The sequence below is a fragment of the Narcine bancroftii genome, chromosome 2 (genome assembly GCF_036971445.1).
Source record: "Narcine bancroftii isolate sNarBan1 chromosome 2, sNarBan1.hap1, whole genome shotgun sequence".
Taxonomy (NCBI): Eukaryota; Metazoa; Chordata; class Chondrichthyes; order Torpediniformes; family Narcinidae; genus Narcine; species Narcine bancroftii.
In genome coordinates this window covers 212,464,756-212,708,683 of record NC_091470.1, presented here as the reverse complement: position 1 = coordinate 212,708,683, position 243,928 = coordinate 212,464,756, and the positions used below count along the sequence as shown (strand labels likewise).

The 243,928-nt window shown below is 43.6% G+C and overlaps 2 protein-coding genes and 1 pseudogene across 4 annotated transcripts; 1 reads left to right on the top strand and 2 right to left on the bottom strand.

The window, feature by feature from the left end:
- The first annotated feature begins 60,965 nt into the window (after window positions 1-60,965).
- Window positions 60,966-165,251, top strand: dpys (dihydropyrimidinase). 3 transcript variants are annotated; one of them, XM_069920258.1, is made up of 10 exons: window positions 60,966-61,972; window positions 80,790-80,948; window positions 84,266-84,445; window positions 94,956-95,145; window positions 126,469-126,625; window positions 130,767-130,908; window positions 143,115-143,257; window positions 146,052-146,259; window positions 154,212-154,290; window positions 156,808-157,240. In XM_069920258.1, the coding sequence occupies exons 1-9, from the start codon at window positions 61,709-61,711 to the stop codon at window positions 154,269-154,271; spliced, it is 1,503 nt and encodes a 500-aa protein (XP_069776359.1). In that variant the 5' UTR covers window positions 60,966-61,708; the 3' UTR covers window positions 154,272-154,290; window positions 156,808-157,240. The 3 variants fall into 3 exon arrangements, with proteins under 3 accessions (XP_069776359.1, XP_069776358.1, XP_069776357.1); XM_069920257.1 differs by lacking the exon at window positions 156,808-157,240 and adding an exon at window positions 156,341-156,662; XM_069920256.1 differs by lacking the exon at window positions 156,808-157,240 and adding an exon at window positions 163,035-165,251 and having other exon boundaries at window positions 60,967-61,972.
- Window positions 93,674-94,414, bottom strand: LOC138752601 (large ribosomal subunit protein uL24m pseudogene; annotated as a pseudogene).
- A 16,638-nt stretch (window positions 165,252-181,889) lies between the features above and the next one.
- Window positions 181,890-200,481, bottom strand: LOC138753084 (dendritic cell-specific transmembrane protein). Its single transcript, XM_069915675.1, has 3 exons — window positions 199,441-200,481; window positions 196,288-196,617; window positions 181,890-182,592 (listed from the first exon to the last, which is right to left on the bottom strand). Exons 1-3 carry the CDS (start codon window positions 200,461-200,463, stop codon window positions 182,479-182,481), a joined length of 1,467 nt encoding a protein of 488 aa, XP_069771776.1. The 5' UTR covers window positions 200,464-200,481; the 3' UTR covers window positions 181,890-182,478.
- Between the last annotated feature and the right edge of the window lie 43,447 nt (window positions 200,482-243,928).

Below are 243,928 nucleotides of genomic sequence, written 5' to 3'. Positions count from 1 at the left end.
GCCAGAGACAGCTAGATGTTCATCTCTTTGTGGGAGATTAAAACTAATTATTTGAATGTTGGTTAAAATAGATTAGTCATCAGTTTTGTTTTCTCTACCTACTAAGTTGAACAGGATGGAGCAACCATTGTCAGCTGAGATCACATAGAACAAAGCTTCATCTTCTGCAAGTTGATTCATCCAAATTGTTCTTGCTACAACTGAGTGACAAATCCAGACATTCCAGACAGCTGGTAAAAGTCAGCTAAGGTATGAGATTTTGCAGGCACCTATCGACCAGACAAGGCTGAAAACTATTCTATATCGTTGAGCTGGCACAAAAGTGGAGTTTCTGTGCGATTATTCTAGATTCCACATTTTGTTCTGATTGCCCAAGTTTTCCCCAACCCCATTTCACTATTTCATTCCAAGAGAACTGATTTAAGACATAAAATAATGTAGTATTGTTGCCATGACTACCAAATAACCGTCTACAAATTTATTACTTTTGCATTAATTTTCTTTCTTGGTGCACTATTTGGACAGTCTAAATAACAGAAATGAAAATATCTAGTGCTTTACATGAACTATGATGCCGGTTGTTTTGCATCTAATGTATTCTTTGGCTGATAGCTTACCTCCCCACATGTAAATAAAGATACTAAACTTAATTTGTATCATTTTCAAACTTGAATCTTGTAAATGTAGACTATTCCAAGTTAACTTGTCAGGAATAAAACTTACTTAGAAGAACTGTCAGGTAGGTCAGACTTTATCCTCCTGAGTAAACAATGAAAATTTTAATTTGTAGTAGTTTGAAGAGTTGTGAACAGGGGTGCAGTGCTAATATTTTAGGTGTTGCAGCTCACCAAAAATTACAACAAGGAGGTCTCGCGAGTCCTGGCCTTGGTGGCCGCTATGTTGTTTTTGGCGTTGTATCATTGAGAGGGTTGTCTAATTTAATAATATGACAAAGTATTGCATTGTGGCACTCACTAATTATTAGAAAATATAATTTTCAACAAGTAAAGAAAAAAAGATGCCAAACATGCATTTTTACTAATTACCTACTTACCAAATGTCACCAATGAGAAGTTTCACAATAATTTCCACAAAGGGTCAGGTGTAAATATGTTTTCGGGAGTCCTAAGCAACTCTTGTCCTGGTGTCATCTGCTGATCTGTGGTTCCACAGCCATGATGTGGTATACATCTCAGGATCCCACTGAACTAGAGGAGGTCCGTGTAGTTTAACAAACATAAGTGATTTATGACCATGTTGTTATCAATTTCATGTGACTGAATCCCCCTCTCACACTCAGCAGATCTAATAGGAATAACCTGTGAGCAGCTCAGTTATAGGCATAAATCTTGGGGGATGCGATGTCCACAATCCTCCATGAAAACTCTGAAAGCATTTATTACCGAGGAAGAAGAAAGCTTAAACCACTTCGACGATAATGCAGCTTCTCCACAATTATATGGTATTTCAGCAGGACAGTAGCCTTTATCAAGGACACATTTCATTTAGCATACTGTGAGGTTCAGAAATATGAGATCCTTTCAAGGAGGTTGTCATTCACATATGGTGCTACAAATTGTGTATAAGACTACTAAGAAACTGTAGGTAATTAATGGAGATAATTTTGTTGTTACTTGTTAAGGTAATTGCTCCATACTTTTCCTTTTCAATGGCCTCTTGAGCTCCTAGAGTTTTTGTTGCTCTCTCTGTCCATACAATGATCTTCTGTTCTGTTGGATCACTTTGGATAAACAATTGTAGTAGTGCATTTCTGCAAACACTCTCAGTAAACCAAGTTCATGCAACGTGTCATACATCAGACCTAAGCTTCTGAAGTGAGTCTTTTCAACAGACCTTCATAGGTTTTGCTGTCACTCCCAGATCATGCTTCATCCTTCGTTGCTTTTTCCAAATGAAAACACAGTGCTTCATAATTTGGCCACATTGTTGAAACTGTTTGAAACGACCCAGCTACCTACCTGGTGCCCAGAACACAGCCTATTTTGCAAATTTATTGTTCTAGTTGAGAGGCACATTGAGACAGTTCCTTTGATTTAGAGGTGATTTACTGCAGAGAACCATTTGTCCATAAATGATAATTCCATGAACTTCTCTCACAGAATCACCTACTGCAAGTTCTAATCTGTGATTAAGACAGTGCCATATTATCACATCAGGATAATGTTCCTTGAGAATTGCAGCAACACCAGATTTGACGCCAAGCATCACGCTCGCCCCATCACTAGCAATTGCTACAAGGTTCTGTTTCAAGTAAGAGTCATCAAACCTATGATTATTGAGACAGTTCAATAGATGCTTGGCAATAGTTGCAGTTTTCTGATCAGGCAGTTCAGTTAGATCTAAAAACATGAAATGGGGATCACCTTCCTTCTCACTTTCACATTTAAAATAAACTAGTAGGGCTGTCTTAATGCTCAGGCTCGTTGATTCATCAATGAGAACAGAAATGTTGACATCTGCTTGAAATGCTGGCAAATTTTGATATTAATGGTTAAGTGATTACTTATTTCTGTAGCACTAGTGCGGGAATGCAGTCCAATTCCAATGACAATTCTCGAGGTCCGCTGCTGCCAGCGCTAGGAGCCCGAGGTCCACTACGCTGCTTCTGGGAACCCTATGTACCCAGTCAGTTCTCCACAAAAATTTTGGTTAAATGAGGACTTCATATATCCTCGTTTATCCAAAATATTTAAAAAAAATATTGGATAACTGAGGATTTTGGAGAATCCGATCTCGGATAATCGGAGTTGTACTGTACTTTACATCCAAATTTATCCTTCTTAAAGTCTAACCAGGAATAAGTTAACTTTTTCTTCCACAATTCTTAAGTCCAAACACCTGAACAGGGATACAAGCCTAACGCGGAAGCACCATTACTTTCAGAACGGCATTTGGACTAGATTAGAAAATTTGGACTAGAGGCAAATGAAACACAGCTTCTGACATTTTTACTGTTATCACTTGGGCGTTATTCTTCTTGCATTCCTGACCTTGCTTACAAAATAAAGTTAACATTTAGTTAACTCCAAATTATTGAATTTCTCATTCAGATGGAAGGGGAAATAGTTAGATCTAAAACTAATATATTATGCTTAAACAGGGGTGACTACCATAGGATGAGGGAGGAATTGGGCAGAGTGGACTGGGAGCACAGGCTCATTGATGAAACAGTTGAGGAACAGTGGAAGATTTTCAAAGAAATATTTTGTAATGCTCAACAAAAATATATTCCAGTCAGGAAAAAGGGCAGCAAGAGAGGGAAAAATCAACCGTGGCTAACAAAGGAAATAAAAGAGAGTATAATATTGAAAGTGCAGGTGTACAAAGCTGTAAAGAGCAGTGGGAAACTGGAAGATTGGGAAAACTTTAAGAGACAACAAGGGGTTACAAAGCGGTTAATAAGAAATGGGATAAAGGATTATGAAAGTAAATTGGCGCAAAATATAAAAACAGAAAGCAAAAAATTTTATAAATATATAAAACAGAAGAGGGTGGCCAGAGTTAACATAGGACCCTTGGAGGATGAGAAAGGAAAACTGGTAGCAAAAAATGAGGAAATGGCTTAGGCATTAAACAAATATTTTGTGTCAGTCTTCACGGTGGAAGACACGTCCAGCATGCCCAAGTGCGGAGTTATGGATGCGAATGTTGGGGAGGGCCTTGATAAAATAGTTGTTACAAAGGAAGTAGTGATGGAGAAAGTAATGGGACTAAAGCCAAACAAATCACCTGGTCCTGATGATATGCATCCAAGGGTTCTGAAGGAAATGGCAGAAGTTATAGTTGATGCATTGGTGGTCATATACCAAAATTCCTTGGATTCTAGGCAGGTCCCAGCAGACTGAAAGACAGCAAATGTCACGCCACTTTTTAAGAAGGGATGTAGGCAGAAGACTGGAAATTATCGGCCAATTAGCTTGACGTCTGTAGTTGGAAAAATGCTTGAAGCCGTCATTAAAGATGAAGTAGTGAAACTTTTGGAACGTAAGGGTTCAATCAGGCAGACGCAGCATGGTTTTAGAAAGGGAAGATCTTGTTTGACAAACTTGTTAGGATTCTTTGAGGATATAATGGGTGCGGTGGATAGAGAGGAACAGGTTGATGTTGTATATTTGGATTTCCAGAAAGTGTTTGATAAGGTGCCGCACAAGAGACATCAGTAAGTTACAGGAAAGTGGAGTCCAGGGAAGTATATTGGCCTGGATTGAAAATTGGTTGTCTGACAGGAGGCAGAGAGTTGGGATAAATGGGAGTTTTTCAGGTTGGCAGATAGTGGTAAGTGGGGTGCCGCAGGGGTCAGTGTTAGGCCCACAACTGTTCATCATTTACATTGATGACTTGGAGGAGGGGACAAAATGTGGAGTAGCCAAGTTTGCGGATGACACCAAATTGAGTGGAAGAGCAAATTGTAATGAGGATGTGGAGAGTATGCAGAGGGATATAGTTAAGCTGGATGAGTGGGCAAAGGTCTGGCAGATGGAGTACAATGTTAGTAAGTGTGAAGTTATCCACATTGGCAAGAAAAATAAAATAGATGAATATTATTTAAAGGGTGAAAAACTACAGCATACTGTTGTGCAGAGGGACTTGGGAGTGCTTGTGCATGAATCACAAAAAGTTAGGTTGCAGGTGCAGCAGGTTATTAAGAAGGCAAATAGAATGTTGGCCTTCATCGCTAGAGGAATTGAATTCAGGAGTAGGGAGGTAATGTTGCAACTGTATAAGGTACTGGTGAGACCGCACCTGGAGTACTGTGTCCAGTTCTGGTCTCCATATTTGAGGAAGGATATACTGGCTTTGGAGACGGTCCAGAGGAGGTTTACTAAGTTGATCCCTGGGATGAAGGGGTTGACTAATAATGAAAGATTAAATCGTCTAGGATTGTATTCGCTCAAGTTCAGAAGAATGAGAGGAGATCTTATAGAAACATATAGGATTATGAAAGGTATGGATAGGATAGATGTAGGAAGGTTTTTTGAGCTGGCCGGGGAAACTAAAACGAGAGGACACAGTCTCAAGATTTGGGGGAGTAGATTTAGGACAGAGATGAGGAAAAATAGTTTTTCCCAGAGAGTGGTGAATGTTTGGAATTCTCTAACCAGACAAGTGGTTGAGGCTGCCTCATTAAACATATTTAAAATTCGGTTAGATAAATTTTTACATGATAGAGGAATTATGGGATATGGGGAGAAGGCAGATAGGTGGAGTTAGGTCATAAATTAGATCAGCCATGATCGTATTGAATGGCGGAGCAGGCTCGATGGGCCATTTTTGGCCTACTCCTGTTCCTACTTCCTATGTTCCTATTGTCTTTCTCTTAATCTATCCCTTGGCCTCCTTTCCTCCGGTTCCCTACCCCCTTCCCTTTCCTATCAGAGAGCTATCCTTTGCCATCTCCCATCACTTATCAGCTTGCTCTCCTCTCCCCCCCTGTATCCACCTTTTGCATGTGCTCCTCCCCCTTCTCACGTCTACCCTCCCCCCCCCCCCCCCCCCCAACTACCACCATTTATAGTCTCCCTATTTTCCACGATTCCCGAAGCTTTGGTTAGCCTCTACTTCCCACGGATGCTGTGTGACCTACTGAGTTTCTCCAGCATGTTTGTTTATTACACTCAACCCCAGCATTTGCAGATTGTCTTGGTTTCACATTTTCTTTACCAGATCTGACTCAGGAGAACAGCCATTTCCTCCAAAATCAACCAAATGGTCACTTCTTGGATCCTAAACACCAGATTAGAACAGAAAAAGAAAATACTGGGTGGGCCATCCATTATTAGCAGAGAATCTCTACTCAAACAACACCAAGTCCCTCTCACCCGAATTAATCTTATAAAGTCTTCCTCATGGGCAAACGTGGAGGCTGATGTTCAAATCAGAACTCAAGCAAAACATTGGTAGTCACATTCACAGAACCATGAATGACGGACAAACGTAGTAGGCTCCTGTAATGTCTGAGTATGTCCCATTACTTAGGTAGGATAGGCCCAGAGTTGATGGTACAGTGGTATGAAGATCAGAGGGATTATCCATGTCCCAGCTGCCCCACATCCGCCAATCAAATTCCATAAACTAAAAGCAAGATGTTTTATTTCCTGTTTCACTTGAATTATTTTCCCCTTGAAATTAATTTTATAAGAAGTTTGCAGCAGTGTAAGAGGACTGCTTATTGGTCCGGCCTGCAACACTCACCACTATATCCAGGGAGCCTCTTACTCGGTTTTTCCAATCAACCCTGTAGTTGAACTTGTTCCTCCTGGTTCTACCTTTTACTCTTGGCATCTTGCAGCCAAGAACAGGGACTCTGCCAGCCTCACTCCTTCCACGGCCCTCACTTCTCCCCCTCCAACTCTAACCTCTGACCACCATGGGTGGATCCTACCAGGATGCTGGTGGATAATTCTACCACAAATCTGATTTATACCATCCATCTAACAAAACAAAGTGAACAATCCTAATTTTTTTTTCTGTTACCTCATAATAGTATGAATAAAATGAACCCTTCCTTAATATGATTGACTGCTCGGGCACCCAATCAGCAGCCGGTTCTCCCCTCAGCCTGCCTCTTCTCGGCGGGGCGACTCATAATGGCGAAGCCAGTTTCAATGTGACGAAGCCTCTAGGTAATGAGGGCTTCAGTCCTGTGCCCGAGCCCAGCAAGGAAGGGTTTCTAGGCAAATTTATCAGGAAAATGTAGGAGAATCCATTTGTGCCAATTGGTTATTAGTGGTATTTTCCCCCACCCCAACACCTGATTGCGTAAAATCCCCACTATTAAATTCTCCATTAGTTAAAATACCCTGCTTGTTTATTTTGCCTTTCTCTCTCCCCATCCCCCCCACCCCAAAGAGCTCCCACAGCAGTGCTCAATGAGTTCCAGCAGCACCACACCCCTGTATAGTGTTTTAACAGAGAATATCAAGTGGGCTGACTCTGTTGATCTTCATTTGATTTTAGATCGACCAGATGCAAGGGTTAAAAATAAAATAGTTGCTGCGTGGAATACTGTTCTAACGATAAAACTTGGTCATACTGAGAAATGATCATTTCAGTCGTTATCCTGATCGTTTACGTCCTTGTGCTTGGTTTGCTTTTTCGCTGACTGTTTTTAATCCTTCAAGCTGAAAGATGTTCATTGTTGCTTTTGTTTGTGGATGATGTGATCTTTAAAGTATATTTATCTTTGGATGTCTTTAGCTTACAATCATGTTCCCCAGGGTTTCTGATCAGACTAGTCTGTGTGCAACCTATTGATTCATGATTTAAATAAGACATTTACTGTCTAAAGAAAATAGGATTAAGTTCCTTAGATGTTACAGTTTATTGACTAAAGAGCACTTAAGATTCTGGCTCTTCTTCTGAGCCACTTTAAACATATGATTTGGCTTTGCAACTATTTATCATTGGTATTAACTGGTGTATTCAGTTTGTGGCCTCAGTTGATGCTTCCACTCTTTAGATTCGAGAATTTCTATTCACCTAAGATTTATGCACACAAAATACACAATTTGTTTTCATTTGTTTGCCCTGTAAAGGCGCACAAAGCAAGCCGAAGAGAATCCATTCTGAAACACCATTGATCCTGCCATCTTCTCTGATGTCACCGCCACCTGCACTCCCCTAACCTGCCTAATCATGCTCGAGATGTGCAAATCACCCTGATTGTGAACCCCTGATGCAATTAGAGGTTCAGTGCTCGAGGCCCCTTTGGGAGTCTGGATCTCCATCGCCACCCTCACGGAGCTTAGAAATTGGTCTCCAGTAGCCCATGGCCCGGTGTGAGGGTTTCAACAGTGACTCCTTTGCTGGTCCACTGTTGTGGTCTTTCCTGTAGTCTTCTCAGCAGGTGGGTATTCTCCTGCTGTGATGCCCTGTGCAGATCCACTGGTCTTCTGCAGCGCCTTCTTGGGGATGGACCTCCTTAGGTCTTCGATGTTCAGTTGAAAAGTGGCATAAAATGGAAAAAAAAATCGCACTGTGCCTTTAGATTGAGGATGGAGATTTGTTGAGTATCATAATTTGTCTTCCAGTAATGCAGTGGTATAGAAATGTCAGAAACCTATCAAGATGTTTTCTGTTTTAAAAAAAATCCTTATTCAAATGAGTATAGTGATTCCATCTTGATGATAATCTAATCATCATTGAATGTTTATCTGCTCCTATTTACAAACACTGATAACATTTTCCCCACATTTTTCTCGGACATTTTGCCTTCATGTTTTCTCAATCCACTGTTTGCAAAATGAAACAGCCTTTCTCAAGTCTTTTTACTGGTTTTTGAAGAATAATTACAGATAGAAAACCAACTCCCAACCTATTATTTGAGCAATTGCTCTCAATTACTAATTTTAAAACTAATAGGTTCAGGGAAAAAATGAAAAAGGCAAAAAAATAAATAAAGACCAAATATAATATAAATTTTGAAAATAATTGACAAAGGAACCCCAGAGAGAAGAAAATGTAAATGTAGTCGGTGAACATCTGATTTTCTCCAGAGAGAGGGATTCCATCAAATCCAGCAACCATTGTGTCTGTGTGGGAGGGACAACATCTCCACCGCAGCAAAACGAGCCTCTGGCAATCGGGGAAGCCAAAGCCACCCCGTGGTATTGAGACAGAGTCAAAATTGAGTCCATTTGTCCTCTCATTCCATAAATAGGGCTCAGAGAGAGATTGATATCAAGAATTAAAAATATTTACTAAATACCTCTTTCTAGTAGTTACAGAGGGAGGGACATCACCAGAACATTTATCACATTTAGTGGATATGTGGGGGAAAACTGAGCTAATCGAACTTTGGAACAGTGGGTCCAATTGACTACTTTAAATTGTAATAAGGAGTTTCTAGCACAGAATGTACATGTTTCAAAATAAAGTCATTCCAATGAATGATTATAATAACTGCACTGGGTGGGTCACATCTCCAGAATGGAGGACCATCGCCTTGCCAAGATCGTGATATATGGCGAGCTCTCCACTGGCCACCGAGATAGAGGTGCACCAAAGAAGAGGTACAAGGATTGCTTAAACCCTAACCCTAACCCCAAATCTCTTGGTGCCTGCCACATTGACCACCGCCAGTGGGCTGATATCACCTCCAACCGTGTATCTTGTTGCCTCACAGTTCGGTGGGCAGCAACTTCCTTTGAAGAAGACCGCAGAGCCCACCTCACTGACAAAAGACAAAGGAGGAAAAACCCAACACCCAACCCCAACCCACCAATTTTCCCTTGCAACCGCTACAACCGTGCCTGCCTGTCCCGCATCGGACTTGTCAGTCACCAACGAGCCTGCAGCAGACATGGACATACCCCTCCATAAATCTTCATCCATGAATATATATAGACATTAGTGACCAATATATAATAATTACTATTTCAGATATAAAAGTAAATATGTTAAGTATAAGATTAGAAATCAAAACTTCCTGCTTCTTGTAAAAGACAAATTTTAGTAATAGGTTGATTTCAGTAACCAGTCTTGGTTTTAATCCGCACTTGCTAAATGAAACCTTTTTTGTCCAGAACTGTATCCATGATTTTCCCCAGCAACCAAGAATTTCTTGGTGCAGAATCGTCCATGATAATTACAATGTCTCCGCATACAAAATTGTATTTAGCTTTAGACTATTTTTGTCTTTCTTGTAATAATGAAAGATATTTTTAAATCCATCTTTTCCAAAATAAATCCACAATAAACTGCACTTGTTTCCATCTGTTCCTCACATAAATATCTTCTTTCTAGGGGGTGTGGGGCGATGGCATAGGGAGAAGACATCGGAAAGCACCTCCTCAGGCAGAACTATTCAAAACCTGTTTAAAAGTTTTAAAATTATTTTTAGAAAGTCTTAAATATACTGTTGAAGTATCTTAGAAGCAGCCAAGAAGAAAAGAAAAGCTCAACCAGCAAAGAAAATGATTACTAAACAGTTAACACGTGCTGAAGAATTTGGGCCTACCTTACAAGTGGAGCATTCAAATTCTCTTTCTCCAGACCAAGAAGAACAATCGCGGAAGTTTTGTGCATGCACATTATGCTGGGTATGGTTCAGGCTGTGGGGGGGGATCCAACCCCTCTTGGTCCAGTGATCCTGGACTGACAGGAGGGGGTGTCTGTACCGATAGACAGGCGGAAGTGACTTCAATATCAACAGAGGAGGAGGAAGTAGACAAAGGTAGACTGGAAGAGGAGGAAATAGAAAAGGTAGACTGGAAGAAGTAGAAAAGGTAGACTGGAAGAAGAGGAAGACCAAGGTATGGAGGAGGAGGAAATGGTCATATACAAGGGTAGGCCCATGGTTCAGCAGACTTTAGTCTGACTCATCATTCAGATTCAACTTTACATGCTGACTTATCCAAGCAGATGGAGAATTTGGCAATTCAGATGAGTCGAGGGTTTTCATCTGTGAAGGAACAACTTGTGGATATGAAGGGGGAAATATCCTCTATTAAATTGGACATGGCAAAATGATTGAAAGTGGTGGATAAAATCCAGCATAAATTTAAGATTGAAGAAGAATTTATTGATAGTAAAGATGTGGAACAATGTAAAGAAAAAATGGGACAGAAGGAGGATTCCTGTACCAGCTGTAAAATTCAGAAAAGTGAATTGTTGAAGAAAAATGATGCATTGGAGAATAATAGTTGAAGAAATAATGTTAAAATTGTTGGTCTTCCAGAAGATTTTGAAGGTTTGGTCCCGGTTCAGTTTTTTCAGAAGGGGATTCCTGAGGTTTTGGGAACAGAATATTTTCCAAATGGTCTGGAACTGGACAGAGCCCTCCAAGCAATAAGAAGGAAGCCTCTTCCTGGTCAAGCTCCATGTTCCATTTTGATTAGATGTCTGCGTTGATTTTAAGAGTTGCTGTTCAAAATATGAGAAGTAATCAAGGCCCTTTAATAGTTAAAAATAAGTCTTTTTTTAATGCTGATTTGAGTCCAGCTGTAATTAAACGTTGTAAAAAATTTAATTCGGCTAAGGCTGTCTTGTGGAAGAAAGGATGCAAATTTTCTTTTTGATATCCTACTGTACTTAGTTTTTTATGGAGATTATCAATCTCAGTTCTTTAGTGATGACGCTGAAGTTATTACATTTGTTAATTCTTTACCCAATAATAAGCAGGTGCAAAGTCAAGAAAGGTTTCCTCAACAACCTGTTTTGGTTCCAAAGAGGAAGGATGGAAAGCGAGATATGGAATCTCAACAGTTGATTGATATTGGAATTGATGATAACCAGGTTAATAGAGATCAGGAGGAAGCATATCATATTTGAAATAATTTTTCATGTATTACTTTTTGTTCTATTCAGGAGAGGTGGTTCAGCTACTGATCCTTCCAAAGTTGTTGGCCACTTTGTGCCAATGGTCATTCCCATATAATTGAGAGGGGGGGGGGGTTAATACTGCTTAAAGTATTTTTTTGGTTTGAGTTTTTGTGGGGTTCCGTTCTTTCTTCTTTGAGGAGATCTTTGACCTTGTTTATGTTGCCATGGGGAGGTGCTTCGCCATATGTGGTGGGGTGATTATTGATAATTGCTCATTTAAATTTTGCTACTTTTAATGTTAATGAACATCAGAAATTAAAAAAGAAATTGGGTTGGGCAAGCTGTAGCATCTTCTTTTAATTCAAAAGCAAGAGGTGTTGCTATTTTGATTAATAAAAAAGTTAATTTTGTATTGGAATCAGTTATTGAGTCAGTTGGTAGGCTTTTGATTGTTAATTGTAAAAAGATTTGAGTGTTGGACTTTAATGAATATTTATGCTCCTAATATAGATGATGAGGAATTTATGCTGGATTCTTTTCTTAATTTAAATCAGATATATGATAAAATTATGGTAGGAGGTGATTTTAATTGTTGTTTGGATCCATTATTAGATAAATCTCCAAAATCAGTAATTAGGATCAAAATGGCCAAACAGTTAATGGCATTAATGAAAGATATGAATTTAGTAGATATATGGAGAAGGTTAAATCCTAAAGAGAAAGATTTTTCATTTTATTCATTTCTAGAATAGATTTATTTTTGGTATCAGCACAATTGCAAGGCCGGGTATTGAAGCCTGAATATAAGAGTAGGATTTTGTTTGATCATTCTTTGCTATTAATAACATGTACTGGTTTGGAGAGAATTGATAATACATATCGATGGAGATTTAATTTGTTGTTGAAAAATGTGGAATTTTGTAATTTTATATGGGATCAAATACAGCTTCTTTTAAAAAATAAATATGGATTCAGTTGATAGGAAATTTGTTTTATGGGATGCTTTAAAGGTTATTTGAGGGGGAAAATGATTAGTTATATTGACAAAATTAAGAAACAACATAGCTAAAGTTAGTAGATTGGAGAAGGAGATTATAAATTTTGGAAAAGGATTTACAACTAAATACTACAGAAGCTAAGAAAGTACGCTTAGTTAATATGAAATTATGATATAATTCATTACAAACTTATAAATTTGAGAAATTATTACAGAAAACTAGACAGAAATCATGAATTGGGTAAAAGAGCTCAAAGTATTAGTTTGGCAGTTAAAGACAGAACAAGCTTCTAGAACAATAAATGCTATTAGATATGATTCAATTATTATGTATAAACCCCAGGAAATCAATGATGTGTTTTGTAATTTTTATGAACAATTGTATAATTCTGAAGTATTGGAGGATGAAGCCAAAATTGATAATTTTTAAAATCTGATTTGGATAGACCATTTTTGAATGATAAGGATATTAAGGATTTGGATGCTTCCTTTACTGTTAAAGAAATAACAGATGCATTTCGATCTATGCCTAGTGGGAAGTCTCCAGGAGATGATGGTTTACTTCTGAATTTTATAAAGAATTGCAGGACTTATTAATTCCTTTATTGATGGATGTATTGAAACAGGTGACTGAGGTTTGTTCCTTTCCGGATTCCTTTTCTAAAGCAATCATTACAGTTATTCTTAAGAAAGATAGGGACCTATTAAAAGCAGGGTCTTATAGACCACTTTCTTTATTGAACATTGATTATAAAATTGTGGTAAAGGTTAGCTAAATATTTACCAGGTTTAATTCATGTAGATCAACCGGGTTTTATTAAAAATTGATGTTCGGCAGATAATATTGTAAAGTTGATTTCTTTAATTAATGCTTCTTGGGAGCAATCTAACCAACCAATGGTTATTTCTCTCAATGTCGAGAAGGCCTTTGATAGAGTAGAATGGAAATTTTTATTTAAGGTTTTGGAGTAATTTAACTTTGGACCCTTTTTTAACTGATTGATTTAGGCCTTATATAGAAGTCCTACTGCTAGAGTTGTGACAAATGAAGAGGTATTTTCACCTTTTATATTGATATTGAAGGTATTAAGGTGTAATTTGATGATTTAAAATAAATTTGTTTGCAGATGATTTTTTTATATATTTAACGCAACCTTTGAAATCTTTGAGCAGTCTGCACGATAGATTGGAGCAGTGTGATGTAATATCAGGTTATAAAATTAATTGGGAAAAGAGTGAGATTATGCCTCTATCTGAAATGGATTATTCTCTGTGTAGGTATATTATGAAATTTAAATGGTCAGATCGGATTAAGTATTTAGGTGTTAGGTTAGATGGTAATTATAATCATTTATATGAATTGAATTACCTGCCTTTATTGTCTAAAATTAAATTTGAATCGGTGGAACGATTTACCTATTACATTAATAGAATGTGTTAATTGTATTAAAATGAATATTTTTCTTCAAATTGAATATCTTTTTCAATCTATTCTATGTAAGAGTCCTCAAAAAATGTTTAAAGATTTAAATGCTTTGGTGAGGAGGTTTTTATCAAAAGATAAAAAGGTAAGGATGTCATTACAGAAATAAACTTGGAAATATGAATTAGGAGGCTTGCAACTTCCTAATTTTCAGAATTATTATGAAACAGCACAATTGTTCATTAATAGGATGTTTGAAGTGGTTAAACCTTTGATATGGGTTAATATTGAATTATCTCAGATTGGTGAGAAGAAGATGGATCAGTTCATTTATAGATGGAATTATTCAGTAACTATAATTTACCTGTGTTGAAAAACTTAATGGATTTATGGTATAAAAAAATGAAGCTATAGGTACTCAATGTAAATTTTAGGTAAAACCCCTTTGTTTCAAAATAAGCTTTTTCCTTTTACACTTAATAATAAACTTTTGAAGTTATGGGATCAAAAGGGCATTAAATTGGTAGAAGATTATGAAGCAGGATAGTTTATTTCATTTCAAAGAATGAAAGAGAAATATTTCTTTTGGCTTGGCTTCGCGGACGAAGATTTATGGAGGGGGTAAATGTCCACGTCAGCTGCAGGCTCGTTTGTGGTTGACAAGTCCGATGCGGGACAGGCAGACACGGTTGCAGCGGTTGCAGGGGAAAATTGGTTGGTTGGGGTTGGGTGTTGGGTTTTTCCTCCTTTGTCTTTTATCAGTGAGGTGGGCTCTGCGGTCTTCTTCAAAGGAGGTTGCTGCCCGCCGAACTGTGAGGCGCCAAAATGCACGGTTTGAGGCGATATCAGCCCACTGGCGGTGGTCAATGTGGCAGGCACCAAGAGATTTCTTTAGGCAGTCCTTGTACCTCTTCTTTGGTGCACCTCTGTCACGGTGGCCAGTGGAGAGCTCGCCATATAACACGATCTTGGGAAGGCGATGGTCCTCCATTCTGGAGACGTGACCCACCCAGCGCAGAGAAATATACATCTTTGAATACTCTCTTATTAAATTAAAGCCTTATTTTTGGACTATTTTGGGTGAACTTTACGGTTTCCTAGACTGTCTAAATTTGAAATTTTACTTAGGGTGGTAAGAAGGGATTTATATCTGAGATGTATGCTTTATTACAGAATAAAATGCTTAAGCCATATGTTTATAAATGGGAAAAACACTTGGCTGTATCTATTTCTCAGGATGATTGGATGAACTTGTTGACGAGAGTATGACCAAAATCGTAAATGTAAGTATTCAATTGGTTCATTATAATTTTCTTCATCAATTATATTTAACTCCAGAGAAATTAAGGAAATAAAAGTTTATTTCCTCGGATTTATATTTTAGATGTCATAAGGAAGTTGGCTCTTTTTTTACATTCTACTTGGCTATGTGAGGCAGTGAAACCTTTTTGGAATAGATTTAAGGAACTTTTAGAAGTTAAATTGAAGGTGCCACTTGATCTTTTAGTATTTTGTTGGGTTATATTAAGAGATTGAGTTTGGAGTTGTGAGAAGCAGAGGTGCCTTCACAGATTTCACTCAAGACAAAAATTGAGAACAAAGAACATTTATTTTACAACAGTGCAAAGTTGGGTGCTTCCCCTTACCCTGGGAATACACACACATACTGGGGCTTACCCAACTTTTTATACATTCTATTTCAGTACAGAGGTACCTACCCGTTTAACATTCTTCTGCCTCCTGGATTGGTTTAGCATTAGGTAATTCTGCCTAAGTGCAGTTTATGTGCCTTTCTGTAAACTTGTTTACCAGGAAGTGTCATGTTTTTGTTCTTATTCATAAATCTCAACCCCACAGGACTTGCTAAATCTATCCACTTGCTTTAAGACCTCTATTCTATTATACTTGCTTAACCCTTCCTCACATTCCATTCTTACTCCACCCTTATTCAATCCATCATAATTCATTCCTATTTAGCACTTGCTTGACTTCCCATATTCCATTATCCCTTCACCCCATCCTAATTCATTCCTATTTAACACTTGCTGACATCCCATATTCCATTATCTCTCACAATCCACCCTTTTTCTTTAGCTATGCTTAGTAAACCCTCAATCGGGAAGTATTATTTTAAGCTTGGTCTTTTTACCAGCGAGTCAGTAAATGAACTGCGACTTCAGCATCATCGAACGGAGTTTGGGAAGAATACATAATTTGGGTTGCAGTGACCTGACGAAGAATTAAACCGTTGAATTAAACAATGCACACAAGGCATTAAGCAGGGAATTATTATAAGGACTAGAATAAAAAGTCCAACCACGATAAGGGCCGTATGTATCCAGCTCCAGTCGCCAGTAAAAAAGTCTGGACCGGAACATGGGAAAGTTTTCGAATTCCTGAAGAAATATTTTTTTTACCGCCTGGCCATTGTCATCAATCTTCAAGCAACAATTGGTAAGGTTCAATTTTCCACAAACGCTGCCTTCAACAGCCAACAAGTAATCGAGAGCCAGGTGATTTTGATAAGCTGTAGCACGTATCTGTCGCTGTTCTTCAGCCAATAAATCCAAGGCCGTCGCTGTCTGGTGATAATTTCCAAAACTGCCTGGAGTCTGATCAAACGATTTAGTATATAAATGGGGGTTCGATATCCCCATGATCCATCCTGAGCCCAAGTAGCAGGGCCATAATATGAAATAATACATTCAAGGGGCCAGTCTTCACCCCAATTTCCAATTTTAAGTTCTCTCTTTGGACGAGTATCCTGAGGAGATTGTGGGATTAGGCGCATATATAGCTTGGTGGAAAGGTGATGGTCTCCTTTTGAAGTAATGAATCTGCACATCCCTGAGGGCCTTCTACCAGAGAGGTCATTCCCGTTTTAAAATTGCGCACCTCAGTACTAGTCAGAGGCATGTTTACAAATCTGAGACCCCCTCCATCCCCTCCCAAGGGAACCTCCTATAAAGGTCTCATCCAGTTAGTTTCTGGCTTATCTCCTCTTCTATGATGGTTAGATTCCTGCCCTCTGGGAATCCAGACCCTTCCTCCCGAAGGGCCTCACACCGTTCTTCTGAATGACCCTCACAATCAAAGTCTCCTCCCTCTCGTGTCGATTGAGGCAGTAATCTTGCACTCTGTGAGCGAGTCCTCATACCACTCCTACTTTCTCCTTCTTTCTTTAACTGTGGAGGAGGAGGGGAAGGTAAAGAAGGGTAAAACAGGGGAAAAAGGGGAATGGGAGCGGGCACAGGGGAAACATAAGGTGGAGGAAGGGAATGTAACACATCCCATCCCTTTATTTCGGGGGCAGAAGGTTCCTCTCCTTATTTGTAAGTTTCTTCTCATCCAAAATCATCTGATTAGATGATCCACTAAGCCAACAGGCTGCATATTCCCTACTCCCGGTATTGTCTTCTTGATTTTGGTAGAGCCAGATGTTCAATGCCTGACACATCCAGTCCTCGTCGGATCCGAACTTTGGCCAATATACCGAACTCCCTTTTATCGGATTCTTAACCCATTCCTGACACCAATACCTGACCATGGTCTGCTTATCCTTCTCACGGGTTTTCCCCGCACTCCAATTGGATAACATTAGTCCTAACGGACTATGTTTCGGTATTTTATCCTCCCGTCCTTCTTTAGGACTTTTGCCCTTGCTACTTCCTCCTCCCATATTGGCAGGAAAATAAAATTCCTCTTACCGGAATCCAGTAGCTATTCCTAGTGCGCTTCCTTAATGTCCTCCCATCGTTTATTCTCAATGCCTCTTCTCGGATATCACTCGCTTCGTCCACTGACCAGCTACCCGTTGTCTGGGAGTCCAGCTGAATCAGCCGGGGTGCACTTACCCCCGTCGTCAGGCGCTCTGTCAGTGGAGGGAGTGCGATCCCGGACGATTCCCCAAATTGTGAGAACCAGAGGTGCCTTCACAGATTTCACTCGAGACAAAAATTGAGAACAAAGAATATTTATTTTACAACAATGCAAAGTTGGGTGCTTCCCCTTACCCTGGGAATATACACACACATACTGGGGCTTACCCAACTTTTTATACATTCTATTTCAGTACAGAGGTACCTCCCCCCTTAACATTCTTCTGCCTCCTGGATTGGTTTAGCATTAGGTAATTTTGCCTACGTGTAGTTTATGTGCCTTTCTGTAAACTTGTTTACCAGGAAGCGTCATGTCTTTGTTCTTAATCATAAATCTCAACCCCCAGGACTTTCTAAATCTATCTACTTGCTATAAGAACTCTATTCTATTATATTTGCTTAACCCTTCCTCACATTCCATTCTTACTCCACACTTATTCAACCCATCATTCTTCTTCTTTGACCTGGCTTCATGGACGAAGATTTATGGAGGGGTATGTCCATGTCTGCTGCAGGCTCGTTGGTGACTGACAAGTCCGATGCGGGACAGGCAGGCATGGTTGCAGCGGTTGCAAGGGAAAATTGGTGGGTTGGAGTTGGGTGTTGGGTTTTTCCTCCTTTGTCTTTTGTCATTGAGGGTGGGCTCTGCGGTCTTCTTCAAAGGAGGTTGCTGCCCGCCGGACTGTGAGGCGCCAAGATGCACGGTTGGAGGCGATATCAGCCCACTGGCGGTGGTCAATGTGGCAGGCACCAAGAGATTTCTTTAAGCAGTCCTTGTACCTCTTCTTTTGTGCACCTCTGTCTCGGTGGCCAGTGGAGAGCTTGCCATAGAACACGATCTTGGGATGGCGATGGTCCTCCATTCTGGAGACGTGACCCACCCAGCGCAGTTGGGTCTTCAGCAGTGTGGATTCGATGCTTGCGGACTCTGCCAACTCGAGTACTTCGATGTTGGTGATGAAGTCATTCCAATGAATGTTGAGGATGGAACAGAGACACCGCTGATGGAAGTGTTCTAGGAGCCGTAGGTGATGCCAGTAGAGGACCCATGATTCGGAGCCGAAGAGGAGCGTGGGTATGACAATGGCTCTGTACATGATGATCTTTGTGTGTTTCTTCAGATGGTTCTTTTTCCAGACTCTTTTGTGTAGTCTTCCAAAGGCGCTATTTGCCTTGGCGAGTCTGTTGTCTATCTCTTTGTCGATCCTTGCATCAGATGAAATGGTGCAGCCGAGGTAGTTAAACTGGTTGACTGTTTTGAGTTCTGTGTGCACGATGGAGATGTGTGGGGGCTGGTGGTCATGGTGGGGGCTGGTGGTCATGGTGGGGAGCTGGCTGATGGAGGACCTCAGTTTTCCTCAGGCTGACTTCCAGGCCAAACATTTTGGCAGTTTCTGCAAAACAGGACGTCATGCGCTGGAGTGCTGGCTCTGAATGGGCAACTAAAGCGGCATCGTCTGCAAAGAGTAGTTCACGGACAAGTTGCTCTTGTGTCTTGGTGTGAGCTTGCAAGCACCTCAGATTGAAGAGGCTGCCATCCGTGCAGTACCCCAAGTTCCAATTAATCTCCTTTTGAAGTAATGAATCATGAATTCGATGTTGATTCCAATTTTGAATTGCTTTTCGAAACTCTAATCGAGCTCCTGTAAAGATAGAACCATTATCAGAACGTAATTCCTTCTCTTGTCCACATCTGGCGATAAAAGGTCGAAGAACATTGATAAGAGTTTGTATCAAGCAATGACTCTACTTCAATATGAATTAATTGGTTGTAGTCAAACAGGTAAAAATAGATCCGTATTGTTCTTCAACACTTTTCTTTGTTTAGTCATATCGGCTAGATTATTCACTGTTTTAACATATTAGCATGTGAAACCTTTTTGATCTCATTAATTCTGTTAGTCACAAAGGTAGGACCTCATGATTTTGTTATTGTGTATAAGCACTGATGCACTTGCTATCAGTCCAAACCAGCTAACTCTATCTGTAATTCTTAACATGTTGTCTATTTTGATTGCCATAGTAGCAGCAGTTAATTCCATTCGAGGCTTTAATGGAGTGTACCAATATTAATATTTGGGGAGAATTTATAAGATTTTTTTTTCAAAATTTATTTATAGTATCTCCTTACATTCATTTCAAATTGACTTAGTATAATATTACATAATAGATACTAAATAATTTTCTAATTTTCACCCCTCCCACCTCCCCTAACCCCTTAGGAAACCACCTTGTGGTGGTTAATTCCCAAAAACCCAAATGGGTGTGGTATAAACCACAAGTGGCATATGACTTTCGGGAGCAGAAGTACCACCCCCTCCCCCACCCCCCTCCAGGCAGACAAAATACACGTATAAACCGAAAAATCATCATTTCTTATATCCATAAAACCCCGGTCCATCAATTTAACCAATCTTATTCATAAACTCTTTTTTTTGAAAATCCAAACTTGATATTAAATTTTGCACCCTTTCCACCCTCCCAACACTGAGTTAAACATTGTTTACAATCAATAAAAGTTTTTTTTTAATTTTTTTTTTCAAGTCTTCCTGAATTTCATCCACTGAATTAAAACACCTCTGAACATCCCAGTTCAACACCGAATCTTCCATTCTTCTCAGTCTCAAGTTGAATTTGTAGCTTACTTTCAAAAAAAAGTTTTTTTCAAATCTTTTAAAATTTTCTTGAACATAATTCCTTCGGTCTTGATCTTCTAAAGCATCAATGTTATTCATAAGTTCTTTCTTCTGTGTTTCCCAATTTAATACCAAATTTTCCACTTTGTCAATCTTCTCAATGTTAAGTTGAAATTATTGTTTATTTTCAAGAAAAACTTATTCAAAATTTTTAACTCTTGGACATTGCTCCTTCGACTTTAATTTTATAAATCATCAATCTTGTTCATAGTTTCTTTCTACTGAATTTCCAAATTTAATAATAAAGTTTCCATTTTTTCCAATTTTCTCAATATTAAACTGATCTTGTTGTTTAGTTTCAAAAAAAACCTTTTCAAAACTATTAAAATCTGTTTGCAATGTATGCATACTCACAGATAATAAATTCACTCTTCCAATATTCCATCCAAAAAAAAATCACTGATAAACCTTATTGCAGGTCAAGGAGTTCCATATATATGTTTATCTTCAGAAAATATTTCAAATATTTCAAATCAACATTCGTCGCCATCTTTCAAAAAGGAATCCGAAATCAACTTTAATAAGTTCTGTTCTTGAGAAAATTCCAGCACCAACTCCTGCTCTGTCTAGGCAAATAGGTCAAATTTCTTCCAAAGTCAAAGAATGTAATTTTGTTCTGTATTTATAGATAATAAATTCATCCTTCCGATATTCCATCCAAAAAAAATCACTAATAAACTTTAATGTTATCTGGATTTTTAAAACTCACGGGCAACCAATGCCAATTACTGCAATTTATCTTCATAAAACATTTCAAATCAATATTCATCACCATCTTTCAGAGGGGTGTCCAAGGCCAGCTTATCCGACAGTCCAATTAATAAGCTCCGTTCTTAAGAAAATTCCAGCCTTGAATCCGTGGTTCTGTCTGGGCAAGTAGACCGAGTTTCTTCCAAAGTCGGAGAGTGTAGTTTTGTTCTGTATTTGAACTCTATTTTCCTTAATCTTTGTTGCCATTTTAAACATCTTTCAGAGGGGTGTCCAAGGCCAGCTTATCCGACAGTCCAATTAATGAGCTCCGTTCTTAAGAAAATTCCAGCCTTGACTCCGTGGTTCTGTCTGGGCAAGTAGGCCGAATTTCTTCCAAAGTCGGAGAGTGTAGTTTTGTTCTGTATTTGAACTCTTATTTTCCTTAATCTTTGTTACCATTTTAAACATCTTTCAGAGGGGTGTCCAAGGCCAGCTTATCCGACAGTCCAATTAATGAGCTCCATTCTTAAGAAAATTCCAGCCTTGACTCCGTGGTTCTGTCTGGGCAAGTAGACCGAGTTTCTTCCAAAGTCGGAGAGTGTAGTTTTGTTCTGTATTTGAACTCTATTTTCCTTAATCTTTGTTGCCATTTTAAACATCTTTCAGAGGGGTGTCCAAGGCCAGCTTATCCGACAGTCCAATTAATGAGCTCCGTTCTTAAGAAAATTCCAGCCTTGACTCCGTGGTTCTGTCTGGGCAAGTAGGCCGAATTTCTTCCAAAGTCGGAGAGTGTAGTTTTGTTCTGTATTTGAACTCTTATTTTCCTTAATCTTTGTTACCATTTTAAACATCTTTCAGAGGGGTGTCCAAGGCCAGCTTATCCGACAGTCCAATTAATGAGCTCCATTCTTAAGAAAATTCCAGCCTTGACTCCGTGGTTCTGTCTGGGCAAGTAGACCGAGTTTCTTCCAAAGTCGGAGAGTGTAGTTTTGTTCTGTATTTGAACTCTATTTTCCTTAATCTTTGTTGCCATTTTAAACATCTTTCAGAGGGGTGTCCAAGGCCAGCTTATCCGACAGTCCAATTAATGAGCTCCGTTCTTAAGAAAATTCCAGCCTTGACTCCGTGGTTCTGTCTGGGCAAGTAGGCCGAATTTCTTCCAAAGTCGGAGAGTGTAGTTTTGTTCTGTATTTGAACTCTATTTTCCTTAATCTTTGTTACCATTTTAAACATCTTTCAGAGGGGTGTCCAAGGCCAGCTTATCCGACAGTCCAATTAATAAGCTCCGTTCTTAAGAAAATTCCAGCCTTGACTCCGTGGTTCTGTCTGGGCAAGTAGGCCGAGTTTCTTCCAAAGTCGGAGAGTGTAGTTTTGTTCTGTATTTGAACTCTTATTTTCCTTAATCTTTGTTACCATTTTAAACATCTTTCAGAGGGGTGTCCAAGGCCAGCTTATCCGACAGTCCAATTAATAAGCTCCGTTCTTAAGAAAATTCCAGCCTTGAATCCGTGGTTCTGTCTGGGCAAGTAGACCGAGTTTCTTCCAAAGTCGGAGAGTGTAGTTTTGTTCTGTATTTGAACTCTATTTTCCTTAATCTTTGTTGCCATTTTAAACATCTTTCAGAGGGGTGTCCAAGGCCAGCTTATCCGACAGTCCAATTAATGAGCTCCGTTCTTAAGAAAATTCCAGCCTTGACTCCGTGGTTCTGTCTGGGCAAGTAGGCCGAATTTCTTCCAAAGTCGGAGAGTGTAGTTTTGTTCTGTATTTGAACTCTTATTTTCCTTAATCTTTGTTACCATTTTAAACATTTTTCAGAGGGGTGTCCAAGGCCAGCTTATCCGACAGTCCAATTAATGAGCTCCATTCTTAAGAAAATTCCAGCCTTGACTCCGTGGTTCTGTCTGGGCAAGTAGACCGAGTTTCTTCCAAAGTCGGAGAGTGTAGTTTTGTTCTGTATTTGAACTCTATTTTCCTTAATCTTTGTTGCCATTTTAAACATCTTTCAGAGGGGTGTCCAAGGCCAGCTTATCCGACAGTCCAATTAATGAGCTCCGTTCTTAAGAAAATTCCAGCCTTGACTCCGTGGTTCTGTCTGGGCAAGTAGGCCGAATTTCTTCCAAAGTCGGAGAGTGTAGTTTTGTTCTGTATTTGAACTCTATTTTCCTTAATCTTTGTTACCATTTTAAACATCTTTCAGAGGGGTGTCCAAGGCCAGCTTATCCGACAGTCCAATTAATAAGCTCCGTTCTTAAGAAAATTCCAGCCTTGACTCCGTGGTTCTGTCTGGGCAAGTAGGCCGAGTTTCTTCCAAAGTCGGAGAGTGTAGTTTTGTTCTGTATTTGAACTCTTATTTTCCTTAATCTTTGTTACCATTTTAAACATCTTTCAGAGGGGTGTCCAAGGCCAGCTTATCCGACAGTCCAATTAATAAGCTCCGTTCTTAAGAAAATTCCAGCCTTGACTCCGTGGTTCTGTCTGGGCAAGTAGGCCGAGTTTCTTCCAAAGTCGGAGAGTGTAGTTTTGTTCTGTATTTGAACTCTATTTTCCTTAATCTTTGTTGCCATTTTAAACTAAAAACAATTGATAAACAAAACAAAGACTTTTAACAGAAAAGAAATATTCTTAAAACGGGTATTTATATAACTGCCTAGGGGAGACCGGGAATGCACGTCCGCTCCCTACGTCATCTTGCCACGCCCCCCAGAATTTATAAGATTTAGAGTAGGTCACATACATTCACACATTTTAAAACACATCTTATTTGAAAGACTTAAAATTCACATTGCAGGATCTCTGGAGAATTTCAGCATCTTTCACAAGTAGGTGTTAAATGAACTGACTTCATAAATGCTTGGCCAAGGTTGGGGAAATAAGTGACTCACTCAAGACATGAGTCACGTGTTCTCTTTGGAGTTTCATTTGGAGAGAGAGAGAAGCCAACTCCGCTTGTGTGTGTGTGTGTGTGTGTGTGTGTGTGTGTGTGTGTGTGTGTGTGTGTGTGTGTGTGTGTGTGTGTGTGTGTGAGAGAGAGAAAGAGAGTGAGTGAGTGAGAGAGAGAGAGACACACAGGGCAATCCAGGAAGAACTGATGAAAAGTTCCAAAAGCAGTGGATGGCTGGAAGTGCTATCTGATGTTTCTCTTGGAATAAGAGGAACAGAAGGAGCTCTGTTGTACAAAGAAAGAGATTACCATCTGAAAAACCCTGATGGGGCAAGTTTCATCAGCGAGACATTGAAGTGACTAATGGTGGTACCTTAGTTGTGGAACTCCTGAAGTAACAAATATCTCTCTCTGCAAACCCTACACGAACCTTCCTGAGCGGTAAACATTTTCCTTTCAAGCACAAGCCTGGTGAACTTTATACATGTTAAATTCTGTGCACAGTATGGTGATTCCCTGCCACCAGAGAACTTGGAAGAAGGAGAAGTGAGATTGAAATGTGAACCAAAGAACTTTTCTTGAATTTACACACATATTACATACACTTGCGCTTAGAATTAGAGGGGGGTAATTTGGGTTAGTATAGAGTATTGTGAGAAGCAGAGGTGCCTTCACAGATTTCACTCAAGACAAAAATTGAGAACAAAGAACATTTATTTTACAACAGTGCAAAGTTGGGTGCTTCCCCTTACCCTGGGAATACACACACATACTGGGGTTTACCCAACTTTTTATACATTCTATTTCAGTACAGAAGTACCTCCCCCCTTAACATTCTTCTGCCTCCTGGATTGGTTTAGCATTAGGTAATTCTGCCTACGTGCAGTTTATGTGCCTTTCTGTAAACTTGTTTTGCAGGAAGTGTCATGTCTTTGTTCTTAATCATAAATTGAAAGATACATTGAATGTAAGAGGAATCTTAAGAGAGGAATTAGGAAAGCTAAAAGAAGGTACGAGAAAACTATGGCAAGCAGGGTGAAAACTAATCCAAAAGAGTTCTACAAATATGTTAATGGTAAGAGGAAAGCTAGAGACAAAATTGGTCCCTTAGAAAATCAGAGTGGAAAACTGTGTGTGGAGCCTAGAGAAATGGGGGAGATATATTGAACAGTTTCTTTTCTTCGGTATTCATTAAGGAGAAGGATATTGGGAGATGTGGGATAAAAAAAGCAAATTGGGTAAATATGGGGAATATAGAGATTACAAAAGGTGTAGTTTTAAGGCTTTTGAAGAATATAAAGGTGGATAAGTCTCCGGGACCAGACGGGATCTTCCCCAGGACATTGAGAGAAGTGAAGGAGGAAATAGCAGAGGCTCTGGCGGTAATTTTCCAAATGTCATTAGATATGGGGATAGTGCCGGAGGATTGGCGCATTGCGAATGTGGTTCCGTTATTTAAAAAGGGTTCAAGGAGGAAGCCTGGCAACTATCGGCCTGTAAGTTTGATGTCTGTGGTAGGTAAATTAATGGAGAAAATTCTTGGAGATAGTACTTATAAACATCTGGATAGACAGGGTCTGATCAGGAGCACTCAACATGGATTTGTGGGAGGAAGGTCATGTTTGACTAATCTGATTGAATGTTTTGAAGAGGTGACTAGGAATGTGGATGAGGGTAGCGCAGTGGATGTTGTCTATATGGACTTCAGTAAGGCCTTCTATAAGGTTCCAAATGGAAGGTTAGTTAGGAAGGTGCAGTCTTTAGGTATAAATTTTTAAGATAGTCAAATGGATTGAACATTGGCTGAAAGGGAGAGGCCAGAGAGTGGTAGTGGATAATTGTCTGTCAGGTTGGAGGCCGGTGACCAGTGGTGTGCCTCAAGGATCTGTATTGGGCCCATTGTTGTTCGTTATATACATTAATGATCTAGATGATGGGGTGGTGAATTGGATTAGTAAATATGCAGACGATACTAAGATAGGTGGAATAGTGGATAATGAAGAAGGTTTTCAAGGATTGCAGAGGGATTTGGGCTGCTTAGAAAAGTGGGCTGAAAAATGTCAGATGGAGTTTAATGCTGATAAGTGTGAGGTGCTTCATTTTGGTAAGAAGAATCAGAATAGGACATACGTGGTAAATGGGAGAGCATTGAGGAATACAGAAGAGCAGAAAGATTTAGGAGTAACGGTACATCGTTCCCTGAAGGTAGAAACTCACGTGAATAGGGTGGTGAAGAAAGCTTTTAGTATGCTGGCCTTTATCAATCATTGCATGGAATATAGGAGTTGGGAGGTGATGTTGAGATTGTATAAGACGTTGGTGCGGCCTAATTTGGAGTTCTGTGTGCAGTTCTGGTCGCCTAATTATAGGAAGGATATAAACAGAGTGGAGAGAGTGCAGAGAAGGTTTACCAGAATGTTGCCTGGGTTTAAGCATCTGGAGTATGGGGAGAGATTGGACAGATTGGGTCTTTATTCTTTGGAGCGTAGAAGGTTGAGAGGGGATTTGATAGAAGTATTTAAGATTATGAAAGGGATAGACAGAATGGATGTGGATAGACTATTTCCATTAAGAGGAGGAAAGATTAAAACAAGAGGACATGCGTTAAGAATTAAGGGGCAGAGGTTTAGAGGTAACATGAGGGGGAACTTCTTTACTCAGAGAGTGGTAGCCGTGTGGAATGATCTTCAAGGAGAAATAGTGGCGGCGGAGTCAATTGTATTATTTAAGAAAAGGTTGGACAGGTATATGGATGAGAAGAAGATGGAGGGTTATGGGCATTGTGCAGGGAGGTGGGACTAGAAAGAGGTGTTTGGTTCGGTGCGGACTAGAAGGGCCTAATGGCCTGTTTCCGTGCTGTAATTGTTATATATGTTATATCTCAACTCCCAGGACTTGCTAAATCTAACTACTTGCTACAAGACTCCTATTATACTTGCTTAACCCTTCCTCACATTCCATTCTTACTCCACCCTTATTCAACCCATCATAATTCATTCCTATTTTGCACTTGCTTGACTTCCCATATTCCATTATCCCTTTACCCCATCCTAATTCATTCCTATGAATTATTCCATTATCTCTCACAGTATATTATAAGTATAGAGTTAAGTTAAAGTTTGATTCTATTTTTCATGTTTGAAGTTGATTAAAAATAACTTGTTTTAAAAACCACTTGTCTTGGTGAATGTCTATTGCTGCTGGGTTTTGGGGGGCTTTGGGCTCGTAACAGGAGCCACTCTGATTTCACATTACAAATCCACAATGAACTTCCTCTTGGTTATTTTACAGTAGTAAGTAACTGACAGTACCAAAACCACCTTCGTTTGCGTCAACAAATGTGGCAATTCCAAAGTCTGTTGGTTTAAAACATCTGTTAACTTCAAAATTCTCCAACATTTTAAGACTCTCAATCCAATTGCTCCAATCTTATGCGATGGAATCTGGTATAGTTTCACCCCTTCCAAATTTTCTTGCAAAATTTTCTTGGCTATTAATACTACCGGTGCCAATATTCCCAAAGGATCGTATATCGAGCTTATAATCGAAAGTATACCTCTTCTTGTCAAAGGCTGTTATTACAAAACGATTTTGAATTTGAAAACATCAGCTTGAACAAACCATTGCACTCCCAGAATTCTTTCGACAGGTAGAAGGTCACAATCCAAATCAAGATGTTTTATCTTCTTTGCTCTTTCTGCCTCAGGAATAACAGCCAACACATCTCGACTGTTGCTAATCCATTTTGTAAGGAAGAAACCTCTTTTATTACAGATCTCCTTTAACTCATGATAAAGATCTATTGCTTCTTCTGAAACCACTGAAGTGAGATAATCATCAACATAGAAATTATTTCTGATGATGTTTATAGCTTGAGAAATAAATTTTCCTTCATTATCTTCAGCACTTTTCCTGGGAGCAAAATTTGCCCAACTTGGTGATGAAGTTGCTCCAAATAAATGAACTGCCATTCTGTATTCAATCATATCTTTACTGTAATCTTCATTAGGCCACCATAATAATTGTAGAAAATCACAAGCTCCTAATGATACTTTCAATTGATGAAACATCACTTCAATATCTGCAGCAATTACAATAGGGTCTTTACAGAATCTTATCAGAACACCTATTGAAGTACAGGTTAAGTCTGGATCTTGTAAAAATTGAGAATTCAATGAAACTTCAAATGATGCTCCACAATCAAATACTACACGTAGTTTCTCCTTTTGGTGAGGTAAATACCATTTTACATTCCAAGATATTGTGAAAAACAGAAGTACCTTCACAGATTTTGCTCGAGACAAAAATTGAGAACAAAGAACATTTATTGTACAACAGTGCAAAGTTGGGTGCTTCCCCTTACCATGCGAATACACACACATACTGGGGCTCACCCAACTTTTATACAGTTCATTTCAGTGTAGAGATACCCCCCCCCCCCCAGCATTCTTCTGCCTCCTGGATTCATTTGGCATTTGGTAATTCTGTCTGCCTACGTGCAGTTTCTGTAAACTTGAAAGACCATGGGGTATCCTGTCTGGGTCCTATCATGTCATTGTCCTTATTCATGAATCTGCCTTTGTTCTTATTCAAAAATCTCAACCCCCAGGAGTTACTAATTCTAAACAGAATTTGCTAATTCTATCACTATAAGACCTTTCTTCTATTATACTTGCGTAACCCTTCCTCACTCTCTTATCAGAATTCATCCCTATTCACTTACTTAACTTCCTCTAGTCTAGTCTATTATTCTTTTCATACTAACTTTACTTCCTATAATCTATTATCTCTCACAATATCTTCTGAGACCTTTTCCACATAACCCTTGGTTATGTCCAACATGACATTGCTAAATTCCAAATGAAAGGAAGAATTTCTCTTGAATTTTCTCTTCAAATTCAGCATACGCTGTTCTGCGGTTATTTTGTTATCTGGCATACAGATTTCTCTTTTTTAAAGGTAATGCTATACAGTAATGACCATCAACATGTTTAACAGAATTTGAAACTAAATCCAGAAACTGCTTCTCCTCCTTCAAACGTTCTTGATTATCTTTGAGACATTTAGGAAAATCAATTTTAAACTGTTGTTCCCACATTAAGTTTGACAACAGAAATTCTATTGATATTTACATTCGACGACTCCTGATCATTATTCATTTTTCCTCCTAATGGTCCATTAATTGTCCATCCAAACAACGTTCTCATGGCATAAGGTCCATTATTTTGACTTATTAATTAGAGGTTTGAGAGCTTTTGGTAATCCAATTAACATCTCGATTTTGGCATCAGTCTTGGGTAAGCAATTATCTTTTAGATTGTGAGAGATGGGAAAATTGATCTAAAATTATGAACATGGAAGAAACTAAAGTTCATCAGTAAATGGCTGTAACCAGTACAAACAGGATAAGCTTGGGGGTTAGGATGCAGGAAAGCAGAGTCAGCACGATTAACATAAGAATCTTCTAGTCTTTGTGACAAGACCATAAGACTAAGATAAGGAGTGGTAAGGAACAATAGAATGTAGGAAGTTGAGGTAGTCTGGATCAGATAAGGGTCTCCTAGCCCTGGACAGAAGTACCAAGTCCTACATATCTAATTAGCTAACCATACACAGATTTATACATATGAAATTAGCCAACCCTAGATAGAATGAGTCAACTCTGCATATCAAGAGACTGTAGCCCCGAGAATCAGGAAGGTGTGAATAAGGACAATAACTTGAAGGGACACCGACAGGATACCCCCTGGTCCTCCAAGTATACTGAAATTGCACGTAGGCAGGCAGGATTGCCTAATGCTAAACCTCTCCAGCAGGAGGCAGAAGAATGTAAGGGGGAGGGTATTCCTATACTGAAATCAACTGTATAAAAGTTGGGTTAGCCCCAGTGTATGTGTGTATTCCCAGGGTAAGGGGAAGCACCCAACTTTGCATTGTTGCTGTAATAAATGTTCTTTGTTCTCAATTTTTGTCTCGAGCAATTTCTTTAAAGGTACTTTAATTTCTAACAAATGGGGGCTCGTCCGGGATCACACTCCCTCCACTGACAGAGTACCCCGACGACGAGAGTAGGTGCACCCCGGCTGATTCAGCTGGACTCACGGGCGACGGGTGGCTGGTCAGTGGAAGAAGCGAGTGATATCCGAGAAGAGGCATTGAGAACAAACGACGGAAGGAAGCGCACTAGAGCAGTACTACTAGAACTCGGTAAGAGTATTTTACTTGTTTATAAGCATGGGAATAATGGGTAGCAAGGAGGAGAGTCCTGGTACAGGATGTGAACACCAGATAGCTACGTACAGCCCGCTTGGGTTGATGTTATCTGAGTGGGGCACAGGAAAGACCCGTGGTAAAGAAAAACTGACAATGGTCAGGTATTGTTGTATTGAATGGGTTAAATACCCGGTTAAAGGGAGCTCCGTGTACTGGCCAAAATTCGGATCCGAGGATGAATGGATGTGTCAAGCTTTGAACCTATGGCTCTATCAAAACCAGAAAGACAATGTTGAGAGCAGGGAATATGCAGCCTGCTGGCTCAAGGGACCCATTGAACAACTGGTTTTGAATGAGAAAGAATTCAGGAATAAGAGAGAGAGGAGGAACCTTTTGTCCCTGAATCACAGGGTTGGGATGTGTTACATTCCCTCCCTCCACCTTATGTTCCTCCTATGCCGGCTCCTATCTTTCCTTCCCCTCCTATGACCTACCCTTCTGCACCTTCCCCACCTCCCCCACCACTAGAGAAGAGAGAAGAGAGTAGGAGTGGTATGATAACTTGCTCACAAAGCACTCGATTACCACCTCTGTTGGCAGGAGAGAGAGGTAACTTTAATTCAGAACAGCGTGAGACTCTTCAGGAAGAAAGGGCAGAACCCTTTGATTCATTTCCCAGGGAGCAGGAACCCAGACCTAATAAGCCAGAAACCAATTGGATGAGACCACTGCGGGAAGTTCCCATGGGAGAGGGTCTCGGTTTCGTAAATGTGCCCCTGACCAGTACTGAAGTGCGTAACTTTAAGAAAGAACTGACCTCCCTGATAGAAGATCCCCAGGGATGTGCCGAACAGTTAGACCAATTTTTGGGACCAAATATATATACAATATGGGGGTCTCGACATAGAATCCCCAGCAGGGGAACAATTGCTACTAACAGGTTTTGTTACCAACTCAGCCCCAGACATTAGGAAAAAATTACAAAAGACAGAAAATTGGCATGAGCAGGGAATAACCCAGCTTCTACAGATCACACAAAAAGCATTTGTCCAGACATCTGAGGATAAGCAGAAAGCAAAGGCTAACATTTTGATGCAACCAGTTAAAGTAATAGTAGATGAGTAACATGGAAAAGGCAGGGACTGTGTGCCAGCTCCTGAATGTTGGGAGAAGCGTCGGGAGTGGGAGAGTAGAGACCAGAGATAATTTCATAAATCACGACTTCCCACTTCAGTCACTGACCAATATTGATTAAAATTCATGCTAAAAATTAAATGTCATAAATGATCGTTTTTCAATACTGTAGAATTAGCGAATTTAACTACCAGTTAATTCCAATTTATGAAATAAATTGTATTTAAATGTGATTTTGCACAGGGAGTACCTGAGAGTTGTGATGTTATAACATTTGCAGGGAGAAATGTTTGCGCAAATAGGGTGAGTTCGACACATCTTATTTTAAGTGTATGTAAGATAAAGAAAGGATCTGATGTGTAAAGTGGCTGGATCAGCCAGTTGAAGGGGGAGTGTGCATGTCCCTTTAAGTGCACTGTGGCACTTGAAATTGAGGCTTCAGGCTCTTGTCTTGCAGTTAGAGGTATGGAGCCCTATCAATAGATTTAGTACATTTCTTCTACACATTCAGCAGTCAAGGTCCGTGAGTTTAAAGATCACCCACCTCTGGAGAATAAAGATTCCTATGGGGATTCCTATAAGTTTAATCATTCATTTCTCTGGTGCATTTTCCTCCGGAGTGAAATTAATGCCTCAGCACAATTTCTCTGTATTGCCGCTGTTATTTAATTCATGATAACTTTCCCCCATTCATCAGGTTTATACTTAAATCCGGTAGTGCGGAAGTTACATTGTAAATAATCACGGAGGTAAACCCTGCGCGACTGGATTCAGCTTAATGGAGAAATAAACCTGCGAACTGGTCTATGGTGGTGTGTGAGTACTGCAATAGGTGGAATATGATTTAAATTGGTGGCATAGTTCAGAACAATTGGGTGCATAAGAATAATATCATTAAGAACTCACAGATCTTGTACCAGATGCTATTCAGTACATCTTGACTTAAGGACTGGAGAAATTGGCATGTTAGAATGAGATTGGCATGGCACCAATATTTCTTGATTCAATAATGACTCCACAAGCTCCAGGATTCATGCAGCAGAACTTTTAAGTGGAATATAATAGAAACTAGCCTGTACTTAAATTATTGTGTGTGCAATCTTCATAAGAACATCTTTTAACTTTTTTTTGGTGCCTGTTTTACAGACTGTTTTAAATAAGGCCAGCTCCTGTGAGCTGTGGCACAAGGCATTTTACTTAAGGCAGAACTAAAGGTTGAATATGTTTCAAGTTCTCTTGCAGGGGCTCTTGTGCTGCAATGTCTGAAATGTACCCACTCTAACAAATTGGAGGGTTGTGCCCCATACAGACAAGCAGCTCCAACTGCATTTTAATAAGGTCTAACATATTCAAAACCCATGCAAATATGGTTTGTGTTTCATTTTACAATTTTTACACTAACACAAAGGAAAGTCAGATTGTTATTCATTTTATTAAAATCTAGTGATTGGTTATATGTAAAAGCATGGCAAGAGGATCAACTAAAACCTGCCTGGGATGGTCCCTGCTGTGTACTTTTAATTACAGACACCGCAGTAAGAACAAGAGAGAAAGGCTGGACCCACATTCAAAGAATTAAACCAGCTTCTGAACCACAACATCACGACACACAGATTCAACCCTCAACCTGGCGTGCAGTTCCTCATCCTTCAGACCTGAAACTTACACTGCGCCGTGACAAAGTGCCGTAATGTTACATTTATTGTTGTATTTTTTTTAACTGTTTATACATTTATTGTTGTATTTTTAACTGTTTATTTTTTTAACTGTTTATTCATTTATTGGGGTATTGTTTGTTAACTGTTTATGTCACTTCATTACTCGCTATGTTTTAAGTCCTCCTGGAATAGGGGCAGCAGAGGTTACAATTGTGCTCCTTTAGAATGTAGACAGGGCATAGATTTAATGTATAGTCAAAGTGGGATATGAGTTAACAAGGGATTCCAATACGGACCAGGGGAACTGAACAGCTTTAGTGGAGTACATCTAATTTGTATCTTAGCCTACACAGGTATTAAAGACAGGAATTTTAAAGCGATAGCACAAAGGACATGGTGGGACAAAGACAGACAGAATGGTAGTCAGGATTGTACATGTCGCAGAGAGAGAGAGTTAATATATATGCTAATGTACACAGACAGGCTGCAACTCACAAGTTCAATGATACCCATGCTAATGTTAGCAGACAAGCTGCAACACACAGTTAAATCACAAGAAACAATCCCCCCCCAGCTTGGTCTCTTTTCATCACCCCGTGAAGGGGAGCACCAGTTACCAACAACGTGAGCTGCTTGACACTTTAATATCAGACTCCAGACAGCCTTCGGAGATCGGTGGCCCTAGGGTTCGGGGCTGAAGAGGACATCAGATACTAGCCACAATTCAACGGAACCGCCTGACTACTGCTACTCGTTCGCTGCTGAAGGCAGCGTTTCTCACAGACTGCTACTCGTTCGCTGCTGAAGGCAGCGTCTCTCACAGACTTCGTCAGGACAATGCTTACAAAAGTCGGGTGGTTAAAAGACACTGCTTCAATGTTTCAACGTGAATCTGCCCGTGCCCATGTTCAGACGTGGCAACTTCGGACTGATGTGGGATGGACGAGACTCTTTACTGAGAACTGGAGCCTGATACTCACAACCCTAATAAGCAGCTGGACTCGCTACTCTGACCTTCATGGTGCTCCCCTACCTAAAGACTTTACACAGAGATTACAATTCGGTTATTGACCAGATGGGTAAAACTACACCTTACACTTGAAAGATCAGTATTACTGATCTAAAAGAAAAGTGAGGAAGTGGGGGGGGGGGGGGATCAGTCACACTGACACTAGTAACCAAAGATCAGTAACACTGATCATGGTGAAAGATCAGTATTACTGATCTAAAAGAAAAGTGAGGATTGTGAGAGATGGGAAAATTGATCTAAAATTATGAACATGGAAGAAACTAAAGTTCATCAGTAAATGGCTGTAACCAGTACAAACAGGATAAGCTTGGGGGTTAGGATGCAGGAAAGCAGAGTCAGCACGATTAACATAAGAATCTTCTAGTCTTTGTGACAAGACCATAAGACTAAGATAAGGAGTGGTAAGGAACAATAGAATGTAGGAAGTTGAGGTAGTCTGGATCAGATAAGGGTCTCCTAGCCCTGGACAGAAGTACCAAGTCCTACATATCTAATTAGCTAACCATACACAGATTTATACATATGAAATTAGCCAACCCTAGATAGAATGAGTCAACTCTGCATATCAAGAGACTGTAGCCCCGAGAATCAGGAAGGTGTGAATAAGGACAATAACATGAAGGGACACCGACAGGATACCCCCTGGTCCTCCAAGTATACTGAAATTGCACGTAGGCAGGCAGGATTGCCTAATGCCAAACCTCTCCAGCAGGAGGCAGAAGAATGTAAGGGGGAGGGTATTTCTATACTGAAATCAACTGTATAAAAGTTGGGTGAGCCCCAGTGTATGTGTGTATTCCCAGGGTAAGGGGAAGCACCCAACTTTGCATTGTTGCTGTAATAAATGTTCTTTGTTCTCAATTTTTGTCTCGAGCAATTTCTTTAAAGGTACTTTAATTTCTAACAAGATGATCCCACTCTTTGATATCATTCTGAAAGGGAATATTAAATCTTTATTCACAGGCATAGTCTTCTGAGTATATACACTTGGAAGATTGCAAAATTCATTGCTATTCAATCCAGCAATCAGTAAACCTGAAACTATATTAGTTTCAATGTTCCTTTCACCATTCATTGCCTTCAACAAGATCAGTGATCTTTTACCAAGAAGATTAAGTTTATTTCATTAATTCAACAGTACAAAATGATGTGGTATTTCCTGGATCAAGAAATGTGTCAATCTTCAGTATGAAGCTTTCTTTTCTAGCTTTAACCTGCATGGGAACTATTGAGACAGCTTTGTTACTGGCACCAGTAAGACTGTTTGTCTGAACTGAAGCTGAGGCACTCTCTTTGACTGTGTCTTTAGTCTTGGATTCAGATTGTTTGACTCTCTCACCTTACTTCGTTGAGTATGCAGTAACTTGGAATGCTTTAAACTACACATCACAAATGAGTCACTTACATCAAGTCCTTCACACAAACAGCTAAAACATATTTCATTCTTCTTTAAAAAGGTTAATTTCTCATCATGCAACCTTTTCTCCAATCGTGAACATCTTTCTAAAGCTTTCTCGAACAGTCTAATCTTCTTTAACGATGAATAAACAAAGCATATACTACATAATGATATTCAACTTTAAAGAGATATACAAGAAGAAATAAGACGAATTCAAGCAAAATTATTTTGAGCTCACGTTCCCTTGATAGTTTGTTGAAGAATGAATGCAAGCTCTTAGTCTGTGTGGTTATTGTGAGAAACAGAAGTACCTTCACAGAATTTGCTCGAGACAAAAATTGAGAACAAAGAACTTTTATTATACTATTACAACAATGCAAAGTTGGGTGCTTCCCCTTACCCTGGGAATACACACAGATACTGGGGCTGACCCAACTTTTATACATTTCATTTCAGTACAGAGATACCTTCCCCCCAACATTCTTCTGCCTCCTGGATTGGTTTAGCATTAGGTAATTCTGCCCACGTGGATTCTAACTTCTTATCAGTTTATGTGTCTTCCTGCAAACTTGTTAGCCAGAGAAGTATCATGTCTTTGTTCTTCACTCATTAATCAATCCCTAAGACTTGCTAAAGCTATCTACTTGTTATCCTGTTTTGAAGATCCTTAGTTTATTTCACTTTTACAACCCTTCCTCTCATTCCAGCATCCCTTCACCCTGATTTAACCCATAATACTTAATCTCTAATGAGCACTTGATTGACTCCTCACATTCCAGTATCCCTTCACCTTAAGTTAACCCATAATACTTTATTCTTAATTGGGACTTGCTTCCAGTATCTCTGGACTCCTAACATTCCAGTATCCCTCACAATCCACCCTTTTTCTTTAGCTACGCTTAGTAAATCCCCATTCGGTAGTGTTCTGTTAAGCTTGGTCCTTTTCCCAGCGTGTGAGTAAACGAACTGCGGCCTCAGCATCATCAGACGGAGTTTGGGAAGCATACATCATTTGGGTTGTAGTGACCTGCCGAAGGTCCCGTTGGATTAAACACTGCACACAAGTCTTTAGGCAGGGAAGCACCATAATGGCCAGAATAGTGAGTCCAGCTGCTATAAGGGCTATGGATATCAGACTCCAGTTACCAATAAAAAGCCTAGTTCATCCCACACCGGACCAAGGTTGCCCCGTCTGAACCTGGGCATGAGAAGATTTTCGAACTCCTGAAGAAGTGTCTTTAACCGCCTGACCGTTGTGAGCATTGTCCTTAACCAGTCTTTCACAAAAGCTGCCTTCAGCAGCCAACGAGTAATCGAGAGCCAGGCGGTTTTGTTGAACTGTGGCTCGTATCTTTCGTTTTTCTTCAGCCCCTAAATTCAGGGCCATTGCTATCTGTTCGGTGATGATCTCCAAGGCTGCCTAGAGTCTGATTAAACGATTTAAATGCCAAGCAGCTTTAGTATTCTGGAGCAGCTTACTTCGTTTACAGCTGGAACTCCCCTTACAGTGGTGGTTTTTTTAACATTCCGAATGTCTGTGTGACCCAAAGGATGCTTTACAGGAGACCAAGTTGGGGAGGGGTGTTTCTTGTCACTTAACCTGTGAGTTGCAGCTTGTCTGCGAACATTAGCATAAGTATCACTGAGCCTGTGAGTTGCAGCCTGTCTGTGAACATTAGCATATGTATTAACTCTGTCTCTGCCACATGTACAATCCTGACTACCATTCTGTCTGTCTTTGTCCCACCATCTCCTTTGTGCTATCCCTTTAAAACTCCTCTCTTTAATACCTGTAGAGGCCAAAATACAAATCAAATCTACTCCTCTAGAGCCGTTGTGTTCCCCTGGTCCATGTTGGGATCCTATATTATTAACCCATACCCCACTATGACTATACTTTATATCTATGCCCTGTCTACATTCTAAAGGTAAATAATTGTCACCTCTGCTGCCCCTATTCCAGGAGGACTTAATACATCGTGAGTAATTTAGGGATGTCCCAAAAACGGGGAACCAACAAGTAAACAATACAGTAAATGGTAAAAACAACATTACAGCACTTTTTCCCGGCGTAGTGTAACTTTCAGATCAGAAGGATGAAGGACAGCACGCCCGGTGGAGGGTAGATTATCAATGGATTATCCATGGATCAGCATCTTGTTTAATTCGTTGTATTTGAGTTCACCCCTTTTCTTTCGTTTACACTGCAGTGTCTGTAATCAAAAGTACACAATAGGGGCCATCCCAGACAGGTTTTAGTTGGTGATCTTGCCATGCTTTTACATATACCCAATCACCAGGTTTAATAGAATGAATAGGATACTCCAGGGGTGGGCAGTAACAGCTGCATGTTGATTATCTCCGTGAGTGCAGCCTGTTTGGCAGCTGCATCTGCCTGTCTGTTCCCCTGTGCTTCAGGACTGTCACCACTTTGATGGCTCCGTACATGAACTACAGCTATTTCCTCAGGTAATGTAAGAGCATCTAGAGATTGGACAATTAAATTTTCATGGATCAACTTTTGTCCTTTTCCAGTTATCATTCCCCGCTCTTTCCAGATCTCCCCAAAGGTGTGCACTACACCAAAAGCATACTCTGAGTCTGTGTAGATGTGCCCACCTTGTTCTCTAGACCCTGGAGAGCTCTACAGAGGGCATACAATTTACAAGATTGTGCTAACCAATGACCGGGAAGGTGACCGGCTTCAATCACCACTCCTTTCCCATCCACTACACTATACCCGCTATAGCGAGTGCCATCAATGCAACGAGAAGATCCATCAATAAACCACCTTTCACCCTCCTGTAAAGGCTCATCACTTAAATCATCTCTAATTTTGGTCTGTAAATCTATTACCTCTAAACATACATGCTCTAACTAATTTATGGTATTGTCAGAATTTGGAGAAACCAAGAAAGTTGCTGGATTGTGTTCTTTATTCGTAATCAGGGTCAAATCATCCCTATCCATTAGGATCGCTTCATATTTTAAAATTCTAGAGTCTGTGAGTCACCTTCCAGCACGTTGTAAGAGAATATTGCGGACTGTGTGAGGGGTGTGAACTATCATCGGGGCACCAAACATAATATTTTGTCCTTCCTCATCTAAAATAGCAGTGGCTGCGATGGCTTGCACACACTCTGGCCAACCACGACAAACAGGGTCTAAAACTTTTGACAGAAAAGCAACTGGCTGTCTACAGCCTGCCCTCGCTTGTGTTAGTACTCCGGTGGCTACACCTCCTTTCGCATTGGTATATAGGTCAAATGGCTTATTTAGGTTGGGTAAAGCCAACACTGGGGCACTAATAAGGCACTGTTTCACCAAGTTAAAATCTTTAATCTCTTCCTCTGTCCAGACAACAGCTTCGCCCCCTAGAATTGTGAGTTTATCATAGAGAAATCTGACCAGACTAGAATAATTTTCAATCCAGATTCTACAGTATCCCACTAAACCAAGGAATTTCCTAAGTTCTTGGGCATTCTGGGGGGGGATCTGTAATATACCACATATCCTCTCTGGACTTATTTTCCTAGTTCCCTGACTTACCAGATGACCTAAGTATTTAACTTCTGATTGAACAAATTGTAATTTGGATTCGCTCACCTTGAGACCCATATTCTCCAGAAAATTCAAAAGTCCAACAGAATACTGTTTAGCTAATTCATACGTTTTTCCCGTAATTAACAAATCTTCAACATATTGTATCAACTGACAATTCTCTCTCCGAGGAGCCTCATCTAGTATTTGTTCTAAGACCTGACCAAATAAATTTGGTGATTCTGTAAAGCCCTGGGGAAGGACCGTCCACCGATATTGATTCTTGTGTCCAGTAAAAGGATTTTCCCATTCAAAGGCAAACATGTCTCTGCTCTCTGTTGCTAACGGACAGGTCCAGAAAGCATCTTTGAGGTCAATCACACTAAACCATTTACTATGTGGATCGATTTTACCCATTATTGCATAGGGATTAGGTACAACCGGGTGACGGGTGAGAATAATTTTGTTCAGCTCCCTCAAGTCCTGCACTAATCGATAGGTACCGTCTGGTTTTTGGACAGGTAAAATTGGAGTATTAAAAGGTGACATACAAGGTTCGAGTATACCATCTTTCACCAACTGGTCAATTACTGGCTGCAGCCCCTTTCGGCCAGCCATAGGAATTGGATACTGTTTTCGTCTAATTACTTGTTCAGAATCTTTTAAAGTAACTTGCAGGGGAGGAATATCTAACACTTCTCTATTGCCTCTTTCTGCCCATACTCCAGGATTTATTAGTTCTCGATCTTCCTCGCTTAATACATACAATTGAACCCTGATACTTGATTCCTGTGGTCTGGTGCCGATAGCCAATTGGTCCTGTAGATCTCGTCCTAACAAACAAATTCCAGCTTGGGGAACTAGTAAAATATCCTGTGTTATTATCTTTTCTCCCATTTGCATTCTTACATCCCTTAATACAGGGACTGTAAAGTCTCTTCCTCCTACTCCCGAAATCATCACTGTCCCCTCTATCTTAACACCCTCGGGTGGTTGTAAAATACTAGACCGGGCTGCCCCAGAATCTACTAAAAAAAGGTCATCTTGTCACTGTGGAGTTCTATGCTTAAATTTACCAATGGTTCTCCATGCAGCCCCACGGTGTGTATTGACTGAGAACCGTGACCCCCCCCCCCCTATTCATAATCTGCTTCCATCTGTCTGACTCTGGCTTTACCCTACCCTTAATTTAGTCTATGTGTCGTCTGAGTCCAGCGTGTTCGTTAAATGAAGTGATAGGAGAATCAGTTTATTTCACAGCATAAGAATAAAGTTTAACAGAGCTCTGGTTCAGTCATTAGTTCATAGGTCACCTGCAAAGTGAGCTATTCCCCAAGACTGACCTCCACTGACCGGTCTCTACAGTTTATATAGATCAACCTTATACAGAACAAAAGTTGGCTTCCTTTGCTAGATTTCTTGCATAAGATTTATCACAAGTAATTTCCTGCTCTGCAGTTATCTGGGGTGTAGAGCTCCCATCTTTTTTAATCCTCAAGGTCAGAATATCCTGTTTTGATCAGAAATCAATTCATACCCCAGATATTTCTAATTATTTCTTTGTTCTCATCTGGCCATATTCTTCTGTTCTACTAAACACCTCCTTCTGTCTTAGCTTCTTACTGATTCCATTCTCTTTGTTTCTGACAGTCTCTGTCAGGATTCTTTTTGTTTATGCTAATCAACACCTCCTTTTGCCTTAACCTTCCTACTAAATTGTTTCATACATATTCTCTCTTTTGTATCTTGGGAGCAGGCAATTTTAAACCTACTGTAATCAGCCAACTTTGCTACATACTGTGGCTGCCCCTTACTTACATTACTCTTTCCCTTCACCATGAGGTAAATATTAAATTGTTACATAGTACTGAATTCATGTATACAAACTGAATAGTACATAAGCATATATTCTACATATTTTCTATGATTAATTAACTCCTATATTCCAACACATCAGTGCGTAAGGTCGCGTCTCCCTGGCTTGCATTGGGCATTCTCTCTTAAAATAACGCACCTCCGGACTAGTCAGGGGCACATTTACAAAACCGAGACCCCCCTCCCATGGGAACTTCCCGTAAAGATCTCATCCAATTAGTTTCTGGCTTATCCTCTCCTTTATAATGTCTAGGTTCCTGCTCTCTGGGAAATGAATCAAAGGGTTCTGCCCTTTCTTCCCTGAGGGTCTCACGCTGCTCTCAATTAAAGTCGCCTCTCTCTCTTGTCAATAGAGGTGGTAATCGAGTACTTTGTGAAGGGTCATCATACCACCCCTACTTTCTTCTCCTTTCTTTAGCTGTGGGAGAGGAGGGGAAGGTGCAGAAGGGTAGAGCATAGGAGGGGGGGGGGGGGGGGGAAGATAGGAGCCGGCATAGCAGGAGCATAAGGTGGAGGAAGGGAATGTAACACATCCAATCCTTGTGTTTCAGGGACAAAAGGTTCCTTATCTTTCTTGCATTCCTTTTCATTCAAAACCAGTTGTCTCCGCTCCATCCTCAACATCCATTGGAGCGCTTTCATTCCTAACGTCGAAGTACTCGAGATGGCAGAGGTCGACAGCATCGAGTCCACGCTGCTGAAGATCCAGCTGCGCTGGATGGGTCACGTCTCCAGAATGGAGGACCATCGCCTTCCCAAGATCGTGTTATATGGCGAGCTCTCCACTGGCCACCATGACAGAGGTGCACCAAAGAAAAGGTACAAGGACTGCCTAAAGAAATCTCTTGGTGCCTGCCACATTGACCACCGCCAGTGGGCTGATAACGCCTCAAACCGTGCATCTTGGCGCCTCACAGTTTGGTGGGCAGCAACCTCCTTTGAAGAAGACCGCAGAGCCCACCTCACTGACAAAAGGCAAAGGAGGAAAAACCCAACACCCAACCCCAACCAACCAATTTTCCCCTGCAACCGCTGCAACCGTGTCTGCCTGTCCCGCATCGGACTGGTCAGCCACAAACAAGCCTGCAGCTGACATGGACTTTTTACCCCCTCCATAAATCTTCGTCCGCGAAGCCAAGCCAAAGAAAGAAGAAGTTGATCAAATGATCCCCTGAGCCAGCAGGCTGCATATTCTCTGCTCTCAATATTATCTCTTTGATTTCGATAGAGCCAGATGTTCAGTGCCTGACACATCCAGTCATCCTCGGATCCGAGCTTTGGCCAATATACCGAATTCCATTTTATCGGGTTTTTTAACCCATTCCAGACAGCAATACCTGACCATGGTCTGTTTGTCTTTCCCACGGGTTTTCCCCGCACCCCAATCAGATAGCATTAATCCTAACGGACTTTGCTTAGTTATCTGATTGTCCCGTCCTTCCTTAGGACTATTTCCCTTGCTACACCCTCTTATCTCAATATTGGGTGTAAAGGCTCACACCGTGTGTTTTTGATTCTTGGTTAATTTTGTGCTTGTCCCTTTAAGAAAAACCTCCCATACTAACAAGTAAGTAAAATTTATCTTACCGGGATCCAGTAGCTATTCCTAGCGCGCTTCCTTAACATCCTCCCGTCGTTTGTTCTCAATGCCTCTTCTCGGATATCACTCGCTTCGTCCACTGACAAGTCACCCGCCGTCCGTGAGTCCAGCTGAATCAGCCGGGGTGCACCTACCCTCGTCGTCACGCACTCTGTCAGTGGAGGGAGTGCGATCCCGGACGAGTCCCCATTTGTGAGAAACAGAAGTACCTTCACAGAATTTGCTCGAGACAAAAATTGAGAACAAAGAACTTTTATTATACTATTACAACAATGCAAAGTTGGGTGCTTCCCCTTACCCTGGGGATACACACAGATACTGGGGCTGACCCAACTTTTATACATTTCATTTCAGTACAGAGATACCTTCCCCCCAACATTCTTCTGCCTCCTGGATTGGTTTAGCATTTAGCATTAGGTAATTCTGCGCACGTGGATTCTAACTTCTTATCAGTTTATGTGTCTTCCTGCAAACTTGTTAGCCAGAGAAGTATCATGTCTTTGTTCTTCACTCATTAATCAATCCCAACACTTGCTAAAGCTATCTACTTGTTATCCTGTTTTGAAGATCCTTAGTTTATTTCACTTTTACAACCCTTCCTCTCATTCCAGCATCCCTTCACCCTGATTTAACCCATAATACTTAATCTCTAATGAGCACTTGCTTGACTCCTCACATTCCAGTATCCCTTCACCTTCTTCTCTTCTTTGGCTTGGCTTCGCGGACGAAGATTTATGGAGGGGGTAATAAGTCCACGTCAGCTGCAGGCTCGTTTGTGGCTGACCAGTCCGATGCGGGACAGGCAGACACGATTGCAGCGGTTGCAAGGGAAAATTGGTTGGTTGGGGTTGGGTGTTGGGTTTTTCCTCCTTTGCCTTTTGTCAGTGAGGTGGGCTCTGCGGTCTTCTTCAAAGGAGGCTGCTGCCCGCCAAACTGTGAGGCGCCAAGATGCACGGTTTGAGGCGTTATCAGCCCACTGGCGGTGGTCAATGTGGCAGGCACCAAGAGATTTCTTTAGGCAGTCCTTGTACCTTTTCTTTGGTGCACCTCTGTCACGGTGGCCAGTGGAGAGCTCGCCATATAATACGATCTTGGGAAGGCGATGGTCCTCCATTCTGGAGACGTGACCCATCCAGCGCAGCTGGATCTTCAGCAGCGTGGACTCGATGCTGTCGACCTCTGCCATCTCGAGTACCTCGACGTTAGGGGTGTGAGCGCTCCAATGGATGTTGAGGATGGAGCGGAGACAACGCTGGTGGAAGCGTTCTAGGAGCCGTAGGTGGTGCCGGTAGAGGACCCATGATTCGGAGCCGAACAGGAGTGTGGGTATGACAATGGCTCTGTATACGCTTATCTTTGTGAGGTTTTTCAGTTGGTTGTTTTTCCAGACTCTTTTGTGTAGTCTTCCAAAGGCGCTATTTGCCTTGGCGAGTCTGTTGTCTATCTTAAGTTAACCCATAATACTTTATTCTTAATTGGCACTTGCTTGACTCCTAACATTCCAGTATCCCTTCACCTTAAGTTAACCCATAATACTTTATTCTTAATTGGCACTTGCTTCCAGTATCTCTGGACTCCTAACATTCCAGTATCCCTCACATTATTATGACATAGCCATTATGAAAACACTACAAAAATAGTCTTTCTTAAAGGGACAAGCACAAAATTAACCAAGAATCAAAAACACACGGTGTGAGCCTTTACACCCAATATTGAGATAAGAGGGTGTCTTCTAATGGACTTAGTCTCTAAGTCAATCCATGCTGAGGCACTTGAATATTCATTATGATGTATCCAAATAATGATATGATGTTCACTGCCCAGTAATACCAAGCCCCTTTTTTTGAAAGATTTTTTTTTCAAATGGGGAAGCTTATTTTTTCATGTAAAAGAGTCTAATGAATCAGAAAATGGTTTACGAGGAAATACTGGGAGAGTTTAAAAAACCTACAAGAACTTAGGCAAGATATTCATCTTAATTTTATTAACCCTCCTTATTAACATTATCAATCAGCCAACCTGAATATAAACCTGAGCTGGCCACTCCTGAACCAGTCACACTGAGAGCCTCTAAGGCATGAACTGGTGTCCAGACATTGTCGGACTTTGGCTTTATCCTACCCTTAATTTAGTCTATATGTCGTCTGAGTCCAGCGTGTTCGTTAAATGAAGTGATAGGAGAAGGTATTTGGTTCAACAATCAGTTTATTACACAGCACAAGAATAAAACTTAACAGAGCTCTGGTTCAGTCGTTAGTTCATAGGTCACCTGCACAGTGAGCTATTCCCCAAGACTGACCTCTACTGTCCAGTCTCTACAGTTTATATAGCTCAACCTTATCATACAGAACAAAAGTTGGCTTCCTTTGCTAGATTTCTTGCATAAGATTTATCACAAGTAATTTCCTGCTCTGCAGATATCTGGGGTGTAGAGCTCCCATCTTAATCCTCAAGGCCAGAATATCCGATTGTTTTGATCAGAAATCAATTCATACCCAGATATTTCTAATTATTTCTTTGTTCTCATCTGGCCATATTCTTCTGTTCTACTAAACACTTCCTTCTGTCTTAGCTTTCTGACTGAGTTAGTTTCCATTCTCTTTGTTTCTGACAGTTTCTGTCAGGATTCTCTTTGTTCTTGTCTGGCCATCGGCTCCTGTGCTAATCAACACCTCCTTTTGCCTTAACCTTCCAACTAAATTGTTTCATACAAATATTCTCTCCTTTGTATTTTGGGAGCAGGCAATTCTAAACCTACTGTAATCAGCCAACTTTGCTACGTACTGTGGCTGCCCCTTACTTACATTACTCTTTCCCTTCACCATGAGATAAATATTAAATTGTTACATAGTACTGGATTCATGTATACAAACTGAATAGTACATAAGCATATATTCTACATATTTTCTATGATTAATTAACCCTTATAAACAGTCCCCCTTTTGGTCTCATGAAAATGAGACCAACCACCAGTTAACTTATGGGACCGAGACCTCAGGAGTTTTTGCAAGGACTGGCATCTCCGACCCCTTATTAAACTTAACCTCATAAACTTGGCCATTATGAACACACTTCAGTCCAGTGGGGGCCCCAACACAGTGTTCAGGAAAGTCAGTCCAATCCGCAAAGTACTGTTCCGGTTCGTTATGGGCCCGCCATGCTGACCGCAAACATTTTGTCCAGTTGTTTCCTTCTCCAGATCCTTCAAGGGCTAGGAGTAACATCACCCATCGTCCCCACATAGTGTCCATCACAGCCCCCTAAATTCTGTTGACTTCAATATAGAAATATCACTTAAAATACTGAAATACAGTCAACGTAATCCAATAGTCTCTTTAAAGGGACCCGTTCAAAAAGTTCTTAGTCCGTAGCTGCTTCACAGGTTCTCAGTCACCTCCGTTCGAATCTGTTCCAGTGTCTGTGTAGGTGGGTCCGTTGCTGTACACTGACTCAAATGATACCACGTCTCTCCTTTTCCCAGTAGTCGAACCGCGTGGGACGTTCTTTCCACCACTCTGTAGGGCCCTGTCCACCTGGGCGCCGACCACTTTCTCTTGATCACCTTTAGCAGAACCCACTCCGCGGCTGATGGTATTGGGGTTTCACCTTTCCGTTCGGTACTGGTAACTGTTGTGAAAAACCTGATACCAGAGCTGTTAGTTTATCATAATAAAGCTTACATTTCATTGGACTTACCTCTTCCTTTGTGGTATGAATCCTGGCTCCAGGTCCCGGAAACTGGTGCCTCGTTTGTAGTTCATACGAAGTAAATCCTGTCACATAACTTACCGAACTCCTTATTGACATCAATGCCAGGGGCAGCGCATCCACCCAATTTAATCTGATCCGTGCCTGTACTTTCCCGATCTTACCTTTTATTGTTTGGTTCATTCTTTCCACTTTTCCTTAGGATTGTGGATGATACACCGTTCCAAAGGCATGTTTTAACCCCAACATCGCTTCTACCTCCTGTAAATCTTCATTCTTAAAATGACTTCCATTATCTGACCTGATCTTCCTAGGAAACCCGTGTATAGGAATGTACTGGTTGATTAGGAACTTAATTACCATCTTTGCATCTTCTCTTTTGGCAGGGATTGCCTCAGGCCAACCTGTGAACACATCAACTGCTACTAAGAGGTATCGATATCCCCTTGCCTTCTCTATCATGTCCGTGTAATCAATTACAATTTCCTGCCCTGGTAACTTAGGCAACGGGAACTGTCCTTCGTGAGGTTTCACAGTCACCTTGACATCATATGTCATACATACCTTACACTCTCTGATATGATTCTCCACCATCGCCGGCAGGAAGGGTTGCCACCAATGTACCAAATACCTTATCATCTGTTTCTTCCCACAGTGGGTTAACCCATGCGCCTCCTCCAGGAGGGGTTTCATGAGTCCAGATGGTAATACTGGCCTACCGTCCATTGATCTCCACAGTCCTTGATCTTCGGTTTCCCCCCTTTCTTTCCATACCATCATTTCCTGGGGTAATGCCTGCGCTTGTTGCTGAATTATTACTCCTACCTCACAAGGTGGCAATAAGTCATGTGCCATTCTATCTGCTTGCATCATAATAAACTGAGGGCCGTACCCTGCTGCCCTTTTTCCGGCCGTGTCCACTTCCTGATTTCCCCGAGCTACCATCGTATCTGTTTTATCATGGCCCTTACATTTAATAACTGCTAGTGCCCTCGGTTTCAGGAGGGCCTCAGCCAATTTCCTAACATCCTTCTCGTGTTTAATTGGGGTCCTTGCTGATGTTAAAAACCCACTTCTAATCCATCGACTCAGCTCAACCTGTATTGTCCCTACCACATATGCCGAATCTGTACATATATTTACCTCCTTTCCTTCTCCTCATTCTAATGCTGCTATAATTCCCTGTAGTTCGGCCAGTTGTGCTGACTCCTTTCCTCTCACTGTCCCTGTAATAATTTCTTCAAATCCTTCTATGGTTCTCCGTACTACTGCATAGGCGGCTTTTAATCCATCTGTGGGATGTCTGTAAATAAGGTTTCATCTGGTTCTCTCAAGGGTGAAGCCTGTAAATCAGGTCTTATTTTAATATCCCTTAGAACCCTCTTTTCACAACAGTGTGGTTCTCCCTCTCCCATATTGTCTGCCATATTAATGCCTTCATGGGTAAATGTAATATTTGGAGCATTCAGGATCTTTTCCAGTCTCGTCTGCCTCAGTGACCTCATTGTAAACGCTGTCGAGCTCACAAATGCTACAATACAGTGTGTTGTTAATACCGTCAGGGCATGTCCCATCACTATGTGTGCCACCTTTTGTAAAATCTTTGCTACCCCCGCTGCATGTCTCGTGCATGGTGGGTGTCTGTCTTCAGTTGGATCTAGTGTTATACTCACATACATGAGCACACATCTTCCACCCCCTTTTTTCTGAAAAAGGACACCAACAATCATGTGTGCTTTTTCAGAAACATCCAAAAAGAAAGGGTGTCTATAATTTGGAATCGCCAAATCTATAGCGGTTGTAAGAGCTTGCTTAAGTAGATTAAAACTCATCTCAGCCTGTGCAGTCCAATGAAGTGTAGCTCCCAGATTCCTCATCCCCTGCTCATTCACCAAAGTTCGCAGTGGATGTGTCAACTCACCATACGATGGGATAAACTGCCTACTATAACCTATCAAACCCAAAAACGAAAGCATTTCCTTAACTATCTGAGGTTTTGGATGATGTAGTATCGCTGTACCTTTCGCTGAGACCATTCTTCCTAAAAAGGAGACCACTTGTCTGCAACATTGCAACTTTAAACGAGAGACTTTAAAACCTGCCTTGAACAGCTGCATTAGCAGGAGCCTCGTAGCCTGTGAGGAGTGGGGGTGGAGTGATCCTCTGACATTCCTAACAAGAAGGCATTCTCAAGGGTTCGTACTTGCTCTCTCTCATCTGTTTTATCCAGTCGCATACTAGTTTCCCTCACTCTACATACTCCTTTGTTAACTCCTTCATTTCCTCCACCCTTTCCTGCATAACTCTCTTAAGTCTCTCCTTCGCCTCCTGGAGTTCGTGACCTGCTAATTCAGTGACATTCACTATTCCCTCACTTATCTGCATCGCTGGCATCTGGGGAATCGGATAAGGTGGTGGCAACGTCTCTGGTAACTTTGGATATAGCAGGGCTGATGGCTTAACCTCCCCTGTCATCTCCTCCCCCGTTTTCTCCTTTGTGATAGGGGATGCCTTTTTAGTAGCATGCTGAAGGTTTGTTTCCACAGCCATGCAAGCCAATGTCATATTATGTAAATATGCTCTCCTCTGCTTCTTCGCTTCCTTCTGTTGTTTAAATTTTCTTCTATTCAAGATAGACCCTTGTCCCTCTTTCTCATGTTCCTGTACCTCCTTTTTTGCCTCCCTTTCAGCTTCTCCTAAGTACAATACAAGCCTGATTTTTCCTAATCCTAGCGGCACCTTCCCCTGACTCTGCAGCTCTTTCCATATCTGATCGTACCATTTCATAGCCTTTACTTCCTCTCCCTTCGGTAGTCCGCCCATTAATTGACTCATTTTTTCCCACTGCTGGTTTACAGATGGAGGAATCCATCCACATCCCCCATACTCCTGACATTCCTCTCCTTCCATCTTACATTCCTATCTTTTTCCCTTCAGACCTCGTAATTCAATCAGTCTCTCATCTGATAGAATTTTGTCCCCTGTCAATTTACCTTGAACCTTCACATTCTCCTACAAACACAAAACGAAAACTTATCACAATACTAAAACAAATCACTATTATACAATACTGAACAAGGAAAACTTAGCACAATACTAACAAAAAAATGTAACTATTATGCAATATTGAACAAGGAAAACTTAGCACACTACTAAAAAACATAACTATTGAACAATATGTTCACTAAATCTATTTGGCCAAGAACTCTAACTTTTATATCTATGTCTCTACTAGGGGACTCAAACCCCTATTTCTCTAGGGGGACTCTAACCCCTGTTTTTATTCCAGGGGACTCTAACCCCTGTGTTTTTCAGGGGTCTCTAACCCCTGTTTCTCTAGGGGGCCTCTAACCCCCATTTTCTCCAGGGGCCTCTAACCCCTGTTTTTCTAGGGGACCTCTAACCCCTGTTTTCTCCAGGGGACTCTAACCCCTGTGTTTTTCAGGGGCCTCTAACCCCCATTTTCTCCAGGGGCCTCTAACCCCTGTTTTTCTAGGGGACCTCTAACCCCTGTTTTCTCCAGGGGACTCTAACCCCTGTGTTTTTCAGGGGCCTCTAACCCCCATTTTCTCCAGGGGCCTCTAACCCCTGTTTTTCTAGGGGACCTCTAACCCCTGTTTTCTCCAGGGGACTCTAACCCCTGTGTTTTTCAGGGGCCTCTAACCCCCATTTTCTCCAGGGGCCTCTAACCCCTGTTTTTCTAGGGGACCTCTAACCCCTGTTTTCTCCAGGGGTCTCTAACCCCTGTGTTTTTCAGGGGCCTCTAACCCCTGTTTCTCTAGGGGGCCTCTAACCCCCATTTTCTCCAGGGGACTCTAACCCCTGTTTTTTTAAGCTTTATTCATTGGCTTCTACTCGGACTTTTGCAGTGTGGTGACAACACACAATTTTATCATTGAGCAGAACTTCATTTAAACAGGCGTCTGCTTACTTCCTTTTGTTGAGTGGCCACTTGTTGTTATCACCACACCACAATCGACCGGTGTTTCGTCTCTTTCTCTTCCGTCACTTCTCCATCTTCATCAAGTCGTGGTCACCAAATTGTCGGACTCTGGCTTTACCCTACCCTTAATTTAGTCTATATGTCGTCTGAGTCCAGCGTGTTCGTTAAATGAAGTGATAGGAGAAGGTATTCGGTTCAACAATCAGTTTATTACACAGCACAAGAATAAAGCTTAACAGAGCTCTGGTTCAGTCGTTAGTTCATAGGTCACCTGCACAGCGAGCTATTCCCCAAGACTGACCTCTACTGTCCAGTCTCTACAGTTTATATAGCTCAACCTTATCATACAGAACAAAAGTTGGCTTCCTTTGCTAGATTTCATTATCATACAGAACAAAAGTTGGCTTTCTTTGCTAGATTTCTTGCATAAGATTTATCACAAGTAATTTCCTGCTCTGCAGTTATCTGGGGTGTAGAGCTCTCTACTGGCCACCGTGACAGAGGTGCACCAAAGAAAAGGTACAAGGACTGCCTAAAGAAATCTCTTGGTGCCTGCCACATTGACCACCGCCAGTGGGCTGATATCGCCTCAAACCGTGCATCTTGGCGCCTCACAGTTTGGCGGGCAGCAACTTCCTTTGAAGAAGACCGCAGAGCCCACCTCACTGACAAAAGGCAAAGGAGGAAAAACCCAACACCCAACCCCAACCAACCAATTTTCCCCTGCAGCCACTGCAACCGTGTCTGCCTGTCCCGCATCGGACTTGTCAGCCACAAACGAGCCTGCAGCTGACGTGGACTTTTATCCCCTCCATAAATCTTCGTCCGCGAAGCCAAGCCAAAGAAAAGAAAGAGCTCCCATCTTAATCCTCAAGGCCAGAATATCCGATTATTTTGATCAGAAATCAATTCATACCCAGATATTTCTAATTATTTCTTTGTTCTCATCTGGCCATATTCTTCTGTTCTACTCAACACTTCCTTCTGTCTTAGCCTTCTTACTGAATTAGTTTCCATTCTCTTTGTTTCTGACAGTCTCTGTCAGGATTTTCTTTGTTCTTGTCTGGCCATCGTCTCCTGTGCTAATCAACACCTCCTTTTGCCTTAACCTTCCTACTAATTTGTTTCATACATATCCTCTCTTTTGTATTTTGGGAGCAGGCAATTCTAAACCTACTGTAATCAGCCAACTTTGCTACATACTGTGGCAGCCCCTTACATTACTCTTTCCCTTCACCATGAGGTAAATATTAAATTGTTACATAGTACTGGATTCATGTATACAAACTGAATAGTACATAAGCATATATTCTACATATTTTCTATGTTTCATTGACCCCTATATTCCAACAACATTTACTCAAATAAAGCCTGTTGTACAGTCTTTTGAATTTTCTGCTTGCTTGCTGCTTCCTCAGCGCACCACAATTTATTCCAGTAAAAGTCTGAACACCAGTTCTTGGTGACTCCCTGTGTGACTGGCTCAGGAGGGGCCGGCTCAGTTTTATATTCAGGTCGGCTGATTGACAGCCAGCCAGTTGGAGTCAGCCCCATAAGTGGTCTTCCAGCAGGTACAGAGATCACCCCCTGCAGTCACCTGGTGGTCGTATCACCACATTCATCTCCCTCTTAAAACTGTCGTCGGGAGTGCGTGGAATAAAGCTGTGTCCAGCGGCCATCGGAGTTTCTGGGGCTGGCAGAGGGTTGGCTCCTGGTCAAAGATCAATGAGGGTGTGGTTGCTGCCTGAGGGCTGGCTGGGTCCAGCATAGTCATTGCAGGTGTCAGTGTGGGCAGCATGATGTCTGTTTGCAGAGAGAGGAGGTGGCCGGTGGGTGTTGTCCGCCAGGATTGGGGTTTGATGGAGGGATGGAGGGAGGGAGTCGGCCACCGGATCCTGGGTGGGCAAGGGTACCCATGGACATGTGTGACAATATATAGAGCTTGTGAAATATAAAGTGTTCACAATCACTACTCTGGAGACAAAGTCTTGGAGAACAGATTCAGCTTTATTTCGAGTCTGCAGAGTCGGGTGTCCCTGGTCTGGAGACACACCAGAGGTTCAGAATCATCACTCCTTTGTACAGTCCCACGATCAACATCACCCCACCTTCATTTACCTTCTTCCAATCAGAATCCCAATACATTACAATATTCTCCTTGTCCCTTCCATCAATACAGGATCACTTAGTTCCTCCCTCTTCATACATCGCATGTTGTGTTAATTAGTTCATTCCCTCCTTAGGGGCGTGTAAGTTAATACTCATGTCTCTATTAAGCAAGCGCATAATAGACTACCTTTGGTCACTTTACTAGCCTGAACCAGATCCTTGCATCCTTGGGGCTCGAGATAAGAAGGGGCCCACTAGCTAGTACTGTCTACTCTCAAGCTCTAATCTACATACTTTGCATTCCATCACTTTTCACAGAATGGTGTGTTTAATCACTTTAACCATTTTTTTTTCACAGATAAGTTTTTGGGGAATAAATTGGGAAAGGTGTGTTAGAGTAGGTTACATGCAAACACTTTAAAACAGATCTTGTTTGAAATACTGGAGCTCTGGTAATGCTAGACATATCGGCTACACACCTTTTGCAAGTGATTTGAAGAGTGCTCATATTACTTCACTAATTGATTGTTGTTCACCTAAAGCACACATGTCAAACTCAGGCCCACGGGCCAAATTTGGTCCGTGATATAATTATATTTGGCCCGCAAGATCATATAAAATATGTATTAGAGCTGGCCCGCTGGCCGCCGCGCCAGTAAAGCGCTAATACTACATATCCCAGAATGCTTTGCAAATGCATTGGCGCTGGCTAATCGCCCTTACCGCCTCTGTTTACTTTCATTAGCATCTGCGACCTGTCGCCCAACTCACATGTAATAAACCCCTTACGAAAACTGGCCAAGTGAAAGACAGAAAACAGGACCTTTCAAGACAGGTGGGAGGCAGACTATATGTTCATCATTTTAAAAGACAAACCTGTTTGTCATTGAAGCAAGTTGTTATTTTTTTGACTTGTTGGCTTGTGAAAAAAAACATTTAAAAGGAGCTTAAAGGCTATATTTTATTTCTCATTTGTTAATGCTTCTTAACATAACAATTAGAAAAACAAATAGTTTAACCAAAACTATTATTAAACATTTATTTTAATAAGAAAAAGTTTAACATTACATATGTTGAAAGAAGAGAAAACATGCAGATGTTGTTGAAAATTTTCAATAAATATTTAGTTTGGCCCACAACTTAGTCCAAGTTTTTAATTTTGGCCCTCTGTGAATTTGAGTTTGACACCCCTGACCTAAAGGAAGAGAATGCTGAAGCCACTGCTGTCTGGAGGAGAGCTCACTGTTGTAAGAGGATCATGCAGTTTTCAAGCAAAGAGAGTCAAACAGGTTTTCTCTCCATGAGAGAGACAGAGAGAGTGCCAGTCCTGCCCAGAGAGTTTGAGATTGCCAGTCCTGTCTGGACAGAGTCCCAGTCCTCCCCAGAGAGAAAATAAGAGAGAGAGAGAGAGTGCCAGTCATGCCCAGAGAAAGAGTGTTAGTGTGCCAGACCTGACCGGAGAGAGGGAGAGTGCCTTTCCTGCCTGGAGTCAGAGAGAGTGAGAGTGAGAGTGCCAGTCCTGCCTGGAGTGAGAGAGAGTGCCTTTCCTGCTCGGAGTCAGAAAGAGTGAGAGTGCCAGTCCAGCCCAGAGAGAGAGAATGAGAGTGCCAGTTCTCATCAGGGAGAGAGAGAAAGAGAGAGAGTGCCAGTCACCCTTGGAGAGAGAGAGAGAGAGAGAGAGTTTGTGTGTTTGACAGAGAGGGAGAAAGTGCCAGTCCTGCCAGGAGAGGGAGTGAGAGTTGCAGTCCAGCTCGAAGTGAGAGAGAGAGAGAGAGAGAGAGTGCCAGTTGTGTCCGGAAAGAGAGAGTAAGATTTCCAGTCCTGCCCGGAGAGAGAAAGAGAGTGAGAATCGCGGTCCTGCCCAGAGAGGTAGAGTACCAGTCCTGCCCATGGAGAGTGAGACATCCTATCCTGCCAGATGACAGATAGTCCCAGTTTTTCCCAGAGAGAGAGAGAGATAGAGAGAGAGAGTGAGAGTGTGTGTTTGACAGAGAGAGTGAGAGTGCCAGACCTGCCTGGAGAGAGAGTGCCAGTTCTCATCACAGAGAAAGCGAGAGAGAAAGAGATAAAGATCCAGTCCAGCCCAGAGAGAAAGAGAGAGTGTGTGTTTGATAGAGAGAGAGAGAGAGAGAGAGAGAGAGAGAGAGAGTGTGAGAGTACAAGTACTGCCCATAGAGGGTGAGAGAGGGACTTCATGTTCTGCACAGTGACAGTAAGACCCAGTTTTCCCAGAGAGAGCGTGTGTGTGTGTGTGTGTGTGTGTGTGTGTGTGAGTGAGAGAGTGCAAGTCCTCTTGAGAGAGAGAGAGTGACAGTCGCGGTCCTGATCGGAGAGAGTGAGTGAGTTAGAGTATCAGTCCTGCCCATAGAGTGTGAGAGAGAGACTTCATTCCCTGCCCTGGACAGTGAGTCCCAGTTTTCCCCAGAGAGAGTGAGAGAGAGTGTGTATGAGTCCTGCCCGGAGAGTGAGGGTGAGAGTTCCAGTCCTGCCTGGTGACAGTGAGTTCCAGTTTTTAGCAGAGAGAGAGACAGATAGAGAGAGAGAGAGAGAGAGAGAGTGTGTGTGTGTGTGTGTGTGTGTGTGTGTGTGTGTGTGACAGAGAGAGGGAGTGAGAGTACCAGTCCTGTCCGGAGAGAGAGAGTGCCAGTTCTCATCAGGGAGAGAGAGAGAGAGAGAGAGAGAGAGAGAGAGAGAGAGAGAGAGAGAGAGAGAGAGAGAGAGAGAATATGTGTTTGACAGAGAGGGAGAGAGTGCCAATCCTGCCAGGGGAGAGAGAGAGGGAGTGAGAGTTGCAGTCCAGCTCAGAGAGAGAGAGAGAGAGAGAGAGAGAATGCCAGTTCTGTCCGGAGAGAGAGAGTAAGATTTCCAGTCCTGCCCGGTGAGAGAAAGAGAGTGAGAGTCGTGGTCCTGGCTGGAGAGGGAGACATCCTATCCTGCCAGATGACAGATAGTCCCAGTTTTTCTGAGAGAGAGAGAGAGAGAGAGTGAGAGTCACGGTCCAGCCTGGAGAGAGAGAGATAGAGTGAGAGTACAAGTACTGCCCAGAGAGAGTGAGAGAGAGACTTCATGTTCTGCCCGGTGACAGTAAGTCCCAGTTTTCCCCAGAGAGAGAGAGAGAGAGTGAGAGTGAGTGCCAGTCCTGCCCGGAGAGTGAGAGAGTACCAGTCATCCTCGGAGACAGAGAGATAGAGAGAGTGATATAGAGAGAGAGAGAGAGAGAGTGTGAGAGTACCAGTCCTTCACAGAGAGAGTGTGAAAGTGCCAGTCCTCCTCCTCAGAGAGAGAGAGAGAGTGAGAGAGAGAGAGAGAGAGTGAGAGAGAGAGAGAGAGAGTTCCAGTCCTGCCAGAAAGTGAGAATGAGAGTAACAGTCCTGCCCATAGAGAGTGAGAGAGAGGAAGAGTCACATGATGGAGTAGTGGCCGGTAGGAGAATACCAGCCCTCTCCAGAAAGGAAAGAAAAAAAACCAAGCCCTAGACACACAAATCACAACAAATAAAAAATAAAGGTGTGGAGAAAATGGCACCTATGAAAGAAAACCAAAAAAAGGGAAGAAAAGAAGAAAGATGCCAGAAAAGAAAGGTGAAGGCCTTACCTGCACGAAAAAGCAGGGATCCGCCATGGAAAGAGGAGCCTGCTCCCCGAGGTCAGTGGAGACCCTGCAGGGTCGCGACCCATCAAATGCAGGACTGCAAAGATGGCTCACGGAGCCAAACAGGGGTGTGCAGCTGCACGACAAAGACAACACTGACGGGAGGTGGGGAGGACCAGTTGTGGAGTTTCACTCCACAGCTCAAACAGCTGAGAGAAATCCGACAGCAGGGCTCCCAGCTGGAAGATACAGAAAATAACAAGAACGGGAGGGGTGAGAATGATAAAAGGAAACCAGAAACACAACAGATAACCAACCTAGAAGAGGACCAACATCAAAACACCATGAAAAAAAAATACCCGACTAACTGAGACAAGCAGCTCAACAAGAAAGTCAGAAGAGACACAGATACAAGGAAGAGAAATAGAAGACACAAACCCAAGAGCAGACACAAGAAGAAGAAGGAGAACACCATGCTCTGCACAGAGGAATAGGAGGTAAAACGAATGGACAGTACATAGATTTAAAAAAATTTAAGAACATATGAAAGCATTAAGAGAATGGCTGACACTAGAATTTAGTGAAATAAAAAGAAAAATGAAAAGTACAAAAGAATAAGTGAGCAGAATAGAGCTGATCATAACAGATGTAGGGAAAAGATTACAAAATGTAAAAGAACGTGTAATGGCGGTAGAAATGGAAGTGAACGACTTAAAAAGAAACTTGGAAGAAAGTGACAAAAATGTTAAAGAAACACAGGAGTTAGCTCAGAAGATGGATATAATGGAAAACTATAGTAGGCGAAACAATATAAAGATAGTGGGCCTTAAGGAAGATGAAGAAGGCAAAGATATGAAAGACTTTATAAAAGAATGGATCCCAAAAGTCCTGGGAATACCAGAAATGCAGGAAGGAATGGAAATAGAAAGGGCACACAGAACATTAGCTCCAAAACCACAGTCACCACAAAAACCAAGATCCGTTTTAGTAAAATTCCTGAGATACACGACAAGAGAAAATATATTGGAGAAGGCAATGAATAAAATGAGGTGGTGGTGAGGAAGTGGAAATGAGAGGTAAACAAAGTATGAAATGGCTATGTTGAACTATATGACTATAAATATTAACGGAATACATAACCAAATCAAAAGGAAGAGGCTATTAAATTTACTGAAAAAATAAAAAATTGATATTGAATTCGTGCAGGAAACACATCTAACTGAAGTGGAACACAAGAAATTAAGGAGAGACTGGGTAGGGCACATAATGGCAGCATCATATGAACTCAAAAGCCAGAGGTGTAGCTATATTAATCAATAAAAATGTACCAATCAAAATAGTGGAGGAAATAATAGATCCAGCAGGGAGGTATGTAATGATAGTGTCAGATATATACAGAATTCTGGAATTGGGTCAATATATATGCACCTAATGAAGAGGATCAAAAGTTTATGCAAGTTATTTTTTTGAAGATTGTAGATACGCAGGGGAATATATTGATTGGAGGGGACTTTAACCTTAATTTGGAACAAAAGTTGGATAAAATTGGACAAAAGTCTAGCAAAAAGAACAAATTTGCCAAATTTATGGTTAAATCGATGCAGGAAATGCAACTTATGGATATATGGAGGAGATAACACCCAAAGGAGAAGGAATACTCATATTATTAGAGTAGACATAAAACATACTCAAAGATTGATCTGTTCCTGTTGTCAGCCCATATCCAAGGGAGAATTAGGAAAACGGAATATAAAGCTAGATTGTTATTGGATCATTCACCACTGTTATTAGCAATAGAGCTGGAGGACATCCCACCAAAAACATATAGATGGAGATTAAACTCCATGCTACTTAAAGGACAGGATTTTAGAGAATTCATTGAGTGCCAAATTAAAATGTACTTGGAATCAGTGAAAGATAAATTTATACTATGGGATGCAATGAAAGCCTTAATCAGAGGGCAGATAATAAGTTATGTAACTAAGATAAAGAAGGACTACAATTAGGAAATAGAACAGCTGGAAAGGGAAATAGTAAATACAGAAAAAGAACTAGAAACAAGGGAAGATACAACAAAAAGAGAATTGGCGGACAAAAAAATAAAATACAAAACACTACAAACGTACAAGGTGGAGAAGAACATAATGAAGACAAAGCAGAATTATTATGAGCTAGGAGAAGAAAAATGCACAAAATACAAGCTTGGCAACTTAAAACAGAACAAACTAAAATAACAGTATTGGTATCAAGGAAAAAGGACAAACAAATTACATATAACCCAACAGAGATCAATGAAAACTTCAAGGAATTCTACAAGCAATTATACTGAATTGAGAATGAAGGGAAAGAAGACAAAATAGATGAGTTTCTAGCTAAAATTGAACTACCGAATTTGCAAGAAGAGGAGCAAAACAAATTGATAACACCATTTGAAATAGAGGAAATACAGGATATATTAAAAAAGCTATCAAACAATAAAATGCCTGGACAGGACAGATTCCCAATAGAATTCTATAAAACATTTAAAGAACTATTAATTCCTCCTTTCCTGGAAGTAATGAACCAGATTGAAGAAACACAAAACATGCCAGATTCATGTAAAACAGCAATAATTACAGTAATACCAAAGATGGGGAAAGATCCACTAACACTAGCATCGTGTACACCAATAGCTCTACTTAACTCAGATTATAAGATAATAGCAAAACTATTAGCAAACAGATTGACTGACTGTGTTCCAAAAATAGTAAAACTAGATCAAACCGGATTTATTAAGAAAAGACAAACAACGGATATTATCTGTAAGTTCATTAACTTAATCCATGCAGTACAAGGAAATAAGACGCCAACAGTGGTGGTTGCTTTAGACGCAGAGAAAGCCTTTGACAGAGTAGAATGGAATTCTTTATTCAAAGTACTACAGAGGTTCAACCTACCAGAGAAATATATTAATTGGATTAAAGCATTATATAAGGGATCATTGGTGAAATGACAATAAATGGATATATATCAAACCAATTTAAATTAAGCAGGTCGACTAGACAGGGATGCCCACTATCTCCCTCACTGTTCGCATTAGCAAAAGAACCCTTAGCAGAACTGATAAGAACAGAAAATAAAATAAGAGGGATAAAAATAAAAAAGATGTCATAGTATATTTAGCAGAACCAGAATTATCAATAAATGAATTACATAAGAAATTGAAGGAATATGGAGAAATATCGGAGAAGATCAATGCAAATAAAAGTGAAGCGATGCCAATGAATAATGCGGATTTCACAGTTTAAGAAAGAATCACCATTTAAATGGCAAACACAAGCAATCCGATACCTAGGTATTAGACTAGATAATAATCTAGGCCATCTATACAAATTAAATTATCAGCCATTAATGAAGAAATTACAAGATGACTTAGAACATTGGAAAGATTTACCACTAACACTGACAGGAAGGGTAAATTGCATTAAAATGAATATCTTCCCAAGGATACAATACCTATTTCAATCATTACTAATTACCTTAACAGAGAAATTCTTCGATGAGCTAAAGAAAATAAGAAGGAAATTCTTATGGAAAGGGGGGGAAACTGAAGATAGCACTAGATAAATTAACAGAATGGTACAAACAAGGGGTCTTACAGCTACCAAACTTTAAGAATTATTAAAGCGCAGCACAATTAAGATATCTATCAGATTTTTATCAAACAAGGGAAAAACCAGATTGGACCAGATTAGAGCTAGATAAAATAGGGGAGAAGGTACCAGAACATATACTATATAAGTGGGATGAAAAGCTGGTTCAACATAGGAGTTCACCATTACTGCACCATCTGCTCAACATTTGGAAGAAGATTCATGTAGAAAGGAAAAAAACAAATTTTCAACTACCAAAATTATTATTGACGCAAAACAACTAATCTCTTTCACAATAGATAACCTTTCCTTTAAAGAATGAGAGAGAAAAGGGATCAAAAGAATAGAAAAGTGTTTTTTTGGGAAATAATTTATTATCTTTTGAACAAATGAAGTACAAATATGGTATAACTCACGGTACAATGTTTGCATACCATCAACTAAAAACCTACTTAAAGGACAAATTGGGAAGCAGGCTGAGGTTACCAAAAGGAAGCAACTTTGAATATGTGATTACAGACACAATGATAATTAAAAGATTTATAACAAACATGTACATCAAGCTGGAAGAGAAAGAAAATGATGAAATAAGCTGTAAACCCAAACAAAAATGGGAACAAGATCTAAACATAAAGATAAAGAATAAAAAATGGGAAAAGATATGCTCCGGAACTATGAGAAATATAATAAACACAAGGTTACGCATGATACAATATAATTGGTTACACAGGCTATATATCATGGCCCAAAAGTTCAATAAATGGGATCCAACAGTATCAGATAGATGTTTTCGCTGTAAGAAGGAAACAGGAGCAACAGTACATGCAATTTGGGCATGTGAGAAAGTGGAAAAGTTTTGGGAAGATCTAAATCAGGTATTAAATAAAATCACAAAAAGCAACATACCAAAAAATCCAGAGTTCTTTCTTCTAAGTAATATAAGAAATAAATAATAAGGCCTCGATTTGGATGAAGCACAAAAAAGAATTATTATGATAGCCTTAGCTGTAGCAAAAAAATGTATAATGTCAACTTGGAAATCAGAAGAGAGCCTGAGAGCACAGCAATCGTACATGGAAATGAATAAATGTATTCCATTGGAAAAAATAACATATAATTTAAAAAATAAAGTCACAGTATTCGAACAAATTTGGGAACCGTACATGGAACACAACAGAGAGGACCTACCGCGGACCTCCACCCCCTAAAATGATAGAATGAGAAGAAGACGAAATGAACTGACCCAGTGTGTAAAAGTAGATGACACAATTTTCTTGTTTATTTTCATTGTGTGATGACATTGTTTAATCGGTTTATTGTGTTGTATATGTTGAACGTTTAGTGGGTGAGGAGGGCGGTGGGAAAGAGGGAGGGAAGGGAGGGGGAAAAGGGGAATAAATGACACTGTGTATATTCAAGAGGGAAATGTTTGTGTGTATTTTGGTTAATATGGTTCATAGTGTGAAAAATTTAAAAAATTAAAAAAAGAGTTAGAGAGAGACATCCTGTGCTGCAGAGAGTTCCAGTTTTTCCCATAGAGAGAGAGAGAGAGTGTATAGGACAGAGAGAGAGAGAGAGAGGGGGGGGGAGAGAGAGAGAGAGAGAGAGAGAGAGAGAGAGAGAGAGAGAGAGCCAGACCTGCCTGGAGAGTTAGAGAGAGAGCCAGTCCTCATCGGAGTGAGAGAGAGAGAGCGAGAGTGATAATGTACCAGTCCAGAGAGAGAGAGACTTCCTGTCCTGCCCGGTGATAGTGAGTCCCAGTTTTCAACAAAGAGAGAGAGAGTGAGAGAGATTGAGAGCCAGTACTTCCCGGGGAGAGAGAGAGAGAGAGAGAGAGAGTGTGTCTGTCCTCCTCGGAGAGAGTGAGGGAAAAGGGGGAGAGAGAGACTTCGTGTCCTGCACGGTGACAGTGTCCCAGTTTTACCCAGAGAGTAAGAGAGTGAGAGAGAGAGTGCCAGTCCTGCCATTGCCAGTCCTCATCGGAGAGAGAGAGAGAGAGAGAGAGAGAGAGAGATAGTAACAGTACTGCACGGAGAGAGAGTGTGATAGAGTGTCTGTCCTCCTTGGAGAGAGAGGGTGAGAGTCCCAGTCCTGCCCAGAGACTTCCTGTCCTGCCCCGTGACTGTGTGTCCCAGTTTTTCCCAGAGAGAGAGAGAGAGTGAGAAAGCCACACCTACCAGGAGAGTGAGCGATTGCCTGTCCTCATCGGAGAGAGTGAGAGAAAGGGAGAGAGAGACTTCGTCCTGCCCGGTGACAGTGAGTCCCAGTTTTCCCCAGAGAGAAGAGAGAGAGAGAGAGAGAGAGTGCCAGTCCTGCGTGGAGAGAGAGTCAGAGTAAGAAAGAGAGAGAAAGTCCCAGTCCTGCCAGGAGAGAGAGTGTGTGTGTAGCAGTCGTGCCCGGAGACCGTGAGTCCCAGTCATCTCCGGAGATGCAATGGAATGCCAGCGGCCACAGCGGAATCCTCATTCGAGGGGGGAAAGTGGTGAACGACGATTGCTCGTTCCTTGCTGACGTTTACATCGAACACGGGCTCATCCAGAACGTGGGGCCCAATTTGCCGCTGCCGGCGGGAGTCAAAGTCATCGACGCTTCCGGCCAGCTCGTCATGCCGGGGGGCATCGACACGCACACTCACATGCAGCTCCCCCTCATGGGCGTCCAATCTGTGGATGACTTCTATCATGGAACGAAGGTACCCCCCGATCTGGCAAGATTTGTATTTAATTAGAATAATTCCGGAGGTGGGGGGGGGGGGGTATAATTTCATCTGCAGCTTTTAACTTTGTAAACTTTATTTAGTGACAAATTGCATTCAAAGTGAGTTTGAAACTCGGTGGCTAAGTCTCGAGTTTTGAAGGGTGGGTGGGGGTGGGGTGGGGGGAACCGGAGCCCCCGGGGAAACCCACTCAGAGACGTGGAGAAAGAAGACAGAGAGGGTGGGATTCGAGACCGCAGTATCCGCAGCTGAGGCGTTTGTGTTGCACAGCAGAGATCCTGATTGTTTGGCTTCATTCACATGAATCGTCCCGCCAAAGCGTCTGATCGTTTAGCCCATTCCCAATTATTCGCCAGTCGCACTGATGTACATGTCAGGACCATTATAAGGTGACAACCCTTCACAAAGTGGTATCATTTTGCAAAGATAACCTGCTTGAGAAGCACGTTCTTTCTTTGGCTTGGCTTCGTGGACGAAGATTTATGGAGGGATAATGTCCACGTCAGCTGCAGGTTCGTTTGTGGCTGACAAGTCCCATGCGGGACAGACAGACACGGTTGCAGGGGAAAATTGGTTGGTTGGGGTTGGGTGTTGGGTTTTTCCTCCTTTGTCTTTTGTCAGTGAGGTGGGCTCTGCAGTCTTCTTCAAAGGAGGTTGCTGCCCGCTGAACTGTGAGGCGCCAAGATGCACGGTTTGAGGCGATATCAGCCCACTGGTGATGGTCAATGTGGCAGGCACCAAGAGATTTCTTTAGGCAGTCCTTGTACCTCTTTGGTGCACCTCTGTCACGGTGGCCAGTGGAGAGCTCGCCATATAACACGATCTTGGGAAGGTGATGGTCCTCTATTCTGGAGACGTGACCTACCCAGCGTAGTTGGTTCTATAGCAGCGTGAATTCGATGCTGTCAGCCTCTGCCATCTCGAGTACTTCGATGTTGGAGATGAAGTCACTCCAATGAATGTTGAGGATGGAGTGGAGACAACAGTGGTGGAAGCGTTCTAGGAGTCGTAGTTGATGCCGGTAGAGGACCCATGATTCGGGGCCGAACAGGAGTGTGGGTATGACAACGGCTCTGTATACGCTAATCTTTGTGAGGTTTTTCAGTTGGTTGTTTTTCCAGACTCTTCTGTGTAGTCTTCCAAAGGCGCTATTTGCCTTGGTGAGTCTGTTGTCTATCTAGTTGTCGATCCTTGCATCCGATGAAATGGTGCAGCCGAGATAGGTAAACTGGTTGACCGTTTTGATTTTTGTTTTGAAAGACCTCAACAATAAAGACGCTGTTTACATCCGGTACCACACGGATGGCAGTCTCTTCAATCTGAGGTGCCTGCAAGCTCTCACCAAGACACAAGAGCAACTTGTCCGTGAACTACTCTTTGCAGACGATGCCGCTTTAGTTGCCCATTCAGAGCTAGCTCTTCAGCGCTTGACGTCCTGTTTTGCGGAAACTGCCAAAATGTTTGGCCTGGAAGTCAGCCTGAAGAAAACTGAGGTCCTTCATCAGCCAGCTCCCCACCATGACTACCAGCCGCCCACAAGCACATTACTTTGTTATGAAAGGTGTTGGTTTGAAAACTTCTGGCCCTTCCTCTATTGTGGCGAAGATGCGGAACGGCTATTTTCAAACAATATACATATGAGTGTGAGACTAACTCGGCAGACGAGGACTGTCCTCATGGTCAGTCTCTGTGCTGGGTTTGAGCACTTCCTTGGTGCTTCTGTCATTTCTGGCAATTTCCCAACATTTTATTCACATCTATGAGTTCCAATTAAAGACTTTCACTGTTCCCATACCAATGTTTCTCGAAAGCAAACCTTTTTTCTTTCCACTCACTTTAAGCAATCCCTATGTCATCGGTGCTCTGATTAGTAAGGGATTGCTTAAGGTGGGATGTGGGTGGAAAGAAAAAGGTTGAGAACCAGTGCTTTAAAGCATCAGAGGCCATTTGACCAATCAAGGCGATGTTGGCTCACAATCCTATTTACCCCCACTAATTTTTAATCATTGATCTTGGACGTGTTCCACAACATCTCCGCCCTCCTTTTTTTCTGCCTAAATATCTTAATGTTCAGAGCTGAAATTCACTTCTGGTTTTCTTTTTATTTCAATTTTTCTTTTTTGCTTTTATTTAAACAATTTTATCTCTATTTTTACAAAATTAGTTTGCATTATTAACATCCTGCATTGGAATTTTCCCCATCAAGTGCTGAGTCCATTGAATTCCAAGGAAGGATAGAATGGTTACTCTGGCACCACACTTGACTTGGAAGATCTGCTGGTGGTGAAGGGCTCCGCCCAGCCCTCTCACCATATAAATGCTGTGCTGCCTTCAATCCATTTCTGCCACTCGACTGCATTGTCTCTACCTCTCGGGTCCCTTCACTACGAAAGCACCTCCAACAGTCCTGTCAACGGTGCCATGCAAATGATCTACCAAGCCCAAATAGACTTTTCAATGAATCAGAATCGGGATATATTGTCATAAACAAGTCATGAAATTCGATGTTTTGATGCAGCATCATATTATAACCATCTTATAACATTACTATAAATTAAAATAATAGCACATGAAAAGTAAGGCAGTGTCTCTGGTTCATTGATGATTCAGGATGGGGAAGAAGCTGTCCTTGTGCCACTAAGTCCTCATTTTTAGGCTCCTGTACCTGATGGTAGCAGAGTGAAGAGGGCAGGGCCTGGGTGGTGGGATCTTTGAGGATAGAGGCTGCTTTTTTAAGACACCACCTCATGTAGATGTAGCAATGACCCTGCTCTTTAGAGTACAGAAATTTCTAGACAGCAGTGGTGGTCTTTTATGTAACAAAATGCCCACTTTCCATCTCCCCGTTTATCGCACATGTGGCAGAATGGCCTGTTCCAAAATTGATCTGTGGGTTTTCTCAAACCTATGTAAGTCTATACAAGCTTTAAGGTGTGGCTGGACAAATTTACAATGATATTTAATTACATCAAAGGGCAGAGAGATCAGTGATTCACTTTTTGGATTGATGATTTTTCATCAGATTACGGTAAGAGACAACTAAAAATCAAAGTTCCAATTTATCATCAGGGCACATACAACTCCGACACTTTTTTCCTGCGGACATGGCAGAATTACCACTTATTGGTAGTGCAAATAACTCAACTCATGAAAAGATACATGTACAAAAGAGAGAAACGTAAACAAACTGTGCAGTACAGAAAAAAAATTAAATAATAAAGCGTATGCGATGTAAGAGTTCTTAAATGAGTCTCTGAGTTTGTCGTTGAGGAGTCTGATGGTGGAGGAGTAGCAGCTATTCCTGAACTTGGTGGTGCGAGTCTTGTGGCACTGATACCTCTATCCTGATGGCAGCAGTGATCACAGAGCATGTGGCTGGGTGGTGTGGGTCCTTGATGATTGCTGCTGTTCTCGGATGGCAGTGTTCCCTGTTGATGGTGGGGAGAGTTTTGCCTGTGATGTTCTGGGCTGTGTCCACTACCTTTTGCAGGGCTTTATGCTCTGAGGTAGCTCATGTTAAATCATGTTAGATGGACCTGAGGCAGGAGGCATCACTGAATTAATGTCTCAGGTTAATAACTGATTTCTGGAATGGGGATAATCCAATGACAGATTAAGCCGACTGGATACAGATTCTTGAAGAGTTTAAAAGCAAACCAATCTATTTAAAAGTGCAAATTCTTGTGGGGTTAACACACAATATTTCCTGTGGGTGGAATATATGGAACTGGGCTTCAGGATTCTGATGTCTTCATCTGGAGGTAAGGAAACCCCCTAAGAGATTATAGCAGTTTGGGCCACGATTCTGTTCATTATGCAGATCTATAGTCAAAATGTGAATATTAATTACCAGTGTATCGGATGACCCTGGAATTTCCACCAAAAATGGAGATCTTGTATGAGACTGCCCCACACCCCCCCCCCCCCCCCCCACCCTCCCCAAAACAAACCTGGCACCAGTGACCAGTGGTTAAAAACAAATCACAAATATTTCGTTAACACATTATCATTGAAAGGTTTAAATTTAATTTGGATATTTTAAAATAAACCACCATTGGCTCTTGTAACAGGCTGTTTAAAGCCTGAACAGAGCCGACAGCAGTCGGACCCTGCGGAGGAGCGCTGAGACTTCGCAGATGACGAGCGGGATATGCGCGAGATTGGGTTGGAGCCAGCAGAAAGTCGGCGGCGGTGCTGAAACTTTGTCATGAAGGGAAGAATTTTAGACCCGGTTTAAAGGACAACCTGATTTTTAAGGTGAAATTTCGGGTCATCCTATACAATGGCATATATATCTGCTTTTGCATTTTAATTCCATTAAGAATATGACTGCACTCATTTTCAGTTGTTTTGCAGCTTTTTAAAAATGAAGTACCTGTTCAACTGCAGCATTTCTGTGTGCATTCCCAATAAACTCATTTATTATTAGTCAGGGAAACCAAAACTGGAGATATTGGTCTGAAACAGAAGCCAAAGACGCAGGCTGTTGGTGACTCGAGGCATGCAGGCTGCGGGCTGCTTGCTGGTGACTACAGTCGAGGTATTATCACCGAGCTGCAGTCAATTTCTGCTGATGCCCTTCCAGCAGGCAAAAGGCAATTTTGTTTAAGATTGCATAAATTGCATCTTGCGGGACTCGAGCAGTATCAGCGGACAGAGGGACCAATTGCTGGTCAGGGGAGCCTTTTTTGAACTAGAAAATCAAGGATATTGGCCCTGAGATAAATTCTTTTTAAATTTAGAATTAAATGTAGACATGCAGCTCGGTAACAGGCCATTTCGATCCATGAGTCCGTTCCATCCAAATGACACACGATTAACCTACACCCCGGCACGTTTCGAACGGTGGGAGGAAGCCGGAGCCCCGGGGAAATCCCACGCAGACACGGGGAGAAAGTACAAACTCTGGACAGACTGTGCGGGACTTGAACACCGGTTCCGAAGGCTGGAAAGGCGCCACAATGATAAACCATAATCTTATTGAATAATGGAGGAACGGAAAGGCTGCTCGCTCCCATTTCACTTCACATGGAGATTCCTAAATGATGGAATGTGTTTGCAATAAGGTTCAATTACATTTCAGAACGCATTTGAACATGGCTCGATAATTATAGTGAATATGACACCGGGGCAATGTTTACTTCTTTCCTTTTTGACCTGGATCTTGTAGAGATATCTCATCACGGCAGTTGCTAAGTGATTTTACCATGAGAAAACTGATGAAATCAATTTGCGATATCTTGAACAATTATGGTAGACAATGTTGTTGCATTCCTTCTTCAGTACAACACCTCGTGAAGCGCAGTATGTAATGCCTGAATGTTTCTGTCCACATAAGTGTCTCACTTTGTGTAGCTGACGTATGAAGTCACTGCAGATGATGTACATTATGATATACCCAATGGCAACATCCAACAGCTGTCAAAGTCTGCCCATGCTGCAAGAAAACAGAGAGCAGAAACAGCTTCTTTATTAACCCTCTGTTATCCTAGTGGGGGGATTGCAACACTCCGAGTATCGGAGTGTTCGCCACACATGCATACAGAAGTTGGGCAAGGGTCTGCATGAGACCCTCACAAGTTTCATACAAGCTGCATTTTGTGTTTACCATTACGTGTCACCTTGTAATGTCTCGAACTGTCCTGGAAGACCTGAGACATATGCCACCTCATCGGCAGACATGTTAAAAAGGCAATTATATTCCCCCATTTGCAGGAACTGAAAGCCTTGCCTAATGCATTAACCCCTTATTAAGCATATTCATAAAATTCATTCTTCCACACAGCTGCTTTCAGTACGATCAACTGCACACTGTTTTGTCTATGACCAACCAAGTTGCTGCAGCGCTGTAAATACCTTCACAGCGCCAGCTATCGGGAACTAGATTCGATTCCCGCACTGTCTGTAAGGAGTTTGTACATTCTACCTGTGTCTGCGTGGGTTTTCTCTGGGAGCTCCATTTTCCTCCCACTATTTAAAAATGTAGGTCAATACAGTGGAATTGGGAGGCACGGGCTTTTTGGCAAAATTGCCTTTTACCCAGCTGTATGTCTAAATTGGTGTATGTCTAAATATCTCTTGGTGCCTGCCACATTGACCACCGCCAGTGGGCTGATAACGCCTCAAACCGTGCATCTTGGCGCCTCACAGTTTGGCGGGCAGCAACCTCCTTTGAAGAAGACCGCAGAGCCCACCTCACTGACAAAAAACAAAGGAGGAAAAACCCAACACCCAACCCCAACCAACCAATTTTCCCTTGCAACCGCTGCAACCGTGTCTGCCTGTCCCGCATCGGACTTGTCAGCCACAAACGAGCCTGCAGTTGACGTGGACTTTTTACCCCCTCCATAAATCTTCGTCCGCGAAGCCAAGCCAAAGAAGCCAAGCCAAAGAAGCCAAGCCAAAGAAGCCAAGCCAAAGAAGCCAAGCCAAAGATGTCTAAATTTAATAAAAAATTAAATTACAAGCTGCTGAACAGAGTTAATGGTCTACAGACCTCAGGGCCAGGTCACGGTTGGAAATGTACAGTGAGGGCTGGGATCCAAACAGGATCTCCCCTATTCTCCATAGTACTGGCAAATGTCCAGTCACTGGAGAATAAAATTGATGACCTGAGGGCAAGGCTGCTTTATCAGAGACAAGTCAAACAAATCTCAGTTGTTTGCTTTACTGAGAGCTAGTTAACAGAGAACACAGTTATCTGAGGAGACGGTTTCACCATTCACAGATTGGATCGGAACTCAGATTCTGGGAAAAGGAGAGTGGTGGTGTGTCTATGTAGAAAAAAAACCCTGAGAAGTAATTGCAGTGGGCCAGGGGGAGGGATGTTGTGGGGGGGCAGAGAGTAGCTCTGTCTGGAGAGCAAGGGAGGGGGGTGGGGTGCTGGAGAAAAGAAGACAAGGAAAGTGAGAGGCAGTGGTGGGGGTTAACAGAAATGGGGAGAAGTCAAAGTTAATGCCACTTGTTTGAGCAGAGCCCAGATGGATTACAAAGTGTAGCTCCTCCAACCTGCGGGAAGCCTCAGTTTGGCAGTGCACGAGGGCATGGACAGCCATGGGGTCCCCCTAAAGGGTAAGTGTGAAACCCCTTGGTCCATCCTCCCTTGGGATGTCCAGAGGCTGCATCTTGGGCAGATCACCTGTCACAACACGTAACCAAACAATGATAATCACTTTCTAAAACTGTGAAAACAAATGACAGAGCAATCTGCTTTCTTTAATCAGAAAGAGCACGTCAATGTTCAGTTGGGTTTACCACAGACATTTCCATAATGATTGGTTTCAGTCACATGTTTTTACATACCAAATGTCCTGGGCTCCAGTGTTGAAATACTTCCCACTTTGAAGTGGTTCTTTTATTTTTAGGGTTCAATTTAAATTATTCCTGTAGCTTTTCTATTCTATCTTTGAATAAGAATTTGGTAATCGTTGAGATATAAAGCTAACAGGATTGCTGCCATACACCTTCCCTTACAGTTGCTCGTAGATGGCACCTGGCTGCTATTGTGCGTGTGCATAACCAGAAGGCTTTCTCTTCTAGGATGTTTAACTGCAATCCCTGCTCGAGCTTGGACACTAAATCTCTGGAGTTGAAGTGCTGTCATCTTATTCCCTTTTAAACTTGGACGAGAAAGTCGTATGAAATTACTTAAACAATGAGGTAGAAGATCAGAATGAAAAGTAAGACAGTTTTCCAAAAATTGATGGCAGTAGAGATGGTGGATGAATGGAGTATCGGCTTCATAAATTCCTCAGATTTAGGAGAAGGTCGAGGGGTTTGGAAAGCAGTGACTACACAGGTACTCGCAGAGGGATCAGAAGGAACACCGAGCGAAGGCAGCAGAAGCGATTGGAGATGGTGAAAAGTAGATGCAGAAGCAGAATGCTGGAAGAGTTGGACAGTTGAAGCAGCATCTGTGGAGACCAGCTGTGTAAGTCAATGTTGTGGGTCAAGGCCCAACACAAGGATTAAGTGGTAGTTCACAGGCTGAAGGTGGGCGGGGGAATAGAATTGAACCTGGCATATCCAAGAGAGGTGGCAACAGATGCTCCATTGTTTTCATCTCTTTAATTTTTAATTTTAATTTAGATTTAAACATACTGCACCGTAACAGTCCCTTTTGGCCCACAAGTCCATGCTGCCCAATTACATCCCATAAACCTACAACCTCCCAGTACATTTCAAACAGTGGGAGGTAACTGGAACCCCTGGGTGTTGTTCTGGTTCATGCGGGCCCCACAGGTTAAGAACCAGAACAAAAAGCAGGTACAAAGCACACGTTTATTTCAGGGATGGAAATGAGACAAAAGGATTGATATGTCAAGCAAACTTCTACACATTTTCTTTGGCTTGGCTTCGCGGACGAAGATTTATGGAGGGGGTAAAAAGTCCACGTCAGCTGCAGGCTCGTTTGTGGCTGACCAGTCCGATGCGGGACAGGCAGACACGATTGCAGCGGTTGCAAGGGAAAATTGGTTGGTTGGGGTTGGGTGTTGGGTTTTTCCTCCTTTGCCTTTTGTCAGTGAGGTGGGCTCTGCGGTCTTCTTCAAAGGAGGCTGCTGCCCGCCAAACTGTGAGGCGCCAAGATGCACGGTTTGAGGCGTTATCAGCCCACTGGCGGTGGTCAATGTGGCAGGCACCAAGAGATTTCTTTAGGCAGTCCTTGTACCTTTTCTTTGGTGCACCTCTGTCACGGTGGCCAGTGGAGAGCTCGCCATATAATACGATCTTGGGAAGGCGATGGTCCTCCATTCTGGAGACGTGACCCATCCAGCGCAGCTGGATCTTCAGCAGCGTGGACTCGATGCTGTCGACCTCTGCCATCTCGAGTACCTCGACGTTAGGGGTGTGAGCGCTCCAATGGATGTTGAGGATGGAGCGGAGACAACGCTGGTGGAAGCGTTCTAGGAGCCGTAGGTGGTGCCGGTAGAGGACCCATGATTCGGAGCCGAACAGGAGTGTGGGTATGACAACGGCTCTGTATACGCTTATCTTTGTGAGGTTTTTCAGTTGGTTGTTTTTCCAGACTCTTTTGTGTAGTCTTCCAAAGGCGCTATTTGCCTTGGCGAGTCTGTTGTCTATCTCATTGTCGATCCTTGCATCTGATGAATACACAATAGGTAAATATACACTTTCGGATGATGAGGGGGAAACCGACAGAAACTGGGGAAGTTACAAGAGCATACACACTCAACAATCAGATCAAGGTGATATTATGTGCCTCCACCCCTTCACCAGTACGGATACAGTTCTGTTACTAGCCTTGAGAATCACCCAACCCAGTGGGGAAGTTGATACTTACATTGCCTGAGGAGTCCAAAGAGGCAGAACAAAGGGGCACATGGTCCTTTATAGTTCTGGGGGCAGAGCTGCGGGGCCAATCATAAGGGTCAGTGTGGGTCCCGTTGGTTGCTGTGGGCAATGGCTTGAAGGCAAGTGCAGGGGCTCAACAGGGGTGAACTGAGGTGATCCACCAGGGCCAATTGAGTGAAGGTCAGGGCTGAGACTGGGCAGGCTGCCTGGACTGCAGCACCTTGTGTTTTAGGTGGGCCAATCGCAAGGGTCACTTTGATGGTTTGGGGGTGAGTCTTTGACCTTGATTGGCAGGTAGTGTGCCTTCCGAACAGGAGTGCAGCAGCGCCACTCGGTGGTGGATGCTGCTTCTCCATTACAATCTACCCCTTAAGAAGACACGATGCTCGCTAATAAAGTGTGAGAGGTAATAAGGAGGTCTAACAGGGCAATGCTGAAGTGTGTATAACTTGACAAGCACAACATAGAATGACTACAGCAATGATAACAAAAATAAATGCAATCCCCCAATGGATGATAGTCACCCAAATACCCCCCCCCCCCCCCCCCCCCCCCCCGTGGAGCCAAATGGCCACCAGTTGTCCCCATGAGGTGATGATACTGGAGGAGCTGGTCCCTGGATTTCTGAATTTTGGCCACTGAGTCCCGAATGTGGTCAGCCAGATGGGTGATGCTAGAGGATTTGCTGGGAATGTAGGTACAGCACTCCTGTCCAATGACTGCACAGGTACCACTGTTCGCCGGCAGCAGGTAGTCCAGGGCCATTCGATTTTGCAGTCCCACCATATGTACCGCCTTCAGCTCTGCAGATGATCAGTTCAGAGAATCCTGTGTATGGTGGAAGGACACTGCCATCTCTTTGGCCAACATCTCCAGGAGGGCAGTAATCCAGGTCACTTTCGTTGGAGAGCCGTGCGGTGCCGTATCTGGGGAAGGTGATCGTCCAGAACTATTCAGCTGTAGTAATAGCCCTCTTGTTGCGGTGGTTGCCAAAGGCTGGGTGCTCCCCCAGGTCATCGGGTGCTCCGATACATTGGAGGGAGGGCACCATGAATGTGGGGAAACAGCAGCCGTACCAGGTGGCAGGGAGCCAGGGGTAGGCATGGTGCCCGCATACCCAGTGGGTGCCATTCAAGGTCCAGGGGCCCCCAACTTGGTGACACCGTTGGATGTGGTGAGTGCGGAGCCCGGGTACCAACTGTGCAGGCAGTCACTGTCGCCGATTGGGAAGTTGGAGCTGTGTCTGTTGGGGAGTCTGCACCAACACTCCTTTGGTTTATGGAGGACCTGTGGGATGATGCGGAGGGTCAGGACTCAAGTGGAGGTCAAATTATAGGCAGTTCCTGAAGCACCCACCCCATCAGAAGATGGTGGAGGGGGAAATGTTGAGCGGGAATGTGAGAGGTTGTGAGCTGCCATTAGGTCCACCCCATACAGCCAACCCAAAGCCCACTGGAGTGAACAGTTCATCTGGGAGTTGTCCAGTGGGATTGGGGTAAGTGGTAATGCTTGATCAGTGTGTGCTGTAGTTTGGACGCAGATCCAGCAGTCCAATCTGTTCGTGGTGGTGGCGAAATTGTAGGCAATGCGGAGGAACATGTTCATCAATGTAACATTGCCAATGGTCGCCGCTAGCAGCAGAGGTAGAAGCAGGACTATTGAAGGGAAAGGCTGCCAGTCTGATAACTCCTTCCTGCAGGAAAGTCTGCACAGCCTTGGTAATGTCCCGGTATCCTCCCGGGACTTCGTATTGTTGCAGATTGGTTACTTTGGAAGGGGGGGGGGTATGACTACGGGCTCCCACTTAGCTTCCCCCACTACCATGGTCGCCTGTGTAACCCCAAAGGTGAAGCGGCCCCTGTTGCTGTGGAGGAACCATCCCCGTAATAAATTGAGGCCCAGTATACATTCAGGGGAGAGTGCAGGGGGTTGGTTCCTTATGGCCAGGTGGATGGTGACTTCCTTTGCAAACAGGAGGGAGCCTTCCAGCCCCTCTATCTGCATGGGGATCCCCCTCTACCCCGCAGGGGATGATGGTGTGTTGTGTGCCCGTGTCTACGAGTGTCAGCCAGCGCTGCACATTGCCCTTTCCCCAATGTACAGCTACAGGGATGTGTAGCCTCAGGTCCCCTGGGCGGGAAAGGGCAGCAGGGTGCACGCTCTGGGAACCCTGGCCTCCTTCCTATGGGAGAGGATCGGGGGTCTTCCACACACTGTTAACAGGCTGCTCATGCAGGGTGAGGGCAGTCATTTCGTGCAGCAGCTGCTGCCGGATCTCAACCTTAAGGGCTGGGGAGATGGGGTCGGGTGGTGCGGTCAGGACAACAGTTGGAGCTGGTTGGGTGGTGCGGGGTCGAGGGCATCCCTGGCATCCTGCTTGCCGGTGGGGTGACCACCTGTCTTCCCCCATCTGTGCCCTCCCCCCCTGCACAGCTCCTTCCAGCATGCATACAGGGCAGGAGTGGATATCCCATCAATGCTGGTGGGGTTCATTCCTGTGTGCAGCAGGTTGAAGTAGAGCCACCTGCAGGCACCTGTGGGCTCAGGTTCTGGGTGCTAGGGTCCACACTGCGGACTAGCGTGGGTCCCTCCCGTGTCATGTACTACAATCCCTCAAGAATGGTGATGGAATTCTGTACTGTTCTCCCCTTGCCAGTCCCCATGAGCGGTAGAATAATCGACCTGAGGTCAGGGGCAGCAGTGGTTACAAGGTGTCCTGTGAGTGCGCCGATCACCCTCATGTTCTCCAGGAACCCTTGGTCAGTGGCCGCCCCATAGATCCCATTGATAAGTGCCCTCTCCCTGATGACCTGGGTGCTCTCCCCTACCGTGGCCCACTGGGATCTCCCTTGGAGGTTCCATTCCAGCCGGGTGGGATACCGGGTCTGTATGGCTGTGACTACGTGTTCCCACAGGGACCATCCTCTGCGGATGCCCTCCTGTGGTGCTCACAGGGCAGTGTTAATGGACTGGGACTCGGAGATATTCCCCAGGGCACTGGCCTCCTGATGTGAGAGGGCAATATTCGCGCCCCCCTCATCCCACAGCCTGAGGAGCCAAGCAGCAAGGTGCTCAACTGGCCGCTGGCGGTGTCGGTCCGCCAGCTGGGTGAGGTCCTTGGGGAATTAGTCCCATGTCTCGGAGGATTCTGAGGGTCCCTTGGTGTGCATTCCCACTGCCCTCTCCTCATCAGCCCCCTCCTCCACGGAGGATCTGGGACCGTGTGGTGACAGGTTGGGCTTGTGAGGACTCAGTGGTTGGGGGGGGGTGCAGGACAGTTGTATTGGGACCCTGGTTCCCCAGGGGCCCCATCCTCATTACTCTCCATCTAGATGTCCCCATCCCCCAGCCAAAAGTCCGGCTGATCACCTTGCTGGATCAAGGCTCTAACTTTAATCAGGACAGGTCACCAGCTCCATCCGATGGTCTGCCTGAGCCTGCTGGAGCTGCATCAGTAGGCAGGTGACATCTGTGTCACTTGCTCTACCTTGGGCAGCAAGAAGTGCCTCCTACCGTCCGCTGCAGGTCCGTTCCAGGGCTTCTGTCTCCCTGTCCTTTTGCTCAGAGAGGGACTGCAGCTTGTCTACCAGCTGCTTGGTGATCCCTACCTGGGATCTCAGCAGTGACAGCAGCAGACAGTGCCCCTTGCCTTGGGAAATCTCGACTCCTTAGGGAGGGCTAGCACATGGTGGCCCATACCCATTGAGGAAGGTTCCACGAGGAATCCAAAGAGACAGAACAAAGGGGCACATGGTCCTTTATAATTCTGGGGGCAAAGCTGGGGCACCAATCATAAGGGTCAGTGTGGGCTCTGTTGGTTGCTGTGGCCAATGGCTCGAAGCCAAGTGCAGGGGCTCAGCAGGGGTGAATTGAAGTGTTCCACCAGGGCCAATTGGGTGAAGGTCAGGGCTGAGTCTGGGTGGTTGCTTGGACTGCAGCACCTGGTGATTTAGGTGGGCCAAGCATAAGGGTCACCTTGATGGCTTGGGGTGAGTCTTTGACCTTGATTTGCAGGTAGTGTGTCCTCCGAACAGGAGCGCAGCAGCACCACCAGGTGGTGGATGCTGCCTCTCCATTACACTGGGAAAACTCCAGGCAGACACGGGGACAATGTCCAAATGCCTTACAGGTTGCAGGGGATTCGAACCTCCATCCCAGTCATTGGTGCTGTAACAGCGTGGCACCAAGCGTCCCTTTGCCTATTAGGGCAGAATGGTTGCGGCACGCTGTCACAGCACCAGTGATCGGAAGCAGTGTTCGAATAGCACGCTGTCTGTAAGAAGTTTGCACATTCTCTCCACCTCCTCCACTCTCTCCACCTCCTATAATCTTCACCCAGGAAGTGAGACCAATTGTTCGACCTGCACATCGCATTCCTGTGACTATGAAGGACAGAGTCAAAGCTGAGCTGGACAGGATGCAGAAATTGGGTGTCATCAGTCCATTTTCTGAGCTGACTGATTGGGTGCCTTCTGCGGTTACCGACAACAAAATCGGACAAACAAGTAATCAGAATATGCATCAACCCAAGAGACCTGAACGCTGCTCTGAAAAGGCCACATCACCCTCTGCGTCCTGTGGAAGAGGCCGCACAAATGTCGAATGCAATTGTGTTTTCGGTCTTAGAGGTGAGGAACTCCTTTTGGCAGATTTCACTCGACCACAAATCGTCATTGCTGACTTCAGCACTTGCTTTGGTCGCGACAGATTTCTACGGATGCCATTTAACTCCACTCTACCAGGGGCAGATCTCCATGGAACAGATTTTTGCTGGAAATCCCTGTCAACGACATAATCATTGACGACAACTTGAGAAAAGAGCTCAACCGTGCTGGAGAGGTGAACTTGAGGCTTAATCCCCTCAAGTGCAGGTTCCAGCTGAACCAGCTCGACTATGTTGGTCATGTTTACACCAGTGAAGGCCTCAAAGCTGACCCCTCCAAAGCAAAGGCAATCAGTGAAATGCCAGTACCAGATGTCCCATCTCTGCAGATTCCTGGGGATGGTCAAATATCTTGGAAATCTTATTCCAAATTCCAGTCAGCTGATGACTCCACTGTGACGACATTGTCCACAAGGACAATGAGTGGACTTGGTACGGGCAGCAGCAAAGTGCTTTTGAAGCACCAAAGAAGCATGTCCTGCCCACTGGTTTGGTCTTATTACGATGTCAGTAAGCCGGAGACACTGACCAGTGAGGCTTCACAGCATGGACTGGGTGCAGCCTGTTTGCAGGAAGGAAAACCCGTAGCCTGTGCCTCATGAACACTAACTGATGCAGAAACCAGATACAGTCAGATTGAAAAAGAGCTGTTGGCAGTGGTTTTGGCATGTTCAAAATTCTATGATTATATTTACAGCCCTAGAAATGGACCAGCAGCCCCTGGTCTCTATACTGAAGAAACCCATATGGCAAGATGACAAAGGATGATGTTACGACTTCAAAAGTACAGCGTCACCGTCGTGTATAAAAGCAGAAAACAAACAAACCTGGCTGACACTCTATCTCGAGCTCCTGGGAATTCTACAGTTCAGCAAGCTGACGGAGAAGACAACTTTGATGTGATGACAGTCAACTACTTATCTTCTTCTTGCTTGGAGGAGTTAAAGAGACACACAGCAGATGACACAACCCTACAAACACTCAACACTATCATCAGACAGCATGGCCCAGCAAACAGTGTGGTCTTTTGTCCTATTTAAACAACACTTCCAGTGAATATCATCATTAGTGGAAAGAGAGATCCCAGTGATCCTTTTAAAGGCTCCAAACCCCCAAATGGTATGTTGGCCTTCATATCAAGAGGATATGAGTATAGGAATAAAGATACCTTACTGCAGTTGTACAGAGCCTTGGTGAGACCACACCTGGAGTATTGTGTTCAGTTTTGGTCGCCTTATCTGAGGAAAGATGTTCTTGGAATGGAGGGAGTGCAGAGGTGATTCACCAGGCTGATACCTGGAATGGCAGGAGTTTAGAAGATTGAGAGGGGATCTCATAGAGACATATAAAATTCTGGCAGGACTGGACAGAATGGATGTGGAAGGGATGTTTCCGATGGTGGGGGAGTCCAGAACCCAGGGCCATGGTTCGAGGATAATAGGCAAACCATTTAGAACCGAGATGAGGAGGAATTTCTTTACCCAGAGGGTGGTGAATCTGTGGAATTCATTGCCACAGAGAGCAATAGAGGCAGGTTAATTTAATATATTTAAGAGAGAATTAGATATATTTCTTCAGTATGAGGGAATTAGGGGTTACGGAGAGAAGGCGGGGACGGGGTACTGAACTTTAAGATCAGCCATGATCTCACTGAATGGCGGAGCAGGCTCAAAGGGCCAAATGACCTACTCCTGCTCCTATCTTCTATGTTTCTATCCTTGACTGGCAAACCGATCAATCTCTCTGTCTATTCTGTGTGCAGGGCAGCATGGCTGGCATAGCATGTAGCGTTATGACCATACTGGTCATCCTTATTTTCCTTTCAGAGACAAACTAACTATTGAAGATGGGGTCATCATGAAAGGCCAGAAAGCCGTCATTCCCAAGTCACTAAAGGAGAACATCAGCATTATGTACAGAGGGCATCCTGGTGCAGAAGCTACTAAACGGAGAGCGAGAGGCATAGTTTATTGGCCTATAATGACATCCACAAGGATGTCTGTAACAGCACAAAATGACACCAGCTAAAGGAACCACTCCTCCTTCATCCAGTTATAGACCTGCCTTGGTCGACTGTGGCAACAGATATCTTTGAACGGTGTTCTCAGAGGTATTTGGTGCTAGTGGACTCCTATTCAGGCTGGTATGAGAGTGACCTTCGTGATGTTCCCTCAGCAAAGGTCATCACAAAACTCGAGACATTTTTCAGTTCATGGAGCACCACATGTCCTCATATCAGACAATGCCAGACAGTTTACAAGCCAGTGATTTAAGGACGTTGCCGTACTCATGTTACCAGCAGCCCCGAGTACCCCCAATCTAATGGGTTGGGTGAAAGAGCAGTCCGCAGCGCCAAGCAACTCATGGAGAAATCTCACAGAGAGAGAACTGATATTTTCCTCAACCTCCTAAATCTCAGAAATGTGCCACAGACACAATGCCAGCGTCTCCTGCACACAGACTAATGTCAAGGCAAACACGCACTACTCTCTTGTCTCCAGGAAGCTACTTGAGCCTCATATCCGTAAGCCACAAGAGGTAAAATCCCAGCTTCTCAATAAATCTCTCACTAATGTTGTGCTATGACAGAACAAGCCATCCACTTCAGCTTTTAATGGAAGGGGATGTTGTCAGGTTGCAGAACCCACAAGGTTACAACAGACAGAGACGGCAAAGGAGAGTTGCAAGAGCCCACACCTTATCTTGTTCACTCAGAAGAAAAGATAGACAGGAAGAATCGCTGACACATTCAGCCTGTAGCCAAGCCTGCGCCAGCCCAGCTCAGTCTATCAGGATCCTGGATATGGGTCAAAAGATTATAACGCTCCCACGAGCGTAGGACCGGAAAGGATGGGCACTGAAAAGTTTCAGGTACAAGAGTAGGACCGGAAAGGATGGACACTGAGCAGTTTCAGGTTGAGGTGCCCCCAGATGAGCCACCCTCAAACACAACTGAAAATCTGTGTAGAACACACTTAGGTCGTGTTGGTAAGCCAAATCCCAAATAGAGAGACTGAATCGTGTTTAACAGTGTATATATCTGTTTTATACAGTAATTGATACAGTATTCATATTGTTTACATGTAGAAGAGCATTTTCTTATGTTTCTCACCAAATATGGTTGTTGTTTCAGTTACTGAATGTGTATGCTAAATATTGGTCATTCTGTTTACACTTGGTAAACACTGAAGTTTAACAAGGTAATTTTGACATGGTGTGGAAAATGAGGTAAGGAAGGGGGATGTAGATCAGTCACTGTGTTCATATCCTATATATCCGGGTTACTGGGATTCTGGGGAATTCTTTATGCTAATGCACTCCAGTGGTCAGGTTCTGTAACTTTGCATCCTCGATGTGGATAGTTAATAAACTAGGTCTGAAGTTAATCCACTTGCTTTCATTTATTCAAACATGCAACACAAACTTTTTTGCCATCACTGGTAAAAAAAATTTAGATGCTACATCAATAGGCATGTCACCAAAGGAGGTGAGTTTAAAACTGTTTCTCCAAGATGCTTGTATATTTCAGCATTTTGGGAGAAATGGGATTGGGAAAATGTTTCCAATGAGATTTGCATCTCTGAGTTATTCGACTGAATTCAATGGAAAAGAAATTTATAACCATATAACCATAATAACCACTGACAGCACAGAACAGGCCAGTTCGGCCCTACTAATCCATGCCATAACAAATTCCCACCCTCCTAGTCCCACTGACCAGCACCTGGTCCATACCCCTCCAGTCCTCTCCTCGCCATGTAACTATCCAGTCTATCCTTAAGTGTAACCAATGATCCCACCTCAACTACGTCTGCCGGAAGCACATTCCACATCCCCACCACCCTTTGCGTAAAGAAATTTCCCCTCATGTTCCCCTTATAATTTTCCCCCTTCAATCTTAAACCATGCCCTCTAGTTTGAATCTCCCCCTTTCTTAATTGAAAAAGCCTATCCACATTTACTCTGTCTGTTTAGATGGCTTATTGTTTTACGATGGTCCTTTATGGCATAATTTAGTTTGAATTACTGACCCCCTTTCCCTAGAGCTGCATATGATCGGACCCTTGATAGGAATTACCTTGATAATTTTGTTCTCAAGGTAATAAATTGATTACAATCCCGATCAAGGGCTCGGCACCGATTCGTCTATTGTATTTTGGTTCCCAGGGTTGGGGCATGACCTGTTGAGTTTCTCCAACACTCTTTTGTATTACAGTAGAAAAAATAATGTTTAACATCCGGAGTGAAATGCGAAGCAGGGGCCAACATTGTTGCCTGGGAAGTTGCCTTGGTGTCACATTGCTCAACCATGTCTTTTACTTTGTGCAGATGCATGTTTCTTATAGTTTCCAATTAAGATCAGCATCTGATAAACTACACCTGGCAGTGACTTTGCCTAATAACCACACTTTTTGATTAATCGTGATTAGTACAAACAAATCAAAGATTCATAATATAGTTTCAAACATGACTCATTAACTTTTTAGTTATATTACTATTGTGTAGTTACACAACTTAGAACCAGAATCAGAATTTATTGTCATTAACAGTGTTTTGGGCAGCAAAAATTTATATTTAACTACCTTACAACATTACTATTAAAAAGTACAAATAGTAGAGCATGAAAAGTAAGGCAGTGTCTTGGGTTTATTGGTTATTCAGGAATCTGATGACAGCGGGGAAGAAGCTGCCCTTATGCCACTGAGTCCTCATCGTTAGGCTCCTGTACCTTTTTCCCAATGGTAGCAGAGTGAAGAGGGCATGGCCTGGATGGTGGATAGTGTCACATTGCTCAACCATGTGTTTCCTGTGTTACAGGCTGCGGTGGCAGGTGGTACCACAATGATTTTGGACTTTGTGATACCCAGCAAAGGGACCTCTTTATTGGAAGCCTACGACAGATGGAGAAGCTGGGCAGATCCTAAAGTCTGCTGTGACTACTCATTCCACGTGGCTGTAACTTGGTGGAATACAAAGGTAAAGTGAAAATATTGAACAGCCCGTTAGGTGTATCTCAACAAAAATGCCAAAGTTTTAATGAAATTGGCAGAATTTTAATAGTTGTCTGATATCTGCTGACTTTGAAGCTTTTGGAAACTTCAGTGTATAGTTTCTACAGGAACAATGCTGCATGGGTCTGACAAATTTTAAAATATACAGCACAATTACAGACTATTTTGGCCCACGAGTCTGCTGTCCAATCTACACCCAATTAACCCTCCCAGTACATTTCCAATGGTGGGAGGAAACCAGACCCCCTGGGGAAAACCCATGCAGACATGGGGAGAACGTACAAACTCCTTACGGACAGCACAGGATTTGAACCCCAGTCCCGATCACTGGTGCTGTAAAGGCATTGCGCTACATGCTATGCCAGCCGTGCTGCCCTGCACACAGAATAGACAGAGAGATTAATGGGTTGCCAGTCAAGGATGTTGGGGGTTTGGAGCCTTTAAAAGGATCCCTGGGATCTCTCTTTTCTCTCATGATGATATTCACTGGAAGGGTTGTTTAAATAGGGCGAAAAGAACTATTGAGGATCACTCCTATCCAGCACAAGGGATCTTTGACCCACTGCCATCAGGGAGGAGGTACAGGAGCACTAGGGGTAGGACTGCAAGGCTGGGGAATAGTAGTGTGTGAGATTGAGGTTACAAATAAAACAAGTAAATTATTCCAAAATATTTATACATATACTTTGTATTATATCAAATCAAATTTTGTTCATACATGCTCACACGGTGGGACGAGATAGCATTTCTCCAGGACCACGGAGCATATTTACATAGATACAAGTTAGTAAAGCAATTAACACATTAAAATATTATGGAATTAAGACGTATACACTCAAAGTCCACGGCACACTCTCCACATCCGTACTGGGAGTTCAGGAGCTTGATGGCTTGGGTGGGAAAAACTGTTTCCCCCTCTGGATGTAAGGGCCTGAGGACTACATTTGTACATGGTTGATTATTATGTGCCGTATATTGTGTGTGTATGCGTGTGCACCATGTTGCTTCTGGTTGTAGATGTATAGTCAGATGATCAACTTGAACTTGAGGTAAAGAGGAGTTGTGCAGGATATTGTGTCGCCGTTCGCCTGTACCTACAGTATTTGTGACTGGTTCAGACAAGTTGCTGTTTCAATATTTTTATTAAATTTTACAATAATAATACAAAATGTAGAAGCCACATTTATTTAAATATAAAGAGGTAATATGGAAAAGGAAATATACAGCAGCAAGTCTGATATAAGAAAATTTGTAATCTATAAACTAGATATCATAATGGTCAAACAAAAGAAATGATCAAGTAATCAAATAATCAGTTACTACATGTGATAATTACCGTAGAACCCCTGAGTGTGAGGAGGAGGGAGAACATCTTTCCATCCCATCAATGTTGTTCATCCGGCAGTAAGGGAAGCAAACATGGGATCGAGACACAGTTAATTTCAAATCAATTGCCTGAAGTTCCTGACTGGGACTCTCTAGATGGCGTGGATTTTGCAATGGTTATCTGATCCCCTCGTCTAGCATTCACCATCCCCTTGGTCTCTCTAACTTACTATGCCAAGTGACATACTCTTATGAAGAATGCAGTTAACTTGGCCTGGATTGACTGGTGAATGGTCTGAGCATGTCAATATTGTCGCCATTCACTACCCCCTTTCCCTAACAGTCAAACTGGGCTGGTAGCAGAATGTTGAGCACTGTCACACTGAGTACTGGAGCTCAGGGCTGTATGCTCAGCCCACTCCTGTTCACGCACTGACTCACGGCCGCGCTGCCAGATCCAGCTCCATTAGTGTAATTGTTTGCAGATGACACAACAGTCGTTGGCCTCACCAGCAGCAATGGTGAGACGCACTACAGAGAAAGGGTGGATCAGCTCGTGAAATGGTGCGAGTGTAATAACCTGAGTCTCAACGTGGACAAGACGAAGGAGGAATGGACAGGTACTGGATGGTGCATTCGAATGTTTCCAGAATGGAGAGAGTAAACAGAAATGTTGAGAGCCCACCACCAGAAAATTTAACTGTTACTGTCGAATCCCAAAGGGTCTGGGAGAAAAACGTGATGGAGTGTTGGGGTAGACGCAGCAGGGAGTTGAGGGGACTGTTGGGGAAGAACATAGAGTAGAGAAGGAAACTTTATGGAACTGCCCCCCCCCCATCTAAACAATCATGACTTAATATCATATGCTTGTTAATAAAGTCAAGGGAATTCAGTGCACACTATAGGGATTGGTAGATGCCAGAGAAGAGTATTTTCTGGTTGCATGATACTTACTTTTCCAATGCTTAACTAATACACCTGCATTTAGAATAAACTGTTTAAAAGACAAAAATACGACACTGTACTTACACTGAACAAACTACACTTACATGAATAAATAAACCTTAAAGAATTTAGTTTATTTTCAGTCACATTCTTTGAAAGTGTTTAACTGAAAGTATTTATCTGCAGGTTCCTCCCCCTACACGGAGCCACCCGAAAGATGAACAATAGCATTATAGATAATTAACTCCCTCCCCCCCCGCCCCCCCCCCCCCTCCCCAAGTTTACAGATAAAGCCTCTGACCAGGGTGACTCTTACTAAGCAGGGATAAGGGGACACTTTAAGAGAGTCACCCCAACAGCGAGCAGTATCAACCAGCTCTTCATCCTGGGCAACACCATCGCTGTTTCACACAACTTTATTCAAACAGCTGCTATGAGCAAAGCATCGACAAAGGCCCTCTGCTGGCTGGATATTCACTCCCATCTTCACCAAAGGTTTATCTGTTACTTCAGGGAACATTTACTTTTATAATTTTAAATGAATGTAATTTTTAACTATTATTTTATTCTTATTTATTTAATTTTAAAATATATTTTTCTCCATTTTTTTATTGCTGGTTGCTTGAATTCTGGATACCAGGGGTTTTACTGCACACTTATTTAAATGGATGAGTGATAATGTGGAACAAAATATTAGGGGAGTGTAATATTTAAGCAGAATCTTGGATAAAGTACGAGAGTGGGTGTAATACACTGACAGAATTAGCTGAAGGTGCATGAGGGGAAGTAGGTGAGGCACATTAGCTACTGGTATTGTCAGCTGATAACCCTTCTGCATCTCAGTATATTGTCACTAAACGTGAAAGAAGGGAATTGCTGTCTGACTCTCAGCCGTCGAGGCTTCTGATCAAGCTGATCTCCCTGACCTTGTCTTCCCCCTTCTGCCAGCTTGTCTGTGTTGCTATGTCTGTCCTCATGTTGTTCCAGTCCTGAAGCTTTGCGCTTTTGCAGGTGGAAGAAGAAATGGAAGTTTTGGTCAACGAGAGAGGTGTGAATTCCTTCAAGATGTTCATGGCCTATAAAGATGTATTCATGCTTCAGGATGATGAATTGTACCTCGCTTTCTGTCAGTGCAAGAAGTTGGGGGCAATTGCTCAGGTTCACGCTGAAAATGGACATATAATAGCAGAGGTGGGTCTTAACCAACTCCTGATTTTTCCGTCTGGGCCTGCTCCAGCCACAAGCCATTAACATCGACTTTTCCTGTTTCTGCTAGTCTGCTCTCCTATCCCCCTCCCTTCCCTTCCCCCTGCCAGCTCTCCACCCCTTCCCTCTCTTTACTCACCCGGCCATCCTTCCTTCCCCCCCACCCCCCCTCTCCCCTGCTTGCTGCTGGGCCCTCCCTCCCTTCTCCACCTACTACCTCCTGCCTTTGGGACTGTGCTCCTCCCCCCACCTTTCCTTTTTGTTCGAAGGCCTACCGTAACTTCATACCCATAAAGTTGATTCTGTATCTTTATCTTTGCTATATAGAGGGCTCTGTTTGGCCTGCTGAGTTTCTCCAGCGTCGTGTTTTTACCTTATCCAAACTGTCACCTTATTGAAATAGTAACTTTCATTTTAAACTGTTTAAAACCAAGGAATTCAAAAGAAGTCTGTGCTATTCTAATATCTTTAAAAAATAGATTGGAAACATAACCGAAGCTGGAAATTAATCAGTTTATTGTCACACACATAAGTACAGTGTACACGTACACCAAAATCATAACTTGCTGCAGCCAAGCAAGATTCTTAATTTAAAAAAAGTAGCCCTTTACATGGTGAATAAAAGGAACATGAACAATTCTTGATTTTTTAATTATAATGTTTAATTTGCTCTTGTAGTGTGCATTACTGTGAGGTGTACGGGAAGAAGGCACATACAGACACACACACACACGGAGTCACAGTCGAAGACTGATTTATTGTACTGGCTGCTCTGCTTATATTCACTTCCCACTGCCGATGTCAGGACTGATGTCATAGCAGCACCCATCTCCGACTGGGCGTCGTTCCCACTGTTGCTTGCTGTTTCCCACCATGCGATTGGCCCCCCCATGGGGTCTGCATGGTTTCTGTGTTTGTTGGCCATCTTGTGCACCGGGTTGTATCCAGATAGTGGGCTACTACACAAACAACCACCTCCCCCCCACCCCCCCCGCCCAATCCCCAGAACCAGTGATCAGAGAAATGTTTGCCGCTTTTGGTGGCCTGCCTCTGTAGTGCACAGGCTGAGTGGAGACTAGTTGGCTGATGTCCAGGTGTGCTGGTTTGAGATGGTTGATGGTGGAAGTTTCTTCCTTACCATTGATATCCAGCACACGCTGACCCATTGTGTCTGATTACTGCAGTGAACTGGGATTCACTGGGAGAGTGCTATATTGATAACTGGCCCCGCCTCCTGACTCCACCCCCATTTACCCATCTATAACCCTGGTTTCGCACCTAAACTTAGAACCCCTCTGAAGCTTACTAATGACTTTACGTGTTGTTGAAAGCTAATAAAAGCATTCGTTCTCCCTCCAGTCGTGAGAGCTTTTATCTAGACTACAATTTTATTAGCTTTCAAAACAAGGATGGAGGTGTTACTCAAGCCCAGTATTCTGCTAATAGACACCGAGTCACCCAACGCAGCTGAGGAGTTCACATATTGGCTAGACTGCTTCCAGATGTACCTGAATGCAACCAGCGATATCTTCCACATAGACACTCATCTCCACGGTAGGAACAAAGGGGTACACAGTCATCAGAGACTGCCAGACATACGAAGCCACCATCGTGGCACTGAAGACTAACTACATGAAGGCCCTGAACGAGGTCCTAGCGAGGCATCAGCTCACTCTACATTGCCAATGACCCGGAGAGTTAATCGACAACTACTTGCTGGATCTACGGATGCTTTCTAAGAAGTGCAGATATAAAGTGACTTCAAGCCGCATACGAGAAGACGAGCAGGTCTGGGACACGTTGGTCGCAGGAGTCTGCTTGAGGTATGTGAGGCAGTGACTACTTGAGTCATGTCAAACTGGCTAAATCACTGAAACAGGCCAGGCTCAAAAAACAATGATCTTGAAGCCAGCAAACTCACGCTCTCAGGTGAGCACCTCTAAGGACCAGCTGCTCCCGCTATGGTTGTCTCTGCTCTAATGGCTGCCACTTCCCGTGCCAGGGAGTGCTTTTTCTGCAGAAAAGATTAGCACCCCCAAGCCCGTTGCCCCGCTAAAGATTCGGCGTGCTCCAGCTGTGGAAAGAAGGGACATTGGGAGAGTGTCTTCCGCGCAAAAGGAGGTCGAGGGAAGTCCACAGCCTGCACCGCTTCTGGATCCAATTCCAGCCCCAAGCCATCTGCCCCGAACTCAACTGAGATCACCTGCTGTGCAAACCGCTGCCTTTGGATATGGCGTGAAAAGGCTGGAGACCGTCTTGCCACGGCCCAAATTCAAATTTGGCACCATCAGAGGAGGAAGAAGGGTGGCAATCTTGCCGCACCATGAGCTAAGCACCATCTTACCTGCACAGATTGATCCAGGACAGAGGGGGCCACTCGAGCAAGGAACAAGGGGTCCCCGGTGAACTGGCATCGCTGGTTCTCTACCAGAACAGACCTCACTAGCTCAGTAACTCTATGGTAATGGTGAAGGTAAACTGACATTTTACCAAGTACCTAATCGACATGGTCTCCACAGAAATTTTTATGGACTCACGAACTGTACGAAAGTATAACTTAAAAATGTATCCTTTGAATTATTTAATCTTCCTTGCATCTCAGTCCCATTTGGTGGATGTAAAAAAACATTGTACAGTTCATTTATTGTTTGAGGGAGGGAATTTCATAAATTTCATCTGTATATTTTGGATGAATTGTGTGCTCCAGTACTGTTGGGTCTGGACTTCCTGTGTCACCTTAAAAGTGTGATCTTGTGTCTGGTCCCCTCCCCTGGTAATGGTTCAGAATGGAGGGCCCTCAAAATCAGGGCCCACTTACAGCTTCTCTAAGCTGAACATCGACCCTCCCCCTTATTCCCAAACCTGCCTGCCAACTGTAAGCCCATTGGCACCAAGAGCAGGAGGTACCGTGCAGCACACAGGGAGTTCATAAAGACAGAGAGAGACCCAGCACTTGCCCATGGAGAGCAGAAGTGATGGTTGTAAAGGGGGAAAACAAGTCCAGGCTAGTAATTGACTATAGCCAAACTATTAATCGATACACACTCCTGGACACATACCCACTCCCTCGCATTCGGATATGGTGAACAATGTCACGCAGTATCTAGTCTATTCGACCATTGACCTGAAAGCTGCCTATCACCAGCTACCAATCTGTTCTGAGGACCACCCATACATGGCACTTGAGGCTAACAGTTGTCTCTATCTGTTCCGGAGGGTCTTTTTTGGTATTATCAATGGGGTGTCTTTCTTCCAGAGGCAGATGGACAATGTCACCATCTGTGGCCACACTGTGGAAGACCATGATGCCAGTCTCCGGAGCTTTCTCCATGAGGCAAGAGCCCTGAATCTCACTTGTGTATTCAGGACTATACGACTGGCTATCTTTGGCATTGTGGTGGAGAATGATATCATTGGCCCTGACCCTGATAGGATGCGCCCCCCGCTAGAATTTCCCATCCCCAGGACCACAAAGGGTTTGAGGAGATGCCTGGGGTTTTTCTCATATTACACCCAGTGGCCCCCACAATACACCGACAAGTTTCGCCCACTCTAAAAGGCCACCACTTTCCACCTCTCAGCTGAATCCCAGACGGCTTTTAATGACCTCAGAAGCCATATTGTGAAAGGTGTCATGCACATGGTAGATGAAAATGTACCATTCCAAGTGGAAAGCGACACTTCGGATGTAGCCCAGTAAGGCGGGCAAGCAGGTTGCCTTTTTTTCATGGCCATTAAAGGCCACGAGCTCTGGAACATGTCAGTGGAAAAGGAAGCTCAGGCCATCGTGAAGCCATAAGGCATTGGAGACACTACCTGGCTTGTAGAAGATTTCTGCTCCTCATTGCCAGTGTTCGGTCACATTCATGTTCAGCAACATCAAAAGGAGCAAAATCATGAATGACAGGTGGAGGACTGAACTCTCCACCCTAAGTTTTGAAATCGCCTACCAGCCAGGGGATGCTGTGCCTCCGCACACACTGGTTAACTGTGGACCATACATAATGAGCTCTGCCATCCAGGGGTCACCTGCATGGCTCATTTTGTCAAGTCCAGCAATTTGCCCTACTCGGTAGAAGACGTCAGGGAAATGACCAGGTCCTGCCAGGTCTGCGCTGAGTGCAAGCCAAACTTTTATCGCCTCACAAAAGCACACCTGATTAAGTCATCCAGGCCCTTCAAACAGCTCAGCATCGATTTTAAGGGACCTCTCCCCTCCATGAACAGGAACATCTACTTTCTCTCAGTCATTGATGAGTACTCCCACAACCCGTTCACCATTCCGTGCTCAGACACGTCAGCCTCTCCGTTATGAAGGCCCTAGATGCCATTTGCGTCCTGTTCTTGTATCCTGACTATATTCATAGCAACTGGGGCTCAGACTTTATCAACAATGAGCTATGTCAGTACCTGCTGGTGAGGGGCATCGCATCCAGCAGGACGACCAGCTGGAGTAATGGTTAGGATGAAAAAGAGGACACCACGATTTGGAAGGCTGCAAACCTGCCCTGAAGCAAAAAGACCTTCCAGACTTGTGCCGGCAGGATGTCCTCCCATCATGCTACACTCAATTCAGTCACTACTCTGCACTGCGACTAATGCTACTCCTCACGAGCTGCTGTGCACATTCGACAGAAGGTTGGCATCAGGGTCTACACTCCCAGCCTGGCTCACTAGTCCTGGTTCAGTCCTTCTTAAGAAGCATGTGAGGAGAGCAAGGCCGACCCCCTGGTGGAGAGGGTGAAATTGCTCCATGCCAACCCCATGTACGCCTACCTGGAGTACCTGGATGGTAGGGAGGACACTGTCTCCATTAGGGACTTGGCACCCATCGGAACGAGCTACCGAGGTTTTTCTCCCCACCCCAACTCAGGGCCTCAGGGGACCCAGTTCAGGAAGAGAGTGAACCCCCTCTATTGTTGAGCTTGAGCCCCAGCCCACTACTTCTCCATCACATGGGGAGCAGGAAACTCAAGTGCTAAGGCTCTCCACCAGGATCTCTGGAATTTAGGAATTTTACAAATTTAGGAATTTGTAAATTGTATATGTACTGTATATTTTTTCTGTCTTCTGCCGGCTTCTGATCACATGTTCTCTTCATCCATTGACCCTTAATTCTGCAGGAAGGGGTGAATGCAGTGAATGGGAATTCACTGGGAGAGTGCTGTATTAATGACTGGCCCTGCCTCCCGGCTCCACCCCTGTTTACCCAGAACCCCTCTGAAGCCTACAAGTGACCCTACCCATTGTTCAAAGCTAATAAAAGCATTTGTTCTTCTTCCAGTCATGTGAGAGCTTTTATCTATGCTACAATTACTTTATAAGGCCCCTTGTACAGCCATTGCAGAGGTGTTCAGTGTTCCCCCCTCTGAATGAAAACGTTCTCTAAATCTTTGGGGATGTAAGTTTTGGCCTGGCCATACAGCGGAGGCTGTGAACTTACTAGAGTGCCCAGTCTTTCTCTCAGCTTAGTCAATGAGGCCGCGGGGTCCTCTGGGTCCTTGGTGGTGGCCAAGAACTTCCCTGGTATAACCAATGGTGTGTCGTACATCATCTCAGATGCTGAGGCATTGAAGTCCTCTTTTGGCATGGTGTGGATCCCCAGGAGGACCCAGGGTAACTCATCTGCCCAGTTCGGCCCCTTGAGCTGAGCCTTTAGGTGCCTGTGGAACCGCTCCACCAACCCTTTGGCCAGAGGGTGGTACGCCATGGTGTGGTGGAGCAGGGTTTCCAGCAAATTGGCCAGCACTGCCCAGAGTCCTGAAGTGAACTGTGTACCTCTATCGGAGGTCATATGCTCCAGCACTCTGAATCTTGGCACCCAGATGTTAATCAATGCCCAGGTGCAGGTCTTAGTGGTTGAGTCGGCCAGTGGGACCACTTCCAGCCATCTCATGGAGCGGTCAATCATGATGAGGAGATATCTTTCCCCGCAGGAGACTGGTAGAGGCCTGACAATGTCAATATGGATGTGGCTGAATCGACGTCATGTTGGCTTGAAAGTTGTGGGAGGTGGAGGGGTTGCCTTGACGTGCATCTGCAGTTTGGACGTCTTGCAGAGTGTGCAGGTGCTGTCCCACTGACTGTCCTGTTTCCAAAGGCAGTGCCAGGCGAACCTACAGGCCACCATTTTTACAGAAGTCCTGATGGCTGGATTTGCCAAGTTGGGCACCGCGTTGAGGAACTGCTACCTCCAAGCTGGTGGCACGATGGGGCAGGGTTTGCCAGTGGAGAGATCACAGAGGAGCGTTTGGTTCCCAGGACCGATGGCGACATCCTCCTGCATGATCCCAGGAACTGCTGTTCTGTACGCTGGGACCTCAGAGTCTTCCTGCTGTGCCTTGGCTAGGGCTGAATAGACTATTCGCTGGGACTAGGCCTGGATGGACTGGATCACGGGGCGGGAAAGTGCATCGGCCACCACGTTGGCCTTCCCTTGATGTGTCGAATGTCCGTGGTGAACTCAGACATGTATGAGAGGTGTCGCTGCTGCCTGGCTGACCACAGGTTGGACACTTTGTAGACGACAAAGGTTAACTGTTTATGGTCTGTGAAGACCTTGAATTGCCTGCGTTCCAAGAAATACCTGAAATGTCTGACTGCCAGGTACAACCCCAATAGCTCCCGGTCAGAGGCACTGGATTTGAGTTTGGGTGGCCAGAGATGCCTGCTAAAGGAGGCCAGGGACTGCCATTGCCCTTCAATTAATTTTTCCAGTATGGCCCCTACTGCTGTACTGGAGATGTCTACTGTGAGAGCAGTTGGCGCCTCTGGCCTGGTGTGTACTGCAAGGGTGGTGTTGGCCAGAGTGTCCTTGGCCTTCTGGAATGTCTCAGACCTCATTGTCCCAGGTAATGTCCTTACCTATCCCCGGCGTGTGTGTGCATGATGCGAGCTGCTGCTGCTATGAATTGGTGATCAATGGCCTCTACCTTTTCAGGAAGGAGCTTCGCTCCATGCCTGTTGATTCAATGCCCCAGGAATTCAATTGTTTCCAACCCGAACTGGAATTTAACAGGATTTATAGTCAGCCCGAATTCCTGCAGCCAGGCGCACAAATGCCTTTGGTGGGCCGCGTGCTCTGTGTTGTTGCGTTGCGGCTGGTGACGAGAATATCATCCAAATAGATGGATGCGAATGAGAGATCCTGACCCACCCCATTTATCAGCCTCTAGAAGATCTGGGCTGAGTTCATAAGTCCAAAGGGTGTTCTCAAAGTCAAAAAGGGGTAATGATGGCAGTTTTAGGGATGTAATCGGGATGGACTGGGATCTGGTGATAGCCCCTGACGAGGTTGACTTGAAATACCCGTGCCCCTTGTAAGTTAGTGGTAAAGATACGGGCAACTGGGTACCTGTCCGCTGTGGTGGCCTCGTTGAGATGGCAATAGTCACCACATGGCCTCCACCCTCCTATTGCCTTCGCTACCATGTGCAGGGAGGAGGTCCAGGGGCTGTCGGAATGCAGCGCTATCCCCAGCTCTCCATTTTTAGAAAACATGTAGGGACGGTGGTGCACCCTGGGTGTGGAGCTGTGGGCCCTTGGCGAGAATATGGTGGCTTACCCCATGCTTCAATTTGCTGTAGGAAAACTATGGCACCACGATCGAAGGGATCTTCACTAGGATCTGCATTATTGGACAGAGTAATGGAGTTGAGGCGGCAGGGGTGGGGGGGGGAGGTAACTTGACTTCCACCGGCAACGTAATTTGAAAAGTCCTGGTGCGCACCAAATGATGTCCTTTAATGTCCACCAGCAGGCAGTGGGCTCACAGGAAGTCCGCTCCTGGTCACAGCCCCAATTGTGAATGTCCATGTGAACCTGTTGCTGCTGAAGTGGAGGGGGACGGTGCAGGTGCTGAACGTTCTTATGTTGGTGCTCTCAGTGCCGGGCCCGGTTTGCCACTCTGGGTTACTTAGGCCGAGGAGGGGAGGACACTTATTTCAACACCGGGGTCAATGAGGAAGTGCTTCCAAACAGAGAGTCCTACACGGGTAGGAGGCTGTTACATTGGCCAAGTGTCGCAGCCATTAACGATAGTTGGCCATGGTGTTTCCTTGAACTGCGCAGGGTGGGCAGCATCAACGGGCCCCCACACCCCATCATTGGTGATAGTAACAGTACTGGTGGGTATGGGGGTCCACTTGCCTCTCTGATTGTTGTGGCCTTATTGCCAGCTGTGTGCGGGGCCTAGCAATCTGCTCTACTGAGGCACTGTTTTCTTTCTTCACTCTCCAGAGCAAGTCCGGCCAGGCTGCGACTTTCCTGGGGTCACTGAAATCCATGACGGCGAGCAAGAGTTGGATATCCTCTACTAGTTGCTCCAGGAAAATCTGCTCAAAGAGCAGGCAAGGTCTCAGCAAGGGCGAGCATCTTGCTCATGAAGGCGGATGGGGCCCTGTCCCCCAATCCGTCCATATGCAACGATCGAGTGGTGCGCTCATGCCGTGATAGCCGGAGGTGCGGGTTAATAGCTCTTTGAGGGCGTCGTATTTACCCCACTCTGGAGGCTGCCATAGGAATTTTATGTCCCTTGCTGCTGTGTCCTGGTCGAGCGATCTCACCACGTAGTAGTAATGTGTGGCATCAGCGGTGATCTGTCGGAGGTGGAACCGGGCCTCGCCCTGTTCGAACCATATGTGTGGCTGCAAAGGACATAACACTGGCAGCTTCAGTGAAACCACGTGGAGAGCTACCTGGTCCATCATCATCTGGTCCAACTGCTGGACCTGCTGGGGTCACCAATGTAATGGGTGATCTGCCACGAAGTGTGGAAAGAACGATACACACACGAGGTTTTAAAGGTGAAGACTGGTTTATTGCATTGGCAGCTCTGCTTATATTCTCTCCCCACTGCTGTAGTCAGCAGTGCCCGATCTCTGACTGGTCAGTGTTCCCGCCATTGTTTCCCGCCGTGTGGGTGGTCCCCTGGGACGAAGGTTGTTGGCCTCCACAGGGTCTGCGCGGTTACCGCATTTGTCAGTCATTTTTTGTATCAGGTCACGTCCCAGTTAGCGGGCCGCTACACTCATATTGACTGGACGTCCTTTCTCAGCTGAAACCTCCACTCCTATTTCCCACCACCTTAGTGCATATGGCTGATTTGGTTGGCGGGTCCTCCATGCCATTGGGGTTAGGTGTTTCCAAACATGCCCACTGCTCATCTGGAAAAGGAAGCTTGGGCAGAGGTGGGTGTCTTTTTTTTAAAACAATTTAATAAAACCTAAAGTGATGCAAGCTCATGCTCCTGAGCCCCTCTTCCTGGGCTGGACTCTGCTCCCAGATCAGTACCAGAAGGACTTGCGGTGCCGTCTCGTCTCACTGATGCCCATTTTCTCCATGATTTCTTCTTCAAAAGTTTTCAGGGCAGGAGTATATGAGGTGTCCATTGCATCCTCAACGCTGGTGTCTTTTGGGCCATCCTTCCACTGCTCCGGGACAATCCCGTCTTTCCTCTGAAACACCGGCTTGGGGATGATGCGTCCGGTGCGAGCAGAGACGCGGACTTTCTCTCCCTCTTCTGTGTACTTCCACTCCACAGACGTGGGCTTTCGGTTGGTCGGGTCAATAAGAGCGACGTCCGTAACCAGCACTGGAGCCTCGCTGGCAATGTACGTGCCCCAGTACTTCTCTGTCTTCCCAATGTAGCGGTAGTGCGTGTTCAGACCCTCCAGGATCACCCAGTTGCGGGCTCGAATCACCTGGATGACTTTTCCCTGTTTGCCGGCATCTTTCCCTTTGAGAATTTCCACTGTGTCTCCCCGGAACACGTTCCACTCCAGGATGGGCTCCACGAACACCTTCCTGCGCCGCCTGCCCGGTGGGTTCATCTTCTGGGCTGCCACCGTCCAGGGGCGATTGGTGCCGTACCGGTAGCCCACCGGCACTTTGACCGCAGCGGCCAACAGGGCCATTAGACGCATGCCGCCGCAAGGACCCGCCGACGTTCCTCTCTCGTGGGTGTCTTTTTGTTCGACATACACCACAGTATCTGGCCAATGAGCCCATTCTGCCCAAATATAGTGAAAAACCCACTCATCTGGAATTCGAGCAACTGGCAGCCTCAAGAAACCAGCAAAAAAAAACCACACGGAAAATAAATAGGTAAAAAAATACGGAAGTTTAAAATTGGCACGCCTTGAAATTAGTTCGGCAATCATGCAACACACAGTTGAAGCAAAATTCATTAATTCAGCATCTATTGATCCCCATCCCCATAGGTACCAGGGATTTTACTGACCCCAAATTTACCTATCACTCCCAAACATTTTGAAGGATGGGAGGAAACTGACGGAAACCCTTGCAGACACTGGGAGAAGTCAGGTTGCGGGTGCTGTAACAACAGCATTGCACTGACCACTGAGCTAACCCTGGCTCGCTTGCCCGTGGACAAGAACTGCAGAGGCTTACCCACTGAGAAACTTGCTCCAGAGCAGAAAAGAAGAGAAAAGTGTAAACTATTTTCCTACCATGATATTAAACTTTATTTTTGTAGGCTGCAAAGCGGATGCTTGCAATGGGAATTTGTGGACCTGAAGGTCATGAGCTTAGTCGACCTGAAATTGTGGAAGCTGAAGCCACACAAAGGGTGATTGCTATCGGCAGCTGTGTTAACTGTCCCGTCTACATTGTTCATGTAATGAGTAAATCTGCTGCTAACGTGATCGCCAGGGCACGGAAAGAAGGTAGGAAATTGTGCGCATGAGCTCCTGGTTCTTTCTCCGACTTCTGCTTCACGCGCCTCATCCTTTCATCTCAACCGCTGTGTCGATTGTTAATGTGCATTGTTAATTCACTGAGTCCCTTCCTCTCTGAGGGAGCAGCACTGAAGGAGCCATCACGGATCTGTTGGGAGCCATCGTGGGCATGTGGAATTTGTCAAATGGAGAGGGTGCAGAGGAGGTTTACAAGGATTGGAGAGCATTGCCTCATGAGGATAGGCTGAGTGAACTTGGTTTTTTGTCCTGGGAGGATGAGGGTGACCTGATGGAGGTGCACAAGATGATGAGAGGCGTGAATTGTGTGCATGGCCAAAGGCTGAAATGGATAACACCATGGGGCATACGTTTAAAGTACTTGGGAGTAAGGCCAGTGGTGTGTAAGAGGTACGTGTTCTACACACAGAGTGGGTAAAAATAGAGTTCTTTATTGAGGGCTCAAGTCCGAAACGTCGGTGATGTATCTCTGCCTCTGCTGAGTTTCTCCAGCTTTGTGTTTTTCCTTCAACCATGGTGTCTACAGGCCTTCATATTTTAGTGCAGAGAGGTGGGTGCATGGAATGGTAGTGAAGGCAGGTACACTCAGATCTTTCATGAGACTATTAGATAGGTACATGGAATTGAGAAGAATGGAGGGAGACATATTCAAGAATTCATCCAGAGACTTGAATGAATATACAACAGGTGTCACCAACTTCATCAAGACCTGTGTGGATGAGTGACAATAGACAATAGACAATAGGAGCTGGAGTAGGCCATTTGGCCCGTTGGGCCAGCACCGCCATTTTAGATCATGGCTGATCATTACCATCAGTACCCCTTTCCAGCCTTATCCCCATAACCCTTAACTCCGTTACCCACAAGAGTCTTATCTAACTCTCTTTTGAACATAGTCAGCGAATCCGCCTCTACCACCCTCTGTGGCAGAGCATTCCACAGATTCACACTTCTCTGGGTAAAAAAATGCTTTCTCATCTCCGTCCTAAAGGGCCTACCCTGTATTCTTAAATTATGCCCTCTAGTCCTCGTCTCCCCCATCATTGGGAACAAGTAATCAGACTTCACCTTGTCTATCCCCCTGATGATTTTGTATACCTCAATCATGTCCCCCCTCATCCTTCTAAACTCCAATGGAGTCCAGTTTTTCTAGCCTTGCTGCATATGACAACCCTGCCATCCCTGGAACTAACCTTGTAACTGCGCTGCACACCCTCTATAGCTAGTATGTCCTTCCTCAAGTTTGGAGACCAGAACTGGACGCAATACTCCAGGTGGGGTCTCACCAGGGCCCTGTATAACTGCAGAAGGGCGTCTCTGTTCCTATACTCCAATCCTCTCTTTATGAAAGCCAACATTCCATTTGCCTTCTTCACAGCTTTCTGAACCTGCATGCTAGCCTTCAGTGACCGGTGAACAAGTACACCCAGATCCATTTGCACTTCCCCACTCCCTAGCTTGTCTCCATTTAAATAATACTCAGCTTTCCTATTACTTCCCCCAAAATGAATAACCTCACATTTGTTCACATTGAAATTCATCTTCCATTTAGCCGCCCACTCCTCCAGCCTGTCCAAGTCCCTCTGCATTTTCCTTACATCCTCCTCACACCCCACACCGCCACCCAGTTTAGTGTCATCTGCAAATTTGCTCATGTTATTTATAATCCCCTCATCCAAATCATTAACATAAATTACAAACAACTGAGGACCCAACACCGATCCCTGAGGCACTCCACTCGTCACATCCTGCCATTCTGAAAAAGACCCATTTACTCCAACCCTTTGTTTCCTATCTCTTAACCAATTTCCTATCCATGTCAGCACCTTACCTCCAATACCATGCTCCCTGATCTTGCCCACTAGACTCCCGTGCGGTACCTTATCAAAGGCCTTCTGGAAGTCCAAATACACCACATCCACTGGCTCTCCCAAGTCCACCTTCTTTGTCACATCCTCAAAAAATTCCAGAAGGTTAGTCAAGCATGACTTACCCTTAAGGAATCCATGCTGACTAGCCCTTATACTATTATTACTGACTAAGTGTTCTGCTATTTCTCCTTTTATGATGGACTCCAATATCTTCCCCACCACTGATGTCAGGCTAACCGGTCTATAATTTCCCGTTTTCTCCCTCCCTCCTTTCTTAAAAAGCGGCACCACATCAGCCACTCTCCAATCCTCAGGGACCTCCCCGGAATCTATGGAACTTTGGAAAATGTCGACCAGTGCCTCCACAATTTCCATAGCCACCTCTTTAAGCACCCTAGGATGCAGCCCATCAGGCCCTGGGGATTTATCAGCCCTCAGTCCCAACAATTTACTCATAACCTCCTGCTTCTGGATCCGGATATCCATTAGATCCCCTACCTCCCCAGTAAAGTTCCCCAAGTCTCTTGGTACCGCATGACCACTACCCCCTAACTGACTATAACCTATATCCTCCTTGGTGAAGTCAGTTGCAAAGTATTTGTTAAATTCCTCTGCCATCTCCTTGTTTCCGGTAATAATTTCACCCTTGCCCATTTTCAAAGGGCCAATTTTAGACTGAACCAATTTCTTCCTCTTCACATACTTAAAAAAGCTTTTGCTATCCTCCGCAATAATTTCCTCTCGTACTTCATTTTCCCATCTCTTATGGCTTTCTTAGTTACCCTCTGATGTTCTTTGAAGGTTTCCCAATCCTCTAATTTCCCACTCCGCTTCGCTATCTTATAATTACTCCCTTTGGACTTGATAATGCACTTGATTTCCTTAGTTAGCCAGGGCTGCCATTTGCATCTCCTAGAGCCTTTCCTCCACTTTGGAATAAATTTGTCCTGAATCCTGTGAAAAATGTCCATAAAAACCTGCCATTTTTCCCCAGTTGTCCTCCCAGCTAGTGTATCTTCCCATTTTATTTTGGATAGCTCCTCCCTCAGCTGCAAAATTCCCTTTATTTAACTGAAGTACAGATGCTTCCAACTTCCTTTCCATTTCCCTTTCTAATTGCAGCTTAAAAGTAACCATACCATGGTCACTATTCCCTAATGGCTCCCCTACATCAAGGTCACCTTCATGTTGAAGTCCCCCATAACTACCGTATTGCTACCACTTTGACATGCCACTCTTAATTCCTGATTTATACTACTACTGATATCTGAGCTACTTTTCGGAGGCCTGTAAATGACCCCCATTATATTCCTCTTGCCCTTGCAATTTCTTAATTCAATCCAAACAGACTCTACCTCACCTGTTTCAATGTCCTTCCTTTCAAATGCCTGAATCTCATTTCTTACCAACAGAGCTACCCCACCTCCTCTTCTTAACTTTCTGTCCTTTCTAAAGGGCGTGTACCCTGGAACATTTATTTCCCAATCCTGCCCTTCCCGCAGCCATGTCTCCGTTATTCCGACAATGTCATAACCTCCCATCGCCATTTGCGCCTCAAGCTCATCCATTTTATTCCTTACACTCCTTGCATTCATACACAATACCTTGATGCCATACCTCCTTTCTCCCTCCACCTTGGTTCTTGGTGCATTCGTTCTTATTCTCCTATCACTTTTAGCTCCCTTATTCCTTATTGTTTCACCGTCTATCGGAACCACCCCTATATTCTCTCTCCTATCTACTTCCCTATCAGTCCTGTTCCCTTCCCCCTGCCAAATTAGTTTAAATTAGCTCCGACAGCTTTATTAAACCTAACTGCCAGTATATTGGCCCCCTTCGCATTCAGGTGTAAACCATCCCTCCTGTATAGGTCCCGTCTTCCCCAGAAGAGATCCCAATGGTCAATGAACCTGAATCCCTGCACTCTGCACCATTCCCTCAGCCACACGTTTAACCTCTTGATTTTATTATTCTTGCCCCCACCCTCGCACAGTACAGGAAGCAGCTCCGAGATTACAATCCTGGAGGTCCTGCTTCTCAACCTCCTCCGAGCTCACGGTAGTCTCTCTTCAGGATCTCCTCCTTCAATCTATCTACGTCATTTGTGCCCACGTGTATCAGGACCTCTGGCCGGTCTCCTACCCCCCCCAGGATACTCTGAACCCTATCCGAGACGTCACGTACCCTGGCTCCTGGGAGGCAACACAACATACGGGAACACTTGTCAGGTTCGCAGAATCTTCTGTCCGTTCCCCTAACGATGGAGTCCCCAATGACCACCTTGTTCCCCTTCTTCTCCTTCCGTACCACTGTCTCCTTTGGCGCTACCTCTGGCAGGTTATCTTCCCCTACTTTATCCAATACTGTATATTCGTTGCTAAGATCTGTAGCCACTGGGGTGCTCTCCACAGAGCTAGCAACTTTTGCCCCACTCCTGTCAGTAGTCCACTTTCCTGACCCCCCAATCCAGGGGTAAGCACTTACCTGAGTGTTGAATCAATAAATTCCTCGCTCTCTCTGATTAGCCTCAGATCATCTAGTTGCATCTCCATTTCTTTAATTTTTTTCCTAAATGCTTGTGTCTCATTACATCCCCTGCAGGTATGTCCTGTGGAAATGTTTATGGTCTTGTCACCAACCTCCTCACACTCTCTGGTGAGCCTAAGGTCATCTAGTTGGAGCTCCAGTACCTCAACTCGGCCCCTAAGGAACCCCACCTCCTTGCACCTGGCACAGATATGGTCTTTTGGGAGGGTGGAGGTCACCCATGGCTTCCACATGTGGCAACTTGAGCATAGCACCAACCCCATGGACATAGCTCAGCCTTTTAATGGTAGGGTACTCACAATGCACTTTACCTAGGAAGGTGTTCTCTACGCCTGCTTTTGCCGAAGCCTGATGAGCCAAAGCCTGGAAGTCCCACTCCCGCGCTGGGCCACTCCCGCGCTGGGCCACTCCCGCGCTGGGCCACTCCCGCGCTGGGCCACTCCCGCGCTGGGCCACTCCCGCGCTGGGCCACTCCCGCGCTGGGCCACTCCCGCGCTGGGCCACTCCCGCGCTGGGCCACTCCCGCGCTGGGCCACTCCCGCGCTGGGCCACTCCCGCGCTGGGCCACTCCCGCGCTGGGCCACTCCCGCGCTGGGCCACTCCCGCGCTGGGCCACTCCCGCGCTGGGCCACTCCCGCGCTGGGCCACTCCCGCGCTGGGCCACTCCCGCGCTGGGCCACTCCCGCGCTGGGCCACTCCCGCGCTGGGCCACTCCCGCGCTGGGCCACTCCCGCGCTGGGCCACTCCCGCGCTGGGCCACTCCCGCGCTGGGCCACTCCCGCGCTGGGCCACTCCCGCGCTGGGCCACTCCCGCGCTGGGCCACTCCCGCGCTGGGCCTCTTATTTATCTGCCTTTTACCCAATTAACCCCGACACGCTCACCTGCACGGCCTCCCGACCAATGGCCGCCTCCAACGCCGACTCCTCCCCTCAGGCTCTGGTAAGAGACTTTTTAAAAAAAGTTTTCCTACCTGCCCCCGACTCTTTTCTTTTCTGTCTTCTGTCTTCTGTCCTCTCCTCTCCCGACTGCTAGGCCCTGTCCCCGGTAAAAGCCTTTTTAAAACGCCTTAACTTCCCGACACGCTCACCTGCACGGCCTCCCAACCAATGGCCGCCTCCAACGCCGACTCCTCCCCTCAGGCCCTGGTAAGAGACTTTTTAAAAAAAGTTTTCCTACCTGCCCCCGACTCTTTTCTTTTCTGTCTTCTGTCTTCTGTCCTCTCCTCTCCCGACTGCTAGGCCCTGTCCCCGGTAAAAGCCTTTTTAAAACGCCTTACCTTCCCGACATGCTCACCTGCACGGCCTCCCGACCAATGGCCGCCTCCAATGCCGACTCCTCCCCTCAGGCCCTGGTAAGAGACTTTTTAAAAAAAGTTTTCCTACCTGTCCTCGACTCTTTTCTGTCTTCTGTCTTCTGACCTCTCCTCTCCCAACTATCGACTGGTCCTCAACCAGAAGCCTTGGATGAATCAGAGAATTTGCAACCTGCTGAGAGCAAGAACAAGGGTGTTTAAGGGCGGGGATCGGGATCTTTACATGAAGACCAGGTACATCCTGCGGAAAACCATCTCTGAGGCAAAGTGGCAATTCCAGAGGAAGCTAGAGACAGATACATGCCAGCTATGGCAGGGAGTGCAGGCCATTACAGCCTACAAAGTGTGGGCGAACATATAGATGGCTGTGATGTTTCACTACCCAATGAGCTGAACACCTTCAATGCCCGTTTTGAGAAGAATAACCAAACAATGCCCACTAGAATCCCTGAAAAGGATGAGGTCCCTGTGATATCTGTTTTTGAGGGCAACATCAGAACATCATTCAAAATTTCTATATTACTGAATTATTCATTTTTGTATTGATACAAATGATAAATAAAATTTTCAAAAAATAAAAGAACCTCATTCAAGAGGGTGAACCCTCACAAGGCATCAGGTCCTAATGGTGAACCTGGCAGGGTACTGAAAATCTGCACCATCCAACTAGCCGGAGTGTTCATGGATATTTTCAACCTCTCATTGCTGCAGTCAGAGGTTCCAGCCTGCCTCTAAAGGGCATCAATCATCTCCTTATCCATGAAAAGCAGAGTGAGCTGCCTCAATAACTACTGATTCCCAGCTTTTGTTTTAGGCAGGAGTCCTACACAATCCAAAATAACCCTTGTGAAAGGTTCCCCAACAACAGGAATAGGTTACAAGGGAGCTACTGGACGACCCTGGTGAGGTTTCCACGCAACCTGACAAAGGTGACATGTCCAGCAACAATTTACAACATCCTTCCTCAAACCAGGCCAGAAAAATTGTTTCAAAATTTTATTCACGTTCTTCTTTACACCAAGATAACCACTCAAAGGTATACTATGGGCCAAATTTAAAATTTCATTCTGGTAAATTCAAGGAATGACCACTCTTCATTTGCTGGAACATCATGAGGTCCCCATTTCCTCATTAACAGTTCACCCTTCCAGTAATATCCACGGGGCATTTTCTTAATCTCCTCCTCATTCACAACTTTCTCCCTCAAGTCAACAAGATCAGAATCTGTCTTTTGCTGCTCAATAAACTCTTTCCTTGACAAAGTCAAATTCTGATTCTCAAATTTAACCTGCTCCTTCTAGACTATTTCAGGAGCACTGGGCAAGTCACTATCACCTGGATCTTTCTCTGCACTCATCAATTTCTTAGACAAAGACCTTGTTACAGCACATGCAGGATATATTTCACAATCTTCATCAACCTCATCTTTACTAGGCTTATTTGTTAATCTCAAAACTGACCCAACTTTATCCTCTGCCAAATCACTCCCTCATAAAAATGAGACACCTTGCATGGGTAACTTTGCAATTACTCCTACTACAACTGATCCTTTAACTAAATCTGAATTCAACACTATTTTGTGCAGAGATATTGACTCTACCTCACCTCCAACAACAGTGACTGGGCAGCCCGAGTATCTCTAAGAATTTTAACTGGAACCTGGGAATTTCCATCCTTTACCGAAACCAAGCCCTCTCACACAAAAGGTTTGAATACTTCCAAAACATCTTTACTAGGTATGGTCCAAGCCAGCATAGTTTCATGAAGAGAAGATCCTGCCTAACCAACCTATTGGAATTTTTGAGGAAATCTCAAGTAGGAGAGACTGTGGATGTTGTATATTTGGATTTTCTAAAGGCCTTCGATAAGGTGCCATATAAGAGGCTGTTTAATAAGACGAGAGCCCATGGAATATTTACCTGTAAGATATTAGACTGGGTGGAGTATTGGCTGATAGGCAGGAAGCAAAGGGTGGGAATAAAGGGATTCTGTTCTGGTTGGTTGCCCGTAACTAGTGGTGTTTCGCAGGGGTCAGAGTTGGGGGCACTTTTTTTTACAATGTATATTGATGATTTAGATTGTGGATTAAATCGTTTTGTGGCAAAATTTGGAGAGGACACCAAGATAGGTGGTAGAGTACGGAGTGTAGAAATCAAAAGCTTGCAAAGAGACTTGAACAGCTTAGGAGAGACGGTGAAGAAATGGCAGATGAGATATAATGTTGAGAAGTGTATGGTTGTGCATTTTGGAAATAAATGGTCAAATTATTATTTGGATGGGGATAAAATTCAAAAGTGTGAAGGGACGTGGGTTTTCTCGCGCAGGATAATGTGAAAGTTGACTGCCAGGTTGGATCGGTGGTAAAGAAGGCAAATACATGTTGACATTCTTTTCAAAAGGAGATTAAGAGTGGGGGAGATTCAAACTAGAGGGCATGGTTTAAGATTGAAGGGGGAAAATTATAAAGGGAACATGAGGGGAAATTTCTTTACGCAAAGGGTGGTGGGGATGTGGAATGAGCTTCCGACAGATGTGGTCGAGGCGGGATCATTGGTTACATTTAAGGAAAGATTAGATAGTTACATGGATAGGAGAGGACTGGAGGGGTATGGACTGGGTGCTGGTCAGTGGGACTAGGAGGGTGGGGATTTGTTACGGCATGGACTAGTAGGGCCGAACTGGCCTGTTCTGTGCTGTAAGTGGTTATATGGTTATATAAGAATAAAAAGATGTGGATGAGACTCTATGGGGCACTGGTGAGACCTCATTTTGATACTGTGTAGAGTTTTGGGCCCCATTTCCTAGAAATGATGTTTCAAGGTTGGAGAGGGGACAGAGGAGGTTTACCAGAATGATTCCAGGAATAAAAAGGATAACATATGAGGAACACTTAGTGGCTCTTGGACTTTATTCATTAGAATATAGAAGAATGAGAGGGGATCTCATAGAAACATTTTGAATAATGAATGGATTGGACAGAGTAGATGTAAATAAAACGTTTCCCTTGTTGGGTGATTCCAGGACAAGAGGGCACAGTCTTAGAATTAAAAAAATACCAATTTACAACCGAGATGAGGAGAAATTTCTTTAGCCAGAGGGTCGTAGATTTGTGGAATTCATTGCCACATGCAACTGTGGAGGCCGAATCTTTGGGGGAATTTAAAGTGGAAATTGATAGGTATCTAATGAGTCAGGGTATCATCCGATATGGCGACAAGGCCGGAACTTGGACCTAGATACAAGAACAGTTTAGCTCAGGGAGGTTTCACAAAGGAGACTTGATTGGCCAAATGGCCTGCTTTTGTTTTTTTTTCTTGCGATCTTGTGAACATTTGCTCTCATTAAATTCAACTGTCTGAATACATGCTTCTGGTATTATCTACTTTTCTCATCTCCTTTTCAACACTAAATAATTTGCAAGAACATGACCATGTTTCCTACAAAAATGGCATACAAATCCAGAAGTTCTGTCCTTTCCCACCTTACCTTCATCTTTTCTCTTAATGTTCAAGAGTAGGGAGGTTATGATGAAATTGTACAAGGCATTGGTGAGGCCAAATTTGGAGTTCTGTGTACAGTTTTGGTCACCAAATTATAGGAAAGATATAAACAAAATAGAGAGAGTACAGAGAAGGTTCACAAGAATGTTGACAGGATTTCAAGGTTTGAGTTACAGGGAAAAACAATAAGCCATCTAAACAGACAGAGTAAATATGGATAGGCATTTTCAATTAAGAGTGGGGGAGATTCAAACTAGAGGGCATGGTTTAAGATTGAAGGGGGAAAATTATAAGGGGAACATGAGGGGAAATTTCTTTACGCAAAGGGTGGTGGGGATGTGGAATGAGCTTCCGGCAGACGTAGTTGAGGCGGGATCATTGGTTACATTTAAGGATAGACTGGATAGTTACATGGAGAGGAGAGGACTGGAGGGGTATGGACCGGGTGCTGGTCAGTGAGACTAGGAGGGTCCTAGTAGGGCCGAACTGGCCTGTTCTGTGTTGTAAGTGGTTATATGGTTATATGGTTCTTCCCAGACTTAATTTCAGGCTTACCTGTCTGCTCCACATTAACCTTCTGAATAGGCTTATAAATCTGTTGTATATAACTCTCTGAAAAGGCTTACTATATTGAAATTTGTTTTTGTTAATAAGGGCATATTTATCTGCTTACCTTGGCATTTGTTTCCACGTCCCCACGTCTTTCTTATCCAGGTATAATTTAATCTCATTTGGAACACATCTTTTAATTTCCTCAATTAATATCAATTCTCTTAATCTGTCAAAATCATTATTTATCCCTTTTGAGGTACACAACGGTAAAAACATACAGATTTTCCCAGAGCAAAATCCATATAAAATCAGTTCCATGTTTTCACCAAACTCCCAAATTTTTGTATTTATGCTTCTGGAACCAACTCATAAACTTTCAATACTGCTTGTTTAACAGTCTCATAGGGGGTGTAGCGTGATGGTATAGGGAGAAGATGTGGGAAGACACTCCCTCTTGGCAGAACTATCTAAAATCCATTTGAAAGTTTTGAAAAAGCTTCTTTATAACTGTTGATTGTATTGCTGCACTACCTTACATACAGGAAGACTAAAGCCCAAACAACCAAAAAAACAGCCATTAAGCAGTCGACAATTACTGAAGAAACTCGGCCTACCTCGTAAATGGAGCCTCTGGAGTTGACTTCAATGCAGCCTAGACCTCAGTATCAATTGATGGGAAGGGTGTTCTCTATGCCGGCACCACTCTTGTGTACTGTTGCGCATGATGACGCCAGCGACCGACATCGATCTCCTCCAGATCAAGAGGATCAACTGCGTGTGCGTTAGAAATGGCCCGGGCTGTTGGGGGGGACCCAACCTCCCTCAGTCCAGTGACCCTGGTCTGGCAGGGGGGGGGGGGTCCACACCTGTAGTCGGGTCGTGCCAACCCTGTTTCGATGGAGCAGGATGTCGCTGGAATGGAGAAAGAAGAGGAGCAACTTGTGGAGGAAGAAGCTGCCATGTTTAAGGGTAGGCCTGCAGTGAGGCAGACTTTTAAGCTTACGTCTGACCCTCACCATTCAAATCCTGCTTTGTCTGAGTTATCTAAGCAAGTGGAGAATTTGGCCATGCAAGTGAGCCAAGGGTTTCTGTTGTGAAGGAGCTATTGGCTGAAATGAAGGGTGAAATGTTTTCCATTAAAATGGATGTGACTTAGTGTTTGAAAGCAGTGAATAAGGTTCAAGATAAATTTAAGAAAATTAAAGATGCATTTATGGACTGTAAAGATGACGTGGACCAGTGTAAAGAAAATAAACAGTCTCGTAATTTGCCACTAGCTCTGCAGTCAAGTTAGAGGATGCAGTTTGTGCTTTTCCCTTCAATACACTTTGGAGCATAAGGGGCCATTTTTCTTTTGGCCATCTTGAGCTCTCAGCAACCTTTTCAAAAAGCTGAAAATAGGTATCTATAACACACCATCAAAAGGAGGAACTAGATTTACCTCCCTACTAGTCAAACACCTCTCCCCAGGAGTTACAGCCTCAATTCTCTTACCCCCCTCCATCTCAATTTTTTAACTTCTCTAATTGAAACTGTCTGTCTCTTCCAATTTGTTCCAAATCATTTTTTTTTTGTTTTTCATCATCCTTCAGGTACCTCAAACTCATATTTCCTCCATTTTTCAGCTTCCTTGAACTCATATTGATGTTTCTGCAACTCAAACTCTCATTTCTACCACCTCTAATTCCAATTGCTATTCAAAAGATCTATCCTCTGGAAAATTGTCTCTTTCTTAACAAATTTTCCCTCACCTATATAATATTTCAGTATAATCCTCTGTATTTTTATTTCCCTCCTCAATGCATGCCTTCAGCCAGCTTTAATTCTTTAGCAATAACCATCGGTTCCTCTTTTCTTTTCCTCTGCTGCTCCACAGCTGATGGCTGTAACAAAAATGTGCTAACATCCATTGCTGCTGTTTTCCCACATACACAAGCTTTAAAATAGCTTAACAAAAAACAACTAACTAAAAAAAATCACAAAAACTCCAAATCAAAACTCCAAATATTTCAATCCGCAAAGGACAATCCCCTTCTTCATTACGAGCCCAGAGGACCCCAAAACCCAGCAGCAATAGAAATTCACCAAGACAAATGGTTACTTAAACAAACATTGGTTTTAATTTTTTTTAAACATAAAACCAGGATCAAACTTTAACTTAACCCCCTTCTAATTCTAAGTGCACGTGTATGTAATCTGTATATGTTCAAAAAAGTTCTTCGATTCACAGTTCAGTCATTCACTTCTCACTCCTCCAAGTTCATGGTATTAGGTAATTCGTATACTGTGCACAGAATTTAACATTTAATAATTTTCACCAGGCTTTGGTGAAAAGGTAAATTGTTACTGCTCAGCAAGGTTCTTGTTGCTTTCAGAGAGAGATTTGTGGATCGTTGGCCACATAAACTGATTTCCTCCGATCAGCCACTTCAGTGCCTTGCCGAGGAAAGTTGCCCCATTGTGGGTTTTCCAAATGACAACCTCTTTTTCCAGGTCACCACAGAGTTCCTCTTGTTTCCCTTATTTCAGGAGAAACACTCAAGCCAGCCATTCCCTCTATAAAAGATTACAAGGGCTTTGAACAGGCTGAACTCACAACTCACAACCCATCTTCAAAATGGGGTTTTCAATGAGCTGACAAGTTGTCATGTTGCAGCCTCAACTGCTACTGTCGAACTGACCCCTCTCTCTCTCTCTCTCTCTCTCTCTCCTTGTAAAAACCAAACCTCCATCCAAGGCTCCAAACCCAATTCTTTAAAGATCTTTATCAGCACTCTTCCACTTACACTTGCTTTTCAAGTTCTTTCTCAAAGCAGTTCTGCCGTCTTTGCAAAATCACTGGTGCCTGAATGTCCAGCTTCAGTGAAGCTTTTACATTTTAAATGAGATGTGAGGTGTTACTCTGTTTGTGAAGTGACCTACACTGAACCCCCACAATCTACCACTTTTAGATACATATTTATACTATAAAATATAATATAACCCATAACATTCCTCTCCTGCCCTTGCAAGCTTCAACCCTGACATTCTGCCAACCTTAAAAAACCCCTCTCTATAGCTGGCTTCTCTGTCTGGCCCTTGTCTATCGAAAATGCCCCATCCCTCTAAGCAATTAGATGGCCCTTTGCCATATTCCCCTGCAAGGAGCTTGGTAATCCTCCACCCCCTTCCCTTATCCCCTGAATCCTCCCAAACAAGATATCTCTCATTCCTGATCTCAAGCACTAACCCTCCCTCCTCCCCCGCTCCCCCAATTCATGGGGCTCATGATTGAGGCTCAAAGGGTCTGTGACCCTCAGATTTGCACACAACCGCATGCAGTCGCTGGTTGCTTTGAGTCTTGATTACAGCTGAGGTTTTGTATAGTAACCAACATGGTCATTGCCCCCACCTCATCTTCATCAGCACCATTCTAGTCCACCATCATGGGAAGATATTCAAGCAAGTATTCACAGAGCAGAGAACATTCCAGCACAGTACAGGCCCTTCAGCCCCCAAAGTTGTGCCATCCCTTATAAACCGACTCAACAATCTTAACCTTCCCTCCCTCACACCCAGAACCCTCGACATTTCTCCCATCCTTGTGCCCGTATAAGAGTCTTTTAAATATCCTTATTGTACCAGCTTCCACTACCACCCCTGGCAAAGCATTCCAGGCACCCACTACTCTTAAACTTAAACTCAGCACTTGAGGAAGGATTTAACTTCTTGGGTTCGTCAAACAATATAACCATATAACTGTTTACAGCACGGAAACAGGCCATGTCGGCCCTTCAAGTCCGTACCGGTTCACTTGAACAACTCCACTAGCTCGTCCGCAAACTCCTGAGGAAGCAGAGGCTCCTTAGGTTGGTACATCCTGAGATTTTCCAGGTCAGAGATTCTCTTTCTAAGACCCCGTTTTCTTGGATACTTTACTTCGTTCCATTTCTCTTTATAAATCGCTGTTCTCTGGGATTCTTTACACATGTTCCTTTTCTCTTTATAAGTCCACATCCTCTAGGATTATTTACTCCATTCCTTTTCTCTTTATAAATATCCATTCTCTGGGATTCTTTACTCTGTTCCTTTTCTCTATAAAAGTCCCCGTTCTCTGGGATTCTTTACTCATGTTCATTTTCTCTTGATAAGTCCCTGTACTCTGGAATTCTTTACTCATGTTCCTTTTCTCTTTATAAGTCACGGTTCTCTGGGATTCTTTACTCATGTTCCTTTTCTCTTTATAAGTCCCCGTACTTTGGGATTCTTTACTCGTATTCCTTTTTCCTTTGTATTCCGCGTCTCTGGGATTATTTACTCTGTTCCTTTGCACTTTATAAATCCCCATTTTCAGGGATTCTTTACTCCGTTCCTATTCTTTTATAACTCACCATTCTCTGGGATTCTTTACTCATGTTCCTTTTCTCTTTATAAGTCAGCAAAACATTCTGTTTTTGTATGTGACCATGGTATGGTGAACGTAGCAGTTAGTGTCATGCTATTACAATGTCAGCAACTGGGTGTCTTGGGTAAACTTATACCTCTCATTTTGTTCGTTTTAGATTGGTCACAGTGTTTGAGCGACCGAAAGAAAATAGACACACACACCGAGAGCAGTTCAGTTTTTTTTTTTATTTTTATTTTTCTTTTTTTTTTTTTTTTAAATTTTTTTATTTTTCACACCATAAATCACATTAGCCATGATATACACTATTTCTTTTCACACATATACAGTGACTTTTTCTCCCCCCCCCCCTTTCCTCCCAAACCACCCCCCCACCCCCCCCTCTCATCCATTTTAGGTATACAATCTAGGTTGCATTAAGCCAGTCAGACAATGTTGTCATTCAACAAAATTACACCAGAAATTCTACTGAGTCCATTCTTTTCTTTCCTTCTCCTTCCATCAACTTAGGTAATGTTTGTCCCCGGTAGGTTTTCGCTATTGTATTTAATGTAAGGCTCCTATACTTGTTCGAATATTTCAATGTTATTTCTTAACCAATATGTTATTTTTTCTAATGGAATACATTTATTCATTTAAATTTGGTAGTTTCTTCCTTTTAATTTGGTTATGTATTCCATTAATATTTAAAGACATATAGTTCAGCGTAGCCCTTTTATATTTTGTTTATCTTCTCTTTCCGTTTTTCCATCATTACCTTTCCTCCTTTTCCATTTCTGTTTTCTTATTTTCAACTCTTTATAAGACAACATTCCTACAACATCTAACATTTTCCTTATTCTCCTATTTCTATCTTATTTATCCCCAATCTCCCCTTCACCTCCTGAGTTGTCCTTTATCCCTTGTCGGACAACCACATCTCCCCTCTCCATTTGGATTTGCGAATCCACTCGCAAGCGTCAACTGATTTTGCAGTGACCGCTATTTCCCCCCACCCCGCCTCCCCCAGAAAAGATTTCACTTTTCATATGTCACAAAGGTCCCTCTTTTAATTCCCTCCTTATTCTCTCTATTCCATTACCTTCCCTTATTAATTCTTGTCTATACTATCTATATTTTCCTCTAAGTACAGATACATTCATGTATGCTCATTGTCTCTATTCACTCTTATACCTCTTTACCTGCATACATATCAATCGTGATCATTTTTACTCTCATTACCCGTCTTCATCCCTCAGTCTATTTTTGTCTTTACCCACATACATATCAGTCGTGATCATTTTAACTCTCATTACCCGTCTTCCTCCCTCAGTCTATTTTTGTAATTGTTCTGCAAATTTTCGTGCTTCTTCTGGATCCGCGAATAGTCTGTTTTGTTGTCCTGGAATAAATATTTTCAATACCGCTGGATGCTTTAGTATAAATTTATACCCTTTCTTCCATAAAATCGCCTTTGCTGTATTGAACTCTTTTCTCTTCTTTAGGAGTTCAAAACTTATATCTGGATAAATGAAGATTTTTTGCCCTTTATACTCCAGTGGTTTGTTGCCCTCTCTTACTTTTTCCATTGTCTTCTCCAGTACCTTTTCTCTTGTAGTATATCTTAGGAATTTTACTACAATAGATCTTGGTTTTTGTTGTGGTTGTGGTTTAGAGGCCAATACTCTATGTGCCCTTTCTATTTCCATTTCATGCTGTAGTTCTGGACATCCTAGGGTCTTAGGGATCCACTCTTTTATAAACTCCCTCATATTCTTGCCTTCTTCATCTTCCTTAAGGCCCACTATCTTTATGTTATTTCTTCTGTTATGGTTTTCCATTGTATCTATTTTTTGAGCTAGTAGTTCTTGTGTCTCTTTAGTTTTTTTATTAGATTTCTCCAATTTCTTTTTTAAGTCTTCTACCTCCATTTCTGCTGCTACTGCCCGCTCTTCCATCTTGTCCATTTTTTTTCCCATTTCTGTTAAGGTCATCTCCATTTTAATTATTTTCTCCTCTGTGTTGTTTATTCTTTTTCTTAAATCCTTAAATTCCTGTGTTTGCCATTCTTTAAATGATTCCATGTATCCTCTAATAAGAGCAAGTATATCCTTTACCTTGCCTCTCTTTTCTTCTTCTATTTCACCATACTCTTCCTCTTCTTCTTCCTCTGGGTTGACCATCTGTTGTTTCTTTGGTGCCCTTTCCTCCTCTTCTATCTTGTTTCTATTGTCTTCTGTGGTCTCTTCTTGCTGCAGGTGTTCTGCAGCTGTCGTTGCCGGCTGTGGAGATCGACTCCCCAGCTGGTCCCCCCTCCCGTCGGTGTGTTTTTTTTCATTCGCATGCGCGGTTGCGCACTTTTGTTCGGCTCTACGAGCCATTTTTGTAGTCCATTATTTACCGACCTGAGGGAGCGGGTTTCTCTCTCCGCAGCGGGCCTCTTCGGACAGGTAAGGCCTTCACCTTTTCCCTCCTTTGTCTTCTCTTCCTCTCTTCTTACCGTTGCTTTCGACTTTTCTTTTTTTGTCGCCATCTTCTTTCCACCTTTATACTCACTTTTCTGTAACTTTTATTTCTGTGCCTTTGTGTTTTCTCTTGTTTTTCCCGACTTTTCTGGAGAGGGCTGGAGTTCACCGTCCGGCCACTACTCCATCGCGTGACTCCTCCGAGAGTAGTTCAGTTTATACAAATGTTTATTACAAATTCAAAAGCTGATTTCACACTACAATATGCAAGCCCTTCCCAACTATACTTATCAACGCTTGGACTGGTCCCAACTGCCGAAGCGAGGCAACGACTATACACTTGTAGTAGGTTGTCAGGGCGCCGGTAGCAGCTTCTCCACCTCCCCTGACCGGGACGTTGCTCAGACTCTGACTGTTCTTCCTTCTTGACAAGGGGTGTTCCCACCCCTCGGAGAGTCTAAACTTCAGCAGCAGGACCACAAGCTTATATACCCCAAAAACAATTAATCATGCGCCTACTCCTTCTAACATTTGTCAGTCAAAATCAAAGCTGAGCATACTATTCTACAATTTAAAAGATTAATTATTATGGAACCAGGATGTTATGATTTCCTGGTTTATCTCGTAGATACAAAGACTTATTAAAACTTCTCGAGCAAGACAGGTTGTGATCAATTCGTCAATTTCAGAGTGTTGCATTTGACAACTGCTTTGCCTGGGCCTCACAGTGGAATTCCATTTCAAAGTGTATCTTCAGATAAATCCCCATGGCTGAGTTTAATTACATCTGCTAGTTCTGAAAGTAAGGTGACCTGAGTGTGGACCCAGTGTCTTCAGTTCCACATAAGCAAAAAGCATCTGGGCACATGGTTTTAATCCTCCATTGCACTGGGTTCAAAATGTTTTCCCAAAATATACTTTATTCACCATAAATTATTTACAAGAATTGAGTTACAAGAACACTGTTCCAGACTTTTTGCATTCACAGTGTCAATCATATCAATGCATTCTCAACATTGTATATTTCTCATTCTTCTCTCAATACCCCATTTCCACTATTGTGACACCTTGATGTTTCTCCCCCACCCCCGTAGTTTGAGGAGTTCCCCTCAGTCTCAGCCCCTCAGTGCCCAGTTATGGGAGGACTCTAGTCTATGATCCTTTCCCACAGCCCCCTTGTGTTGGCTGTATCGAGCCTTATTGCGTCCCTCTGCACATACCATTCAACAGTGTTCCCTCACCAACATCTCCGTGTGCAGAAAGACCAACAGGTTTAAGGCCGACCAAAGTGTGTCTTTCACCAAGTTGATGGTCTTCCAGCCTGGGAACAGCCCATAGATCAGTAAGTGCTCTGTCACGCTGCTGCTGGGGATGAACCATGACGTGGACCCTTGCATCCTTCTCTACACATGCCTTGCGAATTTGCATGCAGCAAGTTGGTGGGCGATGGTCACCACACCACCACAGCCGTCCTGAGGACAACACGCGTCGTGGATGATGTTCCGAATGTACAAGAAGGAGCTCACTGTGAGCGATTCTCTCACCACCAACCAGGCCAAGTCCTGGCGATTGTTTGTGATCTCTGGTGATGAGGCACCCTGAACTCTATGGTCTGTTCAGGATACAATCCCACTGGATCCATTTGAGTCCTTGTCCCTCAGTTTCTGCAGGACATTCCGTGTTGACCACTGCCTGATGGCCTTATGGTCAAAGATGTTGCTCTGGAAAAACTTTTCCACGAAGGATAAGTCGTGTGGCAAAGTCTATCTGACTGACTGGCAAGGAGCCAGGCCCATCCTTCGCAACATCTGGATAGAACCTCAACACAGTGACACTTGGTGCCCTTGTACCTTGAGACCTCTGCCTGTTCCCTCCCATTACTCTACTGCCCAGTCTCCGGCTTCCAGTACCATGTTGGCTTTTCCTTTATCTTCCCTGCCAGCCCCTCATTATGATCCTCTCACCCAAGCCCCACCTTCCCCCTCCTCCCACCATGTTCCTGAGGCTCACCACTCTTCTAATCCCATGCTTAGCCTTAACTCCAGTCCCCACCCCTCCTGAGCCTGCCTTCCGATGCTGGGCTCTCTGTCCTCAACACACCCTACTGCCTCTGTGGTCGCAGTTCATCGTGTTCTGGGGCCATCATGATATTCAGCTACTCTTCTGCCATCTCTGTCTCTTCTTAACCCTCCCCCCACCATTCTCACCCCACCACTGATGTCACTTTTTTGCTTCTCCACCACTCTGCTTCTTGGGCCATTAAATTTTCATTTGCTGACTGTTGGGCGTATCTTGATGCAGACAAGGACTACTGGCCCGGGTCTAGGCTAGGAAAATGAGCGGGAAGGAGAAGGGACTCGACTTTATGGCCCGGGGTCACATGAGTACAATCAAGGGAAGAGCTAAAGGAGGTCTCCCTCCCTGGAGGGTGGGCCAGCCAGTGCATACAGCCCAAATCACCACATTCAACCCCCCTTTTTCAAAACGAACCCACCGGTAACAACAAAATCCGGAGGTAATAACAGCAATACAGAAATATTTAAATAACCAGGTTGAAGAAGTGGATGCCCCCCACCAGATAGAGGTTGAGCTGCACAGGCGGCCTCCTCTGTCTGCCGGACCGTCGGGGAACTAGCATGTCAGTACGGCACTCCTCTGAAGAGGGGGCTGACGGGAGAGTGTCCGCTGCAGGAACTGTGGGGGTTGGGGTGCTGGCGGTGGACTCCTGGAGTACTGGGCGGGGGGTGGGGGGGTGCTCCGCAGCTGCAGGTGTAAGAGCCTGGATGTCCGGCTGCAAGGTAGGTGGCTCGGACTTCAGGGCTGTGCTTGGATGTGGCACCATCGGGTCCATGGCATGGTCAGCAGCCGGCAAGGCAGCCTCAGGGTCTCTGGCCTTGCTAGGTCTCGTATGGGCACAGTGTCCTCGTGACCGTCCGGGTACCTCACAAATGTATACTGGGAGTTGGCATGAATGAGGTGTACTGCTTAACCAGTGGATCCATCTTATGGCCTCTGACGTGCCACTGAAGGAGAACCAGCTCTGGGGATGTCAGCCAGGGAGGGATGGAAGAACCATTCGCCAACCTCCTAGGGAAAGCAAAGAGGCATTCATGTGGGGTGATGTTAGTAGCGGTGCAGAGTAACGACCAGATAGCGTGGAGGACTTCGGGCAGCACGTCCTGCCAGCAGGACACTGGCAAGTTTTTGGACCTCAGGGCCAGGAGCACCGCCTTCCAAACGGTGATGTTCTCCCTTTTAGCCTGGCCATTACCTCTAGGGTTATAGCTGGTGGTCCTGCTGGTGGCTATGCCTCTGGTCAGGAAGTACTGACGCAACTCCTCATTCATTAATGAGGTCCACCAGTCACTGTGAATGTAGTCGGGGTACCGATTCAGAGTGAAGATACTGCTCAGGGCCTTAATGACTGTGGCTGAGGTCATATCCAGGCAGGGAATTTCAAAGGGGAACCTAGAAAACTCATCCACCACCATCAGGAAGTAGGTGTTCCTATTTGTGGCTGGGAGGGGGCCCTTGAAATCAACACTGAGTCATTCGAAAGGGCGAGTGGCCTTGATGAGGTGTGCCTTTTCTGGCCAGTAGAACTGAGGATTACACTCGGTGCAGATTTGGCTGTGTCTGGTCGTGGACCAGACATCCTCGACGGAGTATGGGAGGATCCTTGACCTGATAAAGTGATAGAACCTCATAACTCTGGGGTGGCACAGACTGTTGTTCAGGACCTGGAGATGGTTGAGATGCGCACTGGTGCACGTCCCTCGGGATAGGGCAACTGGGGGATCATTGAGCTTACCGCGGCCGGTACAAGATGTCATAGTTGTAGGTGGATAACTCAAACCTCCACTTCAGAATCTTGTCATTCTTGATTTTACTCCATTGTTTGGTGCTGAGCATAAAGGCCACTGCCCTCTGATCAGCCATCAGGGTAAATCTTTTACCGGCTAGGTAGTGCCACCAGTGGCGTACTGCCTCAATGATCGCTTGCGCCTCCTTCTCGACAGAGGAGTGCCAGAGTTCAAGGCCGTGGAGGGTGTGGGAAAAATATGCTACTGGCCTGCCTGCCTGGTTTAATGTGGTGGCCAGTGTGAAATTGGAGGCATCACTTTCCACCTGGAAGGGGACAGACTCATCCATGGCATGCATCCTGGCCTTAGTGATGTCCCCACAGATCTGATTAAAAGCAGCTTGGGCCTCCGCCAATAGTGGAAAAGTGGTTGATTGAATTAGGGGATGGGCTTTATCGGCGTAGTTGGTCACCCACTGAGTGTAATGTGAGAACAGCCCTAGGCATCTTTTCAGTGCCTTCAGGGTGTTTGAGACAAGGAGTAGCATGTGGTCAGGGTCAGGAGCAATGACACTATGTGCCATAATGCATCCAAGAAGGGCCAGGCACTTTGAACATGCACTTGTCCTTGTTGTACGTCAAGTTGAGGGACTTGGCCGTACACAAGAACTTGGCGAGGTTTGCTTCGTGGTCCTGCTGATTATGGCCACAAATGATGACATTGTCGAGGCAGGGGAATGTTGCCGTCTCCCCGTGTTCCTCCACCATTACTCTCTGGAAAGCAGTAACACTGTTAGTGATGCCGAAGGGCACCAACAGGAAATGGAAGAGTTTCCTGTCGGCTTCGAATCCAGTGTAGATTCGATTGGTTGGACGGAGGGGGAGTTGACTTGAGGTCAATAGTCGAAAAAATTCTGTATTTGGCAAGCTTATTGACCAAGTCGGCTATACAGGGGAACGGATACGGATCCAGCTGGGTGAAGTGGTTGATGGTTTGACTATAGTCAATTACCATCTGGTGCTTGCCCGCCCCTCTGACCACGAGGACCTGTGCTCTCCAGGGGCTGGTGCTAGGGGCTATGATCCCCTCCGCCAGGAGTCGCTGGACCTCAGCCCGGATAAATTGCATATCCTCCGAACTATAGCGCTGACTTTTGGTGGCGATGAGTTTGCAATCCGGAGTGAGGTTCGCGAACAGCGATGGAGGGGTCACCCTTAAGGTGGTGAGGTCACAGGTCGTAGTCAGGGACTGAGTGCCAGGACAGCTAGATGGTGCTGAGGACCATGTGCCAGTACCGCAGGACGGTGCCAGGGACCAAGTGCTCATACCGTTGAACGGTGTCGGAGATTGGGTGTTGGGGCCACAGGACAGTAACGGGGGCTAGCTATCCAGTTGGGATGGACACCTGAATGCAGTCAACGGTGGCTGGGGGCCTCTGAATGCCATCGCCACACTCCTAAACTGACTCTGAAAGTCAAGGCCTAGGAGGATCGGCGCGCAGAGGCAGGGCATGATTAATAACACAAAGTCATTATAACATTCCCCCTCCACCGTCAGCGATGCTATACAATACCCCAAAATATTCATCTGTTGGTCCCTGGCCGCCATTGAAACCATTCCGGTCATGGGTCAGACCAGAAGGGAGAGTCTCTGGACCACATCGGGGTGTATGAAGCTTTCCATACTGCCGCTATCAAAAAGACAGTTAATTTTATGTCACTTCACCTCGATCTGCATCATTGAGTTTGAAATTGAGTGAGGACTGGGTTGATTTAGTGTCACTGAAGTGAGGAGCGGTGTTCCTTCATTGTCGTCGTTGTTGGGGAAGTCCACCCAAGATGGCATCCTCCATGTTGCCCACACAGCATCGGATGAAGAAGAAGCCAGAAGTGGATTTGTGGCAGATGGAAGTGATGTCACTAGCGTGGTAGGCCGAGGTGCCGAGGTTGGGAGCCATGGCCAGTAAGATGGCGCTCCCCTCACCATGCACACGGTCAGCACCGGAAGCTCTTCAGGAACGCATGCTGCACTACTCACTGGCTGTGATGGGGACCTGCATTCCCTTTGATAGTGGCCCCTCTTTCCACAGCCCTTTCGTGGGGCAGAGGCGCCTCAGGTGCCTGTCCTGCCCGCAGAAGTTGCATCTCGATGATGCGGTCAGCGTGATTGTGGCCGCAGTCAGGTCGCTGATTCCCAGCGCTGAGTCCCAGGCAGATGGCCCTCATGGTGGAACGTACACAGTTGGCCTGCTTCTGCCCGCTATCGACACCACCTGGCGCTGGGCCGAGTCCAGAGTTCTGACCAGTTCGATTGCCTATTTGAAAGGGAGCAGGTCCTCCTCGAGGAGTCTTTGCTGGATGTAGTCCGACCTCAATCCTGACACACAGGTATCTCTGATCAGTTCTTACACGCACTGGTTCAACGATATCATGCCTGGGCCCTTGAGATTCCCCGAACAGTCTTTTTCCAGTGTGACCAGAGACCGGATGAACTCTTCAGCAGACTCACCAGGCTGTTGTTTCTGGGATGGCAGCAGGTAACAGGAGTAAACCGAGTTCACCTTGGGTTTATAGAGTGTCCACAGCTCAGCCATCGCCTCGGTGTTGGTTGCACAGCCTAAGATGGTCAGGTAGGCCTTCTGGCCGACTCGTGCTTGAAGGATCTTGAGCTTCTTCTCATCCGAGTCAACCACCTCCGCAGCGGCATCGAGGAAATTATTAAAACAGTTCACCCACTGCTCGAAGAGTACCGATGCACCTGGGACTTGGGGGTCTACTTCCAGCCGTTCAGGGTGCAGCAATTTCTCCATAACCGGAGAGTTCCAAAATCTTCCTCAATAAATTGTTGGACGTATCGATAGCCCCAGTAATGACGCAGACAGAAGACTGAAGCTTTATTGAGCAAGAGACTGCTGGCCCGGGTCTAGGTTAGGAAAATGAGCGGGAAGGAGAGAGGGATCGACCTTTATGGCCCAGGGTCACCCAAGAGAGGAGCTAAGGCAGGGAAACCCTGGAAGGTGGGCCAGCCAGTGCATGCAGCCACATCACCACACTGACACAACTACTATCATGGCCCTCACCCACTCCACCCTCGTTCCCACCAGAGGCACTGCACTCTTCACTCTGACCCCAAACTTGTCCTCTTTGACTTTTTAATATTATTGTAAAAATCATCTCTTCAGTGCAGAAAACTAATAATTTACCCGAGAAGGCAGGTAATAAGGAATTAAAGGCAACAGAGCTTTGTTTATGGATCATAGAATCGTTGTCTAATTGTGAGTAGCAGGAGGAATCGACTTCCAATTTCACTCTTTCAACATTCGAGTGAGTGGTTTTTGGGATAAATCCAGCCTGGGCGCCAATGTGCCACACTCTGTATAATTCTTTGTGGTCCTTGTGCTCTACTACCAAAGAAGGCCCAGGGATGATCTGTGGTTGGCCATCATCCCCGTTAGCACAGCACCAGCGTCCAGGGTTCGAATCCACTGTTGTCTGGAAACAGTTTACACATTCTCCCCATGACCTGCATAGGTTTTCCCTGGGACTCCGGTCTCCTCCCTCCATTCCAAAAACATACAGGGGTGATTGGTTACATGGATATATTTTTAAAATTTAATTTATATTTTGACATACAGCACGGTAACAGGCCATTTCAGCCCACGAGTCCATGCTGCCCAATTACACCCAATTAACCGACATCCCCCGTGCATTTTGAAAGTGGGAGGAAATCAGAGCGCCCAGAGGAAACCCGTGCAGACACGGGGAGAACGTACAAACTCCTTACAGACAGCGTGGGATTCGAACCTGGGTCGCTGGCGCTGTAACAGCGTTGCACTAACTGGTGTCACCTACACCTGCTTGTTTGTGGGCTTCGTGGAGCAATCCATGCTGCAAGCCTACACAGACAAGGGCCCTCAACTCTTCCTCCACTATATTGATGACTACATCAGGGCTGCCTCCTGCACCCGCAATGAGCTTGTCAATTTCGCGGCCAATTTCCACCCTGATCTCCTACTCACCTGGTCCATCTCTGATAACACTCTCCTCTTCCTGGATCTCTCTGTCTCCATCTTGGGAGACAAGCATTTCACCGACATATACTACAAACCCATTAATTCCTACAACTAACTGGACTACACTTCCTCACACCTTGTCCCCTGCAAGAATTTCATCCCCTTCTCTCAATTTCTCCGTCTCCGCCGCATCTGTTCCTAAGATGAGGTTTTCCAGTCCAGAGTTTCTGAAATGTCTGCCTTCATCCACAAACGTGGCTTCCCTCCCACCACCATCAACTCAGCCCTCACCTGCATCTCCTCTATTTCCCGTTCATCTGCCCTGGCTCCTTCTGCCTCCAGAAGTAACAAACATAGAATCCCCCTCATCCTCACCTACCACCCCACCAGCCTCCACATCCAACACATCATCCACCAAAATTTCTGGCACTTAATACAGGACCACACGACCAGACACATCTTCCCCTCTCCTCCCTTCTCTGCATTCTGTAGGGACCGCTCCCTCATGCACATCCCTCCCCACCAATCACTCCCCTGGCATCTTTCTCTCTGCTTCCAGGAGGTGCCACACCTGCACCCATAACTCCTCCCCTTTCAAGAGAAGCAACACTTCATGTGTATCGGCAGGACTGATTTACTGCATCCGGTGCTCCCTTTATGGCCTTCTCTACATTGGAGAGACTGGGCGCAGACTGGGAGATCACTTTGCTGAACACCTTGATCCATTTGCACCAGTGACAGGGATCTTCCAGGAGCTAACCATTTCAGTTCTGTGTCACACTCCCACACTCACATATCTGCCCATGGCCTTATGCACTGTCCCACCAAGACCACTCTCAAATTGAAGGAACCACACCTGGTTTTCCATCTGGGTCCTCTCCAGCCAGATGACATTAACTCGACTTTTCCAGTTTCTGTTGACCTGCTCCTCCTCCCCCTTCCCTTCCCCTTTCTCCCTTCCTCCAGCCATCCCTCCTCCCCTTGATCACTGCTGTCCCCTCACTCCTCCACTTGCCTTTACGACCACACCTCCCTCTCCCACTCTTTTGTTTGGACACCTGTTGACATTTTTCCAAACCTTGATGAAGGGGTCTAGCCCGAAACATTGGTTATGTATTTTACCTTAGCTATATAAAGGGCACTGTTTGACCTGCTGAGTATCTCCAGCTTTGTGTGTCTTTACTTCAACCACGTGTGTCTGCAGACTTTCGTGTTTTGCTTCTTGCACTAACTTTGTTGCCCTTTAAACCAATATTGTGAATTAGTTCAATTGTAAGTAAAGCTGAATATTATTTTAGAATAAAACTAATAAAATTGACTTCCAAAATGTTAATGGCAGTATTTTCACAATTTGCTGTGCACCATTCCAATATTAACAAAGTCAAATGCCGTTAGTGACCTCATGAGGGTGCCAGACTCCATTCTTGGCAGTCAAGTTATTTGACTCAAGATGCTTCAGAACCAGTAAAGGCGATTACTGGTTAAAAGCAAGAAACTGCGAAGCTGGCCAAGTGGAGCTGGGATCATGGTCCATTTATGGATTTTGACAACTTTGAAAACCTCCTCAGTGAGTTTCAGATGAAAGTCAGACTGACTGCATGATTGTTGAGAGAGAGTGAATAATAACAAAAGGTGAATTGAAACATGATCTTTTGGCAGATGGAAAGAGATGATCTTACCAGTCACTTAATTTGGAAATAGTCCACTAACCCATTAAATTAACAAAGACCAAGAAACAAAACTATTTTAGAATAATGGCAATGAACATTTTCTATACGTGGCATCAGTAAGTAGGTATTCTGTGCCATGGTCTCTCAAAAGTACTGACTGCATTGTAACAATGTCACCTTCTTGCACTAAGGTAACTGTGACTAATTACCATCTTCTATATTTATTACCTCTTTTTAATTGGACCTTTACGATTGTGGTTTATTTTTTTACAAAGTACAGTAAAACCCTGGTTATCCACAATTCAAGCAACTGGCAGTCTCAAGCAACTGGCAAAAAAAAAAAGAAATCACACAAAATAGTTACAAAATACAGGAGTTTAAAATTGGTACGCCTCACTGTTAGTTCACCAATCACGCAACACACTGTCTCAAGCAACCGGAAATTTCACTTATCTGGCATCTACCAATCCCTAGGGTACTGGTTACTGGGGTTTTTATTCTATATGGCACTAGTTCATTATCATTATCCTATTGTGCATTATCACTTTAAGTATGTTTGAACAAATAGTTGGGGCATTGACAGAAATATTTAAAATTTCACTGGTCACGGGGGAGGTACCGGAGGTTTGGAGAGTGGTTCATGTTGTTACGCTGTTCAAAAAAGGATCCAAAAGTAAACCTGGCAATTATAGGCCTGTAAGTCTGATGTCGGTGGTGGGTAAATTAATGGAAAGTGTTCTTAGACATGGTATATTTGGAAGGACAGAGATTGATTCGGAGTAGTCAGCAGTGTTTTGTATGTGGAAGATCATGTTTAACAAATCTTATAGAATTTTTCGAGGAGGATACTAAAAGGTTGTTGAGGGGAAGGCAGACGATGTTGTCGATTTGGACTTTAGTAAGGCTTTTGGCAAGAGATTAGTAAGGAAAGTGGAAGCATTAGGTATTAATGATGAAGTAGTGAAATGGATTTAACAATGGTTGGATGGGAGATGCCAGAAAGTAGTGGTGGAAAATTGTTTGTCCAGTTGGAGGCCAGTAATGAGTGGATCTGCCTCAGGGATCAGTACTGGGTCTACTGCTGTTTATCATATATATTAACGATCTCGATGATAGGTGTGGTAATACACCACTAGCCTACTGCAGGGGGCAACCTGTGTACCTGCAGAAGAGCACTGGAAGACCAGGCAACACCTGGCCGGCTGTCAATAGCCACCAAGCCCCACCCAGTTGGCTGCCAATCACCCTCCGGGATATAAGCTAGATCCGGCCCCTTGAGGTCATTCTCAGAGCTTGCACAGCATTCTAATAGCTAGCTCTGTGGAAGTTTATGTAGAATAAAGGCTGTTGATCAGACTTTATGTTTTGTGTCTGCTTTCTGCTTGATAGCGCATCACAATTTATTCAACATAAAATTTGAAGCTGTAATGGAGAAGCTCCTGAGCGCCGGGAGCTTCGAAGTCAACCCATGCCATCCGGAAGCACAGGCACACTTTGAATCTGGAAGCACACAGTTGAAGCAATCATCGAGGCACACGCCGACGACATCCTAGACTCTGATGGAAAAGGCTCATCTTACTCCACTTGAAGCTGGGTCCCTGAGCTTTCCAGGCCCTCAAAAACTGCTCCGGGTACTCTGAAGTGATAAACACCCTAGAAACCATGTACAAACCTCCCACAAATGGCTTTGCGAGGTACCTTCTGAGTATTCATGCCCAGCAGCCTGGAGAGACAGCTGACTCCTACCTGTGAGCCCTACGTGAGTTAGCCTGACTGTGTCTGGCAGAACCCGTGGTGAATGAAAGGGAGTTCAAAAGGTTGATCAGGGATGCCTATGTTCGGGGTCTACACTTGAGAGCCTTCAGGCAGAAGCTGCTGGAGGACAATATCTATTTCCTGGCCAAAACAGTGGAGGTAGTCTGAACCCTAGAGGCAGCAGCCCTGCACACCGAAGCCTTGGCTTCCCCAGGTCTCCATGTGGTCAGCACAGACAAAAGCTGTGGCCCAAAACCAGACGGTGGATAAGAACATCGGTGCTGCGGGCACCCCATGCCCTTGTAAGTACTGTGGGTCCTGGTGTGGATCAGATCAATGATCGCGCCAACATTGCCTGGCCAGAAATCAGTACTGCTCAAGATGTGGCAATAAAGGTCATTTCGCTAAAGAGTGCCTTTCAAAGCCTGCTGGCAGCTCAGGGATCCTCTATGACCAGGCCCCCTCCCACCCAGTCCCAGCCACATGTAAATGCTGGGCAATGCCATTGCCCCCACAGCAACCTCTGGCCTCCCCAACCTCGGCAGCCTTACTTCTGGCCTTACCGGTAACAATTGCCGCATGCATGCCATGTGCCGGACTAGCCCTTGACCTTGCCAGTGCCGCCCCTCTAAGACGCCACGCCTGCAGACTACAATGATGTCACTTCCGCCGCCAATGATGATGTCACTAGCACTGACGGCTGACAGTGCAACGTCACTTCCCCCAGCGCAACCAGCGCAGATGGGGAAGAAGGCCAGCCATGATGCCGTCACGCACCCCCACGTGGCACTGATATCTTGTGCTGGACAGGCACCACAGCCACCCGGGTCATCCCTGGCCTACAACGAGCACAGCACTGGAGATGATGTGGTCAACACAGTCGCTGACCAGACTGCCCTACCGATGCACCCCATGCCTCCGGACGCCGCCTATCACCTCACTGGGTTCAGGCTCCTGATCATGCCCAAACTCTGCGCCCCAGTCCTCCTGGGCTTAGACTTCCAATGCCATCTGCAGAGCATCACCTTCACCTTCAGGGGCCCCCTGCCCCCACACGCTCCACAGTGCACCGTCCAACCAGCCCCGGCTAACCTGTGGCCTCTCCACACTGTGCATCACCCCTCCCACCCTCTTCTCATACATCATACTAGACTGCAAGCTGATAGCCGCCAGAAGTAGGTGCTATTGCACCATGGACAGAGACTTCATTAGGACGGAGGTGCAGTAGCTTCTGGCAAAAGGTGTCATAGAGCCCAGCAACAGCCCATGGAGAGTCCAAGTCCTGGTGGCCAAGGACGGTCATGGATTACAGCCAGATAATCAACCAGTACACCCAGTTGGATGCCTACCCCTTATTAAGGATAGCCGACATGGTAAATGAGATAGCCCATTACTGGGTCCTCTCCACAAATGAACTGGTCAGCCTATCACCAACTCCCCATCCACCTGCAGGACAAGCTCTATACCACCTTTGAGGTGGACAGGGGTCTGTACCAGTTCTGCCGAGGTTTGTTTGGGTTACAAAAGGGGTCTCTGTCTTCTAGCGGGAGATGGATCGGATGGTAGACCGGCACAAGCTAAAGGCGACTTTCCCGTACCTGGATAATGTCACCATCTCAGCCATGACCAGCAGGATGCCAACCTGGAGAAATTTCTCCGGACAGCCAAGGAGCTAAACCTCACTTACAACAAAGAGAAGTGCATGTTCAGAACCACCCACCTCACCATCCTGGGGAACATCATGGTACATAGTGTCATTGGGCCAGATCCAGAATGGATGCGCCCATTAAAGGACCTGCCCCCCTTTGCTCAAAGCCCTCTGCAGGTGCCTTGGCTTATACTCCCACTACTAACAGTGGGTTCTCCACTTCTCAGACAAGGTCCACCCACTGGCCCAGGTCACAACTTTTCCTCTCCCATCCGAGGTGCAGGCAGCCTTCACGCGCATCAGACAGGATATCGCAGGTGCCACGATGCATGCCGTGTACGACGACTCCCCCTTCAAGGTGGAGAACGCTACCTCTGATGTGGCTCTTCCTGATATCCTGAACCAGAAGGGGAACTTTGTCACCTTAATCTCCAGGACCATCCATGGTTCCGAGCTAGGGCACTCTGCCATTGAAAAGGAGGCCCAGGTGATTGTGGAAGCAGTCTGTCACTGGCACCATTACCTGGCCAGCAAGAGGTTCACCCTCCTCACTGACCAGTGGGCCATGGCATTCATGTTCAACACCACCCACAGGGGCAAGATCAGGAATGATAAGATCTTGCGCTGGAGAGTCAATCTGGCAACGTACAGCTACAACATCCAGTATCGTCCGGGGAAGTTTAACAACTCCCTCAATGCCCTCTCACTCCTCAACAACCAGCTGAATGTTTTGATTTCTAATCTTATACTTACCATATTTACTTCTGTATCTGTAATAATAATTATTATATATTTGGCATCAATGTCTATTATAATAATTAGGCATTTTTGATTTGTAGTTAATTTTGTGCCTATCCACTTAAGAAAGTATTGTTTGTAGTGTTACCATAGTGATTATGACATCATATGTTGTAATATCCGAGCGGACCAAGAGTTTACATCTCATTCTTCAAAGATTTATGAAGGGGACATTAGTTCGAGATATTTTTCTTTGAATTAATCTTATTTCATCTTAATTCATCTTATTTTGTCATTTCTTTTATCTATTTAAAGTTGAATATTGTTATATCATTAAACAGTAAATACTTTGTTTATTCATTATTATGAAAATCCTAGTGCAAAGTTATGCAAAATGTTTATCTGTTTTATCAACAAATTAAAGCTACTTAAAACTTCATCTACAAAGTTTGGTTTATTGGATTAATAAGATAGTAATTCAGAATATCGTCCTTACATTTCCTTGAAGATGATGTGTTCTGAAATTGGGAAATAATAGAACTTGGAAAGTTTTGTCTAGAGGTTGGGAGGCAAATACGGGTGTGTGTGTGTGAGTGTGTGTGTGTGAGAGTGTATGTGTATGTGTGTGTGTGTGTGTGTGTGTGTGTGAGAGTGTATGTGTGTGTATGAGAGTGTGTGTATATGTATATGTATGTGTGTGCGCATGTGTGTGTGTATGCAGGTCTATATGTGTGTGTGCGTGTGTGTGTGTGTATGGGGGGTGGGGGCGTATGTGAGCCCAGTGTGCACAACATGCCATATTGAACAATGCCTCTCAGCTGGGACAGTGTTGAATCCTATGACCTTGGCTCTCTGCCATATCTTGATATGACAAAGAGTGAATTAACATTTAGGGCAATGGGGACCTCAGGAGAAAGCTGCAATAGATCGTTTATTTGGAAGCTCTGGTTCTGCTTCAGTTAAATTTGTAGGCATTCAAACACAAAATCACATGACCTTCATCAATAAGCATTGTTATTTTGTGACGAATCTCCAACAAAACTGTTTTACTTTTAGGGAAGGTCGTCTTTGGGGAACCTATTGCAGCCAGTCTTGGGACTGATGGGACTTCCTACTGGGACAAAGACTGGCGCAAAGCTGCAGGCCATGTCATGGGCCCTCCACTCAGACCTGACCCCACTACACCAGGATATCTCATGGACCTGCTGGCAAAGTGAGTACTGTCAAAACACACTTCAAAAAGAAACGTTAATTGCAGAATGAAGATGAGCAGCACAGCACTGTTAATAATACTCCGTCCCTATTTAACAAACATGTCCAGAAATCAGACCTCATATTGCTCGTTTGCTTTATTGTTATTTGTTGCAGACTGAAACAGAATTGGCAAAGATTCTGGGCTGCATCTTGCTGCAGTAGACATCAGTTGGGCACTTGGAGTCAAAATTGACACAGAGGTGCAGTTAACATCAGGGGTGCAGTGAAGGAGACCAGGTTCACGTGGTGTTGTCTTTCACTAGTCATGACATGCTGGAACTAGGTAGTGATGTTTTTTCTTTTGCTCGAGGTAAATCCATGCAGAGCTCTTGCTGGGACAATGTGATTCCACCTGGAAGCAGTTTGTCACTGGTTCATCCCCAAATGATGACTTGCTGTCTGATCCAGTACTGGGCTCCCAACGTAGTGGCACCATAAAACATCCCCTCCCTCTTTCTTTCACCCCCACAGAGACACTTGCCTTGTTGTCCTGGGACATCCTGGGCAAAAGGTCCCCTGACCTTCAACACCAATTCTAACTCTCATTTAATCCTGCATCTACAATCTCAACTTCGTCCATGCATCCACAGCATAAGTAAAATTATGAGAGGTTTAGACAGGGTGGACACCCAGAAACTTTCTCCTGGGGTGACAGTAGGGAACACCAAACAACATCTGTTTATAGTGAGTGGAGGAAAGTTCAGGGGAGATGTCAGAAGTAGGTGTTTTACACAGGGAGTAGTGAGCGGATTGCATTGCCGGGAGTGGTTATGGAGGTTCGTACATTAGGGACTCTTTGATAAGAACAATACAGGATTATGGCTGTGAGGTAGGAAACATTGAGAATGTTGGGTTTTAGGTTTCCTTAGGTCGGCACAACATTGTGGGCTGAAGGGCCTGCTCTGTGATGTTCTGTGCCTCCAATGTTGTAAGGGCTTTGGAGATGAATTCCCAAACCTTCCACTCACTTCTTGAACACTCTTCCTTTTCAAGCCTTACCCATGGTTACATATGCTTTTTGCTAATTCCCTTTGTACCTCCCTGCTTAGGCAGCTTTGGGCACAATATCCTCTCCATTCGTCTATCTGGCTCTGATGTTAAAACAACAAGTGCACTGCTGTCAGACTGTGTCAGAGCCAACAGGACACATTGGCGCAGCAATGCCATTTTTGAAGATGAATTTAAAGGCTGCTAATTATACAGTGAAGGTATTTTTCTTTTCTTTGGCTTGGCTTCGCGGACGAAGATTTATGGAGGGGGTAAAAGTCCACGTCAGCTGCAGGCTCGTTTGTGGCTGACAAGTCCGATGCGGGACAGGCAGACACGGTTGCAGCGGCTGCAGGGGAAAATTGGTTGGTTGGGGTTGGGTGTTGGGTTTTTCCTCCTTTGCCTTTTGTTAGTGAGGTGGGCTCTGCGGTCTTCTTCAAAGGAGGTTGCTGCCCGCCAAACTGTGAGGCGCCAAGATGCACAGTTTGAGGCGTTATAAGCCCACTGGCGGTGGTCAATGTGGCAGGCACCAAGAGATTTCTTTAGGCAATCCTTGTACCTTTTCTTTGGTGCACCTCTGTCACGGTGGCCAGTGGAGAGCTCGCCATATAACACGATCTTGGGAAGGCGATGGTCCTCCATTCTGGAGACGTGACCCACCCAGCGCAGCTGGATCTTCAGCAGCGTGGACCCGATGCTGTCGACCTCTGCCATCTCGAGTACTTCGACGTTAGGGATGAAAGCGCTCCAATGGATGTTGAGGATGGAGCGGAGACAACGCTGGTGGAAGCGTTCTAGGAGCCGTAGGTGATGCCGGTAGAGGACCCATGATTCGGAGCCGAACAGGAGTGTGGGTATGACAACGGCTCTGTATACGCTTATCTTTGTGAGGTTTTTCAGTTGGTTGTTTTTCCAGACTCTTTTGTGTAGTCTTCCAAAGGCGCTATTTGCCTTGGCGAGTCTGTTGTCTATCTCATCGTCGATCCTTGCATCTGATGAAATGGTGCAGCCGAGATAGGTAAACTGGTTGACCGTTTTGAGTTTTGTGTGCCCGATGGAGATGTGGGGGGGCTGGTAGTCATGGTGGGGAGCTGGCTGATGGAGGACCTCAGTTTTCTTCAGGCTGACTTCCAGGCCAAACATTTTGGCAGTTTCCGCAAAGCAGGACGTCAAGCGCTGAAGAGCTGGCTCTGAATGGGCAACTAAAGCAGCATCGTCTGCAAAGAGTAGTTCACGGACAATATATAACCATATAACAATTACATTATGGACATCTCGGCCCCTCTAGGCCATACCGATTTAAGTGAACTCCACTAGTCCCACCTACCCACTCCCTGCCCATAACCCTCCAATCCCCTCACATCCATGCACTCATCCAACCTTTCTTAAAAGACAAAATTGACCCTGCTGCAACCACCTCTTCGGGAAGGTCATTCCACTCAGCCACCAATCTCTAAGTGAAGAAGTTTCCCCGCATATTACTCCTAAACTTTTGCCCCCTAACCCTTAACTTATGACCCCTCATTCCAATCTCACCTACCCTCAAGGGGAAGAACCTATTCACATCTACTCTGTCTATGCCCCATATAATTTTAAATACCTCTATCAAATCCCCCCCCCTCAACCTTCTATGCTTCAATGAAAAAAGACCCAGTCTAATCAATCTTTCTTTGTATTCTGCAATCCAGGCAACATTTTAGTAAATCTTCTCTGCACCCTCTCTAGCTTATTGATATCCTTCCTATAATTTGGGGATCAGAACTGCACACAATATTCCAAACTTGGCCTCACCAATGCCTTGAACAGTCTCATCATCACCTCCCAGCTCCTATATTCTATGCTATAATTTATAAAGGCCAGAAACCTTCTTCACCACTTTAAACATTGATTAACTGTTATTCCAAGATCTCTCTGTTGCTCTGCATTCCTCAATGCCCTCCCCTTCACTACATGTGTCCTGTTTTGATTATTCTTCCCAAAATGAAGCACCTCACACTTATCTACATTAAACTCCATCTGCCATCTTTCAGTCCAAATCCTTATGCAGTCCCTGAAAACCATCTGCACTACCCACAACTCCCACTATTTTTGTATCATCTGCATATTTACTAACCCAGTTTACCACTCCATTATCCAAATCATTAATATAAATGACAAACAACAAGGGACCTAACACCGCTCTCTGAGGCACACCGCTCATCACCAGCTTCCATCCACCATGACTCTCTGGTGTCTATCTTCTAACCACTGTTAAACCTATCTCAGCATTAATACCTAGTGCCTGAACCTTCCTTACCAACCTTCCATGTAGAACCATATCGAAGACCTTACTGAAATCCATATAAACTACATCTACTGCTCTACCCTCATCAACCTTCCTAGTCACCTCTTCAAAAAATTCAACTTGATTGGTCAAACATGACCTTCCTCACACAAATCCATGTTGGGTGTCCCTGATCAGTCCTGTCCCTCTAGATACATATACATGTTATCTCTAAGAAAACTTTCCATTAGTTTACTGACATCAAACTTACTGGCCTATAATTGCTGGGCCTATATCTGGAGCCCTTTTTAAACAGAGGAACCATATTTGCGACACAAAGTAGAACTGAAACCCAGAGAAAACAAAAGCCTTCATGCTTGATATCACAGTTTTAAAAACCCTGTGCATTTCTATAACAGCTTGATTGATGGCACTTTTAACCCGTGGAAGAGGAAGGTCATTGGGGTGTTTGCCCAGACAACCTCTGGCAATTATATCAAACGCTCTGCTGGAGGAACTCAGCAGGTCAGGCAGTGTCTGAGTTTCAAGTCAGATTGTGACATCAAATACTGAAAATGTTCTGACCCGAAACATCGACCATTTTGTTTCTCCCAGAGGTGCTGTTCCCAGATTGTGCTTAGCTTCAGATTCCTGGCACTCAAGTAATTAAATACTACATGTGTCACATGGCAACCATGGAAAATATTCTTTAACCCACTGCTGCTGATGTCCTTCCCTCCTGTTCATCCCCATGTACGTGAATGGATCAGGATTCTTCCTTCAACCGAAGGCTGTGGTGAAGCAGTACTTGGTGGACTTGACTATCCCATCGTTTCTCTGTTTCCCATAGTGATGACCTGTCAGTGACAGGAACAGATAATTGCACGTTCAATGGCTGCCAGAAGGCCTTGGGAAAGGATGACTTCACGAAGATTCCAAATGGAGTGAATGGTGTGGAAGACAGGATGTCCATCATTTGGGAGAAAGGAGTGGTAAGTGTCACTTCAAGGTCAAGTTTCTTATCACCTGACTGTACATATACAACCTGATGCAACAGTGTTTCTCCGCACCACTGTGCACACACATTCACTCACAATGCACAAATAAAATAACCCTATAACAATTTACAGTACGGAAACAGGCCATATTACACCAATTTACGTGAAATTCCACTAGTTCTACCTACCCACACCCATGTCCATAACCCTCCAACCCCCTCACATCCATGTACTCTCTTAAATGACGGAATTGAATAATCACAAATATATGTAAAATAAATACATATAAATATTTTGGGATGATTTGCTGGCTTCAGGATACTGTTCATCGATCTTACAGCTTGTGGGAGAAGCTTGGCAGTCTTGATTTTAAGGTTCCTCTACCTCCTTCCAGATGGTGGTAGGTCAAAGATATTTTGAGCCCTAATTTTAGCAATGCTCCCAATAAATGTTATCAGTAAAGGAAAGGAAGACCCCAGTGATCCTCAGTGGTTTTGATGATCCTCTGTATTGCCTTCTGGCCCAATGCTTTACAGCTACTGTACCACAAAATGACGCAGCCAGACAGGACGCTCTCTGTCGTGCTCCTGTAAAATGTGGCCAAGATGGGGGCCAGTAGCCTCAGCCTCCTCAACCTCCTTAGGAAGTGTCGGCGCCACTGCACCTTCCTGACTAATGAGGAGAAGTTGAGGGTCCAGGATAGGTTGTCATTTATATCCAGACAAGGGAACTTCCTGCTCTCCACAACAGAAGCTTTGATGTTCAGTGGAAGATGGTCGATCTTTGACCTCCTGAAGTCCACAATCATCTTTGATTTATCCACATTGAGACTTGTTGAGGAATAATTGACAATAACTGAACAAGAGATACAAATGTTCAGGGTAGTTTCTTTTTGTGGTGGGAGGAAGGAATTCACATTCTGCTTAGGGCTGCTCCATAACTAACATCTAATTAATTTGTGCTTTTATTCTTTCATTTGTTCGTTCCTTTCTTTCCTCCATCCCCCTTCTTTCTCCTTTTGAAATCGACTGTGGCTTCCAGCTGGATCTGTTCATCAGCATATGGAGTAATTGGAATCTCCTGATCCATTAATCTTTGCAGTTCTCACATAAGTGAACCAGCTTTTCTTGCCTAATTATAACCAAGTAATTTGAAAACTAGTCACATGGTTGTCCCTCAAAGGTAGCAGATTTAAAGCATGAGCTCACAATTTAATTATTTACTCAACACACCAGTTTCTGCATTGACACAAGAATATTTTCTTTTGTCCATGCTGCTTTACGCCAATTTTATTTCAATTGTTACGAGCCCAGAGGACACCAAAACCCAGCAGCAATAGATATTCACAAAGACAAATGGTTACTTAAACAAAAGTTGCTTTTAATTATCTTTAAACATGAAAACAGTATCACAATTTAACTTATCACTATTGATTTACTTAACCTAACTTAACCCCTTCTAATTCTAAGCGCACATGTATGTAATGTGTGTGTAAGTTCAGAAAAGTTCTTTGGTTCACTGTCCAATCTCACTTCTCATTCATCCAAGTTCACTGGTTGCAGGCAATTCTTATACTGTGCATAGAATTTAACATGTATAAAGTTCACCAGGCTTTGGTGCTTGAAAGGTACATGGTTACCACTCAGTTTTTAGAGAGAGATTTGTTGTTCTAGGACATCCACAACTGATGTACTTCCATCAGCTACTTCCATGTCTTCCTGACAAAACTTGTCCCTTCAGAATTCTCTAGATAATGACCACTTTCTTTCAGGTCACCACAGAGTTCCTTTTTGTTTCACTTATTCCAAGTGAAACATTAGACAGCCAGTTCTCTCCTCTTGCATGAACCACAAGGGCTTTGACCAGGCCATCTTCCAAAATTGGAATTCCATAAGCTTGTCAGCTTATCCCAGCTGCACTTGCTGGCTGCAATATGGTACAAGATCTCATTCTCTCTCTCTCTCTCTCTCTCTCTCTCTCTCTCTCTCTCTCTCTCTCTCTCTCTCTCTCCCTCTCTCCCTCTCTCCCTCTCTCTCTCTCTCTCTCTCTCACTCCCTCTCTCTCTCTCTCTCTCTCTCTCTCACTCCCTCTCTCTCTCTCTCTCTCTCGCTCTCTCTCTCTCTCTCTCTCTCCCTCTCTCCCTCTCTCTCTCTCTCTCTCTCTCACTCCCTCTCTCTCTCTCTCTCTCTCTCTCTCTCACTCCCTCTCTCTCTCTCTCTCTCTCGCTCTCTCTCTCTCTCTCTCTCAGAGAGAAAGCCTGTTTGACTCTCTCTGCTTGTAAAACCACATGACCCTGTTACAACAGCTCTAGACAGAAGGCAGCTCTGACAAACTCTTTCATCTGTTGCCTTTTTGTAAGCAACAATCCATTAGTGAAGTCTCTTGGGCACTCTCTAAAGCTCTTGCAAAAGTTCTGAGACCCCAACATGTCTAGCATGGGGCAGAACTTCAGTATTTCAAATAAGATCTGTTTTAAAGTGTTTGTATGTGACCTACTCTTACAAACCTTTCCCAATTTATCTCATAGAAACATATCTATATTCTCTGTCACACAATTAAATCATCATTCATGTGCTGGATAACTTGGTGAAGGGATCCAGTGGGAAACATCGGCGATTCCTTCTCTCCCACTGATGCTGCTTGACCTGCTGAGATCCTCCAGCAGACTGTACTAGATTATTGTCATAACCCATCTTGCTTGCATACTGCCTTCAGGAAGAGAATCAGCATTCTGATCAGGCCTGGTGACTTGAGACCTGTCAATGAGGGCAATGAGGGATGAGCAGTGTTTGCCAGTACTGGAGTCAAGGGCAAAGGAATTTAAGGGGAGACGTGATGTGTGGAGAAAGTATTAGTTCCAGGGCGACAGGGAAGTATGAGGAAGAGGGCAACCCAAGAACTTATGGTGTGAAGAGCTGGCTGAGTGGCCTCCTGCTTAATCATCAGGAGGGGCAGCGCAGTCCACCATTCTGAACAAATACCGTACAACTCCGATTATCCAAAATCCCCAGTTATCCAAAAATGTTTCAAAATTTTGGACAAATGAGAATATCAGCAATCCTTTAAGAGCTGAACTGTCTGGGGACGTTGGGCTGCTGATGGCAAGTGGGAACCTTGGGATCCTGGCAGGAACGGGGCCTCAGTGGGGAGGTGTCGGTGATCAGCAGTGGCCAGCATATTTTTTTTTGGTGAGAACTAAACATTATCTTAATGCTTAAAAGGTCTTCCCTTTGTAGTTGTTTGAACACTGTGAGAAGTGATTTGCTGTTGCTATTGGGCTGTTCTCCGAAAAAAACGTTATCTGACATAGGCCTGGTCCCAACCATTTCAGATAATGGAAGTTGTACTGTAAATGAGAAATTCAAGTGAGACATTCCTGATTTTCCAAGGTTCAATTATGAAAGTGCGTAATTATAGTAAAATCTCTGCTATCAGGCACCTATGGGGGTTGTTAGATACCAGATAAGTGTATTTTCCGGTTGCTTGAGCTTACTCTTCTAAAGCCTAACAAATACACCTACATTTAGAATAAACAGTTTAAAAGACAAAAATATGACACTGTACTTACACTGAACAAACTTCACCTGCATGAATATATAAACCTTAAAGCATTTTACTTTATTTTCAGTCACTTTCTTTGAAAACATTTAACTGCCGCTGCATCTGCAGGTTCCTCCCCCTCCAGGGAGCTTTTAGAAAGACAAACAATAACATTATAGATAATTAGCCCCCCTCCCCCCCAAGTTTTCAGATAAAACCTCTGATTAAGCAGGGAGAAGAAACCACTTTAAGAGAGTCACCCCAACGGCGAGCGGCATCAACCAGTTCTTCAACATGGGCAACGCCATTGCTGTTTCACACAACTTTATTCAAACAGCTGCTATGAATAAAACACGACCAAGGCCCTCTGCTGGCTGGATATTGGCTCCAATCTTCACCAAAGGTTCTTGTGTTACTTCAAGGAACATTTACAATTTTAAACTTTATTTTTTACCCGTTATTTTATTCTTATCTATTTTAATGTTTTAAATTTATTTTCCTCTTGTTTTTCTGGTTGCTTGAACTGCAGTTAGCAGAGGTTTTACAGCACTTCATAAATATGCAACAGGACATCCTGTGAATGTAACAGAATATGTAATGTGCAACAAAAGCTGTACAAAGGGGCTATTATAGAGCCTTAATGGCTACACTATAAAAGTATTTCAGGGACTGGAGGAGTTTAAGACATGACCTTATTGAAGGTAAGTCTGTGAGACGGAAAAAGTCCTTAATCTTCAGAAGAGGATAAACATACTGACCATAACTATTTTTAAATATTTTGCAAAAATGGTTTTAAAATTAGAGTAACTGAATTCTACAATGTGTTTATTCAAAGGAATTAAATGTGTTCTGAATTGCTTATGGGTACAGTGACCAGGAGACACATAGGGGAGATTCCAGACATTGGAACCTGCGGCTAACCACACTCTGCTTCAGGAACTCGGCAGGTCGAGCAGTGGGGAAAATCAGAATGGAAACGTATCGAACCAATGGCCTTCATCAGGTCTTGGTAAAGGGTTTCGGCTTGAAAAGTAGATGTGCAACTGAGGCTGCTTGACCCACTGAGTTCATCCAGCAGAATGTAGTTTGGCACATGGCCCTCCAAAATGGTGTGTTTCAGCAAACGGCCCCTCTAACACATTGTGTTTCAGCAAATGGCCCCTCCAATACTGTGTGTTCCGGCAAATGGCCTCTCCAACACAGTTTGTTCCGGCACATGGCCCCTCCAACACGGTGTGCCACCCCACACGGTCCTCCAACAATGTGCCTCAGCACACAGCCCATCCACCACGGCGTACCTCAGCACACAGCCCTTCCAATACGGTGTTCCTCAGCAAACGGCCGCTCCAACATGGTGTGTTTCAGCAAACGGTCCCTCCAACATGGTACGTTCCGGCAAATGTACTCTCCAACTCAATGTGCCACACCGCATGGCACCTCCAACATGGTATGTTTCAGCACACAGTCCCTCCAACACGGGGTGTATCAGCACACAACATCTCCAACTCAGTGTGTTTCAGCACATGGACCCTCCAATATCATATGTTACGGCACATGGACCCTCCAACTCAATATGCCACACCACACAGCAAATCGAACATGGTGTGTTTCAGCACATGATCCTTCCAACACTGTGTGTATCATCACACGGCACCTACAACATGGTGTGTTTTTGCACATGGCCTCTCCATCACGGTTTGCCTCAGCACATGGCGACTCCATTACAGAGTGCAAACGCACACAGCCCCTCCAACACAGTGTGTTTTAGCACATGGCCCCTCCAACTTGGTGTGGCTCAGGACACTCCAACCCCAACACGGTGTGTTTCGGCACACAGCGCCTCCAACACGGTGTGCCTAAGCATACAGCGCATCCAGCACGGTGGGTTTCAGCAAACGGCCCCTCGGCAAAGTGTGTTTCGGCACACTGCCCTTCGGAACAGTGTGTTTCAGCACAGCTCGTCCAATAGGTGTGTATCAACACACGGCCCCTCCAACACTGTGTGATCAGCACCCTACAACTCCAACACGTTGTGTTTCGGCACACAGCCCTTCCAACACGGTGTGCCTCAGCATCCGGCCCCCCCAACATAGTGTGTTTCAACAAACGGCCCCTCCAACATGGTGTGTCATGGTACATGGCCCTTCCGCACATTGTGTTTTGGTACAGGACATTTCCAGCACGATGAGTTTTGGCACGCAGCCCCTTCAACACCTTGTGTTTCAGCACACGGCACTTCCAACACGGTGTGCCACAGTACATGGTGCCTCCAACCTGGTGTGTTTCAGCACACGGCCCTTCCAACATGGGGTGTATCAGCACGCAGCCCCTCCAACTCAGTGTGTTTCTGCACATAGCCCCTCCACCATGGTGTGTTTCAGCACACGGTCCCTCCAACACTGTGTGTATCAGCACACGGCACCTCCAAAATGATGTGCCTCAGCAATTGGCCCCTCCAACTTGGTGTGCCTTAGCACAATACAACCATAACACGGTGTGTTTCGGCACACAGCCCCTCGAACATGGTGTGCCTAAGCACATGGCACCTCCAACATGGTAGATTTCAGCAAACCTCCGACACAGTGTGTTTCAGCACTGACCCAGTCCAACGTGGTGTGGTTTAGCACACGGCTCCTCCAACATAGTGTTTTTCAGCACACGGCACCTCCAACCTGCTGTGTATCAGCACATGGTGACTCCAACACGGTGTGCCTCAGCACACGGCCCCTCCAACATGGTGTAATTCAGCACACAGCTCCTCCAAAAATGTGTGATCAGAACCCTACAACTCCAACACGGTGTGTTTCTGCACACAGCCCTACCAATATGGTGTACCTCAGCAAACGGCCCCTCCAACACCGTGTGTCACGGCACATGTCCCTTCCTCACAGTGTGTTTCGGGACAGGGCCTGTCCAGAACTGTGTGTTTCAGCACGCAGCCCCTTCAATAAGGTGTGTTTCAGCACACAGCCCCTCCAACATGGTGTGTTTCAGTACTCGGCCCATCCAACACGATGTACCTCAGCGCACAGCCTTCCAACACGATGTACCTCATCACACAGCCCTCCAACAAGATGTACCTCAGCACACAGCCCTCCAACACGGTGTGTTCCGGCAAATGGCCCCTCCAACATGGTTTGTTCCGGCACACGGCCCCTCCAACACGGTGTGCCGCCCCACATGGTCCTCCAAAACTGTGTGCCACAGGATACGGCCCATCCACCATGGTGTACCTCAGCACATGACCCTCCAACATGGTGTGTTCCAGCACATGGCCCCTCCAACATGGTTTGTGTCAGCACACAGCCCCACCAGCACAGTGTGTCTTAGCACACGTCCAGTTTCAGAACATGGCCCATCCAACACGGTGTGATCAGCACCCTACAACAAAACAGTGTGTTTCAGCACACAGCCCTTCCAATATGGTGGTCCTCAGCAAACAGCCCCTCCAACATGGTGTGTTTCAGCACACGGTTCCTCCAGCACACGCCACCTACAACATGGTGTGTTTCAGCACACGGTCTCTCCAACATGGGGTGAATCAGCACAAAGCTCCTCCAACTCAGTGTTTTTCAGCACACAGCTCCTCCAACATGGTATGTTCTGGCACATGGAGGCTCCAACTCAATGACCAACACCTCACGGCACCTCCAACATGGTGTGTTTCAGCACATGGCCTCTCCACCATGGTTTGCGCAGCACACGGCCTCTCCATTACGGTGTGCAAACACACACAGCCCCTCCAACTCAGTGTGCCTAAGCACATGGCACCTCCAGCATGGTGGTTTTCAGCAAACGGCCACTCCAACACGATGTGTTTCGGCACATTGCCCTTCGGAACAGTGCGTTTCAGCACCGACCCCGTCCAACATGGAGTGATTTAGCACATGACCCCTCCAACATGGTGTGTTTCAGCATACAGCACCTCCAACACTGCATGTATCATTACACGGCACCTCCAACATAGTGTGTTTCAGCACATGGCGTCTCCACCACGGTTTGCCTCAGCACACGGCGACTCCATTACGGAGTGCAAATGCACACAGCCCCTCCAACACAGTGTGTTTTAGCACACAGCCCCTCCAACACGGTGTGACTAAGCACAGGACACCTCCAGCACGGTGGGTTTCAGCAAACGGCCCCTCCAGCATGTTGTGTTTCGGCACACTGCCCTTCGGAACAGTGCATTTCGGCACAGAGCCCTTCCGACATGGTATGCCTCAGCCAACGTACCCTCCAAAATGGTGTGTCACAGAAAATGGCCCTTCCGCACAGTGTGTTTTGGCACAGGGCCTTTCCAAAACGATGAATTTCGGCATGCAGACCCTTCAAAACGGTGTGATTCAGCACACGCTCCTCCAACACTGTGTGCTCAGCACACTACAACTCCAACATGGTGTGTTTCAGCATAGAGCCCCTCCAACTCTGTGTGCCTCAGCACAGGACACCTCCAACACGGTGTGGTTCGGTACACGGAACATCCAACATGGTGAGATTCAGCATACGGCCCCTTCAAGATAGTGTGTTTCGGCACATGGCTCCTCCAACTTGTGTGTAGGAGCACACTACCCCTCCAGCACTGTGTGGCTCAACACAAGCCACTTCCAACACTGTGTGCCTCAGCACAGGGCACCTCCAACATAGTGTGGTTCAGCACTCGGCCCATCCAACATAACCTGTTTTGACACAAGGTCCCTCCAAAACTGTATGTCTTAGCACACGGCCCCGCCAACACAGTGTGCCACAGCACACGCCGCTCCAACACTGTGTGCCATAGCACACAGCCGAACCACGACAGTGTGTTTCAGCACATGGCCCCTTCAACACGGTATGCCTCAGCACACTACAACTCTAGCACGGTGTGTTTCGGTACACGGCCCCTCCAACACTGTGAGATTCAGCATACAAGATAGAGTGTTTCGGCACATGGCTCCTCCAACTTGTGTGTAGGAGCATACTACCCCTCCAGCACTGTGTGGCTCAACACATGCCACTTCCAACACTGTGTGCCTCAGCACAGGGCACCTCCAGCATGGTGGTTTTCAGCAAACGGCCACTCCAACACGATGTGTTTCGGCACATTGCCCTTCGGAACAGTGCGTTTCAGCACCGACCCCGTCCAACATAGTGTGTTTCAGCACACAGCCCCTCCAACTCGGTGTGCCTCAGCACATTCCAGCCCCAACACAGTGTGTTTCGGCACACAGCCCCTCCAACACGGTGTGACTAAGCACACGACACCTCCAGCACGGTGGGTTTCAGCAAACGGCCCCTCCAGCATGTTGTGTTTCGGCACACTGCCCTTCGGAACAGTGCATTTCGGCACAGAGCCCTTCCGACATGGTATGCCTCAGCCAACGTACCCTCCAAAATGGTGTGTCACAGAAAATGGCCCTTCCGCACAGTGTGTTTTGGCACAGGGCCTTTCCAAAACGATGAATTTCGGCATGCAGATCCTTCAAAACGGTGTGTTTCAGCACACGGCACTTCCAACACGGTGTGCCACAGTACATGGTGCCTCCAACATGGTGTGTTTCAGCACACTGTCCTCCAACACTGTGTGTATCATCACATGGCACCTACAACATGGTGTGTTTCAGCAGATGACCTCTCCACCATGGTTTGTCTCAGCACATGGCCCCTCCATTACGGAGTGGTGTAGCACATGCCCCATCTAATATACTGTGTATCAGCACACGGCCCCTCCAACACTGTGTGCCTCAGCACACTACAACTCCAACATGGTGTGTGTTTCGGCATACAGCCCCTCCAACACTGTGTGCCTCAGCATAGGGCACCTCCAACATGGTGTGCCTAAGCACACAGACCTTCCACCACAGTTTGTTTTAGCATATGGCCCCTCCAACACGTTGTGTTTCAGCAAAAGGCCCCCCTGCAAGTTTTGTTTCAGCACACAGTCCCTCCAACACGATGCCACTCAGCACGCAGACTTTCCAACATGTTGTATTTCGGCACACAGCCCCTGCAACAAGGAGTGCCTCAGCACACGGACCTTCCAACATGGTGTGTTTCAGTACACGGTCTCTCCAACACTGGGTGTATCAGAACGCAGCCCCTCCAACTCAGTTTGTTTCAGCACACGGCCTCTCCAACATAGTATGTTCTGGCACATGGACCCTCCAACTCAATGTGCCACACGACACGGGAACTTCAATATGGTGTGTTTCAGCACACGGTCCCTCCAACATAGTATGTTCTGGCACATGGAGCCTCCAACTCAATGTGCCACACCGCACGGCACCTCCAAAATGGTGTGATTCAGCACACGCTCCTTCAACACTGTGTGCTCAGCACACTACAACTCCAACATGGTGTGTTTCAGCATAGAGCCCCTCCAACTCTGTGTGCCTCAGCACAGGACACCTCCAACACGGTGTGGTTCGGTACACGGAACATCCAACATGGTGAGATTCAGCATACGGCCCCTTCAAGATAGTGTGTTTCGGCACATGGCTCCTCCAACTTGTGTGTAGGTGCACACTACCCCTCCAGCACTGTGTGGCTCAACATATGCCACTTCCAACACTGTGTGCCTCAGCACAGGGCACCTCCAACATGGTGTGGTTCAGCACTCGGCCCATCCAACATAACCTGTTTTGACACAAGGTCCCTCCAAAACTGTATGTCTTAGCACATGGCCCCGCCAACACAGTGTGCCACAGCACACGACCCTCCAACACTGTGTGCCATAGCACACAGCCGAACCACGACAGTGTGTTTCAGCACATGGCCCCTTCAACACGGTATGCCTCAGCACACTACAACTCTAGCACGGTGTGTTTCGGTACACGGCCCCTCCAACACGGTGAGATTCAGCATACAAGATAGAGTGTTTCGGCACATGGCTCCTCCAACTTGTGTGTAGGAGCATACTACCCCTCCAGCACTGTGTGGCTCAACACATGCCACTTCCAACACTGTGTGCCTCAGCACAGGGCACCTCCAACATGGTGTGGTTCAGCTCTCGACCCATCCAACATAGCCTGTTTTGACACAAGGTCCCTCCAAAACTGTATGCCTTAGCACACGGCCCCACCAACACAGTGTGCCACAGCACACGACCCTCCAACACTGTGTGCCATAGCACACAGCCGAACCACGACAGTGTGTTTCAGCACATGGCCCCTTCAACACGGTATGCCTCAGCACACTACAACTCTAGCACGGTGTGTTTCGGTACACGGCCCCTCCAACACGGTGAGATTCAGCATACAAGATAGAGTGTTTCGGCACATGGCTCCTCCAACTTGTGTGTAGGAGCATACTACCCCTCCAGCACTGTGTGGCTCAACACATGCCACTTCCAACACTGTGTGCCTCAGCACAGGGCACCTCCAACATGGTGTGGTTCAGCACTCGACCCATCCAACATAGCCTGTTTTGACACAAGGTCCCTCCAAAACTGTATGCCTTAGCACACGGCCCCACCAACACGGTTTGCCACAGTATATGGTGCCTTCAACATGGTGTGTTTCAGCACACGGCCCCTCCAACATGGCCTGTTTTGGCACAAGGTCCCTCCAATACATTGTGCCTTAGCACACGGCCCATCCTACATGGTGTGCCACAGCACACGGTCCTCCAATACTATGTGCCACAGCACATGGCCCATCCATGGCGGTGTACATCAGCACACGGTCCCTCCACCATGGTGTGTTTCGGCACACGGCCCCTCCAACACGTTGTGTTCTGGCACATGACCCGTCCAACACGGTGTGTTTCAGCACATGGCCCATCCAACATGGCCTGTTTTGGCACATGGTCCCTCCAATACGGTGTGCCTTAGCACACGCCCATCCAACATGGTATGCCACAGGACACGATCCTCCAATACTGTGTGCCACAGCACATGGCCCATCCACGACAGTGTACCTTAGCACATGGCTCTCCAACATGGTGTGTTTCAGCACATGGCCCATCTAACGCATTGTGCCTCGACACACAGACCCTCCAACACGTTGTGCCTCACCACACAGCCCCTCCGCATGGTGTGCATCAGCATGCGGCCCCTCCGATGTTTTGCGTTTCAGCACACCCCCCCTCTGCAGGGTGTGTTGAAGCACGCTCCGAATCATCAGGCTGCCTGGTGTCTCTGGAAACTTGGGTTTAATCCTGCTCTGCTGTGCTGTGTTTGTGGATCTTCCAGATCCTCCCCGTGACCATATTTGTTTCTTCCAGGTGATCCGGTTCCCTCACATCTTCCAATGCCACGTTGTTGTTTGATGACTGCTAAAATGTCTTGGTGACTTGATTAATTTGCATTGATAATGTTATTGAAATCATACCTTTCATAAGTGCCAAGGTGTAGCCCTAAATGGTTTGAAGACCTTCATTAATGCTTTTTAATAGTCAATCAGAATTTTCATGGACTTTTAAATAGCAACACTCTGAAGAAAAATAACATATGCAGAATTCTCCTGATATCTGGAGAGACGTGGTTCGCTGTATTAATCCAGGGTTTGCTTTTGCGAGCTTACACTTCCAAATCTAAGAGCTGCTGGATAACTAATTGCCTGTGGTAATATATTGCCGGCAACTCACTGGAACCCTGTAACATAACACGAGACCTATTGTGTGGACAGAACACTTTCAGGAAATCCTGGTCGAGGGCTGAATGTTTTTACCCTTTTCTTTTTCAGCACAGTGGTAAAATGGATGAGAATAGGTTTGTTGCTGTGACCAGCACCACCGCAGCAAAGATATTTAACCTTTATCCCAGGAAAGGGAAAATAGCCAAAGGCTCCGACGCTGATATTGTCGTTTGGGACCCAAATGCTGTCAGGTAAGGTAGCAGCCCACAGGGTTTAACGTAGACTTCTCTGTACCATTCTCCTTTGCCAATATTTTTCAGATAGAAATATGCTATTTCCATATTTTTGTCACCATGACAATGTATCCTGAGAGTTAGCATTTATAAAGGCAATTTTGGAAGAAATTTATTTTGATCGGATTACTATTTAAATTGTGAATGACTGCAGCATGCTGTTATGCAGAAGGACTTGGGAGGTGCCTCTCCATCAATTGCAAGGTTTGTTTGCAGGTGCAGTTGGTAACCATTGGAAAGTTGTTCTTCTTTGTTGGAGGGATTGAATTTAGGAGCAGGAAGGTTATGCTGAGACTGTACATCAGGTTCAGCGCCAGAACGAGTGTTAGAAGGGGGCATTGGGGTAACAGGGTGGGGGGAGAGGGATCACAGACCAACATTCATAAACTCGCTCAGTGTGGTGTGTGGTGCTGCTGGTGGATGCTGGTATCTACCAAACAAACGTTAACCCCCTCCGTAGCTGCCCAAAGTGCTGCTTTTATTGCTGGGGGAGTCACTCGTGTGCATCAATCTAGATACTAATGGTCTGATGGCGAGTGATGGCTGCGAGCATGTGGGGGAGCACAGCACCTCACCTGCTTGGCGCTGACTTTGCTGTTCAGGGTACTGGTGAGGCCAACCTGCGTGCAGTTCTGGTCTCCTTACCTGATAACGGATAAGCTGGCTTTGGAGTCGGCGCACTGGAGGTTCACCAGGCTGATTGCAGAGATGAGGGGTTAGCCTAAGGAGAGAAGGGATTGTCTGGGACTAGATTCACTAGAATTTAGAGGGGACCTTAGAACACTACATCACTGAAACAGGCCCCTTTGGCCCTTCTACTCTCAGCTGAATCATTTTTTAACGTCCCACTGACCGACACCAAGTCCATAGCCCTCCATACCTCTCCCATCCATGCACCTGTCCAAATTCTTCTTAAATGTTAAAATTGAGCCTTTAATGTTATATAGAAATATATGACATTATGAAAGGAATACCTAAGGGGCGCATGGTTGGTGTAGCAGTTAGCGCCACGCCTTTACACCACCAGTGACCGGGACCGGAGTTTGAATTCCACGCTGTCTGTAAGGAGTTGGTACATTCTCCCCATGTCTGTGTGTGTTTCCCTGGGGGCTCTATTGGACAGCATGGGCCCGTGGGCCGAAATGGCCTGTTACCTGTTACCTTCTCAATTTTAAAAAAAGAAAAAAATAAGACAGAAGCAGGAAAGTTGTTTCCACTGGAAGGTGAGGGAAGAACTAGGGGGCATAGACTCAAGATTAGGGGAGTAAATTTAGGACGGAGATGAGGAGGAACTGCTTTTCAGGTGGCCAAAATATCCCGATGTAAAGCTGCATATTCTACCCCTATGCGGCTATTGGGAGGCTACCTGAAAGTGGAGATCCCGGCCAGGAGGAGAACTTACCTAACCCTCCTCCTGTAGGTATAATCTCCGGCTCTGAGAACCCCTGTTGCACCTGAAAGCAGATGCTGTCAATACATCTCCACTGGCACTCCCACCATGAAGTGTGGGTGTGCATACAGCCCTCCTCTACACTGTCTGAATCATAGACATTCTCGCCCACTCACCTTCCCATTGCACCCACTCCACTTGCCTCAAGGCTTTGTCTACTTTGTGTGTTCCTGTTTGGTTCCTTATATGTCTGAAAATAAAATGTAACTGTAACACTACACCCTGCACCTTGTAATATTGCACCATCTGCTGTAGGTACATGTGGGCTAACTTGTCTGGAGAGCATGGAAAACAAAGCTTTTCGTTGTATGTGGGTGCATGTGATAGTTTCCTTCCTCTCACTCTTGATAATTCTGGTTCCCTAGAAGCATAATTGCTTTCACCTTCTGCATGGCAGCCTCCAGCGATTTGTGCCCTGTTGTGTCTGAATGATTTTTAAAAGATTTAGACATACAGCACGGTAACAGGCCCTTCCAACCCACGAGCCTGTGCCACCCCAATGCCCCAATTAACCTACAAGATACTGCACATTTTTTAAAGGTGGGAGGAAACTGGAGTGCCCAGAGGAAACACTCGCCAACACGGAGGGAGCGTACAAATTCCTTAAAGACTGCGCTGGATTCGAACCCAGTTTTTAGCACCGTAATATCCTTGTGCTAACTGTGCACCCTTTGATTTCTCAACATTAAATTAAAAAGCAGCTTTCTCTGTTTTTTAATGTCTCAGGATCTTATCACGGTCCCAGAGGGTGCTTTTGCTGCTTCATTGTGTGGGATGGGAACTGGTCTGCCCAAGACCGCAAGTAACTGCAGAGGTTTGTGAACCATCAAACACAACCCCCCCCCCCCCCCCACTCCATCCGCTCCATCTACATCACCCACCCTCTTAGAAAATTAGCCATTAAAACCCTCATCCCATCCCAACCATAGTCTCTTCAACCTCTCCCTTCAGGAAGGAGATGCGCGAGTGAGAGATCAAGCAGTCAAAGATCCAAGGAGAGTTTCTTCCAGCCTCTTGAATGAACCTCAACACTTTTAAAATGATGCTACCTTAGCTGTGTACTGACTGATCTCTCTGTACCTCTCCACTTGTCTGATGTGCTATGTATGGGATACCTAGCTGGACTGTTTACAAAACAAGTGCACTTGAGGCTCCTCAGTAGGTGCCGATAAACTTAAGCTGAGGAGCCAGTGGTACAATGGTATAATGGTAGGTGTTCGTATCTCTTGATCAGTAGTTCAAGCCCTGGGTAGTGGCACAGAAACAATGTGATTTTCATTTGCCCTTTGTGTTCTTATACAGGACTATTTCAGTCAAAACCCATCACCAGGCTGTCGATTTCAACATCTTTGAAGGAATGGTCTGCCACGGAGTCCCTTTGGTTACGATCTCACGAGGGAAGGTGGTGTTTGATCATGGAAACCTGGACGTCATTCCAGGCCATGGAAAGTATATTCCACGAAAACCATTTGCAGAATACGTCTTCAAGCGCATCAGACAACGTGATCAGGTCAGTGACTGTTTTTGCGCTTAGCGATGCAAAATGAACACTGAGAGGCACCTGACTCAGCTGTTTCTCAGGCGTGTTCCTATTCGCCAGGAATTGGATTATATTTGCAACCTTAGTTCAACGAGCAGGAAGGCGATTCTCAGCAGTACGTCATGGAGTGCTAAGAGGGCACAGTGAGACACACACAGAACACTGCTGGCCATCCACTGCACCCTGACTTGTCTGCAGCCGTTGCGACTATGTCTTGCCACTGGGTCCAGATAGGCTGGAGCGAGAGAGTGAGGCTGACGACCTGCGCAACTCTCCCTCACTTTAATCCAAGTCCAGCACAAGTCATGACTTAACCCAAGGCACAGCACCTAAAGTCCTGTGACGGTGGGGGAGCAGCGAAGCAGCAGGTACACTGGAAGCTGGAGTCGCAAACCTGCACACAGGTGGTCCAGGGCATAGGGTCACTCTCTCTAGTTCCTTTTAACTGCTACATTTTCAGGCTGGCTTAGTAGTGATACCTTGAAGAAGGGCTCAGGCCCAAAATGTTGATTATACATCTTTACCTCCTATGGACATGATGTGGCCTGCTGAGTTTCTCCGGCGTTTGTGTGTTGTCACTTCAATCACAGTGACAAAGTTCAAAGTTCTGATTTATTGTCAGAGTACATGCACGATATAGACAACCCTGAGATTCTTTTTTCCTGCAGGCCAGGCATAATTTCTACTAACATAATAGCAGTGCAAAAAAAACTGTACTCAAGAAAAGATCCGTATACAAAAGAGAGAATGTAAACAAAGAAAGGAGTGCAAACAAGCTGCAATATAGAAAATTATTACTCAGTAATAACTAATGTACAAACCAAAAGACCTTAAATGAGTCCCTGATTGAGTTTGTCGTTGAGGAGTCTGATGATGGAGGGGCAGCAGCCGTTCCTGAACCTGGTGGTGCGAGTCTTGTGGCACCAAAACCTAATGGCAGCTGCGAGAACAGTGCATGAACTGGGTGGGGTGGATCCTTGATGATTGCTGCTGCTCTCTGACGGCAGTGTTCCCTGTAGATGTTCTCGATGGTAGAGAGGGTTTTGCCTGTGATGTCCTGGGCTGTGTCCACTACCTTTTGGAGAGCTTTATACTCAGGGGTATTAGTGTTCCCATAACAGACCATGATGCAACCGGTCAGCACACTTTCCACCACACTTCTGTAGAAATTTGCCAGAGTTTCCAAATGTCCTCAAACCCCTGAGGAAGTAAGTGTTCATGTGCTTTCTTCACGATGCCATTGGTGTGTTGGGTCCAGGAAAGATCCTCCAAGATAGTGACTCACCCTCTCCACCTCTGATCCCCAGTGATCACTGGATCATATACCTTTGGGTTTCCCTTCCTGAGGTCAATAATCAGCTCCTTGGTTTTGGTGACATTCAGTGCGAGGTTGGTGTTGGTGCACCATTCAGCCAAGTTTTCAATCTCCATCCTGTTTGCTGACTCATCCCCCCCTTTCATACAACCCACTATGTAGTATCATCAGTAAATTTGTAGATGGTGTTATTGTCGTATTGAGCCATCTTACTATAGGTGTAAAATGAGTAGAGCAGGGGGCTAAGAACACAGCCCTGTGGTGTTCCGATACTGGTGGAGATTGTGGAGAAGATGTTCTTACTGATTGTGGTCTGGAAGTGAGGAAATCCAGAATCCAACTACACAGTGGGGTGTGGAGTTCCAGGTCTTGGAGTTTGCTAATCAGTTTTGAGGAGATGATGTTAAATTTCAAACTGTAGTTGATAAAGAGCATCCTGATGTAGGCATCTTTACTGTTCAGGTGCTCCAGGGCTTTGTGTAGAGTCAATGAGAGGGCATCTGCTGTCTACCTGTTTCTATGATAGGTGAAAACATTAATAAACATTGAAATACTACAGCACTGTACAGGCCCTTCGGCCCTCCACGTTGTGCCGAACTGTATAAAAGTGATAAACGCTCTCTACCCTATAACCCTCTACTTTCTCTTCGTCCATGCACCCATCTAATAGTCTTTTAAAGGCCCCTAATATTTCAGCCTCCTAGCCAGGCGTTCCAGGCCTCAACAACTCTCTGTGTAAAACCCTCCCCCTGATGTCTCCCCTATACTTCCCTTCCTTAATCTTATACATATGACCTCTAGTGGTTGTTATTCCCACCCTAGGAAACAGGTATTGGCTGTCCAGACTATCTATGCTTCTCAGAATTTTGTAGACCTCGATCAAGTCCCCTCTCATCCTTCTACCCTCCAGAGAAAAGTCCCAGCTTTGCCAACCTTGCCTCATAAGACATGCCCTCCAATCTAGGGAACATCCTGGTAAATCTCCTCTGCACCCTTTCCATAGCCTGCACATCCTTCCAATAATGAGGTGACCAGAACTGGACACAATACTCCAAATGTGGTCTCATCAGAGACTTATAAAGCTGCCACATGACTTCTCTACTCTTGACCATGTCATCGCACAGACAGGAGCTGATATGCTTCAACCCCAGCCTTTCAAAACACTTCATCACTGTAGATGTAAGTGCTACTGATTGATAATCATTAAGGCAGGTTACTACACTCTTCTAGGGTTCCAATATGATTGACGTTTGTTAGAAACAGGTGGGTACTACACCCTGCTGGAGAGAGATATTGAAGATATCTGTGAATACATTGATAAGTTGGTCAGCACAGATTTTATAATGCTCAGCCGGGTACTCCATCTGGACTGGATGTTTTACTCGGATTCATTCTCCTAAAGGCAGCCCACACATAATCTTCAGATATGGACAGGATGGGATCATCAGGGGACATGGGGTGTGCAGTGATGGTTCCTTTTTGCTCTTGTGGTCAAATCGGGTGTAGAAGACATTGAGTTCATCTGGGAATGAGGCTTTGCCATCTCCTACTGAACCAGAGTTGGTTTAGTAGCAGGTTATGGCATTTAAGCCCTGCCACAGCTGTCAGGTGGCCCTTATTGTTTCCATTTTTGTCCTTCAGCCATACTTTCACCGTCTTCACCACTGGTGCTCTAGTACTCAGTCTCTTCTTGTTCACTGGGTGTACAGGGCAGTGGATGTTGTCTATTTGGACTTCAGTAAGGCCTTTGACAAGGTCCCACACGGAAGATTAGTTAGGAAGGTTCAATGGTTAGGTATGAATATGGAAATAGGAAAATACATTCAATAGTGGCTAGGTGGGAGTTGCCAGACAGTGGTGGTGAAGAAGTGTTTGTCAGGTTGGAGGCTGGTGGCTAGCGGTGTGCCTCAAGGATCTGTATTGGGTCCACTGTTGTTTGTAATACATATTAATGATGTAACTGATGGGGTGGTAAATTGGATTAGTAAGTATGCAGATGATACTAAGATAGGTGGCATTCTGGATAGAGAGGAAGGTTTTCAAATCTTGCAGACTGATTTGGGCAAGTAAGAGGAGTGGGCTGAAAGTTGGCAAATGGAGTTTAATGCTGACAAGTGTGAGGTGCTACATGTTGGTAGGACTAATCAAAGTAGGACATACATGGTGAATGGTGGGGTTGTAAAGAATGCAATTGAACAGAGAAATCTAGGAATAATGGTACACAGTTCCCTAAAAGTGGAATCTCAGGTGGATAGGGTAGTGAAGAAGGCCTTTAGAATGCTGGCCTTTATAAATCAGAGCATAGAGTATAAGAGTTAGAAGGTAATATTAAAATTGTTCAAGGCATTGGTGAGGCCAAATTTGGAATATTGTGTTCAGTTCTAATCACCAAATTATAGGAAGGATGCGAACAAAATAGAGAGAGGATTCACCAGACGAGACCTGGGTTTCAGCACCAAAGTTATGGAGAAAGGTTAAACAAGTTAGGTCCTTATTCCTTGGAGGGTAGAAGGCTGAGGGGTGGGGATTTAAAATATTGAGGGGGATAGATAGATAGACTAGATGTGGATAGACTTTTTACATTGGGGATAAGGGAGATTCAAACAAGAGCTGAGAGTTAGGGGGCAAAATTTTAGGTGCAACACAAGGGGAAGCTTCTTTACTCAGAGAGCGGAGTCTGTGTAGAATGAGCTTTGAGTGGAGGTGGTAGAGGCAGGCACAATATTTTCTTTTAAGAAAAACGCAGATAGGTGTATGGATGTAAAAGGTATGGAAGGTTTATGGGCAGAAAGCAGGTCAGTGGGACTGAGAGACTACAAGTGTTTGGGCACAGACAAGAAGGGCCGAGATGGCCTGTTTCCGTGCTGTAATTAATTGTATGGTTAGATGGTTTATAAGTACAGCTGGGTGATCAGACTTGCCGGTCTGGTTGTGTGATGGCTCAGTTCACATTCTTCATGGTGTGGAGCAATGGTCGAGTGTGTTGGCTCCTCTTGTTTCTCAGGTAATGTGATGGTGGTAGTTCATTAGAGACATCTTCGGTTTGGCCTGGTTAGTCCCCTACAATGATCGGGAAGACATCAGGATGTGCTGTCTCATGGCTGTTTATCACAGTGCTCTGCCCCTCTAGTGCCAGCCTGATGCTAACCTGGGACAGAATGTACACTGCGGCCAGGATGATGGCGATGAACTCCCTCTGTAAACAGAATAGACAACACTTGATCACCACACCTTCCAAGTCAGGGGAGCAGGGTTGAGACATGACCGTCACATTTGTGCACCACAGTGAATTAATGACAGTGCAAATGCTGCCTCTCCTGGTTTTTTCCTGATGTCAGTGTCTGATCAGTGCAGTGGATGGTGAAGCTCATGGGCTGTGTCCACACACAGCAATGCCTGGATGTGCCTCTGCTGCTATCATCTGACTCTGAGTTCATCCAGTTTATTTTCCAGAGATTGTACATTGGCCAGAAGGATGGTAGGGAGCATAAGCCTTGGGCCCAGCATCTTTGTTTGACCTGCAGCTCCCTTCTGCCTCCAAGTGGCCGAGTTTTCTTTAAATGGCCCTTGCATCAGCTGTTTGAGGCCCCCACTGTCTTTAATTGTCTTGGTTCATCTCTAGCAACATTCTCCCCTTTCTCAATTTCTCTGTCTCCCTCTCAGGAGACAAGCGCTTCGTAGATATTTTCTACAAACCTACCAACTCCCAGAATGGCACTGAGTACACATCTTCACAACATGTCCCCAGAAAGGATTCTATTCCTTTCTCCTCCTCTGCTGCATCTGCTCCCAGGATGAAATCTTCCTCACGACATCATTTGAGGTGTTCTCGACTACTCAGCACTTACCCACAGGTCCTCTATTTTTTGGCCCCCTCCATTCTGATTCCACTTGGCCTAACACCCCACCAACATATCCTCCATCATTTACACCATCTACAAAGTGATCCCATCACTAGAAACATCTTCCCTTCTCCTTCCCTCTCCACTACCTCCAAACCCACACTTGCATCCACCCACACCCACACTAATATCCACCCACACCAACACTGATATCCGCCCACACCTGCACTAATATTTACCCTATCCCATAAACACAAACACCCACACTATCATCCACCGACACACACACTAACATTCAACCACTCCAATACACACACACACACACACACACACACACACACACACACACACACAACCATACTTCTTTCTTTGGCTTGGCTTCGGGGACGAAGATTTATGGAGGGGTAATGTCCACGTCAGCTGCAGGCTCGTTTGTGGCTGACAAGTCCTTTTTTTTTGAAGACTTTATTTAAAATTTTATAACATGAATACAATAGAGAATTACATTTAAAGAAAAATAATTTAAAAAAATTAAAATGGTATGATTACAATATTACATCAGAAAACTACACAAAATAACCCCCCCCCCGTTGATTGTAACACAATATTAGTAATCTAACTTAAAATTAGTCCAGCCCTCCCCCGCCCAAAATAAAGAGTGAAGAGTTAATAAAATTAACAATATTATATATGGAAAAAAAAATACCCACTTACAAAAAAAGAGATAAAACTTAACCTAAAAAAAATTCTAACAACAAAAAATTTTTTTATCAATACTAAAATATCTCACTTAAACATATATTTAAATCAAACTTAAATGCATATAATTAGCAAACGGAGTCCACTTTAACTTATAAAAAGACATCCTAGTGGCTGACAAGTCCGATGCGGGACAGGCAGACACGGTTGCAGCGGTTGCAAGAGAAAATTGGTTGGTTGGGGTTGGGTGTTGGGTTTTTCCTCCTTTGTCTTTTGTCAGTGAGGTGGGCTCTGCGGTCTTCTTCAAAGGAGGTTGCTTCCCGCCGAACTGTGAGGCGCCAAGATGCACGGTTTGAGGCGATATCAGCCCTCTGGCGGTGGTCAATGTGGCAGGCACCAAGAGATTTCTTTAGGCAGTCCTTGTACCTCTTTGGTGCACCTCTGTCTCGGTGGCCAGTGGAGAGCTCGCCATATAACACGATCTTGGGAAGGCGATGGTCCTCCATTCTGGAGACGTGACCTACCCAGCGCAGTTGGATCTTCAGCAGCGTGGATTCGATGCTGTCGGCCTCTGCCATCTCGAGTACTTCGATGTTGGTGATGAAGTTGCTCCAATGAATGTTGAGGATGGAGTGGAGACAACATTGGTGGAAACGTTCTAGGAGCCGTAGGTGATGCCGGTAGAGGACCCATGATTCGAAGCCGAACAGGAGTGTGGGTATGACAACGGCTCTGTATACGCTAATCTTTGTGAGGTTTTTCAGTTGGTTGTTTTTCCAGACTCTTTTGTGTAGTCTTCCAATGGCACTATTTGCCTTGGCGAGTCTGTTGTCTATCTCATTGTCGATCCTTGCATCCGATGAAATGGTGCAACTGAGATAGGTAAACTGGTTGACCATTTTGAGTTTTGTGTGACCGATGGAGATGCGGGGGGGCTGGTAGTCATGGTGGGGAGCTGGCTGATGGAGGACCTCAGTTTTCTTCAGGCTGACTTCCAGGGCAAACATTTTAGCAGTTTCTGCAAAACAGGACATCAAGCGCTGAAGAGCTGGCTCTGAATGGGCAACTAAAGCGCCATCGTCTGCAAAGAGTAGTTCACGGACAAGTTGCTCTTGTGTCTTGGTGTGAGCTTGCAGGAGCCTCAGATTGAAGAGACTGCCATCCGTGCGGAACCGGATCTAAACAGCGTCTTCATTGTTGAGGTCTTTCATGGCTTGTTTCAGCATCATGCTGAAGAAGATTGAAAAGAGGGTTGGTGCGAGAACGCACCATTGCTAATGGAGAAGGGTTCAGAGAGCTCATTGCTGTATCTGACCCGACCTTGTTGGTTTTCGTGCAGTTGGATAACCATGTTGAGGAACTTTGGGGGGCATCCGAGGCGCTCTAGTATTTGCCAAAGCCCTTTCCTACTCACGGTGTCGAAGGCTTTGGTGAGGTCAACAAAGGTGATGTAGAGTCCTTTGTTTTGTTCTCTGGACTTTTCTTAGAGCTGTCTGAGGGCAAAGACCATGTCATTTGTTCTCTGCACTTTTCTTGGAGCTGTCTGAGGGCAAAGACCATGTCAAAGCTGTCTGAGGGCAAAGACCAGTAAATGACCAATTTGAACAAATGAAATTATGATTTATAATTGTGGTTCATATTGGCAGTTAATTGATCTGAACAACGTTTCAAACTACTTGCTATGGTTGAGCCTGCATTTAAATCTTGGAACACTGATGTTTATTATTTTGTGCTATGACATCTGGTGTTATCCAAAGGGAAAGGAAGTCATGTAGGCAATGCTGTTATGGTGTATCCAGCATGCATCCAGCATTGTTCCCTCGGTGTGTATACAAGGGATGCCAGTATTGCTGCTTTAATGTGTACAGCAGGCATGTATGCATTGCTGCTCTGGTGCATACACAGACAAGTGCATTGCTGCTCTGGTGAGCATAGCAGGCAATCCGATGTTGCTGCTCTGGTCTGTACAGCAGAAACGTGATTTTCTCTCAAGTATAGCTTTTAAAATTGTGAAATTGTGCTTCTATTGATGGTCAAATATGTTAATCAATGTTTTTAAAATACAGATTTGTCACCTTAAGCCAGTGCAGAGGAAATCATACTCCGGAGAATCAGCAGCAAATTAACCAAGCTTTACCTCGTCTGGTAAGTATTGCATATTTATTATTTGATTGGAGCACAAACGATTTCTACCAAAGTTGTGTTTGCTTTTATGTCGTTGGAGAATCCACCAAATAAATCAGTTCTTGGGAGGAGATCAAAGGGTTTAAGAAAGTTATTGAAAGTTGTCTCATATTTTTTCATAACTTTATTTATTCGTTCAACAAAGTTATTACATACAATAAGAAAAATACATATTATGAACATTTTCATATATAAAAAAAGAGAAAAAAGAAAAAAGAACCCCCCCTTCCCCCTCTCAGCCAACTCTCTTTGGGAGAGCCAAAGAAAGAGAAAAGAAAACTGAAATATATTTACTAAAATTTAATCAAGGTAAATCTAAATGTAAATATTCTAAATATAAAGACTACTTATTAAAAAAAAATAATTATCATGTAAAACATATGTAATTTTTTCCTTTACTAAACAAGTTTTCATCTCATTATGCCATCTATTAATATCAATCACATTAGCATTTTTCCATGTACTTGCTATACATTTTTTGCAACAGATAAAGCTAAATACACAAAAGCAATCTGAAATTTATCTAATCCTAAATCTTTCAAAGGATTCAACTCACCCAACAAAAATATTGTCGGATCCAGAGGTATTTTGATCTTGTACAAATGTTCCAAAAACAATTCAATTGCTTTCCAAAAAGATTGTATATGTACACATAACCAAACAGCACGAAAAAAGTTCCAACCGAATTACCACATCTAAAACAAGAATCTGATTCACTAAAACCATATTTTTAAAAACTTTTCAGATGTTAAATACAATTGATGTAAAAAAATGTAATTAACCATTGGATAGTGAACATTTATCAATCTAGTAACACGATCATGACCAGTCATCCTCAAAAAAAGTAAGGTTAATAACACTTTCCCATTTAATCTTAGATCTAAAAAAGTTTTTTCCATACTTTCAATGAAATATATCCCTTCTTTGGTGCAATCACAGGAAAAGATTCAAATTTAGTCAATTTAGGTAAAATCATATTTCTACCAAATATTTGTTTTACGAGATCAAAGTTGATAATAAACAAATAAAGAATTCTCATTAATACCAAAATCTTCCCTCATTTGATTAAATGATAAAAATTGACCTTCTTTAAAACAATCCCTCAAGTTTTTTATACCTTTAGATTTCCAATGTAATAAACATTGATTATGCATTGAAAAAGGAATAAGTTGGTTATTATATAACGGTGTTAAAGTCAATAATTTACCCTTAGAACCTATCATTCTATTTTTCCTCATCCATAACTTCATTAAATGTTTTAGTTTATGCACATTATATTGTTGTAATAAATTTAAATTCCACCAAAACAAAAATTGATGTATTTCAAATTCAGAAATATTCACCATCTCAATTTTAGCTCAACTTGGGGGCTGTACCAAATCCATTAATAAACTAATAAATTTAAATTGAGCTGCCTCATAATAATTTTGAAAATGTGGTAAGCTTAATCCCTCTAATGCATCCAGGTTAGCTTATTCAAAGCTACTCTCGGAAATTTACCCTTCCATAAAAATTCCCTAACCATTTTATTTATATCTTGAAAAAAATTCTTATTAAATAAACATGGAATTGACTGAAACAAATATTGTATACGTGGAAAGATATTAATTTTGATTGTATTTATTCTTCCAATTAAATTTATAGGAAGATCCTTCCACTTAATAAAATCAGCTTTGATCTTTTTCATTAATGGTACATAATTTAATTTATATAAATATTGATAATCAACATCCACATTTATACCCAAATATTTAATTCGATCAGTCCACTTCAAATTAATAATATTCTTATAAATTGAATAATCTCCTTCACCTAATGATAAAATTTCACTTTTTTCCCAATTAACTTTATATCCAGTCAAAGATCCATATTGTGTTAAACAGTCCTTCAAGTGTAAAAGTGACTGAGCTGGGTTTGTTAAATACACCAGTACATCATTAGAAAATAGATTTATTTTATACTCCTCATCTAAAACTCTCATATTTTGTATCTGTGTATTTTGTCTTATCAGCTGTGCTAAAGGTTCAATTACTAATGCAAACAAAGCTGGAGACAAAGGACAACCTTGTCGAGTTGAACGAGTTAATTTAAAAGGTTCTGAGATCTGATCATTTGTCAATACCCTGGCTATTGGTTTATTATATAAAGCTTTAATCCAACCAATAAAAGAAGGACAAAACTTAAATTTCTCTAAATAAAAAGTTCCATTCAACTCCATCAAAAGCCTTTTCTGCATCAAGAGATGTCACCATCGGATGGTCAGGGCACTGTTGATATTTATTAATCAAACTAATCACTCGAAGAATATTATCTGAAGCATACCTATTCTTTATGAAACCTGTCTGATCAACATGTATCAACTGAGGTAAAAATGTAGCCAATCGATTCACTAATACATTAGCTATTATGTTATAGTCTACATTCAACAAAGAATTGGTCTATATGAAGACACCTTTAACGGATCTCTATCCTTCTTAGGAATTACAGAAATTAAGGCACTAGAGCATGATTCAGGTAAATCATAATGTTCCTTAATCTGTCGTAACACATCTCCAAACACTGTAGATAAATCATCATAAAATACCTTATAAAATTCAACCAAAAACCCATAATCACCAGGTGATTTTCCATTCAGCATTTCCAACAGAGCCGATTTAATTTCTAAATCAGTAAAAGGAGCCTCCAGCTCCAAAACCGGTAACTTCAACACCGATAAAAAGGAGTCAATCGAACCGCTCTCCTGTTTTTCCTCAGAAGTATATAATTTCTTATAAAATGAATAAAACTCATAATTAATCTCACGAGGTTTGTAAGTAATAGTCGAATTCTGCCTGACTGCATTAATAACCCTTGATATCTGTTCTTTCTTTAACTGCCATGCAAGTACATTATTCACTTTCTCACCCCATTCATAATACTGTTGTTTAGACCTGTTAATCAAGCATTCAAATTGATAAGATTGCAATGTATTATATTTCAATTTCAATCTAGACAACTCTATCTTCTGATTTTCTGTCGCATCTCTCTGAAATCCATTTCTCTAATTCAAGACTCTCGGTCAGATAATTCTTTTTAATCTTAGAGGTATAACTAGTTATTTGACCTCTCAAGTAAGCTTTCATAGAATCCCACAATATAAATTTACTCTGAACGGAGTTAACATTTTCTTCCAGAAAGAGATTAATATGTTTTAAAAATTCAATAAATTCCACTTTTTTAACAACATCGTATTGAATCTCCAACGAGAAGCTGCACGAACTTTTTCAGAACTTTCATAAGTAAAATACAACAAAGAATGATCTGAAATTACCTTACTTTTTTATTCTGCCTGCAGTATTTTCCCCTGTAAATGTGCTGATACTAAAAAAAAATCAATTCTAGAAAAAGATTCATGTCTAAATGAATAAAAAGAAAAATCCTTCTGTTGGGTTAAGACATCGCCAAATGTCCACTAAATTAAAATCTTTCATCAAAGCTCGAATTTGAATTGCTATTTTAGATTTTTTAACATTTTTTGGAGATTTATCTAATAAAGGTTCCAAAACACAATTAAAATCTCCTCCAACCAAAACATTTTCATTAGCTTGTCCCAAAAGCAAAAATGCATCTGAAATAAATGCTTCATCATCCACATTTGGTGCATAAATGTTAAGTGAAGTCCAAAATTCATTAAAAATCTTACAATTCAACTTAAGAATACATCCTGCATTCATTTCCATTGATTGTAATTCAAAAGATAATTTTTTAGGTATCAAAATTGCTACTCCCTTAGCTTTGGAATTAAATGAAGAAGAAAAAACATGTCCAACCCAATCCCTCTTCAATTTCATACTTTCTTTTTCATTCAAATGCATCTCCTATAAAAAAGCAACATCAATCTTCATCTTTTTAATGTAAGCCAAAACTCGCTTACGCTTGATCAGATTATTTAATCCCTGAACATTAAAGGTAGCAAATTTCAAATTTGACATATCTAATACAATTGCTAGATACCAAAAATAGTCACAAAATTAATAATAACAAAGAAAAAAAAAGAAGAAAAATGTTTTTTATATATAGAACCCTAAAATTAAAATATATAGGCCCTCCAAATAAAAATAATATTCGTTAATAAGAGAGAAAAAAAACAAAAATAAACTACCAAAAGGTAGTAACTCCCTAAAAAAACTGGGTGTGGATTACCCACTAGTGAGTGATGAGTAACAAAGAAGTTAGTGCAATCCCCTCCTCCCCAGCCAGCCAGAAATATTAACATTACAAAAAAAATCAGCTTTGAGATTCCAGTCCAGATGGTGAACTCATTTCAAGAGTAGGTGAACTCTTTCCATTCCTGTTCTTTCCATTTCTGCCATTTTGTCCATTTCCAAATCCATCAGATTTTCTTTTAGGAGATAATGGTGGACTCTTTCTTTGTCCTCTGGCTTCCGGTAACTAATTAGCAAAAACCATTGCTTCATGCTCACTCTCAAAGAGTTGAAACTGATAATTTCCATAAAACACTTTCAACACGGCAGGATAACGAAAAACAAATTTGTAACCTTTACGCCACATAACATCTTTAACTGGATTAAATTCACGTCGGCGTCTGATGATATCTTGACTCAAATCAGGATAGAAGAAAACTCTACTATTCTGAACCATCACTGGAGCTTGCCTTTGTCTTGCATTTTGAACTGTAAGTCGAAGAATTGTCTCTCTATCCAAACAATTCAAACAGTGAACTATCACAGCTCTTGGCAGCTGACCAGATAAAGATGGTGTTCTTCAAGCTCAATGTGCTCTTTCCAATACCAGTCTGTCAGGAAAGGACTCTTCCCCCAACATCTGGGGAATCCAATTTTTAAAAACTTTAACGGGATCTTGACCTTCTATATCTTCTGGCAAACTCACAATTTTCATATTATTTCTTCTGCTTTGATTTTCCAAATAGTTCATTTTTTTTATTAACTCTTTTTTCCGGGCTCCTAAATCTTTCATTGAATTTTCCACCTTTACTATTGTTTCTGTATTGGATTGTACCTGTTGTTTACATTCAGAAAAAGAACCTTCAAATTTTTTGAAGTTTTCCCATTTTTCTTTAACTTCTGCCTTAATCACATTTGAGTCTGAAATTATATCAGTATTCATTTAAACCAGCTGGTTCAAATGACCAGTAATAACATCTAAATAAGAAGCAATACCCTCAAACATCATGTAAACAGGCTGAAGTGCAGTTTGAATTATAGGATCCGGTTCCATAATTTGTAACTCACTTTCTTCCAACTCTTCTTCCATTTCCTGTACAGTAGTACAATAAGGTAATCCTCTTCTTGTTGTTCTTCAAAAGATAGCATTCTAGTCGTTTTGCTGCGAGTTTGGACACCCAACGACAACCCCCCAACTTCCTCAGGGGGTCATCGCTGCTGTCCCCCCGCAGACCACTTTTTAATAAAATTACAGAGTACTCTGTAATTAACAGTGCCACCCAAATGCATAATCGCTGCAGACTGTGTGTCTGCCATCGGAATCTTCTTCCTCCGCTCTCCCATCATTTCCAACGGGAGAGTTCTTTATAGCAAGCCTCCAGGCTCGTGCCTGACTTCTCAGGAGCGCGCTCCTTCCTCCGCAGATCAGGTTGAACCAGCGCCATCTTGAGACTGATGAGTAACTGTTACCTTAGCTTTTGTCCTCACCGGCGATCATTGAAGTTTGGGGATCGCTGAAAACAAATCCGAGGCTGTTCCAAGTTGTTTAGGCCCCAATTCTTCTGCACTTCGAAACTGTATTTTCTTTTGTAACTGAGACTTAGTTTTTTTTTTACATTAGTAGCCGTAATGGCTCACCAAAATATCAAACTAAAAATTAAAGTTTAAAAATTTAAAATAAAGGGTTAAAAAATGGGCATTTAAAAGTCTGACCAGAGAGGGCAGGGATTACGCACCTGATCTCTACGCCATCTTGCCACTCCCCCAAGTTGTCTCGTACATGACATATAATATGATGTTCCACACTGGTAATTAGAAAAAAATAATCTAAGTCAGGGGTAGCCAAATGTTTTTGGCTGTGGGCCACATACAGAAAAATATAAGGAGTCACGGGTCAAACAATATTAAGCCCAGCCGTTTTAACCACTTACACTGCAAGAGAAACGATGGCTTTAGACCAGAAAACCTCTATGCTATCGAAATTTCATTTTCTATCAAAATAACTACATCACACTGCTGAACAGTTTAACTGTTGACATTACAGTAATTTATCGATGTGCTCACATATAAAAGTAGGCAATTCAGTATCTGATGCACCTAAATTTAATTTAAATGAATACAGTAAAACTCTCATTCAAAAGCAGTGCAAAGTAAAAACTGGGAGCAAAATAAGAACAGGAGAAATGATGAAGAAAGGGACAAGGCCGTCTCCAACGTTTCTCCACAACAGTTCAGGGCCCAAGTGTCCACCTTCATGATTATATGCAATGTGTAAATCTGTAGATAGGCTTTTACTGAGGGGTTATTGAAGTTAACAGATTTCTTGCAAATCAAATAAACACACTTCCCCTTGACTTCTGTGGATAAGTATTCATTTTCCCACTCTGTTTGAAATTTCCGGCACTCCCATGCTATATTCATCTTTTCGGTTCCACCATCTACAGTATAATCAACTGAGGTAACGTCTTTTTAAACATTTTCATTGATGAGTAACATTTCGATGATCAGTCTAGTAGTTATTCAAAATGGCAGCGACATCTAGTGTTGAAACAAAGAAGTGCAAAGTACGTACAGTGCAATTTATGTCCTAACGGGCCATATTCCATTTTATTTTTAAAATTCACCCTGGTCTGCTTAAAAATGGGCAACGAGCCACAGCACAGTTTGGCCACTCCTGATCTAAGTCCTCACCAGGTCAAACAGAACCTCTGGATGGGAGAAGACAAGAGACTACAGATGCTGAAATCTGGAGCAAAAAGCAAACTGCTGAAAGAATTCAACAGGTCAGGCAGCATCTGCAGAGGCAGAGTTGGTGATATTTCAGGTTTAACATCGTGCATTTTGCATTCTACCTGCGCAAAACATTTCTGTGCTCATCTCCCTTTCATTTTTTACTACAACTTGATGCTTGTTCAATCTTTAACTTTTCCCATTTCTATTGAAAGGCCAATGACATGAAATGTAAACGTTTTCTCAATCTCTGTCCCTGTCTGCTCCTCTCTCATCATGGGGTAGGTCCACACAACAATTTGGGCTGAACAGCCGGCCCGCTGTAACATTCTCTGTTTCTCCAGAGAGCAAAATGCAAATTGCTGGAGAAACTCTGGGTCAAGAAGCATTTGTACAGGCTGGTTGACGTTTTGGGTCAAGAGTGAAGAGGGCACAAAGTCTATCAGACCAAGAGGAAAGGGTGGCATGGAGGGAGGAAAGTGCAGGTGGAAACAGATTAGGGAAAGAAATAGAAATGATATGGCTCCATATTTATTATACGAGTGTAATATGTCCAAAAATTGTTCACACAACTCTGAGGTAAGTGCCATTATTGGCAATATTGGTTTCCCAGAGTGGTGCAAGTTTGTACCTAACACCCATTGGTATATCTATTTCTCTGTTGGATTGTTATTTTCCTAACACCCATTTCTCCAGTAGAAAGTTTCCCCAAATGATGTCCACAGTTACACAACCTACACACTTCACCTGCCACTTTCAAGACCCTAAGCAAGTGATTAACTCCAGAGTGAAAACTGAAACATTAAAGGTTCCTTTTATTGTCACATAACAAGACATTGAAAATGTAATATACATGATATACATCAATGTTTACCTGCCATAAGGCAGTCAAAGAGTTGCCATGAGCATTGCCCAGTGCCCTTAACAATTGGAGGAAGAGAAGCAAGTCCTTCAGAGACACTGAGTATCCATGGAAGACACTCAGTGTCTCGACACTGAAGGATAGGATCTGACCCAGTATTGGCAGGAAGTGTCTGCTATTTTGGACATGCTGAATATGCATCAGTCTGTGTGTATGTTTTATACATACAGTGTGAAATGACAGTGATAGAAATCACCAGGATGTGACTGTGGCAGTTCTATAGTCAACTTAGTTCTGTCATGCAGTACAAGTTTACTACAGAGTAACGAAGTGAGGATCTTCAAGAATCACACTCCAAGCTCATTGGAGATTTGCACCTGACGCTAAATTTTCCAGTGGAGTTCTGCGGTTTTTGCTCCTTCTTGTACAACACTTTTCCTGTACTGTTTCAACAACCAAGGTCAGATGTTGCTTCATTACATCTGGGTGCTCACCCCTTGCCCAACTGAACATTCCATCTCCGCTTTCCAGAACAACTTCCAGCGGTGATGCACTTTTAAGATCGAGAGCTCTGCTGTCAACTAGCGCCAGTTCATTGTCTCGATATTACTTCAGCAACTTGTGTTTTCTCTGGAACGTCATAAGGGAAAAATATTCTTTGCAGCTGAAAAAGTACAAATGCACCCTGCATGAAGATTGCCAAAAAAAGGTGTGTTAGAGAGGCCAAGGTACATTATTGCAGGTGACGTAAAATTCTAGTACTGTGCATTTCTGTAAAGGCTTGGAATTCCTTTCCTCCTATTTGTGAGGGTGAGGACAAGAATTACTTAACCACATACATTCAAAACTCATCCACATCACCCATAACTTATGCAATGAAAGCATCCCTTGAAGATCACCAATGAGCACATTTACTTTCTATTCCCCAGATGGACATGTTCAAGAGGCTTCAGAAGAGGTAAAGAAGACACTAGGCAACAACATTTTGTGGAAAGTTGCATATCGATTTTGAGATTCCTGTGTAATCCAAATTATTTCACTGAACTAGATTTTTAGCCATTGTCTTTTCAAATTCTGTAAGTATCATGTGTGAAGCATGTTGGGTTTGAGAAATTCAATGAATAATGGTAAATTCCAGAGGGTTTAATTATTGAAGTTACACTGTATCAACTAGAAATACATGGAGGATCAGGACAGTGCCTTTGATGTTCAAGATAACCAAATAAGTAGTGATTTCCACTGGTGGGAGAGGGTAGAGTGTAGATGTACAAGAAGAGCAGCTCCACACTAAATTTTGCCAAATAATATTCCTTCACATAAGCAAAGACATGGAATTACTCCCATTTGCACCTCTCCCTTCCCTCACCCCAAATGCTGCATTGATTGGATTGATTTAAGTATATCCAAACTCTGACTTTAAGATATTTTTGGGCAAGGTTATTGATAATTGGCAAATCATGACAGATGAATGGAATTTGGTGCAAGTCAGCTGCAATGTAATGGAATTGACATGAGGGACTCAATTTTTTAATTTTGTTTCGAAGTGGATGGTCACTTTCCAATCCCATTTGCCCAGGTCCATACTTCAGCAAACATACCGTGAGGAATGGAGGACTCCAACATTTTGGTTTCCCTGGTACTCCTTTATTACACACAAGCTTGGTGGGAGGTCCATCATTCCCCCCACCCCCCGCAGGAGGGGATCCAGGAGCTCTGTAGTCACACAATTTCATGGGTTGTATATCCCGCCACAATCTGACTTGTCCAATCAAAAACAGCCTTCTCCCATGTGACAGTCATTACCCTACCAGCAATAAGCAGCACACCATTCATCTATAAATGACATCATTATGTGAACCATTCACTGTTGTGTGTGGAGGAAACGTGGCCTCCCTGACTATTGCGGGTGATCACGTGGCCTCCCCGCTCAAAACTCATTCGGAAGTCACACCACCTGTCAAAGTGTTGTACAAGTAGTGCACTTTTTGTTTCGTTCAAAGTTACAAGTTGTAGATACATATCATCAATCCACTATGAACAAATTGTAATCAAAGAGTAAATCTAGAATATCCGAATCTGCAATTCGAGGAAAAGTATCCAAATTAGATTGAACAAAATTCTGAACTTGCAAATGTCTAAACAAATGTCTATTGGAGAGTTTGAATTTAACAGACAATTGTTCAAAAGAAGCAAAGTTATTTTGAATAAATAAATCTTTGAAATTTTTAATACCAAATTGATACTATTCTTTAAAGCCTTCATCTAATACTGATTGGGAATGTGATCTTAATATATCTTTTTCAGATGAGGATTGGTATTTCACTCTTAGTTTGATCATTTTGTGCACAACATTGTTTATTATAATTTAAGGTGATATACAGAATACACAAGTCCAAACTTAAATTAGCCCATCTCTATGGGGATATTGATCCATTTTGTGAAAAGTGTAAAATTTTTGATGCCTCTCACTATATATTTTAGGAATGTCCTAAATTGCGAAGTTATTTTTAAATAATTAAAATAATTTTTAATTCTTTGTCAATGATTTCTAATATTAAATTAGATTCAAAGTTACAAGTTGTAGATTCAAAGCTATGGTTTGCAGGTCAAGTGTCAGTTAAGGTTGGGCTCCGGCCACTAGTTAGTGCACATCTTGCCGTTGGCTAATTTAAATCCTTATTGGCTATAGCCCTGTATTTAGCACAAGCACAGAGCACATTTGCCCTCTCTGCCTCATGGTCTGAGCCCTGGCACCATTCCACACCATGTCGCTTGGAAGGGTGCAGGTAAGGTGTGCCCTGCGCTGAAGCTGAGCCGACATATTGCTATAAATCAAATTGCTTTAGATCAATACTGGCAGTAGAGATGCCACTGATCAGGGGTACAGGAGTGTGTTTCGAACCCCTGCTTAAAGTGTGTGAATCGTCTGTGTGAATTAGTAATTGTGTTCTGTTTAACGTTCTCCCCTTTCATTTCCCGTTACAATTTTCCCATGCTCCTTTATAAATTGTGTGCGTATGTTTTATTAAATTGTGCACATATTTTCCTATGCTTCTTTACAAATTGTGCACTTGTATTTTATTCCCACTACGATTTCCCCCCTCTTCTATTAATTATGTTAATAAAAGTTAATGTTTGATTGCAAACCCTTGTGTCCAGAATCATCTCTCTGTTAACCCACCGAACCTGATACTTCCTCAGCACAACAGTCATGTAAGCAGGTTCCCCTTTCCTCAGGCATTGTTTTTGCATGTCACCTGATCTAGGGAAAATCCAGGCTGGTGGAAATTTATTGGCTTGTTGGGATTGCCTGGCAATGGGGCCCCTTACTCTGTATATTTACAACCTGCTGTATTCTTTTACAAAGCAACCAGGCATACGTGAATTAACATTGATCAATCTGCATACATCTCCACCAGACAGGGCCTTACTTCCACATCTATGTGCATCTGTAAATAATCTGTAATGCCAGAACTAACACAGACTTGTCGTACATTTTCCCTTGGGCTGAATCTGAGAATTTCGAGTAGGGCTGTCTTCTTAGGACTTCCCTGAAGAGGACGTAATATATCGTAGAATAGAACCTATCATGACCTAGTTTGATTTTGCTGGGCGGCAAGGTTAGTGTAAAGTTTAGCTCAAAGCTATTATCATGTCAGTGACCCAGGTTCAAGTCCCGTGTTGTCTGTAAGGAGTTTGTGTGTTTTCATCGTGACTGCGTGGGTTTCCTCCTGGTGCTCTGATGTCCTTCCACCCTTAAAACGTAGAGTGGGGGATGTTGGTTAATTGGAGTATGGGGGGGCATGGGCTTGTGAGCCAGAAGGGCCTGTTACCATTAGTCAAATTTATAGTCATCTGATTGTACAAGTACAACCCAACAAAACAGCCTTCTCTGGTCCTCGGTGCAAAACACACAGACACACAACCAGACATAACGCACATACAGACAAACAATACATATTCAGGACAAGAATTTCATCTATACAAATAAATAAATAAATATTGTTTTGTACAATGAGAGTTTAGGATGGTTGGTGCAAGCAGTTCCTTTCGTCGTTCAGCATCCTCACTGCCTGTGGGAAGAAAAACTAAAATGGTATATTCAACATTTTATGTTCTTTTGCTCAACTCCACAGGAGACTATATATAGAACATTCCAACACAGTGTGGGCCCTTCAGCCCACAATGTTGTTGCAACTTGTACAAACTTTCTCCACCATCTGTCTAAACTTTCCCTACCTCATACCCATAACCCTCCATTTTTCTTACACCCACATGCCAATCTGACAGTCCTTGAATATCCATATTGTATGAGCCTCCACCACCACCCACACTGATGCATTTCAGGCCCCCACCACTCTCCATGGGAAAAAAATCATCCTTCGATATCTTTCATAAACTTTCCTCAACTCACCATAAGAAAAATCTTCTGGTATTGGCCATTGCTACTCTGAGAAAAAGATGCTGGCTGTCCACTCTATCTATACCCCGCATGGGTGTCACCCCATCTATACACTTGGTGGGTATCTACCCTATCTATACCCTTTGTGGGTGTGGGACTGAGTGTGCATGCGTGGATGTATGTGTGTGTGGGTGGGTGGGTGGGTGGATGTTTGTTTGTGTGTGTGTGTGTGTGTGTATGTGCGTGTGTGTGTGTGAGTGGCCGTTGGTGCGATTGGGCATGTGTGTGTATGGGTGTGGGTGGATGTTGGTGTGGGTGGGTGTATGTGTGTAAATGCGTGAATGTTTCTGTGGGTGTGTGTGCGTCCATGTGTGTGGGTGGATATTAATGTGTGTGTGGGTGGATGTTAGTGTGGATGTGTCTGTGTATGGGAGTGGGTGAATGTTCATGTGGAAGTGAGTGGATGTTACTGTGGGTGTGGGTGTGTGTGTGTGAGTGTGGGTGGGTGTTAGTGGGTGTGTGAGTGTATAGGTGCGGGTAGATGTTAGTGTGGGTGTGTGTGTCTGTCTGTGTGTGTGTGGGTGGATATTAATGTGGGTGTGGGTGGATGTTAGTGTGGGTTTGTGTGTGTGTGTATGGGTGTGTGTGGAAGTTAGTGTGTGTGTGGGCAGATGTGAGTGGGTGTGTGTATGGGAGTGGGCAAATGTTAGTGTAGGTGTGTGTGGATGTAAGAGTGGGTGTGGGTGGCTGTGTGTGTGTATGGGAGTGGGTGAATGTTAGAGTGTGTGTGGGTGGATGTTAGTGTGGGTGTATGTGTGTGGGTGTGGGAGTGGGTGAAGTTTATTGTGGGTGAGTCTGGTTGTTAGTGTGGGTGTGGGTGGATATTAGTGTGGGCGTGGGTGGATGTTAGTGTGCATTGGAAGTTAGTGTGAGTTTGGGTGGGTGTGTGTGTGTATGGGTGTGGGTAAATGCTAGTGTGGGTGTGGGAGGACGTTAGTGTGATTGTGGGAGGGTGTGTATGTGTATGGGTGTGGTTGGATGTAAGTATGTATGGGTGTGTGTGTGTATTGAAGTGGGTGTAGATCGTGTTCTATGGCGAGCTCTCCACTGGCCACCGAGACAGAGGTGCACCACAGAAGAGGTACAAGGACTGCTTAAAGAAATCTCTTGGTGCCTGCCACATTGACCACCGGCAGTGGGTTGATATCGCCTCCAACCGTGCATCTTGATGCCTCACAGTTCGGCGGGCAGCAACCTCCTTTGAAGAAGACCGCAGAGCCCACCTCACTGACAAAAGACAAAGCAGGAAAAACCCAACACCCAACCCCAACCAACCAATTTTCCCTTGCAACCGCTGCAACCATGCCTGCCTGTCTCGCATCGGACTTGTCAGTCACCAACGAGCCTGCAGCAGACGTGGACATGCCCCTCCATAAATCTTCATCCACAAAGCCCAGCAGACGTGGACATGCCCCTCCATAAATCTTCATCCACAAAGCCAAGCCAAAGGAAAGGAGAGGGAGGGTGGGTGTGTATGTGTATGTTTGCATGTAAGTGTGTATGGTTGTGTGCAGCCGAGATAGGTAGTTAACCAGTTTACCTATCTCGGCTGCACCATTTCATCGGATGCAAGGATCGACAATGAGATAGACAACAGACTCGCCAAGGCAAATAACGCCTTTGGAAGACTACACAAAAGAGTCTGGAAAAACAACCAACTGAAAAACCTCACAAAGATTAGTGTATACTGAGCCGTTATACCCACACTCCTGTTCAGCTCCGAATCATGGGTCCTCTACCGGCATCACCTACGGCTCCTAGAACGCTTCCACCAGCGTTGTCTCTGCTCCATCCTCAACATTCATTGGATCGACTTCATCCCTAACATCGAAGTACTCAAGATGGCAGAGGCTGACAGCATCGAATCCACACTGCTGAAGATCCAACTGCGCTGGGTAGGTTACGTCTCCAGAATGGAGGACCATCGCCTTCCCAAGATCGTGTTATATGGCGAGCTCTCCACTGGCCACCATGACAAGGACTGCCTAAAGAAATCTCTTGGTGCCTGCCACATTAACCACCGCCAGTGGGCTTATATCGCCTCAAACCGTGCATCTTGGCGTCTCAGTTCGGCGGGCAGCAACCTCCTTTGAAGAAGACCGCAGAGCCCACCTCACTGACAAAAGACAAACGAGGAAAAACCCAACACCCATACACACACACACAGCCACCCACATCCACATTTATATCCATACTAACATATACCCACACCAAGAGGGTGTGGGTGTGTGTGTGTGAGTGTGGGTGGATGTTAGCGTGGGTGTGTGAGTGTATAGGTGCGGGTAGATGTTAGTGTGGGTGTTTGTGTCTGTCTGTGTGTGTGTGGGTGGATATTAATGTGGGTGTTGCTGGATGTTAGTGTGGGTGTGGGTGGGTGGGTGTGTGTGTGTAATGGTGTGGGTGGATGTGGATTTGGGTGTGTGTGTATGTGAATGTTAGTGTGCGTGTGTGTGAATGTTAATATGGGTGTTGGTGGATATAAATGTGGGTGTGGGTGGCTGTGTGTGTGTGTATGGGATGGGTGAATGTTAGTGTGTGTTGCTAGATGTTAGTTTGGGTGTGGGTGTATATTAGTGCGGTGTGGGTTTATATTAGAGTGGGTTTGGGTGGATATTAGTGTGGGTGGATGTTAGTGTGGGTGGGTGTGTGTGTGTATGGGTGTGGGAGTATGTTAGTGTGGGTCTGGGTGGATGTTAGTGCGTGGGTGGGTATGTTTGGGTGTGGGTGGATGTTAGTATACGTGTGGGTGTGTGCGTAGTGGTGTGGGTATATGTTAGTGTTGTTGTTGGTGCATGTTAGAGTTGGTGTGTATATGGGTGTGGTTGGATGTTTGTGTGGGTGTGAGTGGATATTAGTGTTGGTATGTGTGGGAATGTGTATGTATGGCAGTGGGTGGATGTTAGTGAGGTTAATGTGGGTGTGGGTGGATATTAGTGTGGGTGGGTTTGTGTGAATGGGGGTGGGTGGATGTTAGTGTGGATCTGGGTTGATGTTCATGTGATGGTGGGTGTGTGTGTATGGGAGTGGGTGAATATTAGTATGAGTGTGGGTGGATGTGCATTTGTTTGTTTGTATTGATGTGTGTATATGTTAGTGTGGGTGTGGGTTCATGTTAGACTTTGTGTGTGTGTATGGCTGTGGATAAATGTTAGTGTAGGTGTGGGTAGATGTTAGTGTGTTTGTGTGTATGTGGGTGAAATTTAATTTGGTGTGGGTGTGAGTGTTGTGTACGTGTGTGGATGGAGGTCAATGTGGGTGTGTGTATGGGTGTATGTGTATATTAGTGCAAGTGTGGATTGATGTTAGTGTGGGTGGGTGTTTTTATGGGAGTGGGTGATGTTAGTGTGGGTGTGGGTGGATATTAATGTGGGTCTGGGTGGATATTTGTTTGTGGGTGTGAGTGGATATTAGTGAGGTTGTTGGTGGATATTATTGTGGGTGTGGGTGGATATTAGTGTGGCTGGATGTTAGTTTGGATGTAGGTGTTGGTTCATATTAGTGCAAGTGTGGATGGATTTTTTTGGGGTTGGGTGGATGTTAGTGTGGGTGTATGTGTGTGTGTGTGTGTGCATGGTTGCAGGTGGATGTTAGTGTGGGCCTGGTTTGATGTTAGTGTGTGAGTGGGTGTGTGTGTGTATGGGTGTGGGTGGATGTTAGTGTGGATAGGTGTGTTTTGTATGGGAGTGGGTGAATGTTAGTATGCGTGATGGTGTGGGTATATGTTAGTATGGGTTTGGTTGCATGTTAAAGTTGGTGTTTGTGTATGGGTGTGGTTTGATGATAGTGTGGGTGTGAGTGGGTGTTAGTGTAGGTGGATATTAGTGTGGATGTGGATGTATATTAGTGTGGGTGTGGCTGGATGTTTGTGAATGTGGGTGTGTGTGGATATTAGTGTGGGTGTGGGTGGATGTGTGTATGTATGGAATGGGTGTATGTAAGTGTGGGTGTGGGTTGATGTGTGTGAATGGGAGTGGGTAATTTTTAGTGTGGGTGTGGGTTGATGTGTGTGTATGGGAGTGGGTAATTTTTAGTGTGGGTGTGGCTAGATATTAGTTTGGGTGTGTGTGTATATTAGTGCAGGTGTGGTTTTGTATTAGTGTGGGTGTGGGTGGATAGTAGTATGGGTGTGTGTATATTAGTGCAGGTGTGGTTTTGTATTAGTGTGGGTGTGGGTGGATAGAAGTATGGGTGTGTGTGAGTGTGGATAGGTGTGTGTGTTTATGGGTGTTGGTGGATGTTAGAGTGGGTGTAATTTGGTGTGTGTGTATGGGAGTGGGTGAATGTTAATGTGCGTGTTGGTGGATATGTGTGTGTGTGTGTATTGTTGTGGGTATATGTTAGTGTGTTTGTCGGTGCATGTTAGGGTTGGTTTGTGTGTATGGATGTAGTTGGATTTTAGTGTGGGTGTGTGTATGGGTTTGGGTGGATGTTAATGTGGGTGTAGGTGGATGTTAGTGTTGATGTTGGTGTGTGTGTGTATGTGTGTGGGTGGATATTAGTGTGGTTGTGGGTAAGTGTGTGTTTGTATGGGAGTGGGTAAATGTTATTGTCGGTGTGGGCAGACTCTTCTTTCACTCACAACCTTTTAAAGTGCATTGGTGGTGTGTTTCTGTTGGAATTTAATCACTGCAGTAAATACATCTGTTCAATGTAGAGGTGAGCGTAAGGTAGAGGTGCAAAGCGCACAACTAATGGAGGAACCCAGCAGGAGGATCGGTGTCTGTGGCAGAAAGGAAGGAATATAGCTGGTATAAAGATGACTAGGGCAAGACTAGGGCCAGTGAGTGATGGGTGCATCAAGGAGACAGTGAGGGATAATAGGAGGTGGAGGGTGCATATGGGAGACAGAGGCCAGGATCGGTGGAAGCAAACAAGGAAGAAAGAGATGAATGGAGTCAGATAAGGAAGGTAGGATATTGATGAAACCATTGTATGGGGGTGACATTTGATTACAAGAACTACAATTGCCAGACTATGATTAATATGGACAGTAATAATGGTAACCATTGAGGCAGAAATGAAGGGCATACAGAAGCAGGTGGGGAAAGGGTGTGGGCCGTGGGTGGGGCAGGGGGGGTTAGGAGAATAGATAAAGGAACTAAAATGGGGGGAATAGGGGAGATGAGAGAGATACAGAAGAGAGAAGGGGAGATGGGGAGAGAAAGAGGGAAGGGACAAAAAGGGGAATGAGAAATAAGGAGAGAGAGACTGGGAGAGAGAGGAAGAGTAAGAGAGTGACAGGAAGAGATACAGTAGAGAGAGAATGGGAGAGGGAGAGAGAGAGGGAGGGAAGAGACAGAGAGAGGGGAGAGAAAGAGAGGAAGAGACAGTGGGAGAGAAAGAAAGAGAGGTAGAGAATGAGAGAGAGGGATAAAGAGACAAAGAAAGAGACAGGAAGAGAGAGGTATAGAAGGGGAATATAGAGGGAAAGAGTTATCTGAAAATGAAAGATTTGATGTTCAGGTTGTTGATCTTCACAAAGAAGTCCTTATATTGACTCATCATATAGTGCTTGTGAACTGTGGCCAAATCTGTATTAAGTGCTGGAATTGGTGGATAAACACACCACCAGAAATTTGCAGAAAGCACATCTCTGCTATCAAATGGGACTGCTGCCAAAGCCCTGACTGGGAAGAGGAACCTCAGAGAAAATTCACCCTAGAACTGTAGAGTGAATAAAACCAAAATATTTAAAAAACATAATAAATGGAAAACCCCCAAAAATCCAAAATGCAGATCAAAATTTCACTTCTGCAATTTCTATTACATTTTCAATATCCAGATTGACACTTTTGTGTGAGCTTCACAATTTAGAACATGGAAGGGGATTTGCCATTATTGTGTTTGAGCCATTCCTACTTCCTTGATCTGGGTTTATGCAAGCAGTGATCTTGTTTCACACTTGCTTCATGGCTCGCAAAGGTTGGAACAGTTTTAGGAGCGCATACATTAAACCAGATTAAATTACAAACACAATGGAGATTGAGGGTGATCGGTCTTCATTCAAGAACCGTGCAATCTAGGAGTCACTTGATGGAGTGATGGCCGGTCGGGAAAACCAGCCCTCTCCAGGAAAATAGGAAAAAAAGTTAGGAAAAAGCAAAGCATAACAAAAATAAAATATAAGAAATAGAAGATAAAGATACAGAGAAGAAAAAGAAGATGGCTTCCAAGAAGGAGAAAGTAAAAACAACTGTAAAAAAAGTAGAAAAGTCACCGGTGAAGAAAGAAGAAGGCCTACCTGCATGAAGGAACAGGACACTGTGGTGGCAAGGAGCACCCGACCCTCGAGGTCAGTGCCTGCCCTGCGGAGTCGCGACCCACCAGCCGGTGCACTATAAAAATGGTTCTTGGAGCCAAACAAAAGTGCGTAACTGCGCATGCACAAGGAATTGTGCATGCAAATTGTGCAATCAAAGGAGAAAGAGGACACCAGCAGGAGGGGGGCTCAGCAGAGGAGCGGGCTGTCACAGAGCGAACAGCTGAGGGACACCCAACACCAGGGTGCTCAGCTGGAGGACGAGGAAGGCAGCAGAAGAGGGAGTGATGAAGCAGACATGGGAGATAGATGGAGGGATGACTGACAAGAAGATCAATGTCAGGAAGCATAACAGACCAGCAGCCCAGGAGGGCAGGACCAGAAAGAGGCCCAGCAAGAAGAGGCCAAACAAAGAGATACAAATAGCTCATCAGGAAAAACAGAAGAGACACAGTCACAAAGAAGAAAAGAAGACACAAACACAGATACAGACACAGGAGAAGAGGAAGAAGACCAAGATCTTCACAGAGAAATAAAAGGTAAAACCGAAGAACAGAATATAGATAAAGTCTTTTTTGAAGAACAAATGAGATCACGAAAAGAATGGTTGTCATTAGAGTTTAATGTAATTAAAAGGAAAATGAAAAAAACAGAAGATAAAATGTAAAGGTTAGAACGGGTCATGACAGAAATAGGGAAAAGAGTAGAGAGTGTGGAAGAGCGGGAAACGGCTTTAGAAATGGAAGTAAACGACTTAAGAGAAAAATTGGAAGAAAGTGACAAAAAATTAAAGAGACACAAGAGTTGTTATCTCAGAAAATTGATATGTTGGAAAATTATAGTAGGCGAAACAACATAAAAATAGATGGCCTGAAGGAGGGTGAAGAAGGCACAGACATGAAGGAATTTATGAAAGGATGGATCCCAAAGGTCCTGGGAACGACAGAAATATAGGAAGAAATGGAAATAGAAAGGGGTCACAGAGCACTAGCTCCGAAACCACAGGCACATCAAAAACCAAGATCCATCTTAGTAAAATTTTTGAGATACACGACAAGAGAAAATATACTGGAACGAACAAGGAATAAAGTTAGAGAAAATAATAAACCATTGGAATACAAGGGTCAAAATTTTTTTTTTGCCCAGACATAAGTTTTGAACTCTTAAAGAGGAGGAAGGAGTTTAATGCAGCATAATCGATTTTATGGAAAAAAGGTTACAAATTCATTTTAAGACATCCAGGCGTGCTTAAAATATTTATACCCGGGGAGCAAAACAGACTGTTCTCAGATCCAAAGAAAGCGCAAGAATTCGCAGAATGTTTGCAGGACAGGAGAAGAGATGAAGAGATGTAACAAGAATGAAGAATGGTGATAAAGTATATATAAAGATGTAAAAACAATGTATATGTAAAGAACTAAAGAGGGAAAAGAGAAGGGAAGGAAGAGAGTAAGGGGGAAAACAAAGAAGAGAGAGAGCTTTGTTATATGTGATTAAAAAAAATGTTTTCTGGAGAGGGCTGGGTAGAGGGGGAATAACCATCATTGCAAAATCAGTTGACACTGCAAACAAGATTGCAATCCAAATGGTTGCCCAGCAAGGGATATGGGGCAACTCAGAGAGGGGGCAGACTTTTGGGGTTAAGGTATTAGTGGATGTGGGAACTGGGGGACAGACTATACAGACTTTAAGTCTTAAATGTGTTGTCATACATTAAGTGTAATAAGAGATGAAAATGGGGAAAAGGGGATGGAGTTGGTGAAGAGATGGAAAAAAGGTGCATGCAAGATATAAGATGGCCATGTTGAACTATATGACTATAAACATTAATGTAAATCATAACCAAATTAAAAGGAAGAGGCTACTAAATTTATTGAAGAAGGAAAAAAGATGTAGCATTTGTGCAGGAAACGCATCTAACTGAAGTGGAACATAACAAACTTAAGAGAGACTGTGTAGGACACGTAATGGCAGCATCCTATAATTCAAAAGCTAGAGGTATAGCCATACTAGTTAACAAAAATGTACCAATCAAAATAAAGGAGGAAATAATAGATCCAGCAGGGAGGTATGCAATGATAAAGATATAATCAGAATTTTGGAATTTGCTCAATATATATGCGCCTAACGGGGAGGATCAAAAGTTTATGCAGGATATTTTTTTGAAGATTGCAGACACACAAGGAATTATATTGATAGGAGAGGATTTTAACCTTAATTTGGACCCAATATTGGATAAAAGACAATATTGGACAAAAGACAAGTAAAAAGTATAAAGTAGCCATATTTATGGTTAAATCAATGCAGGAAATGAAACATATGGAGGATGCAACACCTCAGAGAGAAGGAATTTTCATATTATTTAAATAGGCACAAAACATACTCAAGGATTGATATGTTTTTGTTGTCGGCCCATATTCAAGGGAGAGTTAGGAAAACTGAGTATAAAGCTAGACTACTATCAGCAATAGAACTGGAGAACATCCCACCAAGAACATATAGATGGAAGTTAAACTCCATGCTACTTAAAATACAGGAATTTAGGGAGTTTATTGAACTCCAAATTAAAACATAGTTTGAAATAAATACAGGTTCAGTGAAAGACAAATTTATATTATGGGATGCAATGAAAGCCTTCATTAGAGGGCAGATAATAAATTATATGACGAAGATGAAAAAGGATTACAATTGGGAAATAGAACAGTTGGAAAGAGAGATAGTAAGTACAGAAAAGGAATTAGTAAAAAGGGATGATATAACGAAAAGGAGAGACTTGGTGGACAAAAAAATTAAATACGAAACATTACAAACGTATAAGGTGGAGAAGAACATAATGAAAACAAAGCAAAAGTATTATGAACTGGGAGAAAAACACATAAAATATTAGCCTGGCAATTTAAAACAGAACAAGCTAAAAGAATGAAACTGGCATCAAGAAAAAAGGACAAACAAATTACATATAATCCAAAAGAGATTAATGAAAATTTAAATGAATTTTATGAACAATTGTATCAAACTGAGAACGAGGGGAAATATGATAAAATAGAGGAATTTTTGGCTAAAATTGAACTGCTGAAATTGCAAGATGAGGAACAAAACAAACTAATAAAACCATTTGAAAGAGAGGAAGTATAGGATATATTTAAAAAGTTGCCGAACAATAAAACACCAGGAGAGGATGGATTTCCAATAGAATTTTATAAAACATTTAAAGAGTTATTAATTCCTCCTCTCCTGGAAGTAATGAACCAGACAGAAGAAACATAAAACTTGCCAGATTCATGTAAGACAGCAATAATTACAGTAATGCCAAAGATGGGGAAGGATCCATTAACACCAGCATCATATAGACCAATATTTCTACTTACCTCAGACTATAAGATGATAGCAAAATTATTACGAAACAGATTGGCTGATCGTGTACCTAAAATAGTAAAACAAGATCAAACTGGATTTATTAAGAAAAGACAAACAGCGGACAATGTCTGCAAACTTATTAATCTAATGCACGCAGTTCAAGAAAATAAGAAACCAACAGTGGCTTTTGCTCTAGATGCAGAAAAACCCTTTGACAGAGTAGAGTGGAATTACTTATTTAAAATATTACAGAAGTTCAATCTACCAGAAAAATATATAAATTGGATTAACGAATTGTATAATGGACCATTGGCAAAGGTAATAGTAAATGGATATGTATCAAATCACTTTAAAATTAAGTAGGTCAACTAGACAGGGATGTCCACTTATCCCCCTCATTGTTCGCCGTAGCAATAGAACCTTTGGCAGAACTGATAAGAATAGAAAATAAAATAAAAGGAATAAAAATAAAGGAGGAGTATAAAATCATCTTATTTGCAGATTACATCATAGTATACCTAACAGAACCAGAGGTATCAGTAAAAGAATTACATAAGAAATTGAAGGAATATGGAGAAATATCAGGGTACAAGATCAACACAAATAAAAGTGAAGTGATGCCAATGAGTAATGCAGACTATACAGAATTTTTAAAAGAATCACCATTTAAATGGCAAATACAAGCAATCCGATACCTAGGGATCAGGTTAGATAATAACTTAACCCACTTGTACAAACTAAATTATCAGTCACTAAAAGAAATTGCAAGAAGACTTAGAACATTGGAAATAATTATCACTAACATTGATAGGGAGGGTAAACTGGATTAAAATGAACATGTTCCCAAGGATACAATACTTATTTCAAAAGTTACCAATTCCTTTAACAGAAAAACTCTTTAAGGAACTAAAGAGAATAATAAGGAAATTCTTGTGGAAAGGGAGGAATCCAAGGGTAGCATTAAATAATTTAGCAGAGAGGTATAATCAAGGTGGTTTGCAGTTACCAAATTTTATAAATTATTATAGAGCTGCACAATTTTTATCAGACAAGGTAAAAACCAGACTGGACTAAGATAGAACTAGAAAAAATAGGGGAAAAGGTACTGGAACTTTATAAGTGGGATGAAAAGCTGGTACAATATAAAAACTCACCAGTACTGCATCATTTACTTAATACATGGAAGAAGATCCACTTAGAAAGGAAAAAAATGAATTATTAAATACCAAAATTACTATTGACGCAAAATCCGCTAATCCCTTTTACAATAGACAACCTTTCCTTTAGAGAATGGGGGAGAAAAGGAATCAAAAGAATAGAAAATTGTTTTTTTTGGAAATCATTTGTTAACATTTGAACAGTTGAAGCACAAATATGGAATAACTCATGGTGCAATGTTTGCATATCATCAATTGAAAGCTTATTTAAAGGATAAATTGGGAAGCAGCTTGAGATTACCTGAAGGAAGCAGCTTTGAATACGTGATTACAGACACAATGATAATCAAAAGATTTATAACCAACATGTACATTAAGCTGCAAGAGAAGGAAAATGAAATAAACTATAAACCTAAGCAGAAGTGGGAAAAAGATCTAAACATAAAGATAAAAAATGAAATTATGGGAAAAGTTATGTTCTGGAACTATGAAGAATACAATAAACACAAGGTTATGCATGATACAAAATAATTGGTTACACAGGGTATATATTACTCCTCAAAAATTAAAAAAATGGGATTCAACATTATCAGATAGATGTTTTCGCTGTAAGGAGGAAATGGGAACAACACTACATGCAACTTGGGCACGTATGAAAGTAAATACGTTTTGGGAAGAATTAAATCAGATACTAAATAAAATTACAAAAGATAACTTACCAAAAAAACCAGAGATGTTTCTTTTAAATAACATAAGTAGTAGAGAATTAGGCCTCAAATTGGATAAAGTGCAAAAAAAATTAATTATGATTGCCTTAGCGATAGCAAAAAAATGTATAACGTCAACTTGAAAAATGACAGAGAGAATGAGAATACAGCAATGGTACATGGAAATGAATAAATGTATTCCACTGGAAAAAATAACATATAATTTAAAAAATAAAGTCACATTGTTTGAACAAATTTGGAAACCATACATGGAACATATCAGAGAGAGCTCGCCTATAACCTCCATCTCCATAAAATGAGAATGAAAATGATAAGAAGACAAAATGACTAGATTCAGTGTGAAATAAATAGATGACGCATTTTTCTTGTTTATTTTCCTTTGGTGTGAAAATATTGTATTGTAAATGTTGAATATTTATGGGTTTTGGAGGGGGGTGGGTAGAGGGGAGGGAGGGAAAGGGAGAAAAAAAGGGGAGAAAAGACCACTGTGTAAATTTAATGAGAAACATTTGTACATATTTTGGTTGATATGGTTCATAGTGTGAAAAAAAAAATTAAATTAAAAAAAAAAGAACCGTGCAATCTATTACCAGCACAGTATTGGTGCTCTAAAAAATGTTCACCTCCATTCTCCCACCCAGAGATCATCCCAGGCATTAAATACTTTTTACACAAACATACAACTACCTGGAACAATAAGGTAAAATTCATTAACCTTCACTAGGTTAACAAAATAATTTCCAAACGTCTGTTATCCCAAAAGTTCTGTTCCCACGGGCAGTGAGAATGCTGAACGACCAAAGGATCTGTTCACACTGACCATCTGGAGCTCTCGTATTGGTGAAACTATATTTATTTGTTTATTTGTAGATATGAATACTTACCCTGTATATGTATTGTTTGTCTCTAAGTGCTTTATTATGTGGTTCTGTCTGCATGTTTTGCACCGAGGACTAGAGAACGCTGCTTCATCAGGTTGTACTTGTGGAATCAGATGACAATAATCCTGACTTGACTTGAAACAGAAACAAGCTGTTCCTCAGCCTGGTGGTGCTAGCTCTGACACTCTTGTATCTCTTCCCCGATGGGAGCAGTTGGAAGATGCTCTGTGCAGGGTGGAAGGGGTCCTCAATGATTTTGCGTGCCTCAACAGACAACGATCCCGGTAGATCACGTCAGTGGGGGGGAGGAAGACTCCAGTTGGAGTCTCCAGATTCTCTCCTTCCAGACTCAAGTGACATATTTTCCTGCATATGTGTTGCTTGTCTGTATGTGTTATGTCTGATTGTGTGTCTGCATGTTTTGCACCGAGGACCGGAGGACGTTGATAAATAGGCTAAAACCGGAACTTAAAACTATTTATCCAAATCCTTCTTTTCAAGTGTTATATTCAAGTCCTCTGGCTGTTTACTGAGGCTTCCAGCAACCTGTTGTGTAAAGTAGATTTCCCTCATCTTCCTCGTGCTTGTAATCTTCTTTATTTTTGGACAAAGGGGCAACACAGTTGGAGCAGTAATTAGCACAATTCCTTTACAGCGCCCATGATCAAGACTGGGGGTTGAATCCCACGCTGTGTGTAAGGAGTTTGTATGTTCTCCCCATGTCTGTGTGGGTTTTCCCCAAGGACTTTAATTTCCTCCCACTGTTCAGAAACATACCGGGGGTGGGGTTTAATGGGGTGTAAATTGGACAGCACAGACTCATGGGCCGAAATAGCTGTAAGTCTAAATATAAAATTTAAATTTAGATAGAGCACAATAGCAGACACACGAGCACATGCTGCCCAAACACACCAGGTTACCAATTGACCCACTAAACCTTGGAATGTGGGAGGAAACTGTAGCAGCTGGAAACATGGGGAGAATCTACTGGGAGCAGCAGTTTGGAACCAGGGCCATCAGCACTAACCCTGACACTAAGTGTGCTGAGTGCATTAGTTCCGATGATCAGCTCACTGCCACATGAAACCAATTCTTCCCAGACACTGCACTACCTCCAACCCTCTTTGTTGAGCCCTTTCACACTTTCCACCACCATAGTGCAATCTCTCAGAGGCAACCCAGTTCAATAACCCACCCCATGACCTCAGTCCACAGCCAGACAAAGACCACCTGCAAACTGGAGGAACATGATCCTCATATTCCATCTGGCCATCCTCCAACCTGATGGAATTAAGGTTGACTTGTCCAGTTTCTGTTCGCCACTCTCCCCACCCCCCCCCTTCCAACATTCAGGTCTGTGTTCACAGAGCCACCACTCCCCAGATCAATTCCCAGCTTTTCTCTCCTGCCCTCTTATCCATGTCCACCTATGGTCACTTGCCTGTGGGCATGCACTGCTCTGCCTGCCCCTTCTCCCTTCCTCCCTGCACCTTTATATTTAGGCATCTGCTATTTGCTCCTACCTTGATGAAAGGATCAGGCCTGGAAACATTGGTTATATATCTTTGGATGCTGCAAGATCTGCTGAGTTTTTCCAGTACTTTTACATATTAAATTTAAATATACAACACGGTAACAGGCCATTTCAGCCCACGAGCCCAAGCAGTCCAATTTACACCCTATTAACCTACTCCCGGTACGTTTCAATCAGTGGGAAGAAACCAGAGTCCCCTGGGGAAAACCCACGCAGACATGGGAGAACATACAAACTCCTCAGACAGCGCGGGAATCAAATCTTGGTCTTGATCACTGGCGCTGTAAAGTTGTTGTGCTAATTGTACCACTTCTGTGAATGAACCTGAATCTTCTTTGCTGTCAGAACAAACCCATGTTCCTCTCTCCGTTCATAACTGAAGCTCTTTGTCCTTGTGAGAGATGAGTAAAACTAATATGAAAATATGAGAGATGAAGAAAGCTAGTATGGATATATGTGTAATAAATAAAGCCAGTATGAATAGGATAAGGGTAGATAATAGAATGTAGGAAGTAACGTTAGTCTGAATAAGATAAGGGTCTTCTAGCCAGAGTCAGCAAGTTCCGCATATATAATTAGTAAGCCTTAGACAGAATTAGCAAGTTCTGCATATAAGAGTTAGTAAGCCCTGAGGGTTGGGAAGGTGTGAATAAGGACAAAGGCAGATGAATAAGATGACATGATGGGACATGGACAGGATACCCCCTGGTCCTCCAAGTTCACAGAAACAGCACGTAGGCAGACAGGATTGCCTAATGCCTAAGGCAGAAGAATGTTAGGGGGGGAGAGGGTACCTCTACACTGAAATGAACTGGGTGAGCACCCAACTTTGCATTGTTGTATAATAAATGTTCTTTGTTCTCAATTTTTGTCTCGAGCAAATTCTGTGAAGGTACTTCTGTTTCTCATATCCTTGATATTTTTCTAAAGGTTTGTAATGGGGCGCAAAGTGTTTAATGCAAGTCTGCACAATAATTTGATAAAACTATGAAATTTAATACAAATTTAAAAAAAAAACAAATTAATGGGCAGATCACTGCAGCACAGACAAAATTCTACAGATAACTGCACAACCATTCATTAAGGTCTATGGCTTTAAGTTATAATCACACATGAACACTGTTTGAGCTGTTGTTCAACACTTGAGGAATCTTTTCTCCTAAAAATATTTTTATTGAGTTTAATATAACAATCCATATACAAGTTATTAATATAGGAGAGCAATATAATAACACATATACATGGCATATAATTGACATAAATGCACAATATTGACAACTCAAATTTAATCTCTAATTGTTAAATGTGATTTTTAAAATGATTACACATAAAAATTAGTTAAATTATATTATAACAAACCTCATTATACCTTAAAAGTGTCTAAAAAGTCATCTGAGATAATCATAATTAAACGAACAAATCCACTTTTCTAAAAGAAACATCCCTAAAATTAAAACTAATTTATCCCCTCCCTCTAATCAAGGTTTCAAGAGAAATACAGAGATGGATCAGGTCGTGACCTCCAGAAGATGGACGTATCAACCCCAGAACACCCAAATCGTCTAAAATTGCCAGTTATGATCATATTCTATAAATGGGCCCCTTACCTTGTCAAACTGTAACTTTTTACCTTTAATATTACACTGAATTTTCTCTCAACTTAGATATGTTATTACATCCCGTAGCCACTGTGCACGAGTCAGTGAGAGTTCATCCTTCCATGTCATTAAAACTGCTTGTCTGGCTATCAACATGCTAAAACTTTCTCTTGAGGTGCGATAAAAGTTTATCTGGTCCACGAGGAAAACCAAACAGGGCAGGTAAGGGGCATGGATCTAATTTAATCTTTAAAATCGTGAAAGACAGAATCATATTCTGCCAATATCATCCTAATTTAGGACATTCCCAAAAATGTAACATTTTTCTCAAAATGGATCAACATCTGCAGAGAAACGAGCTATTTTGAGTTTAAGTTTAGACTTGAGGAATCAACAATCAGGGCTCAATGTGAACTTCATCATATTTCTTGTCATAAATTATTTTATTTTTCCACTTCTGTTGTTTCCTTTGGTTTTGCTTCATTTTAAAGATAGGAAACCAGAAAGAAATCTGTAGGGGTGAAAAAATGGAAATATGAAGTTTAAAATATTCACTTTGACACAATCCTTTCTTAAAATTCAAAATTATTTTACTGTCATGTAATTAAAAACAGTGTGTAATATTACACAAAATTGAATATAGTCTGCCGGGCACCTCTTATAGTCAGAGAGAGAGGGAAAGAAGTAAAAGAGTGCCCCCAGAGCCTCTGAGTGTCCATGGATTTGATTCCAGCAATCCCACACCCTCTGCAACTACATAGGCCTGAACCTCCAGGCCTGAAATATCCAGGCCTGAATCTCCAACACGATTAGGAATCCTCGGCCCCCTCTCACATCCCAGTTCCAACAGCTGGTACCTCTTCAACCAGATGTGTCTGTCTTGACCACAGTCGCCAGCAGTCCACAGCCAGTGTAGGTTCCTCATGTTGAGTCGCCAACAGTTTGTGTGTTCTTCAGCCGCAGAGCACCCACCTGGCCCGCCACTGTTGCCACTGTCCAGTGGGTCATCTCCTCTGCTTCCCATTTTCAAATGGTGGTGGAGTGGTCTCTCCATTTTCTGGTGACCTGCACTAGCCCTCTGCTTCCCCTTAGCCTGCAACCCCCCGAGGTCGCTGACAATCATATCTGCCACCATCTTGGGTATTGTGACAATCCTATTGTCACAGGATTTTAAATGACACCAGTATCGGCTCCTATAAAAGGCAGTTTAAAATCATACAGAGCCAAAAGCAATCAGACTGGGCGATTGGATCCCATGAAGGAGCCCTGTGTTTCTGGTCCCCGCTCTCCATATACTAGATGGCATCGTGTAATTGAAGGCACATCAGTATGGGTAGATATCACAGAAGACAAACAAAAGGTTATTGTGAAGGAGAATGCAGAGGTAATGAAGTTGACTGTGTGCTTAAGTCTCAGACTGAGACAACTGTATTTCAATCCAACACAAGGTGCTGAACCCTTCATCAAAGCCTGGCATTAGAACAATATTAAAATACAATTGTTAAGTACTTCTGGCCAAATTATGGTACTTTATCAGGAAGAGAGAAGTTGTGGTACCTTATCCAGAAGAGTAAAGTTGTGGTACCATAATTAGAAGTGTAAATGTTCACTACCTTATCTAGAATAGTAAAGTTATTCTACCTTATATGGAAGGGTAAAGTTGTGGTACCTTATCCAGAAGGGTAACGTTGTGGTATCTTATCCAGAAGTGTGGTACTTATCTAGAAGAGTTAAAGTTGTACCACCTTAACCAAAAGGGTAATGTTGTGTTACCTTAACTAGAAGAAAAAATATTTACTAGTAAAGTTGTGGTATGTGATCTAGAAGGGTAAAGCTGTGCTACCTTATCTGAAGGGTAAAGTCTTGGTACCTTACCTAGAAGTGTAAATTTGTACTATTTTATCTAGAAGGGTAAAGTTGTTGTAACTAACCTAGAAAGGTACAGTTGTGGTACCTTATCTAGAAGGGTATAGTGGTGGATCTTTATCAAGAATGGTAAAGATGTGCTACCTCAACTAAAAGGGTAAAGTTGTGGTACCTGATCTAGAAGGGTAAAGTTGTACTATCTTATCTGAAGGGTAAAGTTGTGGCACCTTATCTAGAAGTGTAAATTTGTACTATTTTATCCAGAAGTATAAAGTTGTGGTACCTTATCTAGAAGGGTAAAGTTGAGGTGCCCTATACTGAAGAATAAAGTTGTGGTACCTTATCCAGAAGGGTAAAGTTGTGGTACATTAACTAGAATGGAAAATTTGTGCAAAATTATCTAGAAGGGTAGAGTTGCGGTACCTTACCTAGAAGGATAAATTTGTGGTACCTTATCTACCTTAGATAAGGTACCACAACTGTACCTTTCTAGGTTAGTTACCACAACTTTACCCTTCTAGATAAAATAGTACAAATTTACACTTCTAGGTAAGGTACCAACACTTTACCCTTCAGATAAGGTAGCACAGCTTTACCCTTTTAGATCACGTACCACAACTTTTACTTTCTCAGTAAGGTAGTACAACTTTACCCTTCTAGATAAGGTACCATAGCTATATCCTTCAAGATATGCTAGTACAATTTTTTTCTTCTAGTTAAGGTAACACAACATTACCCTTTTGGTTAAGGTGGAACAACTTTAACTCTTCTAGATAAGTACCACGCTTCTGGATAAGGTACCACAACATTACCCTTCTGGATAAGATACCACAACTTTACCCTTCCATATAAGGTAGAATAACTTTACTATTCTAGATAAGGTAGTGAACATTTACACTTCTAGATATGGTACCACAACTTTATTCTTCTGGATAAGGTATCACAACTTCTCTCTTCCTGATAAAGTACCATAATTTGGCCAGAAGTACTTAACAATTTTAATATTGTTCTAACACAAAACTCAAAATGGTCAACCAGTTTACCTATCTCGGCTGCACCATTTCATCGGACGAGATAGACAACAAACTCGCCAAGGCAAATAGCGCCTTTGGAAGACTACACAAGAGTCTGGAAAAACAACCAACTGAAAAACCTCACAAAGATTAGCGTATACAGAGCCGTTGTCATACCCACTCCTGTTCTGCTCCGAATCATGGGTCCTCTACCGGCATCACCTACAGCTCCTACAACGCTTCCACTAACCTTGTCTCTGCTCCATCCTCAACATTCATTGGAGCGATTTCATCTCCAACATCGAAGTACTCGAGATGGCAGAGGCTGACAGCATCGAGTCCACGCTGCTGAAGATCCAGCTGTGCTGGGTTGGTCACGTCTCCAGAATGGAGGACCATCGCCTTCCCAAGATCGTGTTATATGGCGAGCTCTCCACTGGCCACCGTGACAGAGGTGTACCAAAGAAAAGGTACAAGGACTGCCTAAAGAAATCTCTTGGTGCCTGCCACATTGACCACCGCCAGTGGGCTGATATCGCCTCAAACCGTGCATCTTGGCGCCTCACAGTTTTGCGGGCAGCAACCTCCTTTGAAGAAGACCACAGAGCCCACCTCACTGACAAAAGACAAAGGAGGAAAAACCCAACACCCAACCCCAACCAACCAATTTTCCCCTGCAGCCGCTGCAACCGTGTCTGCCTGTCCCGCATCGGACTTGTCAGCCACAAACGAGCCTGCAGCAGACATGGACTTTTACCCCCTCCATAAATCTTCGTCCGCGAAGCCAAGCCAAAGAAAGAAATATGTACTATCTTATTCAGAATGGTAAATTTGTACTACCTTATCCAGAAGATTAAATTTGTACTACCTTATCTAGAAGAGTACATTTGTACTACCTTATCTAGAAGAGTAAATTTGTACTACCTTATCTAGAAGGGTAAGGTAGTGGTACCATATCCAGAGGGATGAAGTAGTTGTTCCTTAACATGGAGGGTAAAGTTGTGGTACCTTATAGAGAAGGGTCAGTTTGTGGTACATTGACTAGAAGATTAAATTTGTACTACCTTATCCACAATGGTAAATTTGTACTACCCTAACTAGAAGAGAAAATTTGTACTTCCTTAAAGTAAAGTTGTTGTATCTTATCTGGAAAGGTAAATTTGTGGTACCTTATCCAGAATGGTAATGTTGTGGTACCTTAACTAGGAGGGTAATGTTGTGGTACTTAACTAGAAGAGTACATTTGTACAACCTTTCCTAGAAGAGTAAATTTTAATACCTTATCTAGAAGAGTAAATTTATACTACCTTATCTAGAAGAGTAAGTTTCTACTCTCTTATCCAGAAGAGTATATTCATTGTAGCTTATCTAGAAGAGTAAATTTGTACTAGTTTATCCAGAAGGGTAAAGTAGTTGTACCTTATCTAGAAGGGTAAAATTATTGTACCTGATCTAGAAAGGTAAATTTGTTCTACCTAATCCAGAAGGTTATAGTTGTGGTACCTTATCTAGAAGGGTAAAGTTGAGGTACCTTATACTGAAGAGTAAAGTTGTGGTATCTTACATAGAAAGGTAAAGTTTTGGAACCATATCCCGAAGGGTAAATTTGTGGTACTTTAACCAGAAGGGTTAAGTTGTGGTACCTTTTCTAGAAAAGTAAATTTGTACTACCTTATCCAGAATTGTAAATTTGTACTACTTTACCTAGAAGGGTAAATTCATACTACTTGTCTAGAAGAGAAAATTTGAACTAGCATATCTAGATGAGTAAATTTGTACTACCTTATCTAAAAGGATAAATTTGTGGTATCTTATCTAGAAGATACTTCCATCATACTTGGAAGTATGATGTGGTAGCGATTAGTGAGACATGGTTGCAGGAGGGATGTGATTGGCAGCTGATTATCCCTGGGTTTCGTTGTTTTAGGTGTGATAGGTGTGATAGAGTCGGAGGGGCAAGAGGAGGTGGGGTTGCATTGCTTGTCAGGGAAAATATTACAGCGGTGCCTAGGAAGGATAGATTAGAGGGCACATCCACGGAGGCTATTTGGGTGGAACTGAGGAGTAGGAAAGGAGAGGTTACACTTGTAGGGGTGTATTATAGACCACCCGGAGGGGACCGAGACCTAGAGGAGCAAATCTGTAGGGAGATAGTAAATATTTGTGATAAGCACAGGGTTGTAATTATGGGAGATTTTAATTTTCCACATATAGATTGGGAAACACATTCTGTGAAAGGACTGGATGGGTTAGAGTTTGTGAAATGTGTGCAAGATAGTTTTTTACAACAATATGTAGAGGTGCCGACCAGAGAAGGAGCAGTGTTAGATCTACTGTTGGCAAATGGGATGGGTCAAGTGACGGAGGTTTGTGTTGGCGAGCACTTCGGGTCCAGTGATCATAATGCCATCACCTTCAATGTCATTATGGAAAGAGAGAAATCAGGGCCAAGGATTGAGGTTTTTGATTGGGGAAAAGCTAGATTTGAGGAGATGCGAAAGGACTTGCAGGGCGTGCATTGGGACAATTTGTTTTATGGGCAGGATGTAGTAGAGAGATGGAAGTCTTTTAAAGATCAGCTTTTGAGAGTACAAAAGCTTTATGTTCCTGTTAGGTTAAAAGGAGGGGCAAAAGGTTTGAGAGAGCCGTGGTTTTCAAGGAATATTGGAAACTTGGTTCGAAGAAAAAGGGAGGCGTACATTAGATATAAGAAGCATGGAGTTAAGGAGATGTTTGAAAGATACATTGAATGTAAGAGGAATCTTAAGAGAGGAATTAGGAAAGCTAAAAGAAGGTACGAGAAAACTATGGCAAGCAGGGTGAAAACTAATCCAAAAGAGTTCTACAAATATGTTAATGGTAAGAGGAAAGCTAGAGACAAAATTGGTCCCTTAGAAAATCAGAGCAGAAAACTGTGTGTGGAGCCTAGAGAAATGGGGGAGATATTGAACAGTTTCTTTTCTTCGGTATTCACTAAGGAGAAGGATATTGGGAGATGTGAGATAAAAAAAAGCAAATTGGGTAAATATGGGGAATATAGAGATTACAAAAGGTGTAGTTTTAAGGCTTTTGAAGAATATAAAGGTGGATAAGTCTCCGGGACCAGACGGGATCTCCCCCAGGACATTGAGAGAAGTGAGGGAGGAAATAGCAGAGGCTCTGGCGGTAATTTTCCAAATGTCATTAGATATGGGGATAGTGCCGGAGGATTGGCGCATTGCGCATGTGGTTCCGTTATTTAAAAAGGGTTCAAGGAGGAAGCCTGGCAACTATCGGCCTGTAAGTTTGACGTCTGTGGTAGGTAAATTAATGGAGAAAATTCTTAGAGATAGTACTTATAAACATCTGGATAGACAGGGTCTGATCAGGAGCACTCAACATGGATTTGTGGGAGAAAGGTCATGTTTGACCAATCTGATTGAATTTTTTGAAGAGGTGACTAGGAATGTGGATGAGGGTAGCGCAGTGGATGTTGTCTATATGGACTTCAGTAAGGCCTTCGATAAGGTACCACATGGAAGGTTAGTTAGGAAGGTGCAGTCTTTAGGTATAAATTTTAAGATAGTCAAATGGATTGAACATTGGCTGAAAGGGAGAGGCCAAAGGGTGGTAGTGGATAATTGTCTGTCAGGTTGGAGGCCGGTGACCAGTGGTGTGCCTCAAGGATCTGTATTGGGCCCATTGTTGTTCGTTATATACATTAATGATCTAGATGATGGTGAATTGGATTAGTAAATATGCAGACGATACTAAGATAGGTGGAATAGTGGATAATGAAGAAGGTTTTCAAGGATTGCAGAGGGATTTGGGCTGCTTAGAAAAGTGGGCTGAAAAATGGCAGATGGAATTTAATGCTGATAAGTGTGAGGTGCTTCATTTTGGTAAGAAGAATCAGAATAGGACATACGTGGTAAATGGGAGAGCATTGAGGAATACAGAAGAGCAGAAAGGTTTAGGAGTAATGGTACATCGTTCCCTGAAGGTAGAAACTCACGTGAATAGGGTGGTGAAGAAGGCTTTTAGTATGCTGGCCTTTATCAATCATTGCATGGAATATAGTAGTTGGGAGGTAATGTTGAGATTGTATAAGACGTTGGTGCAGCCTAATTTGGAGTTCTGTGTGCAGTTCTGGTCGCCTAATTATAGGAAGAATATAAACAGAGTGGAGAGAGTGCAGAGAAGGTTTACCAGAATGTTGCCTGGGTTTAAGCATCTGGAGTATGGGGAGAGATTGGACAGATTGGGTCTTTATTCTTTGGAGCGTAGAAGGTTGAGAGGGGATTTGATAGAAGTATTTAAGATTATGAAAGGGATAGACAGAATGGATGTGGATAGACTATTTCCGTTAAGAGGAGGAAAGATTAAAACAAGAGGACATGAATTAAGAATTAAGGGGCAGAGGTTTAGAGGTAACATGAGGGGGAACTTCTTTACTCAGAGAGTGGTAGCCGTGTGGAATGATCTTCCGGGAGAAATAGTGGCGGCGGAGTCAATTGTATTATTTAAGAAAAGGTTGGACAGGTATATGGATGAGAAGAAGATGGAGGGTTATGGGCATTGTGCAGGGAGGTGGGACTAGAAAGGGGTGTTTGGTTCGGTGCGGACTAGAAGGGCCTAATGGCCTGTTTCCGTGCTGTAATTGTTATATATGTTATATATATTATATATATATGTAAATTTGTGGTACATTATCCAGAAGGGTAAAGTTGTGGAACCTTATCCAGAAAGAAAACATTGTGGTTCCTTATCTAGAAGTGTAAATTGTACCATTTTATTGAGAAGAGTAAATTTGTATAACCTTATCCAGAATGGTAAATTTGTAGTAACTTACCTAGAAGTGTAAATTACTAATATCGTACCAGAAGGGTATATTCCTGGTACCTTATCTAGAAGAGTACATTTCTATTATCTTATCCAGAAGGGTATATTCATGGTACTTTATATTGGAAAGTAAATTTGTACTAGGTTTTCCAGAAGGGTAAATGTGTCCTACTTTTTCTAGAAGTTTATAGTTATCTAGAAGGGTAAAGTTGTGGTACCTTACACTGAAGGGTAAATTTCTGGTAGCTTATCTAGAAGGTTAAGTTGAGGTACATCATACCGAAGAGTCTAGTTGTGGAACCTTAGCTAGAAGGGTAACATTGTGCAATCCTATCTAGAAGGGTAAAGTTGTGGTGCCTTATCCAGAGAGATAAAGTTGTGGTACCATAACTAGAAGGGTAAAGTTGTGGTACCTTATCTAGGCGAGTCAATTATACTACGTTATCCATAATGGTAAATTTGTACTGCTTTATCCAGAAGAGTAAATTTGTATTACCTTATCTAGAAGGGTAAAAATATCGTACCTTTTCTAGAAGGGTATATATGTGGTACCTTATCCAGAAGGGTAAAGTTGTGGTATCTTATCTAGAAGGGTAAAGTTGTGGTACCTTATCTAGAAGGGTAAAGTTATGGTACCTTATCCAGAAGGTTAAAGTTGTGGTGCCTTAACTAGGAGGGTAAAAGTTGTCGTAACTTAAGAAGAGTAAATCTCTACTACATTATCTAGAAGAGTATATTTCTACTATACCAGAAGGGTATATTCCTGTTACCTTATCTAGAAGAGTAAAGTTGTGGTACCTTATTAGAAAGGTAAATTTGTTCTACCTTATCCAGAAGGTTATTGTGGTAGTACATTATCTAGAAGGGTAAAGTTGTGGTATCTTATACTGAAGAGTAAAGTTGTGGTATCTTATCCAGAAGGGTAAAGTTGTGCTTCCTTAACTAGAAGGGTAAAGTTGTGGTACCTTAACTAGAATGGTAAAGTTTTGCTATCATATCTAATAGGGTAAATATGTGGTACCTTATCTAGAGGATAAAGTTGTGATACCTTATCTAGAAGAGTAAATTTGTAATACCTTATCCAGAATGGTAAATTTATACCACCTTATCTAGAAGAATAAATTTGTACTAACTTATCTAGAACAGTAAAGTTGTGGTACCTTATCCAGAAGGTTAAAGTTGTGGTGCCTTAACTAGGAGGGTAAAAGTTATCGTAACTTATCTAAAAGAGTAAATATTTACTACCTTATCCAGAATGGTACATTTGTAATACCTTATCTGGAAGAGTAAATTTGTACTACCTTATCTAGGAGTAAATCTGTACTACAATATCCAAAAGAGTAAATTTCTAGTTAAGGTAATACAACATTACCCTTTTGGTTAAGATGGTACAACTTTAACTCTTCTAGATAAGTACCACAACTTTACGCTTCTGGATAGGGTACCACAACGTTACCCTTCTGGATAAGGTACCCAACTTTACCCTTCCATATAAGGTACAATAACTTTACTATTCTAGATAAGGTAGTGAACATTTACACTTCTAGATATGGTACCACAACTTTACTCTTTTGGATAAGGTACATTCCTGGTACCTTATCTAGAAGTGTAAATTTGTTGTTGCTTATACACTTATCTGGAAGTGTAAAGTTGTGGTGCCTTATCTAGAAGAGTAAATTTGTTCTACCATATCCTGAAGGTTAGAGTTGAGGTACCTTATCTGGAAGGGTAAATTTGTGCAACCTTATCCAGAAGGATAAGTTGTGGTACATTATCTAGAAGGTTAAATTTGTGGTTCCTTATCCAGAAGGGTATAGTTGTTGTACCTTATCTCGGAGTGTAAATTTGTAATACCTTATCCAGAAAGATAAATTTGTACTACATTATCTAAAAGAGTAAATATCTACTACCTTATTTCGAAGGGTAAATTTGTGCTACCTTATCTAAAAGGATAAAGTTGAGAAATATTATCTAGAAGGTTATATTTGTACTACCTCATCGAGAAGAGTAAATTTGTACAACCTTATCTAGAAAGACCTCAACAATGAAGACGCTGTTTACATCCGGTACCGCACGGATGGCAGTCTCTTCAATCTGAAATGCCTGCAAGCTCACACCAAGACAAAAGAGCAACTTGTCCGTGAACTACTCTTTGCAGACGATGGCGCTTTAGTTGCCCATTCAGAGCCAGCTGTTCAGCGCTTGACGTCCTGCTTTGCGGAAACTGCCAAAATGTTTGGCCTGGAAGTCAGCCTGAAGAAAACTGAGGTCCTCCATCAGCCAGCTCCCCACCATGACTACCAGCCCCCCCCACACCTCCATCAGGCACACAAAACTCAAAACGGTCAACCAGTTTACCTATCTCGGCTGCACCATTTCATCAGATGCAAGGATCGACAACGAGATAGACAACAGACTCGCCAAGGCAAATAGCGCCTTTGGAAGACTACACAAAAGAGTCTGGAAAAACAACCAACTGAAAAACCTCACAAAGATAAGCGTATACAGAGCATTTGTCATACCCACACTCCTGTTCGGCTCCGAATCATGGGTCCTCTACCGGCATCACCTATAGCTCCTAGAACGCTTCCACCAGCGTTGTCTCCGCTCCATCCTCAACATTCATTGGTGCCACTTCATCCCTAACATCGAAGTACTCGAGATGGCAGAGGCCGATAGCATCGAATCCACGCTGCTGAAGATCCAACTGCGCTGGGTAGGTCACGTCTCCAGAATGGAGGACAATCGCCTTCCCAAGATTGTGTTATATGGCGAGCTCTCCACTGGCCACCGCGACAGAGGTGCACCAAAGAAGAGGTACAAGGACTGCCTAAAGAAATCTCTTGGTGCCTGCCACATTGACCACCGCCAGTGGATTGATATCGCCTCAAACCATGCATCTTGGTGCCTCACAGTTCGGCGGGCAGCAACCTCCTTTGAAGAAGACCACAGAGCCCACCTCACTGACAAAAGACAAAGGAGGAAAAACCCCACACCCAACCCCAACCAACCAATTTTCCCCTGCAACCACTGCAACCGTGTCTGCCTGTCCCGTATCGGACTTGTCAGCCACAAACGAGCCTGCAGCTGACGTGGACATTTTACCCCTTCCAGAAATCTTCCTCCGCGAAGCCAAGCCAAAGAAAAAGAATGAAGAAGAATCTAGAAGGGTAAAGTTGTGGTACATTATCTAAAAGTATGAATTTGTACTCCCTTATCTAGAACAGTAAATTTGTACAACCTTATCCAGAAGGATAAGTTGTGGTACATTATCTAGAAGAGTAAATATCTACTACCTTATTTCGAAGGGTAAATTTGTGCTACCTTATCTAGAAGGATAAATTTAAGATATCTTATCTAGTGGGTAAATTTGTACTACATTATCTAGAAGAGTACATTTGTATTACCTTATCCAGAAGGGTATAGTTGTGCAACCATATCTAGAGTACATTTGTACTACCTTATCCAGACATGTAAATATGTACTACCTTATCTAGAAGAGTAAATTTATACTACCTTATTTAGAAGGGTACATTTGTATTACCTTTTCTAGAAAAGTTAATTTGTACTACATTATCTAGAATAATATATTCGCATTACCTTATCCAGAAGGGTATAGTTGTGGTACCATATCTAGATGAGTAAATTTGTACTACCTTATCCTGATGGGTATAGTTGTGGTACCTTATTTAGATGAGTAAACGTACTACCTTATCCAGACATGTAAATATGTACTAGCTTATCTAGAAGAGTAAATTTATACTACCTTATATAGAAGTGTAAATTTGTCCACCTTATTTAGAAGGGTAAATTTTTGTACCTAATCTAGACGAGTAAATTTGTCTACCTTATCTAGAAGGGTAAAGTTGTGGTACTTTATCTAGAAGTGTAAATTTGTACAACCTCAACTAGAATTAAATTTGTACTACCTTATCCAAAAGGGAACATTTGTGTACCATACATAGAAGACTAAATTTGTACTACTTATTAAGAAGGGTAAATTGTAGTACCTTATCTAGAAGAGTAAATTTGTACAACCTCAACTAGAAGTTAAATTTGTACTACCTTATCCAAATTGGAACATTTGGGTACCATATATAGAAGTGTAAATTTGTATTACCTTATCCAGAAAGGTAAATTAGTACTACTTCATCTTGAAGGGTAAATATTTTCTACCATATCTAGAAGAGTAAATTTGTATGACATTATATGGAAGTTTAAATTTATACTACCTTATCTCGAAGAGTAAATTGCACTATCTTATCTAGAAGGGTAAAGTTTTGGTACCTTTATCAAGAAACATTAATTTGTATTACCTTATCTAGAAGAGTAAAGTTGTGGTACCTTATCTAGATGAGTAAATTTGTACTAGCTTATCTGGAAGAGTATATTTGTACGACCGTATCCAGAAGTGTGCATTTGTGGTACCTTATCCAGAATGGTAAATTTGTACTACATTGTCTAGATGAGTTAATTTGTACTACCTTAACCTGAAGGATAAAATACTAGAAGGGTAAATTTGTACTATCTTATCAAGAAGAGTAAATTTGTACTATCCTATACTGAAGGATAAATTTTTTACTACCTTATCTAGAAGGGTAAATTTGTACCACCTTATACAGAAGGATATAGTTGTGGTCCGTTATCCAGAAGTGTATAGTTGTGGTTCCTTATCTAGAAGAGTAAATTTATTCTACTTTATCCAGAGGGGGTAAATTTTTTCTACCTTATCTACAAGGGTAAAGTTGTACTATCTTTTCTAGAAGGGTAAAGTCTTGGTACCTTTTTCAGAAGCATTAATTTGTATTACCTTATTGAGAAGAGTAAATTTGTACTACCTTATCTAGAAGGGTAAATTTGTACTACCTTATCTGGAAGACTACATTTGTATGACCGTATCCAGATGGGTACATTTGTGGTACCTTATCCCGAATCGTAAATTTGTACTACCTTATCCAGAAGGATATAGTTGTGGTCCCTTATCCAGAAGCATTAATTTGCAATACCTAATCTAGAAGGGTAATGTTGTGCTACCTTATCTAGAAGGGTAAAGTTGTGGCACCTTATCTCTAAGACTATATTGAAGTTACTCCCATGAGGTCGGTTCTATATCTGTGATTAAAGAGATTGTTAATGTTTGAATACCTGAGTGCAAGTGTGTATTCTGGACCAACTATGCTTCCCTTTTGCTGGGAAGGTGCAGCAGTGTGTACATTCCCTAAGGAGTTTGAGGAGGGCATCTCACCTTCACACTATTTTACCGGACTCCAACTGAGGTTCTCCTGTCTTGCTGCATCATTGTATTATAAGGATGTTGCAAGGCATCAGTGTTCAAGTCAATAGAGATGATCATTAAATTTTATTTATATTTAAATTTAGACCTTTGTCACGGTAACGGGCCTATTTGGGCTATAAGCCCGTACTGCCCAATTACACCTAATTAACCTACACCCTCAATATTTTTTGAATGGTGAATGGAAACTGGAGCTCCCATGGAAAATTCATGGAAATACGAGAATGTACAAACTCATTACAGACAGCACAGGAGATTCAAACCCCAGTCCTGATGGCTGGCGCTGCACTAACCACTAACCACACCGCCCCAATGATTGAGAAGGTATCTGGGGTCTCCCTCTCCTTTATTGCTGACATTTACCATTACTATTGCTTAAATAGGCCTTAGACAATTATAGAGGACCATTTCTATCCAGCTCATATGATCGATGACCCACTACCATCAGGAAGGAAGTACAGGAGCATCAATATTAGAACTGTCAGGCTGGCAAATAGCTTCTCCCCACAGGCTGTGAGATTGGTGAACAGTAGTCGAGTAAATCATCCCAAAATATTTATATATATATTTTACATTATATCTGTACATGCATATGTGATTGTTATGAGGTGTGTATTGTGTGTGCACCATGGTCCAGGAAAATGCTTTTTCATCAAATTGTGCTTGTACAGTCAGATGATAATAAATGTGAACTTGAACTTGATTTGCTGTTTTGATGCCTCATTCATGACCATGCCCATTTTACAGTTTGCAATAATCTTATCGGAAATCAGTTCTTTAGGAGGGAAGAAACATCAAAAATGTATTGTATGTGAAGAAAGGAATTCTAATATTTCCTGGGGTGACAATGGCTAATTACTAGAGGACATCCGTTTAAGCTCAGTCAAGGAAAGTTCAGGGGAGGGGTCAGGGGTACTTAGTTTTATGCAGGGAGTGTTGGGCATTGCTGGAAGTGGTAGTGGAAGCTGTTACAATAGGGACACTCAAAAAACTCTTAGACAGGCACATGGTTGTGATAAAAAAATGGAGGATAATTGGTGTGAGATATAGAAGGGTTAGATTGATTGTGGGGTATGTTTATATAGGTCAGCACAAGTTTTTCACCTGAATCTCTTGTACTCTGCTGTCCAATATTCTACATTCTAAATTGCATGGGTGCCTATTGATTTCTAATCGTCCTTCGAGCAGATTTATTCTCACGTTAGCTCCTTACCAAATTAGCTACAGGATTCAGTTGCTCCTTTTCATTGAATAGTGTGGCCCACTGCCTTTTCTGCAATATCCTTTCATGCAAGAATTTTACACGGTCCTCTTCAGTGTTCTTGTAAAATAATGATAAAACCATAACTTTCAACATTGTCAGTTTGGCAGAAATTAAAGTGAGGAGCATTAAGACTGCCATTATTATGCAGAGTTCTATCCATATTTTGCTCACTGATGGAGTCAGATGAAGAATACAGTCACCTTTAGACCAAGTAATTTCATTTGAGAAGATGTTTTGGTATTTATGCATACTTCTGATGCCTATGACTGCAGTCATTTCCTGCAGAAACACAAAGAGAGAAATTTTTAATGCAAGGGGTATATCAATTAATGTGGCAAGATAACACACACATCATTTCTTTGAAGGTCCATCACCACAAACCTCAATATAAAGCTAAGCCCAAGGTGCCAATGAACAAACCACACAGACAGAGGTCACATGCTGTAGTGGGACCCCAACTGTTCACAATTTACATTAATGATCTGGATGAGGGGATTGGATGTAATATCTCCAAATTTGCAGATGACACTAAGCTAGGAGGGGTTGTGTGCACGGAAGAGGGGGTCAGGAAGCTCCAGTGTGATTTGGATAAATTGAGGGACTGGGCAGATACATGGCAAATGCACTACAATGTGGATAAATGTGAGGTTATCCACTTTGGTAATACAAACCAGAGGGCAGATTACTATTTAAATGGCAATAGATTAAGAGATGGGGAAGTGCAGAGAGACCTAGGGGTACTTGTACACCAGTCTCTGAAGGCGAGCTTGCAGGTACAGCAGGGGGTTAAAGAGGCAAATGGTATGTTGGCCTTCATATCAAGAGGGTTTGAGTATAGGAACAAGGATACCTTACTGCAGCTGTACAGGGCCTTGGTGAGACCACACCTGGAGTACTGTGTGCAGTTTTGGTCACCTTATCTAAGGAAGGATGTTCTTGCAATGGAGGGAGTGCAGAGGCGATTCACCAGGCTGATACCTGGAATGGCAGGAATGACTTATGAGGAAAGATTGTGCAAATTGGGATTGTACTCGCTGGAGTTTAGAAGATTGAGAGGGGATCTCATAGAGACATATAAAATTCTGGCAGGACTAGACAGAATGGATGCAGATGGGATGTTTCCAATGATGGGAAAATCCAGAACCCGGGGCCATGGTTTGAGGATAATAGGCAAACCATTTAGGACCGAGATGAGGAGGAATTTTTTTACCCAGAGGGTGGTGAATCTGTTGAATTCATTGCCACAGAGGGCAGTAGAGACAAGTTCATTAAATATATTTAAGAGAGAATTAGATATATTTCTTCAGTATAAGGGTATTAAAGGAGAGAAGGCGGGGACGGGGTACTGGACTTTAAGATCAGCCATGATCTCGTTGAATGGCAGAGCAGGCTCGAAGGGTCGAATGACCTACTCCTGCTCCTTTCTTCTACGTTTCTATGTTTCTATGTGCTTTGCTATTACACTGAATGAATTCTCACCAAGAAAATCAGGTAAGTGTTGCTCTGTGGCCCTGGGGTTCAGGGGGGGGGGAGGAGATATGACATGATGCATTAGGGTTAAATCCAGAACAGACTTGAAGGAGGATGATAACAGAAATGTAGGAAAAACTCAGCCTGGCAGGCAGCTACTGTGAAAAAAGAAATGGTCAATATTTGCTCTTCAAAGTAGAGACATCATGAAACCTATACAGATTAAATAGGAGGATGAATTTGCTGTCTTAAAGTGAATAAGGGTGGATAAATCCCCAGGGCCTTGAGGGGGGCTAGTGTAGATATTGCAGGGGCTCTGGCAGAAATATTTAAATGTCCTTAGCCACGAATGTAGTGCCGGAGGATTGAAGGGTAGCTCATGTTGTTCCATTGTTTAAAAAAGGCTCAAAATTAACTCTGGAATTTATAGGCCAGTGAGCCTGATGTCAGTAGTAGATAAATTATTGGAAGGTGTTCTTAAAGATCGGATACTTGAATAGCCAGAAACTGATTAGGATTAGTCAACCTGGCTTTGTGCATGATAGATCATGTTTAACCAATCTTATAGAGTTTTTGGAGGAGGTTTCCAGGAAAGTTGGTGCAAAGACTGTGGATGCTGTCTACATGGACTCCAGTAAGACCTTTGAAAAGGTCACACATGAGAAGTTAGTCAGGAAGGTTCCGACACTAGGTATACATGGTGAAGTAGTGAACTGAATTTGACAATGGCTGGACAGGAGAAGCCGGAGAGTAGTAGTGGATGATTGCTTCTCAGACTGGAGGCCTGTAACTAGTGGTGGCCTCAGGGATTGGTGCTTGGGACCATTGTTGTTTTTCATCTATATCAATGACCTAGATGATAATGTGGTAAATTGGATCAGCAAATTTGCAGATGACACTAAGTTTGGAGACATTGTGAACAATGAAGAAGGATTTCAAAGCTTCAGAATCAGAATCAGGATTTATTGTCATGAACAAGTCATGAAATTTGGTGTTTTATGGCAGCGTCATAATGCAAACATTCACATTGTGAACCATCTTATGACATTACGATATAAAAATAATAATCGTGCATGAAAAGTGAGGCAGTGTCTTTGGTTCTTTGATCATTCAGGAATTTGATGGCAGCGGGGAAGAAGCTGTCCTTATGCCACTGAGTGCTTATCTTGAAGCTCTTGTACCTTTTCCCTGATGGTAGTAGAGTGAAGAGGGCATGGCCTGGGTCGGGGGGGGGGGGTCCTTTGAGGATAGAGGCTGCTTTTTTAAGACACCGCCTCATGTAGATGTCCTCGATTGAGTGAAATCTGGTGCCTGTGATGTTAACAACCCTCTGGAGTTTATTCTTTTCCTGAGAGTTGGCCCCTCCAGACCAGACAGTGATGCAACCAGCCAGAATGCTCTCCATTCGTCCTGTAGACGTTTACAAAAGTCTTCGGTGATGTACGAATCTCCTCAGACACCTCACAAAGTATAGCTGCTGGCGAGCCTTCAATGTGGAGGCTCCAGGACAGATCCTCGGAGATATTGACACCTCCACTACTTTATGTATGATCTACAATCTCAGTGTCTGCAGAATTTCTTATTTCACTGATAATTACACTTTTATTTTGAAGGGAAAGTATATATACTTACAGAAAATATCACCTCCAGGTTAATGCTTATTGTAGGCAGGTGGTCTATATGATGTCTTATTGAATCTATAAAATAAAATACTCCATAATCCAGCAGGATGAGTGTTATCCAGATGAACAGATAAGTCGAGATGGGAATCAGGAACCTTGCCATGCTTTTCACTTCCTTTTCTGATACACATAGCGCTGGGATTCTCATGAAGGATTTCTTCTCTTTGTCAGTTAGCTGGATCAAGCATGGCTTTCCCAGCTCTTTCTGCTTTTCATCGAATTGCAGGAATTGCTTGGTGACAAATGAGTTTTTGAACTTGACATTGGTCAAAAAGCTTCTGATGTAGAACCAAGTGAAGAGTAGAATGAGCAGGACCGCTGAGACTGCCACAGCAGTTTTACACACTCTGGTGAAGGTGTTGAGCGATGAAATGATGCGGTTGGCCAGGATCTCGATATTCTTCCTGGTTTCATTGAGTTTCACTTTTATATCATCATCATGGACTGTGAAAGAAATATTTATAAAGTCTGAAAACATTTCGCTCCGAGGTATTTTACTGATTTGTTGGCAAATCCATTTGATGACTTCAACGTACTTTGACAGATGATCTCTGATCGTTGATAGCATAGCTTCTTGGAAGCAATTTAAGTACTCTACTAATTCCCTGAGATTATGGAAACTATTTTGGGCACAGTTGAAGATAACTGCACTGGTACCAGCTGTAATCAGGGCATTGCGGCCTTGATTGGTTCCACATGAGATAAGGAATATTAGGGTGAAGCACCTCAGATACTTGGAGAGGAACAGTGCTCCAGGAACGATCACAGCAATGGCTCCACACATTGCCAGAGCCACTGGGAGACTGCACTCAAGTTTTTGCAAGGAAACATAGATAATGCCACTAACTCCCATGCTTAACAGAAGGCAAAATGAGATCAGGCACAAAATGTTCTTGGTACTAGATTTCCGTTCCGAAGCAAGCACTTGAAAGAGGTCTCCAAAGCCCTTAGTGACAATCTTGGGTGCGGACATTTTAACGTGAAAAGATGTTCCTTCTGCGACTGGAGAAACTGAAATAAAATAAAAGATTCACAGGTGTCACTAAAAGATCATGGATGAGCATGGATTTTTGGATTAACAATTAGGAGCAGGTAAAGAGAATGCTATTTTTTATTCTTTCTCATTGAGATACAAAGTAAGCATTGGAGTAAAATTGAACATAGCTAATGCTTGGATTAGCTCAGCTCAGCTGTTCTATAAATAACCTCCTCCGTCGCGAGAAAAGAGGGGGGATCTTTTTCGACCACAATGCCTCTGCAAAGCAGTACGTTTCATTCCCGTTAGTCCTAACACAGGAACAGCAATGGAAGATTAGCCAGACAGTGGTAAATTCAAAATAATACTTTTTATTAATCATATCAGTTCTCAGTTAACTCTAAACGTACTTAACGCTGTTAAGCCCCACTATGTGCGAAAGTGATTGTTGGCCAATACATTGATAGACATCTTCAACACCTCACTCCGAAAGGGGATAGGTACACAACTGTTTCAAACAGGCATCAAGCCTAAAAAGAGTGTGGTGATCTGTCTAAATAACCATCAACTAGTGGCACTCACATCAGCAGTTATGAAAGGCTGGTGTTGAAGCATACCAGCTCCTGTCTGAGCGGGAACACGGATTCATTCCAGTTTGCCTACTGCAGCAACAGGTGTACAGCAGGTGCCATTTCATTGGCTCAACACAAAGCCCTGGATCACCTGGACAGCAAAGGCACATACACGTCAGGATGTACTTTATTGACTACAGTTCAGCACCAACATATCCTCAAAACTGATCAACCAACTCCAAGACCTGGGCCTTGGATACTGGAACCTCCAAATCCCAATAAGTACAAATTGGCAAAAGTATCTCATCAACATATGCCTCAATACGCCAGGCTGCTGTTCATCAATTTCAGCTCAGTGTTTAATACAATCATTTCCCAGAGGCTGGTAGGAAGCTGTTCTCACTGGGACTCAACACACCTCTCTGTAACTGGATCCTGGACTTCCTAATGGAAAGACTATATTCTGCCCAGGTCGGTAGCAGAACATCGAGCACCATCACACTGGCGCACCTCAGGGCTGTGTGCTCAGCCGCTCCTGCTCACGCTACTGACCCACGACTACATCACCAGATCCAGCTCTAACAGTGTCGTCATGTTTGCAGATGACACGACAGTCGTTGCCTCATCAGCAACAACAATGAGTCGCACCACAAAGAGGTGGAGTATCTTGTGTGATGGTGCTAGAGTAACAACTTGAGTCTCAATGTGGATTAGACCAAGGAGATGATTGGAGGCTTCAGGATGACCAGGAATGACCATCCTCCACATCAACAACTCTGTAGTGGAGAGAGTGGAGACACCAAGTTCCTTGGAGTTCACTTAACTAGTGACCTATCGTGGACACTCAACATCTCCTCACTTGTCAGGAAGGCGCAACAGCGACTGCATTTCCTGAGAAGACTGAAGTGGGCAAGGCCACCAGCCACCATCATATTAACCTGATACAGGAGCTCGACGAGAGCTTCCTGTCTGGTTGCATCATAGTGAGGTACAGTTGCTACAGGACAATAAGGATCACTGAAGTCTCCCTTCCCCATATCAACGTGATCTACTGGGATTGTTGTCTGAGGAGGGCACATAAAATCATTGAGGACCCCTTACTATCCTGCACACAGGATACAGGAGTATTAGAGCTGAGGAACAGCTTCTTCCCACAGACATTGAGAATGCTGAATGACCAAGGGAACAGCTTACACTAACCATCCAAAACTCTCATATGTACAAAACAATTTTTTTCTTTATTTTTTTAGATATAATATTTGTTCTGCATATGTTTGTTTGTCTGTATGCATGTATTATGACAATAAAGACAACGAAGACGCTGTTTACATCTTGTACCGCACGGATGGCAGTCTCTTCAATCTGAGGTGCCTGCAAGCTCACACAAAGACACAAGAGCAACTTGTCCATGAACTACTCTTTGCAGACGATGCCGCTTTAGTTGCCCATTCAGAATCAGCTCTCCAGCATATGACGTCCTGTTTTGCGGAAACTGCCAAAATGTTTGGCCTGGAAGTCAGCCTGAAGAAAATTGAGGTCCTCCATCAGCCAGCTCCCCACCATGACCACCATCCCCCCCACATCTCCATTGGGCACACAGAACTCAAAACGGTCAACCAGTTTACCTACCTCGGCTGCACCATTTCATCGGATGCAAGGATCGACAAAGAGATAGACAACAGACTCGCCAAGGTAAATAGTGCCTTTGGAAGACAACACAAAAGAGTCTGGAAAATGGAAAAACAACCACCTGAAGAAACACACAAAGATCAGCGTGTACAGAATCGTTGTCATACCCACGCTCCTATTCGGCTCTGAATCATGGGTCCTCTACCGGCATCACCTATGGCTCCTAGAATGCTTCCATCAGCGCTGTCTCCGCTCCATCCTCAACATTCATTGGAATGACTTCATCACCAACATCGAAGTACTCAAGCTGGCAGAGTCCGCAAGCATCGAATCCATACTGCTGAAGACCCAACTGTGCTGGGTGGGTCATGCCTCCAGAATGGAGAACCATCGCCTTCCCAAGATCATGTTATATGGTGAGCTCTCCACTGGCCACCGAGACAGAGGTGCACCAAAGAAGAGGTACAAGGACTGCTTAAAGAAATCTCTTGGTGCCTGCCACATTGACCACTGCCAGTGGGCTGATATCGCCTCCAACCGTGCATCTTGGCACCTCACAGTTCGGCGTGCAGCAACCTCCTTTGAAGAAGACCGCAGAGCCCACCTCACTGACAAAAGACAAAGGAGGAAAAACCCAAAGCCCAATCCCAATCAACCAATTTTCCCTTGCAACCGCTGCAACCGTGCCTGCCTGTCCCACATCGGACTTGTCAGTCACCAACGAGCCTGCAGCAGACGTGGACATACCCCTCCATAAATCTTCGTCCGCGAAGCCAAGTCAAAGAAGAAAGAATGTATTATGTTGGGATGTGTGCCTGCGTGTTTTGCACCGAGGACCAGAGAACACAGTTTTGTTAGGTTGTTTTGTAGAGTGAGATGACAATAAACTTGACTTGACTGGACAACCACAGGGCTGTGTTTTTAGTCGCCTGTTCTACTCATTTTACACCTATGACTGTGTAGCTCAGTATGATAATAACACCATCTACAAATTTGCCTATGATACCACGGTAGTCAGTTGTATAAAGGAAGGAAATGAGTCAACAAACAGGATGGGGATTTAAAACATAGCTGAATGGTGCACCAACAACAACCTCACAGTCAATGTCACCAAAACTAAGGAGCAGATTGTTGAGTTCAGGAAGGAGGAAAACAGAGGTATACAATCCAGTGATCATAGGGGGATCAGAGCTGGAGAGAGTGAACAAATTTAAGTTATTGGGAGTCACTGTCTCGGAGAATCTTTCCTGGACCCAACACACCAATGGCATCATGAAGAAAGCACATCAGCACCTCTACTTCCTCACAAGTTTGTGGAGGTTTGGTACAACACCAGAAACCCTGGTAAATTTCAACAGAGGTGTGGTGGGAAGTGTACTGACAGGCTGTATCATGGACTGGTATGGGAACACCAATAGCCCTGAACATAAAGTCCTCCAAAAGGTAGTAGACCCAGCCCAGGACATCAGAGGCAAAACCTTTCCCACTTTCGAGAACATCTACGGGAACACTGCCATCAGAGAGCCGCAGCAGTCATCAAAGATCCACACCACCCAGCACATGTTCTGTTCTCGCTGCTGCCATCAGAAAAGAGGTCTTGGTGCCACAAGACTCACACCACCAAGTTCAGGAACAGCTGCTACCCCTCCACCATCAGAATCCTCGACAACAAACTCAACCAGGGTCCCATTTAAGGACTCTGACTTGTGCTTTTCATTGATTTTTTAAAAAATTCTGTCTATATTGCACAGTCCATTTGTTTATATTTCTTAATTTGTTTACATGTGTAAGATATGTGCAGTTTTTTTTGGACTATAAGTAAGTGGTAATTCTGCCTCACCCACAGAGAAAAAAATATCGTAGGTTTGTATGTGATGTCATGTATGCCATGAAAGACCTCAACAATGAAGACGCTGTTTACATCCGGTACCCCACGGATGGCAGTCTCTTCAATCTGAGGCGCCTGCAAGCTCACACCAAGACACAAGAGCAACTTGTCCGTGAACTACTCTTTGCAGACGATGCTGCTTTAGTTGCCCATTCAGAGCCAGCTCTTCAGCATTTGACGTCCTGTTTTGCGGAAACTGCCAAAATGTTTGGCCTGGAAGTCAGCCTGAAGAAAACTGAGGTCCTCCATCAGCCAGCTCCCCACCATGACTACCAGTCCCCCCACATCTCCATCGGGCACACAAAACTCAAAACGGTCAACCAGTTTACCTATCTCGGCTGCATCATTTCATCGGATGCAAGGATCGACAACGAGATAGACAACAGACTCGCCAAGGCAAATAGTGCCTTTGGAAGACTACACAAAAGAGTCTGGAAAATCAACCAACTGAAAAACCACACAAAGATAAACTTATACAGAGCCGTTGTCATACCCACACTCCTGTTCGGCTCCGAATCATGGGTCCTCTACCGGCATCACCTACGGCTCCTAGAACGCTTCCACCAGCATTGTATCTGCTCCATCCTCAACATTCATTGGTGCCACTTCATCCCTAACATCGAAGTACTCAAGATGGCAGAGGCTGACAGCATCGAATCCACGCTGTTGAAGATCCAACTGCGCTGGGTAGGTCACGTCTCCAGAATGGAGGACCATCGCCTTCCCAAGATCGTGTTATATGGCGAGCTCTCCACTGGCCACCGAGACAGAGGTGCACCAAAGAAGAGGTACAAGGACTGCCTCAAGAAATCTCTTGGTGCCTGCCACATTGACCACCGCCAGTGGGCTGATATCGCCTCAAACCGTGCATCTTGGCGCCTCACAGTTTGGCAGGCAGCAACCTCCTTTGAAGAAGACCGCAGAGCCTACCTCATTGACAAAAGACAAACGAGAAAAAACCCAACACCCAACCCCAACCAACCAATTTTCCCCTGCAACCGGTGCAACCGCGTCTGCCTGTCTCGCATCGGACTTGTCAGCCACAAACGATCCTGCAGCTGACGTGGACTTTTACCCCTCCATAAATCTTCGTCCGCAAAGCCAAGCCAAAGAAAAAAAGATGTACTCTGATAATAAATCTGAAATCTGAGAGGCAGAGCAAATTTAAATTCTGAGGAGTCACTATCTTGGAGGACCTTTCCTGGACGCAATTCATGAATGGTATCGTGAAGAAAGCACGTCAGGGCCTCTACTTCCTCAGGAGTTTGTGGAGGTTTGGTATGATATTGAAAACGATGGCAAATTTCTACAGAGATGTGGTGGAAAGTGTGTTGAGCGGCTGCATCATGGTCTGGTATGGGCACACCAATACCCTCGTGTGAAAAGCCCACCAAAAGGTAGTGGACACAGCCCGGTACATCACAGGCAAAAACTTCTTCCCATCTAGAACCTCTACAGGGAACACTGCCATCGGAGAGCAGCATGAATCATCAAAGACCCACATCACCCAACACACGCTCTGTTCTCGATACTGCCATCAGGGAAGAGGTATCAGTGCCACGAGACTCGCACCACCAGGTTCAGGAACAGCTGCTCCCCCTCCACCATCAGACCACTCGACGACAAACTCACTCAGGGACACATTTAAGGACTCTGCACATTATTTATTATTGAATATTTATTTTATGTATTGCTGTCTGTTTGGACTTCCTCTTTGTTTTCATATTTCTCTTTTGTATATGTATCTTTCCTTGAGTATTGCATTACCAATGAGTAGAAATTGCGCCGGGCCCACAGGTTGTGCAGTATGTGGTGTAATGTATGCACCCTGATAATAAATCTGAACTTTGAACTTTGGCTGTGCTTCTAACCAGTAGAACTGACATTGTAGGGTGGGGAGTAGATCAAGGCCACTCTTTGCTCACTGTCCGTGGCACAAGACACTGTGTGGAACAAGAGCAAGACCACAGAGGACATTGGGAATTATGGCAGCTAGTCTTGGTGCACACAACCTGTGCACGGCATGTACAACCTGTAGCCTGGGTCCACCTAACTGAAAAGCTCACCAAATAGATTCAAATCCCGAAAAAAAAAACACTTGAAATCATTTTAAGAAATCACATTAAATACTAATAAGTAAATAACTTTATCAAGATAAACTAAAATATCTGAAGCATTTGCTATACCTTCCATTTTCCTCAGCGACTCCATTCCTTGTCATCGACCGTTGCGTGGTAACCCAAGTGCATCCAGCCACTCCATTATTGGGCAGCACGGTTAGCATTGCAGTTATTGCAATGCTTTTACAGCGCCAGTGACTCGGGTTCGAATCTGGTGCCATCTGCAAGGAGTTTGTACGTTCTCTCCATGTCTGCAAGGGGTTTCCCCAGGGGCTCCAGTTTCCTCCCACCCTCCAAAAACATAAGGGGTATGAAGGTTAATGGATATATTTGAGGGACACAAGCTCATGGCATGGAAGAGCCTGTTACTGTGCAGTATGTTTAAATTGTTCTTCTGCCAAACTCAATAACGTGTCCAGTAACAGTGTGGGCAGTCTGCAACGTGCTCTGACTTGACCACCATCTTGTCTCAGTGTTCGAGCTGCAAATTATGGGTTTGATGGTGATGGCCTATCCGCTCCTTAAAGTCTAAAGGCATGTTATTATAAAGGTCTTTATGGATTCTTCATTGAATACTGGTTTCTGTTCTATCCACAACTCTTCCAGAAAGATGTATTGCCTCAGCATTTCCCCATAGCTTCAAATCCATTGTTCTAACATGCTCATCACTCATGAAAATGTGCTGGGAAGCAATGTTTTAGAACCGTTGCTTGAATTTCCACACTCGTGTGAGTGGTATTTTTTAATAGGAAGTTGGAAATTAAATTGAACGTTAACCAATCATTAATAAACGTCTCTCTGCAACTGATTCCATGACTTCCTGTCTAAGAGACCACAATCAGTGAAGATGGGGAACAGCATCTCCTCCACAATCACACCTTCTTTCAAGGATGTATACTCCTACTGCTCTTACAGTCGCCTACTATACTCCCTCTACACCCACCTTCTAGCTCTTCCTTTGAGATAGAAAGAGGTTGAATGTCAGGTGCCAAGATACAAGCTCTCTACCAACGCCAGTAAGACAAAGAAGATGATTATTAATTTCAGGAGAGGGAGAAGAGTCCACCCCCCTGTCCATATCAATGGTGCTGAAGTTGAAAGCATCTAGAGCTACAAGTTCTTAGGAATAAACATCTCCACTGACAACCATGTTGATGCAATAGTCAGGAAAGCACCAATGCATCTACTTTCTCAGAACGCGAAGGAAGTTTGGCATGACCCCCTTGTCCCTCAACGATTTCTACAGTGGCACCAGCGAGAGCCGACTTGCTGGGTGCAGCACAGTGTAGGATGGGAGCTATCTAACTCAAGATCGGAAGAAAGTGCTGAAGGTAGTGAATGCAGCCCAGCACAAAAATCAAACTTCCCGATCTACCCTCCCGCTGGCCAGAAAAGGTGCCCCTCACAGCCTGGGCACACTCTCTTTTTCCTCCTCCCTTCGGGGAGAAGGCTCACAAGAGTAAAGATGCATGCCAACAGACAAAGGCAGTTTCTTTCCCACAGCCATCAGGCTCCTGAATGAACCCCACAACAGCACTCTCACGCCCTCCTTGCTTGGTCTTCCTTTTCATTGTAACCCTGACCTCTATAAATTGTTCTTTTCACACAGGTGTATGAATGTTAGAGATAACCCATTGGTCTGCTTTCAGAAGAACTATTCTCACTGTGTGGGTTATTTCATGATAAACCTTTGTTGATGAAAGAAGCCTTCTGTCTGTAGAGAAATCTACTTAAGACCTTCTGATGGAAGTAAGTTCATTAATGGTGCAGATGAACCATGGTTGGATCTTGAAGTTCAGATAGATGACATCCGATGACCACAACTTCCTAACATTGTGCCAGATATGATACCAACCACTGGAACAGTTTTCTCTTCCTGTCTGTTGGCTTCATTTTTATCAGAGCTTCTAGGAGCATCATCATTTCAAATCCCCCCTTATTTTCAAGGACAATTAGACTCACCATTCCCTGGGATTTTAACTCCATGGTCTTTGTTTATGCTCCCTGATGTGTTCAGAATCTTTCTCCTTTAACACAATTGCAGTGTCTGCGGGGAATCCTGGATGACATTAGAATGGGCACGTGTACCATTCACAGGGGTAGGGTAATAATGAGGAGGTTAAGCAGATTTATCGCAAGATTTAGGAGCAGAAGTTGGCCCATTGGCCCATCGAGTCTGCTCCTCTATTCTAATCATGAACTGATCCATCCTCCCACTCAGCCCCGCTTCCCAGCTTTCTCCCCATCACCCTTCATGCCCTGACTAATCAAATTCCTTTCAATTTCTGCCTTAAATGCACCCAACAGCCTCCCTTCCATCGCCACCTGTGGCAACAAGTTCCATAGGTTCACGACCCTCTGACTAAAGAAATTTTTCACATCTCTATTTTATCCTGAAATTATGCCATCTTGTCCTAGAATGCCCCAAGCACGGGAAATATTCTTACCACATCTACTCTGTCTAGGCATTTCAGCATCCAAAATGCCTCTTTGAGGCTCGCCCTCATCACTCTGTACTCCAGCGATACAGCCCAAGGGTTGACAAACATTCCTCATTTGCTAATCCTTTCATTTCTGGCATCATTCGAGTAAACCTTCTCTGAACCATCTCCAATGCCAGGAGATCTTTTCTCAAATAAAGTGCTTATAACTGTATGCAGTATTGCAAGTGAGGTCTTACCAGTCCCCTATAGACTCTCAACATTACATCCCTGCTCTTGTATACTATTCCTCTAGAAATGAGCGCCATCATTACATTCACCTTCACCACCTAGTTAACCTGGAGGTTAACCTTTAGGGCATCCTGGACGAGAACTCCCAAGTCCCTCGGAATTTTGAATTTTCTCCCCATCTAAATAATAGTCGCTCCATCCTGTTGGTTCATTCATTACCTCCCCTGACTTTCACAGGGAAAGACCATCTTGCCCTACTTCATTAACCACTAGCTCTTCGACTGCCAACTCCTGGGGAATCTGTGCATTGAACTTATTCTGGCTTACATAGAACATAGAACATTACACTGTACAGGCCCTTCAACACTCGATCTTGTGCTGACCTATATATTCCTACCAAAATAACTACTAAGCTCTTCGTACCTCATAACCGTCTATTTTCCTTCATCTTGGTGCCCGAGTTTTTTTTAACTGCCCCTAATGTTTCAGAATCGGCTACCATCCCTGGCAAGGCATTCCAGGCACTCACAACCCTCTGTATAAAAAATTTACCTCTGATGTCTCTCTTAAACTTCCCTCCCTTCACTCTGTAGATGTGTCTCTTCGTGTTTGCTGATCCTGCCTTGGAATAAAAGCTGCTGGCCGTCCACCCTATCAGTGCCTCTCAGAATCTTGTAAACCCCTAGCAAGTGTCTTCTCATCATTCTTCATTCCAAATAGAAAAGTCCCAGCTCTGCTAACCTTGCCTCATTAGACATTTCCCAATCCAGGCAACATCCTGGTAAGTCTCCTCTGCACCCTCTCCATAGCTTCCATATCCTTCCTATAATGAGAAGACCAGAACTGAACATAAGTGTAGTCCAACTAGAAATTTGTAGAGTTGCTACAATGACCTCTCTACTCTTGAATTCAGTCCCCCTATTAACAAAGCCCAGCATCCCACTGGCCTTCTTAATTATCCTATCAACCTGTCTGGCGACTTTGAAGGATGTAAGGATTTGGACCCCAAGGTCCCTCTGTTCTGCCACACTGTTAAGTAACCAACCATTAACCCTGTTCTCAGCCTTCCGGTTTGTCCTTCCAAAATACATCACCTCACACTGATCCGCATTGAGCTCCATCTGGCACTTCTCCACCCAATGCTGCATCCTGTCTATACCTTTTTGTAGCCTATGGCAACCTTCAGCTCCATCCACAACTCCTCCAATTTTTGTATCATTCACAAACTTACTGACCCATCCTTCTGCCTCTTCATCCAGGTCATTTATAAAGGTAACAAAGAGCAGGGGTCCCAGAGCAGATCCTTGCATCACATTGACATCTAGGTTGAATACTTTCCATCAACAAGCCAATTTTTTATCCACTCATCCAAGGTTCCCATGTGTCAGGAGTCTCTCATGGGAGACCTTATAAAATCCACATCTACCACCCACCCCTCATCAATTTCTTTTGTTACCTCCTCAAAAATTTTAATTAGGTTTGTCAGGCATGACTTTCCCTTCACAAAGCCTGTCTGACTATCCTTGAGTAGACTGGACTTCTCCAAATGCTCATAGGTCCTATCCTTAAGCATCCTCTTCAATAGTTTGCACACCACTGACGATAAATCCCAAGATTCTCCCTATTACCTTTTTTTAAATAAGAGGACCACATTTGCCATTCTCCATTCCTTCAGCACCTCCCCTGTGGCCAAGGAGGACTCAAAGATCATCGCCACTGCCCCAGCTATCTTTTCCCTCTCTTCCCTCACCAACCTGGGCTATATTGCTTCCAACCCCAGGGACATCAATCTTAATGTTTTTAAGAAGATCCAACAGTTTCTCTTCCTTAATGTCATCCAGCACACAAGCCTGTTCTAATCTGATCTCACCCTGATCAAGGTCCCTTTTCTCTTGTGAATACTGAAGCAAAGTATTCATTTAGGTCCTCCTCAACCTCCTCCACCTCCAGGAACATGTTCCCCCACCTTCATTCTCATCATCCTCTGTTCTTCACATAGGCATAGAATGCCTTTGGGTTCTCCTTAATTCTACTTGCCAAGGTTTTCTTATGCCCCCTTCAAGCTCTCCTAAGTCCTTCCTTAAGTTCCTTCCTGGCTACCATATACTTTTTATGTATGCTTCCTTCTTCCTCTTGACCAGCTGCCTCACCTGTTTCATCAGCCATGGTTCCCTTTTTCAACTGTCTTTTCCTTGTCCCATTGGGACAAACCTATCCTGAACCCAACACAAGTGGTCCCTTAACTTCCTCCACATTACTTCTATCCTTTCACCCTTGAACATCTGTTTCCAATTTACTCTCACTGGTTCCTGCCTCATCCCATTGTAATTAGCCCTTCCCCAATTAAACACTTGCCCATTTTGTCTGCTTTTATCCTTACCCATAGTCATGCTAAAGGTCAGGGAGTTGTGGTCACTCTCACCAAAATGCTCCCCCACTGAGATGTCCGCCACCTGACCAGGTTCATTTCCCAGAACCAGCTCAGTATGGCCTCTCCTCTCATCAGCTGGTCCACATATTGCGTCAGGAATTCTTCTTGGACACACCTGACAAATTCAGCCCCATCTATCCCTCTTGCAATATGGAAGTGTCAGTCAATATGAGGGAAGATGAAGTCTTGCAGAACACAACCCTGTAATTTCTGCACCATTCAAAAATCTGCCTTTTTATCTGTTTTTCAGTGTCCCAATGTCTATTTGGGGGGCATATAGACTACTCCCAGCACAGTGATAGCTCCCTGTGACTTCCACCTACACTGACTCAGTGGACACTCCCTCTGCAGCCTCTCCCTTTCTCTTGCCATGATACTACCCCTGACCAGTAATGCTATTTCTCTCCCCCCCTCCCCTTTTTTTCTACCTCACATCCTATTCTTTTTAAAACACCTAAACCCTGGTACCTGCATCAACCAATCCTGCCCTTCCTCCTGCCAAGTCTCAGTAATGGCCACAACATTGTAGTTCCACATACTGATCCAGGCTCTAAATTTATCCCCTTTATTCCTAATTCTTCTAGCGTTCAATTGGACTCATTTCAAACTTTCTAACTGTCTCCCTTGATGTTTTGCCCCCTGTCTACCCTTCTTCACCAACTCAGAGCACACAGTATCATGATTTTGACCTTCTATGCTATTCTCTGCCCTCACATTCTGGCCCCCACCCCCACCCCCTGCCCAACTAGTTTAAACCTCCCCAACAGCTCTAGCAATCCTGCCCAACAGTTCAGGTGCAGCCTGTGGTGAGATGTAATTACACCACTAGGTCACCAGGGGCCATCCCAGTGACCTTGTATATAAAGCAATCGCTACAGTCTAGCCTTCCAGGTTTGTCTTGCAGAGAGACAAGACCTCTTAGTGTACGTATTAGTTTATTAAAGCTGTCTTATACTCGCACTGCTGTTATGGTTATTGTCAGTACAATTTAATAAACTAATATGATAGCCACTTGGATAGAAGCTGCTTCTGCTCTAACAAGCATTCACGACCACCTGGAGACTCTTCCTGAGGAATGGAATCCGGGGACAACTAGCACGCATGTGCTTCTGAGGACAGAGACGGCGAGGAACCACTGTATTGGAATCATGGTGTAATGCAGGGAAGAGCAAAGAAGTATGATAGGGCAGGTAAGAAACAGCCAAGAGCCCTGCCTGCCTGTGGGTTCGCCGGTACAGGCGCCGTCGATCCTAAACTCCAGTCCAATCGGAAAGGCACCACTACAAGTGCGGGTAGAAGGATCTCTACAAATTATGCTCCCGATCGCCACTTATGTGCAGAATTCCCAACCACTCCAGAGCCAGGGAAAGTAGACACCACTACCGTCATGCCCCCAGCAGCAGTTTCCCCAGTACCATGGAGACCTGACGCTACTGCTGGGATCCCCCAAAGCCCGCTGCAAATGTCCCAAAACCAGAGACTCAGCCAACAGCCCCAAGCACCCAGGTTATTCCTCCAGCAGACACAAGCCCCACAGAGGCTCTACCAGCAGCTCCTAGTACCCCAGGGTCAACCCTTGCTACACCTAAGGGACCAGAGACTGCAGCTTAGCCATGGGCTGCAACCAGACAGCTCGACCCCAGAAATCCTGGAGCCGGCACGCATTTCAGCCGCTGGCAGAGATGCTTTCTGAATTACGTGGAGGGTGCTGAGGCATCGGATAAAGAGCTATTAATGCTGCTGTTAGCACAGGTGGGAGACCACCCTTACTCCCTTATACAGGATGCCAGGTCCTACCAAGAGGCAATGAGCATTTTACAGAGGCATTACAGTGAGAGGCATAGCGAACTCCACTCCAGGTACAGACTCATGACTAGGTCACAACAAGTAGGGGAGTCTCCCAGAGACTTTATACTCTCTCTGAAAGACCTGGCGAGAGGCTGCATCTTTAAAGCAGTATCAGCTCAGGAGTATGCAGAGGACATTATTGGGGACAGAATTGTTGCGGGCATTCGGTCCACTGAGACATCGATTGCTGGAGAAAGGAATGGTGTGGCTAAATGAGGCAGAGACTATTGCAGAAGCTTTAGAAAGCACCAGGAAGGAATTGGAAGAGTATTTACAGGACCCTGGGGCTGGGACATACGTCACACTGCTGGACTCTCTAGCCCCATGAAAAGAAAAGTATGCTGCCTCAGGAATTCACAGCAGCAGCACCTTGAGGGTCCCAAGTGCTTTTTCTGTGGACAAAGAAAGCACCCCAGACCCCTCTGCCCTGCCAGAGAAAATATCTGTTCCAATTGAGGAAAATGTGGGCATTATACAAAAGTCTGCAGAAGCCCCAAGGCCATAGCCAAGGCCCATTCTCAAGCTAATGAGAGGCAAGAAAGCTCTTCTTTCTCCACAGACAAACAGAAGAAGAAGAATCCCATGTGCAGCTGGCCATCTTGGACAAATGCTACAGAGCAGAGGACACAGTCTTCAGGAGATGAATATGATGCCGAGTACTATCGGATGGAAGGACACGAAGGACACGCCAGACTTGCTTCCCTACGCATGAATCAGGCAAGTCCACACAATTTATCTGACGCCATTGTGTGCATCAAAATTAATGAAAAACTGCACATGGTAGTGGATTACAGGCAGACAATCAACAAATTTACACAACTAGATGTCTACCCTCTGCCACGCATAGCAGACATGGTCAACAACATTGCGCAGTATAAGGTGTTCTCCACCATAGACCTGAAGGCAGGATACCACCAACTGTCCATTAGAAATAGCGATCGCATTTACACGGCATTTGAGGCAGACGGCAGGCTGTATCAACTTCTGCGACTTCCCTTTGGTGTCACCAATGGAGTGTCCCTGTTTCAGAGAGAAATGGACCGAATAATAGATGAGTTCCAACTGAAAGCGGTGTTCCCCTACTTAGACAACGTGACAATCTGTGGCAACACTCAGGAGGATCATGACACGAATTTAAAACACTTCTTCCAGGCAGCCGAGGAAAGGAACCTAACGTACAACAGGAGGTTGCCAATCCTGGGCTACATAGTGCAGAACGGGGAAATCAGTCCAGACCCAACCTGTATGCACCCTCTCCTAGACCTCCCAGTGCCACACACGCTGAAAGCACTAAAAAGGTGTTTGGGGCTGTTCGCTTACTATGCCCAATGGGTCCCCAACTATGTTGACAGGGCCCACCCACTTATAAAAGCCTCAGTTTTCCCACTGTGCCCAGCAGCCACCAGAGCATTCAGGGACATTACAGACCATATCTCTAAAGCTACCATGCTGTCCATAGATGAGTCGATCCTGTTTCAAGTAGAAACGGATGCATCTGATGTGGCTCTAGCAGCCACCCTAAACCAAGACGGACGACCGGTGGCCTTTTTCTCACAGACCGTACAGGGGTCAGAGGTAAGACACTCAGCAGTAGAGAAGGAGGCCCTAGCCATTGTGGAAGCAATAAGGCACTGGTGACATTATCTGGCGTGCAAACACTTCACCCTCGTCATGGACCAACAGTCTGTGGCTTTTATGTTCAATAACCAGAACAGGGGGAGAATTAAAGAACGACAAAATCCTGCGCTGACAGATAGAATTGTCTACATTTAACTATTACATTCTATACCGCCCCGGGAGACTCAACAAGCCCCCCGGACGCGCTGTTCAGAGGCACTTGTGCCATCCTTAACCACATGTCCCAGTGGCAAAACTTGCACAATGAGCTGGGCCACCCGAGGGTCGGTAGACTGTTTCACTTCATTAAAACCCAAATCCTCCCATTTTCAGTAGAGGAAGTAAGGTCAGTGAACAAGAGCTGTCCTATCTGTGCGGAATGCAAACCGCAATTTTACCGGCCGGACAAAGCCATCCTGATAAAAGCTACCAAACCTTTTGAGCACTTCAGCCTCGATTTTAAAGGCCCGCTCCCATCCAATAATAGAAATGTCTATTTCCTAAACGTAATAGATGAATATTCCCATTTCCCCTTTGCAATCCCATGTTCTGATGTATCAGCAGCCACTGTTATAAAATGCCTCCAACCCATCTTCAGCATATTTGGGTATCAGAACTACATACACACAGACAGGGGTGCTGCATTCATGAGCGTGGAAGTACAGCAGTACCTGTACGAGAGAGGGATTGCTACCAGCCGCACTACAAGTTACAATCCCAGGGGGAGTGGACAAGTCGAAAGGGAAAATGTCACTAACTGGAAAACGGTTCTCTTGACTTTAAAAATAAAAGACCTGCATGTTACTAGATGGCAAGAAGTGTTGTCAGAAGCCCTACACTCTATACATTCTTTGTTGTGGTACTGCCACTAACATGACCCCACATGGCCGTATCTTTCTTTCACAAGAAAAGTCACGACGGGCACAGAGCTGCCTAAATGGATGATGACACCAGGACCTGTTCTCCTCTGAAAGCACTGCAGACCCCACAAAGTGGACCTGCTGGTGGATCAAGTGGAGTTGAGGTACACCTTTGTCACATTCCCAGATGGAAGAGAAGACTCGGTGGCCACCAGGGATCTCGCGCCAGCTGGATGTGTTAACAACACGGAGGAAACACAGATGTCTACGGATCAACAAGGAGCACAGCAGCAGTCACTAGAACAGTTGTGCATGGAGTCACCCCAGAAGACTATACCACCCAACCCGGAAATCAGGACCCTGGGTACGCCCGCCTCACAAAATATCACCACCATAGACTTGATGGCAGGACCTAATCCCATATAAGAGGATCCCCAGCCCACATGGCCACATGACCAACCAGTACTTCCCACTCACACACCTCCACCAAGAAAGGCCGAAAGGCAGACTGCACTCCCCACCCCTATACCACTACCGAGGAGGTCCAGAAGGCAATGGAGGCCACAAAAATTTTGGACTTATGAACTTACAAACAAGGGAAGGAGGACGAGGGGTGGGAGGGTGAAATAATTTTTTAGGGGGGGTGAATGTGGTGATACGTAATTACACCACTAGGTCACCAGGGGTCATCCCGGTGACCTTGTATATAAAGCAGTCCAGAGCTACAGTCTAGCCTTCCAGGTTTGTCTTGCAGAGAGACAAGACCTCTTAGTGTACATATTAGTTTATTAAAGCTGTCTTATACTCACACTGCTGTTGTGGTTATTGTCAGTACACAGCCCATCCTTTTTGTGTAGCTCAGACCTTCCCCAGAAGAGACCCCAATGATCCACAAATCTGAACCCCTGCCCCCTGAACCAACTCTTCAGCCTCACATTCATCTGCCCCATCTTCCTGTTTCTACCCTCTCTGGTGAGTGGCACAGGCACCAATCCTGAGATCACCACCCTTGAGGTCCTGCTTTTTAACTTTATTAACTCCCTATATTTCACCTTCATCCTGTTACAGAGTCCATCCAGAGAACCCCAAAAACCACCAGCAATAGATACGCACTACAACACAGGGTTACTTAAACAAAAGTAGTTTTTAATTATATTTGAACAAGAAACCAGAATTGAGCTTTAACTTATGACTTAAACTACTTAATTAACCTAGCTAACCTACTTAATTCCCCCTCTAATACTAAGCGCAGGTGTGTGTAATGTATATTTAAGATTAGAAAAGTTCTTTGGATCACAGTCCAATCTTGCTGGTTGCAGGCAATGCTTGTACTGTGCACAGAAGTTAGCATTAACAAAGTTCACCAGGCTTTGGTGTTTAACAGACAAATGGTTACCACTCAGGAGGGTTCTTGCTGGTTTTCAGAGAGAGTTTTCAGTCTTGCTGACAAAACTTGCCCCCTTCAGGATTCTCCAGATGATCCTCTTTCTTTCAGGTCACCTTTCAGACCTCCAGCCTTCTCCTTTGACCAGGCAGCTTTCCACAGTTTGCCAGCTTGTCCCTCTGGAACTGATTTCTGTGTCTCTCCTCTCTGTTTCACACCCTCCCTCTCTGAGAGTAAAACTGTTCTCTCCTGCCTGCAAAGATCACATGCTCTCCCAGGCAAGCTGCTGTCCATACTTTGTTGCCTCCTGCAAAAAGCATTCTGCAAAAGTCCTGCAAAAATTCTGTGTTTTAAAATGTGTGTGTGAAAGCTGTTCTAACAATTCCTCCCAAACTAAAGGGAATTTTAGCTCAAGTTAAAATTCATTTTTAACTAAACTATCTTAAAATCACTAAAGATATAACAATACACAATATATAACATGTTATAATACAGTAATTCAATTTTTAAATTATTTTATACATGATCAATTTTATCATCTTGACAAAAAATCGGCAATCACATTATTGTTATGGTTAATTTGCAGATCATATTCTTGGAATATCAAACTCTAGTTTAATAATCTTCTGTTTTTATTCTTCATTTTATTCAAAAACACCAGAGGATTGTGGTCAGTGAATATAACAAATGGTTCATGAGAGGTACCAAGAAATATATCAAAATTCTGCAGAGCAAATATAACTAACAGTTCTTTTTCAACAGTGAAATAGTTCTTTTGATGAACATTGATTTTTTGAAAAAATGTAGCCAACTGGATGGTCAATTTCATTATGTTTTTGCAATAAAACTGCACATGCTGCTCGCTCACTGACATCCACTGCAACAGAAAATGGTCTGTCAAAATCAGGAGATATGAACACAGGGCAATGGCATAGCATCTCCTTTAAATTTTCTAAAGCTGCCTGACAATCTTTAGTCCACACAAATTTTTCCCTTTATTCAAAAGATTGGTTAAAGGAAGAGCAAACCTCAGCAAAATTTCTGCAAAATTTCCTGTAATATCCTGCCATTCCTAAAAACCTTCTCACTGCTTTCTTGCCATTGGGAATAGAAAACTCAGAAATTGGATTCACCTTAGCTTGAATAGGTGCAACTTTGCCATGGCCAACTACATAACCCAAATATGTTACTGTGGCATTTGCAAATTGACTCTTTGCTGAATTAACAGTTAAGTTTGCTTTGGATAATCTTGCAAATAATTTGTCCAATTACCTTAGATGTTCTTCCTATATGACTTGTGACCAAGTCATCAATATAAGCATCTGTATGAGTTAACCCTTGGATTACTGAATTAATCATCCTCTGGAAGGCTGCAAGGGTATTTTTCATGCCAAAAGGTAACACATTATACTCATATAAACCAGATGGAGTTACAAAAGCTGAAATATTCTTTCCTCTCTCAGTTAAAGGCACACACCAGTAACCCTTCAACAAATCCAACTTAGTAAGAAATTTAGCTTTGCCAATTTTATCAATATAGTAATCTATTCTCAGAATAGGATAAGCATCTGTTTTAGTTACTAATTAACCTTCCTATAATCTGTACAGAACCTAACAGTTCCATCTGGTTTCGGTACCAGAATACAAGGAGAATTCCAATCTGAGTTCTAAGGTCTAATAATATCATTTCTAAACATATTTTCCACCTCTTGATCCATGATTTTCTTCTTCTGAATGTTTATTCTATATGGGTGCTGTTTTATGGGATTTTCTTCTCCAAGATCTACATCATGGTAAATCACTGATGTCCTTTTTGGAACATCAGGGAACAAATTTGTGTAATTCAAAAATAATTTTTTCAACTGCATCTGCTCTTGTAACTTAAGATGGCCTAACTTTTCTTCCAAATTCTCCAAAATTGCTGAGTTAGACAGGCACACAGGAACCATGGTTTCTTCAAGGTTACCCTCACAAGATTCTGTTTCTATAATCTTATGATCCACCACTTCCTCCACTCTGTCAACACCCAACACCTCTGATACAGATTGTTCTCCAGTACCCTTATTCTCGTATAAAGTTTCATTAACAATTCACCCTCCAAGTCATATCCACAAGCCATTTCTTTACTCTCTGTTCATATCTCTCTGTTCAGTTACTGCTTTCTCCCTTCAGATAACAAGATTTGGATCTATTTCCTGTTGCTGAATTAACTCTTTCCTTGACAAAGAGAAATCTTTACTCCCACAGTGACCCTGGTCTTTTAAAAGTACTTCTGAAGTTCTGAGAAAATCTCTATCAACTGGATTTTCTTCAGTTGTCATCATTTTCTTAGTCACAGACCTCGTTACCGCACATGCAGGATATACCTCACCATCCTCCCTAACCACATCCTTACTGGACCGATTTGTCAGTCTTAAAACTGACCCAACTTTATCCTCTGCTAAATCATTCCCCAACAAAAATGAGACACCCTGCATGAGTAACTTTGGAATTACTCCTTTTACAGCAGGTCCTTTGACTAATTCTGAATTCAGCACAATCTTGTGAAGCGATATTGACTCTACCTCACCTCCAACACCTTTAATCAAAGTTGTCTCCCCTGCGTCAATCCTTTGATCCACAGTTAAAACACTTCCCAACAACAATGACTGAGCAGCCCCAATATCTCTAAGAATTTTAACTGGAACCTGTGGTTCTCCCTCATCAAAAGGAGGCACTAGATTTTCCTCTCTACTAGCCAAGAACCCAAGAGTTACAGCCTCAGTTCTTGTACTTATTTCTATCTCCCTTCTTAGCTTCTCTAATTGAAACTGTCTATCCTTTTCAGTTTCCTCTGATTCATATTTCCTCTGTCTCTCAGCCTCTGCTCTTTGCTGTTCAGCTTCATATTGTTGTCTCTGCAACTCAAAATTACACTTCTCTCTTTCTTCTTCCACCCTCAATTTCTCCAATTCCAATTCAAAAGATCTATTCTCTGGAAAATTTTCTAAGTCTTCCTCAACAAATTTCCTTCACGTATATTATTTCACTATAATCCTCTGTATTTGTACAATTTTCAGTGCCTTAGAAATAACCATCAGTTCCTCTTTTCTCTTTCTCTGCAGGTGATGGTTGTAACAAAGATGTATTGCTGCTGTTTTTCAAGGCACCAGCTTTAAGTTATAACCATAATCATATAACCATTTACGGAGCGGAAACAGGCCATGTTGGCCTTTCGAGTCCGCACCGGTTCACCGATTTTGTGTGCCCTCTTCAGGCATTAGTGATTTTAAGTGTAGTGTATCTTTGAGAATTTTAACATCTATCCATAGATACTCTGTACTTTGGATGTGAAATCTCATATTAAAATATTCAAAAACATTGGCTGTGTGGGAGAAGCCAGTGAGTGGCCGTGGACAATTACTTCTCAGACTGGAGGCCTGTAACTAGTGGTGCTGCAGGGATCGGTGCTGGGACCAGCGTAGCTTGTCATCTAGATCCACAATCTGGACAACAATGTAGTGATTTGATCAGCAAGTTTGCAGACAATACTCAGATCAGAAGCATTGTGGACAGCAAGGAAGGTTTTCAAAGCTTGCAGAGGGATCTGGACCAGCTGGAAAGCTTGCAAAAAGTCCACACACAATAGTTTGCAAAAAAAACCCAATCAACTAATATATCATCAAATTGCAATGTTCAAATCCTAAATGACGAGCCCCCATAAAATGTTACAGAGTCCAAAGGACCCCAAAAACCAGGAGCAATAGATATGCATCACACACAGGGTGACTTAAACAAAAGCAGTTTTTAATCATATTTGAACAAGAAAACAGAATTGAACTTTAACTTATTACTTAACCTAGCTGACTACTTAATACCCCCTCTAATGTGTGTAATGTATAATTAAGATTAGAAAAGTTCTTTGGATCACAGTCCAATCTCGCTGGTTGCAGGCAATTCTTGTACTGTGCACAAAAGTTCATTAACAAAGTTAAATAACAGAAGTTCATTAACAGTGCATTAACAAAGTTCACCAGTCTTTGGTGCTTAACAGACAAATGGTTACCACTCAGGAGAGTTCTTGCTAGTTTTCAGAGATTCCTTTTCCAGGACATCCGCAACTGGTCCCTTCTCAATCAGTCTTGCTGATGAAACTTGACCCCTTCAGGGTTCTCCAGATGATCCTCTTTCTTTCAGGTCACCTTTCAGACCTCCAGCCTTCTCCTTTGACCAGGCAGGCTTCCACAGTTAGCCAGCTTGTCCCTCTGGAACTGATTTCTGTGCCTCTCCTCTGTTTCACACCTTCCTTCTCTGAGAGCAAAACTGTTCTCTCCTGCCTGCAAAGATCACATGCTCCCAGGCAAGCTGCTGTATGTTGCTACTTTGTTGCATTTTTGCAAAAAGCATTCTGCAAAAGTCCTGAAAAGAATCTATGTTTTAAAATTTGTGTGTGCAACCTGCTCTAAAAATTCCTCCCAAGCCACTTCTAAATACTCTTTCACAATCCCCACTTCTATCTATGTCATTGGTCCCCACATGGACCTCAACATCTGGCTGCTCACCCCTCCACCTGAGAATGTTGTGGACTTGATCAGAGAAGACCCTGACCCTGGCACCTGGGAGGGAACATACCATCCCATAGTCTCGACCACTTTCATAGAACCTCCTATCTGTTCGCCAAACCAATGAATCCCCAATCACCAAAGCTCTCTTTATCTTCCCCCTTCCCTTCTGAGCCACAGGGCTAGACTCTGTGCCAGAGGAGGCAACTGTGTTTGTCATTGGCCTTGAGACTCCAGGGAAGCAGAGGACTGGCGCAGGACATGATAAAACAAACCAGGAAACCACCCTCCGTTTGAGAAGGAGATGGAGAGGAAAGGCCATGGTGTTGACCACGGAGAGGCCCACTGAGGCTGAAGAAGACACAGGCTCCGTGAGGGTCAAAGGGACTCACACCAGGCTGTGGAGGGCTGGAGGCTGGCTCGAGGTATCAAGCATCGGATTTGGGACCAGAGAGGGTGCCGAGGGTGCTAGTGGCTTCCTGACCGTGTCAGAGGTTTGGATTCTGGAGCTCAGGATGCTAATGGTTTGGACGGGATTCTGTGTGACTGCGGATCCACAGACAATTAATAACACTGGGAGGGGTCTCTTTTGCTTCTCTTTTTCTGACTTTAAGGTCTGCTGATAGTGAATCTTTGCTTAACGGTAGAGTAGAGATTTTGTGCAATATCACGTTACATGTCAATAAAATAGTCTTGAAAATTGGTTTTCATAAAACTAGTGAATTTGATCACATTAAAGTAATTGTCTGCTTGGTCTCCTTTTCTTAACCTAGAACTTCATCAGATGCAAGTTTACTGTGCAATTCTGAGAATAACATACAATCATACCAATTGGTTCACTATGGGCACTTAGGGAAGAAGCTTAAAATACTTTTCACTTCTGCTATTGGCTCCTCTTCCTTGCTTGACTTCCTCTTAAGGCATTAACACTGAGAAGCTATCCGCTGATGTCCAGACATGGTATTATTCTAACAGTATTCTATCATGAAACATCTCACAATTTATGTTTTTGCCCGGTCCGGGCAGGGAGTGGGAGGCGGCGGCCCCAGTCCAGGCACAGGGAGAGCAGCAGCGGCCCCGGCCCCGGTCCGGGCGAAGGGTAGACGGCGGCGGCCACGATACGGGCAGGAGCAAGGGGGAGACGGCGGCCTCGGTCGAGTGAGGCAGGCGGAGGCCCCGGTCCGGACAGGGAGTGGGAGGCGGCGGCCGCAGTCCAGGCACAGGGAGAGCAGCAGCGGCCCCGGCCCCGGTCCGGGCGAAGGGTAGACGGCGGCGGCCCCGATACGGGCAGGAGCAAGGGGGAGACGGCGGCCCCGGCCTCGGTCGAGTGAGGCAGGCGGAGGCCCCGGTCCGAGCAGGGAGTGGGAGGCGGCGGCCCCAGTCCAGGCACAGGTTGAACTGCGGCGGCCTCGGCCCCGGTCCGGGCAGTATGGACCGACCTAGGAGGGGAGGCAGACCCCTCCAGCCCGGGTAAGAAACCTGCATAGGAGAAGGCCACTCCGATATAAAACCTACGACCCAAGGACCTCGCTGCCACGTCCCAGCTTGCTTGGCCACGGCACACGAACCATGGGTGTAAAGGGTGGGGCCAGTACTACGCGCACTGCACTCCACCTAAAAGCTCCTTTGCGCAGGCCCGAGGACAGGTCCACGTCCTCCCCCTCAACGTCCTCCCCCTCCACGTCCTCCCCCTCAAAAGATGCTCACAAACTCAAGCTAGCATGCTGGAACATCAGAACCATGCTAGACAAGACTGACAGCCACCGACCTGAACGTCGGTCTGCCCTCATTGCACATGAACTCCTCAGACTTGACATCGACATAGCCGCTCTCAGTGAAGTCCGCCTGGCAGATGTAGGCAGCCTCCAAGAACGCGGCGTGGGCTACACACTCTACTGGTCTGGCAAGCCTTCGGATGAACGACGCCTATCTGGTGTAGGCTTCATGGTCAAGAGCTTCATTGCCTCCAAACTCGAAAACCTTCCGACAGGCCTCTCGGACCGAATCATGTCCATGCGACTCCCACTTCAAAACAAGCGTCACATCACCCTCATCAGTGTCTATGCTCCAACCCTCCAGGCGGAACCAGCAGAAAAGAACAAGTTCTACACCGACCTGCGCAACCTCATCCAACGTACCCCTACAGCCGACAAGGTTGTCATCCTAGGCGACTTCAACGCTCGTGTCGGCAAAGACTCAGAAACCTGGCCAGGAATCCTGGGCAAGCATGGCGTCGGCAAGTGCAACGACAATGGGCGCCTCCTGTTGGAGCTCTGCGCAGAACAGCGGCTTGTCATTACAAACACCCTTTTTCAGCAGAGGGACAGCCTTAAGACCACCTGGATGCATTCCCGATCCAAACACTGGCACCTCCTGGACTACATCCTGGTGCGAGAAAGTGACAAACAAGATGTGCTCCACACCAGGGTCATGCCTAGCGCGGAATGCCACACTGACCACCGGCTGGTTCGCTGCAAGCTCAACCTTCACTTCAAGCCAAAGCCCAGGAACAATAAAGCCCCCAGAAAGAGGTTCAATGTTGGAAAACTGCAGTCAGACGAAGCGAGAGGAAACTTCCAGGCAAACCTCAAAGCAAAGCTTGACGTTGCAACCCGCCTCACGGACCCGTCCCCTGAAACCCTCTGGGACCAGTTGAAGACTACCATACTGCAATCCACTGAAGAGGTACTGGGCTTCTCCTCCAGGAAAAACAAGGACTGGTTTGACGAAAACAGCCAGGAAATCCAGGAGCTGCTGGCAAAGAAGCGAGCTGCCCACCAGGCTCACCTTACAAAGCCGTCCTGTCCAGAGAAAAAACAAGCCTTCCGTCACGCATGCAGCCATCTTCAGCGCAAACTCCGGGAGATCCAAAATGAGTGGTGGACTAGCCTCTCCAAACGAACACAGCTCAGCGCGGACATTGGCGACTTCAGGGGTTTCTACGAGGCTCTAAAGGCTGTGTACGGCCCCTCACCCCAAGTCCAAAGCCCGCTGCGCAGCTCAGACGGCAAAGTCCTCCTCAGCGACAAGATCTCCATCCTCAACCGATGGTCAGAACACTTCCAATCTCTTTTCAGTACCAACCGCTCAGTCCAAGATTCCGCCCTGCTCCAGCTCCCTCAACAGCCCCTAAGGCTAGAGCTGGATGAGGTTCCCACCCTGGATGAGACATATAAGGCAATCGAACAACTGAAAAGTGGCAAAGCAGCAGGTATGGATGGAATCCCCCCAGAAGTCTGGAAGGCTGGCGGCAAAACTCTGCATGCCAAACTGCATGAGTTTTTCAAGCTTTGTTGGGACCAAGGTAAACTGCCTCAGGATCTTCGTGATGCCACCATCATCACCCTGTACAAAAACAAAGGCGAGAAATCAGACTGCTCAAACTACAGGGGAATCACGTTGCTCTCCATTGCAGGCAAAATCTTCGCTAGGATTCTACTAAATAGAATAATACCTAGTGTCGCCGAGAATATTCTCCCAGAATCACAGTGCGGCTTTCGCGCAAACAGAGGAACCACTGACATGGTCTTTGCCCTCAGACAGTTCCAAGAAAAGTGCAGAGAACAAAACAAAGGACTCTACATCACCTTTGTTGACCTCACCAAAGCCTTCGACACCGTGAGCAGGAAAGGGCTTTGGCAAATACTAGAGCGCCTCGGATGTCCCCCAAAGTTCCTCAACATGATTATCCAACTGCACGAAAACCAACAAGGTCGGGTCAGATACAGCAATGAGCTCTCTGAACCCTTCTCCATTAACAATGGCGTGAAGCAAGGCTGTGTTCTCGCACCAACCCTCTTTTCAATCTTCTTCAGCATGATGCTGAACCAAGCCATGAAAGACCCCAACAATGAAGACGCTGTTTACATCCGGTACCGCACGGATGGCAGTCTCTTCAATCTGAGGCGCCTGCAAGCTCACACCAAGACACAAGAGAAACTTGTCCGTGAACTACTCTTTGCAGACGATGTCGCTTTAGTTGCCCATTCAGAGCCAGCTCTTCAGCGCTTGACGTCCTGCTTTGCGGAAACTGCCAAAATGTTTGGCCTGGAAGTCAGCCTGAAGAAAACTGAGGTCCTCCATCAGCCAGCTCCCCACCATGACTACCAGCCCCCCCACATCTCCATCGGGCACACAAAACTCAAAACGGTCAACCAGTTTACCTATCTCGGCTGCACCATTTCATCAGATGCAAGGATCGACAATGAGATAGACAACAGACTCGCCAAGGCAAATAGCGCCTTTGGAAGACTACACAAAAGAGTCTGGAAAAACAACCAACTGAAAAACCTCACAAAGATAAGCGTATACAGAGCCGTTGTCATACCCACACTCCTGTTCGGCTCCGAATCATGGGTCCTCTACCGGCACCACCTACGGCTCCTAGAACGCTTCCACCAGCGTTGTCTCCGCTCCATCCTCAACATCCATTGGAGCGCTCACACCCCTAACGTCGAGGTACTCGAGATGGCAGAGGTCGACAGCATCGAGTCCACGCTGCTGAAGATCCAGCTGCGCTGGATGGGTCACGTCTCCAGAATGGAGGACCATCGCCTTCCCAAGATCGTATTATATGGCGAGCTCTCCACTGGCCACCGTGACAGAGGTGCACCAAAGAAAAGGTACAAGGACTGCCTAAAGAAATCTCTTGGTGCCTGCCACATTGACCACCGCCAGTGGGCTGATAACGCCTCAAACCGTGCATCTTGGCGCCTCACAGTTTGGCGGGCAGCAGCCTCCTTTGAAGAAGACCGCAGAGCCCACCTCACTGACAAAAGGCAAAGGAGGAAAAACCCAACACCCAACCCCAACCAACCAATTTTCCCTTGCAACCGCTGCAATCGTGTCTCCCTTCCCGCATCGGACATGTCAGCCACAAACGAGCCTGCAGCTGACGTGGACTTTTTACCCCCTCCATAAATCTTCGTCCGCGAAGCCAAGCCAAAGATTCTATCATAGGTAACCATCAAGAGCACGAGATCATCATTAGTTGTGAAAACGTTCCTCTGAATCACTGGAGCAGAGTGGAGATTTGTCCCTTTACCACACTGAACCTCCCCAATGAGCCTCAATAGATTGTGACATCTTTCCATTCTGCACCACTGCTTCATTGGTAACCCATGACTTGCAATTCCACATTAGGTTAATCATTCTCCATGACACATCAATAGTTTTGCTGTGGAAAAAGTGGAGATCACAAAGTTCCATTGTATGCATGTAAAGGGCCCTTCATAATGTTTGGGACAAAGACCTATCTTTCCTTTATTGCCCCTGTGCTCCTCAGCTTTAAATTTGTAATAGAAAAATCCGTGGAATCCCAGTCCTTTTGTGATCACTGAGCTCTCCGCAATGCTCTGTCTTCTTAATGATGTTCTAAACAGTCGATGTCGGTTATCCTAAGGTTTGGGCGATGTCTCTTACTGTTTTATTCTTGTTTTTAAGCCTCATAAGGGCTTCTTTGACTTTCATTGGGACAACTCATGTTGAAAAAATGGCAACCTCAGACTCCAAAGGTGATCAAAAGCTTAGAAGCAAGCTCGGCTCTCTTGTACTTGCACCAATGAAGCAATTAAACATACCTGAGGACTCACAGACCCCTGTAAATCCAAACATTATGGTGCCCTGAAATGGTGGAAACTACAGTATGTATAAAAAGTGCAGTGATTTGAACATGGTCAAACCGAAATGTGTACAAATAATCTTGAATAAACTCTGGAATGTAAATGTGAATTGTTTAATTACAAATTTAAACTTGTGGAGGACAGGGGCAAATAAAAGAAAAAAGAAGTCCTAAACATTATGGAAGGCCCTGTAAATGGCAATGGATCCTGGACCCATATCAGCTCCGCATGAGTCAGGAAGGCACAGCAGCACCTACATTTCCTAAGGAGGTTGAGGAGGGCAAGGAAAGAGGCTGAAGAGCAGGACCTCCAAGGTCCTGGGTTACTCCCGGTGCCATGAGCCAGGGAAGGTCAGAACAGGGAGATAGTGCTGACAAATGTATGGCTGAGGAAATGGCTCAGGGGGCAGGGTTTCAAATTCTTGGATCACTGGAACTTTTTGTGGGGAAGGGGGTGACCTGTCCAAGTGGGATGGGTTGTACTTGAACTGGAGGGGCACCCATAGCCTGGCAGGGAAGTTTGCTAATATTGTTGGGTGGGGGAGGGGGGTTTAAACTAGATTCGCGGGTTGGGGGGGGTGGGTAGGAACCAAAGTGAGGAAACTGAGGAAGACGTGGTTGGCGCAAAAGTAGAGGCAGCTGGTAGGGAGACTGAGAGGTAGAGTGGGAAAAATTGTCAGTGAGATGAGGTACAATTCAACGGGGATACAGAGTCAAAAGTAACCAATAAACGGCTAAAGGTTTTGCATTTAAATCCATGCAGAATAAGAATAAAGTGGATGACCTTGCAGTACAGCTATACTTTGGCAGGTATGATGAGGCCATCACAGAGTCCCAGCTAAAGGATAGATGTCATTGGGAGCTGAATGTTCAAGGATGCACAGTGTATTGAAAAGATAGGCAGGCAAGCAGAGGGGCTGGTAGGGGTCAATTGGTGAGGATCAACATTATATCATTAGAAAGAAGTGACATAGGATCATAAGGTCTAGAATCAATATGGGTTGAGTAAAGAAATAGCAAAGGTAAAAATACATCATTGGCCATTATATACAGACCTCCAAACAGTAGCCAGGATGTGGACAACAAATTACAACAGCAAATAGACATGGGGATTTTAACATGCACGTGGTTTGGAAAACCTAGGTTGAGACTGAATATCATGAAGGAGAAATTGTAAAAAGCCTATGAGATAGCTTCTTAGAACAGCTTGATGATGAGCCCATCCGGGGATCAGCTGTACTGATTTGCAGTGAGCTTACAAATGCAGAAATGAGGAAAGTGCAGGATAACTACATACAAAAAAAAGAGGAAATATTTAAATAGAAAAATATCAGAACTGTGGCTCACAAGGGAAATCAAGGCCAATGTGAAAGCAAAAGAGCATACATGGAAGCAAAATTTAGTGGGAAGATCGAGGATTGGGAAGTTTTAATAAACTTGCAGATATTACCATATAACAATTACAGTACAGAAACAGGCCATATCGGCCCTTCTAGTCCGCACTAATTTAAGTGAAACTCCACTAGTTCCACCTACCTGCTCCATGCCCATAACCAACCCCCTCACATCCACGTACTCATCCAACTTCCTCTTAAATGACAAAATTGACCCTGCTGCAACTAACTCTTCCAGATGGTCATTCCACTCAGCCACCCCTCTCTGAGTGAAGAAGCTTCCTCTTATGTTACTTTAAAGTTTTCCCCCTTAACCTTTAACTTATGACCCCTCATTCCAATCTCTCCTACCTTCAAGGGGAAGAGCCTATTCACATCTACTTTATCTATTCCCCTCATAATTTTATATACCCCTATCAAATCCCCCCTCAACCTTCTATGCTTCAATGAATAAAGACCCAGTCTACTCAATCTTTCTCTGTGTGGTAACTACAAAACCCATAAGGAGGGAAAAGATGAAGTGTGAAAATCACCTAGCAAATAATATCAGAGGATACAAAAAGCTTCTTCAAGTATATAAAGTGTAAAAGAGGTATAAGGACCACTGAATAAATAACAATGGGAGACAAGGAGATGGCAGAAGGACTAAATGAACATTTTGCATTAAACTTCACTGAGGAAGATACTAGCATGGTGCCAGGTGTTGAAGGGTATCAGGGAAGGGAAGTGAGTGCAGTTACTATTTCAAGGGAGAAGGTGATCAGAAAGCTGAATGAACTAAGGATGGATAAGTCTCCTGGATCAGATGGATTTCATCCTCGGGTTCTGAATGAAATAGCAGTAAAGGTTGTGGAGTCATTGATAATAATCAATAGATTCTCTTTGGTCACGGAGGACTGGAAAATCACAAATATTCACCTCACTATTCAAAGAGGGAAGAGGGCAACAGAAAGGAAATTATAGATGAGGTAGTCTGATATCAGTGGTTGGGAAGATGTTGGAGTTGATTTTCAAGGATGAGGATGTGACAAGATAGACCAAAGCCATGGTTTCCTTCAGGTTAAATTTTGCTTGTGTTATGGATCTTGGACAATTTTATTTTCACACCAGGGACAGGACTGAACCTATGGTGGGAGAGAGAAGATTGTGCACTGATGTGAAGCGGTGAGGTAACGCTGGGAAAAACTGAGAGCTGCGGGGGAAGTGTTGAAGCAGCGCTGTGAGAAATGACAGCTGTCAGAAGTACAAGAGCCACGCACTGTTATCAACTTTTCTCCACCAGTCAGGAGAGCTGAAGGCACCCACTGGGGCAGTTGAAGAGTTTTGAACAGGTTAATCACTTGGAGGATTGTGAGCAGTTTTGGACTCCTCGTTTTTAAGAAAGGAGAGGGTTTAGAAAAAGTTCACAAGGATGATTCTGGGAATGAAAGGGTTATCATAGAATCAGAATCAGATCAGAATTTATTGTCAGTCATCTTTATTTATTGTTCATACCATAACTGCTAATGCAAAGCACAGTAAAAATTAGATTGTGTTTCTCTAAGACCATGGAGCAGATTTACATTAATAGGAGATAAATATTAAAACACATATGATAAAAATCCACGATGTACTAGTGCATGTATGTTCTGGGAGCCTGATGGCTTGGGGAAATCAACACCTGCACAATCTGGATAGATGGGCCTGAATGCCACGGTCCAGATGGCAGAAGAGAGAAAAGGTTACAAGAGGGGTGTGAAAAGTCCTTCACAATGTAATTTTCCCACCACAAGTCCTGTGTGTTGTAGATATCCATCATGGTTGGAAGAGATGCCCCATTAATCTTCTCCGCTGACCTCACTATTCTCTGCAGGGTCTTACAGTCTGCATTGGTACAGTTTCCAAACCAGGCAGTGATACAGTTGCACAGGATGCTCTCAATACATCCTCTGTAGAATATGGTGAGGATGGAGGGTGGGAGATGAACTTTCCTCAGCCTTCGCAGGAAGTAGAGGCGCTGCTGGGTTTTCTTGGCTATGGAGCTGGGTTTGAGAGACCAGGTGAGATTCTCTACCAATTGCACACAGATAAACCTGGCACTCTTGATGAACTCAATCGTAGAACCATCAAGGGTTAGCAGAGAGTGATGACCCCCAGGCCCTCCTGAAGTCAACAACCATCTTTTTTGTTTTATTAATGTTCAGACGCAGGTTGTTGACTGCACCAGTCCATTAGGGACTACACCTCATCTCTATACGCTGACTCATCATTCTTGCTGCTAAGGTTTACCACGGTTGTATCATCATGAACAAGTCATGAAATTCAGTGTTTTGTGGCAGCATCATAGAGCTTACATTCATATGTAATGGAGGATTTAGACCAGCTTATGCAAGAAGGGATGCAGTTGCATCAGAAGACCTAATCTAAATTCCACCATGGGGCCCAGGGATGCAGTTGAATAGGAAGACATAATCTAATTTACACCATGAGGCCCAGGATGGATATGAATTAGTAGACACATCTAAACTTCGACCATGAGGCCCAGAGATGCAGTTGTCTTTTGTTGGTCGCAGACTGTCAGGAGACCTTGAAGATAATTAAATCATTTATTCAAAGAATTAAGCTATGAGTAAACAATTTTTTGGGTAATATAAACCATGGTCCCACTGCTGAAGTGGAAACGTCTCTCAGCAAGAAGAAGAACTTCTAGAGTCCAGCTAACGTCCCGGTCGGGGGAAGTGGAGAAGCTGCTACTGGCGCCCTGACAACCTACTACAAGTGTGCGGTCATTGCCTCGTTTCGGCAGTTGGGACCAGTCCAGGCGTTGATAAGTATAATTGGGAAGGGCTTACATATTGTAGTTTGAAATCAGCTTTTGAATTTGTGATAAACATTTGTATAAACTGAACTGCTCTCGGTGTCTATTTTCTTTCGGTAGCTCAAACACTGTGACCAATCTAAAACGAACAAAGTGAGAGGTACAAATTTACCCAGGACATCATATTATAACCATCGTACAATGATGGCAGAGGCAGGTACAATAGGATCTCTGAATAGACTTAGATAGGTACATGGAACTGAGAACAATGGAGGTAGGTGTAGTAAACCTCGGTATATATGTTTGGATAGGCTAGGACAGGCCCCTTGATGACTCTGCCTGAGGTTCCTCTCACTGACTCCCTCCTCAGTCCAGGACAGTTGACAGCATAGACATACCTCCATTCTGTTGTGAATAAAACCCTATCAGTTTTTCTACAACTTCTAGTCTTTGAAGTTATTGATGGTGCATCAGTGGGTAAAATTCAGGCAATTGTTAGAGTTGGTTATTAGGTCGGCACAACACTGTGGGCTGAAGGGCCTGTACCTTACTGAAGATTTATGTGCCATGTATCTTCCAGGCCATCAGCATATTCCTCCCTTCATCCATCAGTCTCCCCAGTGAATATTGATGGGAAGAATTCATTTCAGACCTTGCTCTATCCCTTGGCTCCAGTCCATTATCCCTCTGGTGCCCATGAAGAATTATTACTTCCTATTGCTTTGAAAGGTTTTGGGCTGCTGCTTAATCCCACTTGCCATGGTAATTTCATGGGCCCTTTATGCCCTTCTGATTTCATTCAAAAGCTCTAAACTCTATCCCCTTTATCCCCTTTAATCCTTGAGTGACTTGTTTGACAACAATTTTCTGTATCTGAGAAATATTTCCTTCTTTCCCTGTTCAAAATCTTTTATTAAGCAGGGCTCTTTGAATGTACCATCTTTGCTTTTTACCCTGAAAGGGACACCTTGACTCTGAACTATTACCATCTGATTTTTAAATGAAAGATCAGATATTGTTTACCTGCTTAACAGCTGCCTCAATCCGCCTCTTCCAGGTCTTGTCTTAGCCTGTCAAAATCTGCCTTTCATCCAGTTTATAAACACTTGCAAGGCAGGTGCACCTTCTTCCATGATGACGTTGAAGCTTCATGCACTATGTTCCAAAAGGGCTCCACCGCAGGCACTTGCCTATCCCTATTCCTATTTTCTGAGATAAGATTATGTACAAACCCCTCCCTTGTTGGATTCTCTACATCAGTGGTTCTCAACCTTTTTCTTTCCACTCACATTCCACTTTAAGTAATCCCTATGCCATCGGTGCTCTGTGATTAAGCTGGGATGTGGGTGGGAAAGGAAGGTTGAGAATCACTGCTCTCGACCCAATTGTTACTGAAATATTTTGCTTGAGAAAAATTATCATTGGTTCATTTTCTTTGGAGTTATGAATCGGTGCACATAACGAGTCAATGAGGGACGATTAAAACAGTGCTTTTCAAACTTTTTTTCCACCCACATCCCACCTTAAGCAATCCCTTACTAATCACAGAGCACTGATAGCATAGGGATTACTTAAAGTGGGATGTGAGTGGAAAAATAAAGGCTGAGACCCCTGGTCTACATTCTGCTTCAGAAACCCCTTTTACAAATTATATCCCATCTAAGCCCCCTTCATTCAAGCAGACCAGTTCAATTTTGGGTAAGTTAAAATCCCCTTTTGCACCCTTCTGTGATCTGCCCGCAAATCTGTTCTTTTAATTCCTGCAGTCTACTGGGAGTTGATGGTGTAACCCATTAAAGTGATAGCCCAAAAATAAATGGCGGTGTTGGCACTGGTGTGGACCCGCAGGGAGGGGGGAGAGGGGGCACAACACTCTCCCGTGGGGTCCAACCACCTAGTCTGACTGCCGTTGACTCTGTATGGGCTTTAAACTGCCCTGTTAAAGGAGCATGTGACCCCAGATTGGTGGCACCTCTGGTTGGCAGTGACCACAAAGGGTTGTAGATTCCAGCGAAGCAGAGGACTGGCGCAGGGCACCAGAAAACGGGAAGAACACCCCCCCCCCCTTGCCTATGTTTGAGAAAAAGGACAGAGGAGATATCCACAGGATGGTGACGACAGCGACGAACCACACCACGCAGGCTGTGGACTGCTGGCAGCTGCATTTGAGGGACTTGCACTGGGCTGCAGACTGCTGGAGACTGGCTGCAGGGGTACCACATACCAGAATCAGGATGTGAGAGGGTGCCGTGTGCTGGAGGCTTCCTGACTGTGTCAGAGAGGTCCGGATCTGGAGCTCGGGTTGCCGATAGTTTGGACTGGACTCTGTGGGGCTGCGGGACTGCTGGAGGCAAATCCATGGACACTCAGTGACCCTTTGGGGGGAATCTCTCATTTGCTTCTCTTGAGTGTAATTTTTCCTGATAGTGAACCTTTGACTGCCTTACGGAAATTTCATTCAATATCACATTATCTGTTTCATTACATAAATTTTTTATTCCTAAAGTCTACTCATTAACTTGATTGGCTGAACTACCCAGAATGATCTCCTAGAGTTCTGTCATAGTTGCTTTTTATTTTTAACAACACATTATGATGGAAAGCCCTTACACCTAAGCTAACCATGCTGCCTTTTATCACGATAAATAATATTATCACAATACTGCGCAAAATTGTTCAGTTTTTCAACTACCATCATCATCCTGAGAAATTTTGCCTAATTTCTTGCAAATAGAGCGCTTCATGATAAGATTGTGTGTAAGCACTAAAAGGTGTTACCTGCCTTAACTGAAGATACTCATTAAAATGTTAAGCTCAATTATAACCACTTCAAATTCAAATCAATCTAATACTTTTAAAAAAGAAATAATACACACTGAAGACTATCTCCTAATTAACTTACATTTTAATTTAAGCAAATATATAGACTGCATAAAAATACTGATTGATAGAATAAACAAAGGTACCAAAATTAAAAATAATATTTGTTAACATTGTTTGTTAGAAGGAAGAAGAACAGCTCACATTCTCCTTGGGTAGAGAGGAGATTAAGTGGAACTAGATAATATACAATGTTTGAAAATGTTAGTTGATCTTCTTGCAAACCAATAATCCTCAATTTCCAGCCTGGAAAAAATATTATCCATGGACAAAAGTTTTCCCAACAGAGAAAGCACCGTGGACTAGTGAGCAAAGATGCTTGCAATTGTGCAGTAAATTCAGAGTGGGTCACACAGGAAGAAAATCAGGTGGCACAGTTGTTGCAGTGGTTAGCACCACGCCATTACAGCGCCAGCAATCGGGATCAAGGGTTCGCTGTCTGAAAGGAGTTTGTACGTTCTCCCTGTGTCCGCTTGGGTTTTCCCTGGGGGCTCCGGTTTCCTCCCACCCTTCAAGAATGTATCGGGGTGTAGGTTAATGGGGTATAAAATGGACGACATGGACCCGTAGGGACAAATTGGCCTCTTACAGTTTAATTGGCCAGTCTAAATTAAAAAAATTAAAAGAAGATGATATCAAAAGTTATATCCAATGAACTGAAAACATTATTAAATACTTACTCTGACTGAGGTCTGAATGAAATAGGTGCTCAATGTTCGATAGTTAGGAGTCCACCCCATCAGCTGATGTGCACATGTGCACCTCCGAGACTGACTTACCAGCCCTAAGTCTCAGTGGAAGTGGAGTTGATTATTAGGTGATTGTGAAACTACTAATGGGAAACTAAAAGGAAATCATTGGAATTGTACAGTTGTGACGACTTTCAGCAGAAAGTAGAGTGGAACTGAAACCTCTTCTAAAACATCGTCAAATAAAACTAATTCTTACAAACAATGATGTCTTTGAGCCAGAGACATGGAGCTATAGCCCTGTTCACCACACTGTCTACCTGTGTCACTGCATTCAAGGATCTAAGGGCCTGATATCTGTAAAACTATGATCATTCATGCCAAAATAATCCCCACTGACACACCAATCATCCATCATCTAGAATATAGATTTGATATGGCGCCCCTTTGAGTAAGGCCCTCTATATACTGCTGAAGGAAACATTCTAGTGCACATTTAATAAATTCCGCCCTGTGTATACAAATTGCTCAATGGTAGCTCAAGCCAATATCACCTCCATCCCTATTATAGCTATCTGTGATCTTCTGACAATACAATGTCATCCCCTACTTATTTATAAGTTCTACCCACATAGCCTCACTGGAATTTCCAATAAAGATACGCTCTCTAAGTTCTCTCCAACTAATTAAGCCAATTGGCTCCTTTCAATACTTCTCCACTGATGAATGCCTGAAACCAGCCTTCTATCAAATTTTTGCCTTTGAGAATGAATTGACTTTTGCCATGGAGGAACAATGTTTATGATCAGGAGGTGCATCACTTATGACCTTCTCCACCACCACTCTTTTACTAACTCTGTACTACCAATCATATATAATCATATAATCACTTACAGAACAGAAACAGGCCAGTTTGGCCTTTCATTTCTGTGCTGAACATCTTCTCCTACCTAGTCCCACTGACCCACATTTGGCCCGTAACCTTCCACACCTCTCCCGTACCTTTCCAACCTTTCCTTGAATATTAACATCGATCTCAATTCTACCATCACTGCTGGAAATTCATTCCACACCCCAACCACCCTCCGCGTGAAGAAATTCCCCCTTGTTTCCTGTAAACTTTTCCCCTTTTACTCTCAATCCATGCCCACTGGTTTGAATCTCCCCCTCTCTCAGTTGAAAAAGCCTATCCACATTGACTCTATCTGTCCCCCTTATAATTTTGAATACCTCTATCAAATCACCCCTCAACCTTCTATGCTCCAGGGAATAAATCCCCAGCCTGCTCAACCTTTCCCTGTAACTCAATCAACCACAATCATCAGAGAATCATGATTAATAGGCTTTATTCACCTTTAAGTGTCAACACAGCTTGCATGTAGCTGGCCCGGTTCCAAGGCAGGTGCTGAGAGAGGGGTTTAGGCATAACAACCTTTATGGGAATATCTGGGAGGTTCAGGGGTGGGCCAGCCCATACAGCACATACATACATAGTTGTTGCACCACAAACTCAAATGACTAGTGCAGTGCGTTATTGCTTTTCCTTTTGGTATAGTATTCTTGACTTCAGTTGCTAAATAAAAACAGAAGCATAACAATCTCACAATTGTTGCAAAACTTTGACCACATCATCCACTTTTCTAAGAAAATAAGTTTTCTCCAACCAATTGTAATAACTCCACTAGCTTGAGTATTTATAGAATAATATCTGGGTAACAAGATTCTCCATGAGACAATGTATTTGTATGGCTAGTTTTTTAAACCTTGGAGCTGAATTATGTAGAATAAAATTACACTATTCCACCCCTCAGTCAAATAGCCTCTGCCATATAACTGAGAAATTGTTTGAAAATTGTACAGGAACTTTGGGGAGCAAAGGGTCTTTGGCCTTTTGAAGTGCCTCCGATTACTAAAGTCTTTCATGTCTTGCTCCCTGGCAGCTTCCAGTCTGAATAACACTGGAAAACAAAGATTTTGCTTCCTGAACTCTTTAGGGTGTACTTTATGCAGTCAGGGCTGCTGATCACGAAAATCACCTTAAAATTTTCCTGTCACATACAATTGTTTAGATATAACCTATTTTTATGATTTCCTGACATATTTTAAGTCTACTTCAAGCATACAAGACCATGAGGTGCAACATATCATTGAAAATTCATTTTCTTCATTCGCACTTTGACTTCTTCCCGGCCGATCTTGGCGCAGTCAGTGCCAAACATGATGAAAGGTTTCACCAGGACATTGCGACCTTGGAAAAGCGGTATCAGGGCAACTGGAATCCATCAATGCTGGCTGACAATTGTTGGACTCTGACACGAGAGGCATCAGATGCTGAGTACAAAGGAAAATAAGCAGCAAAACATTTTTAGGTCAGTTGAACTAACACGATGTCAGCATCATTATGTGATTAAATATGTTAAATTCAATAAAAGTTAATATTTCTCCCACTTCCTACATAGTACAGCAAATCTGAAATTATCTTTATATTCAGCTTGAAGTCGTCTATCGTAATCATAGAACTATAGAACACTACAGTGCAAAAACAAGCCCCTTCCACTCTTCTAGTCTGTGCCAAACCATTTTTTGTCTAATCCCACTGACCAGTCCATAGCCCTCCATACCCCTCCTATCCATGTAGAAATTCTTCTTAAATGTCAACATTGAGCTGACAATCACCACTTCCACTGGCATCTCATTACACACTCCCACTACTCTGTGTGAAGAAGTTCCCTCTCATGTTCCCTCTAAACCTTTCCCCTTTCACCCTTGACCCATGTCCCTGGTTTGGATTTCATCTACATTCAGAGGAAAAAGCCTACATACATTTACTTTATCTACCCCCTTATAATTTTAAATACCACTATCAAATCTCCCCTCATTCTTCTACACTCCAGAGAATAAAGTCCTAGCCTGTCTACCCTTTCCCTATAACTCAGTTCCTGGTAAATCCTAGTAAATCTTAATAAATCTTCTCTATACTCTTTCAATCTTATTGATATCTTTGCTGTAGTTAGGTGACCAAAACTGCACATAATACCCCAAATTTGCCCTCACCAATGTCTTATACAACTTTACCATAACATCCCAACTCTTGTACTCAGTACTTTAATTTATGAAGTCCAAGATGCTGAAAGCTTTCTTTTCAACCTTGTCTAAATGTGACACAATTTTTAGGGAATTATGTATCTGTATTCCCAGATCCCTCTGTTCCACTGCACTCCTCAGTGCCCGACCATTCACCGTGTATATCTTTTCTCGGCTTGTCCTTCCAAAATGCACCACCTCGGACTTGTCTGCATGAAGTTCCATCTTTTAGACTATTTTTCCAGCTGGTCCAGATCCCTCTGCAAGTTTTGAAAACCTTCTTCCATTTTATTTCAGAAAGCAAACCTTTTGAAAAAAAAATTGTTGATCCTCCTGAGTTTACTTCTCTGGCTGCTGTGCTACGAATTCCATACCATTCATTGTCAAATCCCTATGACCTGTTATATTTTGTTTTAAGATGTTGATGCTTTTCTGATTTGTTGTATTGAACATGTGAAGACAGGGACCAATGCAGAGATGACCACAGGCTGAACACCAAACCAAGGGTTAAAGCAAACTTTCTGACTGACATAAATTGGGAAGTCCAATCTTATCAACTGCACTTGGTACCCAAGAGGTGGCCACAATGTGATCAACCACAGACAAGGTGACAAGTTTGCAGAGTGCCTGTTCTCGGTCCATTGGGTCATCCTGAGTTCCTGCTTGCATGCCATTTGATTTCTTCTATTTAACATGCTATTGGCTGATATTTTACTCCAATCCATGAATTGCAAAAGGTTGGTTTGCAGGTGCAGCAGGTAATCAAGAAGATAAATGGAATGTTGGCCTTCATTGCTGGAAGGATTGATTTTAGGAGAAGGGAGGTTATTCTGTAACTGTACAAGGTACTGGTGAGGCCACATCTGGAGCATTGCGTATAGTTCCTGTCTCCTTACTTGAAGAAGGATGCACTGGGCTTTGGAGGTGGGCAGAGGAGGTTCATCAGGTTGATTCCAGAGATGAGGGGGTTGGCCTACGAAGAGAGATTGAGTCATCTGGGACTGTACTCACTGGAATTTAGATGAATGAGAGGGGAATAAAAGGCATAGATAAGATAGAAGTAGGTAAGTTATTCCCATTGGTGGAGGAGACCAGAACTAGGGGGCATAGCATCAAGATTCCGGGCAGTAGATTTAGGACGGTGATGAGGAGGAACTGCTTTTCCCAGAGGATAAGGAATCTGTGGAATTCTCTTCCCATGGAAGCAGTGGAGGTGACCTCAGTGAATATATTTAAGATAAGGGTGGGTAGATTTTTACATAGTGGGGGAATTAGCAATATGGGGAAAACACAGTTTGGTAGAGATGAGCTGATCATCAGATCAACCATTGAATGGTGGAGCAGGATCGACAGACTGGATGGCCAACTCCTGGTCCCATTTCTTATGTTTTGATTCCTGGACCAACCATTTCATTGTATCAAAGTGCATCTTCCTCAACCCTCTGCCCCTTCCTCCAATCATCTCCTAGCTTATTAATTTTTTCCTTTGTTCCCCACTCCTACCTGTATTCACCTACCACCTGCCATCTTGTGTTCCTCCTTCAACTCTCTCTTTCATTCAGGTATCTGTCTGTCTCTTGCTAACCCTGACGAATGGGGCGGCATGGTTAACGCAACACCTTTACAGCACTAGCGATCTGGACCAGGGTTTGGGGCTGTATCTGCTCTGATGATGAAATTATGTATTTGCAATGTCAACCATAGATGATTGAGCCCTTAGTGGTGCCTCAGTGATGTGCCACTCTCCTGACCACACCCAATTTCCTCACAATCAAAGTTCTCATTGCCTTCACATTTCACCCCACCAGGTTCAGCTTCTGAAGGATCTTCCTTTGGAATTTTGACCACCATCAAGGGAATTCTACTGCCCACCACACTCTCCTATTCCCTCCCCTTCCAATCAGAGCAGTTAGCATAGCGGTTAGTGCAACACCTTCACAGCGCCAGCAATTGGGACCATGGTTCGAATCCTGCACTGTCTGTAAGGAGTTTCTACGTTCTCCCCATGGCTGTGTGGGTTTTCCACAGAGGCACCAGTTTCCTCCCACCATTCAAAAACATACTGGGGGTGTAAGTTAATTAGGTGTAAATTGGGCAGCATGGGCTGAAATGGCCTGTATGTCTAAATTTAAAAATTTCAATTTAAATTTAATTAAAATTTTAAATTTAACATTTCTACTCTTACGTTAACCCCCCATGACTTCCTGGTCTGTTCTTCTATCTCCACCCATGCCACTACAAGACATGGAACACCATCGCTTCGCACTGTCTAGGGACCCATTAGAAACAAAGCAATGATTCGCCTGTACTTCTTCCAGACTCTCTTGCTGCATTGATTGCTCATGATGTACCTATAAAGCAAAAGCCTGTCAGTGGATTGTTTTATTGATCTAGTTCCATTTCTCTGCTCTTCAAGTTGGAGCTCACTTTAATTCCCCATTATATAACCACTCTGACCTGTCTCTTCTCCACATGAGACCAATGAAACCTTATGAAACAGCACCTGATATTCCAGGGCACTCTGCAGTCTTTGAGACAATAGAGAATTCAATAGTTTAATTTCTGTTATAAAGTTACCAATCTATAATATTACCTGTCCACATCCACTGCCTGATCATCTGGGAATTTCTAATGTTCAAATTTTAGTTTTAGTTCTGCATTTCAGAACTGCATTTCACAGCTTTGCTGATAAAATAATTATAATAATAATGTTATTGTCATGGACATTGTATGAGAATTCCGACACGCAGCCAAACAGGAACTTCATGAGAAAAACAGCTTCATTAAATTAAATTAAAAATAAATATTTTTTTATATAAAAAGAAATTTTATAACTTTCATCTTTTCTTTTTTTACTCTTTGGGTTGAGCTTTTTTATGTTATGCTTTGATATACAATTACCAATGTAGTCTGGATTTTTGAAATGTGCTCATATTTGGAAAAAAATCTTTTTTTCCTTTTATTTCAATTATGTTGCACATTGTATAATTGTATTGTTCAATTGTTTGTACTTTAAATATTAATAAAAATATCTTAAAAGAAAAATATAAAATTAATACAAAATTCATAGGGCAAGAAAATGAAATGGCACTGCAATCATGTAGACATCCTTTTGTGGTGCCGGAGCAGTCTATGATTAGGGTAAAAATGGATGGTTCAAGAGCCTGATAGCTGTTGGAAAGAAACTGTTCTTTATTTAAAGGTGCTGGTACCTTTATTCCCTTTTCTAATACAGTTTATTTTATTTTCTTATCTATCTATCTATCTATCTATCTATCTATCTATCTATCTATCTATCTATCTATCTATCTATCTACCTACCTACCTATCTATCTATCTATCTATCTATCTATCTATCTATCCATCCATCCATCTATCCATCCATCTATCCATCCACCTGTCCATCCATCCATCCATCCATCCATCCATCCATCTATCCATCTATCTATCCATCAGTCTATTTATCTATCTATCTATTTATCTATCTATCTAATCTATCATACTATATTGTTTCTGCAATTTTCCCTATTGGAAAATCAGGGGTCTGTTTGAGACAATGGAAAATCTGTGTGAGATATCTGACAGTTTATGTGAGGTTCTAAATTAATACTCTTCATTGGTAGTTGCACAGGAAACAGACTTGGAGAATTCGGTGAAGGGATCGGTGAGGAGATAGGTGAAAGTGTAGGACAGTCTCTGTAGAAGAAGAAGTTCGTTAAGGCTTAAAGATGGATTAATCTCCAGGACTAGGAGCTGTTTATTCCAGTCTCAAGGGAAGAGATTGTTGGAATTCTGGCTGAGAGACATTCAAAAAAAGGAAACACATACGGGGGCCTGGATGTAAGAAAAATAGAGGGCTATGAGAGTGAGGTAGGGAAAAATTAGAATGGTGTGGAGTAGGTTTCCATAGGTCGGCACAACATTGTGGGCTGAAGGGCCTGAGTGGTGCTGTAATGTTCTAGGTTCTGTGTTTGTAGTTACATGAGCTACTGGATGACTGGAGAACAATTGTGGCCACATTTTTAAAAAGGAAGCATGTAAAAGCCAGGCAACTATAGACCACTATTGTCAGTAAATGGGAAGATACTGGAAAAATTTCTGAGAAAGAGAATCAATGATCATTTGAAAAAGCTTGGACTAATCAGGGACAGACAACAAGGCTTTGTCGAGGGTAGAGTCTATCTGACCAATGTGACTGAATTCTTCGAAAAGGAAACAAAGCATATCGGTGTGGGCAGGCAGTAGATTGGATTTGGTTAAGCCTCTGACAAGATGCCACACGGGGGGGCTGGTTCACAAGGTTATGGGATCCAGGCGAGGTTAGCAAATTTCCTTCTCAATTTCTGGAACCTACAATGTGATTCCACCACCAGAGATATCTTCAGATCCCCTCCCCTCTCCACTTACCACAAGAACCACTCCCTTCGTGACTCCATCCACTCATCTTTTCCCACCAATCGCCCCCTTGGCACCTACCCCTGTGATCACAGGAGATGCTCCACTTGCGCCCACACCTCCTCCCTCACCACCATTCTGGGCCCAAAACACTCCTTCCAAATGAAGCAACATTTCACTTATGAATCTGCTGGGGTCACCGACTGCGTCCGGTGCTCCCATTGTGGTCTCCTCTACATCGGCGAGACTAGACACAGATGGGAGATCACTTCATTCAGCTCCTTTGCCCTGTCCACTGTAATAGCAAGATCTCCCAGTGGCCAACCATTTCCAGTCCCTGCCCATTCCCATGCTGACATGGTCTCATGCACTGCCCAACTTAGCCCACCCACAGATTGGAGGAACAACACTTCATCTTCTGTCTATACATCCTCCAACCCAACATTAACTTCTCTGGTGTCCTCCTCTCTCTTTCTCTCTCTCTCTCTCTCTCTCTCTCTCTCTCTCTCTCTCTCTCTCTCTCTCTCTCTCTCTCTCTCTCTCTCTCTCTCTAACACACACACACACACACATTTCTGATTCCTCCAGCTCCCTTCCCCTTGTCTCTCTCCCTATCCCTATCCCTCCTTCTACTTTCCTCCAATTCTACATTTACAGAATTACGCACCTCCTCCGATCAATTCTCAGATCTTCTCTCCTGCCCTCCTATCTACATCCACCTCTTGCTTGTTGGTCTGTGCTCCTCTCCTGCCCCTTTTCCACTTGTGCTTCCCACCTTTTCATTCAGGAGCCTGTCTGCTTTTTGCTCAGGCCCAAAAATGAGGGTTATATCTCTCTGCCTTCTATGGACACCGCGGGACCTGCTGAGTTTGTCCAGCACGTATGTGCATTAAGTACAATCAGTGTCTGCAGATTTTCTTTTTTCACCAAGTGGACCCAATGTTGGTTAGGCCATAGGAGAGAGAGGGAGATGTTGGAGAGATTTATTTTTCCTGATTGGGTGCCCGTGATTAGTAGTGTTCCACAAGGATGGCGACTGCC

Bases quoted from the DNA above. Each gene is read 5' to 3' on its own strand.
- LOC138753084 (XM_069915675.1), bottom strand. From the start codon at position 200,463: ATGTCCGCACCCAAGATTGTCACTAAGGGCTTTGGAGACCTCTTTCAA. The intron at 196,618-199,440 runs GTAAGTATATAT...GTGTTTCTGCAG, and splicing joins ACCTGGAGGTGATATTTTCT to GAAATGACTGCAGTCATAGG. The intron at 182,593-196,287 runs GTAAGGAGCTAA...TCACCCCTACAG, and splicing joins TGAATCCTGTAGCTAATTTG to ATTTCTTTCTGGTTTCCTAT.
- dpys (XM_069920256.1), top strand. From the start codon at position 61,709: ATGCAATGGAATGCCAGCGGCCACAGCGGAATCCTCATTCGAGGGGGG. The intron at 143,258-146,051 runs GTAAGGTAGCAG...GTTCTTATACAG, and splicing joins TGGGACCCAAATGCTGTCAG to GACTATTTCAGTCAAAACCC. The intron at 146,260-154,211 runs GTCAGTGACTGT...TTTAAAATACAG, and splicing joins GCATCAGACAACGTGATCAG to ATTTGTCACCTTAAGCCAGT.